Source organism: Phyllobates terribilis, unplaced genomic scaffold (assembly GCF_046119375.1).
Source record: "Phyllobates terribilis strain yellow unplaced genomic scaffold, ASM4611937v1 Scaffold_4__5_contigs__length_816908805, whole genome shotgun sequence".
NCBI lineage: Eukaryota > Metazoa > Chordata > Amphibia > Anura > Dendrobatidae > Phyllobates > Phyllobates terribilis.
In genome coordinates this window covers 563971845-564260202 of record NW_027362764.1, presented here as the reverse complement: position 1 = coordinate 564260202, position 288358 = coordinate 563971845, and the positions used below count along the sequence as shown (strand labels likewise).

At 42.6% G+C, this 288358-nt stretch overlaps 1 protein-coding gene across 4 annotated transcripts; it reads left to right on the top strand.

The window, feature by feature from the left end:
- Positions 1–60344: 60344 nt before the first annotated feature.
- MTCL1 (microtubule crosslinking factor 1) lies at positions 60345–250771 on the top strand. Of its 4 annotated transcripts, XM_073679053.1 has the most exons (16): positions 60346–61404; positions 101006–101230; positions 103833–103991; positions 171955–172014; positions 172917–174236; positions 175799–175951; positions 179403–179522; positions 184372–184608; positions 186841–187047; positions 203729–203896; positions 222037–222288; positions 232570–232866; positions 234732–234760; positions 234980–236507; positions 237444–237501; positions 249760–249891. In XM_073679053.1, the coding sequence occupies exons 1-15, from the start codon at positions 60667–60669 to the stop codon at positions 237480–237482; spliced, it is 5532 nt and encodes a 1843-aa protein (XP_073535154.1). In that variant the 5' UTR covers positions 60346–60666; the 3' UTR covers positions 237483–237501; positions 249760–249891. The 4 variants fall into 4 exon arrangements, with proteins under 4 accessions (XP_073535152.1, XP_073535151.1, XP_073535154.1 ...); XM_073679051.1 differs by lacking the exon at positions 237444–237501 and having other exon boundaries at positions 60345–61404; positions 175802–175951; positions 249760–250771; XM_073679050.1 differs by lacking the exon at positions 237444–237501 and having other exon boundaries at positions 60345–61404; positions 249760–250771.
- Positions 250772–288358: the final 37587 nt, after the last annotated feature.

The window sequence follows — 288358 nt, the reverse complement described above, 5'->3', positions numbered from 1 at the left end:
TGCGCACACAAGCCTCCGCGGTAGACGTTTGTACGTGCTCTGGAAGCCAAGATATAGCGCGGAGCCATTCCTGAGGACCGTATGGTATCATAATTGATATCAAAAGGTCGGTTACGGCGGCCCGAATCCATGGGAACCCCTGGGGGTATCATGAGACCATCCCAGAAGAAGTTATTGGGTTCCATAGAATTTGGGCTTCTGATCGAAGTTAGACCTGAGGGTGGAGACTGAGTCAGCTGACCTCACCAGCAGTGGGCGGGACAGGGCAGGTAAGATAGCAGGACAGACAAGAGACAAGTCAGTCTTGACCCAAGAGTGGTGTGCTGAACATCTGAGCACCAGCTGAGGCCACCAAGGGGAGGAGCAGTTTGACCATGCGGTGGTAGGCCTCAGCCTGTAACAAAGAACCGTGCCTGCGACCGCAGAATCCTCTCCCTGCGTCACAAGAAAATCAAGAAACCGGTAACTGATATGCTGTGGTGATTCTGTGTGTTGTATTCCATTGTTGTATAGTTTAGCCTGACCTTATACCTGTGTATATTTAGTTGTATATCGTGTATCTAGTGTATTATTATAATCAATTACCTCAAGTAATTGTGGGCCTGCCTTTTATTCTGCATAACGAACGCACGTCCGTGTGAGCTCGGCTCAAGCCAAAAACGCTACCCAGGGTTGGTTCCTGACCCGATATAGGCCCATTCACGGACTGGGCGTATATCTAAAATAGGGACTGGTGGCAGCATACCAACTGGGGATTGGGGAAGGCTAGTAGTGACGGTCGGAGGTTCAGATATATATATTCCTGGCGCGGCCAAGGAAGATATATATACCGCCCTCACTACAGAGGGCCCCGATACCCAGTAGGTTACAGGACAGTCTCTCTGGCGACCGCTTATCCTAGGTGCAGTTCCTTGACTGACCTGAGGCTAAGAGGGCGCTAGCGAGTTGTGCTGTGTAGTGACGTTACGGTTTAGTGACGTTGAAGGGATAACACACTACCGTGTTCCCTGCGCTGGTTGCAGCTTCCTGGCACTACTTTCTCTAGGTGCAGTACCTTGACTGACCTGAGAGGTAAGGGGGCGCCAGAGAGCTGCACCCACCGGCCGGCTTTCATCACAAGGTCCTTACTCAAAAGCTACATAGAACCTCTTGAGCCCTCACCTCTATCACCGCCCCCAGTAATGGTTGATGGTAATTTGGAGTTCGAGATTTCGAGGATAGTAGATTCTCATCTCCAACGTCGTTCTCTGCAATACTTGGTGCACTGGAAAGGCTATGGTTCTGAGGAGAGGACGTGGGTTTCAGCGTCAGAGGTGAACGCTCCCAGATTGGTTCACTCTTTTCACATCTCTTTTCCTGAGAAACCAGGCCCTGAGTGTCCAGAGGCCACTCGTAGAGTGGGGGGTACTGTCACGAGTGTGTCAGAGGTGACAGACAGTTGCCCTGCAGTGCCTAGATAGGAGGCTGTGTTTAGGACCCAGCGAATACTTCCCTTTAGTCTGGGTGTATATATACTTGGTGTGTCTAGGTGGGCGTCGCCGGTTATACTCATTTCTACTTGGAACTTGGCTGAAGCATCATCACGTCCTCTCTGGAGTCTTGAGGCCATGTGCTCTGTTGGAGTTCTTCTAAAGCTAAGTTATTATTTCTCTGTGTTGTCTTCCCCTTTTGTCTTTAGAGCAGGGTTCCCCAACTCCAGTCCTCAAGGCCCACCAACAGGTCATGTTTTCAGGATTTCCTTAGTATTGCACAGGTGATAATTCCATCATCAGCACAGGCAATAGTTACATCACCTGTGCAATACTAAGGAAATCCTGAAAACATGACCTGTTGGTGGGCCTTGAGGACTGGAGTTGGGGAACCCTGCTTTAGAGTGCTAGCGGAGGTTGACTAGTGCTCATCTTCTTCCACCCCCAGCTTTAGCCTTATGCCTTTCCCTAGTGTCTGGGCTCCTTGTCCCTTTCCCCTCTGTGTTGCATTCACACCTGGCGTGACTCTCTGTGTTGCACTCACACCTGGTGTGACAGTCAGCAGATTCTTTGCTATTTTTATATTTTTTGTGAAAGAGACTGTACAAAAAAGTGTTTTAAAGACAATTAAAAACATTTAGGCTGGGGCTACATGGCAACAGCAATTTTCAGATAATTTTTGCAATGTGTTTGCGACTTGCTGTTGCGCGAATACTTCAAAGGTTGTGAGTTTGCTGTAAAACAATAGCTAAATCGCAGGCCCCTTTAATTGAAGTCTATGGCAAGTAAGTTGCTTGTGACCAGCAACAGACAATCCAAAACATTTCTAAACAGTTGCCATGCCATATTGCAGTCACAGTAGGTCATAGATTTCAATGCAATACCATAAGAAATCATTAGATATGATGTCGTAATCAAATACAGCAATCTAAGTGTCACACGACACATGTCGTGTAGCCCTAGCCTAAGGCGTAACTTCACCTTGTCAGATGGGACAGGGGTTGGGGGACCTCATCCTCAGCATTTATAGCCTACAATACATAAATGGCATATCCTGTGAATATGCCATTAAAGTGTGTGATGGGAATACACCTATACTGTAAGTAACATAAAGTCACAATATTTCAAAGCATTGTTATTTGAGCTATATGTCTATATATAGAAACAAGCTTACCTTATCGTTTCATAAGTTGTAGCTTTGCAGATCACGGGGAATAGCAAACATATCCAATGTCAAGTAGCTGCTAGTTGATACCAGACTATGCCATACACAACTGTTTACAGCTAAGACGCTTATAGTGTAACTCAGTATGTAACGTGGTTGGGTGTGGACCCACTACGACACAGGTCGGGCTTACCCTGGAGGGGTGTGACTAAGTAACTATCTGTTTTTTTGCTAGAGCTTCTGGTGGTGAGGATAGGCTTGGCCGCAGGTAGGAAGCATAGTCAGATGGTCTGAGGTCGGGGCAGGAAGCACAAGGTCAGAATACGTAGCCAGGGTCAGGAGTGGAGAGGTCAGACAGAACTGGTAAAACAAGCTGGGTTGGTAACAGTAGAGTTAAACCAAACATGCACCAATACCAATACTTAGAGACAGGCTGCAACTAGGAACCTAAGCTCAGGCAAAGGTGAGGGGAGAATAGCTGCCTAATATATCCCTTGCCTGGCAAGGTATAAGCTGGGGAAGACAAATCCTGGAGGACACAGCAGGGTCGAATTCCCGCAGGATCTGGCCGCACCTCCCTATAGCCAGGTGGAGACAGCAGGAATATGCAGCACAGTTTGAAAGTGCTGCATGAGGACTCAGCCCAGCGACCTGACACAAGGAGAAGCAGAACGGCAAACGCAGTGAGTAGGGCAGTGCTAAGAAGGCGTGACATAGTTGCATGGTAAAAGGAGTAGTGATCCGTTGCAGCTCTTGTTCCATGCTGCCTAGATTCTCCGTCTTTCCTGCTGCACCTATTTTTTTTATTATATTTTAAAGCATTCTGATGGATGTATTTATTTTTTTAATTAGATTGAAACAACCCCGTCAAAATCCTCCACAGGAAAAGAAAATACTATCACTCCAGTAAAATATTTCCTCCTATTGTAAACACTGACATTATTCTGAATCTAATACTCTGAGTACTGGAATAAGCATAAAACTTATGAAAAGTACAAACCCTGCTAAGCAATATTCTGCATGTACAGCCTGATCAATGCACTGCTGGATCTCTAATAGCGCACAGAAATGAGTGCCTGGCTCCAATGTACTGAACTCTACCCCTAATAAAACTTACATTTTGTCTTGAATGCATGAGCTAATGAATTGAGAAGAAGAATATGCTCTGGGTCCATTATGTGACCGGAAACATGCATCAGACGAAACTGAAAATTGTGTCTGCTTCATAAATAATGCAGCTTAAAAAGCATTTAAATGCTTATATGGACACATTTGAGTCGATTCTTCCCATGTGATCACATTACAAGTATTTCTTTCAACTCTTCTTTTGGCAGCAGCAAAGTAAAACAATGACAAACATGGCTACAGTGTTTAATGTTTTTTAATACAATAAGGTTTGAATTATTATTAAAGGCGTCTATCAGGATTTTTCAAAAGTGGGAAAGGAGAAAGGAATGGTATATAATAAAGAAATTAACATTTTTATTTATTTCTTAAAATTCTAATAATAAAAAATTGCATGAGAGAACTGAAAATTATATCTGATAGATTAAGTAAATGGGGTTACCCTAAGTGGGTGCTTAATAGAGCAAAAATATAGTACAGCATGAAAACCACCAGGAACTTCTAATTACACAACGCAATGAAAACAAAACTTTAAAACAGTCTTTGTAACAATGTACAGTAAAGAATTCAATCAGATTATGAGCATTAATAACAGACATTTTCCAATATTATGAGGAGAAGCTTCACTTTGTGAAAAACAGGATGGATGTAATTTTTCCATTAAAAAATCCCCAACCTTAGCGAGAATATTATCACCCATGGTTTTCAGAAATTAGATTTTATAAATGTGAAATAAACAAGTGTGCATTGTGCAAATATGCAAAACAAGTTAAAAATGTATTTCAATAATTTTATTAACTGCAGTATTAACGCATATTGGACTTGATTTATCAAAATCTGCCTTGAAACACTCTCATAAGTTGCAAAATTTTCACACAACATTGAGTTTTCATGCCAGTTTTGGGGCGGTGGAGGCAACACCACAGCTCGTCTAATTGATGACGAACTGCGGATTGCCTTAAACCAGAAATCCTACTCCAGTCCCAGACTGGAGTAAAAGTTGGGTCAAGGCACACGCCACTTTTCAGACGCCTTCAGTGCTATTTCTTGCGCACATTTCAAGTGGGAATTTATGGGCTATCTTATACTGTAATAGCACTTTTGGCACTTTATTTAATGTGCAGTAGATGTCACTTCCCTATCATTGTCCTGATTTTTAAAGTTATATATATATATGTTTTGTTATTTCTTCAATAAAATTATACATGTTTTCTCCATATATGGTATATTCCTCCATTCCTTCACCATTTTCATGACTGATTCATTAATAGGCCTCTGACTCCAGCACAATGACTCATCAAAACTGGAGTGATTAAGGCCTGTCTTAATGGAACGGAACCGTTGTGCATTGCATACAATGCACATTTTGCAATATTGAATATGTTTAGCGTACGACTTGAAAATTGCACCAAATTATCAATGAATATATCAGGCATTTGGATAATACTAATGTGGTTAACCCCTCCAATGTATCTAAATAATTTATTTACACAGCCTCTCTTAAAACCCATGGATAAAAAAGCCTGTTTACTATTTGCCAGAGCCCATGCTGGAAAATGTGAAGACTACTGTCTTATGTATATATGCTGCCTCCCCCTCAATCCATGTATATATGCTGCCTTCCCCACGTCAATCCATGTATATATGCTGCCTTTCCCCCATCCTTGTATATATGCTGCCTTTCCCCCAATTCATGTATTTATGCTGCCTTTCCCCCCCAATCCATGTACAGTATATATGCAGCCCCCCCCAATCCATGTATATATGCTGCCTCCCCCCTCCATCCTTGTATATATGCTGCCTTTCCCCCAATTCATGTATATATGCTGCCTTCCTCCCCAATCCATGTATATATGCTGTCTTCCGCCCCTTCAATCCATGTATACAGTGGGTACGGAAAGTTTTCAGACCCCTTTAACTTTTTCACTCTTTGTTTCATTGCAGCCATTTGGTCAATTCTAAAAAGTTCATTTTTTTTTCTCATTAAAGTACACTCTGCACCCCATCTTGACTGAAAAAAAAAAGAAATGTAGAAATGTTTGCAAATTTATTAAAAAAGAAAAACTGAAATATCACATGGTCATAAGTATTCAGACCCTTTGCTCAGACACTCATATTTAAGTCACATGCTGTCCATTTCCTTGTGATCCTCCTTGAGATGGTTCTACTCCTTCATTGGAGTCCAGCTGTGTTTAATTAAACTGATAGGACTTGATTTGGAAAGGAACCTTTCTATATGAGACCTCACAGCTCACAGTGTATGTCAGACCAAATGAGAATCATGAGCTCAAAGGAACTGCCCAAGGAGCTCAGAGACAGAATTGTAGCAAGGCACAGATCTGGTCAAGGTTACAAAAGAATTTCTGCATTACTCAAGGTTCCTAAGAGCACAGTGGCCTCCATAATCCTTAAATAGAAGAAGTTTGGGACCACCAGAAGTCTTCCTAGACCTGGCCGTCCAGCCAAACTGAGCAATCGTGGGAGAAGAGCCTTGGTGAGAGAGGTAAAGAAGAACCCCAAGATCACTGTGGCTGAGCTCCAGAGATGCAGTAGGGAGATGGGAGAAAGTTTACGCTGACGCCAGCTGCTGGCAGCGTGTATTGCAGCGCACGGGCCTGGCAAGTTTGTGCACTGCAATACACTTCAGCTAGATGTGTGTACGAGAACGCTCATCTAGCTGAAGTAGGGGCTGGCGTCGGCACTCGGCGAGCTCACAGTCCTCACCCGCCGGTCCTGGAGAGCTAGTGCTGCGGCAATGGCGCGCGTGCCCTTAGGGAGGGCTCTGCGTGCCCCCTCTGGCATGTGTGCCATAGGTTCGCCAGCACTGCTCTAGATCATGGGTTGGTAATTAATTTTCCAGAGAGGCCTCATGAGAGACCATAACTGTTGTGGAGGGCGAAACCAATAGGCTGAAATTAATTCTGCTCAATGTTAATATTAACATATTAAATATAATTATTATTTTATATTAATATTGATTGTATTACTTAATATTAAGTAGAATTAAATATGTTAACACCCCCTATATACCATATGAGCCCACCCACAACCCCCGATTAAGGCTGTATGCACACGTTGCATTTTTGCTGTGTTTTTTCAGTGCAGATTTGTCACAAAACCTGAAGGGTTCCTGATGGCAGTAAAGAGAATGAGAATCCTGAAGTCTCGTGCACACGTCGCTTATTTGTGACTTGCAGATTTGGTGCAGATTTAAATCTGCAACATGTCAATTCTTTCAGCTTTTTGCTGCAGATTTCAACCATACTAAAGAGTGGGGAAAAATCTGACCTAAAGACTCAAGTAAAAAACACGGCAACAATGCGCATTTTTCCTGCCAAGAGATGCAGAAATTTCTGCACCAAATACTTAACGTGTGCACATACTCATACACTATGAGCCCAAACACATAGACCCCCGTATATAGAGTATGATCCCATACACACACCTATATACAGTATGAGACTCCTCACAGCCCATTCCATATACAGCATGAGCCTCCACACATAGCCCCCTATATACTGCATGAGCCCTCACATAGCACCCCTATATACAGTATGATCCCACAAACAGCACCCTAATATACAGTATGAGCCCCCAAACAGCCCCTATATACAGTATGAGTCCACACACAGCACACACTACATACAGTGAACCCCCACACAGCCTCCTATAAACAGTATGCCACATATAGCCCCTATATACAGTTTGAGCCCCCGCATAGCCCCTAAATACAGTATGATCCCACATACATGCCCTCCTATATACAGTATAATCCCCCTAATAGCCCCTATATACAGTTTGAGCCTCCACATAGCCCCTATATACAGTATGATCCCACACACAGGCCCTATATACAGTACGAGCTCTCCTATACACAGTATGAGACTACACATAGACCCTATATACAGCTTGAGCCCCCTTATATAATGAGCCTGCACACAGGCCTCCTCCCCTTAAATACAGTATGAGCCCACAGCCATTCACGCATATTAAAATAAAACAAAAACGCATACACACCTCCATCCCGTTAGGATGCAGATAGTATTAGGGGGAGGGCGGCCATATGGTGCGGTCCGTGTGCCACTGTTTCCAGCCCTTCAGCTGTCTCGGACCGCGGGCTGGACTGGAACAGCCAGAGGACCGGATGTGGCCCTCGAACCGCACTTTGCCCAGGTCTGCTCTAGAGTGATGAGAACAAGATAAATGTTTTTGGAACTGATGACTTGAAAACTGTATGTTGAGGAGTACAAAGAAAAATACATGGTGACTACAGTGAAACTTGGTGACACTGTTCTTATGTGGGGCTGCATGAGCGCTGCTGTTGTCAGGGAGAGACATTTCATTGATGGTATCATGAATTCACAGATGTACAATGATCCAAACAGTTGGACAATGAATTCACAGACAATGATCCAAAACACACATCTAAGGCCACTGTTGCATTTCTGAAGCAGAGCTGAGTATGATTACACCTTCAGCTTTCATTTTAGGGCAGTCAGTGTGAAGGGGAAGAGGGAGAAGAGATGAGCTGACTGGCATTACAAACACTCCTGCAGCTGCAGCTCTCCTGTCACAACACTTCTCTCCTTCTCTGCAAAGAGAGACATGTTATTTCATATAAAGCACCCATTTATTTACAACCCCAAATAGGAAATTTGACAAACGGTGGGCGTTCAGAGGTTCAGTTGACTAGTTTAACCCTACTAAAGGAACCTGTCATGCAGAAAAATAATTTGACCTTCTAGCATCATATTCTATAACAAGATGATTTACATATGTTTTTTGGTAAAGACTTCTATTACTCTCCTAGATTCAGCACGAGTGCTCGCCATGCATGACATGACTACCCAACATGCTCCTATGACAACACTCTAGCCCAGGGGTCTCAAGCACGCGAGCCTCATGCGGCCCCTCCAACTGCTTCTTGCAGCCCGCAGGCACAGACCCCGTAATGATCGCGGCCCTCTCCAGCAGCTGCCGACATCAGCGCTGTAATCCAGTGTATTGCCGCGCAGAGACCGGCTCTCTGCACAGCAATACCAGTGTCAGCCGCCGGCCTATCAGAGGCCAGCAGCTGACATGAAGTGACGTCCTTCCTGTCCTCCGATCAAGAGGAGGAGCCTACGCACATCATTGACCCCTCCAAGGTGATGAATGTGGCCCCCTTGGATCTGACTCGTCTTCCACCCGGTAAGACATTTGTAGCAGTACCAGATCGGGAAAGGGTTCTTCGCTTGGGACATTCTTCTAAACTAGCTGGCGATGCTGGCCAAAAGAAGACCTTCCAGCTCATTACCCGGCATTACTGGTGGCCTACCCTGCGTAAGGACGTTGTAGACTTCGTCGCGGCCTGTTCATCCTGTGCCCGTAACAAAGTTCCCAGACATCTACCAGCTGGCCAACAAGTGCTAAGCATCTCTGGGAACTCCTTCAAGATTGTTGGAAGACCATTTCCGGTGACTACCTCTTGAAGCTCATCAAGAGAATGCCAAGAGTGTGCAAAGCAGTCATCAAAGCAAAAGGTGGCTACTTTGAAGAACCTAGAATATAAGACATATTTTCAGTTGTTTCACACTTTTTTGTTAAGTATATAATTCCACATGTGTTAATTCATAGTTTTGATGCCTTCAGTGTGAATATACAATTTTCATAGTCATGAAAATACAGAAAAATCTTTAAATGAGAAGGTGTGTCCAAACTTTTGGTCTGTACTGTAGATTTAGTAACATAGGTTGAATAAAAACCTAGGTCCATCAAGTTCAACCTTTCACCGCTAATTATATTCCCTGCACTAACATACTAACTTACTGGGACTAAGCTCCACAAATGTATTATTACTATTTTTATTATTGCTGCACAATTACAATTACAAATTTAGGAGTTCATCATAAGAGAATTAGATGAACAGTAATCTACATTCTGGATATTTTTGGTGCACTTATAATTCCAATCTGGTGATGATCATTTTATAATTCAATAATGTATATACTGCCAAATAGAACGGAGCAATGTATGTACAGATTTACTGTCATACAGGATTTGTATGCTACTTATTGTTCATCTGTATAAAAGTCAGACATTTTTCTATAAATATATATTTGGATGATTATTTTAAATCTATATACTTTGATGGACAGCTATGTGCTGCTCATTGGAAGGGGTTGTCCCACTAAGAAAATTTATTTTAATTAATAGATCTTGGAATAATAATACGTTCCACAACTGGATGTGTTAAGAAAAATGTTCCTGTGCTGAAATAATCTTATAAATGTGCCCCTGCTATGTACTGTATAATGGCTGTGTCTGATCATAAAGGACTATGGTCTGATCAAACTATAGCTCCTGGGCAGGGAACGAAACAAAATAGTTTACAGACAAATTATTCTTTCTTTATGGAAAAACATTGCTTAAAACAGACAGGAAAATGTTCTGCCTCCCATAAAGAATCAGCTGTGAATCCCTGCTGTCCTGTCTGTATACTCTTTTGCTTCCTCACCTGCCCAGGAGATGTGGTATGAGATAATGGGTGCTTTATCTCAGAACAGGCAGAGATCTAAAGCAAGTGCTGTCAATCAACCTAAGGGGAGATGCAGAGGATGATAATTGAGGGTGCAGAATGGTGCACTGGGCTAGCCACACTTAGGGTACACCAAGGACCCCTCATTTAACCAATACAACAGTTTTTATGTAAAACAAAATAAGTGACATTTACACTACAGGTATGATTTTTATAGTGGCCAAGTCTCCTAAATCCCCTATGTGAATGTATAAATGGTTACATTTGAGTTTTGGGGGTGGCAGACTCCCTTTAAATCTATATAATACAAATTATACAGAATCTTTTTCCCCAAATTATATATCATTCTTATCAGCTCCTCTTACTCTGTAACACAATCCTGGAAGAACATTTTAATGGTGACAGGTTCCAATAAAAGGGAACCTGACATATACATAAATGCTATCTACCCACAGATATAGGGTTAATCTGCAAGTAAATTGCGTTTAAATCCTGAATAGCCGGCTTACTGGAAGCGCATCTACAAGGAGAAAATGAAATTTTAATCTCCACGTAACTGGCTCTGTCCGGGGTCAGTGCAGGGGAGTGATTACGTCACTGCTCACTATACTGTGAGTGGCGGCACTGTGATTGACAGCCGGCGCTACAGCCCGAGTGACTTGGAAAAAGTGGTTACAGGGAGATTAAAACTTCATTTTCTATCTGTAGCCACACTTCCAGTGAACCGGCTATGCAGGATTTAAATGAAATTTCCTTGCAGATTAACCCAATATTGGCAAGTAAATAAGATTTCTGGACATGCCAGATTTCCTTTAATAAGAATTTAACTTTGAAGTATTTAAAATGTATCCCCGTGTCCTATAATTCATTCCATGATGTAGTGATTTGTTACCATGCCTGGGATGGGACCTAATAAATTGGTCAGTGGGTGCTGTTCATCAACTAACCTAACAGATAAAGATAACCACATTTACATTTGCTGGCACAAAGTCAGGATCATGGTGGGTGTTTTTGTGAAACAGAAGATAATCAATGTTAACCACATGCAAAGCAATCAGTTAGGGAAACAATGAACATTAATTTACAGTTATTGCAATTTCCTGTTTAGTGCTTTCTGGAAATGATATAACATTAATTAGTACGGAGCTAAAAATAACATTGTTAATGCATTTCTATCACACATAAGCATAAAACTATAATATATTCACAAATAATTACATTATGCAGAAGAGCCTGATGTGCATACCAGTTCCTCCCTGTGATATAATATGTATATTAGTTACAGTAGTAAATGTATCATTTTCATTTTTTGCATTAATACCTTAGGTTGCGGTTTATTCTAAAGCCCGTATCATTATCTGTATAAATGTAGAATCTCTTCCGCTGGCGTATATCCCACAACTAATGCCCACTCTGTCCTGGTCTAAACTCTGACATTCTCATCTAGTCACGCAATATGATACATGACCAGTTCATGAAGACTTCAAGAAATCATCCACATAAATTTAATGCAAAAAAATATGTTTTATACAGAACAACAATATGTAACATATAAACCCTACACTTTTTCTTCAAGGTGTCCTGTCCATACACATGGTGCACCTTCTTCTAATGATTGATCATCACCAGGCTGGAAACATAGAAATATAGGTGCAACAATGATATACAGATTGTAGATTAATCTAATTCATTCATGATGAGCAACTTTGAAAATTTTAGGAGCCATGCTCCTTTCTATATTATCACAATGAAATGTTAGTCCATCTGAAATAATATGCTAAATTTGATCAATATGTTTTATCTGAAGGCTTTGGCAATGCAAGTAAAAGCACTTTCATAAATAGTTATAAGTAAAGAACAGAAATGTAAAGATCAATTCCCCCAAAGCAACACAGAAGAGGTTCATTATGTTTCTAAAACCTATTTTCATAGACCCTATTTGGGACTTCTCCGTTAATAAATGTGCATCCCCTGTTTAGGATTTTCATGTCTTGGCCAAAGTATAAATTGGAGACATAGAACGTCTGTCTCTCTCTCGAGGACTTGTCCTGTCTGCATTTTACAGACAACTCATTGATTTGACCGAAGATTGTATAATGAAATAACCTACAAAAAGTGGCCGCACTTAAAATGTTTACAAATTTTATTGAATCAAAATACAGATAAAATTTACAACACATAAATACAAGATAACATCATGTAAAAAAAATAAAACCAGAGACGTCACATGGAATCCTCAGCGACATTAATAAAGCAAATGGCTTGATGGAGTACCAGTACAAGTGCTTCTCAGTAGTTAATACCCATGTGAACAGAGTCATACATAAGGTTACACAATCGTAAGTTAAAACTCATGGAGGAAAGTTACAAAAGTGCAGAAAGAATACTAAGATGTTACATAGTCATAGTGACAACAATAATGTCCTGTTGATGTTAACCTGAAATGCCTGACGCACGTTTCGCCAAAGCGTCTTCAAAGGGGAGATAGATAGCAAACGGTGCAAATGGCAGGCTTTAAATAAGATAAAGACAAGTAGCAAATGAGAACATGTGTGTCAAATATGGAGACAAATAGGAAGTCTGGCTTGATTGGAGGATAGGAAAGGAAGGATAATGCATATATAAAAATGTAATTTTATCCAAATATGAATTCTCATATACACAGTTTGTATGCAGGGGTATGTCACAATAAAGTGCATGCCAAAAATTATGTTTATAGAGAACAAAAAGTAGCAAACAGCCATGAAATACAACGTGACTGCAATGGCAGGAAATGACAATCCGAGGGTTGTGGCCTGGAACGCACCGCGCGTTGCAACAAAGCAGTAGTAGGCATAACGTAAGCGGAAGTGAGATAATTAGAAGAGGTGGGCCGTTATGGAAGGTATTGTGTACTTCAGCAAGGTGGAAATACGCATGACAATGAAAGATGAGGGCGGAAGAGCGCAGAACGCATCATGTGCTCCATCAAGCCGGAAGTGGAGGGGCAGTCAGAATAGTGAGGAGCAGAGCATCATATGCAACATACAATGGCCACAAAATCACACAGGACATAGAAAAAGTGTATGACGTATAAATAAAGTGAAGAATAGTGAATATAAGTAAAACGAAAAAGTATGTGAAAGTGAATGTGCTAAAGGTGCAAAAAGTGAAACACACATCAAAAATATAATACCTATTATATCGTTAATGTGTGTTTCACTTTAACATAAAAAAAGAAGTAATACATCAAAGTACCATGGTAAGTAAAAATATAACAAAGGATGTGTGAGTGAAGAGAGAGAGTGTCGAGGTATGAAAGTAAATAGACAATAGTGTTGAGCCACCCCCGTAGTGTTCGAGTTCGGTTCGGTTCGTCGAACACCCGTGTGTTCGCCGAACTGTTCGTCGAACACCTTCGAACACCATTAAAACCAATGGCAGGCAAACAAAAACACATAGAAACATATAGAAAACACCTTCAAAGGTGTCCAAAAGCTGACAAACTGCTCAGAAGACACAACTAACACATGGAAAAGTGACAAGTACATATAGTCATGCGAAAAGAAAAGAGGTGGAGGAGTAAAAGGAGGGGGAGACACAGATATAGGCATGTCATGCCCTTCTAAAATCCAAAAAGTGAGAAGCCGACACGTTCAGTCCGCTCCTGCCCGTGCCACCTCCGTGTCGCCGGGTTTGTGCCAGAGCCGCGGTGAACCCTGACGGCCAGCCCCCCTCTCCCAATACTGGTGCCTGTCCGCTGGTGGGTTGAGCGAGCCCCCCTGTGGTGGAGGCAGCTCTAAGCTTTTTAATTTAAATTGTCTCTCTAATTTGAATGAATACACTTTAAATCCATTTACAAGGATCTATTGGAGGGCAAGTCTCATGCCAGCAGCCGCGTAATTCCAGCTCCAGTAGCGTCCACTAAAGCTGCTGCAGTTAAAAAGCTTTTATAAGGATTGAGCTCGGCTGTCCACCGCAAGGCATCCTACTGCCAGTCCCAGCCCCTATGCCTTGGGGTGCCTCCTGATGCTCTTCACTGAGTATCCCGTGGTCCCGAAGCATTTCCTTTGAAAAAATTAAGTGTCCAAACTACAGGTGGTGTAGCTTGCTTAACAGCCGGGATAATCCGCTGACTAGCAGACACTGCTACTAGGCACAAAGTATTTCCTGGGCTAGATGCAGTTAAAAATTTGTAATTAGATACTCTCGTTGGATGCTGAGAAAGCATTCCATAGAGTCTCCTGGCACGCCATATATGATTCTCTTAAAAAGCTTGGGGTAGGGGTCTAGGGGACCCTTTTATAGCCAAAATCACAGCCCTGTATCACAATACGTCACCTAGGCTGAAGATAAATGGAACTGTAGCACCCTGAGGGCTCGGTTGCTATAGAGGTATTGCACCTCACCCAGAGGTGTGATATCTCACTCTCAGGTAAGGATGGAGTGTGGATCAGGACCCGACACCCGCATGCATTACACCACATTGCCGTGGGGCAGGGCGACCAATATGCCTCTGAGATGGGCACGACAGTCCCTGTCCCTGGCTGGAGTGGGGGGAGGGAACACTGAGGAAGGGGAACCCTGTAGTGCAGGAGCAGGGAGGAAGCAGTTCCTGGGTGCATTGAGAAGGGAGTATAAAAGGTGGGCACCATCTTAGTTCAGTGCAGAGAAGTCTGAGCAGAAGTGGCAGGGAGCAGGGGCTCTGCATGAGCTCTGCTCCGGAGGCGGGCCTAGTAACAGAGGCCCAGGCCTGGAAGAGGGAGAAGGAAGGAAGAGGAGCGGAGAAGGCTCCAGGAACGAGGAATGAAGGGATCCCAGGGGTGCGGACGGGCGAGTCGCCACTGCACGCCCGAATCCACCTGCGTGGAGGGGTCAGGCCAAAGGGGGAGACCGGTCCCCGAAACTAGTGGAGGCAGGAAACGACCCTCAGCTAGAAACCGGAGGCTGTGACATTTTATGTGGTGCAGCCCCTCGCTACACCCGCTAGGAAGGCACCACATAGGGTCAGGGAAACTGGCGCCAAGTTTACCAAGAGGAGGCCCGAGGCAGCCGGACAGAAGGGTTGGTAAGAAAGGCCAGACAAAGGACACACAAAGGGGGTCCTGTGAAGCGCTCCAAAGTTATCTGGGAGTTGTCTGAGCCCCTCACCTGGTGAGCACAGTACGACGTGGGCAGCCGTTACCTGCAGACGTGGTCTGGATAATAAGAACTGTGAGTAAAGGCCCTGGACTGCATCACTGACTCCGTGTCGTTACTGCTGCTGCCCTGCACCCTCACCCCCATCCTCCGCATACACTGCCCTGAGGCTATACTCCTCCCGTGGGGAGTTATGCTACGCTCTGCTGCACCCACAACACCAGCCTCAGCGGTCTGCCCTGCAGCGGCGGTTCACTCTGACCGCAATCCACGGGTGGCGTAGTCGGACATTTAAACATCAAAACCACATAAATAGTTCCGCCACTGGTTTGACCACCCTGAGCCACGGAACCGGGTCGCCGCCACGAAGACTACAACCACCAGCATCCACCAAAAAGGGTCCGGCTCTGGATGTCCCAAGGCCCAGGGGGTGCATCAGAACATTTTCATCACCTTTCACAATCACCAATGGGACAAGGCAGGGATGTCCTCTGTCCCCTCTCTTATACATCCTAGTGACGGAGCACCTGCTCTCATCAATTCGCCATAACCCCAATATTAGGTGGATTGAGGTGGGAGGCACCGAGTACAAGTGCTCTCTATTTGCTGATGATGTCCTAGTATATATCACTCAATCACATATATCCATCCATGCTGTTATGGCTGAAATAGATCACTTTGTTACATGGTCAAATTTTAAAATCAATGCAGTGAAGTCTGAGGCCCTCGATGTCTCCCTCCCCAAATCCATATAGGATTCCATCCAGTCCAACTTTCCCTTTGCCTGGCCCTCACAGGGTATCAAATACTTAGGAATTCCTATTCATAGAGACCTCTCCCATCTATGTTATCTTAATTTTGGGCACTTTATTGAACAACTCCATACAGACCACGGTTGGCAAGTTAGAACTGTAAGATTCACTACGTGAACCACTGGTGTTTTGTGGAAAAGCACATGTACACTGTGTTCCAAATTATTATGCAAAAAGTGTTTAGGAGTGATAAGGGAAGAATTTGTTTGTTTGTCAGTTAAACTCATTGATGGTGATGTGTGTCAGGGCTCTTTATATCACTGTAAGCAATTGCAGACACCTGTGCTAATTAGTTTGGCAGGTGTGTCCAATGAAAGGCAAGACTACTTAAGAAGGCTGTCTCACATTATTAAGCAGCCTACATTTTCTGCCAAAATGGGAAAGAAAAAGGATGTGTCGGCTGCTGAGAAGCAACAAATTGTGGAGTGTTTAGGTCAAGGCATGACTACAATCAACATTGTGCGATGATCAGGATGAAGTGTCTTGGCAATCAAGAAGTATGTAGCTGATTCACAGTACACACGTGTGCGTGCTGATAAGGGCAAATTGAGGACTCTTTCCTACAGGCAATTACGTCAGGTTAAAAGAGCAGCGGCAAAAAAGCCTTGTCATAGCAGCAGACAAGTTTTTGAAGCTGCTGGTGCCTCCAACGTCTCCCGAACAACAAGATGCAGGGTCCTTCAGAGGTTTGCAGCTGTGCATACGCCATCCTGTCGACCTCCTCTATCCACTTCACACAAGCAGAAACGGCTCCAGTGGGCCAAACATTACATGAAGACTGATTTCAAAACTGTTTTGTTCACGGATGAGTGCCGTGCAGCGCTCGATGGTCCAGATGGATGGAGTGGAGGATGGCTGGTTGATGGACACCCCACGCAAACACGGCTACAGCGCCAACAAGGAGGAGGTGGAGTAATGTTTTGGGCTGGAATCATGGGGAGAGAGATTGTCGGCCCCTTTAGGATCCCTGAAGGCGCTAAAGATGAACTCCATAATGTATGTGGATTTTCTCAAACAGCACTTCCTGCCATGGTTCAAGAAGAAGAACCGTGTATTTCACAGCAAGATCATTTTTTTGCATGATAATGCACCATCTCATGCTGCACATAAAACATCTGCATCTCTGGCTGATATGGGCATAAAAGGGGACAAACTTATGGTGTGACCCCCATGCTCCCCTGACCTCTACCCCATTCAGAACCTCTGGAGCATCATCAAAAGGAGTGTCTATGATGGCAGGAGGCAGTTCACATCTAAACAACAGCTCTGGGAGGGTATTCTGTCCTCATGCAAAACAATTGAAGCAGAAACCATCCAAAACCTGACAAATTCAATGGACGAGAGAGTTCAGAAGCTCCTTTCGAACAAGGGGTCCTATGTGAAAATGTAACATCACCTAGAATAAAGTTTTGAGTTGAAAACTGTTTGATTTCAGTTTCTAATAACCTGCTAATGCTTATAATTTCAAAAATGACAATTTTTTTGGTCTTTATTAAAATGAAAAGGTTGATCGAAAAGTTTGGGGGATCTAAGAGTGTGGCAACCCAGTAGTCATGATTACTTCGAATTCTGACAATATGAGGGTCATGTTGCAGGTAGTGCAGCAAGAAGGCACTTATGTGTCTTGCGCATCTCGGAGCCCCAAAATTATTTTCCGGGCTAGATGCAGCTAAAAATTATTATTAATTTTAAATCTGGTTCAGCTTAGTATAGATGGCCTAATAGGATCAGTGCTGCACACTGCTACAAAGCCCAAATTATTTTCCAGTCAAGATACAGATAAACATGATTAGTAATTTTAAATCTGGTGGAGCTTATTATAGATGGCCTAATAGAATCAGTGCTGCACACTGTTACAAAGCCCAAATTATTTTCCAGCCAAGATACAGATAAACATGATTAGTAATTTGAAAGCTTAAAATGGTTGGTAGGGTGATTTTAACCAATCATCAAGCTTTTACTCTCCCTAGGATGACACAGGGGTAGAAAAGTCGTTTCGGATCCATGATTTGTTCATCTTTATGAACGTGAGTCTGTCTACATTATCAGTGGAGAGCCGCGTGCGCTTATCTGTCAGCACACCACCAGCAGCGCTGAACACAAGACAGAACGCTGGCTGCGGGGCATGACAAGATCTCCAAGGCGTAAGTGGCTAGCTCCGGCCATTTATCCAGATTGGAAGCCCAAAAAGAGCAAGGGTCCAGTGACACAGTCATGGCTTCAATGTTTACTTGGAGATACTCCTGTACCATCGTCTCTAGGCGTTGACTATGTGTCAGACTTCTTGTCTCCTGTGGCCTTGCAAAGGATGGGCTAAAAAAGTGGTGAAATGATTCCGCAAAATTGATGTTACCAGCAGATACTGTGGTTCTGTTACGGTTTGAGTGCTGAACACTTGACGGTCCCACGGTTGGCAAGTTGGAACTGTGAGATTCACTACGTGCACCACTGGTGTTTTATGGAAAAGCACATGTAAGATTCTGCAACAGTCTCTGCTGATACTCCTGCATGCGTGCATCCCTTTCTATGGCAGGAATAATTTCTGCAAATTTACTTTTGTACCGGGGATCTAACAGTGTGGCAACCCAGTAGTCAGGATTATTTCTAATTCTCACAATTCGAGGGTCATGTTGCAGGTAGTGCAGCAAGAAGGCACTCATGTGTGTTGCGCATCCAGGAGCACCAAGTCCCTGTTGTGTTGGTGGCGAGGTAACAATCATGCTTCCTTCCTCTGTCCTCTCCCCCCAACCTCGCACAACAGAAATGTGATCAAGGTCTCCCTCATCTGATGAGTCTTCCATCAGTTCGTCCTCCACTTCTTCCTGGGCTCCTGCACCTTCCTCACTAGTTTGGCTGCTACCATGCGCCCTGGTAAAACCATCTCCCCCACCCTCACATGCCTGCCGCCTTGGTCCTGCCGACCGTCTGGACCTTGCAGATGTTAGCCCTTCCGCATACAACTCCTCCTCCTCTACTTCCTCCACCTCCTCTTGTGCCACCACCTAACTCCGAATTCTGTTTAACATGTGCTCCAGCATGTAAATCACCGGAATAGTCATGCTGATAATGGCATCGTCAGCACTAAACATCTTCGTCGCCATTTCAAAACTGTGCAGAAGGGTGCATAGGTCCCTGATCTGAGACCACTCCTCCAGCGTGATTTGCCCCACCTCTGGATCTCGATGGCCCAGGCTATACGTCAGAACGTATTGCACCAGGGCTTGTCGGTGCTGCCACAGTCGCTGCAACATGTGCAGAGTTGAATTCCACCGGGTAGGCACATCGCATTTTAGCCGGTGAAGTGGCAGGCCCAACGACTTCTGTAGAGATGTAAGTCGCTGAGCTGCGGGATGCGAACGGCGGAAGTGAGCACACAGCGACCGTGCCCTCTGCAGAAGGCCATCTAGTCTGGGATAGTGGGCTAAAAATTGCTGGACAACCAGGTTCAACACGTGAGCCATACAAGGCACGTGTGTGACATTGCCCCGGCGAATGGCCGCACCCAGGTTTACAGCATTGTCGCACACGGCCTTCCCTGGTTTCAGGTCCAGTGGAGACAACCATTCATGAAATTGGTTCTCCAGAGCTGACCACAACTCCTCAGCTGTGTGACTCACATTCCCCAGACATTTCAAAGTAAAAACTGCCTGATGACGTTGAGCCCTACTGCCAGCATAGTAAGGAGGTGTGCAGGATTCCTTCTGCGCAGTTAGAAAGCTTGTGGCATGACCAGACAGGCTTTGGGTGCAGGTGGAAGACCGAGAGGAGGTTGAGGAGGCAGAAGCAGTGGAGGAACTTTGACATAAAGAGGATTGACGCACAACTCGTGGGGACGGCAAGACTTGGACAGCAGCCCCTTGTCCTGCTGTCACCATAGTTACCCAGTGCCCAGTCAGCGACATGTAACGCCCCTGTCCATGCCTACTCGTCCAAGTGTCTGTGGTGAAATGCACCCTGTCACACACAGAGTTTCTCAAAGAAGCGGTGATGTTGTGTGCGACATGCTGGTGGAGCGCAGGCACACCTTTCTTTGAGAAGTAGTGCCGACTGGGCATCTGGTACTGGGGCACTGCGACGGACATAAGGTCTCGAAAATCCTCTGTGTCCACCAGGCGGAAAGGCAGCATTTCTGTAGCCAAGAGCTTGCAGATGGTGAAATTCAACCTCTTAGCTTTCTCATGGCTAGGAGGAAATGGTCTTTTACTTGTCCACATCTGAGGGACCGAGGGCTGGCTATTGTGCTTAGACGGGGTTGATAAGGGTGTACCCGGCAAACTGCCGGTCTGTGAGGAAGATGCAGGCGGACATGTTAGGTTGCCTTGATCCAAAGGTGGTGCTATCGATGTCGGACAGCGCTCAACACCAGCTGGTGTTACCACCTCCAAAGAAAATGATGACCTGCCAATCACGCTGGCTGTTGCGGGTAAAGAGGTGGCAGGTCTGCGCCCCAAAACAGGTGTGACTGCTGTCCCCCCAGTCACAGAGGATGAAGAGGCCGCGGATGCACAAGATATGGCAGACGGTTGGCCCGGCCGGCTAGGCCGCATTGTAGCACACTGAGCTTCCCACTGCAACTTATGCTTCATGTCCATGTGCCGGTTCATGCATGAAGTACTCAAACTATGTATTTTTTGGCCTCTACTTAGCTTTTGCTGACAAATGTTACAGATAACACGAGTTGAGTCATCTTTATCGATCTGAAAAAATGCCCAGGCTATGCAAGGCTTAGCACCCATGCGACCTGAAGAGCCACCATGACTTGTGGTGAGAGGCAGAGTTGTGTTTGAGGATGCAGTTGTTGACGTGCTTCCAGTACTACGTCTCTGTCCAGGAAGGCGCAACCTGACCTCGTCGTCACTAGCATCTTCCTCCACCTCCTCTGCTGACCTCATCTCTTGGCTGACTGTGGGTTGACAGTAAGTGGGATCTCCAACCTCATCATCATCACCCTGTGTGTTATCACACCCGTCGTCCTCAGAGCCAACCTGTTCCTGCCCTGACAAAAAACTAAAGTTGTCGCTCCAATCAGGTATTTGAGTCTCATCATCGTCTTCCTCATTGTCTCCACCAACAGGAGTTACAGTTTGGGAACGAGGGTCTACATTATGGTCAGAACCTTCTGCGTCTGGTCCTGGATCCGACTCATAAAGATTCTGGGCATCAGTGCAGATCATTTCCTCGTCTGGATTCACAGAAGCGCTGGAGTCGACCTCTGATTCCCAGGCTATAGTATGAGTAAACAGCTCTGCAGACTCAACCATCTGTTCTACCTCATACTCAGACGGGCAGCTGGAGATTTGGGAGCTGTGAGGAAGCAAGTGCGATTGGGGTGACACCTTTGAGGACTGGAGTATTTGTGATGTTGAAGTTGATGTGGAGGAGAGCCCACTTAAAGGAGCACTTGATATCCGTTGAAGCACCTGCTGTTTTTGTGCCTCATCTGGAATTTGTAGCGATTGGCGTGGCCGTAAGAAAGGGATCTTATCACATTGTCCGCTAAAAGAAGTAGACATTTCAGTTTGGCTGGAAGATGGTCTTTCTTCTGCAGATGTTACTGTTGCTTTAACACCTACCTCACGGACACAACCTTTTTTCCCCTTCCCAACACGCCTATTCCCCTTTCCACCAGCAGCAGGCCTTTTTCCACTCATTTTGGTGGTTAACTAATTCACAACTCTGGAGTTGTTTACACAAAAAAACAATGGATGGGAACCGAACAGAGCTGAGTGGCCAAACTGTGGTATTAGGCCAAAACTATTGGCTGGGTTAGATGCAGAAAAAAATTATATTCAATTTGCAACCTGATGGAGGTCAGTATAGATGGACTAATAGAACAAGTCACACACACAGCTAGAAGCCCAAATATTTTTTCAGAGGTAGATGCAGAAAAAAATTGTATTCAGTTTGCAACCTGATGGAGGTCAGTATAGATGGACTAATAGAACAAGTCCTACACACAGCTAGAAGCCCAAATATTTTTTCAGAGGTAGATGCAGAAAAAAAATATATTCAGTTTGCAACCTGATGGAGGTCAGTATAGATGGACTAAAAGAGAAAGTCCCACACACTGCTAGAAGGCCAAATATTTTTTCAGAGCTAGATGCAGACAAAAAATTATTTTTAATTTGCAACCTGATGGAGGTCAGTATAGATGGACTAATAGAACAAGTCCCACACACTGCTAGAAGGCCAAATATTTTTTCAGAGCTAGATGCAGAAAAAAATTATATTCAGTTTGCAACCTGATGGAGGTCAGTATAGATGGACTAATACAACAAGTCCCACACACAGCTAGAAGGCCAAATATTTTTTCAGAGGTAGATGCAGATAAAAATTATTTTTAATTTGCAGCCTGATAGAGGTCAGTATAGATGGACTCAGGGCCGGCTCCAGGTTTTTCTGGGCCCCGGGCGAAAGAGTCTCAGTGGGCCCTTTTAACACATACACGATTCATGATGCACAGATACGGCGGAGAAATATATATATAGTACACAGGGCCCAGCCTGCCACCTCATCCTTCACATATGCAGACATGCACACACACACGGTACACAGACACACGCACGCACACACGGTACGCAGACACATGCACGCACACGTGGTACGCAGACATGCGCACGCACACACGGTACGCAGACATGCGCACGCACACACGGTACGCAGACATGCGCGCACACACGGTACGCAGACATGCGCACACACGGTACGCAGACATGCACACACACGGTACGCAGACATGCGCACACACGGTACGCAGACATATGCACGCACACACGGTACACAGATATGTACACATACAGACATACACACATTTTTACACAAATTCTTAAAGACATATATAAAACAGACAAATATATATACACAGTCATACACACTGACATTCACATACATGCACTCACACAGACCCATTACAAATATTTTTAATATGGGGATTGGGGAAGCCTCACTCACCTGTCTCTGGTCCAGTGTCCTGTCCAGCAGCTCCTCAGGTATGGGGCAGTGCAGGGCCCCCGGCATGTCACAGACATCATGGCCCTGGACCATCAGAGGGGCCCACTTGCGGTCGGGTCCGGGTCCAGGCCGCTCCCCCCCATCTGTGCAGGACCTCCGATGGTGTTTGATTACCGGCACCCCCCCCAGACATGGCCGCGCGCTGTGCGGTTGTGTCTGCTAGTAATGACGCGACAGGGGCGACACACAAGCACAATTAAAGGTGCAGTGCCGTCGATCCTGCCGTGTCATTACTAGCAGACACAGCCGCACAGCGCGCGGCCGTTTCTGGGGGGAGTGCCGGCAATCAAGCAGCGCCTGCGTCACTGAACTGGTGCCGAAGAAGCGGCCAGGGCCCCGACAGTGAGTGGGCGGTGGGCCCCGACAGTGAGTGGGCGGTGGGCCCCGACAGTGAGTGGGCGGTGGGCCCCTCTGATTTTCCAGGGCCCCGGCACTTGCCCGGGTACGCCGGGTGCTGACGCCGGCCCTGGATGGACTAATAGAGAAAGTCCCACACACTGCTAGAAGGCCAAATCTTTTTTCAGAGCTAGATGCAGACAAAAAAATATTTTGAATTTGCAACCTGATGGAGGTCAGTATAGATGGACTAATAGAGAAAGTCCCACACACTGCTTGAAGGCCAAATATTTTTTCAGAGCTAGATGCAGACAAAAAATTATTTTTAATTTGCAAACTGATGGAGGTCAGTATAGATGGACTAATAGAGAAAGTCCCACACACTGCTAGAAGGCCAAATATTTTTTCAGAGCTAGATGCAGATATAAATTATTTTTAATTTGCAACCTGATGGAGGTCAGTATAGATGGACTAATAGAGAAAGTCCCACACACTGCTAGAAGCCCAAATATTTTTTCAGAGCTAGATGCAGAAAAAAATTATATTCAGTTTGCAATCTGATGGAGGTCAGTATAGATGGACTAATAGAACAAGTCCCACACACAGCTAGAAGGCCAAATATTTTTTCAGAGGTAGATGCAGATAAAAATTATTTTTAATTTGCAGCCTGATGGAGGTCAGTATAGATGGACTAATAGAGAAAGTCCCACACACTGCTAGAAGGCCAAATATTTTTTCAGAGCTAGATGCAGACAAAAAATTATTTTTAATTTGCAACCTGATGGAGGTCAGTATAGATGGACTAATAGAGAAAGTCCCACACACTGCTAGAAGGCCAAATATTTTTTCAGAGCTAGATGCAAATAAAAATTATTTTTAATTTGCAACCTGATGGAGGTCAGTATAGATGGACTAATAGAGAAAGTCCCACACACTGCTAGAAGCCCAAATATTTTTTCAGAGCTAGATGCAGAAAAAAAATTTTTTCAGTTTGCAACCTGATGGAGGTCAGTATAGATGGACTAATAGAACAAGTCCCACACACAGCTAGAAGCCCAAATATTTTTTCAGAGGTAGATGCAGAAAAAAATTATATTCAGTTTGCAACCTGATGGAGGTCTGTATAGATGGATTAATAGAACAAGTCCCACACACAACTAGAAGCCCAAATGTTTTTTCAGAGGTAGATGCAGAAAAAAATTATATTCAGTTTGCAACCTGATGGAGGTCTGTATATATGGATTAATAGAACAAGTCCCACACACAGCTAGAAGCCCAATATTTTTTCAGAGGTAGATGCAGAAAAAAAATATATTCAGTTTGCAACCTGATGGAGGTCAGTATAGATGGACTAATAGAGAAAGTCCCACACACTGCTAGAAGGCCAAATATTTTTTCAGAGCTAGATGCAGACAAAAAATTATTTTTAATTTGCAACCTGATGGAGGTCAGTATAGATGGACTAATAGAGAAAGTCCCACACACTGCTAGAAGGCCAAATATTTTTTCAGAGGTAGATGCAGATATAAATTATTTTTAATTTGCAACCTGATGGAGGTCAGTATAGATGGACTAATAGAGAAAGTCCCACACACTGCTAGAAGCCCAAATATTTTTTCAGAGCTAGATGCAGAAAAAAATTATATTCAGTTTGCAACCTGATGGAGGTCAGTATAGATGGACTAATAGAACAAGTCCCACACACAGCTAGAAGCCCAAATATTTTTTCAGAGGTAGATGCAGAAAAAAATTATATTCAGTTTGCAACCTGATGGAGGTCTGTATAGATGGATTAATAGAACAAGTCCCACACACAGCTAGAAGCCCAATATTTTTTCAGAGGTAGATGCAGAAAAAAAATATATTCAGTTTGCAACCTGATGGAGGTCAGTATAGATGGACTAATAGAGAAAGTCCCACACACTGCTAGAAGGCCAAATATTTTTTCAGAGCTAGATGCAGACAAAAAATTATTTTTAATTTGCAACCTGATGGAGGTCAGTATAGATGGACTAATAGAGAAAGTCCCACACACTGCTAGAAGGCCAAATATTTTTTCAGAGCTAGATGCAGATATACCGTATATTCCGGCGTATAAGATGACCTGGTGTATAAGACGACCCCCCTACTTTCCTGTTAAAATATAGAGTTTAGGATATATTCACCGTATAAGACTACCCCTTTTCCAACGCATACCAAACACCGGTAAAAATTAAAAAAAAACAGATTTGAATTTAACATGGTCCTTTTTTAATTTAAATTCTTATGACATGCAGGTATATAGCAGGAAAACTGTCACTCATAAACATAAGGCATACAACAACAACATTACTATCATCCATTTTCATCAGCGGCATACACCGGTACCCGACAATTTACAACAGAAAGAATAGAGCTTCACACATAGATTAGATAGATAGAAATATGTCAGTCACATATATATGAAGTACAGTGACAGTGTTGCTTACTGTACTTGTCATTTAGTGTAAAGGATTTATTAAAAAATATAATAGTGTTTTCGTGCACCGTCTCTTTAAAAAAGCCGGCCGGCAATTCAGCATCTGTACCCGACAATTTAGAATAGAAGGAATAGAGAATCATACATAGATTAGATAGATAGAAACATGTCAGTCACATATATATGAAGTACAGTGACAGTGTTGCTTACTGTACTTGTCATTTAGTGTAAAGGATTTATTTAAAAAAATAATAGTGTTTTCATGCACCTGTCTCTTTAAAAAAGCCGGCCGGCAATTCAGCATCTGTACCCGACAATTTAGAATAGAAGGAATAGAGAATCATACATAGATTAGATAGATAGAAACATGTCAGTCACATATATCTGAAGTACAGTGACAGTGTTGATTACTGTACTTGTCATTTAGTGTAAAGGATTTATTTAAAAAAATAATAGTGTTTTCATGCACCGTCTCTTTAAGAAAGCCGGCCGGCAATTCAGCATCTGTACCCGACAATTTAGAATAGAAGGAATAGAGCTTCACACATAGATTAGATAGATAGAAACATGTCAGTCACATATATATGAAGTACAGTGACAGTGTTGATTACTGTACTTGTCATTTAGTGTTAAAATAAAGGATTTATTTAAAAAAAAATTGGCTTGGGGTTCCCCTTAATTTTAGTCTCTAGCGGAGGTTAAGCAGACAGCTGGGGCAGATGTTTGAAGCCTGGGAATGGGGTAATACCCACGGAGCTTCCCAGACTACTAATATCAGCCCCCAGCTGAATACCTAGCCTTTACTAGCTATTAAAATGGGGGACCCCCCCAAAAAAATGACGTGGGGTCCCCCCTATTTTAATAGCTAGCAAAGGCTAGGCAGACAGCTGGGGGCTGATATTAATAGCCCAGGAAGGGTGCCATGAATATTGGCCCCCTCCCAGGCTAGAAACACCAGCCGTCAGCCGCCCCAGAAATGGCACATCCATAGGATGCGCCAATTCTGGCACTTAGCCTCGCTCTTCCACGCTGCCCTGGTGCGGTGGTAGGGGGTAATAGGGCTGGGGTTCATGTCAGCGCCAGCTGCCATGAAGCCCAGGTTAGTAATGATGGGCGTCTATAAGACACCCCCATTACTAACCTACAAAGTGTTAAAAAGAAAAAACACACACTACACCAAGAAAAAAATAATTTATTTGAAATAAACCACACCATTTTATTTAATTCTTAGTTTACTAAAAAAAAAATAGTTACCTGTCCACGTTCCTGCGCTGATCTCCCATGCACAGCTGTCACATCTGGAGATGGTGACAGCTGTGCATGGCTGCTGTAAGCTCACGCTGCCGGGAACACGTCCGCTCCCGGCAGCGGGAGCCACTGACTGAGGTCACCGGAGTGCATTCAGTCAGCGCAGCTCCGGAGACCTCCTTTACGGCACTGCTGTACCGTGGGAATTTCTCACGATACAGCAGGGCCGTAAAGCAGCTAACCGGAGCAGCGCTGCCTGAACTCCGGCGAACCCGCTTATGCAATGACGGGGCTGCTTTACGGCCCCGGCATTCTAGCGGCGGCACCGATTCAGAGTGGTCACATTCTATGTGGCTGCTCTGAACTGGAGATCTTCGTGGGACACTCGTGGACTACTACGGAGGGGTAAGGATAAGGTTGTGGTTTATTATTTTATATTTTATTACAGGAGATCGATGGCTTTGGGGAATTAGGTGTCTAGGTGAGTATAGGTGTAGTTTTTTATTTTTTACTTTATTTTAGGTGGCGATCGGCGGGGACAGGTAATGTATGAACTAATTTATTGTAGGTAACCACTGGCCACCAATGACATGTATTTAACATTTATTGGGGACACAGTAGGGCAATTTATATAGCAGGATCAGGCTGATGGGAACTACTGCTCCCATCGAGCTGATCCTGCTGGCAGGAGTGGACGGGGGACAGACATAGGCCGATGGGAGTAGTAGTGTCACATCGGCCTATGTCTGCCTGCACGCACACACCCGCAGACATCGCACAGACACCGCACACACCCGCAGACATTGCACAGACACCGCACACATCGCACACACTCGCAGACATCGCACAGACACATCGCACAGACACCGCGCACACCCGCACACACTCGCAGACATCTCACAGACACCGCACACACCCGCAGACATCGCACAGACACCCCACACACACTCGCAGACACACGCACAGACACCCGCACACACCAATCATGACGGGTCTGGGAGGTGAGGCTGACCTGTGAGACCGTGGGAAAGTTCATGTGAGTTCATGCAATGCAGTCAAGCATGAACTCACATGAACCCTCTGAGGGCACCGCGGCGACTTCAAATGAACAGCTGATCGGCATCACCTGATACCTCAGCTGTTCATTTGAAATAACCGGCGGGAAAGCGCAGCACAGAACGGGAAAGCCGGCGGTGAAGTCTTTTCACTGCCGGCTTCCCCGCCCGGGTCCTTCGCTCCCCGCTCCTTTGTGCTGCACTCCCCGCCCGGTCCTAAATTACGATCGGGATGGGAGGTGGCGAGGGGAGCGGAGGATCGGGGTGGGAGGCTGCGGGGAAGCAGTATGGGGCTGTGTGATTGTTTAAAAGCCGGCGGCTTTTTACCGCCCGCCGGCTTTTAAACAATCAGGAGAATTTTCCCACGCTGGGATGGCATTCTGATGACAGGCTGGATCTCAGCTGAGCTCTGCCATCCAGCTTGTCATCCTTCAGAGACACTGCAGAGCGCAGGCATTATGGGAACTTCCGATTCCGGTATTTGATATTGTAAAAGTATCGGAATTAAGTATCGGAATTCCGATACCGCGAATATCGGCCGATACCCGATATTACAGTATCGGAATGCTCAACACTACTTGTCACAGAAGCGATGCGAACTTCCCAGCTCCGGACACAGCGCAGCGCTTCTGTGACAAGTGAAAGCTGTCGGCACAGAAGCCCTGCGCTGTGTCCGGAGCTGGGAAGACACTGCGATGTGTCAGAAAAGTTCGCTAGGTTCTGTCTGTCTCCGCTGCTGGGAATACGCTGCGCTGTGTCCCAGGCCTGAGAAGACACAGCGCAGCGATGTGTCAGTTTCAGCACAGAAGCGCTGACTGTCTGGACCTACCGCCGCCGTATTTTAACTCCCTCCACCTTATATTAACTCCCACATGGCAGGGATACGGTCACGGCAGCTTATTAATACCCCCAGAGTATCCCCAAATATTTTTTCAGAGCTAGATGCAGATAAAAATTATTTTTAATTTGCAACCTGATGGAGGTCAGTATAGATGGACTAATAGAGAAAGTCCCACACACTGCTAGAAGGCCAAATATTTTTTCAGAGCTAGATGCAGAAAAAAATTATATTCAGTTTGCAACCTGATGGAGGTCAGTATAGATGGACTAATAGAACAAGTCCCACACACAGCTAGAAGCCCAAATATTTTTTCAGAGGTAGATGCAGACAAAAATTATTTTTAATTTGCAACCTGATGGAGGTCAGTATAGATGGACTAATAGAGAAAGTCCCACACACTGCTAGAAGGCCAAATATTTTTTCAGAGCTAGATGCAGACAAAAAATTATTTTGAATTTGCAGCGTGATGGAGGTCAGTATAGATGGACTAATAGAACAAGTCCCACACACTGCTAGAAGGCCAAATATTTTTTCAGAGCTAGATGCAGAAAAAAATTATATTCAGTTTGCAACCTGATGGAGGTCAGTATAGATGGACTAATAGAATGATGCTATGCCCAAAAGATTTTACTTCACAAGGTGCGGTAAAAAAAATTGGTATTCTATACACAGGTGGTATATCTTGCAACACAGATAGGCTACTCCACTGACTAACACACTCTGCAATAGGCCAAAAAGGATTAGCTTTGCTAGATTCAGCCAAATGCTGTGAAAAAAAACTTGCACAGCACTGGCACAGACCTGCCTGGCAAAAACTGATAGGAACTGATGTAACCTAGTCCTGAAAAGGACTGCAATTACAATTAGTCTTTACTCCCACAATCTATCTATTTAAGAGCACAGACCTGCCTGATAAAAGTCGTAGGAAATGCTGTAACCTAGTCCTTAAAAGGACTGCAATCACAACTATTCCCTACTCCCAAGCTATCTGTAGATTTGTGCGAAAATTGGCTTGAAATTAACAAGGTATAGCGCACACAGCAACAGCGGTGCCGTCTAACACGCAGCTGCAGCAGTGAGAAAATCGTGGCGACGGGGAAAATGGCTTGGTCTTATAGGGCAAGGACATGTGACATACACTGCCAATGACACATGCCCTTGCTTGTGTGAAAAAAAGCACTTCGCTCCGTGTGTGCGCTGCTGATAGGCTGACAGATTGCACCTCCCCACTGCAAATGCGGGAAAGAGAAAAAAAAATGGAGATCTTCATTATTCCTGCAGAGATCCATCCCCTGCCCCTCCCCCCACCCCGCTGTACACTCAAACTGCGTACTAACATTAATTTTCATCATTACTGAGAAAAAATCCAGTTATGATTTTGGTGCACGAACAGTTATCGAACATAACCTCGAACAGCCGAATTTTTCTCAAATTGTTCGTGTTCGCTCGAATTTGAGATTGGCGAACAGTTCGAGTCGAACAACGCTCATCTCTAATAGACAACTATAAAGTGAAGGGGGGAAGGGAAATAGGGAAGGAAAAAGGGAAGTGTAGAAAAGGAAAAAAAGGGGGGCAAAAAAGTGCTAAAATTATATTAAAAATGATACAAGTGTAAATAAAACACAAACTAATGTATGTGAAGAAGGAATACATGAATATAAATACACAAATGTGTACAAAAAGGATACATAATATATGTAAAGTGATATGCACTGCTCAAAAAAATAAAGGGAACACTCGAATAACACATCCTAGATCTGAATGAATGAAATATTCTCATTGAATACTTTGTTCTGTACAAAGTTGAATGTGCTGACCACATAATCACACAAAAATCATTAATGGAAATCAAATTTATTAACCAATGGAGGCCTGGATTTGGAGTCACCCCCAAAATTAAGGTGGAAAAACACACTACAGGCTGATCCAACTTTGATGTAATGTCCTTAAAACAAGTTAAAATGAGTCTCAGTATTGTGTGTGGCCTCCACGGGCCTGTATGACCTCCCTACAACGCCTGGACATGCTCCTGATGAGGTTGCGGATGGTCTCCTGTGGGATCTCCTCCCAGACCTGGACTAAAGCATCTGCCAACTCCTGGACAGTCTGTGGTGCAACGTGACGTTGGTGGATGGAGCGAGACATGATGTCCCAGATGTGCTCAATCGGATTCAGGTCTGGGGAACGGGTAGGCAAGTCCATAGCTTCAATGCCTTCATCTTGCAGGAACTGCTGACACACTCCAGCCACATGATGTCTGGCATTGTCCTGCATTAGGAGGAACCCAGGGCCAACCGCACCAGCATATGGTCTCACAAGGGGTCTGAGGATCTCATATCGGTACCTAACGGCAGTCAGGCTACCTCTGGCGAGCACATGGAGGGCTGTGCGGCCCTCCAAAGAAATGCAACCCCACACCATTACTGACCCACTGCCAAACCGGTCATGCTGAAGGATGTTGCAGGCAGCATATCGCTCTCCACGACGTCTCCAGACTCTGTCACGTCTGTCACATGTGCTCAGTGTGAACCTGCTTTCATCTGTGAAGAGCACAGGGCGTCAGTGGCGACTTTGCCAATCCTGGTGTTCTGTGGCAAATGCCAAGCATCCTGCACGGTGTTGGGCTGTGAGCACAACCCCCATCTGTGGACGTCGGGCCCTCATACCACCCTCATGGAGTCGGTTTCTAACCGTTTGTGCAGACACATGCACATTGGGGCCTGCTGGAGGTCATTTTGCAGGGCTCTGGCAGTGCTCTTCCTGTTCCTCCTTGCACAAAGGTGGAGGTATCGGTCCTGCTGCTGGGTTGTTGCCCTGCTACGGCCCCCTCCACGTCTCCTGGTGTACTGGTCTGTCTCCAGGTAGCGCCTCCAGCCTCTGGACACTACGCTGCATTGATGTGCCATCCTGGATGAGCTGCACAACCTGAGCAACTTCAGTGTGTTGTAGAGTCCGTCTCATGCTACCACGAGTGTGAAAGCACAACCAACATTCAAAAGTGACAAAAACATCAGCCAGAAAGCATTGGTACTGAGATGTGGTCTGTGGTCACCACCTGCAGAACCACTCCTTTATTGAGGGTGTCTTGATAATTGCCAATAATTTCCATCTATTGTCTATTCGATTTGCACAACAGCATGGGAAACGGATTGTCAATCAGTGTTGCTTCCTAAGTGGACAGTTTGATTTCACAGAAGGTTGATTTACTTGGAGTTATATTCTGTTGTTTAAGTGTTCCCTTTATTTTTTTGAGCAGTGTATATACCAGTGACAAGATAAAGATAAAAAATATATATACATAGAAAAGAAACATATATATAAAAATAGTGGATGATATGTGTAAATAAGTATGTATATACACTCAAAGGTATGGAGTAAGAGCAATATTTCACAGTAATAATGATTCCATAAAAGAAGCAATTACGTAAACAATGAGTTCTATAAAAATACTGAAAAAACAGAATTATATGGGAAAACACCAAAAAATATGTAAAGATTTATAATAAAAAATGAATCTCCCAACGACAGGCAGGAAAAACTACAAAATATGATAAAAAGAAATCCTGCAGAAAAGAGAAAAGAAGATTAATAATATATTAAAATTAATAAAAAAACATAAATAAAGAGGAATGCAAGAAAGAACATAATATTTTATAAAAATGGAACAAAACTCATGTTCTCATTCAGGCCATGTGAAACAATGGTATTTAATGTATAAATCCATCCGGACTCTTTTTGTGTGTCTTTTTCCAATTGTGACCTCTTGAACTTACCAAAATTCTGTTAATCCCACAAATCTTAAGGAGGGTCGCATCAGAATGGTGAAAGAGCTTGAAATGACGGGCAATAGGTGTTATCTTCGATTGATCCTCTTCTTCACGTGTAGCTGTTATAGAAAGAACATGTTCCTTTGCTCTCCTACGGAAATCGTGGGAAGTGAGACCATAGGTTACAGGGACATGAGGCTTGGTAGACCTTACCTTTAGTCATACAGTTAATGGTATGAGTGATCAAATATTCTTTTGTGCCTGTAGAGTTAAAGAAATTTTTTACATTTTCAATATTGAGACAGATGACAAAATTGCCACATTGTTTACACCTCCAGGGAGTATTTGGTGTTCCAAATGGATTTTTCGGTATGTTCCCAGTACGATGACTGTGTACTAACATGTCCTTGAGGTTTCCTAATCTACGGAATGTTATACTGGGAGTTTTTGGTAAGTAGTTAAATAAAGTGCAATCAATTAAAAGAACATCCCAACGCTTATGCAAAACTTCACGTACCTCCTCTAATTATGAGTTGAAAGTTGATATGAATCTGACCAAGTCTGGCTGTATTCGATGTTGATGGGAGATATTAAGGAGTGTACATCTTTCAACCTGTTTCGCCCTTCGATATCCATTCCCAATACAATCATGGTGATAAGCTCTTGCTTTGAACCTTGCTTTTAAATCTTGAGCCTGTTCTTCAATCAAAGAGTCGCTAGAGCAGATCCTTTTGGCCTGTAAGAATTGTCCGGTAGGGATGATGTTAATTATACTGTATGTCTAGGGTGTGCTGACCATGAGTGGAAAATGGAATTTACCAATGTTTTCTTTCTGAAGACATCCGACTGTATAATTCCATTGTCATCAATTTGGAAAAGGACATCAAGGAACCCAATGTTTTTATGACCAGTTTTGTAGGTGAGTTTGATGTTCATGTTGTTTTGAGTGATTTCATGAAACTGTCCAGATCATCAAGGCTGCCCTGCCATACAAAAATGACATCATCAATAAAATGGGCCTAGAAGTGGACCTTGTCACCCATGTGTGTATGATCTGAACAGAAAAATGTGTTTCTCTCACAGCCCCAGGAAAAAGTTGGCATATGAGGGCTCACACGTTGAACCCATTGCAGTTCCCTGGAGCTGTAAGTAGAGAATGTCTTTAAAAAATAAAACAATTGTGAGCCAATAGAAATTCTAAAAGTCTCAAAATAAACTTGATCAATTTCTTCTCTAAATTGAACATGTGAAGAAAAAAACTCACCTCTAGCTGCCACTTTTTTGTAGGTTTTCTTTTTTCAAATATTGTCAAATGGTAAAAGGGAATCTGCCAGTAGCATCAACCCTCCAAAGCCATTTATATGGGTATGTAGGTTATAGGAAATTAAATAAAATGATACCTTGATACAGTTATATCAAAAAGTTTGGGCACCCCTATTAATCTTAAGCTTAATGTTTTATAAAAATTGGTGTTTTTGCAACAGCTATTTCAGTTTGATATATGAAATAACTGTTGGACACAGTAATGTTTCTGCCTTGAAATGAGGTTTATTGTACTTACACAAAATGTGCAGTCTGCATTCAAACAAAATTTGTCAGGTGCATAAGTATGGGCATCCTTATCATTTTCTTGTTTTAAATATCCCTACCTACTTTTTACTGACTTACTAAAGCACTTTTTTTTGGTTTTGTAACCTCATTGAGCTTTGAACTTCATAGCCAGGTGTATGCAATCATGAGAAAAGCTACTTAAAGTGGCCACTTGCAAGTTGTTCTCCTGTTTGAATCTCCTCTGAAGAGTGGCATCATGGGCGCCTCAAAACAACTGTCAAATGATCTGAAAACAAAGATTATTCAACATAGTTGTTCAGGGGAAGGATACAAAAAGCTGTCTCAGAGATTTAACCTGTCAGTTTCCACTGTGAGGAACATAGTAAGGAAATGGAAGAACACATGGACAGTTCTTGTTAAGGCCAGAAGTGGCAGGCCAAGAAAAACATCAGAAAGGCAGAGAAGAACAATGGTGAGATCAGTCAAGGACAATCCACAGACCACCTCCAGAGAGCTGCAGCATCAACTTGCTGCAGATGGTGTCACTGTGCATCGGTCAACTATACAATGCACTTTGCACAAGGAGAAGCTGTATGGGAGAGTGATGCGAAAGAAGCCGTTTCTGCAAGCACGCCACAAACAGAGTCGGCTGAGGTATGCAAAAGCACATTTGGAGAAGCCAATTTCCTTGTGGAAGAAGGTCCTGTGGACTGATGAAACCAAGATTGAGTTGTTTGGTTATACAAAAAGGCGTTATGCATGGCGGCAAAAAAACACAGCATTCCAAGAAAAACACTTGCTACCCACAGTAAAATTTGGTGGAGGTTCCATCATGCTTTGGGGCTGTGTGGCCAATGCCAGCACCGGGAATCTTGTTAAAGTTGAGGGACGCATGGATTCCACTCAGTATCAGCAGATTCTTGACAATAATGTTCAAGAATCAGTGACAAAGTTGAAGTTACGCAGGGGATGGATCTTTCAGCAAGACAATGATACAAAACACCGCTCCAAATCTACTCAGGCAGTCATGCAGAGGAACAATTACAATGTTCTGGAATGGCCATCCCAGTCCCCAGACCTGAATATCATTGAACATCTCTGGGATCATTTGAAGAGGGCTGTCCATGCTCGGCGACCATCAAACTTAACTGAACTGGAATTGTTTTGTAAAGAGGAATGGTCAAAAATACCTTCATCCAGGATCCAGGAAATCATTAAAAGCTACAGGAAGCGACTAGAGGCTGTTATTTTTGCAAAAGGAGGATCTACTAAATATTAATGTCACTTTTCTGGTGAGGTGCCCATACTTATGCACCTGTCAAATTTTGTTTGAATGCAGATTGCACATTTTCTGTTAGTACAATAAACCTCATTTCAAGGCAGAAACATTACTGTGTCCAACAGTTATTACATATATCAAACTGAAATAGCTGTTGCAAAAACACCAATTTTTATAAAACATTAAGCTTAAGATTAATAGGGGTGCCCAAACTTTTTCATATAACTGTAGCTACGATCCAATGTGTTCTTCCAGAGAAATCCACGTTTTTTATTAATATCTAAATGAGCTGTTAAGATCTATGGGCCGGATAGTGATCTGCATGAGAATCTGCCTCTGGAGCTTATTTTAAATGAAAGGGGGCGTTACTAGTGTGAGACATGTAATGACGGACAGTCTGGTTTCCTGACCTATACACACATCAGTTTTAAAAATGGGTCTATGTCTCCGATCCATGAGACTCATGCCCTAATCTCATCAGTTTTGCAGATCAGGCTCGGCCAATAAAGTCTATAGGGATCCGTATAAAATGGATGGAATGCAGAAGAAGGACTTTGTACTTCAATGTCCCACCCAAGTTTCATCTGTATGTAACTGATATATTGTGGATATAATACGTTCAGACGGTCTACCTGTTTCAGTGAAAAATAAACAGATGAGAGAAAAACTGAAGAAACTAGGATGACACCTGGGGAAAAAAATCATTGGTTTCTCTCAGATGGTAACACACAGATGTGTCAATGTAACCTTATTGTTGTTGTCTACAACTGAAATGATGAAATGATACAGAACAGTGACTTTTATAGAAGCTGCCAAGTTATCCGAAATGGTTTTCATTGCACATTAAAGAGGACCTGCCACCATTTAAAAAGTGTCCAATTTTATCTGTTATTTTATAATAATAATCTATTATTTTTTATAAAGCGCTAAGATATTTCACAGCACTTTACAAACATTATCATCGCTGGGGCTCACAATCTAAATTCCCTATCTTTTGGTCTTTGGGAGGAAACTGGAGAACCTGGATGAAAGCCATGCAAACACGGGGAGAACATACAAACTGCTTGTAGATGTTGTCCTTAGTGGGATTTGAACCCAGGACCCCAGCGCTGCAAGGCTGCAGTGTTAACCACTGAGCCACCATGCTGCCTTTATTCCTGCTGCTCCCCAGAATATTCCATTCTGTTTTTTTTTTTTTTAAAATCCGCCATACAGTTTCAGGTATATGGGTATTTTTATTCAATGCAAATTTTTATGGTCTTTACTAAGGAGGCGGTGCTCACTATTCTCTAGGGATGTGTCTATAGGCAGCTTGAATAATTAGCCTGTGAGCCACATCCCCTTAGTAAAAACTATAGAGATTAGCACTAAATTAAAAGGTCTATATATTTGTAACTGTATTGCGGATTTAAAAACAAACAAACAAAATAAAACCCTGAAGACTCGGGAGCAGTGGGAATAAAACAAAAGCAAAAAACTGGCCACTTTTGACCTTGAGACACGTTCTCTCAAGTCTGGGCTGGCCATCTGGCAGTTCTGGCAAATGCCAGATGGGCTGGGCCGCATTACCTGCTATTACCATTGTGACGGGGCACAGAGCCGAAGGCTCCGTCACTTACTTAGGCAGGCCGCGGGCATCCCTTCACACGCAGCACAGGTCACTTGCGCAGGCGGGCCGCGGGCATCCCTTCAGCCGGGGGCTTGCTGGAGGTCGTCGCATGCAGGTGACATCGGCGGTCGATGACGTCACTGCATCGCACCGCCAGCGTCCACTGAGAGACGGGACAGAAGAGGTGATGGATGCTGAGGAGGATGAGGAGACAGAATTAGGTGAGTATAAAGATTTTTTTTATTTTTGGGTGCTGTGGGGAACCATAATACTATATAGGGGCTGTTTGTGGGGGATGATTCTGCTATATTGGGGCTGTTTGTGGGGGATGATTCTGCTATATGGGGGCTGTTTGTGGGAGAACATCATACTACATGGGAGCTGTTTGTGGGGAACCATTATACTATATGGGGGCTGTTTGTGGGGGATTATCCTGCTATATGGGGGCTCGTTGTGGGGGATCATCCTGCTATATGGGGGCTGTATGTGGGGGCCATAATACTATATGGGGGCTGTTTGTGGGGGATCATCCTGCTATATGGGGGCTGTTTGTGGGGAATCATCCTGCTATATGGGGGCTGTTTGCGGGGGACCATAATACTATATGGGGACTGTTTGTGGGAGACCATAAGACTATATGGGGGCTGTTTATGGGAGACCATAAGACTATATGGGGGCTGTTTGTGGGGGACCATCATACTACATGGAAGCTGTTTGTGGGGGATCATCCTGCTATATGGAGGGCTATTTGTGAGGAACCATAATACTACATGGGGGCAGTTTGTGGGGAACCATCATACTATATGGGGTCTGTTTGTGGGGGATCATCATACTGCATGGGGACTGTTTGTGGGGGATCATCTTGCTATATGGAGGCTGTCTGTGGGGGATTATCCTGCTATAGGGGGGCTGTTTGTGGGGGACCATCTTACTACATGGGGACTGTTTGTGGGGGATCAGCCTGCTATATGTGAGCTCTTTGAGGGGAATCATCCTGCTATATGGGGGCTGTTTGTGGGGGACCATAATACTATATGGGGGCTGTTTGTGGGGGAAAATCCTGCTATATGGGGGCTGTTTATGGGGAACCATAATACTACATGGGGGACGTTTGTGAGGAAAAATAATACTATAAGGGGGATATTTGTGGGGGACCATCATACTATATGGGGGTTGTTTGTGGGGGATCATTATACTATATGGGAGCTGTTTGTGGAGGACCATCATTCTATATAGAAGACTGTTTGTGGGGGATCATCATACTATATGGAGGCTGTTTGTGGGGTACCATCATACTATATGGAGGCTGTTTGTGGGGGACCATCATACTATATGGGGGCTGTTTGTGGGGGACCTTCCTGCTATATGGGGGCTGTTTGTGGAGGACCATCATTCTATATAGAGGACTATTTGTGGGGGACCATCATACTATATGGAGGCTGTTTGTGAGGGACCATAATACTCTATGGAGGCTGTTTGTAGGGGACCATCATACTATATAGAAGCTGTTTGTGGGGAACCATCATACTATATGGGGGCTGTTTGTGGGGGACCATCATACTATATAAGGGCTGTTTGTGGGGGACCATCATACTATATAAGGGCTGTTTGTGGGGGACCATCATAGTATATGGGAGGCTGTTTGGGGCAACCATCATACTATATAAGGGTCTGTGGGGGATCTTCATCTTGTGTGGGGGCTGTGGTGGACATTATACTGTGTGGAGGTCTATGGGGTACATTATACTATATGGTGGGCTATGGTGGGCTGTGGTAACCTTTATACTGTATGGGGTGATTAAGGGGGACATCAAATTTAATGGGGTGGTTATGAGGGACATCATGCTTTATATAGGGGTCTGTTGTGCACCTCATACTGTATATTAGGGGCTGTGCTGAATACCATAATGTATGGGGGGCTGTGGTGGCCATCTTAATATGTGGGTGCTGTGCTGCATCATACTTTGTATATGGTTTGTGAGGTCATCATAACATGTGGGGCATAATACTCTATGAGGGTCACGAAAGGGGTATCATAGTGGGTGAGACCACTTAAGGGCTTTAGTAGAGGGAAAATAAATGTAAGTGCTGCAATACATATCCTCCGTTTCTTAGAAAGTTGGGAAATATGCCATTCTTTGATATGATAGGACTTTTTCTATGGGACCTGTTATTCCTATGTACTCCCCTGGGAGGCCCAATGGGGGGTTGTTGTCATTATGGGGAAGCAAAGAGGCATTATTATTATTATTATTATTATAAGAAAGCACAGGGGCTGTTTGTATTATTATAACTAGGTGCATGGTCACTATCATAAGGGGTCACAGGGGAATTATTACAAGGCAGCACAAGTTGTAGTTTGTGTAGAGGTGGTAGAATGAGAGGAGGGTCTTGGAAAAGCAGTAAAGTAAAGATGCTTCTGTTATATTTTACAAGGACGAATTATGGTCAGAAGAAGAGTTCATGGCTGTCTGGGCCGAATTAAAAAGAAGAGGGAAAACGAATGACAACAACCAGCGAGAACGGCACTGGTGAGAATCTGCACAGTACACACATATATGGTCTGTAGAGCACTGGTGTAGACCTGATATTACCATTATATGGTCACTGTATGGTCGTGATATCAGTCCTAGTGCAGTGGTTTTAGTTAAAGGGGTTGTCCAGGTTTAATGTTAAAGTCTGCAGTGACTCTGTATGACTGCAGATTTCTGAATCCTCATAGTGTGTGCATCGCGTGCTGTGAGGATTCTCCGGTGTTGGGAGCGGCCGGTCATGTGACCACAAGTATGATTTGAATTCCTTCGATCACGTGCTGACTAGACGTGCACGGCCTCTCTCAATACAAGTGAATTTAGCAAAGCAGAGTACATTTGGTTGGAATGTGGCCGCAGGTGTGGAAATCCCATACTTGTGGTCACGTGATGGCCTCTCCCAACGCTGGCACCGGAGAATGCTGACAGTGTGTGTTGTGAGGATTCAGAAGTCTGAAGTCACATAGACTTTAACACCAAGCCTGGACAACCCCTTTAACAATCAGTATGGTGGTATTATCAGTACTGTGTATATGGGTAATATTTGGTTATGGTTTGCTGGTATTTGTCTGTTATATTGCAATATTGTTATTATTATTCAATTTTATATAGCGGTATTACTAGATATATTGAAAATCTTGTTTTCCTTCAGGGAGGGTAATATAAGTAATAGATACTGGATCTCCATCTGGGGCTCGGGAGCGGGGAGAGCATGGGCCTGTGTGATTTTATATGCCAGGGCTGAATTTCTTTCCCAGTCTGGCCCTGCGTTCTCTTTAAGAATATATCCCGAAATATGCTTCTAGATTCACCAAAATATGTTGCCTATGGAATTTGCAGCATATTTAATAATTAATAATTAATATTAATAATAGTTTGTCAACAGACAAGGCAAGCCTTCCAATCTGCATACATTTTTTTTCTGTAGTGTGTGTATGGCGTTTTATGAAAACCAATTCACATTTACTGTACTTTGTTGTAGATTTTTAATGTAGACAATCCACAGCTAATCTGCTATATGTGCACAGGGCCTAACGATACTTAGAGAAAATGTAAAGGTGCATTCACATGTTGCAGATGCAGTGCCTTTTATATATGTGATCAAGGTACAACCACAACGTTTTTGAAAATCACAGCAAAATGATGGGTAAAAACGCTCACCGGGCCCGCAATGTATGATCGCAGCCAAACTGTCCTAAATTCTTGGAATTTCAAATTGACCAGTACGAAATGAAGAATGATAATTTACATATTTCTGGTTGGTAATGAAAATATCCATGAACTCCTCCACTCCTCAGCTATGTGCCTGCAGTTCACAACTATATAAAGTTTTTTACAAGCTATTTGTAATTGCAGCCATTTTAAAATCTTATTATTCTGTCAAGTTAGAGGACTGACCTCATTTATCTATTGTGTGGCTATGAGCCAGGATGACTGGAAATAAAGGCAGAGCTGGCTTGCATGAGCTTGCAAACTTGACCCAGGGGTTTATAGCAGCTGTTGCATTGTCAGGCTTCCTTATGTGTGTGCCGCTGCCAGAAACTGGATTACTCACAGGGTTTCAGTAGAACAAATGTTATCTGGCACAGTGATACAATTTTAACTTTGCTACAATTCCCACAAAGTTAGTATACAGTAAGACAAGATTTTAACCTTTGAATTTGAGAGAGATCTTCATCTCTGCTGCGGTGACTACATTGAATCAGTTCTTACTATACTTATAAACTGGTGGAAGAAAAATAACTAAATTCCATAAGAATCTGGATTACATAGTTACATAGGTAAAAAAGACCTAGATCCATCAAGTTCAACCTTTCGCTACTAATTATACAATTTTGTCACTAAATTATCTATAACCCACAATGTTAAGTGTACTGAGGAAATCATCCAGCCGTTTATTAAAAGCTGTTATAGTGTCTTCCAATACTACCTCTTGTTGTAGGGTATTCCAGTCTGACTGCTCTGACTGTTAAGAACCCTTTCCTATTTAGCTGCCGGAATCACCCTTTTTCCACCTGTAATGAGTGCCCCCTGGTCCTTAGTATGGTCTTTGGAATGAATAAGTCATGTGCCAGTCCTTTGTACTGATCACACATGTATTTATACTTATTCAGTGGCTTGCAAAATTATTCACCCCCTTCGCTTTTTACCTATTTTGTACATTACAACCTGTGTTTAAATATTTTTGTAATCTAATTTGTGTGTGATGCATCAGCACTAAACAGTCTAAGTTGGTGAAGTGAAGTGAGAAAAATATAGGCATAAATTAAATTTATGGGATTTAATTAAATAACTAAAAATTGACATGTGCATACAGTACAGACCAAAAGTTTGGACACACCTTCTCATTTAAAGATTTTTCTGTATTTTCATGACTGAAGGCATCAAAACTATGAATTAACACATGTGGAATTATATACTTAACAAAAAAGTGTGAAACAACTGAAAATATGTCTTATATTCTAGGTTCTTCAAAGTAGCCACCTTTTGCTTTGATGACTGCTTTGCACACTCTTGGCATTCTCTTGATGAGCTTCAAGAGGTAGTCACCGGAAATGGTCTTCCAACAATCTTGAAGGAGTTCCCAGAGATGCTTAGCACTTGTTGGCCCTTTTGTCTTCACTCTGAGGTCCAGCTCACCCCAAACCATCTCGATTGGGTTCAGGTCTGGTGACTGTGGAGGCCAGGTCATCTGGCGTAGCACCCCATCACTCTCCTTCTTGGTCAAATAGCCCTTACACAGCCTGGAGGTGTGTTTGGGGTCATTGTCCTGTTGAAAAATAAATGATAGTCCAACTAAACGCAAACCGGATGGAATAGCATGCCGCTGCAAGATGCTGTGGTAGCAGTTTATTTGCTTTACAATAAAAAAAAAATGTTCACAGTTGTAGGCATGTTCTTTACATTAACTGATGCAAACTCTCAAAAAAAAACCACAGTGAAATTATAGGTTGTAAGGTAGCAAAACACGAAAAATGCCAAGGGGGTGAATATTTTCACAAGCCACTACAAATGAGATCTCCTCTGAGACGTCTTTTTTCTAAGCTAAACAAGCCCAACTTTTCTCATACTATGAGAGGCCTTCCATCCCTTCTAAAAATCTAGTTGCCCGCCTTTGAACTGACTCTAACGTCTGAATATCATCTTTAAAATGTGGAGCTCAAAACTGGATCCCATATTCTAGATGTGGCCTCGCCAGTGATTAATGAAGAAGTAACAATATGTTGGGATCATAGGATTTTATTTCTCTTTTTATACACCCTAAAATCACTTGTTTGGAGCTCGGGTTTAGGAGTCTGTATGGTCTCTAGTCACAGGGACTTTTTGCCCCTGTCATAACTTTTTATCTGTCCTACTCACCGATCCATTTTCATTGTATGTGAATAATTATCTATATATGTTTTAAATAAACTTTTGTGATATTTTTCTATATATCTCCTCACGTTATTGGGCTTTGTAGACTGGTCCATATGGACGAGGGATAGCAAGGCTATTTCCATACTGTAAGTCGTTGCCCTTCTTCTTGGGATATAGTTACTTAGTGAGGTATATTGTCCACGTTTTAGTGTTCTGGTTTATAGGTTAAACATTCTTCTCATTAATAGGCCTGGCACAACATGATGCATGCATCATGGCACAATGTCGGCAGGCGGGAGGAGGTTTGCAAAGCTTTGGTACCGATAGGGCTACTGGACCAGGGTCTTGTGAATCTTTTTGTTCAACTCTTAATCTATCCACCTTTATTAAGACAGCATGAAAACCTCTCCAAAGATGTGCGATGTTATTGGATAAAGGGGTTTTCTAAAAAAGGGAATGATAGACTATCCAAGGTATTCCTGCCAGCATCACGTCTCCTCATTATTTAGAAAGGCACAACGCCATACATACTGTATACAGTCATGGCTGAAAGTGTTGGCACCCTTGCAATTATTACAGAAAATTAATTATTTCTCCCAGAAAAGTATTGCACACATGTTTTCTTATACACATGTTTATTTATTTTGTGTGTATTGGAACAACACAAAAAAAAACAGAGGAAAAAAAGGCAAATTGGACATAATTCACACAAAACCCCAAAAATGGGCCTGACAAAATTGTTAGCACCTTTCCAAAATTGAGGGTAAACAACTTTGTTTCAAGCATGTTATGCTCATTCAAATTCACCTGTGGCAAGTACCAGGTGTGAGCAATATTACAATCACACCTAAAACCAAATAAAAATGGGAGAAGTTAACTCAATCTTTGCATTGTGTGTCTTTGTGTGCCACACTAAGCATGGAGAACAGAAAGAGAACTGTCTGAGAACCAAAATTGTTGAAAAATATCAACAATCTCAAGGTTTCACAGCTGTTTGACAGCCGTGACACTTGCAGATGCGGCCACAATGAATGAAACCCGAGCACGCCAAAATACTTGGCGAGCACACGAGCATGCTCATCGAAAAGGGTTAATGACACATACTCGATCATCACTAGACCCCAATGCTGACACAGAGACATAAAAAAGCTAGGCTGCAGTTTGCCAAAATGTATGTGAGTAAGCCAAAATCCTTCTGGGAAAGTGTCTTGTCGACAGATGAGACCAAGATAGAGCTGTTTGGTAAAGCACATCATTCTACTGTTTACCGAAAACGGAATGAGGCCTTCAAAGAGAAGAACAAAGTACCTACAGTCAAATATGGTGGAGGTTTAAAGATGTTTTTCTGCCTCTGGCACTGGGAGCCTTGATTGTGTGCAAGGCATCATGAAATCTGAAGATTATCAACGGATTTGGGTCGCAATGTAGTGCCCAGTGTCAGAAAGCTGGATTTCCATTTTCTGGAACTATTTCAAGGGTGCCAACACTTTCGGCCATGACTGTAGTTGTGGTTATGTTTCATATCCATTTGTTAATGATACATAAAAAAGTGCCAGAACAAGATTGCCGCCCATTTTAGCAGATGATACTATATATATTTGCCTTAAATATGTTAAAATCCTACTTTTTTGAAAAACATGTCTTTCTTTTGGTGATTATAATATAATATAATATGGCATTCTCTTGATGAGCTTCAAGAGGTAGTCACCGGAAATGGTTTTCACTTCACAGGTGTGCCCTGTCAGGTTTAATAAGTGGGATTTCTTGCCTTATAAATGGGGTTGGGACCATCAGTTGTGTTGTGCAGAAGGCAGGTAGATACACAGCTGATAGTCCTACTGAATAGACTGTTAGAATTTGTATTATGGCGAGAAAAAAGCAGCTAAGTAAAGAAAAACGAGTGGCCATCATTACTTTAAGAAATGAAGGTCAGTCAGTCCGAAAAATTGGGCAAACTTTGAAAGTGTCCCCAAGTGTAGTTGCAAAAACCATCAAGAGCTACAAAGAAACTGGCTCACATGAGGACCGCCCTAGGAAAGGAATACCAAGAGTCACCTCTGCTTCTGAGGATAAGTTTATCCGAGTCACCAGCCTCAGAAATTGCAGGTTAACAGCAGCTCAGATTAGAGACCAGGTCAATGCCACACAGAGTTCTAGCAGCAGACACATCTCTACAACAACTGTTAAGAGGAGACTTTGTGCAGCAGGCCTTCATGGTAAAATAGCTGCTAGGAAACCACTGCTAAGGACAGGCAACAAGCAGAAGAGACTTGTTTGAGCTAAAGAACACAAGGAATGGACATTAGACCAGTGGAAATCTGTGCTTTGGTCTGATGAGTACAAATTTGAGATCTTTGGTTCCAACCACCGTGTCTTTGTGCGACTCAGAAAAGGTGAACGGATGGACTCCACATGCCTGGTTCCCATCATGAAGCATGGAGGAGGAGGTGTGATGGTGTGGGGGTGCTTTGCTGGTGACACTGTTGGGGATTTATTCAAAATTGAAGGCATACTGAACCAGCATGACTACCACAGCATCTTGCAGCGGCATGCTATTCCATCCAGTTTGCGTTTAGTTGGACCATCATTTATTTTTCAACAGGACAATGACCCCAAACACACCTCCAGACTGTGTAAGAGCTATTTGACCAAGAAGGAGAGTGATGAGGTGCTATGCCAGATGACCTGGCCTCCACAGTCACCAGACCTGAACCCAATCGAGAAGGTTTGGGGTGAGCTGGACCGCAGAGTGAAGGCAAAAGGGCCAACAAGTGCTAAGCATCTCTGGGAACTCCTTCAAGATTGTTGGAAGACCATTTCCGGTGACTACCTCTTGAAGCTCATCAAGAGAATGCCAAGAGTGTGCAAAGCAGTCATCAAAGCAAAAGGTGGCTACTTTGAAGAACCTAGAATATAAGACATATTTTCAGTTGTTTAACACTTTTTTGTTAAGTATATAATTCCACATGTGTTAATTCATAGTTTTGATGCCTTCAGTGTGAATGTACAATTTTCATAGTCATGAAAATACAGAAAAATCTTTAAATGAGAAGGTGTGTCCAAACTTTTGGTCTGTACTGTATATACGGTATGTGTGTATGTATGTACGGTATGTGTGTATGTATGTGTTATGTGCAGCATGAGATGGGGCATTATCATGCATGAAATGATCTCGATGGTCCAGATGGATGGAGTGGAGGATGGCTGGTTGATGGACACCCCATGCAAACACGGCTACGGCGCCAACAAGGAGGAGGTGGAGTAATGTTTTGGCCTGGAATCATGGGGAGAGAGATTGTCGGCCCTTTTAGGATCCCTGAAGGGGTAAAGATGAACTCCATAATGCATGTTGAGTTTCTCAAACAGCACTTCCTTCCATGGTTCAAGAAGAAGAACCGTGCATTCCGCAGCAAGATCATTTTCATGCATGATAATGCCCCGTCTCATGCTGCACATAACACATCTGCATCTCTGGCTGCTATGGGCATAAAAGGGGACAAACTTATGTTGTGGCACCCATGCCTCCCTGACCTCAACCCCATTGAGAACCTCTGGAGCATCATCAAAAGGAGTGTCTATGATGGCGGGAGGCAGTTCACATCTAAACAACAGCTCTGGGAGGGTATTCTGTCCTCATGCAAAACAATTAAAGCAGAAACCATCCAAAACCTGACAAATTCAATGGACGAGAGAGTTCAGAAGCTCCTTTCGAACAAGGGGTCCTATGTTCAAACGTAACATCACCTCGAATAAAGTTTTGAGTTGAAAACTGTTTGATTTCAGTTTCTAATAATCTGCTAATGCTTATAATTTCAAAAATGACCATTTTTTTGTTCTTTATTAAAATGAAAAGGTTGAAAACTCTGCTGTGCATAATAATTTGGAACATGCATTTTGAGTGCAGTTTGAGTTTTTTATTTTTTTAAAAATATACTGTTATCATAGGCAGTTTGTACAAAAACCTTTCAATTGTACTCTAATAGTTATTTGACTGGAAAATTACAATGACTGCAATTCATATAGGTAATTTGGGAAAATCTGAGAAAATATTATTTGCATAATAATTTGGAACACAGTGTATAGATTAAACTAGCTAATATTTTCCGGACAATGGCTTGCACGGCACTGTAACTACATATTGTGTGAGGCAGTGACCGGGATCGTATACGAGGGACGTTATATATCCCCCAGAATGTGTACAGAGACCTATTAAATCCATTGGAGTGCATTGCAGTCACACACACAGCTGCGGCTGCAATGCAGGAATGAAGGTGAGCAATGACCTGGTCAGACTACCTGGCTAAGGCAGATTAAGTAAAACCCGGCAGGGCCTTCATTTCTTGGAGGAGGTCACAGGAGGCAGTGGGGCGGCCTCCTCCCTCCAACCCGGGTTTTCCAGTGGCTCTTGCCACAGGTCCTTTAAAACTCCTGCACTAACTATTAGTGTTGTTCTATGTTGCAACCTGCTAGGAGCACAGCAAGTTAGCTCAGCAGGACTGTGTGTGGCTGAACCACTGCCTAGGAAGGCTCTGCACCTGTCAGGCTCTGAGCGGCCCGGCGCGGCCGTTGTTCCTGGCAACCGTTGTTTATGGACTCATGTTAACCCGGCTGCGAACCGGAGGACTTTCTGTTTACCCGTGAGTTGCTGAATAAAAGCAGTTTATGTTGGACTTGTTTCGGGTCACTGCCTCAGTTACTGCATGGTGTGAACACCGCCGCCTTACAGCTTGGTGGAGAATGCGGGTAGTGTGACTGAGGCATACCCCACCGGCAGCTGCATGACCACAATTCGGCCTGCCACCTTCCAGTTCCACCCCATGGACAAAATGGAAGAGCTGTTTAAACAGCTGGTACTCACCCAGCAGCAACAGATGCAGTCTCAGCGGCAACAGCAGGAGCAGCACCAGAGTCTCCAACGGCAACAGCAGGAGCAGTACCTGAGTCTCCAACGGCAACAGCAGGAGCAGCACCAGGATCTCCAACGGCAGCAGCAAAAAACAAATGAACTGATGATGCAACAAATTGCTGCCCTGCGGGAGACAACGACGGTATCAACCCCGGAACGTCGAGACGCCCGGGACAAGGTTCGATCAGCGTTGAGGAAGATGGGACCGGAGGACGACGTGGAAGCCTTCCTTACCATCTACGAACGCACAACTGAGCAGGAAAACCTACCAGCTGACCAGTGGGCGGAAGTGGTGGCTCCGTTTTTGGTTGGCGATGCCCAGAAGGCCTGTTTCGACCTCAGTCAGGAGGACGCCCGGGACTACCAGAGGCTTAAAGGTGAGATCCTTGCCTGGCTGGGGGTCAATACATACGTGAGGGCTCAGCGTGTGTTTTCGTGGGCCTATGTGGAGACCCGACCTGCCCGGTCTCAGGCTTATGACCTCCTGCAGCTGGTAAAGAGGTGGCTCCAACCTGAGACTTTGTCCCCAGCCCTGATAGTGGAGAGGGTGGTGGTTGACCGGCTGGTGAGGACTCTGCCAGTCACTATCCAATGTTGGGTGGGGCAAGGGGACCCCGGCACCCTCGACCAGGTGGTCAGTTTGGTCGAGCGCTACTCAGCCACTCAGGATTTCATTCGAGACTCCGCCCCCTCTCGGCTGTCACGTTGATTCCTGCCAACCCAGGAATCGGGAAAGGGGTCGCGTCCCTCTGCTGGGGACAGTCAGCACCGTATCCGTGCTGAAGGGGAACCCCGGAGTGAGAGTGGCAGGAGACCGATTCCCTCCCAAACTGTCATAAGACCTAACAGTACCACCACCCTTAGGTGCTGGCGGTGTCAGGGGCCGGGACATATGATTGCTAATTGTCCCCTGACTACGGAACCCATGGACTGCGGATATAGCCGCCGTGTCTCAATGTACGCCCAGACCGTCTGCACAGCGAGCCCCGAACCCCGGGACAATGAACTCCAAATATGTCAGGTACGGGTTAATGGGTACCCCACGGAGGCTCTCCTGGACTCAGGGAGCCTCGTGACTCTGGTACATGGGTCGCTGGTGGCAGGAGACAACCCCGGGGGACGGCCCGTCGGGGTTGTGTGTATCCATGGGGACCTCCGAGAGTACCCAACTGAGGAGGTAGTCTTGTCCACGCCATGTGGAGACATAAAACATGTGGTGGGAGTGGTAAAAACTCTTCCCTATGGGACTGTGTTGGGGAGAGACTTGCCCCTGTTCTGGACTCTGTGGAAAAACAAAATCCACTCTCCCCCGGTAAAATGTATTACAGACACTGTACCAGACGAACCTGCCGTGGGGGTGTCCAACCTAGGGACAGAGTGTGACCCCGATAGGTTTCCCTTAGAGGTGTTGGCAGGAGAGGTCGAGGAGACCTCATCGATCCCCGAGCTGAAAGTGTCCCGGGGCACGTTTGGGACAGCTCAGCTACGGGATCCCACCCTGACTCTGCGCGGGAAAGAGTGTTAGAGATAAATGGCGTAGCTCAACAGCCCGGTGCAGATACTGTATTTCCACGCATGGTAATCAACGGTGAGTTACTCTACAGGACAGATAAGATCAGGGACGAGGTTGTAGAACAGTTAGTGGCACCTCAGTCGTACCGTCGAGAGATTCTGGATATGGCACACTCACACCTGCTGGGTGGACACTTAGGGGTGAAAAAGATGCTAGACCATATCTTACAGCAGTTCTTTTGGCCTGGGGTTTACGCGGAAGTCAAAAGGTATTGCGAATCCTGCCCCGAATGTCAGTTGACCTCACCCACTGCAAGCTTCCGTAGCCCATTGGTACCTCTGCCAGTGATAGAGGTGCCTTTTGAACGGATTGCAATGGATTTGGTTGGACCCATTGTAAAATCCGCCCATGGACACCAACATATACTGGTAGTCGTCGACTATGCCACTCGGTACCCGGAAGCTATACCACTACTCCACACCTCGGCAAAACTGATTGCACGGGAGCTGTTTGCCATGTTCTGTCGCCTTGGACTACCCAAGGAGATCCTGACAGATCAGGGGACCCCCTTTATGTCCAAAGTGACAAGGGAACTATGCAAATTGCTGAAAATTAAACAATTGCGCACTTCAGTGTATCACCCTCAAACCGACGGGCTAGTAGAACGGTTCAATAAAACCCTCAAGTCCATGTTAAAAAAGGTGGTTTCTAAGGATGGAAGGGATTGGGACATGTTGTTACCCTATTTGATGTTCGCCGTCCGTGAGGTACCCCAGACTTCCACAGGGTTCTCTCCCTTTGAGTTATTGTACGGCAGACACCCTAGGGGTCTGTTGGACGTAGCCAAAGAGACATGGGAACAAGAGCCAACTCCGCATAGGAGTATAATTGAACACGTGGCTAGTATGCAGGACCGGATCACGGCGGTCATGCCCATCGTGAAAGAGCATCTGTTAGATGCCCAGGCAGCTCAGAGGCGCTCATATAATAAAAGAGCCAGAGTCAGAACTTTTAACAAGGGTGATCGGGTGTTAGTACTGGTACCCACAGCCGAGAGTAAGTTCATGGCCAAGTGGCAAGGACCATATGAGATTCGAGAAAAAGTGGGGGAGGTAAATTACCGGGTGTATCAGCCCGGAAGGAGGAAACCTGAGCAGCTTTACCATGTAAACCTGCTAAAGCCTTGGAAAGATCGAGAGTGTTTAGTTACAGACGTCACCCCGGGCATAACACCAGAGAATTCTTCACCTTCAGCCAGGGAAGCATCCGAGGGGGAGGTCAGGATAAGTGATGCCCTCACTAAACAGCAGCGACGGGAGGCTCGCTCGCTGGTGCAGCACAATTCCAACGTGTTCTCAGAGCTACCAGGTAGGACTACGGTTATCCAACATGACATTGTCACCGAACCTGGGGTACGGGTACGAATAAGACTGTACCAGGTACCCGAGGCACGGAGGCTAGCCATCACGGCTGAGGTAAAACAAATGCTTCAGTTAGGCGTTATAGAGGAATCACGGAGTGAGTGGGCTAGCCCCATCATACTGATTCCAAAACCAGACGGATCATTACGCTTCTGTAACGATTTCCGGAAATTGAATGAAGTGTCAAAGTTCGACCTTTATCCAATGCCCCGGGTGGACGAGCTGATTGAGAGACTGGGGCAGGCCCAGTACTTTACCACGCTCGATCTCACCAAGGGTTACTGGCAGGTACCTCTCACAGATTCGGCGAAGGAAAAGACCGCCTTCGTAACTCCAGAGGGTCTATACCACTATGTGGTCTTACCTTTTGGGTTACATGGGGCCCCGGCTACATTTCAGAGGTTGATGGACATAGTGCTCAAGCCTCATCAGGAGTACGCGTCCGCGTATCTAGATGATATTATCATCTTTAGCACCAACTGGCATACGCACCTATCACAGGTACAAGCAGTGCTGGATTCTCTCAGAGCCGCAGGGTTAACCCCAAAAAATGTGCGATAGGGCTAGAGGAAGCCCGATATTTGGGGTATGTGATAGGCCGAGGAGCTATCAAGCCCCAAATCAATAAAGTTGAGGCTATAAAAAACTGGCCTAAACCGTCAAGTACAAAACAGGTGAGGGAGTTCCTTGGCATCCTTGGGTATTACCGCCGGTTTATACCTAATTTTGCTGGGCGAACGGCAGCCCTGACCGATCTCTTGAAGGGAAAAAAATCGGTAATGGTTCGGTGGAACCCTCAGGCAGAAGAAGCTTTTCAGTCCATGAAGTTGGCCCTGTGTGGACAGCCGGTCCTCATCAGCCCCAACTTCAGTGAAACCTTCATTGTACAGACAGATGCCTCGGAGGTAGGCCTAGGGGCGGTATTGTCACAAAAAGTGAATGGTGAAGAGCACCCGGTCACCTACTTGAGTAGAAAACTTGTCCCGGCAAAGAAAACTATAGCGTGGTAGAGAAGGAGTGTTTGGCTATTAAGTGGGCCTTGGAATCACTACGTTATTATTTACTCGGGCGTCAGTTCCGCTTGGTGACGGACCACTCACCCTTGGTATGGATGAGGAATGCGCGAGTCACCAGGTGGTTCCTGTCTCTGCAAAATTTCAGTTTCTCTGTAGAACATCGCCCTGGGAAGTTGCAAGCAAACGTGGATGCCCTGTCCCGGGCACCCTGTATGGTGGCAAATGTTCAACCCCACAAGTTTGAACAGAGGGGGGGGATATGTGAGGCAGTGACCGGGATCGTATACGAGGGACATTATATATCCCCCAGAATGTGTACAGAGACCTATTAAATCCATTGGAGTGCATTGCAGTCACACACACAGCTGCGGCTGCAATGCAGAAATGAAGGTGAGCAATGACCTGGTCAGACTACCTGGCTAAGGCAGATTAAGTAAAACCCGGCAGGGCCTTCATTTCTTGGAGGAGGTCACAGGAGGCAGTGGGGCGGCCTCCTCCCTCCAACCCGGGTTTTCCAGTGGCTCTTGCCACAGGTCCTTTAAAACTCCTGCACTAACTTTAAGTGTTGTTCTATGTTGCAACCTGCTAGGAGCACAGCAGGTTAGCTCAGCAGGACTGTGTGTGGCTGAACCACTGCCTAGGAAGGCTCTGCACCTGTCAGGCTCTGAGAGGCCCGGCGCGGCCGTTGTTCCCGGCAACCGTTGTTTATGGACTCATGTTAACCCGGCTGCGAACCGGAGGACTTTCTGTTTACCCGTGAGTTGCTTAATAAAAGCTGTTTATGTTGGACTTGTTTCGGGTCACTGCCTCAGTTACTGCATGGTGTGAACACTGCCGCCTTACAGCTGTTATACTGATTTATGATATGACAGTATTGGCAAATGTGTCCTATTGTGGCAGTAGACTTTTCTAAAGAAAAGTTGGTAATAGTAGAATGTGAGCCAACTATATACAGGTGCATCTCACTAATTTAGAATATCATCAAAAAGTTAATTTATTTCAGTTCTTCAATACAAAAAGTGAAACTCATATATTATATAAAGTCATTACAGAGTGATCTATTTCAAGTGTTTATTTCTGTTAATGTTGATTATGGCTTACAGCCAATGAAAACACAAAAGTCATTATCTCAGTAAATTAGAATAATTAACAAAAACACCTGCAAAGGCTTCCTAAGCGTTTAAAAAGGTCCCTTAGTCTGTTTCAGTAGGCTCCACAATCATGGGGAAGACTGCTGACTTGACAGATGTTCAGAAGGCAGTCATTGACACACTGCACAAGGTCCCAGAGTTCTAATTTTCATTTGGAAATCAAGGTCCCAGAGTCGGGAGGAAGAGTGGAGAGGCCACAATCCAAGCTGCTTGAGGTCTAGTGTGAAGTTTCCACAATCAGTGATGGTTTGGGGAGCCATGTCATCTGCTGTTGTAGGTCCACTGTGTTTTATCAAGAGCAAAGTCAGCGCAGCCGTCTACCATTTTAGAGCACTTCATGCTTCCCTCTGCCGACAAGCTTTTTGGAGATGTAAATTTTATTTTCCAGCAGGACTTGACACCTGTCCACACTGCCAAAAGTACCAATACCTGGTTTAAAAACAACAATATCACTGTGCTTGATTGGCCAGCAAACTCACCTGACCTTAACCCCATAGAGATCTATGGGGTATTGTCAAGAGGAAGATGAGAGACACCAGACCCAACAATGCAGACGAGCTGAAGGCTGCTATCAAAGCAACCTGGGCTTCCATAACACTTCAGCAGTGCCACAGGCTGATCGCCTCCATGCCACGCCGCATTGATGCAGTAACTGATGCAAAAGGAGCCCTGACCAAGTATTGAGTGCATTTACTGAACATGCATTTCAATGGGCCAACATTTTGGATTTGAAAAACATTTTTCAAGCTTTTATAAAGTATTCTAATTTACTGAGATAATGACTGTTGTGTTTTCATTGGCTGTAAGCCATAATCATCAACATTAACAGCAATAAACACCTGAAATAGATCACTCTGTTTGTAATGACTCTATATAATATATGAGTTTCATTTTTTGTATTGAAGAACTGAAATAAATTAACTTTTTGATGATATTCTAATTTAGTGCGATGCACCTATATATAGAATACAGCCTGTTGGTTCAGGAAACATTCCATCTAGAGCCTCCTGATTTATTGTTAGAAATAGAGATTTATTTCATTTTTGGCTCATATTAAAGATGACAACCTCTTGAATTTCTCCACATCTACTGTTCTTATTAGTATTTAGGTTTCCATTGTTCCTTGGACTCATTATAATTGCAGCGTATTCTCCGAGATACATAATAGTAAAATGTTTTATGTTTCCATAGCAACATTTCATTTGCAATCTTTGGAGAAATACACATATGGCACGAAAACCACACAAGAATGCCTAAGAAAATATTTACATCAGCAATCTTTCCGTATAGTATATCTATCATTTATGTGCTAGCGTGGATCACCAGTAATATGGCTCCTATGGCATTCTTACTCTGGCTATAATACATTGCCACTGATTCATTCCTCTCCATTATTTATCAGTAATTGGCTTTCTGGGGACATTCCAAGACCACTCAGTCGCATTTAATTCTCAGATCTCTCATATTAGACTGCCACAAATGTATAATGTTTGAATGTCGGTCGTCAATGCCTAATGTAAAACATAAAATATTGAAAAAGCGCTCCCATCCATCCTCTATATACTGATAGAGAACTGTGGATAGCTACAAGGGTGGGAAAAGCAACTGTGTTCACCAGACTGCAAGTGACAGGAGGGTTATTAATATGCGATGGTGTTCAAGCAGTTCGTGATCTCTGTGTTTCTATAACTCTGAATTTACACGCAATGCTGTCCTGTTAGCCAACAAAATATGGGATTTATGGGGTAAAACCTGGGAGCAAAGAATCTCAGATTTATCCTAAGGACTTTATGAGGTATAAATAACTTTGCTGCAGCCTCAAGCACTTGAAGTAAGACTAAAACTTCCAAGATTCATTTCATATGGTTTATTTATTTTACTCACTTATATAGCACCATTAATTCCACAGCACTTAACAGATATCATCTTCACTATCCCCATTGGGGCTCACAATCTAGATTCCCTATCACTATGTCTTTGGAGTGTGGGAGAAACCAGAGGAAACCCATGCAAACACAGGGAGAACATACAAACTCCTTGCAGATGTTGTTCTTGGTTGGATTTGAACCCAGGACCCCAGCGCTGCAAGGCTGCAGTGCTAACCACTGAGCCACCGTGCTGCTAAAATAATCTGTGCAGACATAATAACAAATCCTAGAAAACGCAGACACTTTTTGAACATCTCAACTTGTTCTTAAGGCTTAACTGTCTTTATGATTTGTATTTCAGAAATGAATAACACATGTGAAAATAAGAATCTTTGTAATATTCCTTATCAGAGAATTCTGCTTCTATCTCCTTCTGGACTGATTTTTTGCTTTCAAAATTCTCAACTCACAGGTATAATCTGTATTCAGTGAAGACAGATTTTTACATTATTGAGATGGCAGGCACTGCTGATATACTGTAGTTATATATAGATTAATGGGTAGGGGTAAGGAGACCCTCTGCCTCTATCTCCTCCTCCTCCTTCTACTTCCCCTCACATATACACAGAATCTTATCAGTAGCAGCAGCCATCTCCTATCTCAGTAAAGTAACAATCTGTCTTTACTGAATACAGATTTTACCTGGGAATTGAGAATTTTCAAAATGAAAGATAAGTCCTGTTGTAGAAAGAAGCACATTTCTCTGATAAGACATATTACAAATTTGCTGATTTTCATGTGCACTATTGATTTATGAAATAAAAACGCCGGTTACTCGCGATCCTCCCGCGGCTGTTAACATGTTAAATGCCTCTGTCAAACTCTGACAGCGGCATTTAACATGGTCGTGCTGGAAGGGTGTCATAAGACCCACCAAATGGCGCGCCCATCACATGATCGCGGGGCGCCAATGTGTCGGCATGACAACCTGGCGTCCACAGGAGACCTCTGTGGTTGTCATAGCCGATCAGATATAGGCGGTCGCGTGACCTGTCACATGACTCAATGACGTCATCGCAGGTCCTTCACACCACTGCGACCCATACAACAGACCAGACGGAGCGCAGAAAATACCGGGGGACATCGGAAGGTAAGTATAATCTTTATTTTTTACCATTTTTATTCTTTTTTGAACTATTAACTTGGTCACACTATATAAATCCATGCTGTTTGAATGGATTTATCTAGTGCGACCAGGTTGTCAACCACTTTTCCAAGTGATGCTAAAAGCGCTTGCCAAACGCTTCTACCTGCTGGGAAAAACGCATGTAAAATCCGCATGTGTTTTTTCTGCCAGGGAGAAGCGGAAAAAATATGCAGCATTTCTGCATCGTGGGCACATAGCCTTGGGATAAAAGCCAAATCAGAATCTCAATTTGCAGACACAATGTTTCTGGCTGTTGGCCCTCATCAGTGTAAAGTATGAGAACTGATTTGGCTAGATGAGAGGCTCCGGACTGAGGTCTAAGGGGTAACGTTTCTCCTTGTGGAGAGTGACATACCGGCTCTGGCATGCCAAGGTAAGGAGGCTTATTTGCCGTGCAATGCTCCTCTGGGAAGTTTAATATGCAAATTGCCTCTTCAGAGCAAAATAGGACTTGAACTCTATAACGCCACCTATTGGAAGCAGCAAACCTACAAGTCACAATCAACCCTTTAACGAGTCATGCAATATGACTTAGGATAAAAGCCAAATCAGAATCTCAAAAAAAAAATCAAAACGCCAGAATTAAGTTTTTGTGGTCGCTGGAACATTGCAATAAAATGTAATCACCGGCGATCAAAACATCGTATCTACATCAAAATGGTATCAATAGAAACATAAGCACAGTGTGCAAAAAATAAGCCCTCACACAGCGACAGATTCCGAAAAATGGAGACACTAGAAGTCTCAGAAAATGACGCCATTTTTTTTTACAAACGTTGGATTTTTTTTTCACCACTTAAATAAAAAAGAACCTATACATGTTTGGTATCTACGAACTCATAATGACCTGGAGAATCATAATGGCAGGTCAGTTTTATCATTTATTGAACATGGCAAAAAAATAACTATTGTAGAATTGCACTTTTTTTGCAATTTCACCGCAGTTAGAATTTTTTTTCCTGTTTTCCAGTACACTATATGGTAAAATCAATGGTACTGTTCAAAAGTACAACTCGTCCCGCAAAAAACAAGCCCTCACACGACCATACTGACAGAAAAATAGAAAAGTTATGGCTCTGGGAAGAAGGGGAGCAAAAAATGAAAGAGCAAAAATGGAAAATGACCCGGGGGTGAAGGGATTAACCATATGAAATAAAGTTTAGAAGTTTTAATCTTACTTTGAGAGCTTATTTTTGGACTTTTACTGCTGGGAACCAACCCAAGGCATTTATTCTGTGTACAAAGTGGATTAATGGCGTAAATCTGATATCTGGTGGTGAGCTGATGCTTAGGTTCGTTATGCCTACAATGAATTAAAACTCAGCAAGGTACGCCTTTGCTGTTACCAAGTAGGACAAGACAATGCTGAATTCTGTTGAAAATCGATCATATTTTATCTAATATGCAAATGTTGCTTTGAAGAAATAATCCCCCAAATTTTTACATGTGTTTTCCATCCACTAAGGCTGGATGCCATATTTTATGAATCCAGCTAATTTTGATGACATATAGTTATCTAGTAACTGATCTATTAGATGGTAACTCCTGCAGCTCCAAGTTTTACTTGTGAACCCCCCACTGTATTAACCACTTGACTTGGCATCCACTTCAGCAGCCTTATAGTCATAGTCACGAGAACATCTCCCATTCTCTCACCTATCTCTCCACGTTTCGTTTTTATTTGCTTGCTTTGAATGTTCTAGAATTTGACTTGGCAAACTATTCTGCATCATACCTAGCATCTATATTGTACACCCACAGCTTAGCCAAAGTTCACACTATATGCAGCACAGTTATCCTCCTATACATAGTGTAAGGCTGTGTGCCCACGATGCGTTTTTTAAGTGTTTCCGCAGCGGCAGTTCCGCTGCAGAAATGCTTAAAAAACACTTGGTAGAAGGTCTGCCATGTTCCCCAATGATAATCCACATGCGTTTTTTCTGCCAGGGAGATGCAGAAACGCTCAGGAAAAATCCGGAGCATTTCTGCATCGTGGGCACTTAGCCTCAGTGTGCTTTCTCACTGTGCTTTGTCAATTTTGTTGGTCCCGTCAGGGCTTACATTTGAACCCCCCCCGCAAAACTGGATTCGGGCGAATGCGCTGATGGGGCCATAGACCATAATGGTGGTGACAGAGCACATCCGCTGTGATATGCATCATTTTCAGGAGTGTATGCCTACTGGAGGCAATCAGATACAGTCTACAACGTCTGAGTGTCCACCTCCAGTGGGCGTACTCCCCCTGAAAATAATACACGTCATAGCGCACGTGCACTCTGTCACCTCCATTATAGTCTATGGCCCCGTCAGAGCATACGCCCGAATCCAGTTTTGTAGGAGGGATGGGATAGGATGCAAGTCCCGACGGGACCAACGAACATGTGACAAAGCGCAGTGTGAATGCACACTAACTTCTGTCTCCTATTTAGTCTGAAAAGCTGGGGGGGAGGTAAAACCCACAATAACTTCCTCCAAAGAAGAAATAGGCTAGGAGGCCATAAAAGGTAATGAGAAATTTAAAATTATCCAGAGAAGATTTTGTAAAGCCTCAGACTGCTTTAAAATACTAGAAAAAAATCATGCTCACCCTTCTGCATCCCCTGGTCTAGTTCTGACACTGACATGGTCTCCAATGGTTGTTGCGTCTCAGTGTCCGTCCCTAGTAGGTGTATACGCCCAAAAATGATGCCCGGCAGAGCGCACATACACTCTGTCAGCACCATTATAGTCTATGGCCCCGACATCCCATACACCCGATCCCATTTTGCAGGGGGGAAGGTTCGGATGTAAGCTCTGACGGGACCAATGAAGGTGTGAAAAAGCACAATGTGAAAGCATCCTAAGGGAAAGCATTGTGCAGATACTGAACAAGTAGGGAATGCTAGAGTGTGTCATCTCTGAAACCTGCAAAGGAAGATTTCAGATGGCTGTAATGGAAATTTGGCCAGTGGCGAACACAAATTGCAGATGGCTATGTGTGCAGCTGTGTGCTCGCCTGCATTGTGGACAGGGCTGGAGTTGCCTTTTATTGCATTATTCTGGTCTGTTAAACAGATTATAGTGCATACTCCGATTTTTTTTCCCACGCAGATCAGCAGTGTGGACAATCAGTCATGTGTCACACTGGCTATCATGGCACTTGCAGACTGATTTTATGCTCACCTAAATGAGCCCTAAGACTATGTTCACACTAGGCGTTTTTTTCTGCAAATTTTTCCTACGTTTTACAGTACCAGCAAAGTCTATGAGATTTCAGATAATCTCAGGCACACAGCTTGTTTTTCTTGTCCTCAGTATTTTGTCAAATATCTTGGTTTTTGCAAAATGCAGCATGTCACTTCTTTCAGCCATTGAAAGCAATAGGTAATGCAAAAAACTCTGGTATCAGGTTTTGTTGCGTTTTAAACCTGAGGAAGTTTAACTAAGTATTTTTTTCACACTAAACTTCATCAGCATGCATAAGAGACAAATGTACCCTGACAAAAACGCGGTAAAAAACGCACCAAAATCTCAGTAAAACCTGCTTTTTTTGACGCAGCTTCTTTAGTGCCAAGAGAGCAGGTTTTGCTGCAGAAAAAAAAAACGCATCAAAAACACGTGTGAACATAGCCTAAGGATCAGTGCAAGATAATGAGGACACTATACCCCTATAACCTGTGCCGTGGGATATACAGGAGGCGGGTTCCTCTACTAACCTAACGCCAATTAGATTTTTCCCCAAATGCTGATCTTGGGAACCTCAGAGATTGAGGGATGAAGTGTAATATTTGTCACCATCTGTATTGGTTGTAGCTATATGCGATCAGTGATGCAGACATATATATACATATATATATATATATATATATATATACATATATATACTTTACCACTGCTGCAGGGAGTATATAAGACCCCCATGACCTCAGCAGGAAGGGTCCCCAGGTACTGATCTGTGCAGGACTCATACATTACGTGCTATGGATGCAGCACAAGTGTGATGCCGGCAGCAGACGCGCGGGGGCGCCGGTGGGCAGCTGGCACACGTCAGGTTGGTGACGGACAGCAGCGTTTGCAGATTTGCAGGAACATTAGGGCGCGGAGGTGTCAGGAAGGAGCCGGCTGAGATGCAGAAGGATCCCAGTATGTCGGTAGCGGAGGACACCGTACGTGAGTGCTGAATCCCGGGCGGTGCCGAGCCGTGGTGCAGGAGGATGGTCGCAGGTGGCTGTGAGCCGCAGAAGTGATGAGAAGCTGCTGTGGCCGGACTGTGCTCGGATGCTGTAGCGCTGCTGCTGTAGTGGCACAGCCAGGATAGCCGGTGGGCAGGAGGGGGTCCTGTCCCTGCAGCATCCTATGGAGACTGGCAATCCTGAGCCCCGGCTGCTGCAGAGCCATGCGGAGAAGAAGCGGCTGCACAGGGCACCCTCCCCGGCCAGACCCTTCCTGAAAGACTCCCACCCTAGGGCGCCTCCTGCTAAACCCTCCGTGCTGCCCCCCAAGTCCCCCAGCCCCGGCATCAGACACCAGTCCTCCGGGCTCCTCGTCACCCACAACCGCCTGTCCAGGCGCAGCGTCCCGGCCAAAGACAAAGCAAACCCCGCGAAAGCTGCCAGTGCCAAGGCGTCACTGAGCAGCAAGAGGGCATCCAGGCCGAGCCATGGCCCCGGGGAGCCGGGCAGCAGAGCGGGCGGCAGGAAGGAGCCGTGTGGCCCGTCCTCTCCTGTGCCGGCAGCAGGTGCGGGGCGCCGGCGGGTGCAGAGGCTGGAGCCCCCCTCTCCAGGACTGGCCAGGGTCAGCCACACCGACAGCAGCTCCGACCTGTCCGACTGCCCCTCCGAGACCCTCTCCGATGAGCAGCGCCCCCTACCGGCTCACAGCAGTGACAACGAGTCCGGCTGCAGCGAGCGGGCGGTGGTGACTCTGCCGGAGATCGTCCTGACTGCGGAGCCCAGGGATGGTGGCCCCAGGAGCGAGGAGCCGAGGGGAGCAGGAGGCCCCCCAAGGAAGAGCCCCGGACCCCCACATCCAGGGCAAGACAAGGAGCTGCTCAGGGAGCTGGAGGAGCTGCGCTCAGAAAATGACTATCTCAAGGTGAGTGTTGGGTGACTATGGTGGTCGTGTCCCCAGATCTAGGCCCCCACCCTGCAGGCCATAGACAGAAGAGAGGGGAGAGCAGCACTGTGTATACAGCACTGGAGGACCTGTCAGTACATCCCGCAACTAGGGCTACTGGGGTATGGGATGCCCCTGGTAGCCCGGCCATAGGCCACTCCTGTGTACCAGATGTGGTGCCCGCTCCTCTGCAGACGCCATAGCCCTGGTACAAGCCTCAATCTCAGCATGACCTCACAAATATATGATATAGAACTAACTATATAGAAATGTTTCCCGGGGCAGTGCCCCCATCGGTGAGCGCCTTATGTTCTGCCACCAACCAGAAAACTTGTCTCGTTCTTATTTCCCAGGTCCGTATATTCCTTCCCCGTCTCCTCCCCTCTTCCCCTATCTTTGTGGGTGTCCTCTCCGTTTTGTCGTCTTCCATACCATGTCTCTTTCTTGTTCTGCGCCATTACACTTACCATACTTCTTCCAAATCGTTGGTTACCAGCGACTACACACAAGGCATCTTCCAGATCATTCCTATCTACAAGGGTCACATAGACACTAGGTATAAGACACCTGAGCCTGTGGACTGGCCCAGAGCCTCCCGTATATGGGGGTCTCCCGACTCTCCCTCGACAGATAAATGTCTCAGATTCAGGCAGTTGAAAGCTATACACCCCATCCTTTTGTTTTCAGGGGGATAAGCTGCTCCTCGCTCTCCCCATGAACGCTTGTATGGGGAGGAGACGGAGTGAGTGTTCATGCCATTACTGCCTCATTTATGGCCACCTTAAAAAATTGTTATGTTCTGTCTTCAACATTCAGTTTGTACTTATAGAAGTTGTTCTCTCCTTGGGTACTGGCTTTTACTTGTAGTATATTAACTTTTTCTTTATTTCCTTGACTTTACTGCTGAATTGGAAAAATTAAAAAAATATTGTGAGTGACGTTATACCCATCTCAAGGGGTTGTCTGAGAGCTGATATTTGGAAATCATTTTTTTTGGGGGGAGGGGTGAAATCCTGCTGACAGATTCCCTTTAAGAGCCTTGTGGTGCAAAGTGGGTGCTTCTCAGCCGCCTGCTGTCACGTGGCCTTATACCCTGGAGTCAATTACCTGCTGTCTTTCTGCCAGTCAGTCCTTCCTAAGTGGGTATTGATTGGGTACAGTATCACCCACTAGCTTACGTGTATTAGAGCCGGAGTATAGATGTCCTCATATCAAGAGGTCTGTAGCCTAAAGAGTAACCGCTGTTTCCATTTTTATTTCATAAATCAGTAGTACTCATGAAAATAATCAATAGGACTGATCTTTCACTCTCTGTTCATGGGTGAAATCTGTATTCAGTGACGACAGATTTCCTCATTACTGAAATCCTACTGACAGTTGGTGCTCACGAGATTCAGTGGAGAGGGAGGAGCTAGAGACTGGCACAGACATTCTGCCCTGTAGACTGTGATGTTATTATGGAAAAGAGTCGCATCATTACATCACATGCAGGGTGCGGCTCTGTGGAAAACATGTTTTTTACATGGTGGTTTTCATACTTTTACAAAGCCAGAATGGACCAAGCAGGGAGAAGTATAAGTCTTTCCTCCACATTTCCCTTTCACATCGAATCCATTTCTGGCCTTGGATCAAAAAACTGCATAAAAAACATGCAGTACTCCGTCTGCTTGTAGAGGCTGTGGCTTGGCACTGTACATCCTCCACCTATGCAAATCAATAGGAGGCGGATGTGCAGTACCCTGCAGCGACCACTACAAGTAGACGGAGCAGCTCTGCAAGGGAGTACTTCCGCACACTGCCGCCAACACCAGCTGATCAGCGGGGGTGCCGGGTGTCAGACCCCGGCCGATCAGACATTGATGACCTATATCCTAAGGATAGGCCGTCAATGTAAAAGTAGTGGACAACCTCTTTAAACTCAAATCAGCAACATCAGCATAACCTTCTCTGTTGGCGTTTGCTTTTTCTACTTTATGACAGAAGTTTTGTGTTATGTGCCTATATACTTAAAGGGAAACTTTGTATCTTTACTCCTGGGGGCATAACTTTGGAACTTGGAGCACAGAAAATTAAAAAAAAAAACAAAACTGTGTTAGAATCAGTGGATTATAGCGAGAATGGGATGATAGGACCTTTCACTGGATTTTTTAACTCTTTAAATTGACATTCATCATGTCGCTCATTTCCAATGTGGCTGCTGCAATACACATTAGACTTTGAGCAGAAAATCCACAGCATAAAAATTTCTTAGTAATATACTCCTGAAGGGAAAGTTTTAATAGAAAATGACCTATTTTTCTGTTAAATGTCTATTTTCTAATAGAATTTTTTTTTTAATCTTTTTCATATAATGATCTGTATTGTACCGGGATTAAAGAAATCTTACAATTTTCCCAAGGCCAGTGATTGGCTGCTGACAACATGTGGGCTTCGGGGGAGCGGCGGGGACGCTGTGCTAGGAAGGAGGGTATATAAGTATTATGTAATTTATTTAGCAGTGCAGCTGTTTCTCCATAGGGTTCCTCATAACCTCCTTTAATGAAGATAGTAATATTGAAATGTGAAAAAACAAACAAAACAACATTTACCATAAAATCCTGATTTAAACAATAGGTCATTTCCTGCTGCCACATTTACTTTATTGAACTTATCTATGAGTCTGATTATGGTCATAGTATCCTGATGGGATTAAACTTCAGATAGCCATTGAGGCCCACCTGATGATGCCGGTGGTGGCAAACTACGGGGAACTTGGGCCCTGGTACCCGCGGTTCGGCTAGCGTGCTGGGGAACAGTAGTAATCATGTTGACTTGCTCTCACAGATGATATTACGGTAATCCCTTTACCCAATCTCAGGTTATAATATTTAGTAGTGCATATTTGTGACGCTTGGACATGTATGTACCGAGCCCGGCCTGATTTTATTATAGGCTTATGTCAATCAGAAAGGAGAAGAATCCTGCCCAAGACATAACAATGGAGAGAAAAGTGTTTGCATTTGGAGCTTTTTGACATGTACAGTATCTCTGATCTATTTGACTTTTACTTCATTCAAGTGTTTGTATAAGCTTATTCTGATGTACAATATGTGATATTTCTGGGCCAAAAATATAGTAAAAGCATCTAAAGGAACCTGATTGCACAGGTGATCATATGTATGCATGTAGGCCTCATTCTGACGTCTGCTCTTCACATACGTGTTTTATCCGTGGTTTTCACAGAAAGAAAACCATCCCATTATAATGTATGAGGCTTTCCAAATGCTGTTTTTTTTGTTTTGATATATGAGATATTTAAGATATGTTCATTTTTTATTGGCGTCATGAATGAAAGTCACTCATACAAATTGGCATCAGTGTACAATCCAGTGTACAAGGAGAAGCTTTGTAATTTACTTATTTCTTAATATGTAAAAATCACTCATGAAAAACTGATGGTAAAATCTGACACGCTGGCCAAATACTGATGAAACTTGGATCCCAAACCCTGATGACAATTGGACCCTTTTATGTGAAAAATTACGGACATCTAAATGAGACCTTAGACAAGCCCTGGCCAAACCCGCTGATTTTGGGAGGACTGGCTGACCGTCTAATGTGTGTAGAGGTGCTTATACCTTCTTCAGGTACCTCTATCTCAGGTTCGGAGATATAAGAATCAGACTTGTTGAATTAAAGCAGGCTGATAATAAGTTATCTAGGGAAATAAACCAGACTGAGGTACCTGGCAGTGACGTATTCCCCTCCTTCCGTTATGGACACATGCACTTTCAGGAGTAGCTGTCAGTCGAACAAGCGTTATGCAGGATATGAAATGTGTATAGCCACCTTAAATAGTAATATAGCTTATAAGAGACATCTGATTTGTCTCCTAAATTGATCTTTAATTCTCAGTTCAGTGGTAATACCTGTATTAAATGATTTATTTTCCCAATAGGAGCTGACAGTTGGTACTTATAATATTCTATGAAAGGGGAGAGGGAGTAGGAAGGGAGGAGCTAGAGGCCGACAAGAATCCTGCTGCAAGTTCTCCTGACATGACAGTTACACTTTCACTTTTTTTACCATAGATTTAAAATGTAACAGTTCTTTTATGAGAACTTGCAGCAGAGTGTATGTCTGCCTCTAGCTCCTCACCTTCCTCTCTCCATAGAACTGTATGAGCACCAACTCTCATCTCCTATCTCATTAATGTTAAAGTCAGTCTTTACTGAATATAGATTTTACAGCTTTTACCCCTAAATTGAGATTGAAAAATCAGTCCAGGAGGAGAAGGAAACAGATTTTTCTGATAAGATATTTTGCAAAGTAGCATTCCTTTATTCATGTGTTGTATAGATTTATGAAATAAATATTAAATTAAAACAACATTTACTCTTTAAACACGGCACTACATATTACGGTATATTACATAAAAGATGGCCAAAACAGCTGACTTTCTAAAACAGTGTTTTATATGTTGGCACAAAGCTGGCTCCAGAGGTGAGCAGATCGCTTCACACAAACTCAGTCCATTGTCCGGGTCAGAAGTCTCTAGCCATGGACAGAATCTGCCCTAATTTCCTTACCCTCCGGGATCCCAGGTTCAGCTTATGATTTACTGGGAAACGTCACCTGTGCAATGGATGCCAAACAGATGATGTCTGCCAACCCAGCTAATCATAAGGCGAGCCTAGGATCCTGGAGGGTAAGGAAATCCGTGCAGCTCCTGTCCATGTCCAGAAACTACTGACCTTGGCCAAGGATTGGGGTCACACAAAGCAATCCTCTCATCTCTACTGACTCCCCAATATACATGACTGTTCAACCAGCAGTTATCTCAAAGAGAACAAAAGGGTCAGCGGATTCGATTCTAAAACTACGGCCCAACTATCAGTGTTCGGTCAGTATTATTTCTCAGGAGTGGGAGCCAAAACCAGGTGAGGAACAATCAGAGAAAAGGTATAATAGAAACAAGTCACCAATTCTGCATTTATCACCCACTCCTGGTTTTGGCTCCCACTCCTGAGAAAAAATACTGACCGAATACTGACCAAATACTGATAGTGGAGTCATGGCTTAACTGCCCGATCCTTATGATGTCCCCCATGCATATTAGATTGTTGGGTTCCAACAGCTGATGTTAGGGTAGAGAAGGATTTGGCATTTTCTACTTCAATTGATTCCCATCTTAAAGCCACATGTAGAAATGACAGATTTGTTGAGGATTTTCTTTGTGGAGCATACAATACTTATAGAATACAATACTTATAGGTAGTGCTTTACAAATCCGCACTTATACATAGTGGAAGAAAAAAAAAAGTGCAAATTTTTCAGCATGTTGCAATATGTCATGAACTTTTAGTATAATTCTGCAGATTTCAACCTCAAACTTTTCTAAAAAAAAAAAAAAAAAAATAGTCCATTTTATATTTCAGTCCAGGAAAAACCCTTAAATTGTTCTTTATTCACTATGATGGGATGGGGAGAAGCTGTTTTAGATTTTGGTATTACAGTTCCATTTAGTACTAAACCACATAAAAGCTTGATGATCGTAACTTGTCTGGCCCAGAGCCACCACATCCCAACCTTACAATAGTTTTACGCCAACCAGATCTATTTCCCACTCCTAGTTCTTATATCCGTATTTAGAAGATCCCATTGAGGGTATCCCAGGGTCTGAACTATTGCACCCTTCCACACCCACACTAATGACTATTACATATTTAGAGCACAGCTAGATTATTTATCCAACTCTTTACACCCCTTCGTGACTGGCCGATTTTAATTTGTATTCTTTTATATTTTGGAGGTAAAAAAAAATAATAATTTTGTATAAAAAAAAATATAAAAAAAAAAGTTGCTTTGTGTTACCATTTTCTAAGTCCCGTAACTTTTTTTTATTTTTTCATTAATGAAGCTTGTTTTTTTGCGCCCTGATCTGATGTTTTTATTAATAAAATTTGGGGGTATTTATGACATATCACTTTCTATTGCATTTTTTGGGGAAGTGCAGTGACAGAAAAGCTGCTTATTTGGTATTTCCATTTTTCTTTCTATTCGGCATTCAATATATGGTTTAAATAATTTTATATTTTAATAGACTAAAATTTTTCTCTTTAAAACTAAGAAAATGGGGAGATTTTATTTTTGTTTTTTTTTTAAACATTTTTTAACTTTTTTTTTAGTCTTTTTAGGGAACTTAAACTTGCGATCATATGATTGCTCATACTGCATATTGCAATACTGCACTTTTGTAATATATAATCAAACTGAAGCCTAAGCCTTAGCTTCATAGGGTGACCAGCCTAATAGCAATAGGGGCCTTCATCAAGCCCCCGCTGTGTGACGGAGGGTCAATTGGAGTCGGTACATGGGAGAACCAGCAATCACGCTATTTAAATGCATTTGACAGTGATTGACAGCTGGATTTAAGTTGTTGAACATCAGCTATTGAGGCTAGCTGCAATCAGCTCCCTGAGGAAGAGACGAAACGTGCATCGGGGTGGCGGGCAGGCACCTTGGCAAACAGCACTACAGCACTTTATTCAGGTATATTTGTGTTGATCACTATTACACTTTGATACTCTGTTATGTATACCATGTATGGATACAGATTGAGTTGATCTAGCATACCATCTGAGAGCATTGTGTTTTCACATGGAAAATGTGATAATTATTACTATATTGTTGTAGTGATGTGTGTATATATAATTCATACCATGTATATATTTACATAGATTGGCAGACAGCCATTCTTTTGTAGGCTGTGCGAACCATCAATATCAATGGTCTTATTTACCTACTTGCCTGTAGTAATACTTGTCTTACACATGTTATATGTGGTGATACCAGCTCAATATAATTCTTATGGATCAATACGTACCAATTTATCTGTAGTAGTACCGATTTTGTGGAAATTATATGGTGACACCTACCGGCACTGGTTTTTGTGATTTTTTTTTAATTTGTGTATTTAATAAAATAGATTTTTTTTTTTATGGTCTCAATATACTCATATTTTCTGAGATTTATTTTTCGGAAACAAGTAATGATATAACTGCAATCTTTGCAGGTAAATACATATTTAGGATAAAATCACTGCAGCCAAAATTAAGCCCACCGGCAGCTGAATCCCCATAGCTGCAGAACATCATCATTCTACCTCCAGTAAGGTTCCATTCAGAGTGTAAGTGGCTCTAAGTTCTAAGGTGCTACATCCCGTCCTTCACAGAAGTGAACCCGCTCTTTGTACGAATGACCCATGAAGAGTCTGATTACACTGCAGAGTTGTAAGTGTTTACAAAGTGCCAGGAACAGAGTAGAGATGAGTGGGGTTACAATCAGCTTTTGTTTCATTACAGTCAGTGTGGGGGGAGAGCATACAGCAGAGCTGACCTCGCTGTGCAGACATGTTTGTAATGAGGCAAAGCTTAGCTCTGATGTGCTGCTCCTCCCACCACACTGACTGCTGTGAGATGAAAGCTGAAGAAGTATTAGTAATCACACTTATCTCTGCTATTTTGTGCTCACACTGAGATCAGCTAGGAGAGCAGACTGTCTCACACTGAGAAACCTGTTTTTACTTTACCCAATATGTCGCTACTACCTGTTAAACATGCTAAAATGAGAGGTCCTTTTAAAGGGGTAAAAAATATCAAGATATACACTGTTGGGATTCCCCATCAATCCCTGAACTTTGTTCTCAGAGTGTCACTCCAGCCATTTCTTGTGCAGAACATTATACAGTTCATTCAGAAGGAATCTGCCAGCAGGACCAATGTCTCATAGTTTTCCCACATAATCAGATGCCCACTATTCAGAATGTTTGGTCGTATTCTAGCGATATGGCTGTACATTGTAATTTGGGAATATTTCTGTAATTCAGGACTTCGGTGCAGATACCAAGGATATCATGGGTCCGCTCCCTGTACCCTTGTGATAGTTCAATAGCATTCCCTGTGCCCACACATGGCGTTCTGTTATTACTGTACTGTCAGAATGACTGTTACTGTGCAGCTTGCAGTTGTGCCCTGTATGATACTGAGTAATATGCTGTCTTTTGCTGCAAAGTGTTAATTTTAGTCATTACTTTTCCACTTTCACTCCTTGAGTCCAGACAGGGGAGAATTCTTTTCTTTTCCCTTGTGCAGTGTTTTGTGGTTACTCCCTTGCAGGGGGCTGACCTGAATTCCTGGTGGTAGTATAATGGGCGCTATGGCAGAGATAAATGAACTAACGGTAGGTGAGCGTAGATACGGCCTCTCATTGAGCATATCTATTGCTCATCAAGCACTGAGAGAAGCAGGGGAGGGTCTGCAATGGTTACTAGGTCAGGCTTCCGTCTATGTGAAAATTCAAGATTAACCCTTTGCGATGGTGAGCACCAGTTACATAGAGCGCTGGACCTGGTAGGACACATGTGCAGTGAGCATCCTAGCTGCATTCACACAGCAACAGATTATTAGTATTTCTTTTTAAAGCATCATTAATTCCCGGGTGCTGTACACATGAAAAGGGTTATATACATATTATAGATGCAGAGGGGGCGAATACCCTGTCCTCAGGGGCTTACAATCTATAGGTGAACCAGATTCCTGACTATGATGGAGCCTCTCCTGTTCGCTTATGCTGCAGCTCCGCACTTCTTGCTCCGCTATTCGGGTACAAACTAGGTCACCTATCCTGTATACATGTGTTTGCCAAGCACGATTCATGAAATGCTGTATATTAAGCTCCTCATGGTGCACGAAGGGTTGCTACATGTGCCTTGATATCTGGACCATTTGTAGTGATATCTGCGTGTAGTCAGCAGTAATGATTACTCTGTATGGGTTGTGGATCTATAATACGCTTAGCTCATATGGATACATTTACAGTATTGACCTCCCTGCAGGCTTTATTATCTCATTACACCACCATTATCTTGTACAGAACGGATAGGTCCCTTTCTGTATTCACGTAGCTGATACAGCAAGGAGACAGGAATGGCCTGGTAGAAACTTTCTAATTAAATTGCCTTGTTTTCTTCCTTTGCTGAACTTGGTATCTCATTAACTGTAATCTTACCACTAAAAGCATTTACTTACGGCCTAAAACTGGCAGGACTTCAGATGGAAGCTTAAAGGAATGGTGCGAAATCGTTAATACAAATTAATAATCCTCTTAAATCTCAATATTTTTAATGCCATAATCTAAACTATTTTCTAATATACTTTAATTAAAAAATGATAAATTCCCTATGTTTCCCTAACTTATACTATCTTACTGCCGCAGCCCCTGCCCCCTCTTTGAAACAAAGCGTTTCAGGGCTGGGCTAGTCCCTGCACGATGTGCACAATGACAGGGCGCTATCTCGCCGGCTCAGATCAGCACTAACGAGCCAACAACCGAGTGCACTGTCAGTGCGCGTTGGCAGAATGCAGAGATCAGCGCCACCCCCGTAAGTGTGTATAGGTAGGTAATATTATTTCTGGAATTAGTTCCTTAAACTAGCACTTTTTTGTAATGGTCTAGTTTGCCAGTCCTGAGAAATCAAGCCCTTTTCCTAGTGCATTTACCCTCCCCCCCAGTGCACTTCGACCTTTATTTACATAGGACTTCTACTCTAGATTTCTAATGACTGGTACATCAGATCTCTACAATAAAGGTATCATTTTTATTTTGGGACACCCTTACAACCAAACCACTAAGTCCGTATGTAAAAATGTGCTGGAAGGTTGTTTTTTTTTACTAGACCTCTCCAATTTCCAATTCACTGGCTAATACCATATCCCAGTGGCCAGGAAAACAGATGGGATAGTGGAGAGATAAAAAGCTGAGTAAATCTTTTATTGAGGAGCTATTGGGGGAGGGTTTTTTCTTTATTTATGGTTATGGCTTCCAAACAAGACAAAAGAGGATATTGCTAATATTATTTATTTTTCCTGCTCTATAGGAAGAATAGGGATTGTGGGACATATGGCATAGAGGGTGGACCTCACCTGAGACTATCCTTGCCTTGGACAGGTGGGGATGTCATAAGCCATTGTGAATCTGTTTGTTGATGCCAACACCAATCATTGTTCATTTCCATGTCAGCAGATAAAGGGTTGACACCTGCCTGTCTTATTTGTCTTTCTCCTTTTCTTACCCCAAAGTGGTCTGAAGTGGATGACACAATGGATCTCAGTGCTTTTCACAAAAAAATGTTCCAATACATCACCCCAGGCCTGTTTTGTGATAATCCCTATAATAATATGGCCTAGGCAGGACCTGCAGTCTGCTATTATGGCACTTTGGTCATGAGCAGATAAGGCTGTAATATACATCTGCAGTCTATAATCGCCATTATTAGGGCCTTTAATGCTGGGAATCGATCCTTAGGATAGGCCTTTGGTGGACTTTGGACTCCAACCAAACGTATATTGATAGTCTATTCAAAGCATAGGACACCAATTCTAAAGCTCTTGATCTATGCTATTTAGGGACTTCCCTTTGTCCACAAACAGCAAAGGGGATTTGTAGTCCGTGGTAGCCTGTGATGCAACCTATACCCATACCTTATGTGAGTAGAGAGCCCATGATCCATTAAAGAATCCTAGGTATCTGTCTATTATACCTTAAAGGGGTTGAAACTGCATCTTATTCTGCAAAAAAAGCAAGACATTAAATAGTGCAATAAATAAAAATAAAATCTATTGGAAAGCTGGTGAATTGTGATGTTTACACACGTCCGTTCAAGGGAGGATTCCCGATACAACCTGAGTGTTCTGTGCATGGCTTTCCAGCTTGGTGCTGAATGATATTATGCTGGGCTTTAGGCGTCCGCATGGGTAATGCCTTCTCATGTACAAGCAGAAGTCATATTAATTGACAAAGAATTGTACTACATGTTTTTTATTAGACTCATTTCCATGCTGTCACAGTGGCTTAGTTTTGTGTGGCTCTCAGGATGCTGTGATGTGAAGCAGCCTTTTTCGGCTGGAGTGTCACTATGAATTGTTGTGTCTGGCATCTCGTCTTGGCAAACTAGACATCACGAGTGTTAATCCTCACTTACTGTTCTTTTGTAAAGATGTGGTCACACAGCCATAGGTGAAAATCGCGAAAGTTCTGTAGTCAGGGTTACAGGCAATTTTTGCGCAAGGGTGTCACCTATGTCCTGAAGAGGCTCCATGCCAGTCTAACGTGATGAAAACCTCTACAGCGAAGGGTCCAGGTAGTGGTACAGAATCTGGAAACCATGTGGCTCCAGACTTTGATTGGCAGAGGCTCTTTAAGGCTATGTTCACACTAGGCGTTTTTTCAGTGTTTTTTTTTTTCTGCAGCAAAACCTGATCTTTTGGCAGGAAAGAAGCTGCGTCAAAAACCGCAGGTTTTGGTACATTTTTTGGTGCGTTTTTCAGGATCAAAAAGTTCAACTTTGCTTCCACCACAGAAGCATGAACATAAGTCACCAATGCAAGACCTATGTGAAACCATATTAACCAGAATAACAAATGTAACAGTGGGGGAAGGTGAATGGTTCAGGAATAGTTTTTCTAAGACATTGGCAGTACTTTGAGTTTGTAGGACACTATTTACTTTCACACTTTGGTCTGCCATTAAGTTGCTCAGAGATTGTTCAATTTCACACCTCCGTGGGCCACAGGTATTGTTCAATCTCACACCTAGATGAGCCAATGTTTACACTTACACATAACTAACTGTCCTAATCCAAACTGCCATCTCAGGTGATCAAGACAAGATGGTAAAATCACAAAAATAAATGAGTTTCACATACTGCTGTACTTTTTATTTTTCCCCCCACTAAAAACGCAGCAAAATCTGATAGCTATGTTCCCCCCTAGGCTTGAGAGAGGTCCCCAACTTGGGACCGAAATGTCGCCACAGCCTCATGGGCTATTAAATAATAACTTTTTCACCTTATTCCTGAGTGCTGCCTCCATTTTTTTTGGGTATGTTCACACTAGCTGTTTTTTCACCACCCATTACTTTCAGTGGGTAAAAAACACGGAAAAATGCTGAAAGAAGTGACATGCTCTATTGTGGGAAAAAAACATGCAAAACACAAAATACTGAGGCCAAAAAAACCAATGTGTGTGCATGAGATTTCTGAAATCTCAGACTTTGCTGGTACTGTAAAACGCAGCTGAAAATTTGCATTAAAAAAATGCTGAAAAAACGCCTATTGTGAACATAGTCTTACACGTGTAATGTTTGGGGACGTTAATAGTGTCAGCCACGCTTCTCACTGTTATGTCATCCAAGTTACTTACAATAATCCCTATTATACAATACTAGATGGTGGCCCGATTCTAATGCATCGGGTATTCTAGAATATGTATGCGGCCGACAGGGCGCAATCAGCAGAGCGGTGTTTAAATTTTGCACCAAAATCGCTGATTGGTCGAGGCCGGCAACCTTGACCAATCAGCAAAGCGGTGTTAAAATTTGGCGCCTATATCGCAGGTTGGTCACGACTAATCAGCAGAGCGGGGTTTAAATTTGGCGCCAAGAATGCTGATTGGTTGCGGCCGGCGGTCGCGACCAATCAGCAGAGCGGTGTTTAAATTTGGCGCCAATATCGCTGATTGGTCACGGCCGGTGGTTGCGACTCATCAGCAGAGCGGTGTTTAAATTTGGCGCCAATAACCGCGACCGCAACCAATCAGCAGAGCGGGGTTTTTTTGCGCAAAAATCGCTGATTGGTCGCGACCGCCGTGAGCGACCAATCAGCAGAGCGGGGTTTAAATTTGGCGCCAATACTGCTGATTGGTCGCGGTTGCCGGCCGCGACCAATCAGCAGAGCGTTGTTTAAATTTGGCGCCAAAATCACTGATTGGTCGCGACCGCCGTGCGCGACCAATCAGTAGAGCGGGGTTTAAATTTGCCGCCCATATCGCTGATTGTTCGCCGGGGAGCGGCGTTGCATGTGCGGGTACTTCCGCTGCGAGCAGCTGGGAGATGAGCGGCTGCTCGCAGCAGAAGCATCCCGACCGGCGGCGCCGCTCCTCGGTCCTCCGTTCACACTTTGGCGCCAATCTCGCTGATTGGTCGCGGTCGGTTGGCGGCCGCTACCAATCAGCACAGCAGTGTTTAAATGTGGCGCCAAGATCAGTGATTGGTCGCGGCCGCTATTTAAATGTGGCACCCAAATCGGTGCTTGGTCGCGGGCAGCGGCCGCGACCAATCAGCAGAGCGGTGTTTAACTTTAGCGCCAAGATCACTGATTGGTCGCGGGCGGAGAGCGCGACCAATCAGCGAATCGTATTGGTGAGGACCGGGGAGCATAATCGTATTGGTGAGGACCGGGGAGCGCCGCTGCCTGTGCGGCTACTTCCGCTGCGAGAAGCCGGGAGATGAGCGACTGCTCGCAGCAGAAGTATCCCGACCCGCAGCGCCGCTCCCCGTCCTCCCTTCCGGATGGAGGTCAGCGGCGCCGGCGGTCGAGGTCCTTCTGCTACCGGCCGGGAGATGAGCGCCTCGCGCCGGTCATCTCCCGGCTGCATCTCCGTCCCGCCGATGAGCTGCTAACGGCCGCCATCTTTTTTCAGAAATCCCGCGGTGCTGATTGGCTGCTGCCGGACCAATGAGCGACGCGGGATTTCCAGGACAGACAGACAGACAGATGGGATAAGATGATTATATATATAGAAGACCATTCTGATGCCCCATAGTAATACTTGGGAAATATAGTTGCTACTTTTTGTTTAGAAAATTACTGTATAATGTCATCAGATATTTTATGCCACATGTATAAATGGGCATGTAGCTTATTGCAACTTGTGGATTCTCTGCGCCTAAAGTGTAATTTACTTGTAAAAATTACTATTTATAAAAATCCTGGCATCCTGGATCCTGCCAGCTACAGTCACCTTGCGTTTCTCCAATATTGCAGAGGCAAAGTAGCCTCTGGTAGCATCCTGGAAAAGCACACCATCCCACTGGTCTGAAGTGTCAGTCTTCAGGCGCACCACACCATGCATACATGAGGCCGGGAGGCAGAGGAGCAGTGCTCTCCTGAAGATTGTAGATCAAACACTCCTTGAGGCCTTACTCAGATATCGGTGATTATTCACATATACAAAAATAAGTAAATTACAAAGCTTCTCTGATTCATTACAATGTTAATAACAGAGCACGCTGACACAGGCCCATAGACTTGTATTAGTGATTTTCAACTGTGACACCAATAAAAAACAGACATGCATCTTACAGTTCCAGAAAACTGGATGGGATTTATAGAGATCTAATACCCTCTGTAGTTTTTTTATGCAACATAAACGAACTTGCGGTGCGTGTTTCAAATCTGCAACATGTCAATTTCTCTATCAAGCACGCTGAATTTTTATGTGCAGATTCTCACCATAGACAAAAAACGCGATAAGGCTGTGTGCCCACGTAGCATTTTTCAAGCGTATATGCTGCGGAATTTCCGCAGCGTAAACGCTTGAAAAACGCATGTATATCCGCACCCCATGGTCCCCAATGGGATTCCGCAAGTTCTATGCACATGCTGCGGATTTTTCCGCAGCGTTTATGCCGCGTTCAAAAATCCGCAGCATGTCATTTAATTTTGCGTTTCCGCAAGCGGAATTGCCTTTGTCCAATGCATAAAAAACGCAAGGCAATTCCGCATATGGAAAACGCGTGATAAACGCGCGAAAAATGCGCGATAAACGCGTGCGGAATTCCGCATGCGTTTTTCCGGGAGAGGACTTGCATTTATGCAGCAGAAATTTTCTGCTTCATAAATGCAACGTGGGCACATAGCCTTAAGATACGTAAGAGATGCAAAAAAAGCTTTTTGACGAGGATTTAAGCCTCCTTTATATGTACGTATAAAACACACACGTGTAAAACCAGTACTGGTGTCATCAATGTTTTCCATCAATGTGTCGTCAGTGTGTCCGCTTTTACCATCAGTGTCATCAGTGTGTCCGCTTTTACCATCAGTGTCATCACTGTGTCCGCTTTTACCATCAGTGTCATCAGTGCGTTCGCTTTTACCATCAGTGTGTCATCAGTGTCATCAGTGAGTCCGCTTTTACCATCAGTCATCAGTGAGCCCGCTTTTACCATCAGTGTGTCATGACTGTGTCTGCTTTTACCATCAGTGTGTCATCAGTGAGTTCACTTTTACCATCAGTGTGACATTCGTTTGTCCGCTTTTACCATCAGTGTGACATTCGTTTGTCCGCTTTTACCATCAGTGTGTCATCAGTGTGTCTGCTTTTACCATCAGTGTCATCAGTGAGTCCGCTTTTATCATCAGTGAATCATCTGTGTTTCCGCTTTTACCATCAGTGTGTCATCAGTGTGTCCGCTTTTACCATCAGTGAGTCCGCTTTTATCATCAGTGAGTCATCTGTGTTTCCGCTTTTACCATCAGTGTGACATTCATTTGTCCGCTTTTACCATCAGTCATCAGTGTGTCCGCTTTTACCATCAGTGTGTCCGTTTTTACCATCAGTGTGATATTGATTTGTCCACTTTTACCATCAGTGGGTCATCAGTGTGTCCGCTTTTACCATCAGTGTGTCATCAGTGAGTCCGCTTTTACCATCAGTGTGTCATCAGTGAGTCCGCTTTTACCATCAGTGTGTCATCAGTGTGTCCGCTTTTGCCATCAGTGTGTCATCAGTGTGTCCGCTATTACCATCAGTGTGTCATCAGTGTGTCCGCTATTACCATCAGTGTGTCATCAGTGTGTCAGCTATTACCATCAGTGTGTCATCAGTGTGTCCGCTATTACCATCAGTGTGTCATCAGTGTGTCCGCTTTTACCATCAGTGTGTCCGCTTTTATCAGTGAGTCCACTTTTACCATCAGTGTGTCATCAGTGTGTCCGTTTTTACCATCAGTGTGTCCGCTTTTACCATCAGTGTATCATCAGTGAGTCCGCTTTTTCCATCAGTGTGTCATCAGCCAGTCCGCTTTTACCATCAGTGTGTCATCAGTGTGTCCGCTTTTACCATCAGTGTGTCCGCTTTTACCATCAGTGTGTCCGTTTTTACCATCAGTGTGTCATCAGTGAGTCCACTTTTTCCATCAGTGTGTCATCAGTGAGTCCGCTTTTTCCATCAGTGTGTCCGCTTTTTCCATCAGTGTGTCATCAGTGAGTCCGCTTTTTCCATCAGTGTGTCCGCTTTTACCATCAGTGAGTCCGCTTTTACCATCAGTGAGTCCGCTTTTTCCATCAGTGAGTCCGCTTTTACCATCAGTGAGTCCGCTTTTACCATCAGTGTGTCCGCTTTTACCATCAGTGAGTCCGCTTTTACCATCAGTGAGTCCGCTTTTATCATCAGTGTGTCCGCTTTTACCATCAGTGTGTCATCAGTGTGTCCTCTTTTACCATCAGTGTGTCATCAGTGTGTCCGTTTTTACCATCAGTGTGTCATCAGTGTGCCTACTTTTATCATCAGTGTCATCAGTGTTTTTCTGGTATAAATAAAGAAATTACAAAGCTTCTTCTATACTTTGCAATGTTAAACACGGACGGCACACAGACACATACACTTGTCATCTGTGCAGCCGGAAAAAAACAGACATGTGCATAGCACCATAGATTATAATGGGTATATGTGTGATCCGTGAAAAACAACGGAAACCACACGTACTGGAAATACGTGTGAAGGAAGGCTTACTCTGTGTGCCCACAATGAGTTTTGGTGTATAAGGTCTTCACTTACTGTACCAGCGTCCAGGTCCTCGGGGATCCAGAGTGCGGGCGGTCGGTGATGCTTGGAAGGCTGGCGGGGCCGCGCAGTAAGGCGGGTGTTCTCCTCGGCTTTCCGGTGAGTGGGTAAAGATAATGAGGGGAGGGGGGAGGAGCAGAGTCCTGGCCGGTGACTCAATTCTTCCCGCGTTCTCCCGGCATCAGCATGGGGTCTGAAGGATCTGTAGGGACCAAAAGACCAGGTGAAGACCTTACCTGCGGTCTCATCACCTCCTCTGTTAAGCGCTTATACACGCAGCCGCGCACCGCAACACCAACGCTCCTGCAGAAATCTGCAAGTGTGCATATGGAACCAGCTACGAGAGTGGAATCTCAAGCACATAATCCACCCTACTCTGCAGTACCTATCTTCTTCTACCATAGGGGCTATTAGCCGCAGATAGAGACTCCACACTGCTTTGCAATACCCCCCTTACATGCGCAAAGGGGATACTGGATCGCTGAAACAGAAGTGAAGTCTCCTCCGCTAACCACCCTTGACAGAGAACATGGGCTGGAATTTTCTTTTATTGCTTCCATCTTCAGCAGTTCGTGTTTATGTCCAGTAAACCGTCACTGCCAAGGATATCTGCTAGAAAAGCCAGCCACTAGTCACTTCAGATTACACGAGGTCCATTGATTCAACAGCCTCTGAGAGCCCATCTACGTACCACCCACAAGGGCTGCGTTGACTCCCACTCAGGAGTAACTTACAGTCCACAGAGAAGGTTTCCTACCCGGATCCTCCCCCCGCAACACCCCTCCCCCACCCCTAGGAAGGGGATGACCGCATTCTAAGTCATGTTATACCCATTGGAAAATTAAGGCCCGTTCTATATACTAAATCAAAACCTACAAGGAAATCTTTTACTCCCCGCCTACAATGGTTTTCATCTTTTAAATCCTCCTATCTTATCCGCACGCCATCTTTTATCTCTACTAATTGTTTTAACTGAACCAATAAAATTGTTTGTTTTTACTCACTACTGCACCATTCTAATTATTATCACCATTACCTTGGTTTTTTAACTACCCCGTTGATAACATTCCTGTTTTCCCCCTATGTCTCCAGCGCAAGTTGCTTATTTTATTAATTTTATATTTACTTGACAACCCGTGGTAGGTGTCCTTACTTGCAGCAGGAAACATCAGGGACACCCATTAGCGCCACTATATACCATTTTGACAATTTTATATTAGAAAATACTTTATATTATGGCATCAAATAGAGAAATGTAGAAAATCTGCAACATCAAAAGCTCATTGTGGGAATGTAGCCATTCTGCTCCTAAATCTACATCAAAGACTGTATCAAATACTCTTTGAATAAGTTTCAGACTGGATTCAGTTGGATAGCTCCTTTAGTGCACACAGTACTGTTATTTTTCACGTTATTTTGAACATTTCCCAGTAAAACTAATAGGAAGCTTATTTAAAGACGATTTGAAGCTTTTTTTATGTGGATTTGCAGGAAAATCCTCTTCTGAATCCTCAAAAAAACTGTGAATGGGCCCTGAAGAGGAAGAGATGATGCATGTACATGGCTCTACAATAGATCATGGGTCTTTTGCTTACTTCCTAATGTTTCAGCGCTCACATACACTACAATGGGGTGAGCACAGACCCAGAAGGCCTCCTGTCTAATTTATATACTGCTTTCTGGAGCCAAATTGGTTAAGAGACCCCATTATCCTTATGTATGGGGCTTCCAGAGATGTCTACACAGGGCACCATTAGTACCTGCTAGTCCCTGTTCCTCAGCTGCTGCCACTCCTCTTCTATGTGAGGCTGCCCACATATAGTTTACCTGTCAGTCACGCATTATTCTGTCCATATGGTGGGAGGCCGCACAGAATGGCATCGCGGGCTGCAGGTTGTGCACTCCGGCTATAGACTTCAATGGCTATGTGTTCTATCCATGAAAACCACAGATATCTGACTGAGGTCTTAACATGTATTACTATTTACATTCTTAGCAATCATTCAGAACATTTAAACCACGAAAGGCAAAGTGACAATGGCACCTGTCCATGAATAATATACATTAGACAGCCTGTAAACAGTCAGTTATTGAGTCGGAAGCAGGAAAAATGGGGAAATATAAGGACCTTAGTGATTCTCACAGGGACCAAATTAGCTGCAAAATCCATATGTATGACACCTTCTACATTGAAATTGGTAAAATTAGCAATGCAAATCTGCAGAAAAAATTCACATGTTACAGATGTAAAACAATCACACCACATGTCGACTTTCATGGGCTGCAAAGTTTCCATTGCAAAACTTGTGCTATAACCAGAGGAATGGATGCTTACTTGTCATTAAACATCCCCAATCTGTCTGAAAACAGAAAAGCCCCCCTGATTTACATCTATTATTTGGGGCTTCTGTGCTGTCACTATCACTTACTGCTAAGACCCTATTAATCCCTAATAATGGCTGTGACATCACTCGAGCCCTGCCAGCTGGTGTAAGAAAAGACATTGTAGGTCATTGTCCTCTAATTACACTCTCCATCTGAGCCTCATTAACATGGATAGCTCCTTTCTCTATTCCGAAATTCCCAGTGTTACTTCTGCACCTTAGGTTATTATATATCCAAATGTTAATTCTTCCAGAGCTTTACCCTTCTTCATAAAAGACGGGTTCATGTGGATAAAATCGCCCTCTCTGTAAAGCATACACCCATAATTGATTCCCATAGTAGAATATCCTCTGTATGCCTTCACAGGTTCTACACTTCTGGAGCCCAATGACTGCATAGAGTTGAGGGAGGACTTCTTGTCGAAAACAGTCAGGCCGGTAGTTTTGAATGCTGGAAGCTTGTCCTATAGGCATTCAGTATGCTGACATGTGTTGGCCAATTACCTGCAGTATACAAGAGGTATACAGTAAAAGACATTATGCTATGCTGTTATTTGTTTTTTTCCAGTGACATCCTATTAGTGATGTACGCACTGTCTGTACTGCAGCATACATTGCAGTCTTCCATGTTAGGTAAATCTCTGATAGTCATATCTCCACAGCAATGGGTCATTCTTGACTTAGAAGCTCTTGAGATACCTCTGAACAGTTGTCAGATGAGCTTGCTAGCTCCAATATAAGCATAATATAAGTCGCCGTCTCCTTACATCCTGTTACAGGCAGATCTTTTCTTATGGTCTATTTCTTTTACTAAGAGCCCATCTGTGATGGTCCATCTGTCTTCTACCTGCACCTGATGCTTAATCTCCTGACAATTGTTTTTCATTTGTTTTGAAGGTTGTTTGTTAAGACCAATTATTGCTGTCCTGATTATACAGCAGGTGGCTGACAATAGGCTCTTAGCAGTAAAGGCTGCTGGTGTTTGTTCACATTACGTTATACCTGTAGTGTCCTATTATTTGCATTCTGAGACCATCCATCCTCATTCATTAAATAGTATTCATAAAATGACTACTTCAGTGAGAACATAGAACCAGGACTGAAAATGAATGGTTTTAGATTTAGGTTGTTGTCAGTTTTCTACTCCTACTTACAATTTGGCAGAAAAAATATTTATGGCAGGTAAAAGGTCTAAAAACAGAAAAGATTATTGATGGTCAAACCCTTTGCTTTCCATAAAACCATCTAATATGTATTAGGAATGGGCATGTAGAATTTCAATGCCTGGGAAAACTGTGAGATGGGGAAGTCAAGAAGTCTGAGGTCAAATGCCAGGAGGGTATATCATAGGCAAAGGAATAATACAAACGGATAGTCAAAGGTAAAGTCCGGGGTCAGGAAACCAAGGTCAGTGTGTGTCAAGGCAAAAGGGGTAATACAAACGGGTAGTCAAAAAGGCAAATCCAAGATCCTTCAACAAAGATCAGAGCTCAGAGCAAACACACCACTGAGTTAAAAGCTATACCTGGCAAGGTCTGATAATAGCCAGCCAGCTAAAAAGCCAGGTAATCAGTATTCAGTTTGCATAAATACTGTCAGGAATCAGAAGTCTGTAGTCACTTGGAGTGACTGCAGAGTGTTATCAGGAGAATGGGCAGCACTGTTAAATGAAAACCAAAGCTCCATGAACTTAGATTATTCTTTTTAGTTTAGGTGTTTTTTTTTGCAGTTTTTTTTATCTCTCCATTTTTTTTATGTGATGCAGAACTTTTTCAGACAGTAGGGATAAATGTAGTGTTTTATAAGGCTAGGTTGACATTAATACAGTGTTCTCCATTGAGCATTTCATCAGGATTTCTGTGGGTATCCTTCAAAAACTGAATTCCCAATGGGAACCCCAACAGAGCCCTGATGGATCCATTTACTTGACTGAAGCTGACGGAGTCACTGTATTTCTCTTTTTTTCAGATATGCACAAAAACGTGGTTTGCCACATTTTATGCGGGTCTGAAAAAGACGAGTACTCACAGAATGGCTTCATTCTAGTGAATGACTCAGTCGGGGCTCCCCTCGGAATACAGTTTTTCGAGGGATTCCGACAAAAACCCGTCATAGTGCTTGCTCGAGAGCACTGTGTTAATGTGAACGTACCCTAAGCGTAAGGCCACTCTGCAGCCATAACATGGTTTTGATGCAGTCAAAAATAGTTTGTAGTTGACACATACGATTTTTGCAAAGTAGTGCATTTTCAAAATGTGTATATTTTGTATCTTTTGCATTGTAAAAATGTCTATAGTTATGCAAAAACTGCATGCCCTTACTGTGTGGTCAGTAAAGGTACAATACAGGAATCATCATGATGGTCCTCTCTGCCCCCCTACAGCATCAAGCACTATATGTTCTCAGATTGTTCTGTTTAGTTGTAAAGTTTCCTTGGTAACTATTCATGTTGGAAACGATTACGGTTACTTGCTATATCAGATTACAAAAAAACAAGAAACATAACTGATCATATTGGATTCATTGTGCATTTACCATTATTTTTGCCACATTTCAATCATTCCAATCAATATCCTCATCTTCTGTTATGGTTGATGGTACTAAAGTGAGGCTGTCCAACACAGAAACATATACCCTTCATACTTCTGTCTTATTTCTTCCTCAAAGTTGCAGTAATGGTGGTTGGGTGGGCCAGGGCAGGCTGGCCCTATTTCTAGCATAGCCTGTCGCTATGGTGGGTAACAGAAAGATGCCAGCTGTGAATTCAGCTAAACAAAAAAAAAACGTGCTCTACTGTGTCTTTTATACTTTTATTTTTTTCTGTCCAATAATAATACATTAATTATTGTCACTTTTATCAGGAATATTTACTTGCAGATATTTTTTCTTCTCTATGAATGAAAATAAAACTGCAATCAGTTTTAAAAACCTTGTCAATCTCTGTCAGTATTGGTGCACCATCACCTGTGAAGTCCCTTGTATACCAGCCCATTATTATCTGAATGAATGTTCATAGGAACACTCATTCTCAATCATTGCTCTGTGTAGACATGCTCAGCAATCAGCTGACAAATGAGCTAAGGCTTACTTGTCTGCTGTCCTCATCATCTTTTATATGAGCCTTGAAATAATTATTGTTCAGCAGCATATCCCCTTGTGTAAATATTCAAAATATATGCTACCGAACCATAATGGCAGGAGGGGGTCAAACGGTCATAAGAAGAATCGTATGTATGAACACCCATATTGATCAATGTTAGGGGAAAACAATCCTTATGATCGCCAATTGACTTCTTATATGAACAGTGCATGCTATAATATCCGAAGAATGAAGGGGAGGTGCAGCTTTTGGCAGCTGAAAATAATGTAGAGATGATATTGTACAGCACAATTGTGTCTACCCAGACTGCTCTGCGCCTTTTCTATTAAAAGTGGTTCTATTTGTAATTATAGCAGTATACTTATTTGATATTGCAATAATTCTTAGTAAAAGATAAAAAAAGGTAATGGTGTGGAGATTAAGAAAATTGGGGCACTGATGTTATTTATTTTCATTTTTAGGCTTCCCCCCTCCAAAATTACTAAAGTTAATAAGTGGTATGTACTACAAAATGGTGCCATTTTACATAATGCATCTAGTAGTGCAGGGCTAGGTAAAATAGGAGGCAGGTCAGTGAAGGCACAGTAAGCTGTCATAAGAGCATACAGATGAATATGTAAGAAGAGCACTAGATAGAGTACCCTCCAAAGGCCACCCCGGAGCACGAGCATCTCATTATCTCCAAACTGAAAGTAAAGATTACACAAGAACCACAGGACGGATTTCATCAACCAAGGTATCATTTTAATCAGTGCAATGTCGCCTACCTGACAGTGTATGTAGTTTACTGAGCACAATGCTACTGACAGGTGCACTTTAAAATAGGGCGACTCCCTTCTTCTTTGTAGTGGGACACTTATTGGACATGGAACAGAATTCTATACTGACTGGGTTCTAAAGCCCCAATCTTGCTATGGGTCCCAGCGGTCGGAACCCAGTGACTGGCAAGTTAGTCTCTATAACCCTTTAAATATGAGCTGTATATAGACTACTTCAAATCTTTAGTAAAAGAGATAGGTAAGGTAGAAAAACTGGGGTTGATGGATGACATGATAGGTCCAAAAACAAGACATGATTCAATACATTTAACACATCAAAAACTCAGAAAACAGACTTTACTGCCTGAAAGCAAAAAAAATGCTTTAAGAAGGGGGGATACTGAGTTAGGGAACAAGGTCATATCCACTAAGATGTTATAAGCCAGAGAATAGGTCGACAACGCAATGTACATTATGTTTTGGAGGATAATGTATTTTAGAACAACACATTGGGCTACACATGCATTTTATTTGCCATGTACAGATGCACCGGAACACTACCTAAGGCATTACCCTAAGGGCAAAAAAAAAGTAAATCTGATGACTTGTTTGAGTGCCACAATTAACATCCATATGGAAGGATATACAAGATTATGTAAGGAAGGCGTGTGATATCGTAGTACCATTCAACCCTCAGGCAATGATTTTTCACTAAATACCTGTGGATTAAAATGACAAAGCAAAAGGGTATAAGGCATCAAAGATATTAGACGTAATACTACTAAAAGCCAAGAAATGTATATTGAGGCACTGGCTGAAGCCAAGAGTCCCAATATGGAGTAAAATGGTTAAAACACTTAAAGGAGTTTTCCCACAAACAAAGTACATTTTAATTATTAGATCTTGGAACAAAAATAAGTTACACAATTGGATGTGTTAATAAAAATGTTTCTGTGCTAAAATAATCTTCTCAATGTGCCCCTGCTATGTACTGTATGATGGCTGTATCTGCCTGTGCAGGGGAAGACGCAAAAGAGTACACAGACATCACAGCTGATTCTGTGAGGCAAAACGTTTCCCTGTTTTGAAAGCAATGTTTTACCTCACAGAAAGCAGTAGCTGTGACCCCCTGCTGTAAAATCTGTATACTCTCTTTTGCGTCTTCCCCTGCCCAGGAGCTGTGGTATGATCAGACCATGTCCCTGCACGGTCAGACACAGCCATTACACAGTACACAGCAGGGGCACATTTATAAGATTATCTCAGCACAGGAACATTTTCTTCAACACATGCAATTGTGGAAATTATTATTATTCCAAGATCTATTGATTAAAATGTTGATTAATATTAAGTTTGTTCGTGGGAAAACCCTTTTAAGACTCTCATGGTATATGATAAAATAAAAATGGAAAAAAAAACAAAAAGATTAAAGCACCAAAATCTTTTTTTTATTAAATGGAGGAGGTTTCTTGTAAAAAAAAACACACACAAACAGAAATCCAACAGATAATATCAGTATTCTGGTATACGACTTTAATACCAGTATTCTGGTATAAGTCTTATATCACAATTACAAGTCCTGAATGAAAAAGTATTAAAAATATAAGCCCTCAGACAACTACAAATGTGAATTTTGTAAGCAAAAACAAATTCTGCCAAAATTGGACTTGTAATCAAAGGGGATAAACTTTACAGTAATGCGAGGGTGGGGAACCTCCGGCCCATTAAACCCTTTTCTCTGACCACTGGATAGATTCCAGGGGACTGCAGTGCTAGGGCCGGGAATCGCAGCTCTCAGGTCAGTGGCCAAAAAAAGTCGGTCCTTTAATTCCTCCTGACACTGTGATCATGCACACGCAGCGTTACCTACTGAACGCTGTGGCACATGCAATGAAGTTTAATGTCCTGATGCTGTGGCGCATGCAATGAAGCATGACGTCCTGAAGCATGGCAGCGATAGGACGTACTTTGTGGGCGGAGTCAGCACTCTCTCCGCTCCATTCCCACAGACGACAACAGCAGTGCCAGCCCCTCCTGTGATGTACGTGCCCCAACGTCTCGACCTGTGATGTATATGTGTCAGCGTCTCCTGTGATATATGTGCCCCAGCGTCTCCTGTGGTGTATGTGCCCTAGCGTCTTCTGTGATGTACAGTGGGTAAAATAAGTATTTAACACGTCACCAATTTTCTAAGTAAATATATTTCTAAAGGGTTTATTGACATGAAATTTTCAACCCATCGAATCCACATAGGCAAAGAAACCAAACCATAGATGTCCATAAATTAAGCTACGTGAAATAATGAGAAATGTTGAACTCATGAAGAAAGAGAGGTGCAAAAAGCCATGGAAAGTCATGACAACCTCTGAAATCTATCTGTAATTAGAGAGGAATCCTGCCACTTAGTGAAAAATAATATCAGCTGGTTCAACTGATGACCTATAAAAAGGTGTCTCATTACCAAGGTGCCACACAAGAAAGATCTCATGATTCTCATGATAGGTAAAACCAGTAAGCTGTCTCAAGACCTTCACAACCTTATTTTTGCAAAACATACTGATGGCATTGGTTACAGAAGAATTTCTAAACTACTGAAGGTTCCAGTGAGCACTGTTGGGGCCATAGTGAGAAACATTATTTCACCATAAATTAGCCATAACCAGGTACTCCGCGCAAGATTTCAGAGGAGTTAAAAGAATTATCAGAAGAGTGGTCCAAGAGCCAAGCCAAGCACTACCTGTGGAGAGCTACAGAAAGACCTGGAATCAGCAGGTACAATTGTTTCAAAGGAAACAATAAGTAATACACTCAACCACCATGGCCTGTATGCACGCTCACCATGCACAAAAGCATGTTCAATCGTGTTTAAAGTTTGCTCAACAACATTTAGACAAGCCTGTGAAATACTGGGAGAATATAGTCTGGTCAGATGAGACCAAAATTGAACTCTTTCGATGCCATAATACACACCATGTGTGGAGGCCGAAAGGCACTTCATATTACCCCAAAAACACCATACCAATAGTGAAGTTTGGAGGTGGGAACATCATGGCGTGGGGCTGTTTTTCAGCATATGGCACTGGAAAACTTCATATACTTGGATCAATGGACAAATGTACTGAGACATTTTTGAAAAAAATCTGCAGCTATCTACCATGATGATGAAGAGGAAACAAAAGTGGACATTTCAGCACTGCAATGATCCGAAACACACAGCCAAGGAAACTCTCAGTTAGTGTCAGATAAAGAAAATAAAACTGCTAGAATGCCCCAGCCAATCCCCTGACCTGAATCCAATAGAACATTTATGGAAGGTACTAAAGATCAGAGTTCATAGAAGGAGCCCATGGAACCTTCAGGATTTAAAGAGTGTTTGTGTGGAAGAATGGGCCAAAACCACACCTGAGCAATGCATGTGAGTAGTTTCTCCATGCAGAAGGCATCTGGAAGCGGTCATCACCAACAAAGGCTTTTGTATAAAGTATTAATTCAATTTCAATGCTTTTTCCCTGTGTCATTTCTCATTGTTATACATAACTTAATGGATATCTATGGTTTGATTTCTTTGCCTGTGGGGATTGGATGGGTTTTTACTGACATCTGGTGAGAATTTCATGTTAATAGTGCCTTTAGAAATATATTTACTTAGAAAATTGGTGACATGTTCAATATTTATTTCATGCGCTATATGTGCCCCAGCCCCTTCTGTGATGTATGTGCCCTAGCACCTAGTGTGATGTATGTGCCCAGGCATTTCCTGTGATCTATATATCCCAGTGTCTCCTGTGATGTAAGTGTCCCAGCCACTCCGGTGATGTATATTCCCTAGCCCCTTCTGTGATATATATGCCTCCGCGTCTTCTGTGTTGTATATGCCCCCAACCCCTCCTGTGATATACATGCCCGCAGCCCCTCCTGTAATGTATATGCCTCAGCCCGTTCTGTGATGTATATACCCCCTCGTCTCCTGTGATGTATATGCCCCTAACCCCTTCTGTGATGTATATACCCCATTCTTTCCTGTGATGTATATGCTCCCCAGCATCTCCTGCGATGTATGTGCTCCAGCCCCTTCTGTGATGTATATGCCCCAGTGTTGTATGTTCCCCCAATCCCTCCTGTGATATATATGCCCTCACGTCTCCTGTGATGTATATGCCCCCAACCCCTTCTGTGATGTATATGCCCCATTCTTTCCTTTGATGTATATGTCCCCCAGCATCTCCTGCAATGTATGTGCCCCAGCCCCTTCTGTGATGTATATGCTTCAGTGCCTCTTGTGATTAATGTGCCCCAGCCCCTCCTTTGATATATATGCCCTCAACCCTTCCTGTGATGTATATGCCCCCAGCCCTCCTGTGATGTATATGCCCCCAACCCCTCCTGTGATGTACAGTGAAGGAAATAATTATTTGATCCCTTACTGTTTTTGTAAGTTTGCCCACTGACAAAGACTTGAACAATCTATAATTTTAAGGGTAGGTTAATTTTAACATTGAGAGATAGAATATCCCCCCAAAAAATCAAGAAAATCACATTGTATAAATTTGATACATTATTTTGCATTTTGCAGTGAGAAATAAGTATTTGAACCCCTACAAACCATTATGAGTTCTGGTTCCTACAGACCAGTTAGACGGTCCTAATCAACTCTTTACCTGCATTAATGACAGCTGTCTTACATAGTCACCTGTATGAAAGACTCCTGTCCACAGACTCAATCAATCAGTCAGACTCTAACCTCTACAACATGGGCAAGACCAAAGAGCTTTCTAAGGATGTCAGGGACAAGATCATAGACCTGCACAAAGCTGAAATGGGCTACAAAATCATAAGTAAGACTGGGTGAGAAGGAGACAACTGTTGGTGTAATAGTAAGAAAATGGCAGAAATATAAAATGACTGTCAGTCGACATCAATCTGGGGCACCATGCAAAATCTCACCTTGTGGGGTATCCTTGATCATGAGTAAAGTGAGAGATTAGCCTAAAACTACACAGGAGGAACTTGTTAATGATCTCAGGGCAGCTGGGACCACAGTCACCAAGAAAACCATTGGTAACACATTACGCCTTAAAGGTTTAAAATCCTGCAGTGCCCGCAAGGTCCCCCTGCTCAAGAAGGCACATGTGCAGGCCCGTCTGAAGTTTGCCAATGAACACCTGGATGATTCTGTGAGTTATTGGGAGAAGGTGCTGTGGTCAGATGAGACAAAATTTGAGCTCTTTGGCATTAACTCAACTCGCCGTGTTTGGAGGAAGAAGAAGGATGAGTACAACCCTAAGAACATCGTCCCAACCGTGAAGCATGGTGGGAGAAACATTATACTTTGGGGGTGCTTTTCTGCAAAGCACTGCTCCGAACTGAAGGGAAGATGGATGGGGTCATGTATCGCAAGATTTTGGCCAACAACCTCCTTCCCTCAGTAAGAGCATTGAAGATGGGTCGTGGCTGGGTCTTTCAGCAAGACAGTGACCCAAAACGTACAGCCAGGCAACAAAGGAGTGGCTCAAAAAGAAGCACATTAAGGTCATGGAGTGGCCTAGCCAGTCTCCAGACCTTAATCCCATAGAAAACTTATGGAGGGAGTTGAAGCTCCGAGTTGCCAAGCAACAGCTTCAAAATCTTAATGATTTAGAGATGATCTGTGGACCAAAATTCCTCCCGACATGTGCGCAAACCTCATCATCAACTACAAAAAACGGCTGACTGCTGTGCTTGCCAACAAGCGTTTTGCAACCAAGTATTGTGTTGTTTGCCAAATACTTATTTCTCACTGCAAAATGCAAATAAATTGATCTAATTTATACAATGTGATTTTCTTGTTTTTTTTTTTGGATATTCTATCTCTCAATGTCAAAGGGAATCTGTCACCACTTTGGAGTTATCAGACCTCTACTATGGGCATACAGGGTATAGAAAACTAAATCTATTCATACCTTTGTGGCCCATAGTAGAGGTTTGATTGCAGAGAAAAGGGCTTTAATCAATTCTGTTTTGTACAGGCTTGCCTTCTGGGTGACAGGAAGAAATCCCCGCCTATGTGCTTAATTTTCCCCCAAATGCCTGCCTGTATGCCTGAGAATTCAGGGAGCACAGTGCACGTCACAAGGCCCTGTGACGTGCAGGGGAGGGGGTAATATGATAATTAAGCATACAGGCGGGCATTTGGGGGAAAATTAAGCACATAGGCGGGTATTTTTTCCCGTCCCCCGGACGCCAAGCCTGTACAAAATAGAATTGATTAAAGCTCTTTTTTCTGCAATCAGACCTCTACTATGGGCCATACAGGTATGTATAGATTTACTTTTCTATACCCTGTATGGCCATAGTAGAGGTCTGATAACTCCAAAGTTGTGACAGATTCCCTTTCAAATTAACCTACCCTTAAAATTATACTCTGTTCATGTCTTTGTCAGTGGACAAACTTACAAAAACAGCAAGGGATCAAATAATTATTTCCTTCACTGTATATGTCCCCAGCGTTTCATGTAATGTATGTGCCCTATTCTCTCCTGTGATGTGTGTGCCTTAGCCCCTCCTGTAATGCATGTGCCTTAATGTCTCCTGGGATGTATGTGTCCCCAGCCCCTCCTTGATGCATATGCCTCCAGCCTCTCCTGTGATGTTTATGCCTCAGCATCTCCTGAGATGTACAGTTTTATGAAAAAGTTTGGGCACCCCTATTAATCTTAAGCTTAATGTTTTATAAAAATTGGTGTTTTAGCAACAGCTATTTCAGTTTGATATATGTAATAACTGTTGGACACAGTAATGTTTCTGCCTTGAAATGAGGTTTATTGTACTAACAGAAAATGTGCAATCTGCATTCAAACAACATTTGACAGGTGCATAAGTATGGGCACCCTTATCATTTTCTTGTTTTAAATACTCCTACCTACTTTTTACTGACGTGCTAAAGCACTTTTTTTGGTTTTGTAACCTCATTGAGCTTTGAACTTCATAGCCAGGTGTATGCAATCATGAGAAAAGCTACTTAAAGTGGCCACTTGCAAGTTGTTCTCCTGTTTGAATCTCCTCTGAAGAGTGGCATCATGGGCTCCTCAAAACAACTGTCAAATGATCTGAAAACAAAGATTATTCAACATAGTTGTTCAGGGAAGGATACAAAAATCTGTCTCAGAGATTTAACCTGTCAGTTTCCACTGTGAGGAGCATAGTAAGGAAATGGAAGAACACAGGGACAGTTCTTGTTAAGGCCAGAAGTGACAGGCCAAGGAAAACATCAGAAAGGCAGAGAAGAAGAATGGTGAGATCAGTCAAGGACAATCCTCAGACCACCTCCAGAGAGCTGCAGCATCAACTTGCTGCAGATGGTGTCACTGTGCATCGGTCAACTATACAACGCACTTTGCACAAGGAGAAGCTGTAGGGGAGAGTGATGCGAAAGAAGCAGTTTCTGCAAGCAAGCCACAAAAGAGTCGGCTGAGGTATGCAAAAGCACATTTGGAGAAGCCAATTTCTTTTTGGAAGAAGGTCCTGTGGACTGATGAAACCAAGATTGAGTTGTTTGGTCATACAAAAAGGCGTTATGCATGGCGGCAAAAAAACACAGCATTCCAAGAAAAACACTTGCTATCCACAGTAAAATTTGGTGGAGGTTCCATCATGCTTTGGGGCTGTGTGGCCAATGCCGGCACCGGGAATCTTGTTAAAGTTGAGGGACGCATGGATTCCACTCAGTATCAGCAGATTCTTGACAATAATGTTCAAGAATCAGTGATAAAGTTGAAGTTACACAGGGGATGGATCTTTCAGCAAGACAATGATCCAAAACACCGCTCCAAATCTACTCAGGCATTCATGCAGAGGAACAATTACAATGTTCTGGAATGGCCATCCCAGTCCCCAGACCTGAATATCATTGAACATCTGTGGGATCATTTGAGGTGGGCTGTCCATGCTCGGCGACCATCAAACTTAACTGAACTGGAATTGTTTTGTAAAGAGGAATGGTCAAAAATACCTTCATCCAGGATCCAGGAACTCATTAAAAGCTACAGGAAGCGACTAGAGGCTGTTATTTTTGCAAAAGGAGGATCTACTAAATATTAATGTCACTTTTCTGGTGAGGTGCCCATAGTTATGCACCTGTCAAATTTTGTTTGAATGCAGACTGCACATTTTCTGTTAGTACAATAAACCTCATTTCAAGGAAGAAACATTACTGTGTCCAACAGTTATTACATATATCAAACTGAAATAGCTGTTGCAAAAACACCAATTTTTATAAAACATTAAGCTTAAGATTAATAGGGGTGCCCAAACTTTTTCATATAACTGTATATGCCCCAGCATCTCCTGTGATGTATATGCCCCAGCATCTCCTGTGATGTATATGCCCCAGCATCTCCTGTGATGTATATGCCCCAGCATCTCCTGTGATGTATATGCCCCAGCATCTCCTGTGATGTATATGCCCCAGCATCTCTTGTGATGTATATGCCCCAGCATCTCCTGTGATGTATATGTCCCAGCATCTCCTGTGATGTATATGCCCCAGCATCTCCTGTGATGTATATGCCCCAGCATCTCCTGTGATGTATATGCCCCAGCATCTCCTGTGATGTATATGCCCCAGCATCTCCTGTGATGTATATGCCCCAGCATCTCCTGTGATGTATATGTCCCAGCATCTCCTGTGATGTATATGCCTCAGCATCTCCTGTGATGTACAGATCCCAGTGTCTCCTATGTGATGTACATACTTCAGACCCCCTACTGCCTGAATTCTATAAGTGTAACGTGAGCAGCTATGAATTCCCCCCTGTGAGGAGACCTGCAGTATAATATACAACTGTGTTTTGAACTTACTGCTGCAAGTTCTTTTCAAAATTCATTGCTAAAAGTCAACTGCGCTCCAGACCGACACCAATCTGGAAAAGCAGTTACGAGTGGCAAAATCATCAATACCACCTAATATCGCACCAAAGAGAAACAGCTCTAGCCATCACATTAGGGGCAAGTTAATTAAAGGGAACCTGTTATGTCACTTATAGTATCTAAACTGCCCCCATTGCGTGGTTAGTGATGCAATGTACATTACTAACACGCTTTTTTCATTAAAATCGGCACTAATATCATGTGTAAAAAGCACTTTATATGTTTATATCATACCTGCTCGATTAGTCATAGGGATGTGATTCCTCACATTTAGTCAGGGGTTGGTGCCGCTCACGCATTTGAATTCTGCTCCCAGCTCGCGCTGACGTCACTATGCCCACTATGTCATGGCCAGCCGCGCTTGTTACTCTGGGAGCCGCGTATGTCACAAGCTGACAATTGTGATGGTATAGATATCCAAATGGCCCCTGGCAGTTAAAAGGTTCCTCACCTCTTCTGTAATGAAATGGTCAATAACTGTGTCTTACATCTTTTACATACAACAATCCTACTCCTTTCTCACATGTATTACTATTGCGGTTAATTATATTTTAATTTGTCTTTATTTTGTTGTGTTAATGGGATGCAGTGTCCATGTAAATACGGAGGAGAGAAGGCTTTTTGGAAAGCTTTGCCTTCCTCGAATTTGCCTTGGCATACTGTACCTCCTTCCTGCCTTAAATTGAGTGCAAACCTAATAATAGTGTGTTCATATCCCAAGGGCAGCAGGCTGGTAATGGAATGAGTGCTTCTATCTTAAGAAATACATTTGAAACTTTATATTCTTACTCAGTTGCCATCACCATAACTGTAAATATTATTATTCTGCAATTTTCCTATTAGACATGTGGCCTTGCAGCATATCTGATACATATGTAGCACTGATTTGTTTTTTTTTGTTTTTTTATATATTACATTGTGTCTCTGAAATTGCTATTTAAAGCTCATGTTATCGGAAGAGTCAAAAGCCCACATTTGTAAAAAGTAGTAGAATTTTAGCAACTAACTTAAATCTAGATGAAATCTATGCCAATTTATTGTTATAGGTTGCGCTAGATTTATGATTACATTTGCAGCATTTCTAAAATCTATAACAAAACAAATCACTGCCATTTTCTGATGGCTAAAACTACGGCACTTTTTGTGGACGTAAAACAAGAAAAATAATTCAATGTTCAAATGAAACAACAATGGAACAAAATGGATCAAAAAACATTTACATATGACTGATAATGCATTATTCTCATATTGAGGTTTTTGTGGTGACATTAGGAAAAAAACAGGACTTGCCTACAACTTATGAATACTGTAGGATTTACAGTAAAGTAGCAAAGTAGATTGGTATCTATGCTTACATTTCAAACACTATTTCTCTAAGGCTGAGTTCACACGATGCGTTTTTAATGCGTTTTCGCCGCCATTGACTTGCATTAGAATGCGCCAATTCCGCAAGACTGCATTTGTACTTGCGCTATTGGCGCGTTCTAATGTGCGGATGGTACCCGAGTGTGGAGAAGATGAGACTCTCCTCCACACCCAGGTACCATAAAAAAGCTGTAAAACAAGAATAAAATAAAAAATAAAGATATATTCACCTTCCGACGGCCCCCGGTCTCCTTCCCTCTGCTCGCGTGCAAGACTGAAGGACCTTCGGTGACGTCACAGTCATGTGACCGCAGGCCCTTCAGCGCAATGTCTCGCGATATGCCGGCAGCCAGGAACAAGCCAGGAACGAACGCGGCAGCACACGCCAGGCCATCAGAGGGTAAGTATAGCTTTATTTTTTTATTTTTAAACATTCTTATACGGTCACACTATATAAATCCATGCTGTTTGCATGGATTTATATAGTGTGACCTAGTTGTCAAGCACTTTCCAAGTGATGCTAAAATCGCCTGGAAAGCGCTTGTCAATCCGCATGCAGAAACGCATGTGAATCCGCATGTATTCCGCAGGAAAAGCGCATGTACAATCCGCATGCGTTTTTTCTGCCAGGCAGATGCAGAAATGATGCAGAAATTTTCTGCTTCATTTCTGCATCGTGTGCACATATCCTCAGGCTATGTGCCCACGTTGCGGAAATGAAGCATATTTTTTACGCTTCTCCCTGGCGGGAAAATCGCATGCGGATTTTACATGCGGTTTTCCCGCCAGGTAGAAGCGTATGTGAGGCATCTTTGCAGTTTCTTTGCATGCATTTCCGCATGCGGGTTATCAAGCCCTTCTCCAAGTGATTTAAGCATCACTTGGAAAAGTGCTTGACAACTTGTTCACACTATATAAATCCATGCAACCGGCATGGATTTATATAGTGTGACCAAGTAATAGTTAAAAAAAAAGAATCAGAATGGTAAAAAATAAAAAAATAAAGTTTATACTCACCTACCGATGCATTCTGTGCCCCGTCCGGAGTCTTGAGCGGCTCACGCTGTTGTGTGATGGGTCACATGACTCAATGACGTGGCAGGTCCTTAACACACCTCGCGACGGCGGGAAAACACCGGGAAGACATCAGAAGATAAGTATAAACTTTATTTTATTCTTTTTTTTACAGGTTCTTTGGTACCCAGGTCTGGATGAGAGTCTCCTCTCCTCCAGACTTGGGTACCATCCGCATGCGGAAACGCAAAATTAATGAACATGCTGCGGATTTTTGACCGATGCATATACGCTGCGGAAAAATCCGCAGCATGGGCATTGACATTGCGGAATGCCATTGGGGACCATGGGGTGCGGATATACATGCGTTTTACAAGCGCTTACGCTGCGGAAATTCCGCAGCATATACGCTTGTAATACGCAATGTGGGCACGCCGCCTAAGGCTGGGACACAGAATGCATCGGTAGGTGAGTATAAACTTTATTTTTTTATTTTTTACCATTCTGATTCTTTTTTTTAAACTATAACTTGGTCACACTATATAAATCCATGCTGGTTGCATGGATTTATATAGTGTGAACAAGTTGTCAAGCACTTTTCCAAGTGATGCTTGAATCACTTGGAGAAGTGCTTGATAACCCGCATGCGGAAATGCATGCAAAGTCGCTGCAAAGACGCCTCACATACGCTTCTACCTGGCGGGAAAACCGCATGTAAAATCCGCATGCGATTTTCCCGCCAGGGAGAAGCGTAAAAAATATGCTTCATTTCCGCAACGTGGGCACATAGCCTTAGGGTATGTGCACACGATGCAGAAATGCTCAGGATTTTTTCCTGAGCATTTCTGCATCTCCCTGGCAGGAAAAAGCGCATGCGGATTGTACATGCTGTTTCCTGCCAGGGACATGCGGAAATGGAGCGTTCTTCACTTTCATTTCCGCATGCGGGTTGACAAGCGCTTCCCAAGCGATTTTAGCATCACTTGGAAAGTGCTTGTCAACTTCACACTATATAAATCCATGCAGCCGGCATGGATTTATATAGTGTGTGAATGTCAAAAAATAAAAAATAAATATATACTTTACCCTCTGATGGCCCCCGGTGTCTTGCTTCGCTCGGTCCCAGCTTCCGGCAGTGAAGACTGAAGGACCTGCCGACGTCAGCGTCACGTGACCCGTCACATGACTCTGACGTCAGCGAAGGTCCTTCTTCATTCAACCCCGAAGTGCCGGGAACCAAGCAGGAGCGCTGCGCGGGCCGTCAGAAGGTGAGAATATATATATTTTTTATTTTATTCTTTTTTTTTAAATGGTACCTGGGTCTGGATGAGAGTCCTCTCATCCACACCCGGGTACCATCCGCACATTAGACCGCACGGAATGCGCATCAACATATACAGTGATGCGGATTCCATGCGGTCTAATGCAAGTCAATGGCGGCAAAAAAGCAGCGTTTCCGCAAAATTAATTGACATGTTGCGGAATTTTGAGCGCAGCGTTTACGCTGCGGAAAAATCCGCATCATGGGCACAGCACATGCGGATTTCAATTGGGGAACATTGCTGCCCTTCTACCATGCGTTTTTAATGCTTTTCCGCGGCGTTTACGCAACTGCAAAAACGCAGTGGAAACGCATTAAAAACGCATCGTGTGAACTCAGCCTCACACAGTAAATGCTGACAAGCTGACAGCTTATAGTCTTTTGCCAAAGAGAGTGAGAATTGCCAACATATTAAACAGCTTACAGTTAAGAGAGTGAGCCTATGCTTTAAACAGGTGCAACATTGTAGAGAAAAGGTAATGTCATAATAGGCAAGGGCATTCTGTACCCCTATGAGTCTCTATATCAGGTTCAAAGTGACTGTCCATTTTCCATTGTGATTTTGATAAAAATAAAATGTTGTACTGATTCTTATTTTCATACATTTCAGATACTAAGAACTCCTATTTTACGATATAGAGCTACACATCCACTTGGGGTAGCTTAGGAGCTTACTGCATACATCTCCCAAAGTACATTTTAATTCCCGTAATAGATCTTGGGATAATAATAAGGTTCACAATTGGATGTGGTCAGAAAAATGTTCCTGTGCGGAGATAATCTTATAAATGCCCCTTCTTGTACTGTGCAATGGTTGTATCCTACAATGCATAACTGCTGGAGGGTGTACATAGAAATCATGGGGCACCATAGCAGAAGTTCTAATTGGGCAACACCCCCCCCCCCCACGGCCCACTCCAGGAGACGTGGAGGGGGCCGTAGCAGGGCAACAACCCAGCAGCAGGACCGCTACCTCCACCTTTGTGCAAGGAGGAACAGGAGGAGCACTGCCAGAGCCCTGCAAAATGACCTCCAGCAGGCCACAAATGTGCATGTGTCTGCACAAACGGTTAGAAACTGACTCCATGAGGTGGTATGAGGGTCCGACGTCCACAGATGGGGGTTGTGCTCACAGCCCAACGCCGTGCAGGATGCTTGGCATTTGCCACAGAACACCAGGATTGGCAAAGTCGCCATTGGCGCCCTGTGCTCTTCACAGATGAAAGCAGGTTCACACTGAGCACGTGTGACAGACGTGACAGAGTCTGGAGACGCCGTGGAGAGCGATCTGCTGCCTGCAACATCCTTCAGCATGACCAGTTTGGTAGTGGGTAAGTAATGGTGTGGGGTGGCATTTCTTTGGAGGGCCACACAGCCCTCCATGTGCTCACCAGAGATAGCCTGACTGCCATTAGGTACCAAGATGAGATCCTCAGACCCCTGGTGAGACCATATGCTGGTGCGGTTGGCCCTGGGTTCCTCCTAATGCAGGACAATGCCAGACCTCATGTGGCTGGAGTGTGTCAGCAGTTCCTGCAAGATGAAGGCATTGAAGTTATGGACTGGCCCGCCCGTTCTCCAGACCTGAATCCAATTGAGCACATCTGGGACATCATGTCTCGCTCCATCCACCAACGTCACATTGCACCACAGACTGTCCAGGAGTTGGTGGATGCTTTAGTCCAGGTCTGGGAGGGGATCCCACAGGAGACCAGCCGCAACCTCATCAGAAGCATGCCCAGGCATTGTAGGGAGGTCATACAGGCACGTGGAGGCCACACACAATACTGAGCCTCATTTTGACTTGTTTTAAGGACATTACATCAAAGTTGGATCAACCTGTAGTGTGTTTTTCCACTTTAATTTTGGGGGTGACTTCAAATCCAGGCCTCCATTGGTTAATAAATTTGATTTCCATTGATGATTTTTGTGTGATTTTGTTGTCAGCACATTCAACTTTGTACAGAGCAAAGTATACAATGAGAATATTTCATTCATTCAGATCTAATATGTGTTATTTGAGTGTTCCCTTTATTTTTTTGAGCAGTGTATATATATATATAATATAATCTAATATATATAATCGTCTTATCCCATCTGTCTGTCTGTCCTTCTGTCCAGGAAATCCCGCTTCGCTGATTGGTCCGGCCGCGGCCAATCAGCGATGCGGGATTTCAGAAAAAGATGGCGGCCGTTAGCGGCTCATCTGCCACACGGAGGTCAGCGGCGATGCAGCCGGGAGATGACCGGCGCCAGCCGGTCATCTCCTGGCTGCTCGCAGCAGAAGGACCCCGACCGGCGGCGCCGCTGACCTCTATGCGGCTACCGTCGAAGGGATGACCGGGGAGCGGCGCCACCGGTCGGGATACCTCTGCTGCGAGCAGCCGGTCATCTCCCGGCTGCTCGCAGCGGAAGTACCCGTACAGGCAGCGCCGCTTCCCGGTCCTCACTAATACGATTCGCTGATTGGTCGCGGCTGCCGGCCGCGACCAATCATTGATCTTGGCTCCAAATTTAAACACCGCTTTTCTGATTGGTCGCCGGCCGCGACCAATGAGCAACTTTGGCGCCAAATTTAAACACGCTCTCCGGTCCTCACTAACACGGTTCGCTGATTGGTCACCGCCACCAGCTGCGACCAATCAGCGATAGTGCCGCCAAATTTAAACACCGCTTGGCTGATTGGTCGCGGTCGCCGGCCGCGACCAATCAGCATTATTGGCGCCAAATTTAAACCCCGCTCTGCACAGAGGTCAGCGGCGATGCAGCTGGGAGACGGCTACCGTCGGGAGATCAGCGGCCCTAGCAAGAGGCATGCGGCAAGTGAGAAGGGAGGACCGGGGAGCGGCGCCGCCGGTCAGAATACTTCTGCTGCGAGCAGCCGCTCATATCCCGCAGCGCCGCTCCCCGGTCCTCACTAATACGATTCGCTGATTGGTCGCGGCCGCCGGCTGCGACCAATCAGCGATATTGGCGCCAAATTTAAACACTGCTTTGCTGATTGGTCGCGGTCGTCCATGTGGCTACCGTCGGGAGATCAGCGGCCAGGGCCGCTGATCTCCTGACGGCAAGTGTGAAGGGAGGACCGGGGAGCGGCGCCACCGGTCGGGATACTTCTGCTGCGAGCAGCCGGTCATCTCCCGGCTGCTCGCAGCGGAAGTACCCCCACAGGCAGCGCCGCTCCCCGGTCCTCAGTAATACGATTCGCTGATTGGTCACGGCCGCCGGCCAATCAGCGATATTGGCGCCAAATTTAAACACCGCTTTGCTCATTGCGCCTGGTCGTTTAAAAGCCCTACATAGCATATTTGGTATCGCCGCGTTCAGAATCGCCTGATCTATCAATATAAAAAAAGAATTAATCTGACCGGTAAACGGCGTAACGAGAAAGAAATTCTAAACGTTAGAATTACGTTTTTTTGGTCGCCGCAACATTGCCATAAAATGCAATAACGGGCGATCAAAACATTAGATCTACCCCAAAATGGTATCAACAAAAACGTTCGCTTTGCGCACAAAAAATAAACCGTCACCCGGCCCCAGATCACGAACAATGGAGATGCAACGGGTCTCGGAATATGGCGCTTTTTTTTTTTTTATAGCAAACTTTGTATTTTTTTTCACCACTTAAATAAAAAGCAACCTATACATGTTTGGTGTCCACAAACTCATAGTGACCTGGAGAATAACAATGACAGGTCAGTTTTAGCATTCAGTGAACGTGGTAAAAAAAACTGCGGCATTGCACTTTTTTTGCAATTGTACCACACTTGGAATTTTTTTCCCATTTTCCAGTACACGGCCAAATTGACCGAAAATAAAAAATTTATGGCTCTGGGAACAATGGGAGCAAAAAACGAAAACGCAAAAATGGAAAATGGCCCGGGGGTAAAGGGGTTAAAATTCATGTTCATTAAGCTACCCATAGTGATGGCTGAAAAATGTTACTGGCTTTAAGTGAATTGCTCGAAAATTGTGAATCAATATTTGTTATTTTACATTTTGTAGACCTTGTCGTCACTGTACACAGACACTAATATCTTTTTCATAACTCTTGATCTGATTTTCTACAGGATGAGCTGGATGAGCTGCGAGCTGAAATGGAGGAGATGCGGGATAGCTATCTGGAGGAAGATGTTTACCAGTTGCAGGAGCTCCGACGGGAGCTTGATCGAGCCAATAAGAACTGCCGTATTTTGCAATACCGCCTCAGGAAAGCAGAGCAAAAAAGCTTAAAAGTTGCACAGACAGGTCAAGTGGATGGAGAGTTCATCAGGAGCCTGGAACTAGACTTGAAGGTAAAAGAAGTATTATAAGGTGTTGGCATTATTAAAGTGGTTGTCCTCATATATTGATGATAAATCTGTAGGAGATTGATGGGTGTCTGACATCCAGCACTTCCACCAATCAGCTGATATCTGCTCCAGCAATGGCCGAACCACAGCTTATCTCCTATTTGCCTATCCTGTCTTCAATATGTGAGTCCTAGACCACCTCTTTAACCTCTTCATAAGGCAGTGAGAGCTATAAGAAGGTGTTGAAACCTAATTGGAATGTCTTGGCAATGTCTTAACACGCTCAACATGAACGAAGTCCATCGGGGTACGCTTCTCCTGAATTTCCCTTTCATTTCAACCATTTATTCTTCTATTAATTAAAAATGTCAACTGACATATTCCCACAGCTAAACAAAGCCATCAGTTTTGGCCTAGGCTGGGCCGTGGTGGGATGCCTAATTACTTTAGTTAGGACTCTCGGAGCACACATTGGAGTGCTTCCTGTCAGCGATAAGACTTCCTAGGAACTGGGAGACACGCAGCAATGGCATATTGTACAGCTGTGTAGCTCATTAGGAACTAGTTCCAGAATTATCCTTTTATGCCAGGGCCTCTACTGAGCAAGGGGCTTTATTATGTAGAAATCCAAAATGTGTTTCTCCACACTGCTTCTATGAGATCATTTTCTGCTCAGAAAACACTTCCATCTGACATTATTGCACTACTGTTGTAAATGTTGTTTTGAGGTAGCAGATTAATATATTGTCACGGGTGTGTCAGAAGTGACAGACAGTCGCCCTGCAGTTGATTGCAGGAGATCTCTACATTTGGCATTACAGACATCTTCTTAGAGGCTGACTCTAGGACCCAGCGGCTACCTTTCTCTGGATAATTAACTCCCTGGTCTGGGTGTATAAATATCTGCTGTGTATCAGAGGGAGGTGCCGGCGATGTTCATTACTACTTGTGAGGCTTTAGGAAGAGCAGTACTTTGTCCTCTCTGTAGCTTGAGGACTTGTGCGCATTTGTCTGGAGTCGTCTAAAGCTAAGAAATTTCCCCGTTTGTGTACCCTTGTTGTCTATAGTGTTTAGTGGAGATCGACTAGTGCTCATCTCCTCCCTTCCCTAGCCTTAGCGATATGCCCGGGAAAGGGCGAGGCATGCGTGCGGCGATTGGTGAAGAGCCAATACAGGGACGTTAGGGGAGACAGGGTGACGCTAGATCAACCTAGGAGGTCTCCACTTCCCCCTTTCCCTAGAGTCTGGACTCCCTTCCCCTCTTCCCTTTGTGTTGCGCTAAGTCTTTCCCACACCTTGTGTGACATATATATATTAATACATATATTATTGATTGATGCCCCCTCTGGACTTCAGACGACGGTCCTACTCAGTGACAGACAGCTCACTGGACTCGTAAGAAAAGTATGAGCAGATTTAAAGGGGTTGTACACAACTGGACAACCGCTTATTACTGGACTCAGGATGCTGCACATATTTACAAAAAACTATATTTACCTCCTGGACATGCTCTGCTCACTGCTCTCAGCCCTATGCTCGCGGCTAATCTCCAGACATTAAAAATGTCACATGACAGCCAGAGCAAATCAGCAGCTGCTGATTATCTACATCCTCAACATATACCGTATGTCCAAAGTCCCCCAAAACGGAAAGTATGATGACTCCACAGTGCCTCCAGCAAAGTATATTGCCTCCAACACAGTATTATAGTCCCACAGCATAATGCCCCTAAAGTGCCCCACACAGTATGATGTCCCTATAGTTCTACCTCACACAGTATGATGTCCCTATAGTTCAACCTCACACAGTATGATGTCCCCATAGTTCTCCCTCATACAGTGATGTCCCCATAGTTCTACATCACACAGTATGATGTCCCTATAATTCTCCTACCTCACACAGTATGATGTTCCTATAGTTCAACCTCACACATTATGATGTCCCCATAGTTTAACCTCACACAGTGTGATGTCCCTATAGTTCTACCTTACACAGTATGATGTCCCCATAGTTCTACCTCCTACAGTATGATGTCCCAATAGTTCAACCTCACACAGTATGATGTCCCTATAGTTCAACCTCACACAGTATGATGTCCCTATAGTTCAACCTCACACATTATGATGTCCCCATAGTTCAACCTCACACAGTATGATGTCACTATAGTTCTACCTCACACAGTATGATGTCCCCATAGTTCTACCTCCTACAGTATGATGTCCCAATAGTTCAACCTCACACAGTATGATGTCCCTATAGTTCTACCTCACACATTATCATTGTCCCCACAAATTGTGATATCCTTTCAGTATGATGTGCCCACAACCCCTTTACAGTGTTATAGCCCCCACAACCTCATCACAGTATGATGGCCCCTCAGTATGATGCTTCTACAGCATCCCACTCAGTATAATGGCTCCACTCAGTTGTGTGGTCTGCCGCTATGGACGGTGCACCCCTGCCTATGTTATATCGTTGAGAATAGCTCAGGCCACATTGTGGTGTACAGGGTATGTAGGATCAGACACTGCACAGTTTTTACACCTGCTGAACATTCTGTAGGTCTCACGTTCATTTACTTAACATTTTGTATGTGTGATAACAGGTAGCCAAAGATGTATCTGTCAGATTGCACCATGAGCTGGAAAATGTGGAAGAGAAGCGAATTAAAGCAGAAGATGAAAATGAAATTTTACGTCAGCAAATAATTGAAATGGAGGTGACCAAACAGGCATTACACAACGAGCTGGAAAGAGCAAAAGAGGTAAGATCTTCTGTGCTGCGCCAAGAGGTTCCTCCATGTCCTTTTAAGTCCTGGCACTAAAAACTCTGCAACCAGAACATCTGTGTTAAGGTGGTTCCTCACATAACGTTTGTAGCTGAACGTGAATAATAAAATATAGACCTAACAATATGCAAAGCTTTTAAGTTTGTGGTATCTTTCTTTACTTATGGTACTTTTTCGGTACATCTTTTTCTATTCAGCTGTCACGGACATTTTTCTTAGTCAACGACAGCCATATTGGATCTGACTTTTTAAAACCAATAACGTTGCATAAATTTACAAAGCTAGGTCATGGGCTTTAACCCGAATCTATTAGAAATGTAAGGTGAAGGGTTAAAGCACCTAAAGATCATGTCCACAGCTGTCAGATACACCTGAGGAACCCTGAAGAGAAGGCATCTTTTGACGGCTACATTGTGCTCAGTGAGTTCGAGGAGTGAAAATAAGCATTGGTAGTGCCAATCCCTCTATTTCCATGACACAAACTCTGACTCCCTCATACATGGCTCATGTTTAAGTGATAAATTTACTGTAGCACAGATTCATCTCAACTATAAGTCTAGACCCTTAGATCAGGAATAGGACAGACATTTATAGGACATTTCATAACTTTCCCAAATTGTTATGAAAAAATATTCCCCACAAACTGCATTGAACTACTGTACCCAATTTATTATATAGTTTAGGAGTCGGAGTTGGTCCATTTTATACCGACTCCACCAAAATGGGCTCCGACTCCGACTCCACAGCCCTGGTTATAACACATTTTAGGAGTAGGATAGCTGGTATTATATGGGTGGGCTGCAGTGGGTTTCCCCACAATTTTTATATTATGGGGACATGTTGCTTGTGTGTTTTGTATCACATTACCCTAGGCACCGGCACATCCCTCTGGAAGGCACTCCTCCACGCCACCAGTACCTCACTGGTTTATTCAGCACCTGTCTTTTTGAACTAGAGCCACATATCAAACAACCTTGATAAAGACCAAAACAGGTCGAAACATTGGTATACGATTAGTATGTTTTTTCTATAAAGGGACTGCATATCGAATAAATGATTTTGCTGCATGTCAAAACTGAATGAATTAATTTGCTGCATCTTTATTGGAGTGCCGAGGTTCTTTATATACCATTAAAGGAAATAGGTCATTTTCCGATTACACATCATTAAATTAGGCTTTTGTGTTAAATGTATTTAAAAAAAAATTGGGCAAAGTTTTTATTATTTTCTACAGTACATTGCATCATCCTTTATTAAAAATAGAAATTTTCACACTGGTTACTGCATCTTTTTTTTAGACTTTTACTTCCTGTTGTTTTAGGAAACAACACATGTACATGAACCAACTCTTTCTTTTGTATTGAAGCATCTAATGAGCGTGTAAAATGTTCATTGTGAAATGAGAGGGATCCGGGTCAGCGGTGACATCAGCCATTGTGATTGGTGGATCTTGTGTTATCAGCGGTGTATAGAGGTGTTACTGTCATTGTAATCCTGCCTTTGATGACAAAGAACCTGCTGTAAACTCTTCCTGAATGGACAGAAAACATGAGTCTAAATTATCCCCAGTGGCCAATGGGTAGCTTGCAAGATTAATATATTTTTTTTTAATAAAGATTGTGAAATGAAAACAAAATTGCTACATTTTTTTAAAAAATACTGTACATGTGACACAACTACCTGATTTAAATAAAAGGTCATATTCTGAGGACACATTCCCGCGAATGGGTCATTATTAGTGTTGAGCATTCCGATACTGAAATATCGGGTATCGACCGATATTCGCGGTATCGGAGTTCCGATACTTTTAGAATATCGAATACCGGAATCGGAAGTTCCCATAATGCCTGTGCTCTGCAGTGTCTCTGAAGGATGACAAGCTGGATGGCAGCGCTCAGCTTACTGTACTTGTCATTTAGTGTTAAAGGATTTATTTAAAAAAATAATAGTGTTTTCATGCACTGTCTCTTTAAAAAAGCCGGCCTGCAATTCAGCATCGGTACCCGACAATTTAGAACAGAAAGAATAGAGCATCACACATAGATTAGATAGATAGAAACATGTCAGTCACATATATAAGAAGTACAGTGACAGTGTTGCTTACTGTACTTGTCATTTAGTGTTAAAGGATTTATTAAAAAAAATAAGTGTTTTCATGCACCGTCTCTTTAAAAAAGCCGGCCAGCAAAGTACAGTGATAGTGTTGATTGCTGTACTTATCATTTAGTGTTAAAATAAAGGATTTATTTTAAAAAAAAATTGGTGTGGGGTTCCCTGTAATTTTAGTCTCTAGTGGAGGTTAAGCAGACGGCTGGGGCAGATGTTTGAAGCCTGGGAAGGGGGTAATACCCCCGGAGCTTCCCAGGCTACTAATATCAGCCCCCAGCTGAATACCTAGCCTTTACTAGCTATTAAAATGGGGGACCCCCAAAAAAATGACGTGGGGTCCCCTCTATTTTAATAGCTAGCAAAGGCTAGGCAGACAGATGGGGGCTGATATTAATAGCCCAGGAAGGGTGCCATGAATATTGGCCCCCTCCCAGGCTAGAAACACCAGCCGTCAGCCACCCCAGAAATGGCGCATCCATAGGATGCGCCAATTCTGGCACTTAGCCTCGCTCTTTCCACTGCCCTGTAGCGGTGGCAGTGGGGTAATAGGGCTGGGGTTGATGTCAGCTTATAATGCCAGCTGACATCAAGCCCAGGTTAGTAATGGAGAGGCGTCTATAAGACACCCCCATTACTAACCCCATAGTCAAAGTTAAAAAAAACCCACAAACACCCAGAATAAAGTCCTTTAATTGAAATAAACACACAATTCTTTAATGTTCTAAATTAAACCATACTTACCATCACGCCCATTCCAGCTGAAGCCAACGATCTCCTGCAATAAAAGTAAAATAATAAAGCAACCTCATCCTTACCTTTCCATGGTTCCCACGATGGCTCCAGCTCTGCTACATTCACATGACAGTCTGGATCGCAGCCGAAAGCTGCCATCCAGCTTGCCATGCCGCAGACACTGAGAAGCGCAGGCATGCTTGCGCTCCTCAGTGTCTTGCTGTGACGGCATAAAGATGAGCCAAGGTCATGTCCAATGAACTCGGCTCACCTCATGCACGTCACTGACAGCGTGGGAAAATTCTCCTGCTCTTGCAGTCAGCGTGGGAAAATTCTCCTGCGCTCAGCGCTTGAGCAGGAGAATTTTCCCACGCTGTCAGTGACGTGCATGAGGTTAGCTCATGTCCAATGAACTCAGCTCACCTCATGCACGTCACTGACAGCGTGGGAGAATTCTCCTGCGCTCAGCGCTTGAGCAGGAGAATTCTCCCACGCTGGGATGGCATTGAGATGACAGGCTGGATCACAGCTGAGCGCTGCCATCCAGCTTGTCATCCTTCAGAGACGCTGCAGAGCACAAGCATGCCTGCTCTCTGCAGTGTCTATGAAGGATGGCATGCTGGATGGCAGCGCTCAGCTGCCATTCAGCCTGTCATCTCAATGCCATCCCAGCGTGGGAGAATTCTCCTGCTGAAGCGCTGAGCGCAGGAGAATTTTCCCACGCTGTCAGTGACGTGAATGAGGTGAGCCGAGTTCATTGAACATGACCTCGGCTCATCTGGATGCTGTCACAGCCAGACACTGAGGAGCGCAAGCATGCCTGCACTTCTCAGTGTCTGCGACATGGCAAGCTGGATGGCAGCTTTTGGCTGCGATCCAGCCTGTCATGTCAATGTAGCAGAGCTGAAGCTATCGTGGGAACCATGGAAAGGTAAGGGTGATGTTGCTTTTTTATTTTACTTTTATTGCAGAAGACATTGGCTTCAGCTGGAATGGGCGTGATGGTAAGTATGGTTTAATTTAGAACTTTTAAAAATTGTGTGTTTATTTCAATTAAAGGACTTTATTCTGGGTGTTGTATTTTTTTAAATATTTTACTAGAAATTCATGGCGTTCATGTCTAATATTGGCGTGACCCCATGAATTTCGGGCTTAGGGCCAGCTGATAATGCCTAGCTGGCCCTAACCCCTTTATTACCCAGTGAGCCACCGCACCAGGGCCCTGGATGAGTTGGGTACAGCGCCAGAAGATGGCGCTTCTATGAATGTGCCATTTTCTGGGGTGGCTGCGGACTGCAATTTGCAGCGGGGGGAGGCCCAGAAAGCTTGGGCCTCCCTGCGCTGCGGATTCCAGCCCCCAGCTGCCTAGTTGTACCTGGCTGGACACAAAAATAGGGCGAAGCCCCACGTATTTTTTTTTTTCATTATTTCATGAAATAATTTTAAATAAAAAAGGGCTTCCCTATATTTTTGTGTCCGGCCAGGTACAAATAGGCATCTGGTGGTTGGGGGCAGCCCGTTCCTGGATGCTGTACCTGGCTGGCATACAAAAATATGGCGAAGCCCACGTCAAAATTTTTGGGAAAAATTAATTAAAAAATAATTTAAAAAAATACTAATTTAGGGACTGCATCTTTATTAACCCCTCATGTGGAGGGGTTAATAAAGATGCAGTCCCTAAATGTGTTTTTTTTTTTTTTTTATTACATTTTTCACCAAAAATTTGATGTGGCCTTCGCCATATTTTTGTGTCCAGCCAGGTACAGCAGGCAGGAACGGGCTGCCCCAACCACCAGCTGCCTATTTGTACCTGGCCGGACACAACAATATAGGGAAGCCCTTTTTTTAAAAAATTATTCCATGAAATAATTTAAAAAAAATACGTGGGGCTTCGCCCTATTTTTGTGCCCAGCCAGGTACATCTAGGCAGCTGGGGGCTGGAATCCGCAGCGCAGGGAGGCCCAAGCTTTCTGCCCCCCCCCCGCTGCAAATTGCAGTCCGCAGCCACCCCAGAAAATGGCGCATTCACAGAAGCGCCATCTTCTGGCGCTGTACCCAACTCATCCAGGGCCCTGGTGCGGTGGCTCACTGGGTAATAAAGGGGTTAGGGCCAGCTTGGCATTATCAGGTGGCCCTAAGCCCGAAATTCATGGGGTCACGCCAATATTAGACATGAACGCCATGAATTTCTAGTAAACTATTTAAAAAAACACAACACCCAGAATAAAGTCCTTTAATTGAAATAAACACACAATTCTTTAATGTTCTAAATTAAACCATACTTACCATCACGCCCATTCCCGCTGAAGCCAACGATCTCCTGCAATAAAAGTAAAATAATAAAGCAACCTCATCCTTTCCTTTCCATGGTTCCCACGACAGCTTCAGCTCTGCTACATTCATATGAAAGGCTGGATAGCAGCCGAAAGCTGCCATCCAGCTTGCCACGCCACAGACACTGAGAAGCGCAGGCATGCTTGCACTCCTCAGTGTCTCGCTGTGACGGCATCCAGATGAGCCGAGGTCATGTCCAATGAACTCTGCTCACCTCATGCACGTCACTGACAGCGTGGGAGAATTCTCCTGCACTCAGCGCTTGAGCAGGAGAATTCTCCCACGCTAGGATGGCATTGAGATGACAGGCTGGATCACAGCTGAGCGCTGCCATCCAGCATGCCATCCTTCATAGACACTGCAGAGCGCAGGCATGCTTGCGCTCTGCAGTGTCTATGAAGGATGGCATGCTGGATGGCAGCGCTCAGCTGTGATCCAGCCTGTCATCTCAATGCCATCCCAGCGTGGGAGAATTCTCCTGCTCAAGCGCTGAGTGCAGGAGAATTCTCCCACGCTGTCAGTGACATACATGAGGTGAGCTGAGTTAATTGGACATGAGCTCACCTCATGCATGTCACTGACAGCGTGGGAAAATTCTCCTGCGCTCAGCGCTTCAGCAGGAGAGTTCTCTCACGCTGACTGCAAGAGCAGGAGAATTTTTCCACGCGGTCAGTGACGTGCATGAGGTGAGCTGAGTTCATTGGACATGACCTCGGCTCATCTTTATGCCGTCACAGCGAGACACTGAGGAGCACAAGCATGCCTGCGCTTCTTAGTGTCTGCGGCATGGCAAGCTGGATGGCAGCTTTCGGCTGCGATCCAGCCTGTCATGTGAATGTAGCAGAGCTGAAGCTGTCGTGGGAACCATGGAAAGGTAAGGATGATGTTGCTTTATTATTTTACTTTTATTGCAGAAGACATTGGCTTCAGCTGGAATGGGCGTGATGGTAAGTATGGTTTAATTTAGAACAATAAAGAATTGTGTGTTTATTTCAATTAAAGGACTTTATTCTGGGTGTTTGTATTTTTTTTTTAACTTTGACTATGGGGTTAGTAATGGGGGTGTCTTATAGACGCCTCTCCATTACTAACCTGGGCTTGATGTCAGCTGGCATTATAAGCTGACATCAACCCCAGCCCTATTACCCCACTGCCACCGCTACAGGGCAGTGGAAAGAGCGAGGCTAAGTGCCAAAATTGGCGCATCCTATGGATGCGCCATTTCTGGGGTGGCTGACGGCTGGTGTTTCTAGCCTGGGAGGGGGCCAATATTCATGGCACCCTTCCTGGGCTATTAATATCAGCCCCCATCTGTCTGCCTAGCCTTTGCAAGCTATTAAAATAGGGGGGACCTCACGTAATTTTTTTGGGGGTCCCCCATTTTAATAGCTAGTAAAGGCTAGGAATTCAGCTGGTGGCTGATATTAGTAGCCTGGGAAGCTCCGTGGGTATTACCCCCTTCCCAGGCTTCAAACATCTGCCCCAGCCGTCTGCTTAACCTCCGCTAGAGACTAAAATTACGGGGAACCCCACTCCAATTTTTTTTTTAATAAATCCTTTATTTTAACACTAAATGATAAGTACAGTAATCAACACTATCACTGTACTTCTTATATATGTGACTGACATGTTTCTATGTATCTAATCTATGTGTGATGCTCTATTCTTTGTGTTATAAATTGTCGGGTACCGATGCTGAATTGCCGGCAGGCTTTTTTAAAGAGACGGTGCATGAAAACACTATTATTTTTTTTAATAAATCCTTTAACACTAAATGACAAGTACAGTAAGCAACACTGTCACTGTACTTCATATATATGTGACTGACATGTTTCTATGTATCTAATCTATGTGTGATGCTCTATTCTTTGTGTTATAAATTGTCGGGTACCGATGCTGAATTGCCGGCAGGCTTTTTTAAAGAGACGGTGCATGAAAACACTATTATTTTTTTTAATAAATCCTTTAACACTAAATGACAAGGCAGTAAGCAACACTGTCACTGTACTACTTATATATGTGACTGACATGTTTCTATCTCTCTAATCTATGTGTGATGCTTTATTCTTTCTGTTCTAAATTGTCGGGTACCGGTGTATGCCGCTGCTGATTTGCCGGCTTTTCATGTAATGCATTCTACATTATTCTTAGTTGTTTTCCTTCATGTAGAATTAACCTACAAGGAAAGAAAGGGTTTATTTTCATTCCGATATTTGTGTCCCTTTGACTTGCATTGGTCTCCGGTATCGGAATCGGCGATATCCGATATTTTTTGGGTATCGGTCCGATCCAATCCGATCCGATATTTCCCGATATCGGAAGGTATCGCTCAACACAATTCATTATCTTCTCAGAAGCCTCACATTGATATTTTTTGCTCATGCTGCAAAAATAGTCTCCATTATCATTTTCTGAAAAAATTATAATTCAAAATTGACAACCAATATGGCAGCAGCTTCAATTTTATTAGCGTGGGATGTTGATGAGTTGCCTTGACTGGCTGCCATCCGGGTACTCCTATGAAAACTCATTTGAAGCCCAACCGAAATATTAAAAGGATTAAAAAAATAAAGCTTAAACATTTGAATCACCCCATTTCCTTATTTTACAGTCAAAACTCCAAAGTGGTATTCTCAGAAATACTACCTGTACCACGTGCCATGCCAGAGAGGCAACGAGAGATTAGGGAGATAAATAAGTGGCGCAAGAACTGGTGTAGGAAGGAGGGATTTGGGTTCCTGGAGAACTGGGCCGAGTTCTCAGTTGGCTACAGACTCTATGCTAGGGACCGGCTGCACCTCAATGGGGAGGGTGCAGCTGTGCTGGGGGAGAAAATGGCTAGAAGGTTGGAGGAGTGTTTAAACTAGGGATTGGGGGGAGGGTATTCATTTTATAGTTGGGGAAGATAGTGCAGATAGTGACCTGGGCACAAATAATGAAATTGGGGGTGGGGTTAGAACAGTCAATAAAGTAAGAAGGAATAGAGGTACAGAGAGATACATAAAATGCATGTACACTAATGCCAGAAGCCTCACCAACAAAATGGAGGAATTAGAATTAATTTTGTTGGAAAATAATTATGACATGGTGGGGATATCTGAGACATGGCTGGGCGAGAGCCATGACTGGGCAGTTAATTTACAGGGCTATATTCTGCTCAGAAATGACCGTACAAACAAGCGAGGGGGGGTATGTTTATATGTAAAATCATCCTTAAAACCCATCTTGTGGGAGAATATATGTGAATCTAATGAAAATATAGAGTCCCTGTGGGTGGAGATAAGGGGAGGGGGAAAAAATAATAAATTACTGATAGGGGTTTGTTATAAGTCTCCAAAAATAATGGAAGCAGCGGAGAATATCCTCGTAAAGCAAATAGATGAAGCAGCGACTCAAGGAGAATTCATTATTATGGGGGACTTCAACTATCCTGAAATACAGTGGGGGACAGAAACCTGTAGTTCAAGCAAAGGTAATAGGTTGTTGACAACTATGAGAGACAATTACCTTTCACAACTGGTTCAGGACCCAACAAGAAGGGGGGCACTGCTAGACCTAATATTAACCAACAGGCCAGACCGCGTATCAAATATACGACTTGGGGGTCACTTGGGTAATAGTGATGACAAAATAATAAGCTTTCATGTATCCTTTAATAAGAGGTCTAGTAGAGGGGTTACAAGGACACTAAACTTCAGGAAAGCAAATTTCCAACGGTTGAGAGATGATCTTAGTGCAATAAACTGGGACGATATCCTGAGACATAAAGCTACACAAAGCTAATGGGAGACATTTATTAGCATCCTGAATAGGACCTGTGCACAATATATGCCCTATGGGAATAAACATGCTAGAAATAGGAGGAAACCACTATAGCTAAATAGAGCTGTAAAGGGCGCAATAAGTGACAAAAAGAAAGCTTTTAGAGAACTAAAGCAAGTAGGTAGTGATGAGGCATTAAATAAATATAGAAAATTAAATAAATTCTGTAAAAAACAAATCAAGGCAGCAAAGATTGAGACAGAGAGAATCATTGCCAGAGAAAGTAAAAATAATCCCAAAATATTCTTTAACTACATAAATAGTAAAAAAATAAAAAATGATAGTGTTGGCCCCCTTAAAAATAGTCTGGGTGAAATGGTGGATGAGGAAAAGGGCAATATGCTAAATGATTTTTTTCAACCGTATTTACACAAGAAAATCTCATGACAGAAAACATGATTAGTGATAACAAAAATTCTCCATTAAATGTCACTTGCTTAACCCAGCAGGAAGTACGGCGGCGTCTAAAAATCACTAAAGTTGACAAATCCCCGGGCCCGGATGGGATACACCCGCGAGTACTGAAGGAATTAAGTAACGTCATAGATAGACCATTATTTTTAATCTTTAAAGATTCCATAATAGCTGGGTCTGTACCACAGGACTGGCGTATAGCAAATGTGGTGCCAATATTTAAAAAGGGGACAAAAACTGAACTTGGAAATTATAGGCCAGTAAGCTTAAACTCTACTGTGGGTAAAATCCTGGAGGGTTTCCTAAGAGATGCTATACTAGAATATCTGAAGAAGAATAACCTTATGACCCAATATCAACATGGGTTTACGAGGGACCGTTCCTGTCAAACTAATTTGATCAATTTTTATGAGGAGGCAAGTTCCGGACTGGACCAAGGAAATGCAGTGGATGTTGTGTATATGGACTTTTCAAAAGCTTTTGGTATGGTTCCACACAAAAGGTTGATATATAAAATGAGAACAATGGGGATAGCGGAAAATATATGTATGTGGGTTAAGAATTGGCTCAGTGATAGGGAACAAAGGGTGGTTATTAATGGAAAACACTCAGACTGGGTCTCAGTTAACAGTGGGGTACCACAGGGGTCAGTATTGGGCCCCCTTCTTTTTAACATATTTATTAATGACCTTGTAGGGGGCATGCAGAGTAATATTTCAATATTTGCAGATGACACTTAACTCTGCAGGGTAATCAATACAGAGGAGGACAATTTTATATTATAGGAGGATCTATGTAAACTAGAAGCTTGGGCTGATAAATGGCAAATGAGCTTTAATGGGGATAAATGTAAGGTAATGCACTTGGGCAGAGGAAATAAAATATATAATTATATGCTTAATTGTAAAACACTGGGCAAAACTGTCACTGAAAAAGACCTGGGTGTATTGGTGGACGACAAGTTCACGTTTAGTGGGCAGTGTCAGGCAGCTGCTGCAAAGGCAAATAAAATAATGGGATGCATTAAAAGAGGCATAGATGCTCATGAGGAGAACATAATTTTGCCTCTATACAAGTCATTAGTGCGACCACACTTAGAATACTGTGTACAGTTCTGGTCTCCGGTGTATAAGAAAGACATAACTGAACTAGAGAGGGTGCAGAGAAGAGCGACCATGGTTATTAGAGGACTGGGGGGTCTGCAATGCCAAGACAGGTTATTACACTTGGGGTTATTTACTGTTGAAAAACTAAGGCTTAGGGGTGATCTTATTACTATGTACAAGTATATGAGGGGACAGTACGAAGACCTTTCTACTGAGCTTTTTACTATGAGGCCAGAGACGGGGACAAGGGGGCATCTTCTACGTCTGGAGGAAAGAAGGTTTAATCATAATCACAGATGGGGATTCTTTACTGTAAGAGCAGTGAGACTATGGAACTCTCTGCCGCATGATGTTGTAATGAGTGATTCACTAGTAAAATTTAAGAAGGGCATGGATGCCTTTCTTGAAAAGTATAATATTACAGGTTATATATACTAGATTCCTTGATAGGGCGTTGATCCAGGGAACTAGTCTGATTGTCGTACGGAGTCGGGAAGGGATTTTTTTCCCCAATGTGGAGCTTGGTTTTTGACACATGGTTTTTTTTTGCCTTCCTCTGGATCAACATGTTAGGCTATGGGTTGAACTAGATGGACTTAGTCTTCCTTCAACCTTAAAAACTATGTTACTATGTTACTAAACTATGTAAAGTAGTCTACTAAAACATAATTATTTAACCCATTAGGTAAATGTCATAAAAATGGAAACTCCAAAACTGCATTTTTTATTGCTGCACCTCTGGAAAAAATGCAATAAAAAGTGATGAAAACATTATATGTCTCCAAAGTAACACCATTAAAATTAATAGCTCAGCATGCAAAAAATACTCAGCACCATCGACAAAAAGATGAAAAAGTTCCAGGGCTAAGAATATGGCGACAAACCAATTTGTTTTTGTTTTTTTTCTTTTTATACAGTTCAGGGTTTTTTTTAGCCATTAAAATAATTTAAAAAAGCATACATGTTTGGTATCGCCGTATTTGTACTGACCTGGAGGATCACCTTGTCAAGTCAGTTTCCCACACAATAATAGCCATAGATACAAAACCCAAAGAAACAATGACGGAATGGTGATTTTTGTTTTCATCATTTCACCTGATTTGGATTTTTTTTTGTCCATTTTTCAGTACATTTTATGGTTATATGAGTAGTGTTATTCAAAACTATAACTCTTCCCTCAAAAATAAAAAAAAATCCTTTAGACCGCAAAGTTGATGGAAAAGTGAAAAAGTTAAGGCTGTTGGTAGAAGGAAATGAAAAAAGTGCAAAAATGAAAATTGTCCAAGACGGATAGAGTTTACATATTCGGGGTAATAGTCTATCTTTGTGTTTATTAATATTTCAGTTCTTGTTTTCTCCAGCATATAAAAATTTGTGTTTATGAGCAGTTTAGATGGCTAACCTAAGGTTATAATTAAACTTGAAGGATTTTTATCCAACTTTTTTTATGGGATTTGTGCAAAGTCTTGACAAACATCTCTTGTTAATATGCACCTTAATATTGCAATGTGTCACATTGTTCCTTTTAAGAGGTTTGCTCATCACAGACATTTCTGATGGAGTGAAGGAAAAAGCCCTTCTACAGTGGGGAAAATAAGTATTTTGATACACTGCCAATTTTGCAAGTTTTCTCACCTACAAAAAATGGAGAGGTCTGTAATTTGTATCGTAGGTACACTTCAACTGTGAGAGATAAAATCTAAGAATAAAAAACAGAAAATCACATTATATGATTTTTAAATAATTAAGTTGCATTTTATTGCATGAAATAAATATTTGTTTACCTACCAACCAGCAAGAATTCTGGATCTCACAGACCTGTTAGTTTTTCTTTAAGAAGCCCTCCTACACTGCACTCATTACCTGTATTAATTGTACCTGTTCAAACTCGTTACCTGTATGAAAGACACCTGTCCACTCAATCACACTCCATCATCTCCACCATGGCCAAGACCAAAGAGCTGTCTAAGGACTCCAGGGACACAATTGTAGACCTGCCCAAGGCTGGAATGGGCTACAGGACAACAGGCAAGCAGCTTGTTGAGAAGGCAACAACTGTTAGCACAATTATTAGAAAATGGAAGAAACACAAGATGACTGTCAATCTTCCTCGATCTGGGGCTCCATGCAAAACTGCGCCTCGTGGGGCAATGATGGTTCTGAGAAAAGTCAGGAATCAGCCCAGAACTACACAGGAGGACCTGTCAATGATCTGAAGAGAGCTGGGACCACAGTCTCAAACATTACAGTTAGTAACATACTACGTCTCCATCAATTTAAATCCTGCAGGGCACGCAAGGTCCTCCTGCTCACGCCAGCACATGTCCAGGCCCGTTTGAAGTTCGCCAGTGACCATCTGGATGATCCAGAGGAGGCACGGAAGAAGGTCAAGTGGTCAGATGAGACCAAAATAGAACTTTTTGGCATCAACACCACTCGCCATGTTTGTAGGAAGAAGAAGGATGAGTGCAACCCCAAGAACACCGTCACAACGGTGAAGCATGGTGGGGGAAACATCATACTTTGGGGGCGCTTTTCTGCAAAGGGGACAGGATGACTGCACTGTATAGAATGGAGGATGGTTGCGGTCATGTATCGCGCGATTTTGGCCACGCCAACAACCTCCTTCCCTCAGTAAGAGCATTGAATATGAGTCGTGGCTGGGTCTTCCAGCATGACAATGACCCGAAACACACAGCCAGGGCAACTAAGGAGTGGCTCCGTAAGAAGCATTTCAGGGTCCTGGAGTGGCCTAGCCAGTCTTCTGTACGGAGGTGTGGGCCAAAATCCCTGCTGCAGTGTGTGCAAACTTGGTCAAGAACTAAAGGAAACGTCTGACCTCTGTAATTGCAAACAAAGGTTTTATGTACCAAATATTAAGTTCTGTTTGTCTATTGTATCAAATACTTATTTCTTGCAATAAAATGCAAATTAATTATGTAAGAATCATACAATGTGATTTTCTGGAATTTTTTTTAGATTCTGTCTCTCGCAGGTGAAGTGTACCTATGATAAATATTACAGACCTCTCCATTCTTTGTAGGTGGGAAAACTTGCAAAATCATCAGTGTATCAAATACTTATTTTCCCCACTGTATATGGTGTTTCATTCCTGGAGGCACATGGAGCAGGCAAATATTGACTGAGTCCCCTCCATTGTATCCCAGTGACATGGCGGTTGTGCTGTATTAATGAACCTTGCTCAGCGTCTTCTTCCACCAGTCAGCAGCGGATTATTATGCAGCATTAGCAGATTGCAACCACACAAAGTAGATGACAGGAGGCTATCAATGGTTGTATCTTGCAGCTGCTGCTCTTCCAAATGCCCCTGAGAAAGTGCTCAGACTGTGTAATCACAATGTAAAGCCCAGTAGGTGGAAACTGATCTAGTCTATTAGGGACACAGGTCCTAATGGGAAAGAATAACTCACCCTAGTGTGTCACCTCCACAAATTATTCTTCATTCTACCATATAGTCTTTTGCACCCTGTCTATATTTATGATCACATTATATATAGAAGAATCGTTGTAATGAATGCCTGCAATTAACCCCTAAATTGTCTCTTTATTCTATGGATGCAGAGAACCTTGTCAGATTTCTTTGTAGTTTATACAAGGTCATTCATTTGCCACTTTTGTTTCCATAGAGAAACATAGACATTACCTGAGAGTCACAGTGATGTTTAAGTTTTAACTCATAGATCAGTTGCCCATACATTAATGAATGTGCGCCCATGATGATTTTTTTTTGTAGTTTTTGATTCTGCGTATTTTCGCTGCTCAAAAAAGCGCAGCGTTTTACAGTTCAAGCAAAGTGGATGGGACTTATTTTTTTGACTCAGTGTTAAGTGACCTGTGGTGCGTGTTTCAAATCCGCAACATGTCAATTTCTCTTGCAGGTACGCTGAGTTTTATGTGCAGATTTTTCTCATGGATTTGCATTAGAAGCGGGAAATCCGCAGGTAAAATCCGTACATGCGTTTTAAGTACCGTATTTTTCGGACTATAAGACGCACCGGACCATAAGACGCGCTAGGTTTTAGAGGAGGAAAATAGAAAGAAAAATTTAAGCAAAAAATGTGGTCATGATGCACTGTTAAGGGGGAGGGGGTCTGCTGCTGACACTGGTATAGGGGTAATGTCCCCCAATTCTGATAATATCCCCCATCCTGGTATATGTCCCCCCCTTCCTATTATACTTTGCCCCCATCACCATCCTGATATGCATGGCACCCCTCTATCCTGGTATGCATGGCACCCCTCATCCCTATCCTGGTATGCATTGCACCCCTCATCCCTATCCTGGTATGCATGGCACCCCTCATCCCTATCTTGGTATGCATGGCACCCGTCATCTCTATCCTGCTATGTATGGCACCCCTAATCCCTATCCTGGTATGCATGGCACCCCTCATCCCTATCCTGGTATGCATGGCATCCCTCCATCCTGATATGCATGGCACCCCTCATCCCTATCCTGGTATGCATGGCACCCCTCATCCCCATCCTGGTATGCATGGCACCCCTCATCCCCATCCTGGTATGCATGGCACAGCAATCCCCATCCTGGTATGCATGGCACCCCTCATCCCTATCTTAGTATGCATGGCACCTCTCATCCCTATCCTGGTATGTATGGCACCCCTCATCCCTATCCTGGTATGTATGGCACCCCTAATCCCTATCCTGGTATGCATGACACCCCTCATCCCCATCCTGGTATGCATGGCATCCCTCCATCCTGATATGCATGGCACCCCTCATCCCTATACTGGTATGCATGGCACCCCTCATCCCCATCCTGGCATGCATGGCACAGCAAACCCCGTCCTGGTATGCATGGCACCCCTCATCCCTATCCTGGTATGCATGGCACCCCTAATCCCTATCCTGGTATGCACGACATCCCTCATCCTTATCCTGGTATACATGGCCCCCTCATCCTTATCCTGGTATGCATGGCACCCTTATCCTTATCCTGGTATGCATGGCCCCCTCATCATTATCCTGGTATGTATGGCCCCCTCATCCGTATACTGGTATGTATGATCCCCCTCATCCTTATCCTGGTATGTATGGCACCCTCATTCTTATCCTGGTATGTATGGCCACCTCGTCATTATCCTGGTATGTATGGCCCCCTCATCCTTATCCTGGTATGTATGCCCCCCTCATCCTTATCCTGGTATGCATGGTCCCCCTAATACCCATCACACTGCACATAGAAAAAATAAACACTCCTACTCACCTTTCTTCTCTCTCCTCCAGCGCTGCGTCCTGTCTGCCCACACTGATCTCACCATGTGAGCCGCCATGGCGTCACTGCGTTGTGCGGTTCACAAGGAGAGATCAGCTGCCAGAAATCACTGCTCCCCACGCCGGGACTGTGTGCACGGGGAGCAGTGACTTCATGCTCCTTAATAGCCGACACACAGCGTAATCGCAGCGCAGCTCCTGCTGCTGCTGGGAGATTGCGTGTGCCCGCTATTAAAGGGCATGAATATTCACCCCCTCCTCACGCCCATGGGCATGGAGAGGGGGTGAATATTCATGCCCTTTAACAGCAGGAACACGCGATCGCCCGGCAGCAGGAGCCACGCTGCGGTTACACTGTGTGCCGCTATTAAGGAGCATGAATATTCAGTGCTCCCCACGCCCTTAGGCGTGGGGAGCACTGAATATTCATTTTCTTTAGCAGCGGGGACAGTGTAGGCTGCAGCAGGCGGCTGCTGCCTCCTGTGCCCGCTCCTCCGTCCCTACCGCTCGCCCCACACAGTATATATATATATATATATATATATATATATATATATATATATATATATATATATATACAGTGTCTACAAGTATTCAACCCCCTGCAGATTTAGCTGGTTTGATAAGATGCAAATAAGTTAGAGCCTTCAAACTGCAAACGAGAGTAGGTTTTATGAACAGAAGCATAAATCTTACAAACCAGAAAGTTATGTTGCTCAGTTGAATTTTATTAAATTTTAAACATAAAAGTGTGGGTCAATTATTATTCAACCCCTATGTTTAATATTTTGTGGAATAACCCTTGTTTGCAATTACAGCTAATAATCGTCTTTTATAAGACCTGATCAGGCCGGTACAGGTCTGTGGAGTTATCTTGGCCCACTCCTCCATGCAGATCTTCTCCAAGTTATCTAGGTTCTTTGGGTGTCTCATGTGGACTTTGTTCTTGAGCTCCTTCCACAAGTTTTCAATTGGGTTAAGGTCAGGAGACTGACTAGGCCACTCCAACACCTTGACTTTTTCCCTCTTGAACCATGCCTTGGTTTTCTTGGCTGTGTGCTTTGGGTCGTTGTCTTGTTGGAAGATGAAATTACGACCCATCTTAAGATCCTTGATGGAGGAGCGGAGGTTCTTGGCCAAAATCTCCAGGTAGGCCGTGCTATCCATCTTCCCATGGATGCGGACCAGATGGCCAGGCCCCTTGGCAGAGAAACAGCCCCACAGCATGATGCTGCCACCACCATGCTTGACTGTAGGGATGGTATTCTTGGGGTCTTATGCAGTGCCATCCAGTCTCCAAACGTCACGTGTGTGGTTGGCACCAAAGATCTCGATCTTGGTCTCATCAGACCATAGAACCTTGAACCAGTCTGTCTCAGAGTCCTCCAAGTGATCATGAGCAAACTGTAGACGAGCCTTGACATGACGCTTTGAAAGTAAAGGTACCTTACGGGCTCGTCTGGAACGGAGACCATTGCGGTGGAGTACGTTACTTATGGTATTGACTGAAACCAATGTCCCCACTGCCATGAGATTTTCCCGGAGCTCCTTCCTTGTTGTCCTTGGGTTAGCCTTGACTCTTCGGACAAGCCTGGCCTCGGCACGGGAGGACACTTTCAAAGGCTGTCCAGGCCGTGGAAGGCTAACAGTAGTTCCATAAGCCTTCCACTTACGGATGATGCTCCCAACAGTGGAGACAGGTAGGCCCAACTCCTTGGAAAGGGTTTTGTACCCCTTGCCAGCCTTGTGACCCTCCACGATCTTGTCTCTGATGGCCTTGGAATGCTCTTTTGTCTTTCCCATGTTGACCATGTCTGAGTGCTGTTCACAAGTTTGGGGAGGGTCTTAAATAGTCAGAAAAGGCTGGCAAAAGAGATCTTTAATCCACACATGTGAAGCTCATTATTCTTGGTGCCTGAACTACTTCTTAATACTTTAGGGGGACCAAACAGAATTCTTGTGGTTTGAGGGGTTGAATAATAAATGACACTCTGAATTAACTTTTAACGTTTTAAAAAAAAAACAAAAAAAAAAACAAAAACAAAAGTTGCTGCAGTGCATTTCCCACTTCCAGGCTGATCTACAGTACAAATGTCACAATGCCAAGTTAATTCCGCATGTGTCAACCAGCTAAATCTGCAGGGGGTTGAATACTACTTGTAGGCACTGTATATATATATATATATATATATATATATATATATATATATATATACCCCCCCACATTCGGACTATAAGACACATCCCCCATTTTCATCCAAAATTTTGGTGGAAAAAAGTGCGTCTTATAGTCCGAAAAATACGGTACATTTCTGTAGTGGAAACGCATCAAAAACGCATGTAATCCACACATGACTACATCAATAAAGCTGTGTCAAAGCCAAATTTCAGGAAGTATCAAAAACAAAGCAGCTTTACTTAAAACATGACAGATTAAAAAAAAGATAGAAACAAAAAAGAGCCATGATAAAAACGAATGTAAAAAAAACCAAACACTCAAAATAGCAATGAAAAAACGCAAGTAACCTAATTTGCTTAATGGGTGCAGAAAATCTGCAACATCAAAAAGTCACCAAAAGCTCAATGTGGGAATGTAGACTAAAGGAGTTGTTGCCTTTCCTGAAAACTTTTTGCTATAAGCTGCGGTAGTTCTAAAAACAGTATTATTTACCTTCGCCGTATCCAGCCCTGTGTCTCTGCCTCTCACCCGGGTGCAGCTGTAACGTCATGTTGACAGCGTTTCAGCCGATCACTGAACTCAGTGGCTCATGCCGTCTACACAGGCAGAGCCGCTGAGCTCAGTGATTGGCATTCACAGGTGACGTCAACACTAGTGATGAGCGAGTATGGTCTGTTAATGCCTTTCGGCGAGCATGCTTGAGTGCTCGCCGAGTATCTTCAGCCTGCTCGGGTGTTATGTTTCAGTCACTCCGTGCGCATGATTTGCGACTGTTTGACAGCTTTAATACATGTAAGGAATGCCTGTTTCTTAGGCATTCCTCACATGTATTAAAACTGTCAAACAGTCGCAAATTATGCGCACGGAGTGACTGAAACATAACACCCGAGCACGCTGAAGATACTCGGAAAACACCCGAGCATGCTCGTAAATCTCGAGTAACAAGCATGCTCGCTCATCACTAGTCAACACTGTAGTCAAACAATAGACCGGGCAAGCTGCAGAGATGGGCACTGGACTCAGAAGGTAACTAATGTTCAGTTTGTTTTTTTATAACTTGACAGCAGAAAGTTTTCTGAAAAGTGACCACCCCTTTAAAGGGAATCTGTCACCAGGTTTTTGCTACCCCATCCGAGAGCAGCATGATGTAAGGTAATAGACCTTGATTTCAGTGATGTATCACTTACTTTACAGGGTACTATAGATTTGATTAAAAACTGCTTTCAATGCTGTGCTGATCTAGCAGTTCTCTGAATGCTGAGTGCTGCATAACTCCAGCCACACCACTGATTGGCAGATTTCTGTCTAAACTGTGCATAGGCAGAAAGCTGCCAATTATTGGAGGGGAAGGCGTTGCTGGACTACCTGGCAGCAGGTTAACTAGTCCTCTAATGATAATCTGCTGCTGATAAAAGAGTGATTTTATAAAAACTGCACTAAGCAGCTTAGTAAGTGACACGTGGTTGGAATCAGCGTCTCTGTCTGTACATCAGGCTGCACTCAGATTGCGTAGCAAAAACCTGGTGTCAGATTCTCTTCATTAAAAATGTGTTTATTATGGATTTTTTAGTTAAAATGCCAGTGTAACTTTCTAAAACAGTTCTTTTAAAAGAAAATATTCCCGTTTAGCCATTCTGTATAACCCCCTCTCATTTTATATCTACGTGTATAGAGGATAAAGCAACAACCAGTCATTGCAGTATATTATCAGACAGTTGTCTGGTTATCAATGGGAAACAGAGAAAATTTATTGCTCCAGCGGTTTCCTACAAAGACATTAAAAAATAGCATTATCCTCCACCGATGCACAGCTGCTAGAAGTTACTTTGTGTCTTTGTGTTGGACTCATGCTGCTTATATTGCCAAGAACCCTCCAGACGTTGCCTGGCTGGGCTTCACATAGGGTTGGGGCAACCCTGCTGAAGAGCACAAAGCTCCGGGAGGATTAGATGCAGGGGAGCAGCTGCACAGGGATTTGCTATGAATAGTTTAAATGTTTTTGTTAAAAGTGAATGGATCAGGGCTACCATGAAGAGAAAAGGAAAAGAGTGTGTTGTCTATGATGGAGCCGCACTCCACAGCTGACGGCCCTCATTATTTATAATGAAAACAGACGGCCTCGGTGACTCCACATTTTCTGTGCTTCCATTGCACATTAAACCAAGTATTACATTTTTAGTAATGTCCAATAAAATGTATGTTTTCATGATCATACTACTTAATTTTCAATGTAAAAAAAATCATGTGCCATCACTTTCCCAAACAGGCGAGTTACTTCTCCCTGTTAGGCTATGGCTAAATGTGTGCAATTATATGAATATATTATGAGAAACTGCATTGTGATGTTATCCTGTGCAATCTCATCACACTCATCATACCATCTCATGTATCTCTAATTTTGCAAATGCAAAAATCCAATAGAAATCACAAGCACATACATAAAATTGCAGTGTTGGTTGGAAATATATGGCCATGTGCTCCATCCTTGTTATTAGACTATTTAATAGTAGCTATGGTAACAGACTACAAACAAATCCTATGTAGTCTGTTCCTGCAGTCATTTTGCTATCAGTCTGCCAATGCTTCTTGCTAACCAACCAACTGCATGTTAATAAAATGTAGGAGACTGATGGGCGTATACCTGCAGCATCAGACTACAGAGAGCTTGCTTGTAGTGTGCTAACATGGAGATGTTTCATTCTGCAGAGCAGCCATAGAAAGAAAATGTACAAAGATTGATTTATTATTTATTTCAGCAGCAGAAGGCAAGGAAGGGAGACACGGATCCATTACTAGTGGGTAGGCGGAGCCCCACAGGATAGTTCACCTCAGATTAGAAAAAGTGACGACCGGCCCCTCCAGCTTAGGCTCCTCCTACTCCCATGTTCCTCAGTTTTAAATTTGAGGTCGCAGAGGATAGTCGCTGCCTTCGCAGCTCCTCAGAAGATTTTCTTATTTTTATTCCCCCCGTGGTCTAGAGGTCTCAGGGGGTCTCAGCGCTGCTGGGACCCCTGACCCTCCCCTGGCGGATCTGCGTACACCCTAAGGAGGTCCCCGAAGAACCCTGCTGGCCCCGGGGGGATACAGGGCACTCCCTGGCGGAGACGCTCTCCGCTCGTGTGGTGTTCCTGCGCGCTCCGCCGTGGGGGGGAGCAAGGGCCACGGCGCCACACATCCCTGGGGGTCCCTGTGGCGCTCAGCTGGGTAAGTGCTCTTATTGAGTGCTTTCAGCGGCTGCTGCGGCAGCCGCTATCACTGTATATGTGTTTGTGGTGACTGCTGTTTTTTTCTGGCTTGCAGGGATTTCTCCTCTGCATGCAGCGTTTGATCCTCAGCTGGCAGGGGAGCAGGGACGGAGGATTCGTGCGCTCCGTTCGTAGCTCGGCGGGGGGCGTGGCTTAGCGTCTCTGCTGTCGGTTTTCTTAGCTCGTGACAGGAAGTGCCGGGAAAGCGCGAGCTGGAGATGTCCCAGCCCCTTCTTCTTCCGGCCAGCGTCCATCCTCGTGCAGCGTCTCCTACTCCCTGCTCCCCGCTCTCATCACACTGAGAAGAGCAGTCTCTACCCCAGCTGGTGAGTCTCTCCTGCCTTTTAGGCAGAAAGTTCCTTCTACAGCGCAGAGCACTTTCCTTATGTCCTAGGCTGACAGGGTGTGCTGTATACGGCGCTGCTACTTCCCTGCTGAGATGGCTCTGACGCACACCTCACAAAAAGGGTAGTGCGGATCAGTAGCATTAACCCCTTCTGAACGGGGTCTGGCCCATCAGACTGTTAACCCTCTCTGGAGGTGCACCCTTCTGGGATCAGAGGGTGCTTCTCTCTAGTCTGTCAGGTTAACTTTTGCTCTGCTGGCCGCTGAGGTAGCTTTTCTCCTTCTAAGGAGGAGCTTTAACTCTTCAGTGCCGGGTGATTTTTTGTGCAAGAACAGGCTGTGGTAGTGGAATTCACACATCCTCGGTTACTGTACCCATTGTAAGGTTATTACCGCCTTATCCGCGATGCTCGCAACTGTGTGGGGGCATGTCGGATCAGGGACCAGTGGGCGCGGACCTCTCTCTCGGTCCGCTTCAGGATCGGTCACGCGTATCTGATACGCCGGGGTCTTCAACGGCGTCAGGTTCGATGCTAGTTGGGGGTCTCAGTGATGTTAAGGTGGAGGCGCTCACTCGCTCCATTGACAGTCTGTCTGACCTCCTGGGTCATTGGGTCTCTGCTAAGTCCCAACCGACGTCTAGAAGCAAGAAGCGTCACAGGCTTGTGGCGGCGCCGTCTCCTCCGCGGAGTGCGTCGGAGGCTTCAGAATCGCCGACAGACTCTTCTGGTGAGATCTCCGATTCTGATGAAGAGAATCGGCGGGGTCGCTCTGCTTCGCTTTCGGGCCGCGTGGACGCTTTTGTTGAAGCTATGTGGGAAGCGTTACAACTGTCTGAAGAGGTGACGGTCTGAAGAGGTGACGGGGCGCCCTGGCTAATCGGCCCGGCTGTATCAGGAGTCGCGTCGGGCTCGCTCGACGCTGCCGATGCACGAGGAACTTAACAAGGCGGTGGAGAAAGAACGCCTGTGTCCGGATAAACGTTTTCAAGGGTTGCGGTTGTTTGATGCCCTGTATCCCTGTTCCACGGAAACGATCACTAATTGGGTCCCCTCTCCTGAAGTGGACGTGCCATTGTCTCAGCTGAGCAAATCCTCTTTGCTTCCTGTTAAAGGAAAGGCGAGTCTTCAGGACCCGCTGGACAGAAGGACGGAGTTAGCGGCAAAGTCCATCTACGAGGCCGCGGGTCACGGATTCCGAGCGGCCTTGGGGGCCATGTGGGCTGGTGTGGCTTCGCTGCGGTGGTTGGATCAGCTGCGGACGGCATGGCAAGATGGAACTCCGCTGTCTGAAGTGGAAAGGGACGCAGTTCTGGATACTACTTCGGTGATGTCCAGGGCTCAATCCTCGGCCTTCTCTGTCAGGAGAGCACTGTGGCTTAAACAGTGGACCGGAGACGCAGTATCCAAACAAGGTTTGCTGAGTCTGGCATACAAGGGTGGTCAGCTGTTTGGTTCGGACCTCACGGAGCTGATTGCTAAGGCCAAGGCTAAAGATACGGCCTTGCCGCAGTGAAAGGCAGCGGTTTCTACATCCGGCAAATCAAGTGCCGGCAGTGGTCGTCAGTCCGTTCGGCCCAGGGGTCGGTTCGATCAGCCTTCTTGGAGATCGGATCGTCCCTCGTCTTCCGGAAAAAAGACCTCCCAGAAATCCCGAACTCCCTGGAAACAACATTTCAGTCAGGACAAGCGGGAGGTTGACAAAAAGCCCGCTAAGGCGGACTGACGCCAGGAACCCTCTCGAGGGCTCTCGGGTGGGAGGTCGTCTGCTACAATTCGGGTCTATTTGGGCGTCCAGCGTATCGGACGCCTGGGTGACGCGGGTTATGTCGGAAGGTTATTTCATAGAGTTTCATTCTCGACCCCCGGACAGGTTTCGTCAGTCGCGCATCCCGTCCGAGCCCAGGCTTGCTGCCGCACTGCTGCGGGAGGTTGACTCTCTTCTGCAGCAGGGTGTGGTGATTCCAGTTCCGCTGGAGGACCAGGGAAGGGGGTTTTACTCCAACCTTTTTGTGGTTCCCAAAAAGGAGGACAAGTTTCGCCCCATTCTGGACCTCAAAGAATTGAATTTGCATGTCCGGACCCGGAAATTCCGTATGGAGTCTCTTCGCTCCGTCGTGGCGGCCCTGTCGCAGCACGATTTTTTGGTGTCGATCGACATCCGCCACGCCTATTTGCATGTCCCTATCGGCAGGGCTCACCAGCGCTTCCTGCGGTTCACCATAGGTCAGGCCCATTACCAGTTTGTGGCCCTACCGTTCTGGTTGGCCTCGGCGCCCAGGGTTTTTACAAAGATTCTGGCGCCGCTCATGGCGCTTCTTCGAAAGCAGGGAGTTACGATTCTCCCCTACCTGGACGACCTGTTAATTGTGTCACCCACAGCGGAGGAGGCGGTGACAGCTCGTTATCTCTCCCTTCAGGACCTGGAGGACTTCGGGTGGCTGGTCAATTGGAAGAAGTCGTCATTGGAGCCGTCGCAGTCAATCCTGTTCTTGGGGATGCATTTCGACACGGTACGGGCAGTGGTATCCCTGCCTCCGGACAAACAAGCGATCCTTCGTCACCATGTCCAGGCTATGAGGTCGGAGATGACGATGTCTATTCGGAGGTGTATGCGCCTTCTGGGTCTGATGGTGGCGGCAATGGAAGCGGTACCGTTTGCACAATTTCATTCCCGGGGTCTTCAAGATCTTATTCTGACCCGTTGGGACCGATCGCCGGCTTCGCTGGATCGCTGTGTCGGTATCTCCCGCAAGGTGCTAGAGTCTCTTGGATGGTGGTTATGTCCAGAGACTTTATCCCTGGGGAAATCCTTCCTCCTCCCACGGTGGTTGGTCATTACCACCGATACCAGCCTAACTGGCTGGGGGGGGGGTTTGGAACGATCTCTGGGTTCAGGGGGTCTGGTCGTCAGAGGAGTCGTCTCTGCCGATCAACATCTTGGAGTTGAGAGCGATATTTCTCTGCCTCCGACATTGGACGGTCCCTTTGAGTGGTCTGCCGGTCCGGATTCAGACGGACAATGCGACAGCGGTCGCATATATCAACCAATCGGGCTTGACGAGGAGTTCCAGACTCATGATGGAGGTCTCTCGGATCCTGGTTTGGGCCGAATCCAGGGTTCCGGCCATATCCGCGATTCACATCCCAGAAGTGCTGAATATCACGGCGGACTTCCTCAGTCGCGAGCAGATGGATCCCGGGGAATGGGGTCTTCATCTGGAAGTTTTTGCACTGCTGTGCTCCCGTTGGGGGACTCCCCAAGTGGACTTGATGGCATCCAGGCTGAACGCCAGGATTCCGACGTTCATGTCCAGATACAGGGACCCGGAAGCTGTGGCGGTAGATGCTCTGGTGGCCCCGTGGGACCAGTTCGAGCTGATCTACGTGTTTCCGCCGGTATCCTTACTTCCACTGGTGATCCGGCGGATCAAACTAGAGCGTATTCCGACGATTTTGGTGGCGCCGGATTGGCCGCGGAGGGCGTGGTATTCAACGCTGGTGTCTCTTCTGGCGGCGCCTCCGTTTCCACTGCCTCTTCGCCTGGACCTGCTAACCCAAGGGCCCATTCGCCATCCGGAGCTGAAGTCGCTTCGTTTGACGGTGTGGTTCTTGAGACCGAGATCTTGACCCGTCGTGGGTTTTCGGCCGAGGTCATTGCCACCTTGCGGGCGGCCAGAGGTCCGGCTACGACCAGGATTTATCACAGAACTTGGAAGGCCTTCTATTCATGGTGTTCTGGATCGTCAAGGAATCCGAGGTTTTTTTCCATTCCCAACTTCTTGGCTTTTCTGTAATGTGGTTAGGCCAAGGGTCTGGCGGTTGGTACCTTGCGGGGTCAGGTATCTGCACTATCCGTGCTTTTTCGGAAAGCTATTGCCTCTCGCAGGGATGTGCGTTCGTTTTTTCACGGGATTGCACGTCAGTTCCCGCCCCGGAGGGCGTTTGTGGCTCCTTGGCGGCTCAATCTAGTCTTGAAGGCTCTTCAGCACGGGCCGTTTGAGCCTATGGATTCAGCTACGCTTTACTTAGTTCTTGGAAGGTGGCCTTCCTTGTGGCGGTCACCTCTTTGAGAAGGGTTTCTGAGTTGGCGGCATTGTGTTGCTCGCCCCCTTTTCTGGAGTTCCACTCGGATCGCGTGGTGCTTCGTAGCCATTGTGATTTTCTGCCCAAAGTGGGGTCGCGTTTCCACTTCAATCAGGACATCGTGTTGCCCTCCCTCTGTCCGAAACCAAGGAATCCAAAGGAACAGGCCTTGCACTCGTTGGATTTGGTGCGGGCTTTGAAGTTCTATCTTACCATCACGCAAGGGTTTCGGAAGTCGGACTCTCTTTTTGTGATTCCTGCTGGTCAGCGGGCTTCCAAGGGCACTATAGCTCGGTGGATACGTTCGGCTATCCTGGAGGCGTACCGGCTCAAGGGCGAGCCTTGTCCGGTTAAGGTTTGAGCTCATTCCACGAGAGCGGTTGGTTCGTCGTGGGCTGTTCGTCAGGGGGCCTCGGCAGCGCAGCTCTGCCGGGCGGCTACATGGCGTTCCGTCCACACTTTTACTAAATTTTATAAAGTGGACGTGAGTGCTTCCGCCGATGCGGCCTTGGGACGCAGGGTCCTGCAGGCGGCGGTGGTTTAGGTTGTATCTTTATCCAGTTTTGGCGCTTGTTACGCGCTTACCTAAGTTGTTGGGGTGTTGGCGATTCTGCCACTGTTTCCCACCCTTGAGTTCTGGACTGCTTTGGGACGCCCCACTAGTAATGGATCTGTGTCTCCCTTCCTTCCCTTCTGCTGCTGAAAGACGGATTTTGCTAAGACCTTACCTGTAAATTCCTTTTCAGCGAAGGAAGGAAGGGAGACACAGCACCCTCCCAGGGCAGAAGTGCATTATTTTCCAGATGCGGCGCGACTCCTCTCTGATGGCGGTCATCGGGACTGGGGTCGGCGCGCTAGGGCTCTGTTCCAGCATTGCCAGCTCATCGCAGTTGTCAGGTCCAGTGAGTAGTGCCTGGGACTGTGTGTTTTTTCTGTTATATGCATAACCTGTTCTCTCGCACTTCTGATTTTTCTGAAGGGGTTGTGTTGTTCTGCTGGTGTTATCTGCTCTTCCTTAGCTTGTGTACGAACTGAGGAACATGGGAGTAGGAGGAGCCTAAGCTGGAGGGGCCGGTCGTCACTTTCTCTAATCTGAGGTGAACTATCCTGTGGGGCTCCGCCTACCCCACTAGTAATGGATCTGTGTCTCCCTTCCTTCCTTCGCTGAAAAGGATTTTACAGGTAAGGTCTTGCCAAAATCCGTCTTTTCTGTGCATTGGCACAGAAAAATGATTGGAAAGGTGGAAATGACCTTAAGTGGTCGCTCACGTATACATAGGATAAGTGCTAGCCTATGTTTTTTATCGGATAGAACCCAGACCAATGTTATTCTATGGCGCAGTACTGATCAGTGTTTTTTTTCTCGTACCGATTTGGCTTGATAAAAAAAATCACAGTATGACACACACCCATTCATGTCTATGGGTGTGTGGAAATCATCGGACTGCACTCAGATAACATCCAAGTGCAGTCCAATTTCAGCAAACTCACAGAATGGAGAAGATTGAGAAATTTTGTTTTCCATCTTCTCCTGACAGTATGCTATGATTCTCTCATTCTCTCACTAAGCTGACACTCTGATCAAACTCAGATCAGGGTTTATTCAGAGTGTCATTAACAGAATTGATCCGATTCTCTTGCAGTAGAGAATCTACGCTCGTGAGTGAGCCCTAAATCATGCAATAGCATGCAGTAGTGATTATAAAAATAACTACTGGATATTTTTATTTATTTTTCTCTAGTTTAGTAAAGGGGATATTTTGAAACATCAAAATACTTAAGATTTTATTGAAGGCAGGGACTGTGTAATTGCATATGAAATAGTATTATTAATGGCACATTCAGATGGCCGGATTAATCCCACGAGGATCGCATTGTAATCCTCTAACTGGCCGTCGGCTCTGTTGATCTGAGCATGACAGCAGGTATTTCTATGCAGCTGTCACACTCAGGTCCAGTCCGAGGATTGTGATGCGATCCTTACTCGTATAATACGACCGTCTGACTTTGCTTTAATATTAATTACCGTTTTGTCTTGTACAGCGCACAGACCCATAGAGCTTTACTAAGCCATACACACAACAGTGTTAAATACAGGCTGGGGTCTCTGGTTTGTGTCATAAGATTCAGAACATGTCCTACTCTCTTCTTTTGTGGATCAGACTCTCCCACTAAAGTCTATGGGGATCCCTGTAAGGCCACGGCACCACTGCTATGCATTTACCCTCAAATCCTCCAGTTTGCTTCCAATGTCACCCTCACATTACATAGACTCCTGAGAAAAAATACTGACCAAATACTGATAGTGGGGCCGTGGTCTAAAACAGATGACACTCAAAGGCCGACTTTGTACTTAAATGTTTCATCTAATTTTACCTGATAAATTGAGGCTATGTTCATATGTCGCTTTTTTGATGTGCTTTTTTTCCGCAGGCAAAACCTGCTCTCTTGGAAGTAAAGAAGCAATGTCAAAAAAGCAGGTTTTGCTGAGTATTTGTTGCTTTTTTTTTTACTACAGTTTTGTCAGAGTACACTGGTCTCTTGTGCATGCTGATAAAATATAGTGCCGAAAAAAATAACCTAATTCACCTTCAGCAGGTTTTGGTGCCAAAAATGCAGCAAAATCTGATACCTGCATTTTTAGCTGTGTTTTTCACCCATAGAAAGCAATGGGTAGTGCAGAAACGCTGAAAAAACGCTGAAAGAAGTGACTTGCTGCATTTTGCAAAAACGCAACTCTTTGACAAAACAGTCAGGAAAAAAAACAAGGTGAGTACATGAGATTTCTGAAATCTCATAGATTTTGCTGGTACTGTAAAACGCAGCTGAAAATTTGCATATAAACACATAAAAAAATCGCAACATGTGAACTTAGCCTGAGGCTGCGTTTCCACAATGAGCTTTTGGTGAGTTTTTGTTGCAGATTTTCTGCACAATTTCTGCACCCATTAAGTAAAATAGGTTACTTGCATTATTTTCGAAAATACACAGTAAAAAAACACACCAAAAGCTCATTGTGGAAACATAGCCTTAGGGTTGTGTGCACACAAGGTGCATACCCAGTGGATTTTCCATCTGGATATAAATCTGGTGCATTTTACAATAGCAGCATACAGGAAGAAATTTTTACGAAATGTCATAAAGCGAAATTTAATCTGCATTTTTTCGACTGCAGTGTTTTTCATACAACGTTTATGAGATTCATGAAAACTAAGTTATACACTGTGTAAAATGATGATGAATTCAGTTTATAAGCTGTTTACAAGGTAATGGGCTTTTTTCTGTTAATTTAAAAATTGACGTTTTTATCTGTTACATAACTTATGTTATTATGACATTGGTGATGCTGATTGTATTTTCTACTTGTTACAAATGTAGCAAATTCTTGTCACTTTAGCCTTGTCTTGTTGCTGGGTCCATGCTCGCATTGTGTGAAGACGGCAGAATATTATAGCCTGCTCTTTTTTGTATCACTTTGCATTTTTCACATAGAGCCGAAAACTAGAAGGTCTTGTCATTTCACATTATCAGCTCCTAATGCAATATGCCAGGGAGTTGGCGGAGCAGGAGGTACAGTAGAATTCCACTGTAGTTTTCTTGGCAAGAGCAGATTGTGTCATCTTCCCCGACTGCTGAATGGAAACCACAATCGGTAGGCGGGAGTACGCAAGTGGCAGTGCTGAAATATGTCACAGCATTATCATGCTGCACTTAAATAATATTCATAGTGTAAGACCAACATTCGTCATAGAAAGGGTCTGCTTATTGAAAATGAATGGATCTGGATAAATATGTCTGTCTAGTTCCACGCTTCACTTATACGAGAACTGCAAGCCTTAATCCAGATAGATTACAGTGAACTGTGTGGAGGATTAGTAACATCACATGTACTGAGATTACAGGTTTCTCTGCTTTTACCTGAACTATGAAATCTGGTCCGTGCACTGACCCATGTGGGGCAGGAAGGTTATATGTGAACAGCGCCGGACTGGAGTACCTGGGGCCCACCAGCACCATGCTGTTACCGTATATAGGAATAACATAAGTCCACAAAATGAATCAACTTTATTAACCAATAAATAACCTATATAATGAATAAATAACAAACTAAAGAAACACTCCTGGCAAAAGAGGAACACTTATCTTATTCACACCAGTGTGTGATAAAGTTCCATAACAGAACAATAATAATAAATACTTGTATACATGTATACCTTTACTGGTATCTAAGTGGTGAAAACAAATTCATAAGTTTGAAAAAAAAAAATCACACTGTTCACGCCATGTTCTGCGCACCGTAGTGTTCTCATTTTTTGGATCTGGGGCTGTGTGACAGCTTATTTTTTGCGTCTTGAGCTGACGTGCATCTCTGCTGCTGTGTAGTAGTCACAACAAAGGGAGAGGTTAAACATCCAAGTATTTAATATGTATTGCAAATAAAGAATGTTCCCATTCTTAATATCCGAAAAAACAAATGACTGACAACCATCCCTAGACTAATAATACCATATAGAAGAGAGAAATACCGCCACACCATGACCAGAGCACATACCATCACATAGTGATCAAATACTACCAAGTACAAGGTATATATACTGCCACACCATGAGAAGACCACATATTACCACCACATAGTGACTGTCCGAATAATACCACATACAAGGGACAAATTCCGCCACGCCATGACCATGGCACATAATGGCACCAGATAGTGACATGATAATGAAAATGTAAAAAAGTTCTGTATATAGAGTCAGTGTACAAATAATGTAGAGATTATCAGTGACATTATCCTCAGGAGCTCTGTGTATAGTGTCAGTGTAGAAGTAATACCGTGATCACCAGTGACATTATGCACAGGAGCTCTGTATATAGTGTCAGTGTAATACAGTGATCACCAGTGACATTATGCACAGGAGCTCTGTATATAGTATCAGTGTGTGTGTATAGGTAATACACATACTCACCAGTGATGTCTCTAGGTGAAGTTCTTTATCTGCCGCAGATCGATATATCACATGCAGGACTTATCTCTGCAGAAAATAACATAGTTAGCTATAACTGATCACTTCCAGAGCACAATCTACACTTTTCCCAAGACTTCAACAATATATGAAATGACAAAAAAAGCAACATAGTGCCGCACTACACAGTAACAGTGCTCCAGTGTCATACTGTGCCTGCTCATCTCTGTCAGCAGACATATTTGTCTGATGGCAAAGATGTAGCAGAGCTGAAGACAGAAGACCTATGGATTACGTTGGAGTGAGAATTTTTCTTTATTAAAGATGGAGTACCTAAATGTGTTTTATTTTTAATAAAAAAAAAAAATTGTCTTTTTTTTTCTGTTTACTAGAAATTCATGGTGGCTATGTCTAATTTGGCGTGACACCATGAATTTCGGGCTTAGTACCAGCTGATAATACAAAGCTGGCCTGGTACTAACCCTATTATTACCCAGGGTGCCACTCACCACCAGGGCCGCTGGAAGAGCCAGGTAAAGCACCTGGAAATGGTGTTTTGATGAATGCGCCATTTTCAGGGGTGGCTGCAGGCTGCTATTTCCAGCATGGGGGGCCAAGAACGCTTGGGCCTTACCATGCTGCGAATCCCAGCCCCCAGCTGCCTTGTTTTATCTGGCTGGCGATCAACATATGGCGGGAGCCCACGCATTTTTTTTTTTTTTTTTTAAATGTTAAATAAGTTTAAAACAAATATTCGGCTTCTCTGTCTTTTGATCGCCAGCCAAGGTAAAGCCAGGCAGCTGGGGGTGGCAGGCCATAGCTGTCTGCATAAATGATGGTACCACCAGTGGCTGGCAGGACATGCTGGGCATGATAGTACTGCAGAGGCTGACAGGACAAGCTGGGCATGATAGTACCACAGAGGCTGACAGGACATGCTGGGCATGATAGTACCACAGAGGCTGGCAGGACATACTAGGCATGATTCATGCCTTGTATGTCTTGCCAGCCTCTGTGGTACTACCATGCCCACCCGGCATGTCCTGCCAGCCAGCCACTGGTGGTAGTAGTACTAGCATGATAGTATCACACCATCACCAGTGGCTGGCTGGACATGCCAGGTGGGCATGATAGTACCACAGAGGCTGGCAAGACATACTAGGCAGGCATGATTCATGCCTAGTATGTCCTGCCAGCCTCTGTGGTACCATCATGCCCACCCAGCATGTCCTGCCAGCCACTGGTGGTAGTACATGCTGCTGGGCATAGTACCAGTAACCAGAGGCTGGCAGCTGGGCAGTGGGCATGATGATAATCATGCCCATTGCCCAGTAGTATTTACTGCCAGCCTCGGCCAGGGGTCCTCCCCTGCCCCTGCTTTTCATACTCACGTGTCGAGATGAGCTGCAGGCCTGCAGTTGCTGCCTGGGCTGGGGCGACGCTGGGTCCGTCCTCCACAGTGCGCACAGGAAGCAGTCCCAGGGCGATGACGTCATCGCCCTGAGATTGACTTCCTGCGCACGCGCCGGCAGTGTCGCGCTGCGCAGAGGAGGCAGAGGGGCACTGCGGCAGCAGGCAGAGCAGGGAGATCACTCTCCCTGCTTTGCCGCTGCAGAGGGCCCATCACTAATCATATCTGCAGTTCTGCCGATATGATTAGCGAACCGGGGGGCCCTCTGTTCTCTGTACAGGGTCCAGTAGGGGGTGGGGCTTGGGGGTGTGGCCATCGGGACCCGGGGCCCACTGGGGGTTTTCCCGATCCTCCGGTGGGCCAGTCCGCCCCTGTATGTGAAGTATAGCCAGGAACACTGTGAATTGAGCTGATTATTTGAATTCTACATTTTACCAAAATTTGTTTCCTCTTAACCCCTTTGCACCTTAATGACCAGGCCAATTTTTACAATTCTGACCACTGTCACTTTATGAGGTAATTACTCTGGAACGCTTCAACGGATCCCCCTGATTATGAGACAGTTTTTTCGTGACATATTGTACTTCATGATTGTGGTAAAATTTCTTCGATATCACTTGCGTTTATTTGTGAAAAAAACGGAAATTTGACGAAAATTTCGAAAATTTTGCAATTTTCAAAATTTGAATTTTTATGCCCTTAAATCAGAGAGATATGTCACACAAAATAGTTAATAAATAACATTTCCCACATGTCTACTTTACATCAGCACAATTTTGGAACCAAAATTTTTTTTTCGTTAGGGAGCTATAAGGGTTAAAAGTTGACCAGCGATTTCTCATTTTTCCAACAAAATTTACAAAACCATTTTTTTATGGACCACATCACATTTGAAGTCACTTTGAGGGGTCTTTATGACAGAAAATACCCAAAAGTGACACCATTCTAAAAACTGCACCCCTCAAGGTGCTCAAAACCACATTCAATAAGTTTATTAACCCTTCAGGTGCTTCACAGGAATTTTTGGAATGTGGAAGAAAAAAATGAACATTTAACTTTTTTCACAAAAATGTTACTTTAGACCCAATTTTTTTTATTTTCACAGGGGTAACAAGAAAAAATGGAGCCCAAAATTTGTTGTGCAATTTCCCCTGGGCACGCAGATACTCCATATGTGGGGAAAAAACACTGGGTGCACGGCAGGGCTCGGAAGGGAAGGAGCGCCATTTGATTTTTTGATTGTAAAATTTGCTTGAATAATTAGCGGACGCCATGTTGCGTTTGGAGAGCCCCTGATGTGCCTAAACATTGGAGCTCCCCCACAAGTGACCCCATTTTGGAAACTAGACCCCCCAAGGCACCTATCTAGATGCATAGTAAGCACTTGGAACCCCAAGGTGCTTCACAAATTGATTCGTAAAAATTAAAAAGTGGGAAAAAAATACTTTTCCATTTTTACGAATCAATTTGTGAAGCACCTAAGGGTTCCAAGTGCTCACTATGCATCTAGATAGGTGCCTTGGGGGGGTCTAGTTTCCAAAATGGGGTCACTTGTGGGGGAGCTCCAATGTTTGGGCACACAGGGGCTCTCCAAACGCAACATGGCGTCCTCTAACAATTTGAGCCGATTTTCCATTCAATTTGTTAGCGGACACCATGTCACGTTTGGAGAGCCCCTGATGTGCCTAAACAGTGGAGCTCCCCCACAAGTGACCCCATTTTGGAAACTATACCCCTCAAGGATTTTATTAAGGTGTATAGTGAACATTTTGAACCCAGAGGTACGACACAGAATTTGATAACATTAGGTCATCATATTGAATAAGTTGTCATTAGTCTTGAGCGCAAGTGCTCGCTACTTGAGTTTGCATCGGGTACTCAGGTATGCACCATGTACTGCGTGTGCTCGAGTGACATGCTCGAGTCCCCTCCCGGATGTTTCACGGTTATTAGACACCCAAAAAAAAACATGCGGGGATCGCTCGTGCATGGCAGGCAATCCCCACAAAGTTTTTTGGGCCGTGAAGCATATGGGGCGGAGACTCGAGCATGTCACTCAAATACCCACGATACTCAATGCATACCAGAACACCCGATGCAAACTCAAGTAGCGAGCACTTGCGCTCAACACTAGTCGCCATATCGTCATCTTTTTTTCTTACTTTTGAAAAAAATCCCAACCCCATCACAACCCCAACCCTAACCCCAACCTCAGCCCTAACCCTAACACAACCCTAACTGTAGCACAACCCTAACTGTAGCACAACCCTTACTGTAGCTCAACCCTAACCCTAGCACAACCCTAACCCTAGCACAACCCTAACCTGAGAGTTTATTTTTTACGCCGTTCCTCATGCGGTATAAGTGATTAGAAGACTTTATTCTTCGGGTCGGTGAGACTACAGCGATATCAGAATCATATGGGGTTTTTATGACTGACAGCTGTCACACACTAAAAGACTCATTTTTTTGTAAAATCTAGGTTTTGCATCGCCATATTTTGAGAGCTATAATTTTTCCAGATTTTGGCAGACAGTCATTTGACGGCTTGTTTTTTGCGGGATGAGTTGACGTTGTTATTGGTGCCATTTTCAGGCACGTGACATTTTTTGATCGCTTTCTATTCCGATTTTTGGGAGGCAGAATAAACAAAAACCAACAATTCAGGAATTTTTTTTATTTTTTATTTTTTTATTTTTTTTATTCTGTTCCGCGTGTGGTAAAATTGATAAGGCTGCTTTATTCTTCGGGTCAGTACGTTTACAGCGGTACCACATTTATATCGTATTTCTATGTTTTGCACTTTTACATAATAAAAGCAATTTTATAGAAAAAAATATTTTTTAGCATAGCTTTATTCTGAGAGCTATAACTTTTTTATTTTTCGGCTGATGGAGCTGTATGGCGGCTTGTTTTTTGCGGGACGAGATGACGTTTTCAGCGGTACCATTTTTATTTATATTTGTCTTTTTGATTGCGTGTTATTCCATTTTTTGTTTGGCGGTATGGTGATAAAGCATTGTTTTTTGCTTCGTTTTTTATTTTATTTTTTTACCGTGTTCACTGAAGGGGTTAACTAGTGGGGCAATTTTATAGGTCAGGTCGTTCCGGATGCGGCGATACCAAATATGTGTACTTTTATTGTTTTTTTTTTTTGTTTTTTTATAATAATATTTATTGATGGGTACATTATATTTTTATTTTTGGTGGATTATTTTTTTATTTTTTAAAAAATATTTTTACAATTTATTTATTTATTTTTTTTCACTTTCTGACAGTTTTTATACTTTATTACTTTGTCCCACTATGGGACTTTCACTTTTTTATCTCTGATCGCCTGCATGGCACAGGAATGCAGCACCATGCCTGTGTCATGCAGTCTGTCAGCGCTGGACAGGGAGAAGATTGTTTGGAGATGCACTTTTCATGTCCAAAAAATCTTCCTGCTGTCTGGTGACCCGGATGTTGTCATGACGACATCGGGTCGTCATGGCAACATCCTGGAAGCCACGGCAGACAGCGCTGGAAGCCGGAAGAGGAGGTGAGTATCTGCGATCACCTCCCCTTGCCACCGCAATGCAGCGATCGACTACGATCGCAGCATCGCGGGGGTTAATGTGCTGGGAGCGGTGCTTGACCGCTCCCTGCACATAGTACCGGGTGTCAGCTGTGACAATCAGCTGACACCCGGCGGCGATCGCGCCCGCACAGCCTGTGTGCGCGCGCGATCGCCATGACGTACTAATACGGGTCAGGCTCTTAAGTCCCAGGGCACAGACGCGTATTAGTACGTCAAATGTTGTTAAGGGGTTAATACCCTGAATAGCAATGTCCTAATCTATCCAGTCATCTATTCAGTGGCTTACGTAAGTATTCACCTCCTTGGCATTTTTCATGTTTTGCTACCTCACAACCTAGAATTTCACTGTTTTTTTTGAGGGGTTGCATCAGTTCATGTAAAGAACATGCCTACAAGTGTGAACATTTGGTTTTAATTTTATTGTGAAGCAAACAACAAATAGGACAAAATAACTGAAAACCTCTGTGTGCATAACTATTCAGCCCCTAAAGTCAGTACTTTGTAGAGCCTCCTTTTGCGGCAATTACAGCTGCAATTCCCTTTGGATAAGTCTCTATGAGATTTCCACATCTTGCCACTATGATTTTTGCCCATTCCTCAAGGCAAAACTGCTCCAGCTCCTTCAAGTTAGATTGTCTCCTTTGGTGAACAGCAATCTTTAAGTCTGTACACAAATTCTCAATTGGATTACGGTCTGGACTTTGAATAGGCCACTCCAAAACATTTACTCATTTCCCCTTAAACCACTCGAGTGTCGCTTTAGCAGTATGCTTTGGGTCATTGTCTTGTTGGAAGTCTCAAATCACTGACAAACTGAAACAGGTTTTGCTCAAGTATATCCCTGTATTTCGCACCATCCATCTTCCCCTTGACTCAAACCACTTTCCCTGTCCCTACTGCTGAAAAACATCCCCACAACATGATGCTACTCCCACAATGTTACGCTGTGGGGATGGTGTTCTTGGGGTGATGAGATGTGATGGTTTGGCGTCAGACATAGTCTTTACCTTGGTGGCCAAAAAGTTTAATTGTGGTCTCATCTGACCACAGCACCTTCCTCCATACATTTGGAGAGTCTCCCACATGTCTTTTGGCAAAATCAAAATGATCCTTACAATTTTTGTGTGTATGCAAAGGCTTTTTTCTGCCCACTCTTTTATAAATGCCACCTCTATGGAGTGTACGGCTTATTATGGTCGTATGTACAGATACTCCAGTGTCTGCTTGGGAACTCTGCAGCTCCTTCAGGGTTAACTTTGGTCTCTGTGCTGCCTCTCTGATTAATGTCCTTTTTGCCCGGGCTGAGAGTTTTGGTGGGCGACCCTCTCTTGGCAGGTTTGTTGTGGTACCATGTTCTTTCCATTTGATGATAATGTATTTGATGGTGCTCCAGGGGATCATGAGAGATTGGGTTATTTTTTATTACCCAACCCTGACTTGTTCTTCTCAACAACTTTGTCCCTGTTTTGTTTGGAGATCTCCTTGGTCTTCATGGTGTTGTTTGGTTAGTGATGCCTCTTGCTTAATTGTGTTGCAGCCTTTATGGCCTTTCAAAAAAGGTGTGTATATGCTGACAGACCATGTGACATACTTAGCATGTACGGAAGGGAGGTGGCCCGTAAAATCCCTCTTTGTAAGACCCTGCATAAGCAATATGTGGAGCGGGACGCTAATGATGCCTTTAATCGAAAAACTAAGTTATGTACATTCATTGAGGCCACTTTCAGACTTTCAGTATTTCACATCAGTATTTGTAAGCCAAAACCAGGAGTGGGTGATAAATACAGAAGTGGTGACGTGTTTCTATTATACTTTTCCTCTGATTGCTCCACTCCTGATTTTCGCTTACAAATACTGATTTAAAACACTGACCAAATACTGACTGTGTGAATGTGGCCTAAGTATTTGCTGCAGACATTTCTGCACCAAAAATGTGTGTCTCTCCAGGAAAAATTCAAGTTAAGATATGTGTGTTTTTGCTGCTTTATTTCACTTGCGTTTTTTTTACTTGCATATATTTCCCATGCATTGGAATGGGTGAAAAACGCTGAAAGAATTGACATGCTGCAGATTTCATAAACGCTGCCATTTTCCAATTCAGTCAAGAAAAAAACAACAAACGTGAAATCTCATAGCTTTTGCTGGTACTGTAAAAAGAAGCTTTTAAAATGCATAAAAAAACGCTGCAAAAAAACGCAACATGTGCACATACCCTTCAACTACATTCCCACGATTAGCTTTTACTGAGTTTTTGATGCTGTAGAATTTTTGCACCATTTCGGCACCTGTTACCTAAATTAGGGTGCTTGCGGTGTTTCATTCCTTTTTTGTTTGTTTTTTAACATTCGTTTTTGACTCTGCACTTGTCTTTTTGGTGTGTCATGCTTTAAATAAAACTGCTTTGTTTTTTAAACTACCTGTTTTTTTCCTTTGACAAAACTTTGTTGATACACTAAGGCTATGTGCCCACGTTGCAGAAATGAAGCAGAAAATTTCTGCTTCATTTCTGCAAGTCCTCTCCCGGAAAAACGCATGCGGAATTCCGCACGCGTTTATCGCGCGTTTTTCTCGCGTTTATCGCGCGTTTTCCACATGCGGAATTGCCTTGCGTTTTTTATGCATTGGACAAAGGCAATTCCGCTTGCGGAAACGCAAAATTAATTGACATGCTGCGGATTTTTGAACGCAGCATAAACGCTGCGGAAAAATCCGCAGCATGTGCATTGAAATTGCGGAATCCCATTGGGGACCATGGGGTGCGGATTACCAAGCGTTTTACAAGCGTTTCCGCTGCGGAAATTCCGCATCAAAAACGCTTGTAATCTGCAACGTGGGCACGCAGCCTTAAGTGCGGATTAAATGCTTTTTTTTTGCATTTGTGCCGTGGAAACGCACTAAAAACTCATGTGTGTTTTTTACCTGCGAATTTTCCGCATCTTTGAATGGATACTATTGTTTCATTTTGGTGTTTAATTATTATGGTATATTAAATTATCGCTTTATGATCATTCAATATTTACAGTAGAAAAATGTGGACCTAATAAGATAAAATAAGTGAAGAAAAAAACAAAACTGTTAGAGGGTGAACAGTCACTTTAATTTTTTTTATGTGTCACCTTTGCTAAACCTATGTATATAATAAAACTGCATAGTCTTAGCTTTAGATTTCACATTGTATTGGTAGTATATCAGTGGCTGTCAGGAGACAAAGCCTGATATTCATTTACAGACAATATATTTATAGAGAATTTTTTGGAGAATAAGAAGTTCTTTACTGCCTTCTCTCCTTATTTTGTCAGATTGATTATGGGGGATGAAGAGAACGGCTCCTATAATAAAGTCATTGTAATGTATCATGTAAAATTATATGATTCCAAAAATAAAGACTGGTTAGTATGGGCACCGCTGAAGTTTTCCATCGCATTTATTAGCAAGTAAAGTTCCATTATATCTGTGTCTTCTACTGGATTATTATCAGAATCAAATGATGTCACATCTTTGTTGTCAGATGCCAAGCTAATCATAAGGGATATCACATACAAAATCATCCGTAAGGGATATCACATACCAAATCAGCTGTCAGTGATGTCACATACCAAATCAGCCGTCAATGATGTCGCATACCAAATCAGCCGTCAGTGATGTCACATACCAAATCAACCGTCAGTGATGTCGCATACCAAATCAGCCGTCAGTGATGTCGCATACCAAATCAGCTGTCAGTGATGTCACATACCAAATCAGCCGTCAATGATGTCGCATACCAAATCAGCCGTCAGTGATGTCACATACCAAATCAACCGTCAGTGATGTCACGTACCAAATCAGCCGTCAGTGATGTCATATAGCAAATCAACCGTCAGTGATGTCACATACCATATCAGCCATCAGTGATGTAACGTACCAAATCAGCCGTCATTGATGTCACATACCATATCAGCCATCAGTGATATAACGTACCAAATCAGCCGTCATTGATGTCACATACCATATCAGCCATCAGTGATGTCACGTACCAAATCAGCCGTCATTGATGTCACATACTGAATCAGCCGACAGTAATGTCACATACCATATCAGCCATCAGTGATGGCACATACCAAATCAGACCTCAGTGATGTCATATACCAAATCAGACATCAGTCATGTCATATACAAAATCAGACGTCAGTGATGTCATATACAAAATCAGACGTCAGTGATGGCACATACCAAATCAGACGTCAGTGATTTCATATACAAAATCAGACGTCAGTGATGTCATATACAAAATCAGACGTCCGTGATGGCACATACCAAATCAGACGTCAGTGATGTCATATACAAAATCAGACGTCAGTGATGGCACATACCAAATCAGACGTCAGTGATGTCATATAAAAGGTAGTCATGATGTCTGGTTTCAGAAAGCTTACCATTGGGTATTTACATAGAAAGCTACTTATGATGTCATATTACAAGCTAACCACGAGTGATGTCGCCTACCCCGCTGATAATTCATATAGTGACAGAACAATTCCATGAAATGTAATTGTGTCACTGTATTATCAATATATAGCACTGTTGTTCTTAAAGCGTAATTCCTAAAATAAAAAAGAATAGTTATCCAGAATCCACATGATAGGGAATAACTTTCGGCATCGCTGGGGGACCCAACTGTCGGACCCCAACAATCAGCGATATGGAAACCCGAGAACAGGGCTTTGCAGCCTTGCCGTGAATGGAGCAGAGATATGGAAACACTGCCTCTGTATCATGCAGGAGAATGCCAAGTAAACCAAGAGATAATTTGTGTTTTTGGGAATAACCCTTTAATAACGCTGATGCCCCTATGGCCTTGTAGGGCCATACCAAGATGAAACCTCATCAGCCACTGTAGCTCATCATTCTGCAGTTATCATCATGTTGGTTCTTCTAGGATCTCTGCTGTATTTCCTCCACCTCTGGGTACATTTCTATATATCTCCTTACTGCAGATAATTGTAATTCACCTGAAGAGACAGTTTATGGATTCTTCTCTGTACAGCGAGTAACAGTCTGTGACTAGGACAATGAAAAGGGCACTGCAGTATCCATAATACGGCACATATTTCTCAGCTTATAACTATTTTTTTTTATCTCCCAAAGCTTTAATACCATTTGTGAAAAACAACTAGACGAGAGGCACCAGCTCTCTGCAGACTACATTGTACATAGATACAAACAATCGTTCAGCTGTGGGTGCACATTGATTGATATCTATATATCTCTATTTATCTAGCGGCAGCATTTATTCACATAAGCACATATATAAATACTGCACTACTCCCTGACATATCTGTAGCATAAGGTCAGGAGACATATGAGCGCTGTACTCCTGCTGTTCCCTCATAAATCAGTGTGCGCTGGGGTGAGATTTGCCTGGCCGGCTCAGTGAGGTCCGGCTGTAGAAAATCCTCATGCCTGTGTTCAGATAATCACAGAAGTGCTCGGGGAGGATCTACCTAATCCACGGATCAAAACATAGTAATATTCTGCTCTGTGTTCTCTGCAGAAATAACACAAGACTGAGGAATGGGGACAGGTACAACCAACAAAGGAGGGAATTTACTAAGACCGATCTAATCTAAGTGCGCTGGAGTAAAGGCCACCATGACATTTATGTAAAAGTCTGCAAAACCCACCCATTTCAGCAATATCGGTCCACCATCTAATATGTATGGGGGTTTCCGGATTATCCCCCAACATAATGTTGGTGGAGTGAAGGATCTGACATGTTGACATTTAACAGTTGCTTTTGATCTGGGTGGAGATAAGCTGCTGCCAGAGTGGCTCCCTTAGACCAAGTTCACACGTTCAGTATTTGGTCAGTATTTTACCTCAGTAGTTGTAAGCCAAAACCAGGAGTGGGTGATAAATACAGAAGTGGTGAGGTGTTTCTATTATACTTTTCTTCTGATTGTTCCTCTCCTGGTTTTGTCTTACAAATACTGAGGTAAAAAACTCACCAAATACTGAACATGTGAACGTGGACTTATGGAGAACACAGGAAAGCTCAGCCAAGTTGAATGTTTCTGTGTAGGCGGAAGTCGGGAAGGATGTTGTTTGGCCGATAGTTCTCTGATGTCTATGGCCAGCTTAAAAGGAAGCTATCATCAGAAATAGACTTATTGTTTAAATGAAGTGTATTTTTCGGCAGTTTTTTTTCTCCGTATCTATATTCAAAGATAAAGAATAAAAATCTTGAAATTTTCACACTGGCCACGGAAGCTTTTTTAGCCTCTAATTTCTTGTTTCAGGAATCCACATGTAAATTAACTGCCATACAGATTGACCCTATATCTTGAAATGAAGCATGTAATGTGTGTGTGCAAAAGTTATTTTGTAGGGAAGAGCAGGGTCAGCTGTGACATCACCTATTGTGATTGGTGGATCCTGTGATATCAGATGTGTATAAAGGTGTCACCTGCCATTGTAATCCTGCCTCTGATGATAAGGAACTTGGCTGAAAACGCCTCCTAAAATGACAGGAAACATAAATTTAAAAAATCCCCTGTGGCCTCTGTGAAAATTGCAAGATTACTAATTTTTTGTAAATAAAGAACAAGATATGAAAAACAAATTGCCATTTAAAAAAAATAAATACATTTAACAGAAAAGTCTAAAATAATCTTACTTTATTTCATTGTTATTTCTATTAGAAGGGCACTGTGCATGAGCCAGGTCAATTCTGCACCAGCCATATGGACTGGTGTACATTGTGCTATGATTTACTCTGATTATTGTAGTATTATTTTTTGTGTCTGATTCATGGGGAGCATTATGGTGGAATGGTGTAAAAAAAGCACAGTGGGCATAAGATTTCTATAAATCCCATCCACTTTGTTGGAACTGTAAGTTGCTGTATTTTTTGCACAGCGAATCTACGCAGCGTCAAGAACTCGTTGTGGGAACTTAAACTAAGAAAAAAATGTGTACGGGTCAGTGTTAATTTCGCTTATACATTCATTGTATGCACACGGACGTCATCTACTATATGTTGCCACTAATTCCTTCTCTGTTACAAGTCTGTATAGTAAAACACAGAATAAACACTGACTGCTGTCATTAGAAACACAAAAGTGTAATGTGCACTGGAATCAATAAGGTGGATTGCAGTTAATTATTGTCTCCTGCTGTTTTGCATAATGCAGCTCACTGATAGAGTTCAGCATAGACGCAGCTCATTATTGCAGCTTCCACTATGCTTGTCTGTGTCAGTAAAACTAAGGTGTATGTAATTATAGGTTCCTGTATATAAAGGTGATGTAGAAGCTTTTTACAGAATCGTACTGGGGCATACTGGTAGGTGTATTCAGGATAATTACTAGACACTGGGGGCTGTTGTTTATAGTGTCTGAATCATGCAAAGATTAATGGGGTTGACATTTACATATCTTTAAAGGGAGTCTGGAAACACCAAATGACTGTTCAAACCAAGCACAGGTGTTTAGTAGTGATGAGCGAGTATGTTCTGTTAACCCTTTCAGCGAGCATGCTCGGGTGCTCGCTGAGTATCTTCAGCGTGCTCTGGTGTTATGTTTTAGTCGGGCTGTGTGCATGATTTGTGACTGACAGCTTTAATACATGTGAGGACTGTGTAAGAAACAGGCATTCCTCACATGTATTAAAGCTGTCAAACAGTCACAAATCATGCACACAGCGCGACTAAAACATAACACTCGGGAAACACCCGAGCATGCTCGTAAATCTCCAGTAACGAGCATGCTCGCTCATCACTAGTGCTTGGTTCACCCTTGGTGTGGCTGAGCAGTTCAGTGCATTTTTCTACCTACTTGTCGGCAGCGAGTGATCCGCATGGAATCTCGCGTATCTTACTGCCGATTTCCCTGCAGACTTCACCAGCATCTTAAAAAAAAAAAAAGAAACTAAATAATAGAGTACTCCCCTCTGCCTTGATTTCTTTGGTCCTTGCATGGTTTCCATGATGGTCTTGGTGCATCCTTGCATTCCATGTGACAGTTAGGCTGTGTGCCCACGTAGCGTTTTTCAAGCGTTTTTGATGCGGAATTTCCGCAGCGGAAACGCTTGTAAAACGCTTGGTAACCCGCACCCCATGGTCCCCAATGGGATTCCGCAAGTTCTATGCACATGCTGCGGATTTTTCCGCAGCGTTTATGCTGCGTTCAAAAATCCGCAGCATGTCATTTAATTTTGCGTTTCCGCAAGCAGAATTGCCTTTGTCCAATGCATAAAAAACGCAAGGCAATTCCGCATGTGGAAAACGCGTGATAAACGCGCGAAAAATGCGCGATAAACGCGTGCGGAATTCCGCATGCGTTTTTCCGGGAGAGGACTTGCAGAAATGAAGCAGAAATTTTCTGCTTCATAAATGCAACGTGGGCACATAGCCTTAGGCCTTAGGCTATGTGCCCACGTTGCATTTATGAAGCAGAAAATTTCTGCTTCATTTCTGCAAGTCCTCTCCCGGAAAAACGCATGCGGAATTCCGCACGCGTTTATCGCGCATTTTTCGCGCGTTTATCACGCGTTTTCCACATGCGGAATTGCCTTGCGTTTTTTATGCATTGGACAAGGCAATTCTGCTTGCGGAAACGCAAAATTAAATGACATGCTGCGGATTTTTGAACGCAGCATAAACGCTGCGGAAAAATCCGCAGCATGGGCATTAACATTGCGGAATGCCATTGGGGACCATGGGGTGCGGATATACATGCGTTTTTCAAGCGTTTACGCTGCGGAAATTCCGCAGCATATACGCTTGAAAAACGCTACGTGGGCACACAGCCTTACAGCCTCTAGTTTTTAAATTTATTTGTATATTTTCTTATTTTCTTCTGAACTTGTGGATTTTTCTGCAGACATTCAGTTAATACATAATGAAATCTACAACAAAATTTGCTTTATTGCTTATTTTAACTTTCCCATTTGAGTTAGTGGGGACATTTTGCAATGAAACTACAATTTCTCCATGACATGCTCAGGAAAAAATATGCATCGCAGGTGAATTTCCACACTTTATTAGTAGTGTGTAGACGAGAATTTTCCATTTTCATTCACTTTGCTACAACTGTTTAATGATGTAGATTTTCCACCCAAAAGGCGAAAAGCTGCAGCAGTTCCTGTCCATAGCTGCAGTAGCATGTAGCGCTGCAGATATCAATGCTAAGGAGTGAGAGAGCCACACATTTCATGTTTTTCATTTGTTTTGGATCCTGCAGCTCCTGTCCATCCTGTGGATACTTTTTACAGCATGTGCATGAGAGGTAATGGTCTGTGCAGACCATGTAAAACACAGCAGATTTTCCATAAGTAGCTTTGCAGCAGAAAATCTGCATTGTTTTTGCACCATGGGAACTTATCCGGGACTGTCCGCTATATCCAGGACAGTTGAGACTAGAGATGAACGGATTGATTCCTGGGGCTCTGGTCCAGTGTCCAGATCAGTGGTTCCTGGCAGCTGGATGGGAGGCCACGAATCTCTAACCTTCCGGCATCCCTGGTGCAGCTTCTGATCATCCAGGGCCGGCGAGACGTCATCTGTGCTTCCTGCTCATCTCTAGTTGAGACCTGTGGATTTATTTTTTGCTCCTTCATTCACAGTCGGAGCCGCCAGAACTTTCTCATCTTTATGTAGCTTCACTATATGACTTCTGGGTTTTTTTGTGTCTGCAAGACCGTGTCCACACTTTGCAGAAATACTGTGTTTTTTGTTTTCTGCAGGATCCGCACCAAAGTACATAATAACACTCTTCTCTAATTATTGCTACATTTTTTATGCAATTTCCCCCTTATTTGATGCATTTCTGGTGCAGATGTGAAGTTGCGTTTTTTAAGTGCTTTTTATAGTACAGAAAAGCTTTGATTCTTAATAAAGTATCTGCAGTTTGAACACATTTTATAAGTGGTCATAAACTTGTAAAAAACTCATGAAAGAATAAAGTTACGTTAAAACCAAGCTCATCATTGTTTTTCTTATGAAATTCTCAATAAGTTTGATGTGTCACATGACCCTCTTCCCATTGAAAAAAATAAAGTTGGATCCCAAATGGCCGACTTCAAAATGGCCGCCATGGTCACCACCCATCTGGAAAAGTTTTCCCCCTCCCATATACTAATGTGCCACAAACAGGAAGTTGATATCACCAACCATTCCCATTTAATTTAAGTGTATCCATATAAATGGCCCACCCTGTATGATGTATCAGTGGAATCTGTGCAGTCAGAGACGGGAGAATAGCTGAGACTTGACAGGACAGTCTCGCCGAATCCGGGACGGTTGGGAGCTATGCCTAAGGCCTCATTCAAACATTAGTGTTTTTCACTGATGCAAAAAAAATGGTAAGGATTTCATCAGTGTTTTAGATTTGGATGTCATCAGTGTATAATTTGTTTGGATAAATAAATAATTACAAAGCTTCTCCTGTCCTTTGCAATGTTAAAGCACCACTCCAGCGATTTTTATATTTTCCCGCTGCAAATTAGGATTCTGATTTGGATTTTATCCTAAGTCATTAGGCTTGTTAATGGGTCAATAATGACTTGTAGGATTGCTGCTTCCAATAGCTGGCACTAGAGTTCAAGTCGTCCTCCTCTGTGAAGAGACAATTTGCATATTTAATTTCCCAGAGGAGCATGCTAGGCGTTTAAGTCTCCTCATACTGGCGTGCCAGACCTGGCATGTCACTCTCCTCAAGGAGAAGCCTTACCCCTTAGGTCCCTCTCCTTGAAAAACATGGCTAAAACATATACATGTGATGCGCCCCCTGGGCCGTGTGTGGGGGAATACCCGGAGCTGGGTCTCTGTGTAATGCTGGGGGTTGTAGTCTCCGTGGCGGCGACTCGGTCCCGTGGCTCACGGTGGTCAAACCAGTGGCGGATCTGTTTATTTGGTTTTCAATGTTTAAATGTCCGACTACGCCACCCGTAGATTGCGGTCACTGAGAACCGCCGCTGCGGGGCAGACCGCTGAGGCTGATGTTGGGTGCGCAGCAGAGGGCAGTATAACTCCCCACGGGAGGAGTATAGCCTCAGGGCAGCGTGTGTAGATGGTGAGGGTTGTGGTGCATGGGTGCAGCAGAAATGACTCAGAGTCCGTGTAGTGCAGTTCAGGGTCTTTACTGTTGGTAATGAAGAAGGCCCTGCCGGGAGTACTGGCTAACATTAGAGGCCTGGTCAGTCTGTGAGCGAACAAGAGTCCCCCTGGCCAGGTGGAGGTGTAGGCCTTCCCGTCTGACTGCACTCTTCCTGGCTACCTTGCTGTAGTCGTGTAGTAGCCCACGTCCCTGAGTGTACCGTGTGGTGCTCATCCGTATGGCTGGTGACTTGGGGCCTTTGGTACCTTCCGCTCCTCGATGGCGGTGCCGGTCCCTTGCGTGTGACTGAGCCTCCGGGCTTTCTATGGCCAGAGGACCTGAAATCCCCTGCCAGGTGGTTTCTGCTGCTGGATGTGGATATCCTCACAGCCTCGGACTCCTGTGTCCGGTTCTCTGCGTCTTCTGCCAGGATGAGCTCTATCAGCTCCAATCCCTGGCCTTCAGCTCCTGTCTCCTACAGAGCTCCTTGCTGCTCTGCTCTGTCCCTTCCTCTGGAACTCTGACTAACCCTGCCCCAGATCCAGTTTATAAAGGGCAGGTTCCTCCCCTCCCTGGACTGGGGCAGGAGGTGTTGCATGCAATAATGCTCCTGACCAGGAAAACCCATACTCGCTCTCAGACTTGGTATTTCTACCACTGTGGCAACCAGACCCCTGGGGTGCCACACATGCAATACGGACGTCTGAATGAGCCCTTTGGCAGCGTTCACATGAGCGTATTTTTGGTACAAGTGTTGTCCATGAAAAAATGGGCATTACATGAACAGCACTCAGACCAATGTTATGGACTGAATCTGCACATGAAATCAATCACATTCACTACTTTCTTTCGTGTGTCAGATGAGACTCACACATTCAAGTCTATGGCTGCACAAAAGAAAATTGGATCCATACGTAGCCACAGTATAGCTTCTGACTTTTATGGATACACTGAAATTTTTATATACAGGAAACTCTTGTTTAGACTTTACATTTTTAATAACTGCAACTGTGTAAAAACAAATTTTATACGGATGCCAAATGAGAAAACAATCGTCCTAATTTATAGATGAAAATCAGACAATTTTTTTGTTGTTGTTTTTGCTCGTGTGAGCCTGTCCTTGTAAGGCTACGTTCCCACAATGAGCTTTTGGTGAGTTTATGATGTTGCAGATTATCTGCACCATTTTTGCACCCATTAAGAAAAATTAGTTACTTGCATTTTTATGAAAATATGTAGCATAAAAACTCCCCAAAAGCTCATCGTGGGAACATAGCCTAATGCTATTAGTAGTCAAACTCAATGCACTGGTGGGAAAATACTAAATTGGCATTCATGTGGAGCTGGAGGGGGAAGCAGTTGATTAGAGAATTGCGTTATTCATTATTCATTACACACTTTTGGGTTTTTTTTTCTTCTGGCTCGGTGAAAGATAGATTCTCGTTTTATGATCGAGGGCTCTTAGACATAATCATTAAAAAACTAGAGGTCGTTCTTAATGAAGCCATGATCAATAGTTGTGTGTAAGGTAAACTGTCTCCTGCACAGACTGGAAATGGTCATGGTTTTTTTGTACATGCCAAGGTTTCTTAATGAGCAGACTGACATTGGCGTGTAACTCCATTCTTAAAATCCTCGGTAGTATCAAGATGTTTATACTGATCCATTTGCCTGAGAAATTAAACTCATTTCTATCTTTTTCAGTTTAATGGATTAACTGATATTAATATTCCTTGTCTGAATACATTGACTTTGTTTTTGTATAATTATGATACTGGCTCCTTTCCTAAATTATTGCTGTCATTTCTTATTGTATCCAGGAAAAATATTTTGCCCTAAGTCAATATTGGTGAAAAGTGATATAAATTCTGAACTAATATTTAATTATAGTGTGCTCATTAGGCTATGTTCCCACAATGAGTTTTTGATGTTGCAGATTTTCTGCATCTAGTAAGTAAATTAGGTTACTTGTGTTTTTTTACATGTGTTTTTCTCGTGTTTTTGACGTTTTTTGTTTTTTGTTTGGTGGTTTTAACCTCTTCACTCAGGGCTGTAGAGTCGGTAAGCCAAACCTCTGACTCCCTCATACACGGCTCATGTTTAAGTGATAAATTTACTGTAGCACAGATTCATCTCAGCTAAAAGTCTAGACCCTTAGATCAGGAATAGGACAGACATTTATAGGACATTTCATAACTTTCCCAAATTCCTATGAAAACATGTTCCCCACAAACTGCATTGAATTACTGTACCCAATTTATTATATATTTTAGGAGTTGGAGTCGATCCATTTTATACCAACACCGACTCCACAAAAATGGGCTCTGACTCCACAGCCCTGCCTTCACCCCAGAGCCTGTTTTCACCTTCATGACCAAGCCAGTTTTTTTTTAATTCTGACCAGTGTCACTTTATGAGGTAATAACCGTGGAACGCTTCAACGAATCCAGAAATTCTGATATTGTTTTTTCATGACCTATTGTACTTCATGTTAGTGGTAAAATTTCTTTGATATGACTTGTGTTTATTTGTGAAAAAAAAACAGAAATTTGGTGAAAATGTTGAAAATTTAGCAATTTTCAAAGTTTTAATTTTTATGCCCTTAAATCAAAGAGTTATGTCACACAAAATAGTTAATAAATAAAATTTCCCACATGTCTACTTTACATCAGCACAATATTTGAAACATATTTTTTTTTTGTTAGGAAATTAGAAGGGTTAAAAGTTGACCAGCGATTTATCATTTTTGCAACAAAATTTACAAAACCATTGTTTTTAGGAACCACATCACATTTGAAGTGACTTTGAGGGGTCTATATGACAGAAAATACCCAAACGTGACATCATTGTAAAAACTGCACCCCTCAAGGTGCTCAAAACCACATTCAAGAAGTTTATTAACCTTTCAGGTGCTTCACAGGAATTAATGGAATGTGAAAGGAAAAAATAAACATTTAACTTTGTTTCGCAAAAATTTTCCTTTTAGACCCATTTTTTTTTACTTTCACAAGGGTAACAGGACAAAAAGGACCCCACAATTTGTTGTGCAATTTCTCCTGAGCACACCAATATCGCATATGTGGTGGAAAACCACTGTTTGAGCACATGCCAGGGTTGGGAAGGGAAGGAGCGCCATTTGACTTTTTGAATGTATAATTTGCTGGCATAATTAGCGGATGCCATGTCGCGTTAGAAGAGCCCCTGATGTGCTAAAACATTGGAAGCCCCCCACAAGTGAGACACCATTCTGGAAACTAGACCCCTCAGATAACTTGTATATATGTGTGGATAGGAACTTGAACCCCCAGGTGCTTCACAAAAGTTTATAATGTTGAGCCATAAAAATAAAAACAATGACATTTTTCCCACAAAAATGTTTTTTTTTAGCCCCAAATTTAGCATTTTCATAAGGGTAACAGGAGAAATTGCACCATACAATTTGTTGTGCAATTTCTCTTGAGTACGGCGATATCCAATATGTGGAGGAGGAAAACTACTGTTTGGACGCACGGCAGGGTTTGGAAGGGAAGGAGCGCCATTTGACTTTTTGAATGCAAAATTTGCTGGAATAATTAGCGGACACCATGTTGCATTTGGAGAGCCCCTTATGTGCCTAAACAGTGGAAACCCCCCACAAGTGACACCATTTTGGAAACTTGACCCCTCAGGGAACTTATCTAGATGTATAGTGAGCACTTTGAACACCCAGGTGCTTCACAAAAGTTTATAATGTTGAGCTGTGAAAATAAAAAAAAAATCACCTTTTTCCCACAAAAATGTTTTAAGCCCCAAATTTTGCATTTTCACAAGGGTAACCGGAGAAAATGGACCGCAAAATTGGTTATGCAGTTCCTCCTGAATATGCAGATACCCCATGTGTGGGGGAAAACTACTGTTTGGGCGCACAGCAGGGCTCAGAAAAGGAGTGACTTTTAGAAATGCAGATTTTGATGGAATGGTCTGCGGGTGTCATGTCGTGTTTGGAGAGCCTCTGATGTGCCTAAACAGTGGAAACCCTCCACAAGTGACCCCATTTTGTAAGCTAGGCCACTCAAGGAATTTATCTAGATGTGGTGAGTACCTTGAACCCACAGGTGCTTCACAGAATTTTACAGCATTGATCTGTGAAAATGTTGTTTTAGCCCCAAATCTTTTCACTTTCACAAAGATAGCAGGAGAAAATAGGCTCCAAAATGTGTTGTGCAATTTCTCCTGAGTACGCCGATACCCCATATGTGGTCGAAAACTACTTTTGAGGCACAGTGCAAAGCTCAGAAGGGAAGAAGCGCCATATTGGAGTTCAGATTTTGCTGGACTGGTTTTGGGGGGCCGTGTCATATTGGTAGAGCCCCTGAAGTGCCAGAACAGCCGAATCCCCCATAAGTGATCATGCTTTATGCACTTTTCCTCGGATTGTTCCACTCCTGATTTTGCCTTACAAATACTGATGTAAAATATTGACCAACACTGAACATGTGAATGTGGCCTTACAGACTTCTTTCTCACTTTTCAACTGTTGTAGGATGCTTCTGTTACTAGGGCAATGTTGCAATCTGGTACTGTCATGTGGGCAGTGTCACATAAAACTGCTGTAGTACGCAAATACCGTAGTACCAAATTTTGAACCCTTCAGTATTTGAGATTTTTCTAAAATTTTACCTAAAACTACATCAGATTCTCACACAAGTCATCCTAAAAGTAGATAAAAAGAGCCAAATCAAACAAAATGAGTCAAAAATAGGGATGATCTAAAATCACATGTCTGCGAGTAGCAAAAGTATGTAAACCTTTGCCGACAGTATCTGGTATGATGCTCTTCTGAAGGCGTAACTGCATCTAAATGTTGTAATTGTTCTTTAGTTCTGTACAATGGCATGGGGGAATTTTAGCCTATTTCTCCCTACAAAACAGCTTCAATTCTGTTATGTTGGATTTTCTCCCATGAACTCATTTATTTGATTTAGTTCTCTTTATCTACTTTTATGACTTGTGTGATCTGATGATGTAGTTTTAGGTCAAATTTATGCAAAAATATTGGAAATTTTGAAGACTTCACAAACTTTCAAACACCACTGTATGCATTAAAATTTACTTTATACAAAAAAAATCAGACCTTTTTTCGTATTTTTTTGCGGTGAGGACTTTCTATTTTTGTACTTTTTTTTTTTTTTTTAGATGATTTATACTTGTATATAAATATTTTTACATAATTTGTGCCCCCAAGAGTTTGCAACCTAGTGACATCAGTTTCCAGTATAAACAGAACAGCAATAGTAGACACACCACAATATAATTTGATGACATTTGAACAAATGAACCTGGGGATACTTGATTGCTACTTCTTTGGCTATGGCTAGGACTAGGGCTAAGAAATGCTGATAAACACTGATACAGTACTTCGGAAAGATATGTGTGCTGTATCTACTAATGTTGAGATTACTGTGCTTACAAGTAAGTTATTTTCTATCAAATTTTAATGCTAGTTTCTTTTCATGGGCAGTTAATTGCGGTCGAGTTGCATGAGAAAGTTCCTTGATTATGTCTTGTATTATAAATAAATCAGCATTTTAATGTGTTCTTCAGTTGCTGCTACAAAGTATAACATAAACTGAATTATTGATTTCTATCATTATGGGAAAAACTAAATGAGCCACATAGTTCATGTGCGATATTTTAATTTGATATTATGTACTGACAGCGGGGGGAGCAAGTAGATGCTTATGTGTTTTTTTATTTTTTTATTTAAGACCCTCATGAGCCAATTTTTAAAATAAAGCTATGCGGAGGACAACCCTTTTAAACCCTTCCAAGCCCACCAATTTTCCATTTTTCCACATGTTTTTACTTTACCTTATTCCAAGAGCCATAACATTTTTTTTTGTTTTTCCATCGTCATGACCGGTTATGGCTTGATTTTTGTACATTTGAATGACACTATTATTTTTAACATACAATGTACTGGAAAACAGGAAAAAAATTCCAAGTGTGGTGAAATTGCGGAAAAAAACCCCAAAATTCCGCAATTGTTTTTTGGGGCTTGTTTTTAAAGCATTCATTGTGCTGTAAAAATGACCTGCCAGTATGATTCTCTATGTCTGTGCATTTATGGAAATGCCAAATTCATATCCTTTTTTTTTTTTTTAATGCCAGCATTGTGGAGTAAAATTCCTTAATAAGTCACGTTATTTTTGCGCAACTCAGAAGTTGTGCAAAAAAAATTGCAACTTTTGGCGTTTACATGCCAGTCACACCCAACTATGCCAATGTGGGTGTGGCACAGGCATATCGTATATGGGGCGTGGCTATGCCCACCCATCAAATTCATGAAAAGCCACTTTATTAACATTACTTTTTCCAGAAATGTGCTCCAGATTAAGACTGATGTACATTTCTGGTGGTGTTACAGGCCAGTAAAGAGAAGCACCTAATTTACAAACCTAGATCCTTTAAATATTCACTGTCATTTTAACCAACTTTGCATAAATCAATAGTACAAGTGAATATAAAAAATGTGTAATATATTTATATTATCAGAGAAACCTGCTTCTTTCTCCAATCATAAGCCACTTCTTCTCCTTCTTCTTGCCCCCTGAACTCATCATCCACTCTGAAAAACAGCTCAAATCCATCAGATGGACTGTCGGGTTATTGCTCTTATTAAATTCTATGGAGAGGGCAGGAGGAGTGTGGAGCACACTTCACAGTGAGAGATTAGGTAGACACTGGCAGATAGATAGATAGTGTTATGAACGTGACAAACTGACAAACTCACACAGGGGTAGCAAGAATAAGGATAACCTATTATAGAGCCACAGCCTACTGGTCCCTGTACAGACTAGATAATCCCTAGCCGCACAACTAGAAACACCACCTCGGATCTGACTCCCTAAAAGACCATAGAGGGGTTTCTCGTACCTTCTCAAGAACCACATGGGAGGCCACTACACACTGCTAATAAGGGGAAAGCGAAGTGTGCAGGTGGACACTAAGACCCAGGGTGAGAAAACTTAAAGCACATTCATAAAGGGGAGAGAGTGAAAACTAAGGAGAATCAAAAATAAATGAAACTAGAATAACCTCCCAGAAACCTAACTGTGGTCAAAGAAGAAGGTGTTGGGAAGGTAGACAAACAGACACACTTCAGGAATACAAACAGTATTTGCCTAGCAGGGAAACTCCTGTAACTGTAGGGCTGGAACTCCTTAGCACAAATCCACCCAGTAGTATAGCCAGCAAGGAAGTGCAATGAAGGGTGAACATATAAAACCCCACCCAGAAGGTGATAGGGCAAACCAAAACGCAAAATAAGAAACACCTCGAGAGGAGCAAACCAGAAAGGGAAAACAAACACAAAAGAAACCATCAGCATTTGAACATGGAAGAAAGGGCAATAACTGAGCAGACGGGAACCAACCACGCTGCTACAGGTCACCGGATCAAATCCCCAAACCGAGCCATGACAGGCTGGCAGATCATGCTGAGGCTCCTAACAATTTTTATTTCATTTAAGTGCTTGATTCACAACCACACAGCTAAGTACTTCTGTATGTTATCGGCCATGCTGCTGCTGACAAAAAGAGGCAGGAATTCCTCATCTCTTTGTGTACTGTGTATGGGAAACCACATAGCAACCAGTCTGCATTGACTATCTCTGGTACAACTGACAATTAGAGGTAGAGCCTGCAGAGGGGAGAAACTAGTGGAAATGCAGGAAACAAGACGTATAATGGCCAATAATAGTGTCATTCCTTATGTACACACGTGAAAGCTTATTTAGAATAATTACCTAACACGACAGACCTAGACAGACACAAACAGGAGATGGCCTCTGTGCAAGAACAATATATGGGCCATTTGCAATCCAATAGTTTATCATAATATACAGATCCACCTGCTTTGGAGGTGGAAATGGGCCATTAACCATTTGGGCCACTGTGCAGCTGCATAGGTTGCGCCAATGGTATATCAGCTCCTGACGTCAGGTATATTATAATTGTGTGTTGATTGAGAATAACAGTCTCATGCACATTTTGTGTTTATAAAGATAGGTCATTCCACTAGATTTTCAGAAGGGCCTTTTACATACATCTGCCTGCTGTTTCTAATGGAATAGATGAACGATTGCGCAGACGACTGTTTATACAAAAACCTTGCAATTATTGAAATGTAGAAATAGAATGAGTAAATGAGATGCGATTGACTTCCTATATCATCAATTGGCGCTCATTACTGGCAATTTATCTGCTTTTGTAGAAGTCCCTTTAGCAATAGTCTGTTGTGCACAGCACATTATTTACAGGGCTCCTTTAAGAAACTGCACAAAAGAAAATCTATAAAGCATGGAAGCATTCTGACAGCAGAAACAGGATCACTGTGAAGCGAGTTCTGAGACTCGGGGATGTCCTTAAATGGAAACATTAAATTGTTCTTTTAAAAGCAAAAAAACAAAAACTATGAAGTGGACTGGTTTCAAAGCTGTCCTAACGCTGAGCGAACATTTTATCCCCACCACTTCTGTGCCGATTGTATTGCTGGCTTATAATTCCTGACCAGTGTTATGTCTACATCATACTTACAACTAACAAAGCCGCCACAATATGTTTAAATGTGATGTTTTGTTGTATGGTTGCAGCATGTCGCCACTAATGTTCCCTTAAATGGCAATGGAATACACTTACTAGTAAGATGCTCTGTTCCCCAGAGAGTCAGACATTTCATTGCTGGAATTTGTATTTTTTAGAAATATATGTGAATATGGCCAATTTTGTTTTTAAATGTCAGACTGTCAGAAGAGCATTAGGCTATGTGCCCACGATACAGAAATGCTCAGGATATTTTCCTGAGTGTTTCTGCATCTCCCTGGCAGAAAAAAACGGATGCGGATTGTACATGCGGATTGTACATGCTTTTTCCTGCCAGGGACATGCGGATGTGAATCGTTCTTCACTGGCATTTCCGCATGCGGGTTGACAAGCGCTTTCCAGGCGATTAGCATCACTTGGAAAGTTCTTGTGACAACTAGGTCACACTATATAAATCCATGCAAACGGCATGGATTTATATAGTGTGACCCAAGAGAATGGTTAAAAATAAAAATATAAACCTATACTTACCTTCCGATGGCCCCCGAGACTTGCTGCGCTCCTGTGCTGGCTGCCGGCAGATCGCGGTACGCTGTACTGAAAGACCTGCCGTCACATGACTGTGACGTCACTGCAGGTCCTTCAGTCCTGCGCGATCTGTCGGCAAGCGAAGAGAAGGAGTCCGGGGGCCGTCGGAAGGTGAATATAATCTTTATTTTTTATTTTATTCTTTTTTTTTATGGTACCTGGGTGTGGAGGAGAGTGTCCTGTCCTCCACACCCAGGTACCATCCGCACATTAGAACGCTCCAATTGCGCAAGTACAGATGCAGTCTTGCGGAATTGGCGCGTTCTAATGCAAGTCAATGGCGGCGAAAGCGCAGCGCTTCCGCAAAATTAATGGACATGCTGCGGATTTTTGAGCGCAGCATAAACGCTGCGGAAAAATCCGCAGCATGGGCATTGAAAGTGCGGAATTGCATTGGAGACCATGGGGGAAGGTTTACCAAGCGTTTCCCAAGCGTTTGCGCTGCGGAAATTCCACAGCGTAAACGCTTGAAAAACGCATCGTGGGCACACAGCCTTATTTAGGGTATGTACGCACATTCAGGATTTGAAGCAGAAATTTCTGCAGCGTTTCTGCATCTCCTTCGCAGAAAAAACGCGCAGTTTGACGCGTTTTTTGTAAGCATTTTTTAATGCGTTTTGGTACATCAATGAATGCTTTTTGGAGCTAAATAAAGTTATTTGAAAAGGAATGTAGGACATTGCTTTAACCCTTGGCTTACCGTCAGAACTGGGGTGAGTATATTGGTTAATTTAAGAATGTGTATGTTGTATTTCAAATAAAGTGTTTACTCTGTGTCTGTGTGTTTATTTAAATCTTTACTTTACTTTAATTAGGTTTGTTGATGAAAGGGTCTAATTGACACCTTGTCATCACCAAACAAAAGAGCTAGGTGTCAGCTAATCCCATGTACGCAATCTTCATTAGCATTCCCATTCATGTAATTTCTGGGGCAGCTGTGAGCTGCTATTTTTAGCCTAGGAAAGTGCCATTAGGCAAACATGTTCCCTGGCCATTAATAGCATTTCACAGCTGTTTCGTTAGCCGCTATGTCCTCACGAACAGCAACAAGCAGCGCTGTGGACGCAGCGTATTTCTGCTGCGTCCAAAACGCGGTGTTCTAATGCCGCACTTTTGTTGTCGGTACATGTGAATCCACCGCATAAAATGACACTTCAAGTGGTCAAAATCTGCAGCGGAGACTACAGAAATTAACATGCTGCGGGTGAGTTTGGGTACGTGGCCACGATCAGGAGCCGCTTCAGGTTTGACGCTGCGTGTTTATACAATGTCAAACCCGCATCGTCCAGATGTTACAGCATAGTGGATGGGAGCTCTAGAAATCCCATGTCCGCTATGCGTGCATCTGAGGCTGCGAATCACCCGTGGACACTGACATGCGGCATTTCTTTCAGGACCACAGCTTGTCAAATTCTCTTGCGGAGTCGCTAGTCTCTAACAGAAATTTGACCACTAGAAAGTATTGAATGCGATAAATCCGCATGGTTCAGTGAACACATGCAAATTTACCTGCGTTCAATAGAACGCAACGTTTTGGATACATCAAAAAATGCGTCCAAAGCGCTGCTACGTCCGGATCGTGGACACAGAGCCCAAAATTAAAAAAATAATGGCATGGGCTCCAACGTCACTTTTCTAACCAGCAGAGGGAAAGCCGACCGCTGGGTGCTGATATTAGTAGCCGGTGAAGGGGCCATTAGCCAACAATGTTCCCTGGCTATTAATAACAGCCCACAGCTGTTTGTTTAGCCTTTACTGGCTAGATTACAGGGGGACCCCGGAAAAAAATTGACGTAGGGTCCCCTTATAAAATCTAATCAGAAAAGGCTAAACAAACAGCTGCGGGCTGATATTAATAGCTAGGGAAGGGGCCATGAATACTAGCCCCATCCTCGGCTAATAATATCACCCCTCAGCAATCCGAGAAATGGCGCATCCATAAGATGCGCCAAATCTGGCGCTTAGCCTCCGCTCTTCCCACTGCCCTGTAGCGGTGGCGAGTGGTGTAATTGAGTTGGGGTTCACGTCAGCCTTGTATTGGACGCCCCCATAAGACGCCCCCATTACTAACCGCATAGTAAAGTTTACAATGCTTTTTCAATAAAAGACACAGCCAGAATAAACCTCAGCACCAGTACTGGTGGGAACATTCTTGAGAATGTTCCCACACAGCAGCGGTGCTGTAAAGTGAGGTCACGTGAGCTCTCAGCTGATCTTCAGCTAAGAGCTCACGTGACCACAGGTCCTGGCAGCGCAGCGATGTAGACTGAGCACGCTCCCGACACTGTTCTGCCCCCGACACTGTTCTGCCGGCCGCCGGGAGGATGACATCGCCGGGGGACATCGGGAGGACACCGGGAAGCGCTTGACAGGTGAGGATTGGTGTTTTTTTATTTTTTTTACCACAGCGCGCAGTCCCGGCTCGGCTGAGGAGACTACTACTCCCCTCAGCCGCGCCGTTCTCGCTGTTATCAGCGGGAGCGGCGGTCGGATGAGGGGAGTAGTAGTCCTCCCCAGCTGACCCGGGTGCCACTTGCAGCGTGGTCTTTTTTTTGTGCATGATGCTGAAACAGTCAGTCTCGTAGAAATCCTGCGGAGAACACGGGTTAATGTCCTGCTGATCAGTTGCAGCCTTAGGCTGGTGAGTGACTGAAACGCTTAGCCAGTGGTGCAGGCTTGGCAATTGTCCTACTTCACGAAAAACACAGCAGGGAGGCTTCTGCTGTAGCTAGTTGTCTTAGAGCCACACACATGGCAGTGAGGAGGAGAGAGGACATGGCGGAGCTCCTGACTCACACAGAAAATATTCCTTTATATATTTCTCATTTTTTTTATTGAAATTTGAGACAAAAATGGATCAATTCAATGGAGGAGATAAAGGAAAAAGTACTGAGAAGTTTTTACATTTTTTTTGTACTTTTTCTGTGTTTAGTTTTCCTATAAGAAATTGACCTGGCAGTAATATAACATTTGATCGGCGACGCCTATCGTATAACCCATACACTAGATGACAAAATTTCTAAACTGAAATAGTCCAAATGGAAATTATCATTTGTCACATTTAGTGTTTGGAGTAAATTGCTTTCAAGCATAGAAATAAGGAGATATAACTCTGGAAGAGATAATAACTGTATCTTGACCTATTGATTTTGTATTCTTCTACGAGCTACCTTGGGGGCTGTTGAATTTCAGGATGCTTGTAAATGGTTAAGCACATGATCCTGGCAGCCATTAGACATCTTTTCCATTTATAGCATAGAAGAGCACTCAGCTCACAGCCGACAGAGCTTTTTCTTATACCAAGGGAATGATTTATTTCCACATTGTATATCCATTTCCATGTTTTTGTACATGGCCATCAATCAGGAGAAGACCCGGTCTCTCTATGCACATGCGTTGTTAAAATGCAATTTTACATTAAGTATAGCGAGCAGTGATATTCCGAGTTAGTCAGGCAATGTCCAGGACAGTGCAAATTGTCCAGGAGTCTAATGGTGTGAGTGATAGTGTGAGTCACTGATCCCAACCACTGGTGACCTTGAGTCAACATTGCAAGGTCACAATATGGACGACACTCTTTTTAAATTAGTGATAGATGATATGTGATTTTGGATACTATGGTTGTTGGATTTCTGATAATTATTTAAGGTAATGGGTGCATAACTGTTCTTAAATGGCACACATATGATTAGTGATAAAATATGCTATTCTTTCTATTTATTGCTATTGTGCAATAGAAAGCCTTGTCTGTAATAAGAAATGGGCAGCTTCAGACTGGAATTTTGGAGATTGACAATTCACCTATAATATACTGTGATTGCTTTTCTGTTGATGTTTTTGAGAGTTCTTATGGTCAGACTACAAATAAGAATAAAATCGGCTTTAACTGGATCATAAAGTCTCCAGTAACTTGTACTCCTCGTATAGTGAAACATTCAAAGCCTACATGAAATTGGAATTGGGCATCTAACTAATAAAAGAAGACGGAGCGCAGATTCTGCCTTGTTACCTTGTACTAGAGCAATAAATGTGCCCATACACCCTAGCTTATATGGCCGTCTGAGCAGGCAGAGCTCTGTTTTTCTATTGCATAGGGTTAAATCCTTTGTCCAGAGGCAGATTAAAGGGAACCTGACACCTTATTCATGCTGCTCAAGCCATAGGCAGAATGAATCAGATCCTGACTGCACAATTTCAGAAATGTATATTTTTCTCTAAAATGCTCCGGCGTTCGTCCAGGTACAATATGGAGAGTTGAGACTAATCCGGCTCCAGACTAGTCCTATCTCTCCCTTTAGTCCCCTGCCACAACGTCAAACCATATTTTCTCTGAAATATCAGAGCATTGTGCAGCCAGGCTCTAATTCATGTTATGGTTTGGGCAGCATGCACCGGCTGCCATATTGTCTTTGATAAGATAATATGCTGGCTGCAGTCCCCATCAGAGTGGGATTATGAGTGGTCTGCTTACTCTTACTGATTTATTATTAAGCAGTGGTTAATATGCAGTACCCTCGCATGCTCTCAGTTTCATCTTGATGACGAGAGACGACATCCGCTCCACTCATATGAATATAATTATTGCTGTTGGATGTTTTCTCGTCCTTCTCAACACCACCTGTTACTGTATATCCTAATGTGGCTATGCCTTAGTCAGGGCGCTCAGATGTTACAGATCATGCACAGTAGATGGGATTGCACTAATATTCCAGCTCTGTTTACAATGGGGTTTTTAATAATCCTACTATTGATCCTGTCTGAAGAAAGCATGATTTAATTCAGGGGTTCCACTTTCCCAAATAATGAGAATTCATCATGCCTAAATGGGGATTTATAAGTTTCCTATGTGAATATTTCTGTACGTGCTGTAAACCACCTCTGTCTCCAGTGCTTCCAGTCACCTTATTAGTGTCTTGCCCTTGGCTCGTCTATCTTTTTTCATCTTCTCAGTATTGTTGAGGAATTTGATTCTCCCATTGAGTGGCTTCCCAGGATGAGATCAGTCATTTTACCACCTCTCAAGGGCTGATCTAGTAAACCATTTACAGCTTTATTGATCGGGTGCTCTCTATACCTTCTTGTTAGTAGCTTCTATTATGACCTACCTCGGTATTAGGTATTCTACAGTAAATTAATCTTCACTACTAAGTGCTAAAACTAATACTGGCCAATTCTTGTCTATGGTGCTGAACATCAGACCTTTACAGTAACTAATCATCAGATCATGTTATGACGTTCCTGCTGACCTGTGTATCACATTTCTATTTGTTCCCCAAATCCAAAAAGACAAAGCTTCAATTTATCAAGAATTATGTTCGTGCTTAGAAAATCCATTTCAGAATGGCTGTATAATCCTGATATTAAGATGAGCATAGGGAAATATTCAAAAAGGATTACACAGCAATTCTGGCATGTATGTTTAAAGTAAGCTCACCAGGTCTAAGATATCTATTTATTAATGCGCATGCAATTTATTTGGTAAAATCTAGTGACCAGATCCCGTAGGGATTCTTTACATGCTCTTTAGATTTTATTTTGAAATTAGAATCAGCCAATATGCTTTGCAATTGGCAACATTTTCCTGACCGTCTAAAATATCTATTGTAGGAATCACCTGCATATTTGCAACGCAAAATGTTTGTGTTATGTGGGGATTTTGCAAAGGTTTTGGCTGCAGATTTCACCCTTTGAAATCCCAAATAAAACCCAAGTAAATGTGCCAGAGATAAAGCATGTCACTTATTTGAAAACCTAATAGTAAAAAACTATTTGCTCAAAATAACAATAGAAAATAATGTAACATTTTGTAAACTGAATTAAATTGCACATGAAACAAAGGATAAGACAACCTTCAAAGCCACTATGTGTCCTACTGTACCAAAGTATCTCATTTGTCAGGGATGGCGCATGTCCACCTATCCCTGAGGAATGACAGCGAGCTTCTCAGAAACGCCTTGGAGTTTTTGGTGTATGCTGCGCACCATAGTTGTGACATTACATAGGAACCTACAGCTCCAATTCTTGAAAGACAATATAACTGGAAAGTGCCATCGGCCGGGGCACTATCCGCATACACTCCTCTGACTAGCACGGCTGATTACAAGCTTTGGATACCATCTAACTGTGGTACATTTGGACACATACTCACTTTGAATAGGTTGACTAATCCTTTGTTTCATGTGTACGTTGAATAAATTTGCATAACATCATATTGGCTTCTATTGTCATTTTTCTCCAATTTTTTTAATATTATTATTAATTTCATGCAAACCTCTGGTGGAATGAGAATACTATTCAGCTGTAGGTGATAGAATTAGGTGTTTATTGTTAGTAGTGTCAGGACAAAGTATACAGTATATATGTTTGTATGAAAATCTACACTTTGCCCTCAAATCCATGTGAATGAGGGTTGTGAATCTCTTCCAGTGTTCTTTGTTGTGGATTTTTAAATACGCCACATGTGTACACGACTTGTGCACTCTTTCTAAAGCCATTCTGTACTTTGTACATCCCTATTTGTTGAAAGGGTTTGTTCACAAAAGGCTGATCACAGATCACCTTCTGCCAAGATCAGCTGCAATCTGTGCAAATCCTGGCAGGATCTGTTTAGTTTCCCAGTAGCGCCATCACTGGAGAAATAGGACATTACATAGTGCTCATTCAAATCATTGGGTTGTTTGTGTAATGCAGAACAAGGCAGGTCCAGCAGAGGGAGAGACAATCCATCCGTTCTCCTCTTCTGAATTCAGTTTCCCCTAATGGGGTTCATGAAACAAGACCTTCCAATCTGAAACCCCTTTCATCATTTCCCAGTAGATGTAATACTGCGGAGTAAACGGGAATAAAAAGTAATTCCTGATGGAGAATGTTGTTCTACAAACAGAAACTTTATCCTCCTTTCAGCATTGCTTTGAATAGGAAAAATGAAGGCAATTATTGTAATAATCTGTTAAATTGAATATGTTGTTAGTCTAATGACAGACAGAGATAGAAATGCCAAAACAAGCGTGTATAGGCTGCCAGGGCAGCAGATGGCACTGAGAAATATTTTACATAGTTTGGCAAATTATCTAGTGTCATTGCTCAGCATATGATAAATAACTAGTGGGAATGTTCCCTAGGCCTCCTATTAGGGGTGTGGAGTGTAATTTGTGGGATGATGACATACTGGCCTGTAATACTCACATACATGATTCATATTAGACCGCTTGTGCGTTTCCAGATATATATTATATTGCAAGGACTGGCTATGAGGGCACATTAGGATTAGAGATGAGCGGACCCGTGGATGTTCGGGTTCGTTGGGTTTGAGCGAACTTTAGTCTAAAATTTGGTTCGAGTACCAGAACTCTTCCGAACTGGAAGCCGAATCCCATAGAAGTCAATGGGGACCCGAACTTTGGTGTTGTAAAATGGTGGTAGTAAGGACTCTCTCTCCCCTCAGCATCCGAACTCAGAGCACTTAAACAGACTTTTGGGAGAAGTCCTTATTCGGAGTTCAGCACCGAACACTTGGTTCGAACTTTACTGTTCAGGTTCGCTCATCTCTAATTAAGATGTTTGGAAATTACACAGCCCAATTAGTGGGTAGCAGTATGAAACCTATTCTATATTTATGGGGAAAGGATATACTGTGTGTATATGTATATATATCGGTCAATGTCTAAAATATATATATCTTAGACATTGACCCACGTTTATCAAATGTGATGTCATTATAACAAGTGTTTAAAGGAGTTGTCTCCACATCAACAAAGTCTACTATGGCAAAGCGCTCGTAAAGGAAGCTACTTTGCAATTTTAATCTTATTAAAATCATCTCTTTTTTTCAAGGATGGAGGGATTTTTAATTGTATTGCTTAATGTTCGCGCTCTACCTTACTAGACCTGCTGCAGTCTAGCAGCGTAGCTGAACATGCGCAGTACTTCCAGGTACTTTCCAGGGCTGCAATGTAAGCACTGATCTACAGCTGGCTGCATCCATGTAGCAGATGATCTGGCCAGCTTTAGTGTGCTCCTCCGATGCTGCTACAGCATCAGTGCATAGTCAATTTTCAGGAGTGCTCCCAAAGATGACAACTGAAAGCGACCCTTTAAAGAAGACAAGTCATAAGGTCAAAAGTTTCCAGTTTTTGCTCTTATTTTATTCCCACTGCCCCCCTAAGTATTTAGTTGTTGTTTTTTTTTTGTTTAATCTTTTGTACAGTTCCAGAGATTTGGGCCTTCTTATTTGGTTCTAATTTTTATGGTCTTTAGAAATGGGGCATATAATCTGGTGGCATTGTCTTTGGGCTGCTTTGCGTTATTATCCTGAAGCAATGTCCGCTTGGAAAAGACCATAAAAAGTAACACTAAAGAAAACGGGATAATTAGGATTACAGCAATAAAATAGGAGCAAAAACTGGACACTTTTGACCTGGCAATACATCTTTAAGGCATACATACCGTGGTTTATACTGTAACTGTGTGTGTGTGTGTGTGTGTATGTGTGTATGTGTGTGTGTGTGTGTGTGTGTGTGTGTGTGTGTTTGGCATGAGAAATTTACCTTCTTTGATAAATATGTCACAAAATACGTTACTGCTATTGATTTTCTAATACTAGCTAAAATTACATCTATTGATCACTTTTTCTACTCCATGGTCTGGGTGGATTTCAGACTCTTTAGCGAAAAAAAGTATATTTCATAAATGTCTCTGAACCCTGGCCAGGCAGTAAGTTATATTGTCTCAATATTTGCAAAGTTGTGTGCATGGTAAATGTGGTCCTAACATGCCCATACAGATCTGTTAGCCCAAAATAAGCCATGTGGTGAATCATTTTTAAAACTTTTTTGAATCAAGTAGTCTAGGGCATTTATTTTGCATCACTGTTCAAATGTGTACTCCAAATGTGGAACCCAAGCATGATAATATACTCCTCAACATCATAATTGCAACACCAAAAAGGAAAAGTCGCTATAATATGAAAATCACGGGATCAAGTAGATATGTTAATGATATGTAAATGATTAAAAAAAGGAAACCGCATTTTTAAAACCTTTTGATTTATTCAGTATGAGCACCACTTGCAGAAATAAATGCACTTACATGCCTTGACCTATTAATGAGGTTATTAATGGTGGTCTGTAGAATGTTCTGCCACATTGAATGCACTTCGACATTTGAATCATCAAGATCCGCTTCTGGCAGCTCCCTTTGCGATTACCAACCATTGGTGTTCCTGATTTGTACGATGGTAGATAAATCTGGAGACTCTGCAGGACATGGTAGCACGCTTAGGCCATGCTGGTTGCTCACAGTATCACGAGTAACTTGTGGCCTTGAATTGTCATGTTGAAAAATGGCTCATGGGACACTCTGGAGAAATGGCCATACCACTGGTTCCACCACCAAACCAATGTAAGTGTACCGGGAATAAAGACTGTAACAAAGAGAGCTGCCAGCAGTGGATCTTGATGATTTGCAGCCCAAGTGCATTCAGCATGGCAGAACAGTCTTCAGACAACCATTAATAACCTTATTGATAGCAACCAAGACATGTAAGTGCGTGTATTTCTGAGTGTAGCGTTCATACTGAATAAATCTTTACATTTTGATTTTTTTTTTCCATTTTTTAAGTACAGTGATACCCTGAATAATGACTGCATCTACTTACGAATTTTTCGAGATAGGAGCGCTCCGTTGATTTATTGTTTTATGATGCCAAGATATGAGTTACCAGCGACCGAGCTTAAGACACTCACCACGTGGTTATCCAGCCGTGCAAGCATCTCTTTCATTGCTGTTGCACTTTTGACCTTTTCTTGCAAATCATTTTCCTGGGGTGGACTCTATTTTTAGCACTGCTTGCTACATGCATTTGACTTGGGGTTTTACATAGGATAATGGTTATTTTTTGCTTTATGCTTCTGCTATTTTTTCTGTGGCAGTACTGTATGTTACTTCACATGTGCAGCAAGGTACAGTATATTGCACTATTATGTGCACTCTCTGACTCTGGAGTGTTGGCTTTAGGTTTCAACATTTGCTGCTTTTATATGTGAAGGTGATTAAGTGAAGTTATTTAAAAAAAAAATAAAAAAGTACAGTACAATAGTTTATTACACTTTTAATAGTTTTTCACACTGTACATTACTGTATTTGTTATTATTTTTTCTTATTTAAAAACACCTAACACAAAAAAATTGGTGTGGTTTTTAGGGGGCTGGAACGTATTATTAGCATTTTAATGGGGAAATTTAATTTGATATAAGAGCAAATTGAGTTAAGAGCTTGGTCACAGAACAAATTAAACTCGGAAGTCAAGGTATTACTGTATTTGCATATCATTAATACATGTAACCATTTTGTGATTTCCATAATTCCTTGACTTTCCCTCTTGGTGTTGTAGTTTCATTATTGAGCAGTGTATTTAATTTGGGTTCACTATGAGAACACATGCAGATTGACAGCTGACCCTGTTTACTGTTTAGGAGTATATGAGGACAACTCTGACTATTAAATGGACTTTTTTTTACACACATTTGAGCTCTTTAGAGTTTATTACTAATAATTGCTGTAACCTTACAACATGTGTATAATGTCTGCAGCCATGACATTTCTGTTTATAGTTAAATATAGAGCTAGCCAATTTGCACTCTGCAAGTCATAGATGCCTTATGTCGTTGCCACCACAGAGCAAAGTAGCAGCTTTTATGTGAGCTGTTTTTACCCAGCATGAACCCACAGTCAGACAGGGTTATAGAGTATCATTGGCAGCAATTATACTGTACAGTATGCAATGTTATACTGCACAGACGAGTGGGCGCACTGGCTGTCTCAGTGGAAGCTCAGAGCTGTGTTTCCCATTTCCATTATATTGCACATACTAGGATTTGCCAATACTAAGTTTAATTAATATGTGATTTAAATCGTCTATTGCATAGAAATTGGGTATACGATTTTAAAAAGGAAACAAGTGAACATTAAAATAGTATCTCTCTGTAAATAAAAAAAAAGTTTATGCTGATTTATGTAACCTAGGCTCAGTAACATCCATAAGAGGGCATTCTTACTTTGCCGAATGGCACCGTATTCATGCTGCATGGCAGAAAAGGCAAAACTATACCCATTCAGCACAAATTGCTGCACAGTTGCGATGCAGGGTTTTTTTGTGACTTCACTGCTTGTACAATTGAAACAACTTGTTTGACCTGTAGAAGCTGCGTGGCCAAAAATTTCATTGGAAACCTTGGCAATTACCTTGGCAATTTTTGTCTGAGCTATTTTATTGCATACAAGGGACCTCTTATGTAATAATCAAAATATGAGGTCGACATTGTGTAATAAGACATATAACACAGGGCACCAATGTGACAACCTATGTAAACTTTTACCAAAGAAGATATGCGGTGTGTAACAGTATGCAGAGTTAGCATTTCTAAACAGTTAAGACGAGTAACAGGTAGCATATTTTAGGTGCCGGGCATATCATTCTTGGAATCTTTGTATTTTTCTTTACCAGTTACAGATGTCTAAAGATTGATCTGGGCATTTCCTTTTGTATTTACCGGTGCATTGATAGCAGCCTCTTCAGAGAGAAAGTGGACTGGAACTCTAGTGTCACCTATTGTAAGGAGAAATCTAAAAAATTATTTTAAAGGGCCGCATGATTTAGAATAAGAAGGCAAAACCAGAAACTCCATTTGCAGACATGTGTTTCAGCGGACTTTTCCCCTCAATGCTAAGTAGGAAAACTGATTTGACTGGGTGAGCGACCTCTGATGGGGATTTTAAGGGGTAAAGTTTCTCTTTCAGTTCTCTTTCTTTGCACTGATTAGGGGAAAACACCCTGAAAGACTTGCCTGCAAATGGAGTTTCTGGCTTGGCTTCTTATCTTAAGTCATGTGGCAATGACCTTTAAACAGTCCTCTTACTCTCTGTAGAGGCCATTTTCATATGTAAATTCCCAGAGGAGAATTGCATGGCCTAGAAGTCTCCTTACACCATCTTGGCTCTGTCTACAAGGAGAAACTTCATCCCATAGACCCTCAGTGCATTGGTTAAGTTTACAGTTCTCACCAATGGGTTTAGTATTTCTGAATAACCAGAGGCTTTATCTTTTTTTTTTTAGACCACACTAAAACGAAGAGGAAGTCGAGAGATGCACAAAGATAAAAAAACTTCCAGTCAGGTATCTGGATTTTGGCTTTTTTTTTTAAACCATTATCACTTAATTCTTCAGCTGTGTGAAAGAGAAGTGTGATATTTCAGATTTATAGCTATATAATACTGATCTATCACCAATTTATCAATCTAAGCTATAAAACAGGATTGGGGAACTGCCGGGGTGCTTGGGCTGACAAGTTGCTGGCCGTGGACCACTTAATGGCTCCTTGCAGTGCACACATGCAGCATTCACTACTGAATGCAATAAAGGATTACGTCCTCACGCTGGCCACACGTACTTTGTGGACTGAGTCAGCGCATTCAGCACTACCGTCCCACCAAGAAATACTGCAGCACCAGCATCTCCTGTAATGTAAATAACCCAGGACGAGCCCGAGCCCCTCCTGTGGTGTATATGCCCCCATGTCTCCTGTGATGTATATGCTCCCAATCCCTCCTGTGGTGTATATGCCCCCATGTCTCCTGTGATGTATATGCCCTTAGTCCCTCCTGTGATGTGTATGCCCCTAGCCCCTCCTGTGATGTATATGCCCCCATGTCTCCTGTGATGTCACTTAATTAAAAGGATTCGTGCCTCGTTTTTTATTTTGGAATATTTGCTACTGTGCTCACTAGGCTTGAAAGTCCAGGAGAGATTAATTCCCTCTGTGGGAACCTATACATTTAGTAATCCAGATCTTTTTTATGTTATATTCAATGATCAGAAAGAAGAAACCACAGGAGATCACCTAGGCAGATAAAATTGTTAAAAGTATTTAAAGGGTAATAAGACATATAGAGGATTAAATGTAAGAATTAGAAATACTGCCTAATTTTGCCTATGCTTCATACGCTATGTTAACATGCCATAATAATTTCTTCATAATAGTAGACATTTAACATAGATGTGTATTTCCTATTGCCCAGGAGGACAATGCTGATCTAAAGTGCCAGCTACAATTTGCAAAAGAAGAAGCAGTATTAATGAGAAAGAAAATGGCAAAACTTGGAAAAGAGAAAGATGAACTAGAGCAAGAACTAGAGAAATACAAGTCCATTTACGGAGATGTTGAAAGTCCTCTCCCAACGGGGGAATCCGGAGGCCCACCCAGCACAAGAGAGGCTGAGCTAAAACTGCGTCTAAAGTTGGTGGAAGAAGAAGCAAATATCCTCGGTAGAAAAATAGTCGAGCTGGAGGTGGAAAATAGGGGCATTAAAGCAGAAATGGAAGACCTCAGGTGTCAGTACGAAAAAGAATTTCTAAGCAGGGAGTATGTTTCAAGCATTCCTACCTCACCATTTGGTGATTCCATGGAATCTGCCACAGAGCTGCGGCGCCATCTCCAATTTGTGGAGGAGGAAGCAGATCTCTTGAGGAGATCCATTTCAGAGATAGAGGATCACAATAAGCAACTTACAACAGAGCTAAATAGATTCAAGTTTGGACCAGTTGAGGACCTTGTCTGGATTGATGACAATTCCTCCAAATGCAATGGTTCTTTACAGGAGGAGCTAAAGTCTGCTAGAATCCAGATAAGCGACCTAAGTGCTAAAGTTATGAAACTTCAATACGAAAATAGAGTTCTACTGTCAAACGTGCAACGTTATGATCTTGTTTCACACCTGGGAATGCGAACAGCAAGTCCAAGGGATAGTGATGCAGAAAGTGATACAGGAAAAAAAGAAAGTGTCAGTGATGATGGACGTCTTGTTCAACCAAAGAGGGAAGGACCTATTGGTGGAGAGAGTGATTCCGAAGGTGCCTATGAGAAAACTTCTGGTTTTGAAAGTGTAAAACCATCAGAAGTTGGTGGCTTGTTCTGCATGGAATTGGCTAAGAAGCAAGAAGATGCACAATATTTTACAAGCATAAAACATGAGGCCGATCGACTGGGAAAAACTGTAGACCGTCTTATTTCAGACACAGACAGCCTAATCTATGATGCCAAGTTGCAGATGATTGGAGGATCTGTGGAAGAGGTGCTGAAGACTTGTCAAGAGGAGGAAGATGCTGCTGGGTCTGATGTTTTAAACAGCATCAATAATAAAATGAAAGTGTTCAGGAAAGAGTTGAGTAGTTTTCTAGACATGATTGAGGATACAGGTGAAGGTCTAGAAGAGCGTGCAGAAGATCTCTCCCCAATGCCACACCTCACTGAATCGTCAAGTTTCTTGTCCAACTTGACTTCAGCTTCTCGAGATTCTCCTATTGGAAATCTTGGAAAAGATTTGATGACTGATTTTCAGGTAAATAGATGTTGCATATTCACATTATCTTTTTTCCATTAACACATGGATACTGTTTTTTCCCCAGCTAACTAGTAATGGAAAACTAAAATCTTAAACTGCACGCTCGGCTTTGAACAAAGTTATACAGTTTGTATATACATGTAATCTACATGTACTGGTCACAAGTTACAGCTTGTATTATAGTCCAGACCAGCTTTATAGTCTGCGGGTCGTTAATAGAAACGGTCAATAAGCTTGACCTCAGATGCATCCTTGACAGCTTAACTGAACCTCTGTTATAGAGCGGGACATTTAACTTTCCCTATATCAGATTCCTATACAGTATCTAGTGTCACTGAGATGACACTTCATAGAAAGCAGGACGCTTAAGCAATCTCTGTAGGCTTTGAGCAAGCAGAACACGTGTGGAGATTTCAGCTCTTTACCTTTCAGAACAATGAATGCTGCTCTGACCAATAATACAGACTGTAACTCATGATCAGTACAAGATAGTAATCCATTTTAATTATAAAGTAACTTTATAATGTAGATTTCATCTGCATATACACTACAAAATTATAATCAAAGGTAAACATGCAGCTAATTGAACACATTTTTTGCAATAACCGTTATTAGATTGTAACCTAATAGCTAATTAGGCTTCGGCCAATAAACATTAATGATAATTTTTAAAGTACCACTCCAGCGTTGTTTTTTTTTAATTTCAGCACTGGAGTGATGCCACTAATGTAAGATCCCTGACTTTAGCATTATACTCACCAGCCGCCGTCTTCAGCAATTCCCAGCACCGTTCCAGGCCTACTCCGCCATCTTGTGCCTGCAAATTCTAACTGACCGGAAGTAACGGTCAAAAGCTCTCCATGTAAGTCTATGAGAACCACGTTCTGGCCTTCTTATGGCTCTCATAGACTTACAGTGAGTAGTGAACTCCGGCTCACCAAACACTGGAGCGATCCGGCAGGTCACAAACTGCTGGAGACCGACCGGAGCGGCGCGGGAAACCGATGAAGATGGTGGCTGGTAAGTGTAGTACTAGGGGCAGGAAACTTAGATCAGTGGCACCACTCCAGCAGTAAGGTAAAAGCAAAAAAAAACCCCGCTGCAGTGGTGCTTTAATGCTATGTATTTGCTCTAGCCCTTCTAATGCATGAAACTAATTACACCATAGTCTTAGCCATCTGACGTTAAATTGGGGAAGAAATTGGTTTGCCGATGCCTTCATTGTTCACACGCTTGCTGTTGGTGTGACACATGCATCTCTCATTGCATGCGCGTCTCATAACCAGTGTTTGCGTTCTTTTCCCCCCCGTTTTTTCTCTTTTGCTTCGCAGATATTTCAGCCCATCATTTTGCTCATCCTGTTTTTGGTTTTGTTTTCATCTCTGTCTTACGCCACCATTTTTAAGTTAGTCTTCCTGTTCACGCTTTTCTTTGTTTTGTAGTGTTTTGAGTCTTTCTCCTTTATGTTGCGTTGTATATGTCTGTTTATTTTCTTTTTCTTTACTCCCCTACATTGTTCTTTTTTTTATTTTGTGTTTATATACTGCTCATGCACTTAGCAGCCCAAACTGAGGGATCAAATGGAATGGCAACTCCATCATGAGCATGAAGAAGATGCCCACCGTCTCCATGTTAATCATGAGTCACATCGCAGAGCCGATGGAGACAGTAAGCACTGCAGGCCAGGAGACAAGGGCGGTTTCAGTCTAGAGGTCAGCAATGTTGTATATCCCCTTCTATCTAGATTGAATCTCATCATGTTATGTATAAGCCAAACATAGATAGATAAAAAAAAAAACGTCCCCCGACTGCAGTTTGTTTTAAAAAAACAAGGTGTGCTTTACTTGCCCTCCCTGGGTCCAGCAATGAGTCTCTGCTACTGCTCCTAATGTCTGTTAATGTCTGCTGCATTGTCCTAACATCAACAGTACTGCAGCCAATCAGTGACTCATGCCGTCAATTCAGGCAGAGCCGCTGAGCTCACTTACTGACTGCAGCGGTGGAGACACAGCCCTGGACCCGGGGAGCGTGAGTAAAGAACAGTTTTTAAAACAAACTGCAGACAAGGGTTTTCCGAACTTAGAAAATCCCCTTAAGTCAATGAATTCCAAAATATGCATAATCTTTTCCCACACAAATATAAATCAATCTTCAAAGCTTTTCCTGCTCTTCTACATGGTTTCTGTAGAATAGACAGCACATTCAATCTGATAGATTCCCTTTAATATTTCTGATAGAGTTTAAAAACTGCTACTTCAGAAAGAAATCTGGTGTGAGATCTTTAGTGAGATTTGTAAAGAACATAATCAATTACGGTAATTCTTTTTCTCCTTAATGATTCTACTTAAATGCTTTGTTATTCAGTATTTCCTAAACTTATAGTTCAAGTTGGTCAGAAAGAGCATATGAGGAATATCAAAGAATTTCTTACAAAACTTTAGAAAATAAAATGTGAGAATTTGATCTTACTAATTCATGCAATGGTCACAGAGGACAGTGACTGAATTAATTTGTTATCTATATAATTCCGTGTAAATATTTCCAACCAAGATTTCTTAACAATTTTAAACCAAATTTGTGTTTCAAGATTTTTTTTTTTCAGTGCCTGGCTTGGTGCCATATTTCACGATTTTATTGCAGAGGTATCACTACATGGATGCAATGACATGCCATGCTGGTGTTATGTGACTCCCAAAATCATTGTGCCAGGGGACACACATTTGCATATTTTTAAAATCCACATCACGCACTATCTGTAGCAGAAATGCAACGGATTCGATTAATTGAAAGCAACGAGTTACATTCGCATTTCAGTGCAGATTTATAGGATATTACAAAAGTGTTATAGTTGTGCTATGTGTAACGTGACCTAATATTTACCAAAATAACGCCCTACGGTCTCTGTTTAGCAAACTGCCCTTGAGTGCACATTTTGGATGCCATTTAAGACTATATCTTGTGTGAAGCCTAAATTGATGCCATGATTGTTGCAGAATCAGTCTTTGGGTAGTCTTTGCTTCTTGTACACCCTCTGAAGGACACATTGGTGCCAAAGATGATTTTGTCTTAGCTGATTTGCCCACCCTAAGGGCTATGCCACACAGATAATTTTTCACACTAATTCTGACTCATTATTCCCATCTAAAATCAAAAAGAAATAAGCACAAGTTCTATATCTCACATTGTTTTCAATAGCAATCTGGGCTGCAGTTCATACGGTGCAGATATCTTTTGTGGTTCGAAATCCACATTACAGAAAAAAAGACATGTCAGTTCTTAAGGTAGTTACAGCCATATGCAGATTTATCCCATTGAATATAACAAATTGTAGGGCAGATCTGTCACATCTCATGTGATTGGCAGTTAGTTTTATTCTCTTTAGAATTAGCAGCTGTACATGCCTGCACTGATCTCCATATTTTCTGCTTCTTGCAATAGTCAATATTTGGTGACATTAAAAAGGCATTATATTCTATTGAATAACTAAATGATGTCTTCACAATTGTTTAATATGACATGACTTTGTCAGTGGGGATCCATATACTAGGACTCCTACTGATTCTGAGTTTGGGTTAGTTTTGCTCCTTACTGCAGTTAATCTGCAGGCCACGATTCAGTTATGGCTGTTCTGTATTCAAATTAGTCTTAAATGGAGATTGTTGCTATTTTATCTGATAACAGCAGGACATAGAGGTTGAGACACAGATTTCAGTGATCTGTCACTTATCAGGCTGTGTGCTGTTGTTTACTTACAATGAAGGTTTTATCATCAGAAGACTATCACTGCCTGGAATGGTGCTCACATGCCTGCTAGACCGACCACGCTCCCTCCTCTGATAAGCAGCTTACTTTCAGTAGGCAATGTACACAGAAAAGTGTGGTGAAGGTGAGGTTATCTTACTCAGCTCTTCTTCATGCTACATCTAAAAATTCTGAATTTGTCACAACTGCTGCACCCAGTAAGCTAAGTGATATATTGCTGGAATCAGGGTCTCATCTCCTATATTATGCTGCTCTCAGATGAGGTAACAAAAACCTAGCGACAGATTCCCTTTAAGGACTCCGGAAAGTGACCTCCCACTCAATTCTATAGAGAACAACCAAACATGTACCTTTATAAAATGCTATGGTTTGAAAAAACATGAGTTTTAAGGTTTTGTATGATATTGGAAAAGATAAATGATATTTTTACGATCTTTTCATGGGTTATATGTCTGATAGACTGAAAGTAGCACTCCTTTTATTTTTATTCCATTTTGTCACTAGTCCCTTTAATTATATAATTTAGCTATTATTATTACCTTATGTAGTTATTCCTTTTGTGGTATACTCCTCTTCAGTTAGGTTGTGTGATAACATGGTGACCCCCTGGAAACTATTTGGCTCTATGGTCTTTTCAGTGGGTCACCACTTCAGTTATAAGAACTGCCTATAAGATGCAATTGCATGGACTGCACCATACACTTATTCCCCACAGGGAGAGAGAGAAACAAATGTCACACAGTTAGAATGGAGGAGATCCCATTTCAGCCTCCTTGACTGTTTATTGATAATTTATTCACTAAAATTAGGAGAATATAGAGGATAATGACACTGTTACCACAGCAGGCAGAGATGGTACTGACTCTAGCAGGTCATGTGCTGCTGTGTGATGTATGAGGAATTGATAGCAGAGCATGAAGGAGAAGAATCCAAGTGAAACCTGACATTCAGGATGGAGTCTGAAGAGGAGAAAATAGGAGTTTATAAGAGAAGTGCAGATTGTGATAGACAATCAAATAGGGATGGAGCGGAAGGATACAAAACAAAAAAAATGAGTGCTTCTTTAATGCCAGCTTAGTCCCAAATAATCTAAAACCAGTGAATACCATTCTAACGTTAAAGTAACTGAGCATTATTGGCTGGTTTCTGAAGGATAACTTCTTTTCAGATGTAATATTACGCTCTCTGCAGTCATAATGTTGTGATGTGAACATTCACAATTAGATGAGTTACTTGCAGTATGAAGATGAAATTGCTCTTGTTCAAGAATTAGATTTCTATTCAATAGTGTCACTTTCAGGATGTTTGATTTGCTTATGTCATACAATCAGTTTTTTTTTTTTATAATTTTGTTTGTACAGTGCTGTTTTATCTGTAATGTAATTATTCTCCGATATTCAGCTCAGCAATCATGTGTCACCTGAAAAGACTTCAGCTTTACGTGAACTACAAGCTATTCTAGAACAGGAAAGGAGACTTCACCAAGAGGACCATGACAAGGTGACCGACAGGCTCATTCAGGTATTGTGCTTCCCTAATCCACCACCAACCACACTTCACTCTTCAAAGAAATACAACACTGTAAAGCAAGAACGTCTAGAAGATGGCCTTATCTTTGTTTTCCATGAGATTTCTCCTTTATGTGTCTGCAGAGTACTACAATAAGACGTACAATGGGTGTCTGATCCTCTAATGCCCTCCACAATAATACTAGTGATCATTTTAGTAATGTATGTCTCCTTCACTGTCACCTTCATGGTTCAGAGGGTTTTAAAACTTGGTGTCTAGACTACATTGATGCAGTTATCTTATATGCTTTTTTAAGTAACTGTAATGGTCATTTTGATACTAGACACTTGTAGTTAAATATTTCTACGAAAATGATATTAATTTTATTGACATTCTGATTTTATAGTTTTCTAAAGGTTAATTTTTCCCTTTTTTTTAGGCACATGCTGGTGTTCTGTAAATTAGAACAATTAGATATTCACTTATCCGGGCTTGGAATCAAAGTCTGCAATCACTCTATGTTGTGCTTCTGAATCCTGACAATGTGTGGTGCACATGCTGTCAGGGATTGATGGTGAAAGCAGACGGTCACTTGACTACAAGTATGCAATTTACATATTTGCGGTCACGTGCCGACTAGACGTGATCGTCCTTTCTCAATAGAAGTGCACTGAGAGAGAACAAGCACGTCTAGTCAGAATGTGAGCGGAAATATGCAAATCGCATACATATGGTTAAGTAGCTGCTTGCTCTTATCGGCAATACCAGAAAACCCTGACAACAGGTTAACTGCACGGTATCTGAATTCAGAAGTTTGCAGTCATATTAAGAAGCTGCAAGCATTCATCCCAAGCTTAGAAAACTCCTTTAAGTTCTTTTTATCGCTTGAAAGTAACCTTTGAAATCACCGTGATGGTCCTTTCCCTTTTCATCATATAATCTTAGTCTTTCTCATAGCTGGATCCTGGTTTCCCCACCACAGATTATAACATTCATTGGTATGCAGGTTCTACTTTTGGTAGGTAGGACCGATTCCCCGCCATCAGATGCTTAAAGGTTCTGCATACATCAGAAGTGACACAGCTCTGTACATTATTTAGTGGCCATGAATGGCACTTTAAGTTCTCTTCCATAAAAGTGAATGAGAGAGAGCTTGCACTACAATTCACATCAGTACTAATGTGCCACCTAAGATAAGTCATTATTATTAACGTTCCAGACAACCAGGTATCCTAGCTAAATGGAACAGGTGACTCAAAAATTCAGCCATAGCTATGGACTTATAAAAGAAAACCAAAAAAAAAACTAAACAATGAACAACACTATGACAGCACCTCATTACATATACTGTAGCACAAAAAGTGATGCCCGCTACCCGCAAAGAATTGTGAGACCATTAACCAAGGAAAAAGAAAAGACTAAAGGGAAATATGGACGCTCACACATCAATGGTACAGGTCAAAATAGTCTTTATTGAAATCCTCACAGACAGCATATAACATTAAAAGCACCAAAGAACTAGCACCACTGTGCACAATATATACGGAGAGGCCAAGATTATTCAAAAAGTAAATAGTATATTCAGGCAATGTGATAAAGAAGCTCCACTGCAAGAGCTAAAAGAAGCTATTGAGCATAGTCTAAGATACACCAAGCCAACTGCAATAACCAAACATGTATAGCAAGAAATAGCTAAGTAATCATTCCATAGTTAGCATTGGTAACCTCTCTGAATATCCAAAAATTAGGGGTATATAGTACAAGCTACCCAGGTCGTATTTAATACCACTAAATAAAGAAAGATTATGTAAACGACTTAGGTAATAGAAACCAGTATATGAAATATACTTAGATCTTAATCAAGTAATGTTTGGTTGACCCTAGTAGAGTGGGGCCTGAGCTGAGCGAGTATTGCCGCTGCACACTGCAGCTTCCTCAGGGGTTTATAACTATAGTTCCAATTCTTTCTGGGTTTTTTTAAGTGTTTTCACTGTTATATGCTGTCTGTGGCAATTTTAATAAAGTCTTATTTTTACGCTCTTCTTTTATGTGTGTGCCTCTCATCTTTTTCTTTTTCCTTGTTTAATAGTTATGGACATACGTCTTTAAAAATGTTATTTTCCTTAATACTGAAGTTTTGGAGACCCTCTTTAATTTTTCTATCCTATACTACAGAGCAACTAAGGCTCGTGCTGGCCATAAAAATGTAGCAGTGGTAAGGAGCTAGCCGCAATTACACAATCTCAGCTGTTGTGTCTCTTATGTGCATAGACATAAGTAATGTGAGGGTGACATTGGAAGAACCAAACGGGAGGATTTGAGGGTAAAGTGCGTAGCAGTATGTTTTAGAGGACCAGGCTTAACACCCTTTCTATTAGTTGGAGTGTAACGCGACTAGAAAGAGCAGCTCTCTGGAGGCTTATATGCAATACCACAATATGTGTGCGTCAGCAGCAGTTACTCCTCCATTAACTCCTTGCGAGGGGAGCTGCAGTGGAATAAGGAGTTCTCTTATCAGGCTTTGGAAAACTGCTTGAAAACTCTGAGGTCTTTGTAAGCTTAAAGATGTATTCCCATCTCCAAGATCCTATCCCAATATTCAGTAGGTGTAATAATAATAATAATATTAGCAAATACCTCCAATTAAAAATGTATTATCGTTTTTAAGATTCGCTATGTCACTTACCCCATGTGCAGGCATTGCAGTAGCTTATGTATCCATGGTTACAACCACTCATATAGTTAGCTGGCTGTTAGTGGTTGTAACCATGGATACATAAGCTACTGCAATGCCTGCACATGGGGTAAGTGACATAGCGAATCTTAAAAACTATGCTATTTATAATTGGAGGTATATTCTAATATTATTATTATTACACTTACTAAATATTGTGATAGGATCTTGGAGATGGGAATACTGCCTTAAGGCTGTGGTGAAATAGCGACTTTGAATGCGACCCAGGTCGCACGGCCAAAGTTCACTATGTCTCGCTGCTACATCACAGCGCAATACAAATTAATGGGGTCACTTTGCGACCCCCTATTGTACCGCAAGAATCAAGTCACTAAAAATCAGACTGATGTGGAAACCTGTATGGAAAGTATTAGGAGAACCTCAAGAGGTTTCACATGTTTGCTAGTTTTGATCAAATCAGGGAGTCGATTGACCGGAGACAAGAGAACACAACCAATTCTGTCTGTGTCCCAGGCTTGTCTGCTCTCAGATACCTGGTCACACGTTTTATTACTAACCACAAAGATAGGGAAAGTGGGAATAGCTTACATTGCATAAAAAGGAAGAAATTTAAGTTAGGAATAACAGTCGTAAATTATGCATTCCGATAAATTCCTTAAGAGACTGGCTATATCTAGTTTACTATACTTTCAGAAACACTTATAAAGCTAATATTAAAATACAAAATTATCAAAGATATATATGTATATTTAATTGACTAAAAAAATAATCAAAGCAAAGTATAAATATTTACCATAACAAGACCCAGTTGGATTTCTTGTCATTTGCTTGTCTCGGTAGCGCAGCAAGTGACAATTCAATCTCATTCGCTAGTATTGTGCTGTGATGAAGCAACTACACATAGGGATCTTTGCCTGTGCAGTCTGTATCCTGGCCAAAATTGCAATGTAGCCTAAGACTTAAAGTTGTTTTTTTCCAGGATATAAGTTTGATGACTTGGGCTTAAAATGTTAAACATATTAGTAGTTTCACAACTCATAAAAGAGACATATACTTGATACAGGCAGACAGTCTATTTTAAAGGTGTTGTCCAGTTAAAAAGAAATCTAATTTAATACAATTCTATTTAGATTATTTTTAAATGCACAAATAATATGTATACATGTACATAACCACAATGGTCAGACCCGCGACCCTATATTTTGTATTGAAGTGTCTGATGAGCTATGTAAAGGTCACTGTGAAGGGAGGAGGAGCAGGGTCAGCTGTGATATCACCTATTGTGATAAGTCCTTTATTATTTTGTGTATAGGATTGTCACCTGTCATTGTAATTCTGCTTCTACTGATAAGAACACTTGGGTAAATACTTCCTGAAAGGACAGGAAGTATTAGTGTAAAACGCCCCAATGACCATTGTGAAAATTGCAAGATTACTAATTTTATTTCATTTTTGTTAATAAAGATTGTTCAATAGAAAAAACACATCGCCCTTTAAAAAAAATAGATATTACATACAAAATGGGCATCACTGCTTACCCCAAAGCGTCATGCAAATTTCAAATGACATGATCTGTCTTAATAATAATGTAAGCCTTTTTCAATTGGTTCAGAATATTTTACACCAGAAATTGACTTTATCTCACTGACTGCACTGATTAATATTAATTATGCAGTTGTGTGCTATAATAAATGTAAGTGATCACTTAACACAAGTCGGTGATAGATTTGGGTGGCGCTGACAAATCCATAGGTGTCATCAAATATTTATCTCCTGATGCAGAGTGGTGTACACCCTTTCTGTTCTCTGCAGCTTAGGGAAATTTTATTCAATGAGTAGGTAAATTAAAACTGTTTTTGATGGGCTCTCTATATGTGCAGTCTGAACAAAACTACAAAATTGCATCCTCAATTTTAATTTGCTTCCCTCCCTGATGATAACACTTTGTATATATACAAACATATCAGAAATACCTGGTCACAAGGAAAGCAGGTTGGGAAAAAGTGTCTGGCTAGGATCAGTTTATTGACCAGCAGTAATTGGGGCATTATTTGATGTCCGTTGACCAAGTTGCTAACTACCATAATAGTAATTTCATGTGTATAAAAGGTGAAATATATTAGTTTGAAGAGGCAGTGATAGTAACATTTGTTTTACATCACTCAGCTAGAAGAAGAACATCTGAAGAACATCCGGAGAAAAGACTTAGAGGTCCAGAGCCTTACGCTGCAGAATAAATTGGAGGAGAAAACATGGGGCCAGGAAAAGATCGTTCTTCAACAAGAGCTAGGGAACTTCAAGCAAAATGTTTTCGTTCTCTATGTCAAGTTAAAGTGGCTGCTGGCACATTGGCGACAATGCAAAAGGATGGAAGAAGAGGAAGCGGGAGATGAGTTATTGCAGGTAGATCCTTAATATCTGTAGGGTTTCTCTAAATATTCTACTCTTTCAATGAGTTTTGTGTCAATTGTGTGTTGCCTTTGGTGCCAATGCATCTAGGAGAGAAATTTACTGTATTACGGCATCCAACAGAACATACCATGAGACATTTAGAGGTACAGTGGCCATAGAGTTCGGTTACAATACAAAACTTGTGCAGAGCTGTAGCAAGCCATCAACCATACAGAACATATTTTTTCAGGTGTTCCTTAGACTATTTTTCAAAGCTTTCTATAGGCTAATTAGAAGTGAGAATTAAGAGTACAAGGTTTATGTGTATGCAGATGTATAGTAACAAGATAAGAGAGCTGGGTATGAATCAATGAGTCATGTCCAACAGTGTTAGAATAGCTCCACACATGTACTGCTGTCCAAAGACTTCTCCCTCAGTCGTTCATCCACGTGTATTGCCATACAAAGACAGCTTCTTCAGGCGTATATACACGTGTATCGCTGTTCAAAGCTTTCTCAGAGCTGTGTATGACAAAGGCATTTTCCTCAGGTGTTCATCCATACATGTATAGCTTTGCAAAGATAGCTGCCTCGGGGGGTGATCCACACACATATTGCTGTCCAAAGACTGCTTCCTCAGGAGTCATCCATACTTGTTTCGCTGCACAAAGAGCAGCCTTAGAAGAAAACCCTGAAGAAGGTGTCTTTGTAAAGTGCTGCATGTGAGGATCACTTCTCCCAAGGAAACTCTTGGCCTTGGCCTTGACTTCATACCCAGACTCTTTGTGAGTATACATCTGAAATCAGAAGGATATATCTTTTATTGCAGTGCGCTGCTACATCTTTTATTCTGTATTTAAAGTCTACAGGGTGCATTGCTATTGTGTGCATTATTATACAGGGTGGGCCATTTATATGGATACACCTAAATTAAATGGGAATGATTGGTGATATCAACTTCTTGTTTGTGGCACATTAGTGTATGGGAGGGGAAAAACTTTTCCAGATGGGTAGTGACCATGGCGGCCATTTTGAAGTCGGCCATTTTGGGTCCAACTTTATTTGTTTCAATGGGAAGAGGGTCATGTGACACATCAAACTTATTGAGAATTTCATGTGGGAGGAAACCCATACAAACTCCTTGCAGAAGTTGTCCTTGGTGGGATTTGAACCCAGGACCCTAGTGCTGCAAGGCTACAGTGTTAACCACTGAGCCACCGTGCTTTTTTTATTACTATTAAATATTCTTATTGATTTGACCATAGTAAAGGTTACAGAGGTTACAGCCATATACTTAGATTGCCAGTTGCACTGTATCCAAATGTCCTGATTAAACAAGATCAGAATCTGGAAATGATCATGGTACCAGTTTTGATAAAGGCTTCACTCTGCTGATCACTTTGTAAATAATATGAGTAACATCCTTCAAAAGGAGTTGAGGCGTGGTCGTTCATCAGTGGGATGATGTGACCTTCATTGCGATGTAAAGAATAAGGTGGGAGGTGGCTTTGAAAACGTGCAGAGCGATACGTGGTACCTTAATTAACATGTGTTTCAATTCTGAAGTCACATGAGTTGTAATTATTTAATTGTTTTCTTTTTAGTTGAGAATTAAATGGAGGATTGAACTATACTTTTCAGTTTTTGGAGATTCACTCTTGTTGATGTTGTAGCAACCATATAATTTCAGGAGACTGTTGAGCATTTGTCCTATTCTAATTATTTCACAGTGCATGAAATTGCCTGAGCAACTGTACTGCACAGCCTTCATCCAGCTCTTTGCGCCTGACGCGCGTCAGGCCGGAGACTTCAATTTTAGGACACTTTAACTATGGGTACAATACACTTATCTATGGAAATCTTAACAATCAGCCTTCTATCCTTTCTTCCAAGTGCAAAAATCTGTGTGGACCAACATGAAATCATAATTGTGCATCTTGGCATTTGTTATAAATTAGTGGGTGGATTCTTAGTTATATAACTAGATAATTAATTGTGTAAAAAGAATTCCTCCCGGCAACAGAAACACCCTTTTAAATAATATTCACCTCAGATAGTGATTTACATTGTCCTCATGCAAAGAATCACTTCTGCATATTTATACTGTATGTTACTTGATTGCCAGAAATGCTCCTCAGAAGCTGCCTTTGTCATGGCTGTAGGTGACTATTTTAGCCTGAAGCACCACATTCGTTTGTACTGAGATTTCTTTCAGAAGTGATGTGACCCGTTGATTCTTTGCAGATTGACCAGTTAAACACCCTTCCTGAATTTGCTGCACACTTTGACTTCAGAGAAGGTGATGCTGACTTGGAAGAAGTAGAGGAGGAGGATGAGGATGATGATGGAGTGTTTGCCTTAACAGATTATCCCCAGCATTCCACAGCAGAGCACAGCCGAGACCTCAGCCCTCAGCTCCAGACAGCTGAGATACTCCAGCATCAGAAGCAGGTACTGTGAAAGGAATAAAAGAAGCACGTCTGGCTTATGCATGCCACATACATTATGTGAAAAGTCCACTTTAGGCATTCATCAAGCTGGTATACAGCTATATATTTTGGTGTATAAAACAGCATAGTAGACCATGCTTTTCTATAGAGACAGGTCTAGGGAAAAAAAATATACCACCAAATTTATACAATTCTTTTAACAAGGGAACCTATGGATGATATCTGCCTGTTTAGTGGCATATGTCAGATCCTTCTGTTAGAGGTATACATTAGCAATCCTCCAAAAGTATAGCTCCTACAGAAAACACTAAAGCCTCATTCACATGTCAATTTTTTTTAGTATGAGAAAAAAACAGACCAATTCTCATCTGTAAGCTGGATCCGGATTTCATCCATTTTTGGTGCTTGTTTCAGTTTTTACCATAAGGTTATATTCACACACTCAGTATTTTACATCAGTATTTGTAAGCCAAAACCAGGAGTGGAACAATCAGAGGAAAAGTGTAATAGAAACACCTCACCACTTCTGTATTTATCACCCACTCCTGGTTTAACTCACAAATACTGAGGTAAAATACTGACCAAATACTGAATGTGTGACTTCTGTTCTTGTATAAAAAAATTATTTTCTTAGCCTCTCCTTCCCATTAAACCGTAAAAGCGGACAGCTCTCAGATGACACATTAACGGCACTCAAGTGCTATTTTTTTTATTGGACTTGAATTTGTAAGTTTAATCCACAAATTGGATCAGGAAAAATATATATTCTTGTACCGTGTTAGCCAGTACTGCTTTTCATCACCTGTCTTACCTATTGCATTTTTTTTTCTTGTGTGTCTTATGGTGTATAAATATGTGACTCTTCAGATTTTGTGGTATACTATGCCTGATGAAGAGACCTGCGTAGTCTCGAAAGCTTGCAATTTGTTACCATCTTTTCAGTTAGCCATTAAAAGGTATCAACCACTGAGGACTCTCAAATCGAAATATTTTTCAAATTGGATCATAAATTTCTCAGTTTTTTTTTCTTTCAGTCTGCAAAACAATGGACGTGTAACGGGTACATGTTCTGTCTGTGAATATAACGAATTCAACATATACGTAAAACACGGAGGTCTGAATGAGGCCTAATGTGATGTGAACATGGCTGAAGTCAGACTGAATCACTTAGTCATTGAGTCAAGGTGATCTATAAGGATCGGCCGTATGATTCACCTCACTGGTTTTCTGTTCACAGAGAATACAACCTCCCATTATAAGTCACCAGTTTATTCACTGATATTCTCTTACAAGACCCTTCTGGTATTACATAATAGGGTGTAATAAAGGAGACCTGTGTAAATTTGGGGTTAACCTAATCCTTGTCTTTCCTGGATAGTCAGCTTCATCATCATAATATCTTGGCTAATAGGCAGAACAAGAGTCAAGAGGTTAAAAACAAGCAGATGATGAGGGCGTGTTACTGATGAAGTGAGATCATTACTGGGTGTTAAATGTAATTCATTCAGGATTGATTTCTTCATTAGTATTTTAATATTTCTAGCTCAGAGTCCTGATAAATATATATATATACGCTGCTCAAAAAAATAAAGGGAACACTTAAACAACAGAATATAACTCCAAGTAAATCAAACTTCTGTGAAATCAAACTGTCCACTTAGGAAGCAACAATCAATTTCACATGCTGTTGTGCAAATGGAGTAGACAATAGATGGAAATTATTGGCAATTTTTGGTCACTTTTGAATGTTGGTTGTGCTTTCACACTCGTGGTTTCATGAGACGGACTCTACAACCCACAGAAGTTGCTCAGGTAGTGTAGCTCATCCAGGTTGGCACATCAATGCGAGCTGTTTGCTGTGTCTGTCAGCGTAATGTCCAGAGGCTGGAGGTGCTACCAGGAGACAGGCCAGAACACCAGGAGATGTGGAGGGGGCCCTAGCAAGGCAACAACCCAGCAGCAGAACCGCTACCTCCGCCTTTGTGCAAGGAGGAACAGGAGGAGCACTGCCAGAGCACTGCAAAATGACCTCCAGCAGGCCACAAATGTGCATGTGTCTGCACAAACGGTTAGAAACCGACTCCATGAGGGTGGTATGAGGGCCCGACGTCCACAGATGGGGGTTGTGCTCACAGCCCAACACCGTGCAGGACGCTTGGCATTTGCCACAGAACACCATGATTGGCAAAGTCGCCACTGGCGCCCTGTGCTCTTCACAGATGAAAGCAGGTTCACACTGAGCACATGTGACAGACGTGACAGAGTCTGGAGACGCCGTGGAGAGTGATCTGCTACCTGCAACATCCTTCAGCATGACCGGTTTGGCAGTGGGTCAGTAATGGTGTGGGGTGGCATTTCTTTGGAGGGCCGCACAGCCCTCCATGTGCTCGCCAGAGGTATCCTGACTGCCATTAGGTACCGAGATGAGATCCTCATACCCCTTGTGAGACCATATGCTGGTGCGATTGGCCCTGGGTTCCTCCTAATGCAGGACATGCCAGACATCATGTGGCTGGAGTGTGGCAGCAGTTCCTGCAAGATGAAGGCATTGAAGTTATGGACTGGCCCTCCCGTTCCCCAGACCTGAATCCGGTTGAGCACATCTGGGACATCATGTCTCGCTCCATCCACGAACCGTTGCACCACAGACTGTCCAGGAGTTGGCGGATGCTTTAGTCCAGGTCTGGAGGAGATCCCACAGGAGACCATCTGCAACCTCATTAGGAGCATGTCCAGGCATTGTAGGGAGGTCATACAGGCACGTGGAGGCCACATACAATACTGAGCCTCATTTTAACTTGTTTTAAGCACATTACATCAAAGTTGGATCAACCTCTAGTGTGTTTTTCCACTTTAATTTTGGGCATGACTCCAAAGCCTCAATTGGTTAATAAATTTGATTTCCATTGATGATTTTTGTGTGATTTGGTTGTCAGCACATTCAACTTTGTACAGAACAAGGTATTCAATGAGAATATTTCATTCATTCAGATCTAGGATGTGTTATTTGAGTGTTCCTTTTATTTTTTTGAGCAGTGTATATCCTACTGCCTTTATAGCACCACCATATTCAATAGCTCTACACAGAGATCGCTTATTGTCTCTCCAAACTCCCTATCTCAAACACACGCAAAATCGCCAAGGTGAGATTCAGATGGGTATGTGCACAAAACATCTTTTTCAGTCAGATTCCACTCCGAAAGACACCATGTTTAAAAGAATGTATGTGTGAATTTTTATGTAAAAATGACTTATTGTTCATATTAGTCTTTATGTTTCTAAAAACTCCATGGTTAAAAGACCTAATGACCATTCTTCAGGCATTTTCTACTTGGAAGACACTCATGCTATAGAAGTCAATGGGAATGCTCAAAAGACACAAAAGTGTTTTTTTGAGCTTTTTGCCATAGTTTTTGCTTCCAAAACTTGCATGGGATCGCAGGCACCACATGGTAACACAAAACCCACCCAAAAACAACAAATAATACACCAGGACCATAAAATTGGATAAAGAAATGGCCATGATGTTTATTAACAGAAACATATTGAGTTTTAATAAATAACCATATAACTATAAATTTATATAACAACAATAATATTGTAACCGTGAAGACCAAAAGACAGAAAACTGTTCCTAAAAGTGTGAGGGTGCTTCACTCTTTTGCAGGTTTTAGACTGACCAGCTGATTAGAAAAACCCAAAACATTTATAGCAAAAATCTTCCTGCACTTTTTCAATTTAACCAATCAGATTTAACCCCTTCATGACCGGAGCATTTTCCGTTTTTGCATTTTCGTTTTTTGCTCCCTTTGTTCCCAGAGCCATAGCGTTTTTATTTTTTGGGTAATATGGCTATGTGAGGGCTTATTTTTTGCGAGACGAGTTGTACTTTTAAACGCCATTACTAGTTTTACCATATCATGTGCTGGAAAACGAGAAAAAAACTCCAAGTGCGGTGAAATATGCAAAAAAAATGCAATACCACAGATGTTTTTTTTTTTTACCACGTTCACTGAATGCAAAAACTGACCTGCCATTCTTATTCTCCAGGTCATTATGAGTTCGTAGATACCAAACATGTATAGGTTCTTTTTTATTTAAGTGGTGAAAAAAAAATCCAAAGTTTGCTTAAAAAATAAATGGCGCCATTTTCCGAGACCCGTAGCGTCTACATTTTTCTGGATCTGGGGCTGGGTGAGGGCTTATTTTTTGCGAACCGAGCTGAAGTTTTTATTGATACCATTTTGGGGTAGATCTGATGTTTTGATCGCCCGTTATTGCATTTTATTGCAATGTTGCGGCGACCAAAAAACGTACTTCTGGCGTTTAGAATTTTTTTCTCGTTTCGCCGTTTACCGATCGGATTAATTCTTTTTTTATATTGATAGATCGGGCGATTCTGAACGCGGCGATACCAAATATGTGTATGTGGGATTTATTTTTTATCATTTTATTTTGAATGGGGCAAAAGGGGGGTGATTTAAACTTTTATATTTTTTTAGTTTTTTTAATATTTTTAAAAACATTTTTTTTAAACTTTTTGCATGCTTCTATAGTCTCCATAGGAGACTAGAAGCAGCACTTGTCTGATCGCCTGTACTACATACAGATGATCAGCAGATCACCTGTATGTAGCAGAAATGGTCCTGTGCTATGAGCGCCGACCACTAGGTGGCGCTCATAGCGACCAGCTCATGACAACAACTGGGGTCTGCTGCAGACCCCGGATTGTCATGCTGACCCATCGGTGACCCGCGATCACGTGATCCCGCTTCTGGCGCGGCGCTGTTAAATGCCGCTGTCAGAGATTGACAGCGACATTTAACTAGTTTACAGCCGCGGGTGGATCGCGATTCCAACCGCGGCTGTTGCGGGCACATGTCAGCTGTAATAATCAGCTGACATGTGCCCGGTTCAGTGCGGGCTCACCACCGGAGCCCTCACTGAACCTGGTGTCACGACACAAGCCTTATTAATACGTCCTGGGTCATTAAGGGGTTAAAGAAAAAAGACCGCCCGAAAAATCTGGTATTAACCTGCTCCTGAGTACACAGCTTAACAAATTGACTAGTGATGAGCGAGCGTGCTCTTTTAACCCTTTCACCGAGCATGTCCCAGTCCCTGCTTCTGCATGATTTACAGCTGTTATACAGCCTCAACACATGTGAGGATTCCCTAACAAACAAGCAATCCCTGCATGTGTTGAGGCTGACTAACAGCCGTAAATCATGCAGACGCAGGGGCTGGAACATAATATACCAGCACGCCGAAGATACTCGGTAAGCACCCGAGCATGCTCGGTGAAAGGGTTAAACGAGCGTTTTCACCTCATATGAATACCACATATACAACCATCACTAAATGAATAAAGGGTTTATGTTATCATGAGACCCCCATTTTATTTCTTTTATGGGGAGCTTCCAGGACAACCATCTGAGTATAAAGCCCATAATTAACCAATAAAGACTACAGACTCTCTTTTGGTGAATAAAGGCCACGCTGTTTATTAATGGGTTACCTAATAATTAACCATTCAAATAAATTATCATAAAACCAATCAGATCACATATGTAACAAAATGACTCAATAAAAATCCACAAACTCATATTATATAAGGCCACGTTCGCACGCTCAGTATTTGGTCAGTATTTTACCTCAGTATGTGTAATCCAAAACCAGGAGTGGAGCAAATCAGCGGAAAAGCGTAATAGAAACACGTCACCACAAATATCACACTCTCCTGGTTTTAGCTTAGAAAAACTGAGGTATAAAACTCACCAAATACTCAATGTGTGCACATGGCCTAAAAACTTGGTGGGCTCTCCCACCTGTAAGGACACGTTCAGTATTTGGTCAGTATTTTGCCTCAGTATTTCTAAGCTAGAACCAGGAGATGGTGATAAATACAGAAGTGGTGACGTGTTTCTATTATACTTTTCCTCTGATTGTTCCTCTCCTGGTTTTGGATTACAAATACTGAGGTAAAAAACTCACCAAATACTGAACATGTGCACATGGTCTAAAAGATATGGTAACACAAGACCCACTTATACTAAATAAATACACAACACTAAATTTCATGGAATAAAATGGCCATGGCGTTTATTTTTGGGTTACCTTGAAAATTATATTAAATATTATTTATGAGTGAATAAAATTAAATCCATAAACTAAAATTTATCATAACCAACATATCCAATCCACCCGGCAGAACCGGGCGATTTTCCCACAAATTAAACGACACGACGGGAAAAGGAAACAATAAATAGGGAGGGTGGGAGGGATCTTCTTTCTTCTTATCCACAGATGATCCTGACCGTTAGGAACAGCTGATATTTATACACCATTTCTTCCCGCACTTTTTTCCAACTGCCAATCAGAGGTCAGGGAAAAAAGGCGGCAAGACAGCCAGAGAAAACCGGTTTGAACCTGCTCATGCAGTAGCACAGCTTACTGACAACTGTTAACCCTTTCAGCATAACTATTAAGAACAGAAAACCATAATAAATAACCCTTTTCCGTTATGGGGTCTGTGTTCTCATGAGACCCCCCTTGTTTTCTCTCAAGGGGAGGGCTTCCATTGTGTGAATATAATCCTTTTTTTTTTTTACATATACATTGCATATGTTTTGGGGGTGGGGGGGGTTAAGAGTGGTTGGGGAGGGTTTGCTAATGTAACGGCCTTTTGGAAAATGGATGGATCAAAATAAGTAAACTTTATGGTATGCAAAGATAAGGGAGTACATTTGCATATGCTTTCCAATGTTAGTGGAAATTGATATATCTTGCTTCCATTTTTTTGTTTTACGCTATTTTGATACTTCAAAAAGCGGATCAAAGTGGAAATATGCCCATACTTTTGTCAGATGGATACTAAATGGACTTTTACCCATTATATTCTATGTAAACAACTACATGTCCATTTTAATACGTTTTTTCCTGATTTATACTGATACGTCCAGGACATCACAAAGGCATGGTGGACACAAGCCTTCGATTTGTTTCACATTCTCCCTGTGCTCTACGCTGAGCATTGTGTCGGGGCTCCTCTCTGGATTCTGACCAAAGCCAACCTGAAGTCCTGATAGAGCCATCCATTATAATAAGGCCTCCTCCATTCATTCCTTTTGTGTCCATTGTTTTAGGCAATAATAAAAGACAGCCATATATCACCGGAACAGAGGGCAAATGTGGAAAAAGTAAAAAGTCTGCCTCATTATAGTGTACTAGATGGTGACCCGATTCTAACGCATCGGGTATTCTAGAATATGTATGCGGCCGACCGGGCGTAATTAGCAGAACGGTGTTTAAATTTGGCAGCAATATCGGTGATTGGTCGCGGGCGGCAGCCGCTACCAATCAGCGAACCGTGTTAGTGAGGACTGGAGAGCGTGTTTAAATTTGGCACCAAAATCGCTGATTAGTCGTGACCGCGACCAATCAGCAAAGAGGTGTTTAAATTTGGCGACAATACTGCTAATTGGTCGCGGCCGGCGACCGTGACCAATCAGCAGAGCGATGCAGAGCGGGGTTTAAATTTGGCACCAATCTCGCTGATTGGTCGCGGCCGCCAGTCGCGACCAATCAGCAGAGCGGTATTTAAATTTTGCACCAAATTCGCTGATTGGTCGCGGGCGGCGGTCGAGACCAATCAGCGAACCATGTTAGTGAGGACAGGAGAGCGTGTTTAAATTTGGCACCAAAATCGCTGATTAGTCGCGACCGCGACCAATCAGCAGAGCGTTGTTTAAATTTGGCGCCAAAATCGCTGATTAGTCGCGACCGGCGGCCTCAACCAATCAGCAGAGCGTTGTTTAAATTTGGCGGCAATCTCGCTGGCGTCCGCGACCAATTAGCACAGCAGTGTTTAAATGTGGCGGCAAGATCGGTGATTGGTCGCGGCCGCTATTTAAATGTGGCGCCGAAATCGGTGATTGGTTGCGGGCAGCGGCCGCGACCAATCAGCAGAGCGGTGTTTAACTTTAGCGCCAATATCACTGATTGGTCGCGTGCGGAGAGCGCGACCAATCAGCGAATCGTATTGGTGAGGAGCGGGGAGCGGAATCGTATTAGTGAGGACCGGGGAGCGCCGCTGCCTGTGCGGATACTTCCACTGCGAGGACCCGGGACATGAGCGACTGCTCGCAGCAGAAGTATCCCAACCCGCAGCGCCGCTCCCCGGTCCTCCCTTCACACCCTAGCCGCTGATGTCCCCACAGTATCCGCATGGTGTTACAAAGGTCCTGACCTTTGTGTTAAAAATCGCTGATTGGTCGCTGGCGCTGCCCGCGACCAATCACCGATTTGGGCGCCAAATTTAAATATCGGCCGCGACCAATCACCGATCTTGGCTCCACATTTAAACACCGCTGTACAGATTGGTCGCCGACGCTGGGCGCGACCAATCACCGATTTTGGCGGCACATTTAAATAGCGTCCGCGACCTATCAGCGATTTGTAACACAAATGTCCGGATCTTTGTAACACCATGCGGATACTGTGGGGACATCAGCGGCTAGGGTGTGAAGGGAGGACCGGGGAGCGGCACTGCGGGTCGGGATACTGCTACTCTGATCGCCCGCTCATGTCCCGGGTTCTCGGAGCGGAAGTATCCGCACAGGCAGCGCCGCTGACATCCATGCGGCTAGGGCGTGAAGGGAGGACCGGGGAGCGGCGCTGACATCCAATTGGTCGCGGCCGGTATTTAAATGTGCCGCATAAATCATTGATTGGTCGCGGACTTGGCCCGCGACCAATCACTGATCTTGCGGCCAAAGTGAAACACTTCTGTGCTGCTTGGTCGCGGACGCTGCCCGCGACCAATCACCGATTTGGGCGCCAAATTTAAATATCTGTCGCGACCAATCACCGATCTTGGCTCCACATTTAAACACCGCTGTGCTGATTGGTCGCGGCCGATATTTAAATGTGGCGCCCAAATCGGTGATTGGTCGCGGGCGGCGTCGGCGACCAATCAGCACAGCGGTGTTTAAGTTTTGCGCTAAGATCAGTGATTGGTCGGGTCCGAAGACCGCGACCAATCATCGAATCGTCTTGGTGAGGACCGGGGAGCGGCGCTGCCTGTGCGGCTACTTACGCTGCGAGAACCCGGGACATAGCGGGCGCTCGCAGCAGAAGTATCCCGACCCGCAGCGCCGCTCCCCGGTCCTCCCTTCCGCATGGAGGTCAGCGGCGCCGGCGGTCCTTCCGCTGATACCGGCCGGGAGATGAGCGCCTCGCGCCGCTCATCTCCCGGCTGCATCTCCGTCCCGCAGATGGGTCCGGCGGTCGGGTTTCTTCTGCATCGCCGCTAAGCTCCGTCCCGCAGTTGAGCCGCTAACGGCCGCCATCTTTTTTCAGAAATCCCGCGGCGCTGATTGGCCGCTGCCGGACCAATGAGCGACGCGGGATTTCCTGGACAGACAGACACACAGACAGACAGACGGGATAAGACGATTATATATATAGATAGTGAATGGTTCCTGTTTTTCGGGGATTTAGATGGAAACCCCAACACATTTCTCAGCATAGCACACAAAAGTAATGTGAACTGATCCTAACACAAATGATACATGCAAACACGTGGAGAACATACAAACCATATGCAAATGTTGTTCTTGGCCGTGGTTAATCCCTGTGTGTGAAGAGTGGCACCAGAGAAATCCCGCAGAATCCCACCGCTGCCACCACTTGTGACGGATAAACACCTCACCACCCGCCTGACATCCCAGTTAAGTAAGACGGAGCACGTGATACGGATCTGCCCTTTGCACCAGCTTGACGTTCCGCACCCCCTCGGGGACGTGTAAGGTCAGATTGGTACAGTTCTACACAGACACCTCCTGTCCACACGGGTACAGGAAGGCACCCGGAGTGAGAAAAGGTGGCCCACTCAGTCACTGACGTGGCACCACACTCGCTCACACCCCTGACATGCTGAGAGGTCCCTTCATTAGCACCAGTGAAGCAAAACCTTGTTAGCCTGGTAGATCTGCCACCAGTTTCTATTAGATATAATTCCTGCTAGGACTGGCGGATTATATCGGGCCAGAAACTAGCCCGGTAGCGTGTTCGTTGGACCGAACAACAGACGTGAGAGTTCGTGGATCGAGATAAAAGAGCAGCCAAAGGTTAAATTATATATTTAATCGCCTTACGGGCACACTAGACAATATACTATATACATAAGGGTTATACATACATAATGGTCAGAGTTGCAAACACAATAGTAGTGGTACAAAAGATATAAACAGATATTACGAGTCAGTAACCAGTCAGATGGAAGCCCTGGCTTGTGGGGAAGGGGCTGCCATATGGGAGGCTTGTGGTCCCCTTTGTTGCAGGAACTTCTCCCACACGATGTGTCGTCACGACCTCCTAGGAAAAAGACACTGGGCTATAGCTGCTGAAGCTTTTAACCCCTCTGGGTCACTCACTCTACTGCCCCCTGGCTTTACCTAAATCTCCACCCCTTGTCTCTCTCAGCTACAAACTCTAAAAACTAAAATGGGTTATACTTCTTTAATAGACGGTCCTAGGGAGCCGGTTCTGGTGTCATCGGATCCAGCCGGGCCCCTGCTACGCGTGGAAACCAAACACAGTGGCCTTAGAGGTTTCAGAAAGGCTGTGTCGTGTATCTCTCCATCCCTGCGCGCTAGACAGGGCTGGAAGCCAGGGTGACATTCCCCATTCTCTTGGGATCTCGAAAATCTAGGTTATGAATAACTGGGACATATAGTATTCCCATAACTCGGTATTGAATTATAGTATCTGACACAAAGGGAGCCGCATGGCTGGGGTCCACAGGGTATCTTCCTGTGGCAGTGCCACAGCTGAAGGTGGGGTTTTTGTCACTCACTGTCCCTCAGCCCCCTCCCTTCTGCTTGCTGCAAAAGTGTCCGGTTACAGCTGTACACTGTAGATCTATATCATCCCCCGCCAACAGGGCATAATGATTGACATGGGATTATATTTTCAATATTCTTCGCATACAAAAGTAATGTGAACTGAGCCTAACACAAATAATACTTGCAAACATATGGAGAACATACAAACCATATGCAGATGTTATTCTTGGCCATGGTTAATCCCTGTGCTAATCGCTGGGCCATCATGCTGCCCTATCTCAGTGTGAAGTGTTCATACTTTTACATTAAAACCTTACCCAAGTTATGGAAGCTACATTAAATGGGGTTAAACTTTAAAGGGGTTGTCCGCTATTAGGTACAGTTTTGTTTTTTTTCACGTAAAGTTGTTGTCCAGTACATTTATATTGATGACCTATCCTTAGGATTGGGTATCAATATCACATTGGTGGGGCTCCATACCGACACCCCCACCGATCAGCTGTTCCTGATGCCAGTGGTGGCCGAATGTGATTAATATAAAAAAGTACTGTAAATCCTCATTAAATACATGTATTAGGGGCTAAAAATCTGGTTTGCAATCGGGTTTCATTAAAAAATTTGCAACGTTTGTGGTCATAAATCAGCAGAGGACAGGTTAAAAAAGGAGTAGCAAACTCTCCTATTAAAATGTCAGAATGAGCTCACTGATAGATTCTCAGATTACTCATTCTGTAGCAAGCAATAGACAGTGCATCACAGAGACTATAGGAGGCAACCAGTGCAAATTATTTTTTATAAAATGCAATAGCAAAAATGATTTTTAGCCTCAAATACATGCATTTAAGTTAAAAATAAAGACTCTAAAAGTGGCCAACCGCTTTGATATTTGTTGCCAGTGTAATTCTGATAATGTACTGGTGTCTGCAAGCTATTTCTGGGCTGATCAATGAAGTGTATTTCTGTGGTGTCAGATAAGGTACAGAGCATTGAAGTGACAGGCAGTGTTCCTACGTAACGTTGAGTCAGCAGGTAGAAGTGCTGATCCTACTGCGTCTGAAACATGCTTATTCAGTATATCCCCTGCATGTAGTACTGCAGGTATATGTCTATGACACTCTGATTTAGAATTATACTATTGAATTTCAGAGTAAATATCTTTATATCGTATTGGTAAAATAAGTAACGCAAAAAGTACCTTTTAGATTGAGTGAAACTCTTTTATTGTATGTGATTTATCACATACAATATGTACAAAAGAGACAATGACCCCTTTAACTGAAAATGATCTCACTGTCAGGAAGATCACTGCCTGACATGCTGCAATTATGGTTGGATGATGGCAGCCAGCATCTCCTTCGGGACTATATAATAGACATCTTCTAACCACAAAATCAATGCCGTCCTTGGATATCCATATGTAAAAGGGCAAAACTTGATAAAGCAGAATTCATTATTAATGTAATAGCAGAGATGTGAGGAACTGTGGTAACCTGTGCCTAAAGATCCACTAATCAGCAACAACATTAAAGCTCCTCATACACATTACAATAATGTCAGCTTAACCTGCTGATATCGACAGTCTAATGTGTATGGGTGCTATAGACAATTGATTATCAGGGAATGGAAGGATCCAGCATATCTGATTTCGGACAGCCATTTCTTTTTTTCTCTGTGAGATAAGCTGCTACCTGATATATCTAGCAACGGCTCTCTTATAGGAAATATGGAAGCGCTCAGCAGAATTAGCACTACTTTATATGGGATGGGAGAGACGGCGGACCATCATTCTACCATCAGCCATCTACTTTGTATGGCGAACTTAAAAGATGAAGTGAACAGCATATCGTGTGACAATGTCATTATTTGAGGGTGGGATAGATTAGGCAGCAATTAAACAATATGGTGTTTAATTTGATGTGTTGAAAACAGGAAAAATGAGCAAGCGTAAGGCTCACAGTGACATTGACAGGGGCTGGATGATGGCTAGGTGACTGTATCAGAGCACCTTAAAGACTACAGATCCTGTTTCTACATAGAGCTTAGAAGGATTCAGCTAGTCAGTTTTTAATCGCGTGATGTCATAGACCTAATGGAAAAGAGAGGAATTATCTGGGTAGAAAGGCAAAATGAGCAATTGTAAGTGCTATATAATATGATGACTGCAATATAATAAGAGGATAAAAACTTTGTTGGGAGGAGTGCTTCTTTAAGGTTATAAGGAGTTGACTTGACTTTATTAGTACTTGTTAAAAATAATATACATAAATACCCCAAATGCAGAGAGAGTAGAGTGGATCTCTCAATAGCTTCTCCATTAGTTGATGTAATTGGACAGGAGTGTTATCCCTTGCTTCTGCTTATAGGAGCCTAAGTACGGTAGAAATAGTTTCTTATCATTGGAAGCACCTGAAGGAGCAGGAGGAAGTTAGTTTTGTCAAAACAATACCAAAATTCTTGTCCCTTCTAGACATCAGAGGTTGGCATCCTAACTCTCGATATGATGCCACCAATCCTCGAAAACATTGCCTTGGAAACTCTGTTAGTCTTTGTCACATTTGAGATGATTCACTCATGCCACTTATTAATAAGTTACAGTAGATGCTACTCCGTGGTATGGTGTTTAGATAAAAAATGGAATACTTGCTGAAAGAGTACCTAAGATGAAGGCCCTGGAGATTTGTGGTAGTCTGCATCGTGTCCTGATACATATCCCCTTTTCCTAAATGGGGCTTATCAGTGAACTTGTGAGGGCTGTCACACTGGATGGCAATGATGGCTTCCATTACAGTGTATTTCAGTGCTCTAAGGGGTAGCGTTTCTCCTTGTGGAGAGTGACAAGCCAGGCATGGCATGTCAGAGTCAGGAAACCTATATGCCATTCATGCTCCTCTGGGAAATTAAATATGTAAATATGTAAGACTTGAACTCTAGTGCCACCTATTGGAAGTGGCAATCCTAAAAGTTAATATCGACCCTTTAACAAGCTTTTTCACATGACTTAGGATAAAAGCCAAACCAGAAGCTCAATTTTCAGACACGGTGTTTCCGAGGGGGTTGATCCTCATCAGTGCAAAGTATGAGATCTGATTTGGCTAGGTGAGAGGCTTATGTCAGTATGACACATGCAGTGATGTAAGTTTTTTGTAGAATCTTTTCTTGAGATCTATTACTATCTGATATGTTGACTTGACCTCCAAATTCCTCATCTATGAAGTATGCAAATTGCCTCTTCAGAGAAAAAGAGGACGTGAACTCTATAGCGCCACCTATTGGAAGCAGCAATTCTACAAGACACAATCGACCCCTTAACGAGTCGTGCAATATGACTTAGGATAAAAGCCAAATCAGAATCTCAATTTGCAGACACAATGTTTTGGGTTGTTGGCCCTCGTCAGTGAAAAGTATGAGAACTGATTTGGCTATATGAGAGGCTCTGGACTGAGGTCTAAGGGGTAACCTTACACCTTGTGGAGATCTATTAAGAGCATCTATGGGATGTACTAGAAAAAGTAAGATCCTCAGAAAAGTTATTTTCATGGAGGTTCACCTTGCAACTTACAGGACTTAAATCATCTGCTAACTTCTTGGTGCTAAAGAATCAATGCGTCCATGAGTCAGAGATGATTTGGTGATGCAAGGGGGACCTGCACAATAGTAGAGGAATGGTTTTAATAATATTATGGCAGATATACACTGTATGGACAAAAGTATTCGGACACAGCTTTTTGATTCATTGAATTCAGGTTTGTCATTTCACCCCACTGCCATAGGTATATAAAATTCTGCTCCAGCCACGCAGTCTGCCTTTACTAACATTTGTGAAAGAATAGGTCATTCTAAAGAGCTGACTGGATTCAAGCGCAATCCTGTAATAGGATGGGAGAGTTACAAGAAGTCAGGCCATGAAATTTCTTCTCTCCCAAATATTCCACTATCAACTGTGAGGGGTATTATTGAAAAGTCTAAGGTCGTGATTCATCAAAGTGTTCTGGTGTAAAACACTTTGAAAAGTCGCCAAATTTTTCACAAGTAGTGCAAAACAATTGCAAGTTTTGGGAGTTTTCATGCCGCTTTTAACCAGTTTTAGAGTGGGCAGAGCTGGGGACTAGACATATTCATCAAAACTGGTAGTGTACATTACGCCAGAAATTTTACTCCAGTCTGTGACTAGAATAAAATTTCTGACAAGGCTCATGGAGTTGCAGGCCACTCATAAGATGTGCCAAATTTATTAAGTGGTGTGCGCCTTTTAATGAATTCAGCACATCTTATTCCTGCATGTCCTTCAGTAAGACTGGCATTTGAAACGCCCGTCTTAATGAATCGGGGGCCTTGCATTTAGAAAACACGGCAGCTCAGACACGATGTGGCAGGCCATATAAAGTTAGAGCGGGGTTATCAAGTGCTGAGATTCATACTGTATAAAAGTCACCAACACTCTGCAAATTTCCAAACCTCCTCTGACATTAACATAAACACAACAAATGTGGCAAGGGTTTCCATGGCTGAGCAACTGCATACAAGCCTTACATCACCAAGCACTATGCCAAGTGTCTAATTGAGTGCTGTAAAGCCTCCATCACTGGACTTTGGAAATGGAAACGTGCTCTTTGGAGTGACAAATCACACTTCTCTATCTGGCAGCCTTATGAATGAGTCAAGGTTTGGCAAATTTCAAGAACACATTACCTAACCTACTGCATTGTAAATTTTGTTGGACAAAGAATAATGCTTCAGGCTTGTTTTTTAGAGATTGGTGAAGGCCCCATAGTTGCAGCGTAGGAAAATCTTAATGCTTCAGCAAACAAGACATTTTGGACAATTGTATATGTCCAAATTTATTGGAACAGTTTTGCAAAGTTTTTCTATTCCAGCATGAATGTGCTTCAGTGCACAAAGCAAGGTCCATAAAAGCATGGTTGGGGGAGTTATGTGTGGAAGAACTTGCTGATCCACACAGAGCCCTGACATTAACCCCATGGACTACATCAGAGATTTGTAGCCTGTCCTTTTTATCAGTGTCTGATCTCACAAATTCTCTTCTGGAAGAAGGGACAAAATTTATCACAGATACACTCCAAATATTGTAGAAAGTCTTCTTAGAAGAGTGAAACCTACTATAGCTGTAAAGGGAGAACAAACTCCATATTGGTGTGTAGATTTTGATTATGCAAAGTGCCTCTTCAGAGAGGAAGAGGACTTGAACTCTAGTGCCACCTATTGGAAGTAGCAATCCTAAAAGTTACTATCGAGCTTTATCACATGATTTAGGATAAAATCCAAACCGTGTTTCAGGGTGTTGATGAGACACCCGAAACACATGTCTGCAAATTGAGATTCGTGGCCACTTTTCAAATCCTCTTCCTCTCTGAAGAGGCCATTTGCATAGCTAATTTCCCAGAGGAGCATTGCATGGCCTATAAGTCTCCTTACATTGGCATGTCACTTTTCACAAGGAGAAACATTACCCCTTAGGCCACGGCCCCACTATCAGTATTCGATCAGTATTTTTTCTCAGAAGTGGGAGCCAAAACCAGATGAGGAACAATCAGAGAAAAGGTATATTAGAAACAAGTCACCAATTCTGCATTTATCACCCACTCCTGAGAAAAAATACTGATCAAATACTGATAGTGGGGCCGTGGCCTTATATTTTGAATGGCATGTCAAGTGGTGTAATGTGTCGGTGCCCAAATACCTTTATCCATTTAATGTATGCATATAGTAGACATATTGCTCATATTGTTAACAGTTTCCTATTTTGTTATAAAACCCTTATTTACACAAGTTTACTTTTGCATTTTAGATGATTTATCTGTATGTATGTTCCCTTAGGCAAGTGAAAATCGTCGCCTCCTTAGTGCATTTAAGGGCTTATTGGATGATTTCCGCTCTGAACTTCGAGATGAAGCCACAGACAGACATGAAGTCCAACAGCGGTTTGCTGAGAACAAAGCTGCTTGGGAAGTGGAGGAAACTGAACTTAGATGTCGTCTGGAGCAGGTATGGAAAACCACAGCGTAGGAAGGAAACTGCTACATGCACTGGAACAATAGGCTTACATCAATTTTGTAATAACATGTGATAGGTTACCTAGTCTTATTACGGTGGAGAGGCCAACCAAGAATAAAACCTATAAACTCTGTGCATTGGAGTATGGCATCATTACCTATGTTTTAGACAAATGTCAGCATTTCAGATAGGTTCCACATTAGATATATTTTGCTCAAAATGTAGTGGGCATAGAGGAAGCACAAAGGTTTGGGCGACATCTGACTTTTGGGTTTGGCCAGAATTAATGTTCAGCTGCTCTTTATAGGGGTTGTTCACTACTAGGACAACCACTTCTTGATTTAAATGTTTGGCCCTGATAAAATAAAAAAAGCTTTTACTCCCCTCCCGTGCCGGTGCCATTCCAGCTGTGTCGGCACTCGCGGTCCCGTGGTTCGGTTGTTGTGAGCCAGACCTCGTACCTATTATAGTCTATGGGACTGTTCATATGTGTGTATTTTTTGCTGACTGATTGGTCTGGAGAAAATCATGGAGACTTCCAATTTAGATTAGAGTTATTAATCAAACTCGACAATGCAAGTCTGTGAGTCCATGAAAACATTATTAGCACTAGGAAGCCATCTGCGGGTTGTTCTTTTCAATGAACTGATAGGAGAAGCTTGTGTCAAGCTGTCTCGGCGTTCAGGAGGTAAGGAGCCTATGCTGACCCTACACTGGGGCCCTGCCTAATCCCTCTACCTGGAGGTACTGTTGATGGTACAGAGGTCCAGGCCGCCAGCGTAAACCTACCTCCTGAGAATCCCTGAACCTCAGTAATCTAGTCTTGAGAAGGACCCCGATCACAACAATTGGGGACAGGACCGTATATGACAAACACAGTACAAAACGAACGAGACCGTACAAGGGGCGAACCAAAAACCACCTCGCTTACAAAAAACTTACACCACTACAACGGAGGGAACACCAACGGGTAAGGGGATAAAGAATAAAGCGAGGAAGGGAAAAAACCACACCGAGTACACTTCGCTCCTAACTCCACAATACCACGTATCCCTCTGATAGTCTGCATGAAAAGCTTTCACCGACAACTACCCTATCAGAACGGCAGGTATTTGAAGGAGTCCCAATACTGCAGAATTAACTGCAGCTGGGCGAGGCTGGGCCTCGTCTAGCACAGAGAGAGAGAATTAACTCCCTCCCTGCCGAAAAACACCAAGCACCAAAAACTCAGCTGCGAGAAGTCAGGCTGTGTAATCGCGACGATCTTCGGGGCGACACACCCGTGACAGCTTGAGTATCCTCCATCATTTTTTTTCCATATGAGAAAAAGTGATGGTGAATACTGAAACTGACCAAACACTGATAATCTGATCCCAAATACTGATGAGAATCGGACCGTTTTTTTTGCATATGAGAGAAATCTCTGATGTCTGAATGAGGCCTAAAAGGGATCTGTCACCAGATTTCACAATGCTAACTGCATACATCATTAAATAGACCTCTCGGACCTGGTGAGGCCAGTGTCCTTACTTTGAAAAAAAAAGTGCAATCCTTTGGGAAAGTGTTTCTGCATGACATTATAATGAGCATTTTATAAGTCCAGTCTATTGTGGTTTTTAGACATTATGTTGCTCACATCTAGGCATCTTAATTGTTGGTTAGAAAATATTGATATGTTTGGTGATGGCCGACTGCTATTAATTGGCAGACTTACATCTTCTCACTTTCTGCTGCTTTAAGCATGTCATTTGGAGTAAATCGTATATCAGTCGATCAGATATGAATTTTCCTTCTAAATAACCATCTTGGGGTTTATCAGACTGTTTACTTCTTGAAAACTATTACTGAGATTAAGCAGATAAAAAATGAATATGTTAGGACTTGATCCAAGCTGTTCTTCTATAGAAACGAGGATGTGGCTGCCCGCTCAGATGTGGCTGCCCGCTCAGATATGGCTGCCCGCTCAGATGTGCCTACAGTGAAAAGATTAGTGAGACAGAGCAAGATTAAATGTAGATTACAATTGCGATTAACCTCATTTCTCTGCTTCGATCCAAAGTACACTGTTTTAGAAACAGAATCCTTTCAGAAAGCCTGTACATGGTTCCATCTAATCTCCCGCCTGTAATTATAGGAATTCTAGGGTGAGAGCTGCTTCTGTCTAGGGGTCTTATATCTTAATTTCCCACTTTCCAGAGAAAGCGCCAGACTTAAGTGTACTTTAAAGGGGTTATACTATGATCAAGAAAGCATTTTAACAAATAGGTCATTATAAAATTGTCACATTTCAGTGACGCCCCCTGCAGTCTGCTGAGTAGCGGTGTGCATGTCCACCTGGGTATGCTTTTGTTGGTGGACATACATGTGCCGTTTTTTATATTCAATCTGTTTTAGTAAACATCAATTAAGCATTAATTATTAATCATTTTACAGTTTGTAGATCAAGAAAAATATATTGCATTGTATTCAACTTTGAAGAAAATATAACAAAATAGACATATAAAAAAAATGGCCAAAGTTCAAATGGGGTCACTTTTTTCAAATATCAATTCAAATGGTAGTGTATTGAACAATATAATGTTTATAAGATAACCGCCTATAAGAAGATCATATGTTGAGGCAATTTCTATATTGTATCTGAAAAGCCCATATAAGAAGAAAAAAGAAAAGGAGGGAGAAAAGAGAGAAGAAAATAAAAGACAGCGGGTCAAGGGAGAGGGCAGGGGGGATGTCCTTATGCCCATGTAACTAATTATGAACCCAAACGCAAGCATCTGTTGAAACTATTAGAACAGGTTATGAAAATCAGGTGAGTCCTGAAAAAGAATCCATCCGCTGCAAACCCTTCTAAATGTATCATTGGTTCCATTACATTCTACAGACAACTCTTCCATTCTACATAGATTCACCATTTCCTTGTACCAATCTAGTAGGTTAGGACGGGTTTTAATTTTACAAAACCGTGAAATTACCGTCCGTGCCGCTGTTAAGCAAAATTGAAGTAGTTCTTTCTTTTGAGCACCTATTGAGGAACTGAGGATTGACAGAAGGGCTATTTTATGAGGCCCCAATACTCTGTTTCCTGTGATACGTTGGTAATTGTCAAATACCTTCTCCCAAAATGGTTTAATTCTAGAACACTCCCACCATATATGAATCATAGAACCCACTTCCATTTCACATCTCCAACATGTTTCCGAAACTGTAGGGAACATTGCATGTAGTTTAGATGGGTAGTGATACCATTGTGTAAGTATTTTATAGTTCTTTTCTTGTGCAGGCCCTGCATTAGAAAGCTTATGTGTGAAGAAGAACCCCTTTCCCCACTCAAAAGGGGGCAAACTAACCCCCAAATCCTTCTCCCATGCTCGCTGAAATGCCAGTTTCTTTGTTCCCTCCTCTCTACCCAATCCCTCATATATCACTGAAATAGTGTGAGTCGGTCCGCTTTCCTGAAGGAACATGTTTTCAAAGAAGGTGTAGTTTGAGAATGAATTTACATTAAGGTTGTGTGCTACTAGAAAGGGTCGCATTTGCAAATATTCGAACCACTTCATTTTAACATTTGGGAATTTTGTTTGTAAAAATACAAAAGTAGGTATCATGCCATTTTCCAAAATCTGAAACAATCCATTATCCTCCACTGCCCTCTGACTGAGGAAAGATCCACACAAATATCCGGGAAGAAAGGAAGGGTTATAAAATATTGATGTGAGTGGGCTAATAGTTCTAACTGGAAACATCTTTTTCCTCAGAGAATGCCGTGTTTTAAGTGTTTCCCTAGTTAGATTCCTTTTGGCCAAGGTCACTGAGTCTTCTTGACACCATGGTAGATGTCGTAAAGGGACTTCTGAGCCCTCCTGTTCCACCCCTACCCATTGTTTAGAGTCTGCTTGATCGTGCCAATCTAAAATCCTCATCAAGGCAGAAGCCTGAAAGTACCTATAGAAATTCGGAAAGCCCGCTCCTCCTAATGATTTGTGACGAGAGAGAACCCGTATGTTTATGCGAGGTTTAATCTTACCCCAAATTAATTTGATTAAAGCTGATCTTAGTTTACGAAAGAAGCTATGGGGTGGAGAGATCGGAACTGTTTGAAAAATGTACAAAAAACGAGGTAATATATCCATTTTGATGGCGTTCATTCTTCCAAACCAAGATAACTTCAGTTTGCCATATTTCAATAGATCGCCATATGTTTTGTGCAATAAAGCTTGATGGTTGAGCTCAAATTATTTATATGGGTCCGAGGGAATATGAACCCCTAAATATTTCAACGATTTTTTCTGCCATTTTAATGGAAATTTAGTCATAACTTGTGAAACTTCAGTCAGTGGGAGAGATATGTTCAAGGCCTCCGTTTTAGAGTACCTTATTTTCTGGAGTATAAGACGACTGGGTGTATAAGACGACCCCCAACTTTTCCAGTTGAAATACAGAGTTTGGGATATACGCGCCGTATAAGACTACCCCTCTTCTAACGTACATACGGTAAAAATTAAAAAAAAATCTGATTTGATTTCAATATGGTAATTTTAACGTGATGAACCTTACCGGCGATTGACTGGTTGTTGTATACAAATCCTGCTTGGATTGGTCAGCTCTCCCTGCCTGCCCAGCCCTCCCTGCCTCCAAGACTATCAGAGCGGTAGCGCATCCCTCTGGCCCACCCTTGTATCCTATTACCGGTACCTCCATCTCTGCCTCTCTGATCTCTCTCCTGAGGACTGCAGTGACGAGGTGAGGGGGCGCCTCACTGGGAAGGTGTAAGTGAAGCAAGCTGCAGGCGTCCGGGACGCCCAGGGTATAGAAAAAAGAGAAAGAGCGGTGCTGTGCCCAGAAAAACACGCCTTTTTCACTCGTCTGACCCGCCCTTGTATTACCTCCTTTTCTGACCTCGCATATGCGCGCCTGCGCCGCTTCAGTGCAGTCCTCAGGAGCGAGATCTGAGAGGCAGAGAAGGAGGTAATACATGGGCAGGCCAGACGAGTGAAAGAGGCTTGTTTTTCTGGACAGCATCGGTCTTTCTCTTTTTTCCATACCCTGGGCGTCCCAGACGCCTGCAACTTGCTTCACTTACATCTTCCCCGTGAGGCTCCCCCTCACCTCGTCACTGCTGTCCTCAGGTGCGAGATCAGAGAGGCAGAGAAGAAGATACCGGTAATAGGATACAAGGGTAGGCCAGAGGGATGTGCTACCGCTCTGATAGTCTTGGAGACAGGGAGGGCTTATAAATTACCATAATTATGGACTTTTCAGAAGATTTTCAGGGGTTAAAAAGTCATCTTATACGCTGGAAAATACGGTAATTGACTTTAAAATTACTAACTGCTCCAAACCTATCAAATTCTTTTAGGATCATTGGAAATGATATTTGTGGTTGGGATATGTAAAGAAGCAAATCGTCTGCTTACAGAGCTGCTTTATAAGAATTAGATCCCACTTTGTATCCATGAATATTACTATTGTTTCTGAGGGCATAGGCCAAATGCTCCATTACCACTACATGTAACAATGGGGACAAGGGGCACCCTTGTCTGGTTCCATTGTTAATTGCAAATGGTGCAGAAAGAGAATTATTTACTTTTACCCGTGCCGTTGGGCTTTTATATAAGGCCATTATTTTCTGTAGGTAACAAGGGCCCAAGCCTATCTGTTTTAAGGCTTCCTCCATAAACTCCCAGTAAACTCTTATCGAAAGCCTTCTCTGCGTCTATAGATGGAAGACCTAATGGAGTGGAGCCACTTCTTGCCTTGGAGATAATGAGTAGTGTCTTAATGGTATTGTCCTTAGCCTCTCGTCCTTTGACGAAGCCTACCTGATCATTGTTGACTATAGATGGGAGTAAAGGAGCTAACCTTTCAGCCAGGATTTTTGAAAATAGTTTAATATCTATATTTAATAAAGAAATTGGCCTAAAGTTAGCAATTATTGAGTGGTCTTTTCCTGGTTTGGGAAGTATGCTGATGTGTGCCTGTAGAGGTTGGGGGACAAATCCAGTGTTTCCATCAATTGCATTAAAGGTTTTAGCCATTATTGGAGAGGGTTGCTCTCTAAACGGTTTATAAAATGCAGGCGTAAAGCCATCTGGGCCAGGACATTTACCTGATGGGGAGGCCCGTATCACAGAGTCAATTTCTTCTATGGATATCACCTCTTCCAGAGCTTCCACCATTGAATTGCTCAGCATGAGTAGAGGCGTTTCCTGGATATATTCTTTGATCTTATTGAAGCGGTCTAAGAGAGACATGTCTGCAAATTGATTCTTAATATTATATGAATTCTCATAGTAAGACCGAAAAAGATCTACAATTTTTTGGGGATTATGTTCATCCCTGCCCTCATTCCCCTTAACATTTGGAATAAATGTAGCTGTTATATGTGGGTGGAGCAATCTGGCCAATGGTCTCCCGCATTTGTCTGACAAATCGTAGAAGAAACGTTTTGACTTTCCCCTAGATTGCAAATATTTTTTATCTGAAATTTGTTTTCATTCGTCTCTTTTCTTTGTCAAATCAACAAGAGTGGAGGCAGAGAGGTTTTGTTTATGCAAAATTTCAAGGGAGTGAATTTGATTTAATAATTGTTCTATTTTCCACAAAGAAAGTCCTCAAAGCGGATGACTACTAGGGAAAAATAGAAAATTCCACACCCGTCCAGCGGAATGTAGATACCCTTAGTGAAAATGCGCTTTCTATGGAGGGTAGTGACGCGCCCCCTGGGAGGTGGGGTACCCGGTGCCGGGCCGGTAAATGCTGGGGGGATGTCACAGTGGCGGTGACCCGTTCCGTGACCCAGGGCGGTCAATAAAAAGGGGTTATTGATGGGGAATTTATAGTGATTGTATAAAGTTCGTGACACCACCTGTGGTATGCGACTAGGGGAGCCGCCGCTGCGGAGCAGGTCCTCTGGAGCTGATGTTACTGCAGCAGGGATGGTATGGCTCTCCACAGGTAGAGCTTAGCTCCAGGGTAGTGTAGATGTTATAGGTGATGCTGGGCATTGTAGTGCAGGGGTTGATGGCGCAGCAATAATCACAGAGACAAAGAAGTGCAGTCCTCAGGGTCTTTACTCACGGTTGTTGCAGTCCAAATTACAGGTACCAAAGTAACTTCCCTCGTCGTGCTGCGCTTACTCAGGGAGGGGTTCAGTCCACCCTCAGATATCTCCGGAGTACTTAACGGGACCCCCTTCTGTGTCCTTTCTCTGGCCGTCTCCCTGCACCTCATACCAAGTGTCCCAATCCGGTACCTGCTGGCCTTGTCGGGCGATGTCTGTTCCGTCCCCTGGGTCCTCTATAGCTACCTTCTTGGTGAAACTGACATGGACTGTTGGCTGCAGGACTTGAAATACTGCAGCTTCCCGTTTCTAGTTGAGTCATAAAGTTCTCTGCTAGTTGAGGGACCGGTCCCCTTTGTGTGGCCTGACCTCTCCACCTCCTGGTAGATTCCGGCGTACGGGTGGCTTCCAGCACTGCCCGTACCCCTGGGGTCCCTTCTTCCGTTCCTGGAGCCCTTCCTGCTCCCTCTCCTCTTTCTTCAGTCCTGGGCCTTTCCTCAGGCCCTCTGCCTGAGCAGAGCTCCTGCAGAGCCCTGCTCCACTACTCTCACTGTAGACTGTTCTCTCTCTCTCTGTCCACTGTTCTGATTTGGACTCACTAAACAAGATGGCTTCTCTATTTATACCTTCCTCTCATGTGCTCCCCTAAGCTACTTTCTCCACCCACACCCACTACATAGCCCCTCCCACAGCTAGGGACCCGGGACTGTGCTCTCCCTTAGGAGCAATCTCGCCCTACCCGCACTGCGGATATGTGTTGGATGCAGGTGTTAGGGTCCCGAGCTGTACTCCTTCCTTACCTGAGAGTGTGATACCACACCTCTGGGTGAGGTGCAGTACCTCTGTGGCAACCGAACCCTCAAGGGCGCCACCCCCCCCCCTCCCGGTAAAACAGAGCACGTCCGCCGGCTGGAATAGAGTAAAAACAGGGTATGTTACAGACATGCAAATTTTTTTAGAATGCATTCGCATAGAAGACTTTAAACAAACTTTTTCTTCCCTTTATGGGAGGCACATTACTTCAACGTTACTGGTTTCTTTATCAAAACATTATAAGACTTTTTAAATAACATTTTTCTTTATACTTATAGAACATTCTTCTTATAATACATTTTTCATATAAAACATTCTTTAACAGGTTACAGCACGATCTGCAACCAGGTGTCCATTTTCTTTATCAAGGTGCAAACTAGCAAACATGAGTATGAGGGACCCGTCCGAAAACTCCCAACGTAGGCCCTGGGCGTGGCTGCAGGGCATGGATGATCCAGGTGTTGGACCACGTCTTCGGCCACGCCAAACGGGTTTTTGTTCTGAGGTCATTTGTTGTTACATAAAACCAATAAGGGGCACTTTAAGAAGTGCAATTATTTACAATGGAAAGTTCTTTGGTTATTCACCGTCCATAACCTGGTAGTCTTTTTAAACGGGTAACTAGAAACTTTTAAAGGCACACAATTTTTAACTTTTTAGACTGGCAGGGTTGTACCCTTCCAGGTAAATACAAACAGTTTAACAGGGGTGCTCCCTCCGGGGGAACTCTTGGTTCCTGCAGGCTGACCCAGGCGGGTCTTCAGCCTGGGGCTGCGGAGGCATGTCTCTTTGCTTTGCCACGCGGTATACTTGAAGGGCATACCAGACACGTTCGCCCTTGTGCCGGGTAAATGTGACGTAGTCACCTGGATAGAGGTTTCGGCCGGGATACCCCTGTTGGAGGTGGGGTTCCACATCCCGCCAGTTCACAAACACATCTCTGTCGGTGTGTGGTTCCCTCACAAAGCCCCACCCCGCGTCCAGATCAAACTTGACAACTATCCCCTCCAGACGGGGACTAGGGGTGGTAGCTCTTGCTTGGCGGGCCCGGGTTTTGGCCGCCATCTTCCGGATCTCCATCCTTTCCCACCACACCTGTCGGTCGTGACGTTCCCGCTCCAGCTGCAGGAGCTCCCTCCTGCAGAGCTCTTCCCTCCTTAGGGCCTGGGCCTGCGTCTCCCACGGGAACCCCATGAGGTCCCCTCCCCGGTTATCGCACTGGAACTCTTCTCCTCCTGGGCAGGTAACCGGGGGTGCAGGCTCAGGTGCTAGCGTGCGTCCTTGCTGGTCCTCATATCGGGTGGACCAATCATAGACGGTGTTTCTGTAGGCCCACTCGTGTGCGGGGGCAGGTGGCTCCAGTAGGGGGCCCAGGAGCAAATCGGCGGAGCAAGCGCCCGGATACAGGATTTCCACCAGGGGGTCTGGGAGCCAGTCAGTAATGCAGGTGTCCGGGACGGGAGATTCCGCCTGGAGACCAGGGAGCAGATCGGCAGAGCTGGCGCCCGGGGTTGGAGGTTCCGCCGGGGAGCCCAGGGGTAGGTCGGTGGATCAGTTACCCAGGATCGGAGGTTCCGCCGGGGAGCCCAGGAGCAGGCTAGCACTCTCAGGGCCCGGGACAGGGAGTCTCTCCTTACCTGCTCCCGCGGCCACGCTTGTGTCATCCTCTGCCTCCTGGCTCTGTTCAGGTTCCTCCGGGGCTGGAGCGCTGCTGGTGGAATGCAGCGCTGGTTGCTGCCCTATCATCAGCTTCTCCAGCTGCTCCTTTTTCCAGCCGGCGATGGCGTCTTGCTGGGCCCTCTCCATCCTCCAGCCCAGCTCCTGGATTTCCGCATGGAGGAATTCAGTATCCTCCAGGGATAGCTCTGCCATGGCCTCCTCCAAGGTAAGAGGCCTGTTGCAGACCACGGATGGGAGCTGGCTCCTGACTCTCCATCTTGCCCTCCGGGTGCGGTCTGTCTGGACGCTTGGAGACCACACCCTGTCTCCCAGGTTTCTTCTCTCCTCTCCCCTTTCGGGGGCGGCTCCATGGCAACTTGCTGTCGGACACACTTTGGGGCGGCCCCCCCAGCTTGACAGACACATCCACATACATGGTCACTGTTGCTCGGGGCGGGCCTTGCTTTTGGTGCCATTCTGGAACCTGGCCCACGATGGGAGGCGGTTTCTGGTTGTCTTTTGGCTCTCACATAATGGCGCCCGTTCTTCTGGGGCGGGCGCCACATTCAGTATAAAGCACAGTCTTTAGGCGCACAATACCCGGCGATAACGGGTGGGCTCATATCCTGTTCGTGACGCCAAGTATGAAGCGCCCCTTGGGCGCTGGGGTACCCGGTGCCGGGCCGGTAAATGCTGGGGGGATGTCACAGTGGCGGTGACCCAGTCCGTGACCCAGGGCGGTCAATAAAAAGGGGTTATTGATAGGAAATTTATAGTGATTGTATAAAGTTCGTGACGCCACCTGTGGTATGCGGCTAAGGGAGCTGCCGCTGCGGAGCAGGTCCTCTGGAGCAGGTCCTCTGGAGCTGATGTTACTGCAGCAGGGATGGTATGACTCTCCACAGGTAGAGCTTAGCTCCAGGGTAGTGTAGATGTTATAGGTGATGCTGGGCGTTGTAGTGCAGGGGTTGATGGCGCAGCAATAATCACAGAGACAAAGAAGTGCAGTCCTCAGGGTCTTTACTCACGGTTAACCAAGCAATGTGAACTGAGGTCTAAGATGGTACACATGCAAGAAATAGGAGCATGTTCACACTAGCAAAAAGATGCAAAACCTACAAAAGACAAAAAATATATCTCATACCCTACCATCATTATATATAAATGTAAAGCAAAGTTGCATGTGAAATATAGGGTACTTAGTGAACTATTTTTGATAAAAAAAGGCATACAAGCCTATTAAAAACCTAATATAGACAGTGTAGGACCGTCCCAATTTAGGGTCACCTTGTCGCTGGTGGGACGGCTTGTATACTTTTTTTGATCAAAAATAGTTCACTAAGTACCCTATGTTTCACATGCAACTTTGCTTTACATTTATATATAATGATGGTAGGGTATGAGATATATTTTTTGTCTTTTGTAGGTTTTGCATCTTTACTCACGGTTGTTGCTGTCCAAGTTACAGGTACCAAAGTAATTTCCCTCGTCGTGCTGCGCTTACTCAGGGAGGGGTTCAGTCCACCCTCAGATATCTCCGGAGTACTTAACGGGACCCCCTTCTGTGTCCTTTCTCTGGCCGTCTCCCTGCACCTCATACCAAGTGTCCCAATCCGGTACCTGCGGGCCTTGTCGGGCGATGTCTGTTCCGTCCCCTGGGTCCTCTATAGTTACCTTCTTGGTGAGACTGATATGGACTGTTTGCTGCAGGACTTGAAATACTGCAGCCTCCGGTTTCTAGTTGAGTCATAAAGTTCTCTGCTAGTTGAGGGACCGGTCCCCTTTGTGTGGCCTGACCCATCCACCTCCTGGTAGATTCGGGCGTACGGGTGGCTTCCAGCACTGCCCGTACTCCTGGGGTCCCTTCTTCCGTTCCTGGAGCCCTTCCTGCTCCCTCTCCTCTTTCTTCAGTCCTGGGCTTTTCCTCAGGCCCTCTGCCTGAGCAGAGCTCCTGCAGAGCCCTGCTCCACTCCTCTCACTGTAGACTGTTCTCTCTCTCTCTGTCCACTGTTCTGATCTGGACTCACTAAACAAGATGGTTTCTATATTTATTCCTTCCTCTCATGTGCTCCCCTAAGCTACTTCCTCCACCCACACCCACTACATAACCCCTCCCACAGCTAGGGACCCGGGACTGTGCTCTCCCTTAGGAGCAATCTCGCCCTACCCCCACTGCGGGTATGTGTGGGATGCAGGTGTTAGGGTCCCGAGCTGTACTCCTTCCTTACCTGAGAGTGAGATACCACACCTCTGGGTGAGGTGCAGTACCTCTGTGGCGACCGAACCCTCAGGGGCGCCACAGTAGCTCCCCCCCCAGGCTCGGTCCGCAGACCCATAATGACTTAGTATACGTTTCGCATAATAGTACATTTATTATCTACCAAAACTTGAATACCCAACTCGTATATAACAATATCTATGCATGTGTGCTTATATCAACTTTGTATAGGATTCCCCACCTGCTAAGCATTAATCAGTATCAAAGAGAACAATGAGTGAGAATAGTGAAGCCAGTCCAGAGGTGATTCTCCTCTTTCTTCCATATTGCGACCTCCATTTCTCATGCCAAAATTGTGTTCTTCCTTTTTAAGGGCGAGGTGTGTCATTCCTTCCAAGGCCTCTAGGAAGACCTGGCCACTCTGATGGAAGCACTTGGACCGATGGAATTCCCAGTCCATTAGTGAACGTTGATAAATCTCCCAGACTTCCCAAAACATGACATGTGCCGTTTTTAATCTGACTGTGACTGGATCCTCATTTAGAGTGGCAGCCAGCTGATCCTTCTGACCAGTGAGAGTCTTACTACCAGGACCCTCACGGAGCCCGAGAATGTGGGGTCCACATGGCTGTTTTAGCTGATCACAGATTTCCCTGAACAGCAACACTCCATATGCTGCGCAGGGAACTGTAACATTCCTGCTATCCATACATTTTACTTAGCCTTGCATTGTACCCCAAAGCCATTGCAATGCTTTCAACTAACCAGTTTGTAGGCATGTACACATACCGTAATATCTGCCAGCACTATAAGTGCTGGCACTTCCTTTTGATAATTTGCAGTTGTGCATTGTACTTCCTTTGGAAAGCATTGACTAATCAGATGCCTGTCCTGATCTCTGTTCCAATTCCAAACCCTTATTTTTACCTATACATCGTAATACTATGAAGTCACAGACATCAGCAAACACAGAGAATAAGATCTATCCCCACTTTCCGTAATCCATGTCGGCTTCTCCTCCGCCATAGACAGATTTCTCTTTACAAAAAGCATTGGTTTGGTTTTGTTTGTACATAAATTACATTCTGTCTCTTTATAGGGAATATAACTTATTTATTACAATGTAAACCCAGATAAAGAATCAAAATTTTTACTTCTAATCATTTCTAATTTCCCAGCTATTTTTGTTTTTTTTCTTTAGATAACTATGGGGACAGCTATCTTGCCATAGCTGTAGATCACTTTTGATAAAAGCAGTTCAGACATATGGCTAAGGGTAGCCACATGGACATAAGAGCTAGTGTCTGGATATGGGGGGCTTTTGTGTGCATGCTCTTTGACATATGCAGAGATCATTCTGCAGAGAGTGGGAGGAGGTGAGCTATGACTGTCACATAAGGTCAATAATATGATCCTGGTATCTGTCTGCATCTTTATAATAATGGTGTTATTTGCCCATGATAATAATCTGACAACTGCTTAGAAGTGATCTCTACTGAACAAATGTCAGCCTATCATTACTGAAAACTGCTATAGCTCAGCACGTTTTTTTCGTCACCAAACATTTAAGAAAAATATGTTTAGCATAAAGACTAGATTTCAACAATAAGTCATTTTCTAATGACGTCTTACTTTTTAGGAATATTTCTTGTACTGGATGATGGGGGGCAGCAGCTGTAAAGTGCTTCCTGCCATGAGCACATTACGTGAATGCTATGCAATCACTGGGTTTCTATCTCTGAATTGATATGCTGTGTTGTCATCAATACAAGCTCAGTCTGTCTGCAGACTGTGGGGGATAGCGGCCATATCTTTTTATGCTTTGATCTGGTGTTTGCATCTTGCGTGTTACAGAAGGGTGCTCGGCATATTGATTTACAATTGGGGATTTTCTCCTGCCCTCTGGTGACGATAGCTTTTCCTTTGTACAGTGGAGTGCGGTTTAGTTGTGAGCAGTGTACTTGATGCTTTGGAGCACTGTCATCACGCCATTAGCGGACTGTTCTGATGTATACAGGATTTTTGCTCCTAGTAGCAGGTGGTTTAATAATCAGGACACTCCACTAAGGATTTTACAATTGCTCCAGGCAATTACTTCATCCTGACAGGTTATATCATATGTCTGTGTGGAAGGAAAATTAGCAGGATGACTGCAATATCTGGAACACGATCAGTCAGTGCAGAACGGAGGCGCTGGCCACTAATGAGATGTTTGGGTTAGAAATTACTAGTTTTCCTACCTAGTTCTGGGAGTTTCCCGAGACAGTCATTGCGTCTGCTCATAAAATGATATCACATTTCCTGAATTTTACCATGTGCACTATTCAGTCTGGCCTAACTTTTCAAGTGGAGGAACATGTGTCATCATCATATATCTCATTTTGCCTAAAACACAAAAGAAAATGAACCGATTCAAATCCAGGGTATTTATAGACCTTCTGGACTGGGCAATGTTTAACTATTTTGATTACATATTAAAAGGGCCAGCCCTGTTTCATACATTTAAGGCATATTCATAGGACATGCCATAATTGTAAAGTAATGCAGGCCCCACCAATAGGACTTACATCTATCTCGAGATCGTACTCTGCGGTCAGTGGAGAGGTGGTGACAATCCCCAGACAAAGGAATGGAAAGTCCAACCACCTCTCAACTGACCGCAGCGTCCTTTAGTGCCCTGTTCTCGAGAATTGTTTGGACTCACATCTCCTATACACTTATGGAATATTCTGTGCATATACTATAAATTTATAAGATGGGAATAACCCTTTGAAGGCTATAACTTTATTCCCTTTTTGGATATTTAAAGGGAACTTGTTGTCTGATTCATGTTGCCTGTAGCTTGGGCAGCATAAATCAGAGTCTGGCTGCAATATTAAATGTCAAGTGGGCACTAGTTAGTAAATGTGGCTTGTCAGAGTCTGGCTGTGCTATTGCAACTGTGTACATATTACTTTGAAACGATAATTTGAAAAGCTGTCCGGAGACTGTGCGTCTTCAGCTGACTAATCTGAGGTAGATTCCTGGCACCTTCTCCGTGCCTGATTCCCTTGGCTGACAGGTCTCTCATGAGCACGCATACGGAGAGACCTGATAGTCTGGGGAAGCAGGACAAGGAGAAACTGCCAGGGACTTTCCTCTTACAAGTCAGTCGAAGAAACACAGTCCAGCCAGTCTCTGATTCATGCTGCATGTGGTTCAGATCATCAGTATGTTTTGCAGCAATAAGCTTGCGAAGGTCTTGAGATAGCTCACTGGTTTTACCCATCATGAGATGTTTCTTGTGTGACACCTTGATAATGAGACACCTTTTGATAGGCCATCAGTTGAAGCCGCTGATATTATTTTTGACTAAGTGGCAGGATTGCTTTTCTAGTTACTGATAGATTTCAGCTGGTGTCTTGAATTTCCATGTCTTTTGCACCTCTCTTTCTTCATGTGTTCAATACTTTTTCACTGTATCATTTCTCATTATTGCATATAACTTAATTTATGGACATCTATGCTTTGATTTCTTTGTCTGTGTGGATTGGATGGGTTGTTACCGACATCTGGCGAGAATTTCATGTCAATAGCACCTTTAGAAATATATTTACTTAGAAAATTGGTGATGTGTTCAATACTTATTTCACCTGCTGTATACTCCAGCCATCTTGTGACAGTCACATAACCACCTAGACTAATAGAGGCAACAGCAATCTCACTAATGAATAACAGAGTTCATTGGGTGTGCGCACTCGTAAAGCAAATTTAATCCTCATTCAGACAGCCGTTCTTCACATATGTGTTTTATCCATGACATTCACGGATAGAACATGTACATAGTCTGTGGAGCTGTTCACATGTCTGTGTTGCTTGAATACCGTGTGTCTTTACAAAAATCACAGAGACATGTAAAAAATGTTTACCAGCATCACAGATGAAAACTACCAAGACAAGTTTATTGGACCGTGAAAATCACTGACCAAACACTGGTGACACGTGACGTGTGTGTTAAGAAACATGGACATCTGAATGAGGACTTATTAAAGCTGCCTAAAAGAAAATCTGTATTGGTAACAGAAACTAGTCAGAGTTCTGATTGGTTGTAATAGATATAATATCGGGGCTGTGGAGTTGGAGTCAGTGCTCGTTTTGGTGGAGTCTGAGTCGGTATAAAATGGACTGACTCTGACTCCTAAAATATATAATAAATTGGGTACAGTAGCACAATGCAGGATGTGCTGTAAATGTTTTCATAAGTATTTGGGAAAGTTATGAAATGTCCTATAAATGGACAATTTTTATTTTAAATAGTTTTGGTCGATGAGGCGCATTGAGTGCTGTGTGTGTGAAATTGAAAAGAACAGGTCATTATTATCTTCTGGGTGCCCAGCAGTGTCTGTCCCACAGCATAAAGATAAAATGGCAAGCATTTAATGACTTGCTTATAGGGGTCTTCCGGTCTTCTGATAAGAGTCTGCTGTTGCTCTATATGTGCACGCTTTCAGGATTCACCAGCATTGCCGGTGCGAGCGGGTAGTCACTTGATCACAAGTATTCTATTTGCATACATGCAGTCTTGTGCCAGCTAGATATTAAAGAAACTTCTGGCCACATCATTTTTTTTTTTTACCAAAAAGTAGTCGCTTAAAGTACAAATGAAAACCCACAGTTTAAATAAAATGTAAAAAAAAAAACGCTGCTGTTTTTATGGCTGTTCTTCATGCAGTTTTTTTACAAAGCCAGAAGTTGATTCAATAGGAATTATAAATTTAAATGAAAAGAATATATATGTCAACGTTTAACTAATTCCACATCTTTAACAAAAAATTTGAAAAAAAAATGCATCAAAAAGTTTGTGAGTCACTCTTCATCTACGTTCACATACACAAACTCACAGTTTTTTATGATGGCATTCTTTTCCTCTCAAAAAAACATGCTGGATTTTTTTTTCAGCATTTTTATAGTGCATTTTATATTTTTTAATTAAAGGATTTTCCAGGAATACCTTTCCTCTTTCCATAGTATTCTGCTAGGACATAATAATAAACTGAGGTGTTGCAAACCCTTCCCAGGGTCAATGCTGCATTTCCTCTGCTGCCCAGTCAGGCTGCAATGGACAGACTACAACAGTGACATCACAACTGGGAAAGGAAAAGTTAGGTGGAATTGCTGGTGTGTTTTGGATTATTGTTCTGCTGCATAACCCAAGCGCGCTTCAGCTTGAGGTCACGAATAGATGGCCGGACATTCTCCTTCAGGATTTTTTGGTAGACAGCAGAATTCATGGTTCCATTTACCACAGCAAGTCTTCCAGGTCCTGAAGCAGCAAAACAGCCCCAGACCATCACACTACCACCGCCGTATTTTACTGTTAGTATGATGTTCCTTTTCTGAAATGCTGTGTTACTTCTATGCCAGATGTAATGGGACATACACCTTTCAAAAAGTTCAACTTTTGTTTCATCAGTCCACAGAGTATTCTCCCAAAAGTCTTGGCGATCATCAAGATGTTTTCTGGCAAAACTGAGACGAGCCTTTATGTTCTTTTTGCTCAGCAGTGGTTTTCGTCTTGGAACTCTATCTTGCATGCCATTTTTGCCCAGCCTCTTTGTTATGGTAGAGTCATGAACACTGACCTTAACTGAGGCAAGTGAGGCCTGCAGTTCTTTGGATGTTGTTGGAGGGTCCTTTGTGACCTCTTGGATGAGTCGTCGCTTCCGTCTCGGGGTAATATTGTTTGGCTGGCCACTCCTGGGAAGGTTCACCACTGTTCCATGTTTTCGCCATTTGAGGATAATGGCTCTCACTGTGGTTCACTGGAGTCCGAAAGCTTTAGAAATGGCTTTATAACCCTTTCCAGACTGATAGATCTCAATTACTTTATTTCTCATTTGTTCCTGAATTTCTTTGGATTGCAGCATGATGCTTTTCGTGATTTTTTTTGGTGTACTTCACTTTGTCAGGCAGGTCCTATTTAAGTGAATTCTTGATTGAGAACAGGTGTGGCAGTAATCAGGCCTGTGTGTGACTAGGGAAATTGAACTCAGCTTCCTAAAGATGTGATAAACCTCAGTTAATTTATGTTTTAAGGGGGTGGGGGATCACTTTTTCACACATGGCCCTATAGGTTTGGATTTCTTTTTCCATTAATAATAAAGATCTTCATTTAAGAACTGCATTTTTTGATTACTTGTGTTATTTTTGTCTGATATTTAAATTTGTTTTGTGTTCTGAAACATTTAAGTGTGACAAACATGCAAAAGAATAAGAAATCAGTGAGGGGGCAAACACTTTCACACCATTGTATGTAGGTATGTAGAGCGCATAGGTAAAATGAGGAAATATGAAAGCTCACACTTTTCCACTTTGTTAAGTCTTAATATTTCCTTCTTACAGTTTGAAACAAGAAAGTCAAGATCGGCAGGAGATTTGAGCCCCACTGAGAAGAAGGCATCCTTTAACCTTGAGCGTGATGAGTACAAGAAGCTGCTGGCTGAGAGTCACCGGTCGATGATGGACCTGAGAAGACAAGTCCAGCAGAGTGATAAGAACTGGAACCGGGAGAGAGCTGAGCTTCTGGATCGGGTTAACAGAGAAAGGCACGATTGGGAGCAGCAACGCAGAGAACTCCTGAGAAGAATAGAACAGGTAGAGTAACAAAAAGTTTTGTGTATATAATTTGTATTTTTGATAATTTGTTTTATTATTGAACATCTATAGTGCTGTGAGTCAATTCGAAAGGTTAATAAACCTGAATATTTAAGTAAGTAAAGGTGAGGTTTTGTCTTTCTTCTGAGAATATCTATGTGCTTAATTATTGGGCAATTATTGGTGTGCAGAATTATTATGCAACTAAATGAAAAACATACATTTTCACATCTCAGTTGTTTATTTTCATCTGTTAAAGTGAGAATAATTACCAAAGAACTCAACATGCACAAAAATACATTTCTGACATTTAAAAAAATATATCAGTGACCAATATTGCCATCATTCTTTTCAATAACAGTCATAAGCGTTCCAGCCATGGAGTCTGTCAGTTTCTTAATTAGTTGATTATCATATTTTTGGGCAGCACCAACCACAGCCTTCCAGACACAGAGAGGTGTACTGTTTTCTCATCAGTCCATAAAACCTGTGAAAAATCTGTCTTCAGATATTTCTTGTCCCAGTCTTGACGTTTCTCTTCTGTGTCTTGTTCAGTGGTGGTCAGGTTTCCGCCTTCCTTACCTTGTCCATATCTCTGAGCACTGAACACCTTGTACTTCTGTGTCTTGTTCAGTGGTGGTTGGGTTTCAGCCTTCCTTACCTTGGCTATGTCTCTGAGCACTGAACACCTTGTACTTCTGTGTCTTGTTCAGTGGTGGTCTGGTTTCAGCCCTCCTTACCTTGGTCATGTCTCTGAGCACCTTGTACTTCTGTGTCTTGTTCAGTGGTGGTCGGGTTTCAGCCCTCCTTACCTTGGTCATGTCTCTGAGCACCTTGTACTTCTGTGTCTTGTTCAGTGGTGGTCAGGTTTCAGCCCCCTTACCTTGGTCATGTCTCTGAGCACTGAACATCTTGTACTTCTGTGTCTTATTCAGTGGTGGTCAGGTTTCAGCCCTCCTTACCTTGGTCATGTGTCTGAGCACCTTGTACTTCTGTGTCTTGTTCAGTGGTGGTCAGGTTTCAGCCTCCCTTACCTTGGCCATGTCTCTGAGCACTGAACACCTTATACTTTTGTGTCTTGTTCAGTGGTGGTCGGGTTTCAGCCTCCCTTACCTTGGTCATGTCTCTGAGCACTGAACACCTTGTACTTCTGTGTCTTGTTCAGTGGTGGTTGGGTTTCAGCCTTCCTTACCTTGGCTATGTCTCTGAGCACTGAACACCTTGTACTTCTGTGTCTTGTTCAGTGGTGGTCTGGTTTCAGCCCTCCTTACCTTGGTCATGTCTCTGAGCACCTTGTACTTCTGTGTCTTGTTCAGTGGTGGTCGGGTTTCAGCCCTCCTTACCTTGGTCATGTCTCTGAGCACCTTGTACTTCTGTGTCTTATTCAGTGGTGGTCAGGTTTCAGCCCTCCTTACCTTGGTCATGTGTCTGAGCACCTTGTACTTCTGTGTCTTGTTCAGTGGTGGTCAGGTTTCAGCCTCCCTTACCTTGGCCATGTCTCTGAGCACTGAACACCTTATACTTTTGTGTCTTGTTCAGTGGTGGTCGGGTTTCAGCCTCCCTTACCTTGGTCATGTCTCTGAGCACCTTGTACTTCTGTGTCTTCTTCAGTGGTTTTCGGGTTTCAGCCTCCCTTACATTGGTCATGTCTCTGAGCACCTTGTACTTCTGTGTCTTGTTCAGTGGTGGTCAGGTTTCAGCCTTCCTTACTTTGTTCATATCTCTGAGCACTGAGCACCTTGTACTTCTGTGTCTTGTTCAGTGGTGGTCAGGTTTCAGCCTTCCTTACTTTGGTCATATCTCTGAGCACTGAGCACCTTGTACTTCTGTGTCTTGTTCAGTGGTGGTCAGGTTTCAGCCTTCCTTACTTTGGTCATATCTCTGAGCACTGAGCACCTTGTACTTCTGTGTCTTGTTCAGTGGTGGTCAGGTTTCAGCCTTCCTTACTTTGGTCATATCTCTGAGCACTGAGCACCTTGTACTTCTGTGTCTTGTTCAGTGGTGGTCAGGTTTCAGCCTTCCTTACTTTGGTCATATCTCTGAGCACTGAGCACCTTGTACTTCTGTGTCTTGTTCAGTGGTGGTCAGGTTTCAGCCCCCTTACCTTGGTCATGTCTCTGAGCACTGAACATCTTGTACTTCTGTGTCTTATTCAGTGGTGGTCAGGTTTCAGCCCTCCTTACCTTGGTCATGTGTCTGAGCACCTTGTACTTCTGTGTCTTGTTCAGTGGTGGTCAGGTTTCAGCCTCCCTTACCTTGGCCATGTCTCTGAGCACTGAACACCTTATACTTTTGTGTCTTGTTCAGTGGTGGTCGGGTTTCAGCCTCCCTTACCTTGGTCATGTCTCTGAGCACTGAACACCTTGTACTTCTGTGTCTTGTTCAGTGGTGGTTGGGTTTCAGCCTTCCTTACCTTGGCTATGTCTCTGAGCACTGAACACCTTGTACTTCTGTGTCTTGTTCAGTGGTGGTCTGGTTTCAGCCCTCCTTACCTTGGTCATGTCTCTGAGCACCTTGTACTTCTGTGTCTTGTTCAGTGGTGGTCGGGTTTCAGCCCTCCTTACCTTGGTCATGTCTCTGAGCGCCTTGTACTTCTGTGTCTTGTTCAGTGGTGGTCAGGTTTCAGCCCCCTTACCTTGGTCATGTCTCTGAGCACTGAACATCTTGTACTTCTGTGTCTTATTCAGTGGTGGTCAGGTTTCAGCCCTCCTTACCTTGGTCATGTGTCTGAGCACCTTGTACTTCTGTGTCTTGTTCAGTGGTGGTCAGGTTTCAGCCTCCCTTACCTTGGCCATGTCTCTGAGCACTGAACACCTTATACTTTTGTGTCTTGTTCAGTGGTGGTCGGGTTTCAGCCTCCCTTACCTTGGTCATGTCTCTGAGCACCTTGTACTTCTGTGTCTTGTTCAGTGGTTTTCGGGTTTCAGCCTCCCTTACATTGGTCATGTCTCTGAGCACCTTGTACTTCTGTGTCTTGTTCAGTGGTGGTCAGGTTTCAGCCTTCCTTACTTTGGTCATATCTCTGAGCACTGAGCACCTTGTACTTCTGTGTCTTGTTCAGTGGTGGTCAGGTTTCAGCCTTCCTTACTTTGGTCATATCTCTGAGCACTGAGCACCTTGTACTTCTGTGTCTTGTTCAGTGGTGGTCAGGTTTCAGCCTCCCTTACCTTGGTCATGTCTCTGAGCACTGAGCACCTTGTACTTCTGGGCCCTCCAGAGAGGTTGCAGTTCTGGAATACGATAGCACTGGACGATAATGGTTTCCTGGTCTCAGCATGTTGATTCTTCTCAAATTTTTGTCAATTACTGTGCGTCTATTTTTTCTCAAAACATTTTTTGTGACGTTTTTCCAATAAAAAAACCTTCTAGTTTGTGAAGCTGGATTTTACTGCTTTCTCTTCTACAAATGAATATACAATGCAGCCAGTCAGTTGTTAGTTTGTATTCTTATATGGCTTTTGTCGGTGCATGTATTTGACTATTTACTTGACTAGTAGTTGAAAAAAAGTTGTGAAAAAACTATAATTTTAGTACATGAATGTATTTTATTTGTATAAAACATAAATAATTTTGATGTGACTTATCTTTAATGGACAATTGAGGTTTGGGAAAAGAAATAAAAGTGCATAATTTTCCTGTAACATGATTATATGGTCTCAGAAGGCATAAATTATAAATTATGATTTCCCTCCAGATGGGCTTGTTTCCTTAAGGCCCCGTCACACTTAGCGACGCTGCAACGATCCCGACAACGATACGACCTGTCAGGGATCGTTGCTGCGTCGCTATGTGGCCGCTGGTGAGATGTCAAACAGGCAGGCTCACCAACGATCAGGGGAGCAGCGACATCGTGGAAAGAATCTTTCCACGATGTCCTGCTCCTGGTTACGAGCCTGCTGAAGCAGGAGCAGGCTGGTAACTATGGTAAACATCGGGTTACTAGGGGCACACGCGCACCTAGTAACCCGTTGTTTATCATGGTTACTACTCTGCTACAGTGAGCGGGAAGTTACCGCTCACTTTAGCAGGCTCGTAACCATGATAAACAACGGGTTACTAGGCGCGCGTGTGCCCCTAGTAACCCGATGTTTACCATAGTTACCAGCCTGATCGCTGCTCCCGCTGGTCACACACAGCGATGTGTGCTGACCAGCGGGAGAGCAATGACCAAAAAATGGTCCAGGACACTTTGCAGCAATCAGCGACCTCACAGCAGGGGCCTGATCGTTGCAAAGTGTCACACATAGCGACATCGCTGGTGAGGTCGCTGTTGCGTAACCAAAACCGTGACACAGCAGCGATCTCGTTAGCGATATCGCTATGTGAGACGGGGGCTTTAGTTTAGTATTTACACGTTCATGGAGAGTTATAGTTTAAAAATCCACATTTCATTTTATGTACTTTAAAACATTTGTAATATGATGTTTTACTGTACCGCTAGATCTTAGGATATCCTTATACCGGGATATTACTTTAAGAATAGTGCTTCTTCTGAATATAGGTCGCTGAGTTTTACATGAGTAGAAAACTTTGATACCGTTCAAGCATTTATCACCTAACCAATCTTGGCATTGTGCTCTCTGGGGTTTCTTAAAAGCAACTTATAGGAAAGTGAATATCAGCTGGTAAAGCATTTTGTGGGCATAGAAATGTGGGAACACGGGTCTGACCTAGCACACTTTATGCATTTAGCAATGTTAAAACGGCACTTTCTCGATTTTGACCTTGTTCTATCAGCAAAGATTGCTGCAGTTTTTGATGATTGTTTTAAGCCAAAGCCAAAAAAAATGGTTATGTATATACATAATTGTATATATATTGTGGATTGCAAAAGTATTCACTCATTTTTCCTGTTTTGCTACCTCTCAACTTGGAATTTCACCGTTTTTTTGTACAGACTCCTTTTGCAGCAATTACAGCTGCAAGTTGCTTTGGATAAGTCTCTATGAGCTTTCCACATCTTGCCATTGGCATTGTTGCCCATTCCTCAAGACAAAACTTATCCAGCTCCTTCAAGTTAGATGGTTTCCTCTGGTGAGCAGTTTTAGGAATGCAACCTGTGAGGGTCACGCAGAACCACCCAGCTATTACCTTTTTGTCATGAACAACATTCTGCTGCCCCCTATTGTCAGGACAATTACTGAATTGACCGACAAGGCCGCTGCTGTTTCCACTTATAGGCCGGTGACTGGAGAACTAACAGTGAGTGTATGGTATAAACACCTCTGATTCCAATGGATGTAATATAGATATATACCCCCGGTACGGTCACTGCCAGCTCCGCAATAACAAAAGTAACTGCTTGTTGCTACCACCAATCGTTTATATAGGCCAATTATACACGCATTACAGATGGCGTATGGCTTCGGGGTGCTGTTTACAGAGAAAAAGGAATAGAGCTATTGAATTTTATATTTAATCCAGAAAAATAGATAGTATTTATAAAAATATACAAAAGATTTTACAAGGGGAACCAAACAATACAGCATATACAATTACATAAAATAAAAAGGAGTAACAAAGAATTTACTATACACTGGTTACAGAAATGGCTTAAAGCTTAGCAGACGGAAGCAATCCTCTAGAGAAACGTCCGGTGAAACATGAAACAAGCGTACAAAGGTATGTATCTTCCTAAGAATTGAACACAGATCAAAATTAGCATTTGCCTTTTATTAGCTCCCAAGTTACACCTTGATCACCTCATGTCGGCCGGGTTGTGGGATGTTCTCAGCCCTTCAGGATTTTATGAAATCCCCAACCTATGAGATATCTTCGCCTTTGAAGGTCGCAGGCTTTAGATTTTGACTTCATATTTTTTATCATTACTTTACCGTTACCCAGAGACCAAACATGACCTGAATCGCACCATCTATCAGGCCGTTATTCAATTAGAGGGATTCTAGCGGCCCCACACTGATGTGAGTTACTGTGCCACGTTCAACCCTTTGCTACGACGCTGAAAATATATATCTCATAAATATCGGATCAATACAGAACCCAATATCCCTATCTGACCACTGGCACCGACTGTCTAGTTGCTGCTGTCCAGTTTCCCCTGAAGAGAACAAGAGTTACCTTTAACGTGTTAGATTTCCCAATTCTCTGCCTCTTGAATCTACAAACCCAGTCTTTCTGACTCTTCCCCACAATAGATATCCCTGCTTTATCAATTTGGTTACCGCAGGCAGTCCCTTCAAAAGAAGTTTGAAGCTGGGGCTTCCTATGATTTAATTAGTTTTCATCATTACACCATATGTTCAATGTGGTTCTACTTCAATGAAGTGTAAGCTCTTTCTCCCTGATGTTCTGTGTGAGAGGGGGGTGAATGTGCCTCCCTGTAGATGTCTTATGGATCTAAATTTTTCTATGACAATTGGCAATCTTCAGGCTTTGACTAGGCCACTCCAAAACATTTACACGTTTCCCCTTAAACCACGAGTGTTGCTTTAGCAGTATGCTTTGGGTCATTTTCTTGTTCGAAGGTGAACCTCTGTCCCAGTCTCAAATCACTCACAGACTGAAACAGGTTTTGCTCAAGAATATCTGTGTATTTTGCACCATCCATCTTTCTCTTGACTCAAACCTTTTTCCCTGTCCATGCTGCTAAAAAACATCCCCACAGCATGATGCTGCCACCACCATGTTTCACTGTGGGAATGGTGTTCTTGGGGTGATGAGCTGTATTGGTACCTTTGCCTTTGTGGCCAAAAAGTTAAATTTTGGTCTCATCTGACCACAGCACCTTCCTCCATACTTTTGGGGAGTCTCCCACGTGTCTTTTGGCAATGTAAAAATGAGCCTTACAATTTTTATGTGTAAGTAAAGCCTTTTTTCTGCCGACTCTTCCATAAATTCCACCTCTATGGAGTATACTGCTTATTGTGGTCGTATGTACAGATACTCCAGTGTCTGCTTGGAACTTCTCAGCTCCTTCAAGGTTACATTTGGTCTCTGTGCTGCCTCTCTGATTAATATCCTCCTTGCCCATGCTGAGAGTTTTGGTGGGCTGCCCTCTCCTGGCAGGTTTGTTGTGGCACCATATTCTTTCCATTTGATGATAATGGATTTGATGGTGCTCTAGGGTATCATCAGAGGTTGGGATATTTTCTTTATAACCCAACCGTGACTTGTACTTCTCAACAACTTTGTCCTTGACTTGTTTGCAGATCTCCTAGGTCTTCATGGTGTTGCTTGGTTAGTGATGCCTATTGCTTAATGGTGTTTCAACCTCTCTGGCCTTTCAGGAAAGGTGTGTATATACTGACAGACCATGTGACACTAAGATTGCATGCAGGTGGATTTCATAGCAAAAGGGGTAAATACATATGCCTATGCCAATTTTTAGTTATTTGATCCCATAAATTTAATTTATGCCTATATTTTTCTCATTTCACCAACTTAGACTACTTTAGATTTAAATAGGACAGGAAGTATTTCTGTGCTCTCTGGAATACAGCACAAGTATTGGTAATAGAATTGTAGGATAATTGTCAAGTTGTCTACTGAGTTCTTCTTCAGGAAACCCGTACATGTACACAGATGTATGGTTGTCCTGAAGAAGGATTCAGTGTTGAAACGTGTTGACAATAAACCTACAATTTTATTACCAATATTTGTGTTGTATTCCGGAGAGCGCAGAAATACTTCCTATCCTTCCATTTAAATCCACTGTTTTTTGGAAGCTGCTGGATCTGGTATTTGGGCTCTATAAGTGTTGTGTCTCACACAAACACGCAAGGTGAGCGGTTCTAATTATAAATACCAACCCTTTAACGTGAATAAGACCCTATTGCGCTCTTGCATTTGTTTACAACTTAGACTGTTTAGTGCTGATGCATCACACACAAATCGAATTACAAAAATATTTAAACACAGATTGCAATGTAACAAAATAGGTATGCCGTGACACAGGTTTTATTATTATCTATAAAACCTGTGCAATAAGAGCACAAACTAGCCACTTTTGACCTAGTGACAGGTCCTCCTTAAGGGTGATTATATAATGTGAGGTCTACTTATGCCAAACACTTATGATTTTATAACATATGGACATCGAAAAAAATTTAACCTGTACATTTTGAATGGTATTTTCCAAAAATATACAGTAACAAAATTTTAACAGGATAGAAAAACGAGAGGAAGCCAAGGCTAAGAACAATACATATCGCAACACTATAGACATTCAAAACTGTTGAGTAGTTGAACTGAAAATTCAGTTCCACAATCTATATTAATATGTGAAAGACTAATGTGCAATCTACAATCCATAGACATTTTTTAGGCTAACATGAACAAGAATATTTTATGAACCTTTTTTATGTATTCAGAATGATATTGTATCTAGAAAAGAGAGAATTATTCATCCTAAATGGGGTTTTCTAGTTTTATGTAAACCGTGCTTAAGGCAGATTTGCCAGTAAGCTTTGCAGTCCTGGTTAAAGAGGACCTGTCACCTGGTCAAAACTGGCCAGTGTTTGTCCTTATTTTATTGCTGATGCTCCCAAGTATGCAGTTTTTAGTTTCTTTTAAATCAGCCATATGGTTCCAGACATATGTGCCTTTTTATTAGTGCAAAATGTTATGATGGTCTTTACCAAAATTGTTTCTTACAGTATTGTCCATATGCTTCTCTAAATATACTGTGAGAAACCCTCCCTTGCTAGAGACCATAAATTTAGCAATAGTTAAAAAAGGCCCATACCTTTGGAAATATACTGCGGATTTAAAGGAAATCTGCCACCAGGTTTTTGCTATTTAATCTGAAAGCAGCATAATATAGAGGCAGGGAGCCTGATTCCACAGATGTGTCACTTGCTTAGCAACTTATGTAGTTTCAATGCAATCAATATTTTATTAGTAGAAGATTATCACTGCCGGACTAGGTGTCGAACCAGTTAGTCTGTATTACCCTGCCCCCACCACTGATTGGCAGCTTGCTGACAATGCAGAGTGTACAAAGGGGTGAGGGCGGGATTATACACAGCTCCGCATTCTGACCACTGCTACATCTACAGCAGCAAAACAGGGATTCTATCAAAACTGCATCAAGCAGTCCAGTAAGTGATACCCACTGAATCAGGGTCTCTGCCCCTGTATCATGCAGCTCTCAAATTCCATTGCAAAAAACTCAGGTAAGCAGCAGGGATAAAATAAGAGCAAAAACTAGCCACTTTGACCTAGCGATAGGGTCTTCTTAAGGGTGATTATATCTTGTGAGGTCTATTTATGCCAAACAGCTCAAAAAATGTTTGATTGTTCCAATGCTTCTAGCTGGTGTGCAATGTAAAACTTTACTCCAGTATGAAACGGCACTTCTAAAACCATGAATTCTGTGTTTATAGTGTATTTGTGTGACTATTAAAGGGATTGTCCACTTCTTGGACAACCCCTTGTGAATAACCATAGTTCCCCCACGTATAATAACAGCTTGTACTCCGCTCCGGTGCTGGCGCCTTTCCAGCGTTGTGTGCGCCTGCTCTCCCAAGGCTTGCGTGACATTATTTCCCGCGAGCACTCCAGCCAATCAGCGGCTGCTTCACTCTCACTTCCTTTGGACGTAACTGACATCCAGAAGTAGTCAGAGAGCAGCAACAGTTTTGTCCAAAAGAAGTGAGGAGGAAGCAACCGTTGATTGACTGCAGGGCTCGTGTGACATAGCAATGCCACATGAGCCCCTGCCTTCTGAACTTACCATCCACTCTGAATAAAAGCTCAAAACCATTTTGATCACAGAACACAGACTGCAAGCACATTGAAGTATCAGATAACACAAACTGTTATATTCTGTATAGAGTGGAGTGGAGGAGCAGAATTAGGAAACAGGCAGAGGGAGACACAGAAATTTGTGCTGAGCTTTCTAACAAGTGTTTGACCTCAGTGCTGGATTCACATTTACACAGCACAGTACTGCTGTATATTGTCCTCCAAATTGCTGCTGCTTCTGTCTGTGTTTTAAATAGGGAATTAAGAGTAAGAATACAGTTCTGTGTGCTCTAATGTATGGAAGACATCATAGCAGCTAGTCTGCACCTACCAGCTCATAGTCAATTGCAAATTATGAGATACACCCTACAGCAGAGAAAACTAATGAAACTGCAGCATTCAAGGTATATTATGGCCAGAAAGCATGTTATTCTTCATGTACAAAGACAGGACAGTTTGTTCTGAAAAATGTATTTAAAGTATGTTTACCCTTTAAGTCTTTGTTACTATGTAAAAACAATGTTTTACCATAAAAATATTTTTCTGTTGGTTCATTTTTATATATTAATTTTCCAGCTTCAAAAAGAATCGAGCCCCCGAAAAACAGACCCTTTTCTTGCTGACCAAAGTGATGGCGCTGCCGCTCAGTATTTATCCACGGCCACACTGCCTAGGTCCCAGGCACATGCGGCCAGGTCATTTTCTGATTCTGATGAAATGCCATTTGAAGAACAGTTACTTCCCAAGTTAAAAGGGACTGACCGATGCTCTGGCTTCGAGAACCTCTTCCTTGATGCACTTTCTCTGGATTCTGCTGACGAGACCGATTTGCCTCAGCCACGCAAACTGGAGCGTGATAAGTTCTCCGCTGAGGTAATGCGTCTTTTCTCTTGCTGCTCCAATTTTGGCCACAGAATGTAGATGGATTTACCTCACAGTACTGCACTGAAATGCTTCACCCATGATTCCTATTTGGGCCTTGAACTTTATGGCCTTCCTGTGTGAACACTTTTGCAGTGATGCCTTTAATCTATGTACTGTACTTTTGTAGATTCTTATATTTTCATCTTTTTATAGTCTTTTAGAAGTTGTAATCTGTTTTGTCTGTTAAAATAAACTGGTTAGTACTTTTATATTTTCTTGAACTGAGTTTGTCAAATCTTATATGTGATTGTTATCAACTTAAGTTGCTCATACACATGAGATAGCATCCTCCTGATTCCCCCATACACATGAGCGTTCTGCTCGGCCAAGCATTCATGTGTTTTTAATGGGGAGAGAGGAGAAAGCTGCTAGCATACATGTCTGGCCGAGGCTTATCTCCCCTAAAGAGCAGCAGAGGCGGCCGGTCCCACTGAAATTGGCAGGTTTGGCCAACTTTCATCTAATGTGTATGGGGGCCTTTAGCCTATCCAACTATTGCCCTACTGTTTCTTACATATTTGAGAGTGCTTAGAATGTCAGAATTCTGCTGAGAGGCATAACAGGGACTCTTCCACAATTCTTACATGTTCATTTCCTATCCCAAACACATATAATTCACCTATATCAGCCACATACATAATGTTGATTTTCAGATAAGTAATAATAACCATGAAGAAGCACAGCCTAATGTAGATGGGAAGTTAGGTGCTTGTTCCAAAAGACTCACTGTTAAGGGTTTTAAAATAGCAAGGAATCCGTAAAAGGTAAAAAATACAGCACTCCTGTGCTTTGATTACAAGTAGGTGTAAAACTTTATTGATGCAGCATTTCAGAGTCATACTGACATTTCTAATTTGGAAATCAAGACATGAAAACCAAGCATGTATCAGTTAATGTTCCTCTAAACTTATCAGGTTAGCACTTATTTTGAGCCAGTTGATGAAAGTAGAATAAACTAAATTTGATACACATTCTGTGCAAAGGATAAAGCTGTCCGATTTCTCATGGGATCGGCTGACCATCTACTGTGCCTGGTGGCCTCTTGACTCTCCTCCATGGGCAGATAATGAAGGAGAAAAAAACTCTCAATTTTTTTGTTATCCGGGAAGATAACTAGCTGACATAAGTGTCTAGCAATGGCTTTAGCCTACCAAACCAATTGTAGATGTCTGTTGGTCAGCAGCTCTCTCATCCGGCTCTCCCATACACCAGAACACTTGTTTAGCCAAGCGCTCCTGTGTTCCCTATGAGAGAGGTGCTGCCAGACTTCTCTGGCAGTGGCTTATCTCCGGTAGAACAAAAGGATTGGCAGTCTGAAATTGGACATTCCAGATCTTTAACTCCTCTAACAATCAATTGTCCAGTCCCCCATACCTTTTAGAATGTCAGCCAATCCCATCAATGTCAGCTGATTATGCCAACACTAGTCTATTGTGTATCAGAGGCTTTACTCCCATCTTCCCTTTCAGAACACATGCACGCTCGGCCAAGCATGTATGTGTATGATGGAGGGGAGGGAATAGGAGAGATAACTGGAAGGTATAGTTGGCTGTACTTCCATGTCCTACTGCCTCTTGTTCTATGGCTATGTATAACCAGCTCAAAACTCATGGTGAATGTTTATGGAATACTAAGACAATTTCTAAATCTGACAGAATCTCTAATGTTTGACATTATATCTGGCACCTTGGTCTTGGTTTACCAAAAGGTAAAGTATATCAGTGGACACTGCTTCCTAAGAATATATGTGTAATGCGACATTTGCATGGTCACTGACAAATAAGCCTATAACAGTATGTTGCTTATTATTGCAGGAAGATTTACAAAAAGGAGGACTGCAGAGGTAAGTATTAATACTAAACTTGTAAGAAACTCATAATTTTTGTCAATCAGTCTGCATGAGATTTCATTATATGTGTTGTATAGATTTCTAAGTGGAGTTTTCATGTCTACTTTTCTGGTGTCTTTACATTTCATGCATGGTTTTTCTCTTCTGTGTATTCAATAACGTCTAAGGATGGAGCACACGTTTCTTAATGACAACGTGCCCTTTGTCTTATAGGGTCATGTCGGTTTCCTCCATGTCTGAATTTCATCGATTAATGGAGAGCTCTCCTTTCCTTCCTGAGAAGAATTTAGATCTTTCTGGCGACAAGGATGAATTAACTCCTCCCTTGTCTCCTGATGACCTGAAGTACATTGAAGAGTTCAACAAGAATTGGGACTATAATAGTGTGGGTCAAGGTGATAAAGTCATGAGTGCAGGTGGGGAAAGAGCAGGAAATGGAAAAGTGGAGTCCAAGTCACCGTCTGAAACATTCCAGTCGTCTTCATGGTTTCTTACTACTAGTGTCACTATGACAACAAACACAATGACCAGTCCTGAACACTGCCTGAAGCAGTCTCCGAGAAGCCACAATGTTGCAGAAAGAATGGGGGTCAGGGTTTTCCATAGTCCACCTTTGGTTCGTAGGTTTGATAAATCTGTCATTAATGGTAATGAAGAGATGAAACAAATAGAGCCAGATTTAATTTTTTCAACACCTAAAGTCAATGGAAATGTTTCTGAAGGAAAAAATGGCACTACTGAGGTGTTTGGGAGATGGCCATGTGATCGTAATAATCAGCATAAAGACTTTTTAGAGAGTGGTTTACACCCAATGGATCGACCAGTTTGCACTACTGTCAGTTTTGCGTCTTCGTTGCACAGTATAGAGTTGTCAAGAAACATGAGTGATGACATGAAAGAAGTTGCCAATTCTGTAAGGAATGCCATCCGTACAAACCCAGTAGAATCTCAATTTAGAGACATTGCTTGTCAGACCAATGGTTTAAAGAATGCAGGAACACAAACCACTAAAACCATTAGTGTTGGCTTGCAAACCGAAGCTTTACGAAGCATTACCAGCAGTCCACACAAGTGTCTGACGCCAAGAGGAGGTTGTACCCCTATTTCTTCGCCTTCTCGTAGTTTGAGGAACAGACAAGTTGCTCCAGCTATTGAAAAGGTGCAAGCAAAGTTTGAGCGTAGTTGTTGTTCCCCAAAATATGGTTCCCCAAAACTCCAAAAAAAACCTTTATCCAAAACAGATCAGCCAGTTAATCGTGTCACTTCAGGTACACCCCAAAGAGGATTCAATGAGTCTGCCTGGGCCAGATCAACAACGACAAGAGAGAGCCCGGTTCATACAACTATCAATGATGGTCTTTCAAGTCTGTTCAATATTATTGACCACAGCCCAATAACTTGTGACCTTTCACAAAAAACATCAAGGCCAAGTAGCAGATCTCGGTCAGCAGAAGCCCGACCAGAGTTTGGGACCATGTCTGAAGTATGCATTGATGGGAGGGGGAGGTCGCCAAGTCCTATTCGCATAACTATAGACCTCCAAAGGGATCAGTATACTGATGTCGGCTACAGTAGACAAGACCTCTGTGCTCCTCCAGGCTTCTCGCTGACAGAAAATGCTGCCAGAATACTTAGCAAGAAACTCTTTGAAGATCAAAAACAACCTCCAGATAGTCCAACGAGAGGCTACACAACCAACACTGCTGCTGAACTGTTAAAAATTGAGCAAGCATCTATTGAGGTAAGAGATTTATGTGTGTAGCATTGTTGTGTTTAGAAGAATATTTTATGAATAAAACTTGGTCAACAAACCATCTTTTTAGTCTACCAGGCAAAATGTATTAGTTTCCTATAAAGTATCACCTGCTATGAAAATTATAATGTGTCATGTAAAGCTCTTCACACTGATTGAGAAAAAAAGGACTATCACTTCTGAAATATATTGATTAAACACGTTTGATTAATTCCTATAAATCCTTCTTATATTATCCTTTAAAACATAGGTAATAAAAGAAAGTATTTGAAGGGGGCATTCTCAGGAATGTTAACAATTCACTTCCCATAATCTACTAGAGCCGAAAAACATGCCATATATGTTACTATTATCCTGAGGAGTGTTCCAGCTCTTTAGAAACAGTTGAAAACCAGTAATCAATAAGGAGCACATTGGCCACAAGCTGGAAATGCTGACTAATGTATGGCTTCTCAGAAAGGTTACCAATTTGGCAAGACATGACTTTAGATTTTCCTATGACACTGAATAGTTTAATTTCTCTTATTAACTGTTAACATACAGTACAATGAGCAACATTGTGATGGTGTAGCCAATTGTGTTGCCCCAATGCAAATTCAGTACAGGGTGGGTGTTACACAATGGCTGTGATATGTCTAACCCCAGTCTTGATGGTAATAATTGGCTATGAGAGATACTTGTTGGCATTTATATGATGCTTTATTGGCTTGACTTTCAGTAGATGTTGGTTGTAGCCCAGTCCATGTGTGTAGCACATTCCTTGCAACTAACAATATTACTGATATTTCTTTCTGGTAACTCTTCCTTGCAACAGCTTTTAGCAACGTGGAAATAACCATCTACTGGAAAAAGACAACTAATTCTGATTATTTGCTTTAATGCAATCTTCAATCTGTTTGCTTTCTTTCTGTCTATCCTGTCTAGAATCAAACTGTCTTACTAACTGCCCCCTGGGGACTCTAACTATGCCTGCTACACAGCTGTAAGTTTTTATTTATTCTTCGTTTCCACTTTTTTTTTTATCTTACTCTCAAACTTTTGAATATTGTTTTGAAGCACAGCTAAAAATAAATGGATTTGGGCACATAGGTGCAGCCATCAAAACGATCCCTAGCTGCTCTTGGCTTTCTCAGTATTCACAGCGATCACTTTATAAGTCAGTACTTTAAATATAGATGCCACCAGCAACTGTTATTTATAAACCCAATGTAGAAGAGCATGGAAGAACGAGTCTTACAAGGGTATAACCAGACCAGGCTGGACAGCAAGTTATTGCCTGTTACAGGCCCTGTATACAGCTATTCTTACAAGAGCAGCAATGTGTTCACTCCTCTTGTAAAGAACAATAGACTGCCCTTCTGTCTTCAGCAATAGACTAAAAGTGGGCTAACCCATATGTAACTCACAGAAAAATGTTCTCCATTTTCCGTAATTCCTATAAGAGACCGTATTTTATTATTGTTGTTATTCATTATTTAAATGACTGAGACAACCCTACAATCCTATACAATGTATTATGTTAAAATACTACACCATTCTATATATTGTATTATAATATTAATCGTAGGTTAATCCAGGACCCATGTGACCATTGCACTTAAAAATATTCCTGCTGCTGCCTATGCATCTATGTATTTTGGTTGCTTACCTGCATAAAGGACACAATGCCTAACAAGGTCTAACTTGACAACATTTTTAGTAATTTATAAATTTTGTTACACTACTTATTTTTATAGTAATTAGATGCCTGTATGTACAGTTATATGAAAAAGTTTGGGCACCCCTAATAATCTTAAGCTTAATGTTTTATAAAAAATTGGTGTTTTTGCAACAGCTATTTCAGTTTGATATATGTAATAACTGTTGGACACAGTAATGTTTCTGCCTTGAAATGAGATTTATTGTACTAACAGAAAATGTGCAATCTGCATTCAAACAAAATTTGACAGGTGCATAAGTATGGGCACCCTTATCATTTTCTTGTTTTAAATACTCCTACCTACTTTTTACTGACTTACTAAAGCACTTTTTTTGGTTTTGTAACCTCATTGAGCTTTGAACTTCATAGCCAGGTGTATGCAAACATGAGAAAAGCTACTTAAAGTGGCCACTTGCAAGTTGTTCTCCTGTTTGAATCTCCTGTGAAGAGTGGCATCATAGGCTCCTCAAAACAACTGTCAAATGATCTGAAAACGAAGATTATTCAACATAGTTGTTCAGGGGAAGGATACAAAAAGCTGTCTCAGAGATTTAACCTGTCAGTTTCCACTGTGAGGAACATAGTAAGGAAATGGAAGAACACAGGGACAGTTCTTGTTAAGGCCAGAAGTGGCAGGCCAAGAAAAACATCAGAAAGGCAGAGAAGAAGAATGGTGAGAAAAGTCAAGGACAATCCTCAGACGACCTCCAGAGAGCTGCAGCATCAACTTGCTGCAGATGGTGTCACTGTGCATCGGTCAACTATACAACGCACTTTGCACAAGGAGAAGCTGTATGGGAGAGTGATGCGAAAGAAGCCGTTTCTGCAAGCACGCCACAAACAGAGACGGCTGAGGTATGCAAAAGCACATTTGGAGAAGCCAATTTCTTTTTGGAAGAAGGTCCTGTGGACTGATGAAACCAAGATTGAGTTGTTTGGTCATACAAAAAGGCGTTATGCATGGCGGCAAAAAAACACAGCATTCCAAGAAAATCACTTGCTACCCACAGTAAAATTTGGTGGAGGTTCCATCATGCTTTGGGGCTGTGTGGCTAATGCCGGCACCGGGAATCTTGTTAAAGTTGAGGGACGCATGGATTCCACTCAGTATCAGCAGATTCTTGACAATAATGTTCAAGAATCAGTGACAAAGTTGAAGTTACGCAGGGGATGGATCTTTCAGCAAGACAATGATCCAAAACACCGCTCCAAATCTACTCAGGCATTCATGCAGAGGAACAATTACAATGTTCTGGAATGGCCATCCCAGTCCCCAGACCTGAATATCATTGAACATCTGTGGGATCATTTGAAGAGGGCTGTCCATGCTCGGCGACCATCAAACTTAACTGAACTGGAATTGTTTTGTGAAGAGGAATGGTCAAAAGTACCTTCATCCAGGAAATCATTAACAGCTACAGGAAGCGACTAGAGGCTGTTATTTTTGCAAAAGGAGGATCTACTAAACATTAATGTCACTTTTCTGGTGAGGTGCCCATACTTATGCACCTGTAAAATTTTGTTTGAATGCAGATTGCACATTTTCTGTTAGTACAATAAACCTCATTTCAAGGCAGAAACATTACTGTGTCCAAGAGTTATTACATATATCAAACTGAAATAGCTGTTGCAAAAACACCAATTTTTTATAAAACATTAAGCTTAAGATTAATAGGGGTGCCCAAACTTTTTCATATAACTGTATAATTCAGGTACCTACATACACACACAAATGTTTATACAGGCAGTCCCCAGGCTACAAACTAGGTAGATTCTTTAGGTATGTAAGTTGAAACAGGGCCAGCAAAAAGAAAAAATCTAATACTCACCTCATCACTGATCTCTACAGCTGCCCCGCTGCTCACTGCCCACCATCCAATCCCCTTCTTAGGTCATGGCACACGTCTTCACATCGCGGCCTAAGAGCACACAGTGGCCTCTGAGGCCTGGATGCAGCCAAAAGTCCTGGCCTATAAGGAATATGTCAGCAATGCCGTGTGCAACGGCAGAAAGAAAGGGACTGGACAGCGAGCAGCATGGCAGCCGGAGAGGTATTAGTTGTTTTTTACCAACACTCACCTCATCGCTCTCCTATCCGGCAGTCTATCTGCCTACCGACCACCAGTTCTCTTCTTTCTGCATTCGCACACCGCATCTACGGCCTCTTTACTATAGGGTAGAACTTCTGGACGCATCCAGGCCTTAGAGGTCACTGCGTGTCATAAGGTCAGGGTGAGCATCTTGACGTATCTACTTTACAACATGCAGTGACCTCTGAATCCTTGAAGTGGGCTATAGTGAAGAAGATGGAGATGCGGCTCACTACGGCAGAAGAAAGAGGATGAGACTATAGGCAGCAAAGTGGCGATTAGGTATTTGTTTGTTTTTAACATCTTATGTTTGTAAGTCGGGGACTGCCTACATCTAAATACTGCTAAATAGCAGTTCTGTATAGTCTTCACACAACACAGACTATAAATGCCCAAGTTATATCATCCTACAGTGCCTAAATAATACACCCATAAAGGATCCAAATAACACTACAATATAGTGGCACATAACGCTGCCAAATATTCCACACTCAACTCAATTATCTATGCCAAAATAACACCACCATACAATAACTAAATATTTAGAGGGTTAATGATAAAGTTCTCGTTGATCTAGGGTACATACCCTACTGTCAAATTGATTCTGAGCAACCATTCCTTGGACGCTACAAAGAATTAGATGCCTTGAGCACTTGCTCAGTTTTACACCCCATTATACCTGTTTTGATGGTGTTACAATAATTCCTTCATGCATTACCTGTATAGATAGTGCAGCGTGGATTGTATGCTGTGTCTTTGTTTGCACTGAATGGGATTTAAAGAGAATCTGTCAACACGATTTTGTAATGTAAAGTAATGACATGGCTGTAATGCTGCTGTAATACGGATTACATTGATACCTTTGGTGAATAAATCCACTTTGTTGTTCTTCTTAAATGACTATGAAATTTTCTGCTAATTAGATTTTGGTGCACAGGGGCCGGACTGTACACGGGGTCTTCTCCCTGTCTGTGATTCCTCAGCCTCTCCGCCTATCTCCGGTCTGTGAATGACTGGCCTCCTCTGTCTGAAATCTCAGCTGTGATCTGTGATTCACAGACTGGAGACAGGCGGAGGGGCCAGGGAATCACAGACAGGGAGGAGAAGACCCAGTGTACAGTCCAGCCCCTTTGCACCAAATTCTAATTAGCAGAAAATATCAAATGGTGATTAAAGGCAATCAACAAAGCAGATTTCTTTTCCAGGGGTATCAGTGTAATCAGTATTACTGCCATGTGTTTACTTACCATTACAAAATCATGTTGACCGATTCTTTTTAAGGGGTCGCTCACACTGGCAAGTAGCCAGCATATAACTAGGACGCATGCACTCCGATGTTCCAATTTTATACTATGGGGCAGTGCCGACTAGCATTTTTTTCTCATGCCAGGCTGGCATGAGCTAAAAAATTGCTGCATGCTGCGATTGTCAGCGTATATATCGGACGGTACACACCCATACAAGTCTATGGGTGTATGTAAAACATTGGACTGCACTCAGATGTCATCCAAGTGCAGTCCGATATACATCGACGAACACAATGGAGAAGATGGAAAAATTAAGTTCTCCATCTTCTCCGCTCCTGTATTCTGATTCTCACATGCGAGAAAATCGGATCACAGTAAGATAACATTCGGCTCACTCCCGCAGCAAAGTTTGAACCGAGGGTCAATTGCATTTGACATCCGATGCTCTCATATGCGAAAATCATCGGATGCTATTCGCTAGTGTGAGCGAGCCCTAATGGTCAAAAAGGTATGAATAGACTAATTTAGTGTTGGAGTGGCAAGTGCGCTGCATCCAATGGCATCCATACGAAGACTCAGCAGTATTATATGCTGCCCTCTAGTGACAATAAAAAGATTATCATGTCATGTCCTAATCTAAACTGCAAAGCTAAAAGTAAGCTGCTAAAAACAGGATTCACCATTCCATTGTGTGCGCTTTAGCGTGCGGTCTGGATTGAGTATTTTGTTATATGGTTAGTCACATAAAAACACCACCAATGAAAATCTAATACAAAAGTGTGTAGTTTTCTAATAATAAGTGATGGCATTATATGATATATGAAGCTATAATACTACTACTACACAAACCCTCAATGCTGTCCTTATAATTGGAATATTACACAGTCATTGTAGAATTTTACATTTCTATTTAAGTTGCTTGTAGCTTTCTCTGTTTTGCTTTGCTGCATGTCTGATATTGTTATCCTGTCTCCTTCATTTCCATGGTTGAAGTAACGATCAGACATTTCTCTTGTAACTGCTTTGTCACATGTTGTCCATGTTTTCATGTTAATCAGTAAATACGGTCACGGTCATTTAAAGATAAAAAAAAGTATTGGGTTCCCATAATTACTGTAATGTGTACTGTTCTGTTGTTGTGTGGCTGAATTAAAGGGGTTGTCCGGTGAAATCAAGTTATCATGTATCAACAGGATAGGTGTTAACTCATTTTATAAGTGGGCACCTGACGTTGGAACCTGCACCGATCGGGAGAACCAGGCACCTTTATCTGTGCTAGAATGAAGCAGTTATGCACATACCTGACCACTGCTTCATTCATTCTCTATGTGGCTGCCAGAAAAATCTGAGTTCAGCATTCTGCAGCCCCATAGGGAATGAATGGAGTAGCCGTCGAACATGCGCATTGCAGCTCCATTGAAACAGGTATAAAAGTGCTTTGTTCTACTGATCAAAATTGACCGCAAAGGTCGGACTCGCTTGGGTTAATAAGTTATCACCTATCCTACAACCCTTTTAAGCACATGGATATACTGTATCATAGTTGTGATACTGCACCCACAAACTGTATCCACACGGCCCTACCATATGTCTGCATGCCCCATATGAAGGGTGTAGCTCCATTTAGTATTACAACGCTATACTCCTTAAAATGATACCATAGTTTGACGCCTATGAAATGCCTATGTCTCTGTACTGTGGAATCGCAGCTAAAAAATTGTGAAAATATTTGCAGCTTGTAGAATTTGTGTTATATCGGATCGTATAATATGAATCAATGTATCCATGGCTGATGTCAGTCTTGTCAGTTGGATGCAATTGCTAAGTGTTCACGATTTTGTACACAGATTAGTAGACTGCATGGATGTAAAGTTTACAAGCACTTTAAAATAACCTATAAAGCATTCACTTAAAGAGTACCTCCAGTGATCTGGTTTAGAGCCTCATAGTATATTCATCTTAGTGTGGAAATTAAAGATTTTAACATTGAATTATTTATTACCTTGAGTCATGTGCAGGCTGCATACTTCATTCATTTCATTAAAGAGGCGGACCACTGCAGTATATAATGCCCCCATCGATTTAAACCTTGTAAAGAAGTATTTTTGTAAATACATCTTGTTGCTATATGTGCCAGTGAGCTGGGCTATCGCTGCTCGCTCAGTTCACATCACATGACCCCGGCTGCAGCCGCCGCTGACCTCCACTGATGTCACGTCATCTTCCGGATACACCCAGGCTTGACCCAGTTGCACGCACCCCCCTGATTGACTGGGCTGTGGGCAGCGTTTCACTGCACGTCACAGCCCAGTATCCAGTGCTCGCTTGCGACCAATGAAAGCAGAGGAGAGAGAGGGAAAGCGCAGGATACTGGGCTGTGCGCGGTGTTTCAATCAGGGAGGGTGAATGCGACTGGGTCACGCCTGGGTGAATCCAGGAAATCCGGAGGTTGACTCGACATCAGCGGCTGCTGCAGCCGGAGTAACATGATGCCGACTGAGCGAGCAGCGATGGCACCGCTCACAGGCACATATGGCAACAAGAGTATTTACAAAAATACTTCTTTACAAGGTTTAAAATCGATGGGTGAATTATACACTGCTCAAAAAAATAACAGAAACACTTAAACAGAATATAGCTCCAAGTAAATCAAACTTCTGTGAAATCAAACTGTCCACTTAGGAAGGTACACTGATTGACAATCAATTTCACATGCTGTTGTGCAAATGGAATAGACAATAGATGGAAATTATTGGCAATTATCAAGACACCCTCAATAAAGGAGTGGTTCTGCAGGTGGGGACCACAGACCACATCTTAGTACCAATGCTTTCTGGCTGATGTTTTGGTCACTTTTGAATGTTGGTTGTGCTTTCACACTCGTGGTAGCATGAGACGGACTCTACAACCCACAGAAGTTGCTCAGGTAGTGCAGCTCATCCAGGATGGCACATCAATGCGAGCTGTGGCAAGAAGGTTTGCTGTGTCTGTCAGCGTAGTGTCCAGAGGCTGGAGGCGCTACCAGGAGACAGGCCAATACACCAGGAAACGTGGAGGGGGCCGTAGGAGGGCAACAACCCTGCAGCAGGACCTCTACCTCCGCCTTTGTACAAGGAGGAACAGGAGGAGCACTGCCAGAGCCCTGCAAAATGACCTCCAGCAGGCCACAAATGCCCATGTGTCTGCACAAACAGTTAGAAACCGACTCCATGAGGGTGGTATGAGGGCCCGAAGTCCACAGATGGGGGTTGTGCTCACAGCCCAACACCATGCGGGACGCTCGGCATTTGCCACAGAACACCAGGATTGGCAGAGTCGCCACTGCGCCCTGTGCTCTTCACAGATGAAAGCAGGTTCACACTGAGCACATGTGACAGACGTGACAGAGTCTGGAGACGCGATCTGCTGCCTGTAACATCCTTCAACGTGACCGGTTTGGCAGTGGGTCAGTAATGGCGTTGGGTGGCATTTCTTTGGAGGGCCGCACAGCCCTCCATGTGCTCACCAGAGATAGCCTGACTGCCATTAGGTGCCGAGATGAGATCCTCAGACCCCTTGTGAGACCATATGCTGGTGCGGTTGGCCCTGGGTTCCTCCTAATGCAGGACAATGCCAGACCTCATGTGGCTGTAGTGTGTCAGCAGTTCCTGCAAGATGAAGGCATTGAAGCTATGGACTGGCCCGCCCGTTCCCCATACCTGAATCCGATTGAGCACATCTGGGACATCATGTCTCGCTCCATCCACCAACGTCACGTTGCACCACAGACTCGCCAGGAGTTGGCGGATGATTTAGTCCAGGTCTGGGAGGAGATCCCACAGGAGACCATCCGCAACCTCATCAGGAGCATGCCCAGGCGTTGTAGGGAGGTCATACAGGCACGTGGAGGCCACACACAATACTGAGACTCATTTTGACTTGTTTTAAGGACATTACATCAAAGTTGGATCAGCCTGTAGTGTTTTTCCACTTTAATTTTGGGGATGACTCCAAATCCAGGCCTCCATTGGTTAATAAATTTGATTTCCAATGATGATTTTTGTGTGATTTTGTTGTCAGCACATTCAACTTTGTACAGAACAAAGTATTCAATGAGAATATTTCATTCATTCAGATCTAGGATGTGTGATTTGAGTGTTCCCTTTATTTTTTTGAGCAGTGTATATTGTAGTGGACAACCTCTTTAAAGGACTTAGCATGGGCAGCCCTTTTTTTTTCCTCCAAAGAGATGGTTAAAATTACTTTAATATTTTAATCAAACAGGAAACTAAAAGTACTTTTTGTCTGTAGAGAAAATCTGTCGCTCAGTAAAGTCCTGCGATCATGGCAGCCTCTACACAGTTATTCTTTCTTAGCAGCGTAAAGGAGGATATGATGGAAAGGCTCCTAAAAAATACTCCATTTGATGATATCAGGGTAAGGCCAGTCAACGCAGTTATGAAGTGAATGATGCAGTAATAAAAATAAAGCATGCAATTTCCGGCATACAGTTTTTGCTTAAACATTTTTCACTGGAGGTATGCTTTAAACTAGTCCCTCATTTAACATTTTCCCTGATTGAGAACTGTTTCTGATCATCACAAGCTTTGTGTTTTGTGTTTCTCCCTTCACTTTCTGCAACTTTTCTTTATTCACATTGTTTGGCCTAACAATTCCCTTGACTGTTATGGATTTCTGTCTGACTATTTCTAACTGGGCATTTTACAAAACTAACACCATAACAATCTTTGTTTTCTTCTTTCTTGTTGCTCAGAATGTCTTTTGTGATCTTCCTAGTGTCTGTGATCACCCGGTGTTTGATACTTGCCATGGATGTTATTTCTCAAGCTGTTCTGCACATTACAAGGCTTATATTTCAGACTGCACACATTTATTATAAAATTGAATAGCAGCAGTTCCCTAATGTTTTCTTATTTCAATTTCTCCCTTAAAATGCAGAAAGGAGTAGATAAAGGAAGGTGTTTTTTTAACACTTTGTGTGCTGATTTATAGGTAGAATATAAGCTTTTCTTAGTGGCAGCCTGTCTTCTGCTGTATTTTTATAAAAACCGTGGGGAATTTGAATTCTCCAACAAATTTTTTTAAAGTCAGTTATTCTGATAGTAGTATTGTTATGTATTCAATTCCCCATTAGATGTTGGTCTAGGTAACTAACAAAAAATTATATTTTTGTGGGATAAAAAAAGAATGAGATATGTGATCGCAGCCAACAATGATCAGCTTGATACATAATCCATCCTTGAGGGTCCTAATTGTTTAGTATCAGTTGCCTGTGTTGGTGTTTCATATAATGGATGCCCATATTTTGAATGCCAAGAATGCCACCTTAATAATTACCTTTTCTTTGACTTGTTTCGTTCGGTGATAAAATGTTATTGTTCATTACCACTGTCAAATTATTTTTTTACAACTCTGTATGTCCTTATATTTGCTCTCATCCGTAAGCCTTATGTTATTTTTTGCTTAGAAGGCTATGATTTAACTCGTTATCCATACGTTCATTTACTTTTATTCCCACCAGTCTAATGAAATTGAATATTTCATTTGTTTTAATTTAATTAATATGTTTGTTCTTATTTTTAAATGTGGAAGCTTTTTATTTTTTTATTAAAAAAACTTCCCTAGGGACAGCCATATTGGAGGTATACTCTTCCTGGCTGTTTTGTATGCCTATGGCAGCTTAAATCAGTTGACAGATGTCATTACAGTCTCCAAGAAGTGATTAAACTCCTGCCCCCTACCCCAGAAACTCGGAGTAACCTGCTAGAGGGCTATGAACCATTATTTGCTTGTGTATATTGTTACTATCCTGTCTTGTCTAGACATCCAACCATCCAACAGTACAATAGCGATGACAGTAAATCTTATCGTAATGATATGATTCTGCTCATTCTGTCCAGGCCTATACAGCAAAGCTTTGATAGCCTAGTTTTGGATTTATTGCCTAGCTTTATACTTGGAACATTTCAAGTAATAAAAAAAAAATTCCCAAATAAAAAATATTTTTTTATATAAAAACCTGTTTAAAGTAATATATATATAAATTACTGATTATACATTCATTTTAATATATCGTTTGCTTTGGCATCACAGGACAATTAAGGAACAGTCCAAATGGTTTAACTGCATCTCCTATGGCGCTCTGAATTTCTGTATTGTTGTGCCTTTAACCCCATTGCACCAACATGCCTTACAAAGTACCTATCACCAGTTTGTGGCTGCCCTTTTTATTTTAAGAAAACACTGGGCAGCCGCATGATTTTACGAAATATAATGTATTCGCATTATAGTGTTCCCAATGCCAGTCTAAAGGACCCAACTTTTTAGCAAAATTGGGGTCTGAATTTCCATGTTGTAGGTCCTGCCATGCTGAACAGGATCCAACAGCCCTCTGCTGGCCCCCTCACTGTGGAAGCGCGGGATGTGGCATGTTATTGTGAGATGTCACATTTCGAACTCATCCAGCGCTGCCTCATTATTTACTAAGCATTTGCTGATCAAAAACATCATTATAACTGCTTAGTAAATAATACGGCAGCACTTTTACGTTCAATGGAATCTGTCAGAAGGTTTTTCCTATGTACTCTGACAGCAGCATGACGTAGGGACAGAGACCCTGATTCCAGTGATGTATCACTTACGGTAGATTACTGGGTGCAATAGTTGGGATAGTCAGTTTTCTTTACTGCAGATCTAGCAGAGTGTAACCTCACCCACACCATAGTTCTCTGTGTAGATTGTATAGTGACAGAAAGCTGCTAATCATTGCTAGGGGCGTGGTTGGACTAGAAGGCACCAGTTCAGTGGTAATCTCCTGCTGATAAAATACTGATTGTATTGAAACACCAAAACAGCCCTTTAAGTAACACATCACTGTAAATCGGGGTCTCTTATATTAGGGAGCACTCCGATTACATAGCAAAAACCTGCTGATAGATTCCCTTTAAGGGGGATCCCACAAGCCATAAGTTCGAACCCAAATTTTGCTAGAACGTTTGTTCCTTTATTAAGAACACTTCTGATCAATTTTGTTAATAGGTTATATTTAATAAAATGATCTGTCTATGGCTGCCAACTGTTTTCTTAAATAAAAAGGGCAGCCGCAGGCAGGTGATTGGTACTTTCTTTTCAAAGATTTTAACCTCTGTGCAAAAAAAAAGTTTCCATTGTAATTAATATATGGGGACGGCCATACATAACGTAAAATTCAGGGCTGTGGAGACGGTAAGCCAAACCTTCGACTCTGACCCCTCAATTTCCATGACATCAACTCCGACTCCAACTCCCTCATACATGGCTCATGTTTAAGTGATAAATTTACGGCAGGACACATTTTTCTCAGCTAAAAGTCTAGACCCTTAGATCAGGAATAGGACAGACATTTATAGGACATTTCATAACTTTCCCAAATTCTTATGAAAAAAATATTCCCCACAAACTGCATTGAATTACTGTACCCAATTTATTATATATTTTAGGAAACGGTCCATTTTATACCAACTCCGACTCCATTAAAATGGGCACCGACTCCACAGCCCTGGTAAAATTGTTAGATTATAAAATATTCCCTTTATTCCAATTATATTTATGTAGCACGAAGAATACTATTATAAATTTAAATGACTTTTAACATTTAGATTCTTACTATACATTGAGAATAAATCACTGCACTAGGAGCAGCCTGCTGCCCACATTGCCTTTTCTTTGTACAATACTGCAGTAGGGGCAGTCAAAATGCAAACTCTGTCACATATTGCTTCTACCTATTACTAAGCATCAAAAGCAATCAATACTGGAGAGACACATTGGGGATGTATCACAGATGTGTAGGAGTTGACTATAGCAGTCTGTAAAGTTCAGTCTCAATTTCCCTATGGATCTTTGCGCATTTGTACTCACACTTTTAGGTTTGCAGAATAGATCTGGATTTTGTGTGGTGCCCTCAGGTTCTATATTCTGACGAGTATTGCTCACACAATAAAAGCTGTGCGCACCTGTTTAAAAAACAACATTTTTTCATTTTTTTTTGTTTTTAAATATTATTCTACCACCATAATACACATGGCCAGTTGTTTGTTTGTTTTTTTGTACATAAGTTGGATATATATAAGGTTTATTTAGGTATTAAATACCCTAGAAAAATCCTTGCTTATACTGATTACATGATGACCATCATTATGTCTCCCTCATTTTATGTTGCGAAGGAACTGCCTTGTGCTGCGTTAGCTCCGTCCTTAGAATCTAGCTTCTCCAGACCAGAGAGACCAGCGAACCGGCGCCTGCCTTCCAGATGGGCTTCACATTCCCCAACCGCCTCCCGAGCTCCTTCTAGTAACAATCTACACGAGGAGCAGGGAAACCAGGAAACTCGAGCAGAGGGAAAGGATGACCGACGCCATCTTGCATGAACTATCAGTCATACCATCCAGTATGTGTTCAGCCAGGTCCACACGGACATCAAAAGAGGAGTGATACATGCAGTAGCTGAATGTTTGCTCTGTCATACATCTGGTTGTGTTTCTATTATGGAACATATGACGTGCCTGTATGAGATGATCATGATGAAATTCCCATCGTTTTTTTATTTCCTGCAACATCAAGTTAGCAGCAGATTGACCAACATAGGAAGAAAAATTCTGTTTCCCTCAGTGCTGGCTGCCTTTAGTTTTATTTGATTCTTGCACTGTCTACTTTGTTTTTTTATGTTCCTTTATTTTTTACTATGTGTTGTTGCAGTCACTTGTTATTATTTATACCATCAGTGTTATAACATAGGATGAGGACAGTGCTTCATATTATCTGAAGCTGTAGTCAAAGCAGCAGTCAGTCAGTGGAACTGAAATGTATTTTAGAAATCGAGGAAAAAATCAGCAAAAAAAAACTGTATGCAAACCAAGATGTATCACCGGATAGATGATACAGGCACTTCTGTGCATGTACATAACTTCTACCCTGTACTGTACCATCCTTCATAAGAATGAATCAGAGTTAAACGTTATATTGTTGTGATTTTATGTACTGTAATTTTATTGTTAGTTTTTCTTGCACTGATGACACAGGAAATGAATTTTTAAATTACTGTCCACCAGCCGTGTACGTACAAATCTCTGTGACGTTTCATGTAGAAAGGCCAAGGCATAATGAAATGTAATGGATTGCACTGAGAGGTATGTACCAGGCCGTGCTGAGATGAAAAATAAAATATTTAACATTTAGAGAGGTTTGGGTGTTGGTGTTTTTCATCATTAAAAAGAAAACACAATATAGTTCTACATTATAATCTCCCTTTTGGGCTCAGGTCAAATTCGGCAGATTGTAAATAGGTCTTATTGACCCCTTCAGTGAAATCTGTCACCAGGTTTTTGCCACCCCATCTGAGAGCAGTATAAGATTGGGGCAGAGATCCTGATTACAGTGATGTATCACTTACTGAGCTGCTTGCTGCAGTTTTGATAAAATCACTGTTTTGTCTGAATGCTGAGCTCTGTATAACCCCGCCCACATCACTGATTGGCAGCTTTCTGTGTACTCTGTGCATAGGCAGAAAGCTGCCAGATCAGTGATGTGGTATGGTTATACAGAGCTCAGGAAAATGAAACACTACATATCAGCAGGATTACTAGTCCTTTAGTGATAACCTCCTTTTGATAAAACAGTGATTTTATCAAAACTACAGCAAGCAGCTCAGTAAGTGACACATCACTGGAATCAGGGTCTCTGTCTCTACATTATGCTGCTCTCAGATTAGGTAGCAAAAACCTGGTGATAGATTCTCTTCAAAGCCATTTTCAAGGCTTGGTCAAAAACAGCTCCACACCTGTCTATAAGCTGTGTATGATGTTGCAGCCTATTCCAATCCTACTGTATGTGAGCTGCAAAGGCAGATACAGCCCATGTTTCTGAGAAAGAAATCTAATTGCTTCAAGCCAATTTTATGAAAACAGATTCAATTTCAGAAAACTATTATGAAAAAAACACTTGTATAAATTATTCTAGAGGTACTGTATGACTAAGTATAGAGACGTGGGGTAGTCTCTTATGTATGTGATTTAGGAATCAGTGTTATTAGTTCATGCTGGAAATCTACTCACTGCAAAGCTGATTAAATAAATAATGACTGTTAGGATTTGGTATAAGTGCGAGATGACAGAATATTGGGTTAGTAGTCTACAATAATTGAATAAAATCTTAATTCCATGGCATACATACAAGTTATAATAGTAATTACTATTCATTTGTTATTGATTTGACAAAGGATGAAGCTGATTATACAGTCAAAATGACGGAAACTACGGCAGAGTCTGACAGACCCTATTATAAGTCATTGGGGCCTGGTGGTATTAGTCATGGAATGAATCTGGCAATACTTTGTGGTTTTTATTATCAGTGGAAACCATTGTGAAGTGGGAATAGAAGCGTTAGTTATAATTTTGATCAATAATTAAAAAGAATAATTGGCATTTCATTCATACCAGTGGCGGACATACCGCCTGTGCAGCAGGTTCAACAGCACAGGGGCTGAGGGAGTGAGGCCAAGTCAGGAAGCTGGTCTGTGCCGGTGTGGCCAGTATATACCACCACTGCTGTTCTCCGGTCAGTACATATTCTGTGCAGGCTTTTCCACAGCTAGCTGCTGCGTTTGACATTGCAGTTCAGCCTTGTTCAGACTGAAGCTGCAGCCCATGGACAGAGTAGCTTCTGGGAAATTAAAGAAGACCTTTAACAGACACTGAACACAAAGTAAGTACTCGGTCAAGAATTGATGGTTCCTAGGTCTATATGTACTAGGCGAGAAGCAACGAAAGGGCTTTCACTGAGAGTGTAAATGATCTCCTTGGTCATTTATGTAAATGGGTGTAGAGGGTCACATTGGTAAAATAAACTATAATTGTTTTTACCTCACTTAAAAAATGACAACTGTGCTAATGACAGCTGGCCACTAGCTTGAGAACTGTAATAAAGCCAGAGTAGCAGAGATTTTACAGGGTAATTTGAAACAGACTAATGTTGGAGGGTGACACGTCTGCTCTCAGTAAGATATATCTAATACCAGTAGATGAGCTTGTAATTGGCTCCAGTCCACAAATCAGACGTGATGTCAGTGGGTGAGGCTGGCACCAGAGAGGCCAAGGCAGCTGCTCTCATAGAGTGGGTCACCAGCAAAGTGACACTAGGAGAGCTCATCATTAGAAGAGCGCACAAGGTCATCTGGTGATTCCCAGACATATCTCTTCTTTATAGCTAGCATCCAGTATCTGTGGTAACAGGTTGCAGCCATGATTGATGATTCCTGGACAAAAGTTGATTTAATGCTTTCAACCAAATTTCATTATTTCCAGTTATTTGAGCCTTAGGTCAGGCTCATATTTTTTACTCATTATTATTGTTTGTTTGTTTTTTACAGCCGACACCATGAGTCAGTGATAAAGGAGAAAGGATATATATTAAATACGTCTCTGTTTATATTGATTTTCAACAAAATAATGTAAAAAATATATATCTTCATCAGAACAGTTTTTCTAAATAGCTGCTAAAGCTTGTACCTTGCGGTCAGCTACTGTTGTATCTGCTGTTGCACAGTGAAAAAGATTCACTTCCCATTGTTGGATATTTGTACATTGTGATGTCTTATATAATACACCATTGTATTTTTTCTCAGTGTGAGGTTAAGGGAATCTATCATCAAAAAAATGACCTATTGTTTAAATTACCTTTCCAGCGTTTTTTTTATCGCAGTGCTGAAGTGCTGCTTCTAATCTAAGGTCTCTGCACCTAGTCTTATACTTACCCGACATCCGCTTCGCCTTCTATCACCGCTCTTTTCAATCTCCAGCAGTATGAGACCTGCTGGATCGCTCCAGTGTCTGCTGGAGCGAGTCGGGGGTTATTTTTCAATGCAAGTTTATGAGAGCCTTGTTCTGGGTCTCATAGACTTACATTGAGAGCTTGTGATTGTTACTGACTTCCGACTAGTCTGAATTTGCAGTCTCAAGATGGCACTGTGGGATCGCAGCGGCGCCGGTAAAAGGTGACGATGCTGGCGGGTAAGTATAAAAATAGGGGCAGGGACCTTAGATTAGAAGAACCACTGCAGCTCTGGAATACAGCTTTACACATTTTTGAGTTGAATTTTCTTTTTGGAGCATTATTTTCTTCACATATCTCAATCTGTATTACAAATAAAAATTAACATCTTGTCATTTCAGGAAACATCACATGTACATTAGCTACAATGAACAGATTTAGGCTAACTTTGAAGTATTTAACCCCTTCCTTCACCTGTTTTTACCTTCCTGACCAGGCCAATTTTTCCAATTTTGACCAGTGTCACTTTATGTGGTAATAACTCTGGAATGCTTTAACATATCCCAGTGTTTCTTAAATTGTTTTTTTTCGTGACATGTTGTACTTCATGTTAGTGGTAAATTTGGTTTGATATTGTTTGCGTTTATTTATAAAAATTACAAAAATTTGACAGAATTTTGTAATTTTTAAACTAAACATTTTTATACTCTTAAACCAGATAGTTATACCACACAAAATAGATAATAAATACCATTTACAATGTGTCTAGTTCACATCATCATGATTTTTTAAACATAATTTTTTTTGGTTAGGAGGGTAAAACGTTTATCAGAAATTTCTTATTTTTCCCAACAAAATTTACAAAACCAATTTTCTTACAGACCACATCCCTTTTGAAGTGACTTTGAGGGCCCCATGTGACAGAAAATACTTGTGACGCCATTTTAAAAAATACACCCGTCAAAGTGCTCAAAACCACACTCAAGACGTTTATTAACCGTTTAGGGGCTTCATCAGAATTAAAGCAATGTGCTATGAAAAAAAGAAAATGTAACTTTTTTCCCACGAAAATATTGATTTTGCCCCAAATTTTGCATTTTCAAAAGGGTAACAGTAGAAAATGGACCATACAATTTGTTGTGCAGTTTCTCCTGAGTTCATCAATACCCCATATGTGGGGGAAAACTACTGTTTGGGTACAAGGCATGCCTGGAAGGCAAGGAGAACCCTTCAACTTTTGGAGCGCAAATTTGGCTGGATTCGATAGCTGACGCAATGTCGCATTTGCAGAGCCCCTGATGTGCCTAAACAGTGGAAGCCCCCCACAAGTGACCCCATTTTTGAAACCACACGCCTCAAAGAACTTATCTAGAGGTGTGGTGAGCACGTTGAACCCACAAATGTTGATGAATTTTATGACGTTGAGCCATGAAAATGAAAAATATATATTTTTCTCTCAAAAATGTTGGTTCAAACCCAAATTTTTAATTTTCACAAGGGTAACAGAAGAAAATGGACTGTACAATTTGTTATGCAATTTCTCCTGAGTACCCCGATACCTTATATGTTTAGGCACACGGCAGGGCTTGGAAGGCAAGGAGCGCCAATTGAATTTTGTAGCACAATTTTGTCTGGAATAGATAGCGACCTTTGAAGAGCCCATGACATGCCAAAACCAGCAGAAACCCCCATAAGTGACCCTATTTTGGAAACTGCATATCCTGAGGAATTCATCTAGGGGTATAGTGAGTATTTTTAACCCTCAGGCGATTCATAGAATTGTATAACATTGGGGCTGAGTCAATGGGAAATTACATTTTTTTCCACTAAAATATTTTTTAATTTTTAAAGGGGAAAATAGGAGAGAATGAACCATACAATTTGTTACGCAATTTCTCCTAAGTATGCCAATACCCCATATGTGGTTGAAAACTACTTTTGAGGCACAGTGGAAAGCTTAGAAGGGAAGGAGCGCTATATTGGAGTTCCGATTTTGCTGGAATGGTTTGAGGGTGCCATGTCACATTGGTAGAACAGTGAATATGGATAGCGGTACCAGAGCGCCAATAACAGGGCAAAAATATTAAAAGGACTGATTTATTAATATACACACAACGCGTTTCGGTGGACACAGCCACCTTCATCAGGTGTGACAAGCAGCAAACAATTGATCCTTATATACATTTGACTAGGTATACAATTACTTAAAAGGGGCAGGGCCAGATACAGAGTAATACCTCTATATTAACCCCTTGAGTTCATATATGCTCAATAGAGTAAAAAGGATTGTTATAAATTAATGCCTAATGAAGCATATAGGGTTCTTATAAAAAGGATTCGCTGTATAAAAACTTGTGAATCCCATAATCATAAATAATAATTTTTACATACAACATAAAACAATGTATAAATATAAAGTTATAAAATTACAATCAGTTTCTATCATTATAATTAGGGAAAAGTAGACGAAGAAAGGAAAGAGAAAAAAAAAAATTTTAAAAAAAATTATTAAAAAAAAAAAAAATTAAAAAAATAAAAAAATTTTATCCAAAAAATTAAAAATCTCTTTTTTTTTCTTCTTTTTTTTCCCCTTTTCCCTCTCTCTCCCCCTCTTCCCTCCTCTCTCTTTCCCCCTCTCCCTTTTTACTATCCTTTCTCTCTTCTCTCTCTCCTCCCTCCTCCCCTCCCTCTCTCCTTTCCCCTCTTCCCTCCTTCTCTCTCTCCTCCCCCCTGCTCCTCCATATAAAAGATATATATAATAAATTTACTAAAATATAAAAACAATTATTTAAAAAGTTGTCTTCTCTATATTAAGGTTCAAACCTTCAGGAGACAAGGTTCCCATTTTGAAAATCCAATAATTTTCACGTGTAATGAGACGATTTAGTCTATCAGGGTGTGTATCAACTATATGATCAATGATAGTTAGTTTTAGGTTATAAGGATTTTTTTGATGTTCTTTTAAGAAATGATTAGAAACACTATGTAGGGGAAAGCCGTTTCTAATATTTTGGCGATGTTTATTTAATCTGGAGTGCATTTCCTGGATAGTGCGGCCAATGTATTGCAGGCCGCAGGTGCACTGGAGCAGATAGATCACATATGAGGACTGACATGTAAGTCTAAAGCGAATGGGATATATCTCTCCAGTGACCGCAGAGAGGAATGTTTTAGCTCCGTTATCAATGGATTGACAGCATAAGCATTTAGGGACGTTGCATTTATAACATCCATTATTGCTAGTAGGAGCTGAATTTAAATGGTTCCGTCTTCTACCAATTGTTGTATTGCTACGGGCTATATAGTTTCCTAGATTTTTACTCCTCCGATATATGACATGAGGAAATTCCGGTAAATGACCAGTTAATATTGGATCATTACTTAAAATGAACCAGTATTTTTTTAATAAACTGGATAACACTTGCGTAGGTTTACCATAAGTAGTAATCAGATTTAAACTGAAATCGTTGTATGGCTCTTGGCTGGTATTCTTGGATTTGTTGATACACAAGTTCTGTAATAGGGATCTAGTTTTGGAGAAAGCATCCTTTAATAATTTCTGGGGGTATCCCTTAGCTCTAAAACGTTTTTGTAAAACCTTAGATTCCAGAAAAAAATCCGAATCATGTGTACAATTTTTTCTGACACGCCAATATTGACCGTATGGAATATTTCTAATCCAGCTGGGTAGATGGCCACTGTCAAATTCAAGATAGCCATTTACATCCACTTCCTTAAAGTGGGTAGATGTGGATATTTTACCCGAATTGTCTATATTTATCTGAAGGTCAAGATATTGAATATTACTCTCAGATATGGTAGAGGTAAAGGAAAGACCCCAGTCGTTAGAGTTTAATTCATCAATAAATTTGGCAGCCTCCACAGTATTTCCCCTCCGTATGATAAACAGATCATCTATAAAGCGGCGGTACATAACGATGGATTTATCGGCGCCGAGGGATTGCGTGATGTGGATAGACTCGAATGCCCCCATATATAGATTTGCATAACTGGGGGCAAACCTCGTCCCCATCGCGCAGCCCCTCAGCTGCCGATACATCACCCCCTCAAAAGAAAATACATTGTTCTCAAGAATGAAAGTTATACCCCTCAATAAAAAGTTTCTTTGAGGATCTTGTAAGTTAGGGTCCTCATCTAGGAATTTTTTAATTGCCTGTAAACCCAATACATGTGTGATATTGGAATAAAGAGAGCTTATATCGAGTGTAATAAGAAGACAGCCTGGAAGAGGGGGTAATTCTCTCAATAGTCTAATTAAATGTGTGGAATCCTTTAAATGAGAATCTAGGGATAAAACGTACTTCTGTAAAAAAAGATCAATATAGTGGGATAAGTTGGATGTGATAGAATTAATACCAGAAATAATAGGACGTCCAGGGGGATTAAATTTATCTTTATGAATTTTGGGTAAAAAATAAAAATAAGGGGCTTTGAATTTTTTAATATCTAAAAAGGATTTTTCTTTTTTATTGAGGAAGCCAGCTGTAGAGGCCCCTGCTACAAGTCCTTTGTACTCCAAAAAAATGGTTACAGAACAACTAGGGATAATCCATCATCCCCTATTCTAAGCAATGATCCTGATAACCATACAAAACAAGTGAATAGTTTTCAAAAACAGTTTTTTATGAATAAAAAACAACAAGCAATGTATGAGACTCATAAAAAGAAGTTATCCATTAACAATAATTACAAGAAAAATACTGCATTTCATTCTAATTTGGAAAAAAATAATGACCTTATAATAGAGGGAATGTGTATGGAAATTACTCCTCCCTCCATATTGATCACTGATCCACCTATTTTATCCACACAAGCAGCAGATGTAGAATTTATTGCTAATCCATCTACTATTTCCACACAAGTAGCAGATATTGATGAACTGAACTTCACATTACAAATTAACACACAGGAGATATCCCATAGTGGATCTAATATCTCAGAGTTTTCTAGTGCAATACAGACTCCTATTGCTGGGGAGTCATCTGGACAGATCCCGATAGCGGATACACTGAATATTTTAAATCAAGGGAGACCTTCTGATAAAACAAATGGTATAAACCACATAAAACCCCCTATAAACAGAATGACATCCTTGGAATTATCTCCGATTTTGAATGAGAATAGTATCTTGATAAATCCTCAAACACAGAATGCAGTTGCATCCCAAACTAATAAAACGAAAATTACACATTTTTTTCACGTGGTCCCCGGACGTTGTCCAAAACGAAAAAGAAATTTAGGGGATGTAGAGGGAGTGGAAAAACCCGAGGCCTCAACAACAAAAATAGTCCAAATGCCGAAATTGAGACACAATCCAAATATAAAGAAAATGAAATCTTGCCAATGAACCAGAATACAAATTCCCTGCAGATAGAAACCCCTATCGGTTGTGGGGGTATTTTTAATATTTCTAGCTATGTGCTATCTGAAGCTGAACGATCCTTGTTAGGTCGAGGATTATCTTTCTGTCCAGCTGTCCCATTTAATAATTTCACTTTGTTCTGTGATTTAAATGAATTTATAAGGAAATTGACACTAAAAAGACATTTTCTATTGGAAGATAAGAGAAAATCACATCCTATTAGTTCATGCTCAACAGTATCCCCCTCCATTCAAGAATCTAATATACCAGGCCCCCCATTACTGGACCCTTTCACTCATGTAAATGTGAAGGGGAAAAATAATTTTTATCCATTACATCACAAAGGTTCACACCTTGAAACTTTCCAACAATTAATTTTGAGGGACCTTAGGACATTCCCCCCAATTTCTAAAAAAGTGAATAACTTGAGCTACCAGGAGAAATGTGCATTAAAAACCCTTCAGGATAATAAAGAAATAATTATAAAGAGAGCAGATAAGGGAGGGGGGACTGTGATAATGAACAGAGGCTGGTACATCAAGGAGGGCCTCAGAATCTTAGACGACTCAAACTACTACATGAAATTAGAAGCAGACCCATCTGTAACCATTTTTTTGGAGTACAAAGGACTTGTAGCAAGGGCCTCTACAGCTGGCTTCCTCAATAAAAATGAAAAATCCTTTTTAGATATTAAAAAATTCGAAGTCCCTTATTTTTATTTTTTACCCAAAATTCATAAAGATAAATTTAATCCCCCTGGACGTCCTATTATTTCTGGTATTAATTCTATCACATGCAACTTATCCCACTATATTGATCTTTTTTTTACAGAAGTACGTTTTATCCCTAGATTCTCATTTAAAGGATTCCACACATTTAATTAGACTGTTGAGAGAATTACCCCCTCTTCCAGGCTGTCTTCTTATTACACTCGATATAAGCTCTCTTTATTCCAATATCACACATGTATTGGGTTTACAGGCAATTAAAAAATTCCTAGATGAGGACCCTAACTTACAAGATCCTCAAAGAAACTTTTTATTGAGGGGTATAACTTTCATTCTTGAGAACAATGTATTTTCTTTTGAGTGGGTGATGTATCGGCAGCTGAGGGGCTGCGCGATGGGGACGAGGTTTGCCCCCAGTTATGCAAATCTATATATGGGGGCATTCGAGTCTATCCACATCGCGCAGTCCCTCGGCGCCGATAAATCCATCGTTATGTACCGCCGCTTTATAGATGATATGTTTATCATATGGAGGGGAAATACTGTGGAGGCTGCCAAATTTATTGATGAATTAAACTCAAACGACTGGGGTCTTTCCTTTACCTCTACCATATCTGAGAGTAATATTCAATATCTTGACCTTCAGATAAATATAGACAATTCGGGTAAAATATCCACATCTACCCACTTTAAGGAAGTGGATGTAAATAGCTATCTTGAATTTGACAGTGGCCATCTACCCAGCTGGATTAGAAATATTCCATACGGTCAATATTGGCGTGTCAGAAAAAATTGTACACATGATTCGGATTTTTTTCTGGAATCTAAGGTTTTACAAAAACGTTTTAGAGCTAAGGGATACCCCCAGAAATTATTAAAGGATGCTTTCTCCAAAACTAGATCCCTATCACAGAACTTGTGTATCAACAAATCCAAGAATACCAGCCAGGAGCCAAACAACGATTTCAGTTTAAATCTGATTACTACTTATGGTAAACCTACGCAAGTGTTATCCAGTTTATTAAAAAAATACTGGTTCATTTTAAGTAATGATCCAATATTAACTGGTCATTTACCGGAATTTCCTCATGTCATATATCGGAGGAGTAAAAATCTAGGAAACTATATAGCCCGTAGCAATACAACAATTGGTAGAAGACTGAACCATTTAAATTCAGCTCCTACTAGCAATAATGGATGTTATAAATGCAACGTCCCTAAATGCTTATGCTGTCAATCCATTGATAACGGAGCTAAAACATTCCTCTCTGCGGTCACTGGAGAGATATATCCCATTCGCTTTAGACTTACATGTCAGTCCTCATATGTAATATATCTGCTCCAGTGCACCTGCGGCCTGCAACACATTGGCCGCACTATCCAGGAAATGCACTCCAGATTAAATAAACATCGCCAAAATATTAGAAACGGCTTTCCCCTACATAGTGTTTCTAATCATTTCTTAAAAGAACATCAAAAAAATCCTTATAACCTAAAACTAACTATCATTGATCATATAGTTGATACACACCCTGATAGACTAAATCGTCTCATTACACGTGAAAATTATTGGATTTTCAAAATGGGAACCTTGTCTCCTGAAAGTTTGAACCTTAATATAGAGAAGACAACTTTTTAAATAATTGTTTTTATATTTTAGTAAATTTATTATATATATCTTTTATATGGAGGAGCAGGGGGGAGGAGAGAGAGAAGGAGGGAAGAGGGGAAAGGAGAGAGGGAGGGGAGGAGAGAGAGAAGAGAGAAAGGATAGTAAAAAGGGAGAGGGGGAAAGAGAGAGGAGGGAAGAGGGGGAGAGAGAGGGAAAAAGAAAAAAAAAAAAGATTTTTTTTTTTGGATAACATTTTTTTATTTTATTTTTTTTTTTTTTAATAATTTTTTTTTTTTTATTTATTTATTTTTTTCTCTTTCCTTTCTTCGTCTACTTTTCCCTAATTATAATGATAGAAACTGATTGTAATTTTATAACTTTATATTTATACATTGTTTTTTGTTGTATGTAAAAATTATTATTTATGATTATGGGATTCACAAGTTTTTATACAGCGAATCCTTTTTATAAGAACCCTATATGCTTCATTAGGCATTAATTTATAACAATCCTTTTTACTCTATTGAGCATATATGAACTCAAGGGGTTAATATAGAGGTATTACTCTGTATCTGGCCCCGCCCCTTTTAAGTAATTGTATACCTAGTCAAATGTATATAAGGATCAATTGTTTGCTGCTTGTCACACCTGATGAAGGTGGCTGTGTCCACCGAAACGCGTTGTGTGTATATTAATAAATCAGTCCTTTTAATATTTTTGCCCTGTTATTGGCGCTCTGGTACCGCTATTCATATTCACTGATTGTCCCTTTCCCCCTGTTGGGGTGCGGTAGAGCTGCCTTTAATTTATTGTTCTTTCACCTGTGGGAGGAATTTAATTAGAATCACTACCCAGGTTTTCCAAGCTGCGCTGCTCTAACCCCTCCGGAGCGCTGCCTGGGGTGTTGGTGAAGCTGGGCGTCCATCTCGGCGTTACATGCAACTAACCTGACCACGTGATCCACCACCGAGAGATCAGGATCTGGGAACGCCGCTGGAATTAGATGACAGCCACCAACAGAGCGGAGCTTGTGGAGCTTTACACTGGGGTTGTGCAGAGGTGCACAACTTCATAAGGTTAGTAGCCATCCCCACACCCCTCTAACAATTGCAATACTGAGTCACCCATTGCGCCTTGTTCTCTCCTCTCTTTACATATTGATGTCACATTGGTAGAGCCCCTGAGGTGCCAGAACAGCAGAACCCCACATAAGTGACCCCATTTTACAACTACACCGCTCAATGAATTCATCAAGGGGTGCAGTGATCATATTGACATCACGTGCCTCACAGAATTTTATACCATTGGGCAGTGAAGAAAGAATAATTTTATTTTTACCACTAAAATGTTGTTTTAGCCCCAAGTTTTTAATTTTTATAAGGGCTAATAGGAAAAAAATGGACCTCAGTATGTTGTACAATTTCCCCTGATACCCTCCATGTACTACTACTACTACTACTACTTCTTTATACCGGTTGAGGAAGAATGATGAGCACACAACGATCACTTATAGATTAATCTGTCCCCATACAGTATCATGTTATCAGCAGTTTTCTCTGGGCGATGTGCTGCTGAGAACAAAGATTTTTGTTCCAACATAAACAATCCAATTACTCAATGAATAGGCAGCATTTTGCTCATTTAGTATAATGGACCCCATAGTCCTTCACATAATATAATGCACCCCATAGTCCTCCATATAGTATATTGCATCCCATAGTCATCCATATTGTATAATGTGCTCCATAGTTCTCCATATAGTATAATGTGCCCCATAGTCCTCTACATAGTATAATGTACCCCATAGTCCTCCATATAGTATAATGCACACCCCATAGTCCTCCACAGAGTATAATGCACCCCATAGTCCTCCACATAGTATAATGCACCCCATAGTCCTCCACATAGTATAATGCATCTCATAGTCCTCCATATAGTAAAATGCACTCCCCATAGTGCTCCATATAGTATAACACACTCTCCATAGTCCTCCATATAGTACAATGCACTCCTCATAGTCCTCGATACAGTACAATGCAGCCCCATATAGCACAAATAGTATAATGTACTCCCTATAGTCCTCACTAGAGTATAATACAGCCCCATATGGTATAATGCACTCCTCATAGTCTTCGAGAGAGTATAATGCCGTCCCCATATAGTACATATAGTATAATGCACTCCCCATAGTCCTCGATATAGTATAATGTAGCCCCCATATAGTACATATAGTATAATGCACTCCCCATAGTCCTCGATAGAGTATAATGCCACCCCCACAGAGTATAATGCCACCCCCTGCAGAGTATAATGCCACCCCCACAGAGTATAATGCCACCCAACAGAGTATAATGCAGCCTCATAGAGTATAATGTAGCCCCATATTATATAATGCAGCCACCATGTATTATAATGCAGCTCCGTAAAGTATAATGCAGCCCCATATAGTATAATGCAGGGCCGGCGTCAGCACCCGGGCAAATGCCGGGGCCCTGAGCAGGCAGAGGGGCCCACTGGCGGTCGCGCACCCCGCTGGGCTATGGGTGGAGGAGAGCGGTGTCAGCGCCCGCCCTTCTCCGCCGCTTGCTCAGGGCCCCGGCAGCTGGATACTTACCTCTCCCCGTGCCTCCGCAGATCAGCTGTCTTCCTGCTCTGCGCTCCCTGTGACGTCTCAGGTCAGAGGGCGCGGTGACGTCTTTACACCGCGCCCTCCCCTGAGCCGTCACAGGGAGCGCTGAGCGGGAAGACGCCGACAACGCTGGAGTTCGGACCCGAGCAGCGGGCAGCAGGTAGCAGGTGAGGAGAAGGGAGGTGAGTATTTAATTTTTTTTTTTTAATGTATGGAGGCATGGGGCAGTATAAAGAGAAGGGGGGGGGGCATCCTGCATGGGGCATTATAAAGAGAGGGGGGGTACATCCTGCATGGGGCATTATAAAGAGGGGGGGTGACATCCTGTATGGAGCATTATGTGGGGAGTAACAGCCTGCATGGAGCATTAAAAGGGGGGGCCTGTATGGGGCATTACGTGGGGGGACAGCCTGTATGGGGCATTATGTGGGGGGTAACAGCCTGCATGGAGCATTATAAGGGGGCACAGCCTGCATGCAGCATTATATGGGGGCCAGTATCCTGTATGGAGCGTTATAAGGGGACCGGTATCCTGTATGGAGCGTTATAAGGGGACCGGTATCCTGTATGGAGCGTTATAAGGGGGCCAGTATCCTGTATGGAGTTTTATAAGGGGACCAGTATCCTGTATGGAGCGTTATATAGGGGCCAGTATCCTATATGGAGCTTTATAAGGGGACCAGTATTCAGTATGGAGCGCTATATGGGGGCCAGTATTCTGTATGGAACCTTATATGGGGGCCAGTATTCCGTATGGAGCCTTATATGGGGGCCAGTATTCCGTATGGGGGCCAGTATTCCGTATGGAGCCTTATATGGGGGCCAGTATTCCGTATGGAGCCTTATATGGGGGCCAGTATTCCATATGGAGCCTTATATGGGGGCCAGTATTCCATATGGAGCCTTATATGGGGGCCAGTATTCCATATGGAGCCTTATATGGGGGCCAGTATTCCGTATGGGGCCTTATATGGGGGCCAGTATTCCTTATGGGGCCTTATATGGGGGCCAGTATTCCTTATGGGGCCTTATATCGGGGCCAGTATTCCGTATGGAGTGTAATATGGGGGCCAGTATTCCGTATGAAGCGTTATATGGGGGCCACTATTCCATATGGAGCCTTATATGGGGGCCACTATTCTGTGTGGAGCGATTCACCGGTTTCTGAGCTATTGTGGAATTTACAATAGATATCACTCATGTAATGTAAGAAGTGAAATATTTGCATTGTACTATATATATATATATATATATATATATATATATATATATATATATATATATATATATATATATATTTCTCCGCCGTATCTCTGCATCATGAATCGTGGTATGTGTTAAAGGGGCCCACTGAGACTCTTTCGCCCGGGGCCCAGAAAAACCTGGAGCCGGCCCTGGTATAATGCCACCATATAGTACATACAGTAATGTTCAAAATAATAGCAGTGTGTTCAAAAACATGAGTTAAGCACAAAATCTTTATACTAGCTTTTATTTCCATGCATTGAGAAGATTGCACAGTTTTCTAATTCAAAACATGAAGAGACATGTATATAATTTTTAACTACTTTACAGAAAATAACAAAAAATGAACATTGGGCTGTTCTAAAAATAGCAGTATCTGCATTTGTCTTTTACAAACTCACAATATATACTCTTTTTTTTTGAGGATTTAGCATTCCTGTGAATCACTAACCTAATATTTAGTTGTATACCCACAGTTTTTTTTTAGAACTGCTTCACATCTATGTTGCATAGAGTCAACCAACTTCTGGCACCTGTCAACTGTTATTCCAGCCCAGGATGCTTTGACTACATCCCACAATTTTTTGGCATTTGTTGGCTTTGCCTCAAAAAACTGCATTTTTGATGTCACCCCACAAGTGATCTATCAGATTAAGGTCCGGGGATTGGGCTAGCCACTCCAAAACCTTAATTTTGTTGGACCAAAACCAAGATTTTGCTTGTTTACTGAGTGTTTAGGGTCATTGTCTTGTTGAGACACCCTTTTCAAGGGCATATCCTCTTCAACGTATGGCAACATGACCTCTTCAAGAATTTTAATATATGCAAACTGGTCCATGATCTCTGGTATGCGGTAAATAGGTCTGGCACCATAGTAAGAGAAACATACCCATACCATTATGCTTGCGCCACCATGCTTCACTGTCATCAGAGTGTACTGTGGCTTGAATGCAATGCAGAGTTCGGGGGTCGTCTGAAGAACTGTTTACGGCCCCAAAAAGAACAATTTTACTTTCATCAGTCCACAAAATGTTTCTCCATTTCTCTTTAGGCCAGTTGATGTGTTTTTTGGCAAATTATATCCACTTCAGTACATGTAGTTTTTTAACAGTGGGACTTCTTGCTAAGAGATTAGCTTCACACGGGCGTCTTCTAACTGTCACAGTACTCACAGGTAACTTGAAACTGTCTTTGATCATCCTGGAGATGATCATTGGCTGAGCCTTTGCCATTCTGGCTATTCTTCGGCCGATACAGTTGAATGCAGGGATGGGGCAGGTGCTAGCGACAGGCCCCAGAGTGGCTGCGTGGCGTGCCGCTATTAGAAGCACGCCGCTGGGTGCCCCTGAGGTAGTGGGGGCCATAGGCAAATGCCTAGTTTGCCTGCTTCTAACGCCAGCCTTGCATGTGGAGCAGTGAAGAAAAAATTATTACATTTTTACCACAAAAATGTTGTTTTGGCCCTAGATTTTACATTTTCACATGAGGAAATGAGTAAAACTGGCAACAAAATTTGTCACACAATTTCTGCTGAACATGGCAATACATCATATGTGGCTGTACAGTACTGCTCAGCTACAAGGCAACACTCAGGTGGGAAGGAGCTCTATTTGACTCGGAGAAATTATCATCCAATAGTTTGCAGACTCCATATACAGAGCTCCTAAGTGCCATAAGAGCAGAATCCACCCTCAAGTGACCCCATTTTGGAAATTACACCCCTCTGGGAATTTATCTACAGGTGTAGTGACGATTTTGACCCCATGTGTGTTTTCCAGAAACAAGCAGTAGTGGATGTTGCTGAGCGAAAATTGCAATTCTGCTGTTGTAGTGGCTGTACATTGCTGTGCCCAGTGCATTGGAGTGCCCATACATTGCAGTGCCCAGTACGTTGTAGGGACCAGTACATTGTAGTGCCCATACATTGTGCCAAGCTCGTGCTTCTGGAGACATAGACCCATAACTTAGGTGAGCTCATCGCTACTGAAATGCCAAACATGTGGACTCTAATTGTGGATTAGGCACACTGTGGTGCTCACAAGTGAGAGGGGCATTTGTATTTAGGAGCACAGAATTTTCTGGATTTCATTTGGGAGGCGAGGAGTCATAGTACTTTTCCAGAGCCTTTGTGATAACAGTAATGTGGAAGCCCCCTATATGTCCGTTAACAGATGACGGACCTAAGTGGCTTTTTTTTGTGGATTGAGTTGAAGCTTTTGTAGGGAACATTTCAAATCACATGTTGCATCATGTTTATCCTGTGCTCTACATTGAGTACTTACATTGGGGTTTTCATCTAAATCTGAGTGACGTAATTCAGATGAAACCCCCGACAGATCCATTCCCTATAATGAGGCTGCAGAGTTACTCTGGACTCTATCTGGCCTCTTTTCAGCAGTGTACTTTTCAGAGGTGCACAAAACTGTGGCCGGCTGCACTTTTATGCACACTTAAAAAGATACAGTCAAAGTTTCTCAACAGGTGCATGTTAAATAATAGTCAAAGCTCCATAGCTAGCACCTATTGACATTACTGTAGACAAATCGCTTATCATAGATATACAGCGAAGGGAAAAACGCGATCAAAACTACTCAGCAGGTGATTTAATCATAAAATATAACTTTTATTAAATATATAATTAAGAGAAAAGTACACCAAAGAATATGGCAGAGACAGTGCAAGACATACATATCTAAAATACCATCATGCTCAATGGACACAGAGGTCCACGATTGAGATACCCACAAGGTCTATAGTACTAGACCCTAATGCACCTAATCAACTGATCTCTAATATGTATGGCCCAGGTAGTGTATATCTAGTGATCAAAACTCATTCAGCCTAGCTGTTTGGCAGTGTAAAAGTGTAGATGACCACTTAGTATAATGCTAAAATATACCTGGGCTGAGGGCTGACTGAGGGGATGCTCTCACGTGGACCACGCGTCCACCCCGACGCGCGTTTCGGCGTTACCTTCTTCAGGGGGCGTGGTTTCAATCTGGGGGTGTGTCCCTATAAACCTACCATCGGCCAATAGGATGATGTGGGCGGACATCTAATGACGCGCACAGCGTCTCCGTCGCCTCGGCAACCCGCGATGCCGGCGTCATGCGGAGGATCCCCCAGCAGTCACGTGGGCCCACGTGACCCGCAGGTCCTAGCATGAAGACGCTGGACAGCGCGGGTCGCACTCAGCAACAGAGAGCGCCTGTACGTACCTGTCCAAATACCGCACATATATTATTGGGATTAAGCCAAATGTTGTTTGACCCTGATAGGGGTCCATCTTTTAACTGCCCACAGCCACCTCATAACGGAGCATAGTAAGAAATCTCCCAAGGGGAATATAAATACAGATATATGTGGTAGTGTATCCATTTTTTAATATGTAGCTACCCACAGCCACCTCATGACGGAGCATAGTAAGAAGTGTCCCAAGGGGAATAAAAATGCAAATGTACGTGACAATGTATATCAGTGTGGAGACAATTTCACACATACAACGGGTCAAGAGGACTCGTCATATGTGCAAAACTATGACTGACATCAGTATGTTATCATGGCACTAGGATACTTATTAAGGATAAATAATCATAATAGTATTGTATAAATAAGTTACATTTCAACAATAATATTGTCCAATAGCCAAGATTAGTGATCACATATACATATAAGGTCACAAAAAACATGTCCCCTGCCCCATAAATATAGGAATCAAAAGGATGTGATGCCTTAATGAGGCAAGAGGTTACCACTACAGTGGAAATCACAACCACGTACACTATAATACACAGTCACCTAAAGAATGGAGATAATAGTACATAATAAAATACTTCAATTAAACAAAGTTCACAATATGAACAAAGAGGCTTGTAGGCTTGGCGATTACTGTGCGAAAATATCACGAATTCTTCTTCTCCTCCACATTCACTCATCCATAACGGACCGGATATAATACGGACACAACCCTCCAGAAGGAAAGATCACAGACCAATAGTGATGGATAAAACTATAAATAACATATAATAAAATTTAAAACTTTAAAAACACAGCAATGATATGTAATAGGTATAGTGGAAATCAAAGAAAAGGAGCAAAGCTGAGACTCTCATTCAGTCCATGCGGGTGTACAGTACCTAATCTCCAAATCCATCCCATTGGACAGTTTCTGCATTTATGTACTATTATCTCCATTCTTTAGGTGACTGTGTATTATAGTGTATTTGGTTGTGATTTCCACTGTAGTGGTAACCTCTTGCCTCATTAAGGCATCACATCCTTTTGATTCCTTTATTTATGGGGCAGGGGACATGTTTTTTGTGACCTTATATGTATATGTGATCACTAATCTTGGCTATTGGACAATATTATTGTTGAAATGTAACTTATTTATACAATACTATTATGATTATTTATCCTTAATAAGTATCCTAGTGCCATGATAACATACTGATGTCAGTCATAGTTTTGCACATATGACGAGTCCTCTTGACCCGTTGTATGTGTGAAATTGTCTCCACACTGATATACATTGTCACGTACATTTGCATTTTTATTCCCCTTGGGACACTTCTTACTATGCTCCGTCATGAGGTGGCTGTGGGTAGCTACATATTAAAAAATGGATGCACTACCACATATATCTGTATTTATATTCCCCTTGGGAGATTTCTTACTATGCTCCGTTATGAGGTGGCTGTGGGCAGTTAAAAGATGGACCCCTATCAGGGTCAAACAACATTTGGCTTAATCCCAATAATATATGTGCGGTATTTGGACAGGTACGTGCAGGCGCTCTCTGTTGCTGAGGGCGACCCGCGCTGTCCGGCGTCTTCATGCTAGGACCTGCGGGTCACGTGGGCCCACGTGACTGCTGGGGGATCCTCCGCATGACGCCGGCATCGCGGGATGCCGAGGCGACGGAGACGCTGTGCGCGTCATTAGATGTCCGCCCACATCATCCTATTGGCCAATGGTAGGTTTATAGGGACACACCCCCAGATTGAAACCACGCCCCCTGAAGAAGGTAACGCCGAAACGCGCGTCGGGGTGGACGCGTGGTCCACGTGAGAGCATCCCCTCAGTCAGCCCTCAGCCCAGGTATATTTTAGCATTATACTAAGTGGTCATCTACACTTTTACACTGCCAAACAGCTAGGCTGAATGAGTTTTGATCACTAGATATACACTACCTGGGCCATACATATTAGAGATCAGTTGATTAGGTGCATTAGGGTCTTGTACTATAGACCTTGTGGGTATCTCAATCGTGGACCTCTGTGTCCATTGAGCATGATGGTATTTTAGATAAGTATGTCTTGCACTGTCTCTGCCATATTCTTTGGTGTACTTTTCTCTTAATTATATATTTAATAAAAGTTATATTTTATGATTAAATCACCTGCTGAGTAGTTTTGATCGCGTTTTTCCCTTCGCTGTATATATACACTTAAAAAGATGGAAACCACCAAATCATAAGACAGACAGAGTCCACAGTGTCTCCATCTACCTCATTATAGGGAATCTTCCGTCACGTATATCAGAGATTTACACGGAAACCCCAGTGTAAGCGTTCAGCGCAGAGAGCAGGAAAAATGTGAGCCAAGCCTTACTGTGAACTTTGAGAGGCAGAATGAACAAATCAACAGCAGGTGAAGAATTGGTTTTATTTATTTTTTGCACTGTTCCTCATGCGGTATAAGTGATTAGATGGATTTATTCTTCGGGTCGGTGCGATTACAGCGATACCAGATTTATAACATTTTATTTATGTTGGCTGCTATCACACACTAAAAGACGCTTTTATTTTGAGAGCTACAATTTTCCTATGTATCTGCCGACAGTGTCATGTGAGGGCTTGTTTGTTTGCAGGATGAGTGGACGTTTTTATTGGTACCATTTTCAGGCGCATAACATTTTTTGATTGCTTCTATTCCGATTTTTGGGAGGCAGAATGAATAAAATCCAGCAATTCATGAATTGTTTTTTTTGTGGGGGGTTTTCATGCTGTTCAACGTGTGGTAAAAGTGACAACTTTATTCTTCAGGTCAGCGATACCATTTATATAATTTTTTAATGTTTTAGCACTTTTACACAATAAAAACTATTTTTTAGAAAAAATAATTGTTTTTATATCGCTGATATGATGTTTTCAGCTATACCATTTTTATTTCCATTCCACTTTTTGATCGCATTTTATTCCATTTTTTGTTTGGCGGTGTGATGAAAAAACATAGTTTTTTTGCTACGTTTTTATTTAATTTTTTTACGGTGTTCACTGAAGGGGTGAACTAGTGTGACAGCTTTATACAGTGGGAAAAATAAGTATTTGATACACTGCCGATTTTGCAAGTTTTCCCACCTACAAAGAATGGAGAGGTCTGTATTTTTTATTGTGGGTACACTTCAACTGTGAGAGACAGAATCTAAAAATAAAAACCAGAAAATGACATTGTATGATTTTTAAATTATTAAATTGTATTTTATTACATGAAATCACCAACCAACCATCAAGAATTCTGGCTCTCACAGACCTGTTAAGTTTTCTTTAAGAAGCCGTTCTACTCTGCACTCATTACCTGTATTAATTGCACCTGTTTCAACTTGTTACCTGTATAAAAGGTATTCTTGATAATAATTTTATTATAGAACATCTACACTGCTGTCGGTCCATCCAAGAGGTTAATAGTTAAGAAAGAAAAGGGCCTGATTCATCACGACGGACGTTATTCACAACGGTCTCAATGAGGGTGGACGTGCTGGAGTCAGACGCTCCTGATTAAGGAAGAGGTATAACGTCCATGAATCTAGAGTGAATGATGAGTGGCATGTGCTATGCCAGAAATCTCACTCAGGATACTGAAGTGATATTTTTGTCGTAAAGAACACTACAACTCATCATGAATTAGACGAGCTGTGGCATCCCACCATAGCTACTCCCATTTCAGCAGAGCTGCGAGAAACTGGAGTGAAGACGCCAAAAGTCTCAAAATATAGGCGCAACTCCGAGTTACATCTTAATTAAGCGACTTTTCAAAGCTTTTCTGGCAGTATTCTGGCATGAAAGCTTTAATGAATAGGGTCCAAAGTGTCTTCTAAAATCTCGCAGATGTTTGGGAGTTGATTTTGAGTCAATCTTCATCCCGAAAAGATCCAACTAGCTCATCTTTAATAATACCAGCCCATAGCACCACCCCAACTCCACTTTGTTGGCGTCTGAGTTGAAGTGGTGCTGTAACGTGGCGCAGGGCGGGAGACATGGCCGAGGTACTCGTTTTCCATGCCCCGGCACACTACATGAAGATGGGAGTCCTGGCTGGGCGTGTGGGCTTTGTCTACGGGGTCGCTAAGCCCTTGCAGTCCGCGTGATGCTGGTGACTTATGCTCTAGCCAAGACCAGATGGTGTAAAAGTTCAATGAGGGAGACCACCAGTCAACAATAAACAGTCTTTTACTAAACAGTAACTTGGTGGGGAACATGTATAATAGATAGCAGGTGCATAACTTCATTAATATTTCCTTTACAACATGGAACATCTTCACACACGGTCTTTCTACCTCTTCCAGGCTTACTTGCTTCTATCCCTAAGTTCCTTAGCATTCACCAGCACTGGTACTCAGCTTCTCTGATTGCTGATGCCTTGGAACTCTCGCCGGGGTAATCTCTTGGTTTCATGTTCCCTGTTCCATCCTGGCACGTTACCTCTCTGAGTTGTAAACTCTGAGCCATACTGTTAGGCGTCCTCTCCCAGGACCCGTCTCCAATAAATCACTCTGTCCTTCTATCGCTTTTCCTTTCTCTGCTTAGGATCATGATATCCACTGCCTCAGTCTCCACTCACTTTGGGAACACCCAACTCATCCGGCTTTGCTGAGTACTCAGACCAGAGGTCTGCTCTAGCTGCAAGCTAGGCCCTATCTGACTCACTACCAGGAAGTCCTTCCTGATCTTGCTACATAGCCCCTCCCTCTCTGGGCTAGTCCCAAATCTTAACTTTATCCATACCTACTCACTACCTATTGCTGGGCAGATCACAACTCTATCACATAACAATGTAAAGCATTATAATGCATCACAGCACATATCAACAAGGGGGAACGTGGGCAGTATGTCCATCTCATAATATCTCCTCTTTGTCCATCACTGATCCAGCCATGGGCCCATCCATTTGGTCCGTCAAGAGACACTCTCATCTCATCAAGCCATAAAACCTTTGAAAAATTTGTCTTTAGATACTTATTGGCCTAGTCTTGACATTTCATTGACATTAACGTTTCAGGCTTCCTTACCTCGGCCATGTCTTTGAGCACTGAACACCTTGTACTTCTGAGCCCTCCAGAGAGTTTGCAGTTCTGGAATTTGAATGCAATGGAGGATAATGGCTTACTGGTCGCTTCACAATTAATTCTTCTTAAATCTTTGTTAATTCTTCTTAAATCTTAAATGTGTGCTTTTTTTCTCAACAACTTTTTTTGCAACCCTGTTCACTATTTGTAGCAAAACTTTTGATGGCTCTGTGATCATATCCCAATCTCTTAGCAAATTCAAGACTGCTGCATCTCTGTAAGACTTTTAACAATTTTTCACTTTTCAAGCTGAGCTATTATTAAATTATGTACACCTTGATAAAGGGTTTTTTTTGCCACAAATGTTTAAAATTACTTGTAATACAAAAACCTGATTTCAACAATAGGTCATTTTCTGATGATAGCTTCCCTGTAGGATGAGATTGTGTCTACTTTAGCTAAGTGATTTGAAAAAAACATTTAGAGGTTTAATCCTCTCATTACATTTTCAGTGTGTGTTTTAGCCATGACCTCTGCCTTATAAAGGTTTTTGCAGAGACAATGTAAATGAGTTAGTAATCAGATCTTTAATTTTACTTTACATTACCTTAAAAAAAAAGTCTATGAATAGAAATGCTTAATGCAACCAATGACTTTCTGTAATTTCTTTTTAACATGAAACATAATTTTACACGTAGTACTCTTAGAACAAACTCAGGACAGCATGTTTAAATTGGCTGCCACGTTTACCACTTAGTATATCCCTCTAATACCAAAGTGTAGCACAGCCGGGCAGCACAGTGGCTCAGTGGTTAGCACTGCTGCTTTGGGTTCAAATCCCAACAAGAACAACATCTGCAAGGAGTTTGTATGTTCTTTTCGTGTTTGCATGGGTTTCCTCCGGTTCTCCGGTTTCCTCCCACACTCCAAAGACATACTGATAGGTTATGTAGATTGTGTGCCCCAATGGGGACAGTGATGATAATGTATGTAAAGCGCTGTGGAATTAATGGCGCTATATAAGTGAGTTAAATAAATAAACTCTTGGTTGATCCAGCATGTTTATACAGACAGCGTATTGCTTTCAATGGGCAAGCTTCATTCCCAGGCAGTACATACCAGAGAGCAGCTATGTGTTCAATCTTGGTCTTCAGGGCTGCAAACCAACTTGGCCAAATCTTTTAATTTAATGGGTAGTAAGAGTCTGTGCAAAAATCTCTTTTCGTCAGGCCTTTATTCCCTTCACTCCCAGGCCATTTTCCGTTTTTTGTTTTAGTTTTTTCTCACACCCTTCTTCTAGGAACCATAACTTTTTCATTTTTCCGTCTATATACCCATATGAGGGCTTGTTTTTTGCTGGGCGAGTTGTGCTTTTGAATGACACCATTGATTTTACCATATAGTGTACTGGAAAATAGGAAAAAATTCAAGTACAGTAAAATTGCAAAAAAAAGTGCAATTCCACAATTGTTTTTTGGGGGTTTTATTTACCATGTTCACTATATGGTAAAACTGACCTGCAATATGATTCTCCAGGTTAGTATGAGTACGCAGATACCTAACAAGTAAAAGTTTTTTATTTAAAGGGGTTGCCTGGTCAAAAGTGGTAAGTCTGCAGTCACTCTGTGTGACTGCAGACTCATGAACCCCTCCGATGCACACACTGTGCGCTGCGGGTATTCACCGTTTTCAGACCTGGGTTATACATGAGTATACATACCCCCTGCCTTGTATTGAGCAAGGAAGTGCCTTCTAGTCGGACGCGCCCACTGGCCATCCACGTCACTAAATGGGGCGTGGCCTCGCTCCATATAAGTCTATGGAGCGAGGCGGCACTGAATGGCCGGGGGTATATATAACGTATACATAGCTTCCGGTCCCGGGTCTCATACCGGCGAATCCCCGCAGAGCACAGTGCCTGCGCTGGGGGGGATTAATAAGTCTGCAATCACACAGAGTGACTGCAGACTTATCACTTTCGACCGGACAACCCCTTTAAGTGGTGAAATTTTTTTTCGTAAATTTGCATGAAAATTTTTTTCTTCTTTTGTCACCATTATCAGAGACCCATAATGTTTTAATTTTTCGAAATATGGTGCTGGGAGAGGGCTAATTTTTTGCACCCTGAGCTGACGATTTTGCTAATACCATTTTGGGGTAGCTACAATGCTTTGATTGCCTCTTATTGCATCTTACTGAAAAGTTACGGCAGCCCAAAAAAAAATGTAATTCTGGCATTTTGATTTTCTTTCTCGTTACTCTGTTTACCTATCGGATTAATTTATTTAATATTTTGGTAGATCGGAGATTGCTGAACGTAGCGATTCCAAATATGAGGTTTTTTTTCTATTAATTGTTTTACTTTCAATGGGGCAAAAGGGGGGGGGTGATTTGAACTGTTGTGTTTTTTAATTTTTTTACATTTTACTGTATTTAATTGTCCCCTTTGGAGACTTGAAGCTGCGATCGTCTGATCTCCTGTGCTATGTGCCACTGGCTGGCATTCACAGGAGTATCATAGTGACAGACACATGGGTCATCGGTAGACCCCCAACTGTCATGACAACCCATCATCACACCTCAATCACATGACAGGGGTGTCGATGGGCGGGATGTATGATGTTGCCATGTTTAAAATCCTAACAGAGAGCAGTAGATAAAGAATACCTTTTTGCTAAAAAAAAAGGTATTTAGAAAAATGTTTAATATTTAAATGTGTATCATTTATTTTATTTATTAATTTTATTACATTTCTTGAAGAACCCCTTCATGACATATGACTTATATTTACGTCATATGACGTGTCCTTGCCTTGTGTGTGAGCCTGCATCTTTTTCCACACATGATGATTGATTTGATGATGACTGATGCTCCACGGCTGTTAGCGTGTTAAATCCTGCTGTCAATCACTGACAGCGGGATTTAACACGCTACGGCCGGAAGAGCATCATAGAAGGTTGTCTTAAGACGAAGTTTGTACACTTCGAAACGTATTGACTAAATAAACCACTTACACTTGGATTGGTATCCCTCATCCTTTCTACATGGCAGCGCAGAATTAACCCATTTGCTTCTCCATTACCTGTATAATTAAAAGTTAAAATAGGATATGTAACAACTTTCTGAAATATGGAGGTCCAACGACTGGGATCCCCAGAACAGGGCTCTGAAATATTCTGTCAGAATGGAGGGGTGGCCACACATGCTCATCAGCACTCAATTCATTCTCTGTGTGACTGCTAGCAGGTAGATAGATAGGTAGTGCTCAGCTTTTTCCCAGCAGTACCAGGTTAACACCTATCACTTGCATAGAAGAAAACTGTAATGATTTATTTATTTAACTTTTTTATATAGCGCCAAAACGCTTTACAAACATCATCATGACTTTTCCCATTGATGGTTACTATCTAAATTCCCTGTCAGTATTTGGAATGTGATCAGAAATCGGAAAACCCGGAGGAAATCCACGCAAACACGGGAACATACAAACTTGTTGCAGATATTGTTCTTGGTGGGATTTGAACCCAGGACCCCAATGTTGCAAGGCTACAGTGCTAACCTTCATGTCCTTGGGAGAAAACCTTCAATCTGCAGTGTACAGTATATCACAAAAGTGTACTCACTTTTGTGATATACTGTATATGTACACCTATGAAATGTCAACACAAGGAAAAATCTTCCACGCTCACTTCATACAGTGATACAGCTCAATTTTGAATAACCCCTTGAAAATGGTAGAACTAAATATTTCTGACGCAAAGAACTATAAGCAGGTTAAACGTTCAGTCAGCGGAATACTTCAACTCTAATTCAGCCTGTTTATGTAATGTTAAGTATTTTCTACCTCGTGATCTTCTGCTGCATAAACTGTTATCTGACCTTCACCTAAAGGCCCTGGTCTTCATCAGTGCAGAGCCTCTTGTGCCTAATGCGAAATCCCCCACTGTCTACCATACAGTGAGCCCCTCAATTGTGAAGGTTCAATACTGAGTTGTAAAGTGGTTTAAGGCCTTCGCTACAAGGCAGATGACGATGTTCTCTCTAATTTAATGGCATATGCATATATAATTCCAGTAATAATGAAATGGCCATGTATCCTGCACTATTATGGGCATGTCATCCCTTTGTCCTTGAACATGCATTTTCAAGATAATGAATATTTTCAGATAATTCCTTTATATGGCAGCTTTAGTACTGAGTCCAACACGATCTTCGTCTGTCGGCTAACAAGGATAAGCCTGTTAGTATAATAGCATTAACGCAATTCATTTACATAACCACTTTCCATTGTTTGCAGATTCAGAAATCTTATTTTCTAAATCTTATCCGATTAAATGTGGTTCCTTGTTGACTTGATGTATTCAGATCCTGCTAACATCTTGTATAAGCCTGCATGTGAAACGATCTATACTTTACTTTAAGTAAAGCCCCACTACACTTTAGATAGTTGTCAGCCAAATAATGGTTTGGTTGATCATTCATTCGACAGCTATCTCTCCCGTTTCTCCCTCTGCTGAGCCCTCACGTATTCACTATGAGACCTGCTGCCGGACATATCTAGCAACAGTTTACCTCTTAGAGAACAAAAGGATTGGTATTTTGCAATTGGACATGCGGAATCCTTATCTCCTCCTCCATCATATGTCATGGGTGAGACAGGGTGCTCCTTAAACATTAGACTGTTGGCCAAACCTGACGATAACGTTTGGCCAATGTTAGTCTAACATGAATGGGAGCCTTAGATCCTTAGAGCCTAATCTTACCTAGTTGTGAAACATAAACAAAATTAATGTAAAATGTTTAAGAAGCACTCCAAGGCAATGTTCACACGTTGCATTTTTGCTGCGTTTTTTTCTGCAGGCAAAAACCTGTTCTCTTGGCAGTAGAGAAGGTTTTGCTGCATTTTTTGCTGCGTTTTTCAGGATCCCAAAGTTTAGCTTTGCTTCCACCACAGAAGCATGAACAGGTCACCAATGTAAGACATATGTTCATGAAAAAATACACATTACAATTGTAACAGCGGGGTGGGAGGTGAATTGATGGGGAATAGTTTACCTAAGACACTGGCAGTGCATTGAGTTTGCAGGAAGCTGTTTACTTTCACACTTTCAGCTGCATTTTACAGTACCAGCAAAGTATATGAGATTTCAGAAATCTCATGCTCACAGCTTGGTTTTTTTGTCATGAGTATTTTGTGCTTTGTATGTTTTTTTTGCACAATAGGGTATGTCACTTCTTACAGCGTTTTTTTCAGTGTTTTTTCAGCGTTTTTTACCCATTGAAAGCAATTGGTGGTGAAAAAAACACTGAAAAAACTGCAGGTATCAGGTCTTGCTGTGTTTTAGTGAAAAAAAGCAAGTACAGCATTATGTGAAACCAATTTATTTTTGTGATTTTACCATCTTGTCTTGGTCACTGAGATGGATGTTTGTATTAGTACAGTGTAATTAAATTAGTGATGTGTACAGTGTAAAAATTGGCTGACCAAGGTGTGAGATTGAACAGTACCTGTGGCCCAGGCAGGTGTGAAATTGAACAATGCCCTGAGCAACTTAATGGCAGACCCCATGGTGTAAAAGTAAATAGTGTCATACTAACTCAATGCATTGCCAGTGACTTAGGTAAACTTTTCCTGAACAATTCACCTCCCCCACTGTACATTTCAGTGTTTTTTGTGCCTAAACAAGAATGAGATTTTTTTTTTCACTGAACTTTATGTACATGCATAACAGAGACAAAAGGACAGTGAGAAAAACGTTGAAAAAACGCAAAAAAAAGATACACAAGAAAACAGCAACAAAAATCCTGAACAACCTCCTGGCGAGAGCTCAGGTTTTGCTTCAGAAAATGAACGCTGAAAAAAACATGATGTGTGAACATTGCCTAAACCATTTAAAAGACGTTCAAATGCCTGAACAGCAAGTTGTTTTCCCATATAAATTAATAGGATCATGAATAAAATGCATGTTAGGCTATGTGCCCACGATGCAGAAATGCTCCAGATTTTTTCCTGAGCGTTTCTGCATCTCCCTGGCAGAAACAATGCATGCAGATTGTACATGCGGTTTTCCTGCCAGGGACATGCGGATGTGAAGCGTTCTTCACATGCATTTCCGCATGCGGGTTGACAAGCGCTTTCCAAGCTGGTCACACTATATAAATCCATGAAAACGGCATGGATTTATATAGTGTGACCGAAAGAATGGTAACAAATAAATTTATACTTACCTTCCGATGGCCCCCCGAGTCTTTATTCGCTCCGTCCTGGCTTGCCGGCAGCTCGCGGTACACTACACTGAAGGACCTGCCGTCACATGACTATGACGTTAGCTCAGGTCCTTCAGTCCACCGCAATTTGCCGGCAAGCGAAGAGAAGGAGACCGGGGGCCATCAGAAGGTAAATATAATATTTATTTTTTATTTTATTATTTTTTTACAGGTTCTATGGTACCCGGGTCCGGAGGAGAGTCTCCTGTCCTCCACACCCGGGTACCATCCGCACATTGAAACGCATGGATTCCGCATGTACAGATGCAGTGATGCAGAATCGAATCGTTCCAATGAGAGTCAATGGCGGCGAAAACGCAGCGCTTCCGCAAAATAATTGGTAGTGCTGCGTTTTTTTCCGCAATGATAACTCGCAGCGGAAATTTCTGCAGCATGTGCACAGCACATGCGGATTATCATTGGGGAACATGGCAGGCCTTCTACCATGCGTTTTTTAAGCGTTTTTGCCGCTGCGGAAACGCTTAAAAAACGCATCGTGGGCACACAGCCTTATACTAAATCCTTTCCCACAAACCTATATATCATTCTGCTCAGGTTCTTCTTCCCTACACCATGCTGTCCATAGATTGGACTGCATGCAAAACGTGATAGGTTCATTTTTATTAGTTCCTAGCTATTTAGAACTGAGCTGACTGAACATAACATAATTCACTGTAGAATTCAACAAGTATTTGCAGAGGAGTGGAGAGTGGAGGCAGAATTTTGTGACTCACCCATACTTCATCCACTTAGAGTCTCCATTACAATAATATTTCATTGTGTGTTTAAAATCATTCTCCAGCTCAGCAGTTTTCAATACAATATTAACTAGTTCATAGGAAAAGTGAATAAAGGCAGAACATAGCTGAAATTATTATTTGTAATATGTTACAATTATATGTTAAATATACATATAGGCAGTGCTTGTTTTATACAAAAAGGGGCCCTAGGCAAAAGTTAAAAGTGGGGCCCCAAATACTAACATATTGCATCATCACAGATAAACATTTATGCTTCATGCAAGGTGGCTCATTGGTTAGCACAGCAGCGCTGGGGTCCTGGGTTCAAATCCCACCAAGGACTACATCTGCAAGGAGTTTGCATATTCTCCTCCTGTTTGTATGGGTTTCCTCCTACATTCTAAAGACATACTGATGGGGAATTTAGATTGTGAGTCCCAATGGGGACGGTGATCATAATGTCTGTAAAGCGCTATTGAATTAATGGCGCTACATAAGTGAGTAAAATAAATAAAAATTTACATGAGTTGGGTTCAGGCTGTTAAACAAGCACGATCGACAATATTCAAGTCATTTGGCACTTACTTACTGTCCTCTTTACACAGGCTGAGGAAGAATGATGGGCATAGAACGATCACTTATCTATCTGTCCATATACAGTATCATGTTATCAGCAGCATATCAGCAGTTTACATCGGGTAATGTGCTGCTGAGAACAATGATTTTTCTTCTGGTATAAACAGTACAATAACCAGATGAAAGAACATCATTGTGCTCATTCGTTGAGCATGTTTACACCTATGAACTCGAGCCTGTACTGCCTATATTTATAAATGTGAATTCTTCATACATACACCATTTGTGACATAAACACTGTATGTTACACACACTGCATGTTACACAAACATATGTATATACACATAGCACACATGTATACACCGAGCACATGCACACACACGTATATTGTAATGCAACTTAAAAGTTTTTATTTTGGCAACTTACAACAAAAAGGCAAACGTTATCCTCCGGATCGCAGCCGGATCATCCGTCACAGTCTGCAACACTCCATTGCCGTGGGCGACTGCACCACTGTATCACTTGTGGGTGTATCAGTGGCTTTGCTTCTCTGGCTCTATCCTGTGTTGAAACTGACACAGACCTATCATACACAGAGCTCTTGCTCTGAAGCTTGCAAACCAACAAACTGACACACCCAAACCTCAACTGAGAGTTTAAATAAGTTTGTGGACATGGGCCACTCCCAAAACCTGGAGTGTATGGGAAAATCCATCCCACTACCAATCCTATAGATCTCTCCAAAAATAAAAGCCCATCTCAGGTTTTCTTAAATCTGACTTCTCAACTAGTTTGACCAAATACACTCTCTCTTTTATTTTGCATTGTAACCACAGCTGCTGCTGTGATTACAATGCACTACAGCGGGTTCAGTATGCCACTATGCGCATCCTGGGAGACACATAACGAACCTTATATATGATTCCCCTCACTGCCTCACAATGTGTATACACAGAACACATATGCATATGTATACACATAGCACATATACACACATATGTATACACAGAGCATATACACACACATATGTAAACACAGAGCACATACACACATATATGTATGCACATAGCACATACACAAACGTATACACAGAGCACATACATACACAATAAAAATGAACAAATTAATTTGAGTGAAATTGAAATCTACTTGGATTGTACAAAAATCCACATTCAGTAAAATACTGAATTTTTGTAATTCACCTTCGTGCAGATTCAGCAAAAGCTGTAAGCTGAACTGTAAAAGACCATTCAAATATTTTAAAAAAAAATCCTTATAATCACTTCACCGCTAACCTCTCCAGCCCCTCTGCTCCTTGTTTCACTTGTCCGGTCCTCACCGCATCTTGAGATTGTCCCTGCTTGCACTGAAATCCCCGGGTTTCTCACGCTAGGCCCAGACTTCCAGGTTTGACTAAACCAGTGAGTGTTATGCGCCTGATCTTGCTAAGGTCATGATGCTGTGACATGAAATGTCATGGCATCATGACATCGCGGTGTGCACCGTGACCTTGGTGGCACATGCGCAAAACCCTCTATGGCCTAGTCAAACACGGAAGTCAGGATCTAATTTGAGCGGTTGTGATGGAGATGCGACAAGAACCAGATGGGTGACGGTGAGTAACGGAGGGGCCATGCATTGGGAACATTGCACATTGTTTTCTAATTCAAAACATGAAGAGAAATGCATATAATTTTTAACTACTTTACAGAAAATAACAAATGAACATTGGGCTGTTCTAAAAAAAAATAGCAGCGTCTGCATTTGTCTTTACACACTCACAATATGTAATCTTTTTTTTGAGGATTTAGAATTCCTGTGTATCACTAACCTAATATTTAGTTGTATACCCACAGTTTTTAGAACTGCTTCATATCTATGTTGCATAGAGTCAACCAACTTCTGACACCTGTCAACTGTTCCAGCCTAGTATGCTTTGACTACAATTGTATGTACATGTCTTTTTTTTAACAGTAGGACTTTGTGGGGACTTCTTGCTAAGAGATTAGCTTCACACAGGCATCTTCTAACTGTCACAGTACTCACAGCTACCTTGAGACAGTCTTTGATCATCCTGGAGCTGATCATTGGCTGAGCCTTTGCCATTCTTGCTATTCTTCGATCCATTCGACTGGTAGTCTTCCGTTTTCTTCCAAGTCTCTCTGATTTTGCTTTCCATTTTAAAGCATTTGAGATCATTTTAGCTGAACAGCCTATCATTGTCTGAACTTCTTAATAAGTTTTAACTTCTCCAATCAACTTTTTAATCAAAGTACGCTGTTCTTTTGAACAATGTCTCGAACGACCCGTATTTCTCAGGCTTTCAAGGAGAATTGCATTTACAACATGTTCTGGCTTCACCCCTAAACAAGGGCCACCTGATTCTTCACAGAGTGATTGACCCCACTAATTGAACTCCACACTGCTATTATTTTGAACACACCCCCTTTCAATTAATTATTCAAATACACAGACTCAAAAATATGCAGCTCATGAATGCAGAGTCTGTTGGTTTTCTTAGAATCTACTGCAACAACTGGTAAATTGTTTGACATGTGGTAATATAATTTATACCAAAAACAGTGATTAATCAGGTTAGTCATATTGGACTGCTATTATTTTGAACTCTACTCTATGTATACACAGAGAACATAAATTCTAAGAAACATGTATATACAGAGCACATACATGAAGACATATAGATACAAAAAACACATAAACACAGAACACATACATGTATACACAGAGCACATACATACAGACATAAGTATGCACAGCACATATGTAAATATATGTATACACAGAGCACATGCACACACATATACACAGAGCACATACAGACTTGTTTATACACAGAGCACATATGTATAGACACTAGTGATGGGCGAGCACTAAAATGCTCGGGTGCTCGATTCTCGGGTCCAGCACATTGGAATACTCGGGTGCTCGACCCGAGCAACGAGCCCAATGTAAGTCTATGGGAAACTCGAGCATTTTTCAGGCGGTTCCCCCCGGCGGTCTGCAGAGGGCCTAAAAATTGTCCAAATCGATGGGAACAGTGCTCAAATGACATGGGAACAGCATGGGGAAGACCCCTGGAAGCATTTCTGACTCGCAGGTCACTTCTGTCAACAACGTTGTCAGAGGTATTACGCCACTTTTACGGACTCACAATAAAACATAAAAAAACTAAACCAAAATGGATTTTCCTAGGAAATATGTTAAGGAACATCCTTTCCATTGTAATGACTTGTATATAAAGCAAAATAAATAACCAAAAACAAAAATACTCCTCCACACCTTGGGCTATGTTCACACTTAGCGTTTTTGATGTGGTATTGCACTTTTGCATTGCTTTCAACCGTGACAAATGCATTCACCAGGAAATGTCATTTTAACATTTTACAACCTTATCTGGCCATGTGGTGTGTGCGATATCATCAGACACATCGTGTTTCATTTATGAAGGAGGGACTCTGAAAGTCACAAAGTCTATTTTTATAGGGCCATCAGGCGGCCTTTACTATTCTTAAAGGGCAGCAGTCGGTCCTCACTATTCTTAGAGAGCCATCAGCCGGCTATGTTTTATTGTTCCCATTACTAAAGAGTGGGTCTCCTATACTGTTATTGCGTATGCAGTGAGTGGCAGGGCTGCCCAAAATTTAGACGCACCCCAATACCACTTTGAAAATTTGGACGCACCCCAATACCCCTTTGAAGAGACTTAGAGGAGGGCCTCCTGAAAACAATGTTCCCATTATTAGGAAGTAGGTCTCCCATTGTGTTTGCCTATGCAGTGAATGCAAGGGTTGCCAAAAATTTGGAGGCACTCCAATGCCCCTTGGAAGAGACGTGGAGGTCAAAGTGCATCCTGAAAACAATGTTCCCATTATTAGGAATTGGGTCTCCCATTGTGTTTGCCTATGCAGTGAATGCAAGGGTTGCCAAAAATTTGGAGGCACACTAATGCCCCTTGGAAGAGACGTGGAGGTCACAGGGCCTCCTGAAAATAATGTTCCCATTATTAGGAAGTGGGTCTCCCATTGTGTTGGCCTATGCAGTGAATGCAAGGGTTGTCAAACAATTGGAGGCACTCCAATGCCCCTTGGAAGAGACGTGGAGGTCAGAGGGCCTCCTGAAAACAATGTTCCCATTATTAGGAAGTGGTTCTCCCATTGTGTTTGCCTTTGCAGTGAATGCAAGGGTTGCCAAAAATTTGGAGGCACTCCAATGCCCCTTGGAAGAGACATAGAGGAGGGTCTCCTGAAATTTTTTTTCTCCCATTATTAGGAAGTGGGTCTCCCATAGTGTTGGCCTATGCAGTGAATGCAAGGGCTGCCAAAAATTGGAAGGTACCCCAATGCCCCTTGGAAGAGACGTGGAGGTCAGAGGGCCTCCTGAAAACAATGTTCCCATTATTAGGAAGTGGTTCTCCCATTGTGTTTGCCTTTGCAGTGAATGCAAGGGTTGCCAAAAATTTGGAGGCACTCCAATGCCCCTTGGAAGAGACGTAGAGGAGGGTCTCCTGAAATTTTTTTTTCTCCCATTATTAGGAAGTGGGTCTCCCATAGTGTTGGCCTATGCAGTGAATGCAAGGGCTGCCAAAAATTGGAAGGTACCCCAATGCCCATTGGAAGAGACGTGGAGGTCAGAGGGCCTCCTGAAAACAATGTTCCCATTATTAGGAAGTGGTTCTCCCATTGTGTTTGCCTTTGCAGTGAATGCAAGGGTTGCCAAAAATTTGGAGGCACTCCAATGCCCCTTGGAAGAGACGTAGAGGAGGGTCTCCTGAAATTTTTTTTTCTCCCATTATTAGGAAGTGGGTCTCCCATAGTGTTGGCCTATGCAGTGAATGCAAGGGCTGCCAAAAATTGGAAGGTACTCCAATGCCCATTGGAAGAGACGTGGAGGAGGGCCTCATAAAAAATGTTCCCATTAGAAAGGAGCGGGTCTCCTATACTTGTAATGCCCATGGACTAAGTGTATGGGCTGACAAACATTTATCCCTGGGGGTATGCATGAACATACTGTATAAAAAATTTTTTTACAGGCATCATAAACACCCTTTAAAAAAATTATGTGGGTGTTGCATCACGGACCACGTTCACCCTGGTGATATGGTGGTGGAGGATGAGGAGAAGGATGAGGACAAGAGCAAATAGCCAAAATCAGGAAGCGTATACCCATGTGTGGGTGTGAAGAGGTGCATGGGAATACACCTTCCAAAAAAGACACTGGGTTTCAGTTTATGTTACGCTGCTATCATTTGGTTGTGTTGAGAAGTCTGGCCTAATCCAGCCCTTGTTCATTTTTATAAGAGACAGCCTGTCAGCATTTTCAGTTATAATTCCACCAGCGGCACTAAAAACCTGCTCTGATAAAACGTTAGCGGCAGGGCAGGCCAGGACCTCCAAGGCGTAGAGAGCCAGTTCATTCCACGTATCCAGCTTGGATACCCAATAATTATAAGGCACAGAGGAATCACGGAGGACATTGGTACGGTTGGCAAGGTACTCCCTCAGCATCTTCCCAAACTTTGCCCTCCTTGTGAGAGTACCCCCCGCCTCAGGGCCTGTGCGATGTGAGGGGCTGAGAAAATTCTCCCAGAACTTTGACAGTGTTCCCCTGCCTCTGCTGGATTGAAGTTGTGTCTCTCTCGCCTGTACTCCTTGGTTGTCCAACGAACTGTGACCTCTGCCGCCAGCTTTTTCAGATTGGATTTTTTTTAATAGTTCCGCAACAAGGGCCTTCTGGTACTGCCCCATTTTTGTAGACTTGTCCACCTCAGGAATAAGAGATATAAAGTTCTCCTTGTAGCATGGGTCTAGAAGTGTCACAACCAGTAATGACTGTCACCCAAAATTTTAAGAACGCAAGGGTCATGGGAAAGGTAGCGTAACATAAACTCAGCCATGCATGCCAGACTGCTAACAGGCAAGACTTCCGTGTCCTCACCAAGAGGATGACTGACCATTCTCTCTTCCTCCTCTCTGTCCTCTGGCCATCCATGCTGAACAGACGGTATGACAGTTGTGCAGGTAGTACTGTCTATAGCGCATGATACTAGCTCCTGTTCTTCCTCCTCTTCCTCATTGTCACCCAATCCACTTTGGGATGAGATGAGGCTGGGCTGTGTGTAATCACCCTGTATGGTTCCTTGCTCCATCTCATCGTGCTCCGCCTGCAATGCATCCTCTTTGATTGTGAGCAGAGAGCATTTCAGAAGACAGAGAAGCGGGATGGTGACGCTAATTATGGCATCATCGCCGCTCACCATCCTGGTGGAGTCCTCAAAGTTTTGGAGGATGGTACATATGTCTGACATCCATGTCGACTCCTGAGGTCTTATGTGTGGAGTCTGAACTGAATACCGATGGCCTTGTTGATGCTGGTACTCAACAACTGCCCTCTTCTGCTCACAAATCCTTTCCAACATCTGCAGTGTAAAGATCCAATGCGTGGGGACATCACACACTAGTCTGTGAGCCGGAATCTGCAAACGCTGCTGAAACACGGCAAGGCAGTGGAAGCTGTAGGTGACTTTCTAAAATGGGCACACAGGTGGCATACTTTAACAAGCAGATCCAGCAGCTCCGGATAGGATTTGAGAAACCGCTGAACCACGAGGTTAAGCACATGGGCCAGGCATGGTACGTGTGTGAGCGCGCCTCGCCTCAGAGCCGCCACCAGGTTCCGGCCATTGTCACACATGACCATGCCTGTCTGTAGGTTCAGCGGTGTGAGCCACAGATCTGCCTACTCTTTCAGAGCTGTCCACAACTCTTCAGCGTTGTGCGGTTTGTCACCTAAGCATATTAGCTTCAGCACAGCCTGTTGCCGCGGAGATGAAGGCTGAAGAGGAGGAGGATGAGGTGCAGGAGCTGTAGACTGTGGGGGCAACCCTGATTGACCTAGGGCCCGCAATCCTTAGCTTCAGGAGGACGTGTTCCGTCCGAAGGTCCGACTGGGTCCCGGCATCCACTATGTTAACCCAGTGTGCCGTCAGCGAGATGTACCGTCTCTGCCCACAAGCACTTGTCCACGTGTCCGTGCTTAGGTGAACTTTCCCGGTAACTGCGTTGTTGAGGGCATGGCTAATCTTTTGGGACACGTGCTTATGTAATGTGGGGACAGCACACCGGGAGAAATAGTGGCGGCTGGGGACTGAGTACCAAGGGACGGCCGCCACCATCAGGTTGTGGAATGCTTCCGTCTCCACGAGCCTAAAAGGCAACATTTCGAGCACAAGCAGTCGTAAAATGTGGGAATTTAGTAGTGTGGCCTGTGGGGCGTTGGCTGCGTATTTGCGCTTGCTTTCCAAGGACTGGGGTATGGACAACTGAACGCTGCGCTGGGACAAGGACGTGGACGTGCTTCGTGATGCTGCTACTTGAGAGTGTGCAACAACAGGTGCAGGGCAGGAGGCATCTTCGCATGCACCATGGACAGGGGATTGGCTTGCATGCACAACAGCGGAAGAAGCAATGGTGCCACCCGCAGACACTGTTCCTGGACCCTGGAGTTTGGCCCAC

Excerpts from the sequence above, each read along its gene's own strand:
- MTCL1 (XM_073679050.1), top strand. The coding sequence starts at position 60,667 with ATGGAGACTGGCAATCCTGAGCCCCGGCTGCTGCAGAGCCATGCGGAG. Across the intron at positions 101,231-103,832 it reads GCCTGGAACTAGACTTGAAG|GTAGCCAAAGATGTATCTGT; the intron begins GTAAAAGAAGTA and ends GTGTGATAACAG. Across the intron at positions 172,015-172,916 it reads ATAAAAAAACTTCCAGTCAG|GAGGACAATGCTGATCTAAA; the intron begins GTATCTGGATTT and ends CCTATTGCCCAG.